The 249,602-nt window shown below is 40.8% G+C and overlaps 4 protein-coding genes and 1 long non-coding RNA gene across 7 annotated transcripts; 2 read left to right on the top strand and 3 right to left on the bottom strand.

The window, feature by feature from the left end:
* The first annotated feature begins 3,706 nt into the window (after nt 1-3,706).
* On the top strand, nt 3,707-6,016 carry foxb1a (forkhead box B1a). Its single transcript, XM_044357108.1, has one exon. The coding sequence runs from the start codon at nt 4,101-4,103 to the stop codon at nt 5,040-5,042; it is 942 nt and encodes a 313-aa protein (XP_044213043.1). The 5' UTR covers nt 3,707-4,100; the 3' UTR covers nt 5,043-6,016.
* Nucleotides 6,017-37,276: 31,260 nt separating this feature from the next.
* LOC122985085 (annexin A2-like) lies at nt 37,277-43,541 on the bottom strand. The gene is made up of 13 exons (XM_044355481.1): nt 43,439-43,541; nt 42,675-42,732; nt 42,482-42,575; nt 40,251-40,345; nt 40,029-40,142; nt 39,752-39,842; nt 39,438-39,517; nt 39,288-39,347; nt 38,515-38,608; nt 38,279-38,374; nt 38,008-38,066; nt 37,673-37,795; nt 37,277-37,568 (listed from the first exon to the last, which is right to left on the bottom strand). Exons 2-13 carry the CDS (start codon nt 42,720-42,722, stop codon nt 37,509-37,511), a joined length of 1,014 nt encoding a protein of 337 aa, XP_044211416.1. The 5' UTR covers nt 42,723-42,732; nt 43,439-43,541; the 3' UTR covers nt 37,277-37,508.
* Nucleotides 43,542-43,779: 238 nt separating this feature from the next.
* On the bottom strand, nt 43,780-53,366 carry ice2 (interactor of little elongator complex ELL subunit 2). 2 transcript variants are annotated; one of them, XM_044355478.1, is made up of 16 exons: nt 53,205-53,366; nt 51,142-51,243; nt 50,646-51,003; nt 50,441-50,560; nt 50,220-50,354; nt 49,908-50,024; nt 49,444-49,603; nt 48,621-48,802; nt 47,687-48,515; nt 47,428-47,600; nt 47,178-47,307; nt 45,904-45,988; nt 45,599-45,649; nt 44,811-45,054; nt 44,143-44,239; nt 43,780-44,033 (listed from the first exon to the last, which is right to left on the bottom strand). In XM_044355478.1, the coding sequence occupies exons 1-16, from the start codon at nt 53,216-53,218 to the stop codon at nt 43,999-44,001; spliced, it is 2,832 nt and encodes a 943-aa protein (XP_044211413.1). In that variant the 5' UTR covers nt 53,219-53,366; the 3' UTR covers nt 43,780-43,998. The 2 variants fall into 2 exon arrangements, with proteins under 2 accessions (XP_044211413.1, XP_044211412.1); XM_044355477.1 differs by having other exon boundaries at nt 43,780-44,239; nt 53,205-53,365.
* Nucleotides 52,887-65,179, top strand: LOC122985087. Its single transcript, XR_006404019.1, has 3 exons — nt 52,887-52,965; nt 61,664-61,744; nt 65,095-65,179. It is a non-coding gene; the product is annotated as an uncharacterized LOC122985087 (long non-coding RNA).
* On the bottom strand, nt 54,432-249,345 carry roraa (RAR-related orphan receptor A, paralog a). 2 transcript variants are annotated; one of them, XM_044355479.1, is made up of 11 exons: nt 247,773-249,345; nt 117,902-117,931; nt 69,377-69,462; nt 67,766-67,907; nt 65,091-65,486; nt 64,338-64,459; nt 64,100-64,232; nt 63,027-63,134; nt 61,949-62,059; nt 61,625-61,737; nt 54,432-61,215 (listed from the first exon to the last, which is right to left on the bottom strand). In XM_044355479.1, the coding sequence occupies exons 1-11, from the start codon at nt 247,924-247,926 to the stop codon at nt 61,051-61,053; spliced, it is 1,560 nt and encodes a 519-aa protein (XP_044211414.1). In that variant the 5' UTR covers nt 247,927-249,345; the 3' UTR covers nt 54,432-61,050. The 2 variants fall into 2 exon arrangements, with proteins under 2 accessions (XP_044211414.1, XP_044211415.1); XM_044355480.1 differs by lacking the exons at nt 117,902-117,931; nt 247,773-249,345 and adding an exon at nt 103,693-103,830.
* Between the last annotated feature and the right edge of the window lie 257 nt (nt 249,346-249,602).

Below are 249,602 nucleotides of genomic sequence, written 5' to 3'. Positions count from 1 at the left end.
CAGTGTTTAATTGGATGAAAATATTCACAGACAAATTGAATTAGATGTTCCCGCCTCTGTACAATTGAGATATCTGTTACAGATGATGTGCCGTATAATGAATGCCTAATTTATGTAATTAGACCATTAAGCATAATCCGAGCATATGCTCTGAATGCCCTGAGGTCTTCTTCCAGGTACTCCCTCTCTCTGATGTCACCCAGAAACAACTAATGGAGTGCTGCTGCGAGGAGGACCTTAATCCCGCTGTTTGACCAAATAAACATGAACAAAAAAAATGTATATATTCACCAAAATTATGATATCATGATGCTTTTATTGGCTACAGATTTCCTTTCCTGGTCAATAATTCATATTTAAAGGGGCCAGAGTGTGAAGATGGCCTTCAAGAAGTGTGAATATGCCCTCATATGGGCTAAATTTGCCATTGAGGAGGTTCTTATGAGAGAGAGCCCTCTGTCTGCTAATTAATTGTCATTCTGCTGAATATTCATACCATATCATCAGCGCGTCCTTAATTGCACCGTAAAACATCTCTGGGGGCTGAAATCACCACGGACTTAATTAGAAGCACAGGACTATTGGCTGGCTGGTTGGAGAGTCTGAGAAACTAACTGTGTTTTACTTGCGTTACTGTCACACTGAGGCGTGTGTTTGACACAGAGGCCAGTCGATAGCAAATCCATTTAAATCTACAGACCTGCTAATGATGAAGGGGGGGAAAAAAATGAAGCATCTAAAATGATAAAAGATTACATTTATGTTTCACTGGGGAGGGAAAGTTTCTGCCTTAAAAATGCGAATTTGTACACCTCTAGCAATAATTTGTTTATTCATTAGTTGGTTAGTGGCCTAAATCTACATTGCTTGAAGTCAAGGCTTCATATATACAGTCAGCACCACGAGTGCTCTGAGAGATCTGAAAATGTAGTAAAGACTGACTGACACATACATTTTAAATCACCCCAGAAATAAAGCCTAAATTGATTTACCCCCCCCACCCACCCCAAAAATGTACTCACATCTCCAAATGTTAGGTATTAAATAAAAGTTAAAATAGAAATCCAATTATTTATATTTATTATACATTATCAAATATTAGCTCACTCCATGAATGTGTGTTTCCCTGTGTGATAAGCATCGCTCTTAGCTTTAAATTTCTCTTAATCGTTCCCTGAATAGTAGTTTTTTTCCCCCTCTCTGGGTCTGGGTGGCAGCATATCTCAACTCGATTCAGTGTGACAATATTGTTTGGCTATCATTCGCTGCTTTAGGATGAATGGCATCGATCCTCTTTTAACAACATTTGTTTCCTATTGTGTTTGGGGGGTGCAGCAGAGGAGGGCAGACGTGTGAAAGTGGCTGTTTGATTCTCTTTTTCATCCCCATGACCTCAGCTTTTGTGTCCCGTCACCCTGGGAATGTCACGCCTCACTACTCTACTTTAAGATGTTTCAGAAAGTGCCCTTTGTTTTCGCTCCTCTTTTTTTTTTAAAGCTCACACAAAATTGTTCTTGGTCCCCTCCTGCTATAAAGGATACTTCAGACTGAGGCACGGTTCACAAGTGCAATGCAATTTGGCTTATCCCAACCTTTGTTCGGGTTTCTACAAATGACCAAACATAGTGCAGACTTGATCTACTGCTGCTTGAACTCAGGAGTTTGGGAGCAGCTAAAAACCCCATTCAGATTCAGAGTCATGGTGGTATTTTCAGTGTGTGCATTCGACAGGGACAAAAGGCCTACCAATATCCCATAACCCTGAAACTCAAAAAGCCACACTGTCTGTGTGTGAGAGGAGAGGGGGAGAAAAACTCTCAATGCTCCTCTGTGGCTTGGCTGGTTAATGTTAACTTGCAAGGCGCAAAACTGGCATGACAGCAATTTCCCAGTGCAAACAGGAACAAATATAAAGATTAGTTATTTCAAGGGGGGGCAATGTAAAAATAAGAATCGCTCCTAAAAAACTGAAAACCCTGTTTGACATTCAAATGATTTGCCGATATCAGTCCATGTGTATCACACTGCAAAATCATATTTTTTTCCCAATTACAAAGCACACCGATCTGACCATTTGTGCGTTTTAATCTGAGTCAGACCCAATATTATTATTTTTGATATTATATTAAAAAAAAGTTTTTTGCTTGTTTGTTGTTTTTTTAATGAAGGAGTGAGTGAGTGAGATGGATGTCAGAAGATGTTTGGCACTTGGCAGCGTGCTGTCATTATCCGCGGTGTCTGAGATGGGTCGATTGGGCCACTTCCTTTTGGACAAAACCTTTTCAGCTGAACATTAATAGGAAATGACAGGTGTTAAAAGCCACTCTGCAGGGAAAAAATAATGAACTGCACGCTGGAAGTTTTAGAGAAGACACAAAAAAAATGTGAATTTTTCCAGTCTATAAATATTTTTTTAGAATTATACATATAGCCTCCCTTCTCATGTATTAAAATATGGTCCATCACATGCTTGATATGCTGTAATTACGCAACTTCTCTGGAATATTTTTTTTTTCCTTTTTTGTTTTGTCTCGATTCAGGGTTTTATATTGCTAGACAGCCCTCATGCAGCAGGGAGGATGCTCTTCTTCGGGGCTGCTCCTGGTTTCTGGGTGAAAATAACTCGGTGTCCCCCGCAATGCGATTCTTTTCGTAATCCGTCAGACTGGTGATGGGGCGCATTGTGGATTTATGGGGGGAAATTAGCATAAATTATGAGCAAATCTGCGTGTGCGTGTGTGTGGTCCCGCGCATTGCAAACCCTCCAAGCGGAAAGGTGGCCCTGGCCAAAAGCTTGAATAGCAATAGCTCAAAATAGGCTTCCCATTTGGTTTTCACATTCATATAATTGACTTATGGATATTTTATACAGTTTTCGCCACACCATCCTCAAGGGTTTATTTGCATTTCTGAAGTACTTTTGAATCTTCTTTACATAAACACAATAGACCTGATTGCCTCATGAAGTTTCAGTTTGAACAGCATTGTTTGCATTGTGTTGATGTTTTCATATCGTCTACTTCCTTCGCTCTGCTCTGGGCGAAATTAGCTGAGAAAAACTAATAGTCGGCTCATCAACAAACTTGCTCATGGCAAATAATTTTGTGTGGCGCGTGCATTTCGTAAACAATACTGTAATTAGGAGGGTGGGGGGGAAAGAAAATATATATATTTCTCAGCATTTTATCTGTGAAATCAGCTGACATCCAAATCCACATCATAAAAAATGTCAGTCAGCATGCATAACACTTTTTTTTTTTTTTTGAAAACTACTCATTGCACACATCACTCTGCATAAACAGGTATATTTTCATAAATCCATGTTTAGATAGTCTAATACACCTTATACATCTACCTTAACAGCAGCACAGAGATAAATATCATTCAGTTGCAATATGCCGAATCATTTTGATGTCCGACATCCACATCCCTTGTATATCTGTGAATTGTAACTGTAAAGTCCGCTGAAGAAGTATTAGCGCATACCTTCACACACTGAGTGCCATCGCAGTTCAATTCCGGTTGCCGAGCCTTTTCACCCCTTTTTCTGTCTTCAAATGGAAATGATTTCCATTGGCCCAAGGTGTCCATGTAAATAGGTGTAAATGAAACCAGATTATGCCTTCCTCCCAGCCCCCTCCTCCCATGGCAATTGTCATGTGATAGCAAAGAGGTGGCACATTAATGGAGCGCCTCTACAGGGGTCTTTTCTGCTCATGTCACTACATAAAACTATCAGATGGTTAGAGGAAGGCCATGGAGGCATCCACTTAGCTCGTCTTATCAAGGACGCCAAATGAAGTCTATTCAGCTCTGCTAGCGGGACAAGCTGACTTACTTTGCAAGAAAGACTTACAGCAGCCGTCACTCCATAAATGTGCACCGTCCGCCCGCCTGCACACCGCAGAGGCGCTCAACCTGGCTGGTTTTACGCACGACGCAACTCCCAGCTTCGCCTGCATTTAAACTTCGCTCAGCGGCTGTTTTCATGAAGAGCGGCGAACTTTCACTGAGGAATTAAGGGTGACTATTCTTTTTTCTTCTTCTTCTTTTTTTTTTTTTTTGTTTTTTTTTTTTGGCTTTTCTGAAAAATATCGAGGATGCCTCGTCCGGGGAGAAACACTTACAGCGACCAGAAACCACCTTACTCCTACATCTCCCTCACTGCCATGGCGATCCAGAGCTGCCCGGAGAAGATGCTTCCCCTCAGTGAAATTTACAAGTTCATCATGGATAGATTCCCTTATTACAGAGAAAACACTCAGCGGTGGCAAAACTCTCTGCGACACAACTTGTCCTTCAACGACTGCTTTATCAAAATCCCCCGGCGCCCAGACCAGCCAGGTAAGGGCAGTTTCTGGGCACTGCATCCCAGCTGCGGCGACATGTTTGAGAATGGAAGTTTCTTGAGACGCCGCAAAAGGTTCAAAGTGTTGGGAGCATCTGATCATTTGGCCTCGAGTAAGCAGTCAGATGCTGCCCATTACCTCCAGCAACAAGCCAAACTGAGACTGAGCGCCCTGGCAGCCACTGGCACACACCTGCCCCAAATGTCAACTTACAACCTCGGAGTGTCTCAGACGTCAACTTTTAAGCATCCGTTCGCCATTGAGAACATCATCGCCAGAGAGTACAAGGTCCCGGGAAGTCTGGCGTTCTCCACCATGCAGTCCATGTCTGCCGGGTACCCGCTTCACAACCAGCTGACGACAGCCTGGCCCCACATGTATAACACCAGCGTGATTGACACGGCGGCCCCAATCTCCATGGCAAGCAGCGACTACAGTGCCTATGGCGTGCCCATCAAGTCCCTGTGTCACGGTGGACAGTCGTTACCGGCTATTCCTGTGCCAATCAAGCCAACCCCGACCTCCATGGCCGGTTTCTCGGCGTTACCTCCACACATCCCCGCGTTTCTATCAAACTCTCCACAGTCTCTGAGCCCGACGTCCCCACAGACAGCGACGAGCCAAAGCAGCCCTGCGACCCCGAGCGAGACTCTGACGAGCCCCTCCACACTGCAGTCTGTGGCTGTGCACTGACCAGCTGAACTTCTCCTGGTACGAACTGGCAGGCTGTGCTCCAAGGCCCCCCTTTACCAAAACCCAAAGTTTATATTTTGTGTGTGTCGTCGGGAACTATCAAGGCGAGTTGCAGTTGCATATCGATTTATTTGTGTATGTGTTGAATGTGTCGCTTTAAAATTGTATCATAGAAGTCCAGCACAGAATCGAAGTATTGCTCTTCAAAATATAAATTATTTGATAGTTCTATTTTTCAGTTTGTTGAGAAAATTTTGAGTGTTGGAAGTGGAGCCACAGAGGGGACCGTGGGGAAGTTTGTTTTGGCACCGTCAACAATGAGTTTTTAAAGTGCTTGCAATTCCCGTGGAGGTTTTTCCAGTTTTATCAAACAAGCAAAACTTTTGCACCGTTTCTGTGTGACCACTGTAATGTCAATGAAATTGCGAGGCAATGGCTCTGTGTTTTAGTTTTCTTTGAATACTGAAATGATGGGTAAGGTATACCAAATAGGATAGGATTTAGATTTGTTCTTACCATCCCTGTACAAAAAAATAAAATAAAATAAAAAAAACAAAAGCAAACTGAAATCTTTTCAAGACTGAAAAGTTGTGAGACGTCCTCAAAATGCAAGATGTGAATATTGCAAATAACTGATACTGAAATGTTGTAAAATGCACTTTTTAGTTTTATGTTTTAGATATCTATTTTGCAGAAAATGTTCTGTGAAGCATTTAATTTAAAAGGCTGTGGTGACCATGTGTATCAGATGCTGTAAATTTGTACTTTTTTTTTTTCCTTTTTAGGTAAAGCATGCATTCTAAAAAAAAAAATTGTGTTGTTACTGTTCTTGTTGTTGTTGTTTTGTTTCCGTTTGTTTGTTTGTTTTATTTTTTTTTTGCAAGCATGCGTGCTTTTGAAAAGTGTGCAAACAGTCTGCAATGAATTGGAAAAAAAAATACTGGTCATCGAAATATTTTCTCATTAAAAGTGAAGTAAACAATCAAAATGTTTCTGAAGATTTAATCTCAGATTATTATTATTATTATTATTATTATTATTATTATTATTATTATTATTATTATTATTATTATTATTATTATGTCTCATAGAAAAGCACCGTTACTATTAAATTGCAAGAAAATATTTAGTATTACTCTTCGATCTTTTTTTTTATATAGGCTATAATAGTAACTACAAAACAATGTAATAATAATAATAATGATAATAATAATATAACAACAATAATAATAATAATCTTTCCTCCATCCATCCGGACCTGTATGATTTCAGAGTGTGAGAGTTGCAGAGCAGCAGTGGGGAGAGAGATGAATCGTCAGTCTATTAGGATGCATGGAGCTGCGATGCCATGGTCACAGCGCAGACAACTGAGCTCATTCATCAAGCTGTAGGCTAAACACAATTAAGCCAAACAATAAACATTTAGAAAAGCTGCTCATAGTGTCGGCATTAATATTGTTGCACATTTTCGACTCCAAATGTCACTGAGGCCAATTAAATAACGTTGATTTCTTTTTTTTTTGTCCCCCACCAAGTAACGATGCAGCAGCAGACTGATCCGACCTGCATTAAGTCTTTTTTTTTTCTTCTTCTTCTTCTTTGTGGGAACTTTATTTAACAGGTTTATAAATACAGACATGTGGAGATAATTCTCTGCAATAAAGCCTGAAATACATCTCGATATTCTCTTATGTGATTCTTTTTTTTTTTTTAAAAAAAGCAAAGCTTAACTAAAAATAACGCGCTTTATCTGCCTCTCCTATAGAAAAGCAACAGCCTATTTCGGGGTATTAAACAAATACATTAGAATTCCGTCACTTTATGCAATCGAGTAGATCAAATAAAGGGGTCTCGGGCCACTTCATTCTCCCTCATTCACTTGAATTGAAAGTGCAAAGAATAGCAAACTTAGACTGGGCCACCAATGTAGATTTAGCCTTTTTTTTCAGCAAGACAAAAAGACTGATTTTTCACAAACACATTGCTGACTGGGGAACTAGGAAACGAGCTGCGAGACCCTTTTGGAATTTAAATCCACCCCTCCCCCCATGGACTGTTTGTACAACAGTGTTAGTTTTTTTTTTTTTTTTTTTTTTTTCCTCCCACTTTGTGCATTTGTGTGTGCAACATTAATTCTGACTCTGGGTGATTAAATGTATTGAAACTGCAACGCCACATTAACAAACTTTTTCATTGAGCACCTTAAATCTATTAAATCCTATTACACCCATGTCACACAAGTAAAAAAAAAAAGACTGTAACAACACAAACAGTTAGAATATCTACATATTTACTACATATTTATACTTCAATGTTGCAATTTTTTGTCTATTCATTTGCATTTCAGTGTACTTAACTTGGTCTTATTTGTATTGCACTGTTAAAAGTATGTAATACACAGATAAATGTCTTAAAATAACTTTTTTTTTTTTGTGAATAAAAAGTCACTCATTGTAAATTCACCCTACAATGTGAATGTGCAAATATTTAACCAAAACTTTTATTTGATGTATTATGTGCTACTTTGAATCAGAAATGCAATATTGCATTCAAAAAGCAACATCCTCACTCTATTTTAAGACAACAGTGAGGCTGATTTCATGTAAATCCCTACAAAAAAAAAAAAAAAAAAAAAAAAGCTGCACATCAATGGCATGTAGTCAGTCTTGAAGAAAATGAGGGGCGTTGTTTGGCTGCCATTTGTTCCTTTACAAATCAAAGAAACACCTTCAGCTTTTCCTGGATGAACTGAACCGATCAGAACCACTGAATAAATGTTACAGGTGTGAGAGAGGGGAAACCGCATATTAGACCACTGCCATAGAAAACATATCTCTGACACCTGTCAGCACATGATATTGAACTTAATTGTCTGGAAAATATCATTTTCTTTAAATAAAACCCTTAAAACAAGAACAGTTTCTGACATTACAAGCTTCTTTTTCTTACAAGTTTCTCATGTTCTTCTTCCTAATTATTTTTTAGTGTTTCTTTCCTTTAATAATACACATAAAAACTCTCATTTTATGCAGATAATCTTTTTTCCCCGTTTGATCTGAACTCCTTAAATGTTATCTTTCCTGTTCAGTAGCATCAATATGAACTCAGTTGCATAATCCCAGTCTGCATTGTCCTTGTTCTCTCAACTATGTTCCACTTAGACAAAGAAGAAGGTCATCTTAGGCAGGGGATGAAATATAGACCACATGCAAAACCTCAATGTTGTAGTTTAATTAAAATAATTCATTAAAGTGGAGGCCCAAGGTAATTAGCATGTATAATTTATGATTTGCTTAATGCATGCAGGCAGTGGCCTCCGCAATAAACTCAACTTAACCTCAAGTAGGGAACTGATACGGACAGGGTGTTGTTATTTACTGTGTGTTTATTGTTTGGATATTTGTCAAGAGGAAGCAAGTGTTTCATAAATCTGTGGCCGTTATCCGGCTCTCACTGCGCACAAACAACTTATTTGTTTATGAGTTTATCTTGTGGATTTATGCTCACTCATAAGAAAAAAAGCTGTCAGATTTGTTGTGAAGGAGAGATATTGGGGAGTTTTCCCTGCTGGTCACTAGTGTCGAAAAGATAGTTTACGCTGGTTCTTTGTGTTGACAGAATGAGGGCACGGACACATGGTAGCTTATCTTCTCTCCCACAACTGGCTGTCAGCTGCTGACTTTTAGAAGAAGCGGAATAATCAGTGATAGACAAAACTTGCATTAATTATGCTCTGCAAATGTGTCAATCCCTGACAAGGCTTTGACATTCTGAAACATGGCTACTGGCTATATTTTGTTATTTCTTGCAAGTACATGTAGTTTTTTATAAAAACAACAGAGTAAAACAAATATTTTCAGACGGAGCTGTGGACCATGGTAAACAGATTTATTTTTGTGGTAAATAGAGCAACTAGGTGCTCTCCCTGACGGATGGCGAGGAGCTCCTGGATGAAGATCCGTATTTTCAGACACTCATGACTGAGATATTATCTTTCTTTTAAACTTGTGAGTTTGTAACCAACACACGGTGTACACCGAGGAAGAAATCATATGTACTTTTGCTCTTATGAGATCATCTCTCTGCTTTATCTGACATCATAAAAATGGCACAGTGTGGGGATGATACTCTACAAGTGAAACAACGCTCGTGTCCTCGCAGTGCACACCCTCATTATAAGACTGTATGGTTTAATCATCAGTCATAATGTGTGACTCCCAGGCTAAATACATTACATGGCTGTGTCGGAGGGCAAAGGGCAGGTATAGTGGGCAGCTGGAGGGAGAGGAAGGCGAATGCAGCAGCATGGCTCAGCCAAACACCCATGTGTGCATGAAATTAGAGTGTCAACATCTGATTCATGCTGCCGGGTGGTGACTGTGAAACAAATTATGTCAGCGGGTGGCAGCGGCAAAAAACTCCACTGAGCAGCAGCAGACAGTGGCTGTACGTGGAAGTCATAGATTCTGTTTTATAAACTGTGGTGAAACTTTTTTTTTTTTTTATGTGATTCAATTTAAAGGTTCTCTTATCCAGGAAAGATGAGAAATATATTTTTAAGGGTTGTGCTTTTAATGTAATGGGAATTTTTTTGAGCTCCCTAATGGAGGAAGGGAGTCGTAAAGAAGATCTAATGGTTGTAGGAAATGGAGTGATAATTGTTATTCAAGATAAGGATGTTTATTGTCACAGACAGGGGGTGAGGTGCAAATGAAAGAGTTCCTACTCTGACTATGTGAGCCATAAAACCTGTTTTTTTTTATACCTAAGAATTTCATAGCCAGAAAACTTTTAACTTTTGTCAAAAGTCATTTTAAGTGGAAAAACATTAATCAAACAATAATATTTCCCTCTCTACAGTTTTTGTTCCAATCTGAAAACAGTGTCAAAGAACAGGAGGCATCATACATTGTACGGATCGTATATCGCTGTGAGGTAAATTTGTGATTTTCAGCAACATGAATACATTTGACTTGGCTTTACTTAACTAATAATACATTAACAGTAGATGTGTGTCACTGTAGAGTCACTGGCTTATTTTCCGTTCTCAGTTGACAATATGTGATGCAACACTACGCCACCGTTCTACATAGATGGATCTCTTGTTATTGTCTCCTGAGTGTGTGCAAGTGTTGGGCGGGTTGAGACAAGGTGAGACATACAACCAACAGAAAACCATCCATCAAACTTCAGGCTCCAAACCCTGTCAACCTCAACCTCCAGCGATTACATCTGACATCTGACTCACATGTACCCCTTCTTAATTTCACTCAGCAAATGCTTGTCTAACTTGAATTCACTTTCCATTTAGACATCTATTTGTTGCGTCCGATTGGGTGACAGTAAGGTGGTCTCATTCGATATGTATTAATTAGTGTTGGATTTATTTTTACCTCTTAGAGTTTAATTTAGCGTGCCTGTGAAGGGTGTGTTCTGAAAAGTGGTTGTTCTGTCCCAGCTTGTCTCATCTGGTCTAGTGTATCAGTTGCACTTCCAGGGTATTGGATAATTATAATTTTTTTTTAATTCTGTGCTCAAAGAAGTCCCACAGCTAGAGCTTTGACCAAATGCTTGTTCATGCAGAACCTCAGTGTAGGAAGCCAGCTAAATGCTCATACAAACAAGCTGCTTTAATGAAGGTACTTAACAGATTTGACACTACAATGTTTTTCGTTCTCAAGTGCTTTAGCTGTTAGGTGTTAGAACTGTAACAGATTCTGTGGATTTTAGCAGCCTGCTATTTCCCCTTTTAAATGTGGGACGAAAAGCTAATTTATCACCTTTCCTTGGGATCTTATCGTACCCTCTCCAACCATAAACTAACACTTACACAAGACTTCAAAGGTGCACTAGGTAGCAGAGGTGAGAAAGAGGCCTGCATCCACTTGGGGCCAGTTCCTTCCAAGAGATGAGATGGAGCTGATTAGCAGGAGTGTGCAGCGGGGCCCCGTGGGGCAGCAGCTGGAGGAGCACTCCCCACGGGAGCGCGGAGAGGTGTGAGTTTTGACAGCTCCCGTCTCTCCCCTCTGGATACTGCAGGGTCAGGGCACCCTCAGCGGGCCGGGCTCCGTGCTGGATAGGAAGTCAGCAGTAATTGCCATTCAGCCAGTGGGACAGAAAGAGAGGCAACAATAACCAGCGAAGAACACACAGCCCGTTTCCTCTTTGTCTTGATGTGTTTGAGGAAGGATGCTACCTCCTCTCCGACAGAACAAAGCCGCAATAAAGTTCTCACAATCAAATACAATCTTGCAGAAGTTGCTGAGGAAGGTGTATCGTTCTCCGCGGCGCACTTGAAGCCTTTTCCTATCCCGGAGAAGGCCCAGATGGCTGCTTGTTATTGCATAACAAGGCTGCATTGTTTTGTTAATGTAACTTCATCTGTCTTTGATCCAATCTCATGTTGTCATGGCCAGTGTGAAAATCCCTATTAAGTGCACGATCCAGCACTACGCTCATTGTGATTGTGATAATCTCCTGCATTGAAATTCCACTTTGTTCCTTTGTTTCTTTGTTAGTGAACACAATGTGAGGTTAATTAGCAGCCACTGGTAACCTCTGCGTTCCTGGATACTTCATCACAGCTGAAGTGTACTCTTCACTGGGAAACAGGGCCGCTGGCACTAACAAGACCAAACACAAGGCCTGAGCCAATTGAATGTAAGCAGAGTACAAATGCGGCAGCAACTTAATCCCTTTCAGACGACACAGGCCCCAAAAGTATCAGCTGTAATTGTTTCTCACACGTCATTAATTGCTCTCATCATTGTTTCCTTTCTCAGGCTGAAAACACACAGAGGAGGAATTGACTAAACCAGCACGTCATCGTGATATATTTGCAGATAAGGTTGCAGTGATCAAGTTTATCAAACACTAAAAGGCTTTAATGTGGTTATTATCTGATTCAGAGGTGTCACAGTGTAATTCTCTGTTTCTTCTGTGGTGCAGAAGCTCTCAGCACAGCGCATTTATCTGCAATATTGCCCTTCCGCCACTTCAGATCTCCCCATTCCCTGGTGGTCTAATTTATGTTAAGTCACAAACCTCCCCTATGGCTGTTTTGAAATGTTCAGAATGGAGACTGTGTGCTCCAGGTTTATGCCAGCACTACAATCCCCTGTGTAATTGTTCTCTATGGGAAAGCACATCTCAGTGAAACCATCTGCAAGTCCATGGGGCAGTTTCCTAAGAATGAGTGGACTTCTTAGGGGGTTCCACTGCAATCCAGTTTCTCTTGTGAAGCAAGTAATTAATTCAAATCTCAGGAAGTCAATAGCTGCCTGGATCAGAGAGGCACGTAGCACGCAGCTGCTGATACCTCCGAACACACCGCTTGTCTTCTCAGGAAGTCGCCAGACAAAAAGGTTACAATGGGTGCACACACCCATACAGGCTTCAGATAACACTGGTCTTAAACTGTGATTTTTGTGTACTCTTATCACAAGTTGCACACTTCATTAATCTAGAATTGTAATGATGATGAGAGTCGCCAATACACTTGGGAAATGGGGTTCTTTATGAATGATGTAATATGCTGTCATTAGACAAGCTTTCAAGGTTCTGCGGTTCCTCTAGCTATAATTATTTTATCTCTCGTTGATTAGCTTTTTCTTGAAGTAAAAGTTTAAAAAAAAAACAAAAAACAACAACCTGCCACAGAATATCGTCCCATTATGCAAAATAAAGATTTTACTTCAACATTAATCTCAAGGCAGACTCTTGGTTTTCCCAAATAGTTGATGTTAACAAGACATCATCTTCATGTAGAGCTGAGTTTTCCAAAATGGTGTGCAAAAGAAGGCACAGTATGTGTGGCGGTTTTTGTGATGATGTGTATAAAAAGAGGTTGTTCCTCTCTTTTCCTACTTTTTTTGGGTCATTAAATTCATTAGCAAAAGCACAGAATGATGAAACACGATGAAAGAGCCAGGGCAGCACTTTAAGAACCACAAATGAACATCACTTGCTTCTGCTGCATCCATCTTCTTTCTTTTTCTGTGAACTGCAAAGTAGAGCAGATGAGAAGAATTGGCTACTTTTAAGTTATTTATTTTGAAAGTTGACCAGCTAAGCTTTGTGTCACCATATCTCTGATTATTAAAGTTGTGCTGCACACTTTGGCCACGATTTCAGACCTGAAATCAAACTGCAGTCTCTTCCACTTGACAGTATGATCACCGAGCTGTCGGACAGAGATCAGCAGGAGAGGAAGGCTCGGCGTGAGGGGGAGAGAAAGTCTCTGATTCACAGGCAGTAAACTTTCCCTCTCCCCTTCTTCTCGAGACAGGGGCAGGGCTGGGCTAAATGCCTCGCTGGGCTGCTCCCTACAGCTCATTGTTATCCAACCCATGGAGGAAGCCACTGCTGTGCTTCCAGCCTGTCTCTGACAACAAGTGTAAATAAGGATCTAAATAACAAACAGAGGAATGCAAGCCAGTGTGTCACAGTGAGCTTCACAGGGCTCCACTTTAGCTCTGCACTGGCCACCTTAATGACTCTGTCAAAGGGAGCGTGCAATGGTCGGCTAATTTCTTTTCTTTGGCATCATTAGATGGCACTGTAGTGGACAAATGCAAAGCAGGGTCTGTGTGTATGCGTGTGTGTGTGTGTGTGTGTGTGATTACTGGCCTTGTTATAAAGCCCAAAGTACAAAGAGTGGGTCAGGAACATAAGCACAAGTAAAAATCTCATTTACATGTTATGTGGTATCTTAAATGTGGTGTATAGTGTGAACTGGGCTAGCACCCCAATATGGTTTTGATTTTGCAAATGTCTAAGTTGTTTAAACATCTCTCTTCCAACATTGTATCTTTGCTCTAAGAGTGTGTATTCATACCAGTTGGATCATGAACATGCAGAATGAGTGACATTGTGTCTCAGCCCTGCGGCGATGAATGAATTACAAGCCTTATTTACGATTCACATGAAGTATCTCAACAGTATTAAGGTCATGCCAGATTCGCAGTTTGACTTATGTTTCACACTTTAATAGAGGACTTGGAAAAGAGAGTTATGACTTGTGTAAGACTTCTTCTTGCCGCTGTCCGCAGTTCTTAACACCTGTTTTGAAATGTCATAAATAGTGATTATTGAAGTTTCTCATGAAAGTAGGATAAACATTTTTGTTTGTGTATGATTTTCCGATCGTGACTAAATCAAATCACTGCGGTCTCCTTCCACTTGACCTTTGACAAGCAGGAGCCCTGCTTCTTACTGCATGGAGTGTGTGTTGTGCAGCTTGATTGAGGGTCCTCGAACATATCGGCGAGTTATGAGTCTGCCTCCTTCTGACACCCTGCCTGGTTGGCGAGAGAGCGTTGCGCGGGGCTGGAAAGGGCTTGCCCCTCTGGCCACAAATCAGTGGGGAAAGCAAGCTTGTATCTTCAAAGGGTGGGCTTCCCCCCGTGATTTACAGCCCCCACAGAGACGAAGTTAGGCACGGCCACTGTCTCTGCACCTGGGCCTTTATCAAGCAGCCAGGATGAGCTCTTTGCAGAAGACATTCAAATGTACAAGGAGCAGATTAGGCTGACTCAATCTTCTTTTGCTCGAAGAGAGAAAAAAAAGAAAGAGAACCGGCTGACTTCAAAAAGACCTCTTTCCCTCTGCTTCTTGAATGAGTGAAAGGGGTTCGGGAATGAAAACAGCCTTGTGTATTCAAAGTGCTAATTCACAACTTATTCCTCTAATACACTCATGAAGCACTTTTAATTGTGTTAGTTCGCATTCCAAAGACATGTTTGTAGCTTTTAATTGGAGGTCTCTTTGAAATCATTGAAATGTATGACTTGTGGGGCCAACTTAAACAGTTCTCATGTGCTTGGCTCGGAGGCTGGCTGCTCTGCATTCCCAGGCCCGGGTGGCACTTACATATAGGCTATTAGAGTAAAAGTGTTCCTGAAACTTACTTTCACTCTTCAAATATAATGTACATGTACATGTACTTTCTAAGTTGGGCACATTTCTGAACTAAAAGTTTTGGTGAATATTGACAGTAACTAAATGTGATGATTTGTCTGTTTTGACCCCTTGATTGGTTACTCTTGTTGTCAAGGTATAGAAGTGATAAAAGATGTTTTATTGAAAAAATAAATTACTTTTATAAAATGAGTGAAGAAAGCATGCTAAAGTTACATGTTTTATTTGATTATTAAAAGAAGATCCCGTGACTTTTCAATAACAAATTAATACATTACAGCAGTTGTAAATGAGAAAATGAGAAAGTAGATTTAAAACCAGAACTAACTAAGTGCGTTATAATAAATAAATTGCATTTTCAAAATGCAAAAAATTTAGCATTGTTATGTCTGACCAGTTCCAGGGGAGCCTCACTTTATTTTATATTGAAGTATTTGAATGTCTACTGTACATGTGAATGTCTACACAATTAAAACAGGGAAGGATGGGTTTGTTTGTGTGTGTGTGTGTCCTGTAGTCGATGGGAGGGGTTGGGGGCCACAGCATATTTCTCTGTCAATCTTCACACATGTCCACAGCGTTCAAAACACTTTGGCAACCTCTGCAGGTCTCAGTTACTTTTTTCAGATAAACTATGGACTTCTTTCTCCCTGAATGAATTCTTTCTTAAGCCATTCTGCCTTCCTCTCCTGAATCATCCTTTAATCCAGAGAAAGGCCCCGAGAACTGGCTGTCATTTAATGCTGCCACTGCCAGGACTCTTAGCTTAAATAAAGTCAGTGTAGCATGAATCTAATTCTGTGGATGTATGGGCCTGGGACGGTGAATGTTGCGTCTGGAGAGCCAGTCCTCCTCAAAACCTCCGTGCGAATGCCTGGCGACTGCACAGTTACCCACAGTGAAAGGACCACCCACTTAGGGTTGAGAGGGGATTTGAAGCTTTCCCTGCCTGCTCATTCCTTTCCAGGCCTTTCGGATACTGTTTGCAGCTCATCCAATTGTGCTGCTCTTAACGTTACTCTATAGCTTTCTGAAAGCAAGCTTCAACTGTCAATCTTTCTTTTAGGACGATATCCGCGTGTATGTTGATACATCTCGAAGGATTTCCTGACAATATTGAGTTTACTTTACTAGATCTTGTTAATAGTTAAGTTCATAGCAAACAGAGACTAATCAAATATTGATTTTAGAGTCTGTGCTTTCATTCTTTCAGCACAGAATATGCACAAATGCAAATTCTCACTTAGTAAATCAGACATTTAAAGATATTATATACAGTATGTATTATTATTGTCACTGCCAAAAACACAAAAACAAAATATAAGACAAAAATAATTGTTATGCCTGATTACAAAAGACATCTAACCTATCATAAATATCAACATTTAATGTTAAATTATAGACACTTTTCTCAGTTACTTGTAATTTGAATTTCAGTGCTTCACACAGAACATCCCATGGCTCCTCTCTCTCTCTCTCTCTCTCTCTCTCTCTCTCTCTCTGCTTTTGCCAGTTTTTCTTTGAGGTCTTGTATATTTGGATTTCCCGCTTCACTGCTCCACCCCAACATGTTCATTTCCAACTGCCCATCTCCATTTACAACCTGTTTTTATCAACTTTTTCCACAAAGCACAACAAAACAGAGGGAGGGGAGCCCCACCGCTTGTGGGGGGCTAACACAGCCGGGAACATTGTCCATGAACTTCTCCTCATCTCCATCCCCCAGTGTTATAGACAAACAATCCTTTCCATATGCGGAGGAAAGGGTCATGGCGTTAACAGAAGGAGGAATGCTTTGGGGAGAAAATATTGTTCAGCAATGACACAGAAGTAATTTGGGTCTCACTGAGTGATTTCATCAGGGCCTTTTGTTGCCTCAAAGTGTTTGACCCAGAGGTCCCTGTCAGCCCTGTTGTTAATGGGAGCCACAGCAGAGTGACAGCCCCAGAAAGTAAAACATTTTACTACTAATAGTGGGCCTCTAGAGGCTTAGGCATAAATATTTAAGCTCTTCTCCCTTGTCCCAAATACTGGGGGGTCTCCATGGTGCGTTTATCTATAATGCAAGAAAAAGAGCAAATATATCCGCTAGATGCTACTATACCAGCTTGTTGAGTTGTTAAATGGAATAAGAGAGTATGTTAACTAAAACTTTTTTTTTCTTTTAGCAAGAAACTCCAAAAGCATGTTGTTATAAACACTCATCAAGCCTCTCAGGACTGCATAACTGAAAATATTAACTTTTTAAAACAGCTATCTGGTCTGAGAAGATTTCCCCCTCATATAGCAGAGAGTGAAGAAAAGGTACTAGCTTTGGCCTATTTCTCAAAGTAAACTTCATTAAAAAGGCTATGTGGCTTGTGAAGGTGGTCTGACGTGCCTTGAATGATGGTCTCCACAAACAAAGCTGCTACACAAGCCATCGAATTATCTCTGTCAAACTTTGGCGTAATCTGAGCTGATCCTCTTAAAAATATTTAAATGAAAACATTTGCACATCAATGGGCTCCATGGCAACACTGTGTGTATTCTTCTTCGGGGGTGCCTCTTTAACACTGAGCTTTAGAAAAGCACATCTCCCTCTGTTGTGTTGACAAACAACAAAACAAACAATATTAAATGGAGGAGCTGAAGTTTTTCACATCATTGATGGATAGAGGGACCTGAAAGGCTGAAGGAACAGGAGCTGAATGAACACTCAAGTTGGAGACGTCGGTAATTATATGATTGGTGCTCGGGATGTGTCCTTATACATGGGCTATAAACCAGAGTGAGAGCGTTTTGAATAAGATGACCAAGGTTGTGAGAGTCAATCTAATGCAGGACTCTTCATAAGCATTCACTGAGCCGCCTCATCAGTACTTTATAGCTGCATATTATTGCTCTCCATAGTGAGACCTGTGAAGAGCACCTCTCCCCCTGGTGGCAGAAAATAAATCCGCCTGCATGAACTTCAAATCATCCCCTGCTCAGGTTTGACTCCTTTAGGAAGAACCCAAACAGCTCAGATGACTTCTGAATACATTATAACATAAACTCGGGCATTTTCGGGGGTGCAACTGTTGCAACAAAATGTGATTATGTTTGTGAAAATAATAGTGCTTCCGTGGTACTTCCTCTGCATTCTGGGAAATGGGCGATGTATTAATATAGCTTGTGGCTTAATTAGGTTTTGGATGGTGGATTAATTAATTTGTGGCTAATAGGCACAAACATGAGAAAACAAACTTCTTTACTTTAAGCTCGGGCTGTACATGCGTCTAAGTAAGTAATGTAAATTATGCAGATTGTGTTGATTATTCTGACAAAGAGGTTTTTGTATGAGGTGCTTTGAAAGATTACTCCTTCCTGGCATTTTATCAATTGTACACTTCCATAAATAAGTTATGCTGCAGATTTGAATTATTAGTCTGCTTTGCTCTTACAAATATTATGTGGTGATGAATGACACGGATTGTTTAGAAGTAAACTAATATCATCAAATTTACATATACATGTAGACTCTGTAATATGTCTCAAATACACTGTGCTAGTTAGTACAATAGTGCACAACAATTCAAATATTAGTCTTCAACCAAAACTTGCATTCTTTTGTAAAATTAGTATTCAGACTTTCAAACGAGCACCTCGTGTTTTTCTGCTAATTATGCACTTTTGTCCTTTCAAACTTTAAATCTGCAGTTTTAGCTGCAGCTTTTCCAGGAGAAACTGGATCTCTGATGCAACACAAAAAAGATATGAGGTTCAGCTCGGCCTTGTAACTCTGCTGCAATCCATGCCTGCAAACTGATAGCTTACAGAAATAGAGCCCCCCTGGTCCTCGGCATAAAAATGTGCTTTAATCAGCAGAACATCAATTAACAGTTGGAAATAAAATGTCACCTTGCCGTTTCAGGGAGAAGGGTTCTCCCCTCAAGGTTTCATTTGGAAAACTTTTAAATTCTTTCTTATGGTAATTTTCTGATGTGTGCTGTGTGCTAATACCATTTTCATTTACTTGGGGGTGCTAATTATATTTACAAAGTTTTAAAACTCAACAAAGCAATTAGAGCCAAATACTTGTGGCAGAAAATGTCAGAATTCAAATATGTTTTTCCAGAGCTCTTGTTAATCTAAGTTTTGTATCAGGAAATGTTGACATTATAGGAGATGTTCTTTTGGCACAACCACTACAAATTCACTGGAAAAGACAGATTGAGTGGACAGTCTGAAGCACCCAAAATGATTTTAGGGGGATGTACATACATATTATAATTTAAACCTGCCACTATTACTTCAAAACATACATACAATATCTCTGCAAAGTCAAACTCTAGTTAATTGCCAACTGAAGAAATTCAATATGCTTTAATAACATCAGAAAATAGAGAAGCGATAACTAGTTTTATGCCTGTAATTTATTTTCAAATACAGACATATGCAAATGTTTCAGTGTGAGGTCAGGCCATTGTGTCCACTTAGTCTGAAGATTTAGTCCAAATAATGGCTTTGGATTCTTTTACCTGAAAAGCAGACTGAATATGAGACAATGCTGAGGTAAGACTGTGCAGCATATATCAGCCAGGTCCTGCCCATGTGATAATTCTCCAAAGTTAAACAGCCATAAAAGGCTTGAGAACTCTGACCTTCACAATCTAACTAAGCAAGAGAAGCCAATGATGTGGAACAGACCCATCGCAGGCACTCACATGATGATAAACTATGCTCCAGCTTTGCTAAAAAATAACTGTATGTCTTCGATGACATATATAGCGCCAGCATTTCAATACGATCCCAATTTATTTTGCACTAAAATGGTTTATTGTCGGCTATAAAGCATATGCAGCAAGAGGCGGAAGGACGAGGCTGCTTCAGTGCAGCGAGTGTCTCAAAGGCACATTGTTCTCTGTGCAGCTCAAGAGCACATCTCAGTGATGTGCGTCAGCTCCACGAGGAGGCCGTAAAAACTATCAAAACTTATAAACCTTATCATTAGTCTGCCTCTTGTCACTCATTCCTGCTACTTTGCTCACAGTTAGCTGTTTTCGTTCGACGACTTTCTACAAACTTATGAGAAACTTCTATCATGAGCGGGAATTTTGGCACAACAAAAAATAATTTGATCTCATAAGAAGTGTTTCATAACAACCCCCCTTCCTCCTCCTCCTCCTCCTCACCACCACCACCTCTACCATCACACACACACACACACACACAAATTCAATGAATTTACAGACATTTAAGCTCCCGAGCAGTATTTGTCACTTTGTGTCAAAAAGTTATCATAGAGAATAAAATGGAAGAAAAAGAGGTTTTGCTTGTTGTGAGACTCGTGTCATGATGCTAGGTCATTTACAATCCTATAACATATTCAGACACCGAGCAGATAAGCGAGCGATACATCTTTCACCATGCCTGCCCTTCACACTTGTCATAGCACCACCATAAACAGCATCCATAACAATTGAGCCCACAGAGGGAAAACCTCCAATATGCAGAGTAGCCTGGAGCTAGGGCACACTTTGCTAAGAAATGGATATGTTTTTCAAGTCGTTGTGAACATATGAAAAACATTTTGACAAGCAATACATTCTCAGCAGGAATTTTATTTTCTTGCAGCAAACAGCCCTATAATTAATGAATAACACAGTGTTTAGTGAGAATGTTCTATTATTTGTATACCTGGTAGAGGAAATCTTTACGGCTGTGTAATTAATCATAATTAAGAAGATTTTGACAAGAGCTTGGGGACAGAGCAGACAAAGCCCTCTTTCTATATTCCCAAGGAGGGCAATATGAAATGATGGGAGAGGTATGCAGGCAGCTAATGAGGTACGTTTCCAGTAGGTCTTGTTATGATCTTTGGTTTCCTCTGTGTTAAGGGAGATCATTGAGGGTTACAAACCGCTGGCTGGAGAAGGGAGGACGCGCACCTCCTTGTTTCTTGAAAACCTCCTCCTTAGATCTATTACACTGCACTTCACAAGGCTAAGTACCATTTAATTTAGTCGCCCTCCCATATTTATCTTCTGCTTGTGATTTATGAGGTTAGAATCGATGCTGTGGAAATGTAGGGTATCTCTTTACTGTGTTGGTCCACACAATTTCATTCTGTGTTTACCATAAACAGCTCCTCCTTTCTTTGATTAATCATTAGTTGAATTGGTAATGCAGATCTTAATAATTATTTACATTTTTATTTTTATTGTGTATGTTTGTGTTGTTTCTGGAGGAGGGTTACAAATTAAGCTTGGCAGCATGACATAAACACAATTGCAATGTCATAAAATATAAAAGCATCTTTGGCCATCATGATGATGAACTCTGTCTTTTGTGCTCTGTATATCCCCAACCCATTCTCATTCTCAGGGCGTCAAATAGCACCGCTTTGTCACACCCCTCTGCATCACTTTTTAACAGTTTAGGTTTAGATACAAAAACCACTTGGTTAGGTTTAGGGGAGGATCATGGTTTAGGTTAATGGTGTGACAAGGCTGTGGTTTAGGTCTGGTTAGGTTTGTGGCACAAAAACACTTGGAACAGTGGTCTCAGTCCACTGTTTGCTTCCTGCTTCCAACCACGTTTCAAGTGATCATTTTAACCCAAACCATGATCTTTCCCTTAACCTAATCAAGTGGTTTATCTTATCTCCATCTATTCATCTATTCAACCCAACCTGCCACCTGTGAATAAGGACATTTGTCAGCTTATATAGACGTCATCAGTCTTATGGCGTCTATTTCAGACGTTTTGGGAGTTATGTAGAAGTCTTTCGGACTACCCTGCATGTTAAAATGATGCAAAGGGGTACCCAGTGTGTTAAAAAGTGACACTGATTGGTGTGACAAAGGGGTGCAATTTGACACCCTGGGAATGAGAGCAGGCTGGTCTAGAAGATTGTCTTCAGTGAGTTGCACTGACTTGCACTGCCCTGCACAATGCATATTTGACCTTGTGACATTTAACTTTTTCACATATATTTTTTTATCTTGAATGTTTGTCCTTCTATATTTTTTTCTAATCCTAATTTTTCACATTAGTCTTTCAACACAAAATTAGGAGAACGTCACATTGCATTTCACTAGATGTATTACTTTCATATGCGACAGATTAACCATTGAATCCTTGAAAAAAATAAACAAAACAACTGAACATCTTGAATATTTTCCATTTTCTTCTTGAATTACAAAAGAAACAAATTATTAAATTGTACTGCTAAATGAACATTTTATAGCATTTTTAACATTTAAACCATTACAAATAATTCTTCTATGGTTGCATTAATTGAAAGAATCAAGATTGACCTCAGTGATATTCAACTAAAGGCCTTTTTACACACATGAAATACATGCAGGCTCTGTTAAACAACTAAAAGGGAGGTGTGAACACACTCTCAAATTATACAACTTGAGAGAGAAACACTGATAAGACAGGGGTCAGTGACCTCAACATCGAGGAAAGTTCCTGGGTGACAGCAGCTTGTCAGCATTTGCGTGTGTCTGTCTGACTGCAACGGAGGCTGACTGTTTGATTAAAGTCCTGAAACTCTTTAAAGTCCAGAGAGTGTGAGAAAAAGAGGCGCCTGCGTGACGAATGACCTTGTCCCTCAGCCCACCTCTCTAATTTTCCTTTTGGAAATGAAATGAGCTCGTCTCTGTCTGCGCTGTTAGTTAATTGCTCTTCATGAACGGTGTTGAGAAAGTGGATGACAAAGTGAGCATACCATCTGCAGCAGCTGCTTACTGGAGGCTAATGCCCTGAGAGCACGCATACTGTCCTGACACTGGCATTTCTCACTCCGCGCTGTTTCTCCAGTCAGGAGCAATAACACCTCAGGTTGAATAATTTAGACAACGCTCCAGCGTAAGTCACCAGCGATCATGCACAAAGACAGCCTGAGGAGGAATAGCCTCAAGGTAGCACAGTTTACACATGTTCCATTTGGTTTGTGTGCTGTAAATAAAGAAATATTTAAGTGGTGTATTGATTACAAGGTTTTCTGATGGTAAAGATAACAGAATTTTGATGCTTAGTGTAAAAAGTGATATTGCAATATATTATGAGCAGTAAAGAGTGTAGATTTGTTGAGTGATCTGGAGAGCTGTCCCACTTGGCGAAGAGCTGAATTGTGTTTGATTTCATAAATAATTGCAGTCATCAGGGACACACATTGTTTTAGGCTTAACTGTGTTGTTTACCCATGCCACATGTCTGAGGGAGAGACACTGTTGTGGATACACATCGCCCTCAAGGAATCTTACCCAGGGCCCATGGTTGGCAAGTGTATTAAAGCCTTTTCCAGTGTGTGTGTGTGTGTGTGTATGTTGTGTGTGTGAATAAGTGAAGGAGAGAACTTAAAAGGGGAGAGAAAAACAACATGCATCTAGTACTTGAGGTATTTAGGCGAAGCTGTAAGCAAACACATCCGTAGTTAATGAGGCCTGACATATGGAGTGATGATTGGAATTCATCATAGCTCACTGTTGCTGCAGTGCAGGAGTGCTATGCTCCATCACTGAGACAACCACTAAAGACAAGTAAAAAAAATAAAAAAATAAAAAAAAAAGCTTTTTTTTCCCAGTGTTAACAAATTAACAGACACATATGTGGGCCAAAAAGAAAGTTGAAAAGAAAGGTGATTGATTGTTCCCTTGTTGCCTTCCTGTCAGCTCGGTTTCTGTCAGCAGAGGATACATGAAAGATGGAAACCATCAACGCCTCTGGCCCAAATCCCACTTTGCACTCACAAACGTAGAAATTCTTCGAAAATAACAAAAAGCAAGAACTTTTCTCGTCCTTGTGACCCCAAGAGTTTTCAGAATAAGAAGGCAAAAGAAATTTTCTTTTGGAAGAGGTGTGGCTCTCACTTCTACATTTGTTCATCAGAGCCTTGTGAGCGAGTCTCTGTGGTGGACTGTGTGTGTGTGTATTTTTGCGTACGAATGTGTACACTTGCATTTGTGTGTGTGCTGAGGAGAGCTGAGAGGTGGAGGCAGCGGAGAGAGCGAGCTGATTAGGAATCAGTGTTTATGCTTCCTATGCCTGTGTTTGGTGCCAGAGATGAAAGGGAGTGGAGGTGGAGGTGTGGGTGCAGGTGCTTGAATCTTTATCTGAGTGTTTCCTTGCACAGAGGAGGGACCGTTATGTCCCTATTATGGGTGAGTGCGGTGAGCTCAGTAGTCCCAGTCACCTCTCAAAAACAGCAGCGCAGAAAAACCGGCGTGGTGCCAATTAGGATGGAGCAAGCAAACATATGCCTCTCTGAAAAATCCTGATGAAAGTGCATATTGATGTCATAAATTACAGGAGTACAATAGATTGTTGGGTGTTTGTGTGTAAATGTTTAATTAACCTGCTTGCCTACATCACTGCCGTGCTTTGCAGCTAAGGAATCAATCTACTTAGCAACCCATTTAACAATACAAGGCCTCCCTTGTATGACACATTCATTGGGGACAGCCGAGCAGTTGTTAATGTCTTCAAATTAACAAAGCCATTAACCCAAGTGATAATGGTCTATTTCATGTGTATGTGCAGGTTGTCCAAGGACGATAACTCTGTATAAAACCTTGGTCTAATTTTCTTTATGGCTTCAGGTGAATTATCTGTGTTTTAATGATCACAGACACGTTTAAATCAGGATGCTAATGATGGAGAATGTGTTCAAACTGGCCGTGTTTAATCAGGAATGGAAAAGGAAGCATCTAATAGAAATGTTAATAGTAATTAAAAAGAGTTGTGTTATTCCACAGCGTGAAATTGCCAATCATTGTTCACCCTCAGCTCTTACTCTTCACTAATTCAAATATTTATCCAACATTTCAATACTGCATGTGAATGTTGTGGATACGGAAATCTTTACACAAATGATGATTTTAGCACCCATTAAGTTTTTTGTGTTTTTTTTTTTTTCTTTTTTAGAGTGATACATAATAGTGAGCAGTCTGCAGCCCCCCCCCCCCTCCCTTTTTTTTTTTTTTTTTTGCAGAGATCACAGAACACAGAGGGGGCCATGATGACCCCATCCCAGAGGAGCCTGCTGTTTTGCCTGCAAGGTAAAGAGCTGGGATGCAGAGGAGTTTTTTGATTTAATCACCGCGCTCCACAGTGCACAATGTGTACTAGGAGGAGATGGCAATTATAACGCCCATGCCGGCCTGCTGTCTTGCCCGTGTGGTGATGTATTCCCTGGGGGCGTGACAGGGAGACGGTGGCGGGGGCACAGCTACCATGAAAGAGAGCAGAAATCCCCCTGCAGACACACCAGGCTTATCTCTCCGCACTAAGAGCCAATGACGAGCCAGATCACTGGGGTGTGCCACACTTAGTTAGTGCCTCCGTTTGAACAGAATAAACACTTCAAAACAAGGTGTATTGTATTTTTTGGTGTTTTCTTTTGTGTGTACTTTTCTGCCAATCCAGTAAATCCCAGCACCGCACTGACCCAGTTTACCTTCCTGCTTCAAATCGATTTGATTACACAGCTTTGTTTACAGTGGTTTCACATTTCCCTTAATCCTCATATTAATGCCATTCTCACAGTCCAGATTTAAAATACCCTTTTGATTGTATTGTTTATACTAAGAGGAGAGGATACGGTATTATGATACAATATTGATATTTCCATAAATAAGTACTAGTGCCAGCTCTCCCACATACTGCATTCGTCAGACTTCTTCATACTGAGAGCAACTAGCTCAACAACTTTTCATATTGGATCAATCCTACAAGGAATATTGTTGTTTATTGGCAAACATCCTGACACATCATCATACACAATGAAGCGGGTATGAATAATTAATATCCTCTCATACAAAATATTCACTCGCGCTCCAATGGTGTTTACTCCCCTGCAGACATCCATACTGAGGATAACCTCTGCTGTTTAGAGGAGCTCTGCGTCTCACTTCTCTGCTGCTGAATACTGGGAAGTTACAAGAGACACAGTAACAACATGAAAGCGGCAAGAAATAGATCAGTAAATACACAGCATCACTGTTTAAAGAGTGGCTCGAAAACACTGTGATTGTGTTTTTGGAACCAGAAAAATACTGCAGTGCGGCAGTGCAGCCAAGAACTGGAGGCTAAAACCTGAGCACAGGTGAGATGATAATGAGCGTAATCTGACTTTTAGCTTTTGAATAAAGAGGTTTTTTTTTTGTCATAGATGACTCAGCCAACACACTAAAGAAGGGTTTGTTTAACAGCCCATAAAAAATCTTGGTTTAATTTGTTATTTGATTACAGTAATTGTATCCTCTTCTGTTTCTTGAGGCTACGTTAGTTAACTTTGCCCTATCTTTGTTTGGTTTGTTTGTTTAGGTTTGACACCAGCTGTTAACACATTTGGATTAGATTTTATTTTATTGCCTTCACAGATTTATGGCCTTCTTCCTCCACAGTTCCAAATGTTGTCTAAATGTGTTTCCAGCCACATGAATTATGTTCTCAACAAATTACTGTTATTGGTAATACTTGTGTTACACTTGAGCACAGTCATATTAAAGTTAGTACCTCTGGTTTAGACAAAAAACCAACAGACTTACAAGTGAATTTTATATACCTTGGTGAATGTAACCCAGTTGGGTCCTGTAGACAGTGTACAGCTGAATATTAAGCTGGTGACTGACTGACTGGCTGATGGAAGATGGTGCAGCCCTGGGGAGACGTCTTTGTGGGAGAAATGACACTCCCCTTGTAACTGTCTCGGAAGTCAATGCTATCACACTGTCAAACTCAGAACTTGCTTCCCGCATTTCTTTTATTTCCCCCCGTCTCTGCATTCGAAATCATTCCTACAGCCTACAGCTATGAGCACAGACTTTTAGTGCACGTCCGCTCTAGACGGGAAGTGTGGGGGACGGGGCGCATCCTGGGCCACCCTCACCAGGGAAAGTGACAGCCTGGATAATTGGCACTAATCAAGTGACTGCTTGTAATGAGAGAATATCGCTATCTGCACAGACAGAGGAACAGGGTTGACCCACGGAGGTAGTGCCCAAGGCCCTTACACTCCTACAATAGATTCTGTCAATCCACAGAGTGTGACAGTCATCATCTACCAGCACAGTCCCTCTTTGGTCAATATGCAAAAAAAAAAAAAGAAAAAAAAAGAAGAAGAAAGTCAGAGAGATAGAGAAAGAAAGAGTGAGGGGGTGGTGGGAGTAGAGAGGGAGTTGGAGAGACGTTTCCTATTTCACATGAAAACTAGGATGTTATGGAGAGCATACTACATTATTCTTTTTTATAATTTCTCTTACAGCTATTGCTTTGAATTACAGAGGACTTTTTGTCAAGAGCAAGAAGGAGATGAATCAAAAATTCATCTGAAGAAGTTCTGCATAGGGCGAGGCGAATATACCTCTGGTGGAACCAACATTTGCAAAAGTTCTATCTCCTTAAGCAATTATTAGCGGTGATAGTTTGACATGTACAAGAGTTGTCAACAACTGACTTTAAACAAAGTACAAAGCAGAAGTAAACAGTGCCTTGGGCAAAATTAACTTGGGGGACTAGCCACCTCATGAATTATAAATGGCTATCTATTACTGCAGTGAGTGGTGCTACCAGGAGGCTTCATTCACTGGAATAGACTAACCTATTTTCAACACATCTAAAAGTCAAGTGACAGCGAGGCACTAAAGAATGCAGTTTAGGGAAAAATGAGCCTGTTATTTAGTAAACGAGTTGTGTAATTTCTAAATTGTACCAAACTAACCATGGAATACCCTCAGGGGTTCATGTCATCTGCTATACACGTTTGCCTACTAACTGCCATTCACTTGCAAATTAATTCCCTTCGCAGAGCACATTTTAATCCATCTAATTAGCAAAGTGGCCTATACATAAAAGCCTATGTTTTATCTTTTTAATCCTCACCTTCCCGATGCTGCCTGGAAATAATTGAAATTATGTCAACTCAGATTATATCGAGTCAGAATGATTTTGATGAAATGTACTTGGACTTTAATTTGTCCTCATTGAGGATCCTTGTAGATCAACACTCTAGTTTCTGTACAACTCAGAGAGGTTTGTATCTCAGGAGGAACCAAAATTTGAACTCATCCACAGAAAAAAAACCCCACAGGTTCACAATATTTCCTTTTTACATACCTTCAGAGTATTTCCTTTGTCACATTTCTCAAGGTGGAAATACAGTACATAAACTGACCTGAGATGACAAAGAAGAGGGATTAGAGAAGCTCCCAGATGTAGTTGTGTAGGAGCCACAAGGAGTCTGGCTGGTCAACATTGATAAAAGACAGTGGCTTGTCCTAACGAGGGACTTGTGTCTGCCTGTGCCTTCTGGGCTCTGTCTCGGAAAGGTGGTGAGATGTCTGGATTGGCACCTCTCTGGATACACTGCTCTAACCACTGGAGGACTCAAGACTCCCTGTAGAACGAGCCGCACACCAAAGGCTTCTTTAGATATGCAGAGAAAAGAGATGCTGAAAGTCAATTAAACAGACCACTTTAGGTAGGATTTTAGTGCTACAAGACTCTCCCAACTGGCAGATTCTGACTAATTTCCCTTTGTCTATATCAGAAAATGTTTTATCTTTTTTGTTTCAGGTGACATACACGATCAGAATCATTATTTGGACTCAGTTTGTCAAATCTGGAAGGAGCTGGTCTGCTGCTGCAGAAAGTCAGATAGTCACAAGATGATGAAGCTAAAGCAAGCACACAATCACCACATCGGTGCGAGTGAAAGGTGGAAATACATTGCCTGGTCTGACTTTCAGTGCAAACACACAACACTGAAACACACGGTTTACTTTTCCAACTCTGTATTCCCTCTTTCCTCTTTCCTTTCCCCTTTTTGCAATTTGTGAGTCTTTGCACAGCATCTGCAGCTCTGCCTCATCTTCAAAAGACCAGTAAATACAATCCTTTTGCACCAGTGGAAATAAATACATAGCTGAATACAGTAGGAAAACAACACTGTGATCTAGCTCTACAAACACCGTGATTGGCAGGTGTATGGCACAAAGTGGGATTCAAGCACAGCTTCACACATTAATTGTAGCTGCCGTTAAAGGATGTTAACCAATATATATTCAATGCTCTCTTTTTAGACTCAGTTCTGAGGAGTCACTCTTCAAGCATGGCAGTGTTATGTGAGCGGCACCGCTGTAGATTTCAGGAGACTTGAAATACCTTTTTTAGTCGGAGCGTCACTGCAGAACAACATTCCCCCCAGCTGTTTATTGGCAACAAAATAAACTAAAATAACTTCAGTTTGTTTTGAATTGAAAGTCTTCATAAATGAAAATAAACAGCGCTGCAGCTATGTGCTGCCGAATATTCTTCCCCTTACAAATGAATATATATTTACTTTGTATACTTTGGCACATCACTATTTCATTTTCCCTTATTTGGTTTGATTGTTTTGACAAGGTCCAGAATTATTTATCACCATGGACATGCTGGGGCCATTGTGCTTTGTTGTTGCTGAGGATTGATTAAGGGCTTCAGTTACAAGTCTATGCTAATCTGAAGAACACAAGAACTTTACAGATGAAAGTAGCTGTGCTCTGATAAAAGGACAGTGAACACAACACTGCATAACATTAGCAAGGTGGAGTTACCCATACTGACTCATAATTGTCCAACATGCCTGGGAGATACACAGATGAGTTCACGGGACTCCAAAAATCCTCGCCTCTCGTTTTGCATAATACTCAGCTTTGCATGGAAGCAGGGAGGGGCAGGTGCGAGTGATCTTCCCAGTGTCTTCAAGTCATTTTGTTTATCATTCAAATGAAAACCTTGTTCCATTATCCATGAGGGAGTGGGAGTAATGTGTTAATGTCCCTTACTCATGGCTCATCCTTGGGTCCGAGCTGACAGCACTCCGCCCATCCATGTCACAGATGATGAGAGACAAAAGACAGACATAGGGAAGCAAAACAGGTAATTACCTCATACCTACACTTTTTTTTATATATATATAAAGGCGACCCCCGTCAGCATTCATATTTCTGTGTATAATTAGGCCAGCAAGGCCACGATCTAGGAGATGCGTTTGAGGACACACAGACTTGGGGACTTTGATAAATTCTGAAGTGTCAAGCAGAGATGAAGGGACCACAGCACTTGTGCCCTTCACCCAAGCATCGTGTTTATGCTGCATGCAGTAAAAGAGCCTTCTCATAGGGCTCCTTTGCCTTTATGGTGCTCTATGTGATTGATTATTTAGTGGAAAACTGCACAGCTCAAATCAGTGTGAAGCCAGCAAATAAAGTCAAATAACAAGGGAGAGTGCAGGTCTGAGGGAGGGAAAGATCTCAAGATGTTTTTGAAGCGAGTCAGAGTAGCCAAAGGCGAGTAGATCTTCACGCTTTCATATCCCCCTTTTTAATATTTCTTCCCCGTTATAATGATGTGCTTCCTATCCTTGAGTAAAGTTCTTCATAGTCAGTCTTTTTGCCAGAGAGGATTTTTTCTCTTTGAAATAAAATGTAAGTATATATTTAGTCTCCTAGTTTAGAGGCTTACAGGCCAGGGCAGAAATTCAAATTTGTGCTTTTATGAATACGCATATTGACGGTTGCCTGGCTATTGCCAAAATGTTAACAATATATTAATAGACAGTGTGTAAATTCTGCTCTGAAGCTTTGCTGGAGGAATGTGGAGCCAGGAATTAACAAAAATAATCATATTAATAAAAAAAATAAAAAGACTGATAAACAGATAATTTTGAATATACAACTCAAGAGAATAAACAGACAGGACTACATGTGCACATGCATGAGGATGTCTATAGGTATTGTAGGGACTTTGCACAGAGAAAAATCAAATATTGATGATGATAGCGGAGAAACTGAAAAAACAATGAAATCCGAGGTAGCAGGCAGCTGTCATTACAACACCTATAAGTGTTTGAGGCTCAGATATCAAAGCCGTCCTTTTGATATAACCAGTCTCATAGAGGTCTGCTCTTCTTTAAACTTATTTATAATGAAGGCATCTCATCATACTCTGTCCGTCTCAATTACCAGCCAGAGCCTTGCACTTCCAACTGCAGCCCCTAAGGCCAACTGAATATACCTGCATCTCTTTTTCTCCTTGACTAAAAGGCACCGGCCGCACTTGAAAGGACATGCAGCAGCAGTTAAGTTGGAATATGAGACATTTCTTAGTCTGTATTAGGAAGCAGGGGTATGTTGAAATCGTAAGATCTGTAAGACTGCAACCTTGAAATACAGATACAGATATTTACGGCTACAAAAAAAACTACTCAGGAATCATGTTATTTACAAAAAAAATGTGCACACAATCCAAATCAATAAGATGATATTGTAGATGTAATCATGTAACATTTTTGCTAACATGTAGTTTATAAACCTTTCAGAAACTAGATAGTACAGATAACAACGGAGTGTATCGTTGAACCTATTGTTCTATACTGTAACAATATATTAACAGCTCTCCGGCGAAGGCGTTGAAAGGGAAATATGTATAGAACATCCCCCACTCCCCTGTCTTAAGGCAGAGATAGCCATTGAAAAAAGTGCTGGTTCAGTCTCCCTCTGTCTCTGGGCATAGCTTTGATCAGTCCCACCTCAAGACTTATCCTGGAGGGAGCACTGCACTCCTATTCTCCATGGCTAATCACACTTCCTGTCTTTGTCTTTATGTGTTTTAGACAAGCGTCAGATAGAAGCACAGGAACAGATTTGCCCCGAGAACCTGGAGAATAAAGCCTCTGGTTGTGCTGCGGCTCGTCTTCTCCAGCGGATTTCCTCATGAATATTTCCACTGTTTTGGAGTGGTGGATTTCAACCCATTGCCGCTTTAAGAAAAAAGGTGCTTTTGAGAGAGAGAGAGAGAGAGAGAGAGAGGTATAAAAAAAAAAGTACTTTTCAGAGTTGAAAATTGTCAGAGTAAATGTACTATATGTCACCTGACTGTGGTGGATAGTGTATTTTTAGCTGTAACTACAGGATATGACAGGAGATGTAAAGGCCAGAGGTTACATCCTGCTGTACAGTCTAGACATCATGCTCTTTACTCTCATCCACAGCACCTTGCTAACTCAGGAGAGATGAAACCCAAGTAATGAAATGGTTAACAAAATAATTTCTCATGCACAGCATTTTCTTTGGGCTCAGGCAATATTACTCTGCCTGCCACCAGTGGCACTTTTCACCAAGAAACGTGCTTTGTGTATTTCAAGCAAGTACAGAAAAGACCATTTCTGCCAGGAGCCAAAAAGAATGAAAGGAAATAGACAAAAATCCTTTTTCTTTTTTCAAGGGGGAGCTGAAGGCTATGAAAACCATCTTGAGTTCTATTTTTGACCTGATTTCCATATCCATGGCCACCTGAGGGAGGTCAGGCTGCTCTGGCCAACTTCCTCACAGGGAGAGGGACTAACGGTGACAGGGACACAAACCCCTGCACAAACCATATTCCATCCTTTCCAACACCCACACCACTTATTATCCTCACTGGCACCACCAAGACTCTCACATGGATAAGGAAATGAATCGCCATAAAGACACAGAAAACAACAAAATCATTTCTCCTTTTACTTCTCTCCTGCCTCTTTTTTTTTCACTTCTGCTTCAAAGCCTGCAACTCTCTGCTGTGCCCTAGGGTTAATTAACATGAACCAAACAGTGAATGATCAGAGAGAATAGGAAATCTCCAAAGGTTAAGTGTCACATGGGAAACGTGTTGTCAGAAGAAGAAGAAGAAGAAGGCTGTTTTTTTTCTTCACGTTCAAAATCAAATGAGACGAGTATAGCGGTGCACTGGGAGGAAATTTGTAGACACCTTTCCAAAACTTTGCATTTCTCCTGTCAGAGGAGGCAGAGCTTCACAGTCTGGGTTCAAACAATATCTGTAATTCCGTGACATTTTGATGAACAAAAGAACTCTGCAGTTTTCTCTAACTTGCAGATCGTTCAATGGATTTACTCCCCTTTTTGTATAATGTTGTTATAATTCTCTTCAGAGAAGTACACACAAGACAATTCCATAATGTGATAAGCAAAAGCTTGCAGAAATAAAAAAACACATCCATCATAAAGTTAATCACTGCTTTTAAAGACCTACTCAGTGAAATTGTGTCTCCTCTTGGTTTATCCCTGGAGGGAAAAATAGAAAATGACTTCATGATCCACAGATATCCTGGATAGCATGTCGTGCAGGTGAAATAGTATGATTTCTCTCTGTAATAATTAACATGGGCTCCTCTTCTCTCCCTGTGGCTTGTCGCTGACATTTGGTTCATGCTTGAGTGTCTGCCTAGCTGATTTCAATCTCTTGCATGAAGGTGAGGCTGTGTGTGTGTGTGTGTGTGCGCACAGGGTCCAGTGTCCAGTCCGACAAGGACATTGGTGACAGGGCCTGCCTTCAGTGGATGGGATTAAGCAACATGACAATATGGATTAGAGACCCACTCAGTCAATCCCGAACCTCCAACAGGTTAGAGGTTGAAAGCCAAACGCAGAAACACAAATGAGTCTTGTCAGTGTGTTTGTGTTCTTGCAAAATTGCATTATGTAAAGGGGTCGTATCTCACTTGCTTCTGAATACATATTTTGACAATTTCCAAATTTATCATGCCGATCTCTATACATTTCATCTGCTGTGACACACCGTATTGATTTACACCGTGCTCTGAGGATGAAAACGCCTCAGAATGGTCACCTCATCCATTGCTGCAACAAGCCTTATTTTACATTATTACATTATGTATGCAGGCTTGAGTATGGATAATGGATGAATCTAAAGCAAAGCAGTTTAATTACCCACCATCATTCTGTCTCACCTAGCTGCAGAGCACACATCTTATTAGCCATGGTGTAAATAAACATTAATATGCCACCCCAATAAAGACTGTCCTCCCCCTTGCAGTTCTTGGTATATTATCATCATCACTGCAAAATACACACACCCAAACTGATCCAGTGGCGTGTGCAAACAACGGAGGAGCTGCTGAAGCCGAGGCCAGACCATTACAACCACTTCACAGAAAATTATCATTAGTGCATCTGGCTGGAGGCCACACAGCTCCATCAAAAGATTAAATTGTACACATACAGTAAACATACATATATATGTATGTATATATATACATGTATATATTTTTTATACATAAAATATGATATGAAACAGACACCTCTTTTTTTCATAAAATATGGCAGATATTCGATCAAACCAAGTGGATCACAACAATCTTAGCAGCTGCGGCTCTTTGTCAGAAAATTCCCTTTTGCATGTTTGGCAGACCGGCGAGTGGCAGAACAGACACAGGGGATGAGGGCCGTCTCTGTGGGCCAAGTGAAGGAGAAGAGACAGTGGATACAGATAGAAAGCGTGTAGGTTAACCAGCCACAGGGTATTCTCATCCCTTCAGCACATGGCAATAGAGAGGAAGCTTCTAGCAAAGAGAAAACTCAGCATCCAGTCCAGCCCTGAGCATCAAATACTGCTGATCTGATAAACTATATAAAAGCCTAGTTATATCTCCAGGCAGGCTTTTTAACAAACTGGATTGTGATTAGTATCAGACATGATTGATTTAATGTACGATTAAGACAAAAGGATCATATTTTCTGTATGAAAACGGCATCTTATGTGTAAATACTGTGTTAAAACAGAGTGAACTGAAGCAGTAGGTTGGTAGCGCTTCAAGTATAAGCTTCTTGAGGATGTTTTTGGCTTCTAAAGATGACAGAAGCTGAACTCTTCAAAGACATAAATTGTGTTGCATGTACACAGAGCTCTTTTATAAACTTCTCGGTATGTCTTTTTGTCTGCGGATGGACTGACTGCAGCCAGAACCCAAGAGGAGACAGGCCTCATTCTGCTTTCTTATGTTGTTTCAATCACCAGTCTACTGTACAAAGGAGGCAGACTGATGGCATGACGAGTGCACAGCGCTCATCTGCCTGTGCTGTTGTCTCAGTTTGAGCCTCATAAAAGGAAGCGGGCCTGACGATGCCAGAGGCGGAGGATCCGGCTCTGCGGTCTGAGCAGAGAAACATCAGCAGAGCGCCATTCTTTAGAAGGAGATGTCCTTCAGTGTGGTGCCAACTCTCCCTGGGGCAGTAGCATAAGACACAGCCTCTTATTTACCATATACAGGATCTCTCCGTGCCCTTAATGAGCCAGGATATTCAGCATCACAGAGACAAAGGCCACGCTTTCACTGAAGAAGCTATGGTTTTGCTGAATTAAATAATGATAATTAAGAAAATATTAATCAAACTCTGGCTCTCTCGGCTCTGCAGTTGTGTTGAGGGAGCAGGTCTTCCAGCTTAGCCTGTAGGAGTTCTCATTTAGAGTATGCCTGCGACCTATAGAGCTGCAGGCAAACACACACAAACAGACACACACAGATGCACACAATTAAAAGTAGACCTTTGTGGCCTCCTACTATATAATTAAACACCCTTTGGTACCATGCACAAAATTACTGAGCCAGGGTTCAGATGTGTCATGGAGATAAGGATGAAAAGAAACGTTAAGAAACTGTCGGTTCTCTAAGTTGCAAGTTCTGTTCAATGCAATGAATTAATAAAAAGCACAAACTAATACCTTCCCAATGTGCAGTTGGTATGTCTGGCGGGCCGGCAGCAGCTATACAGCTGTACTGTGAAACTTTAATGCTGCTGGATGCCTGAAGCGCTGCCTGGGCTTTGTCTCTGAGGTGAAGGGGGGAGCTTTCCACATGTTCACTCTAACTGGGACAAGTATTAGAAGAGAGAACAGGCTGTCTGACCTTAAAGGCTAAAACGAACATGATGCAGCAGCCTGACAGCTGGGAATGGTCACTGGTTCCTTATCGGTATCTTAGATTTTTTTTTTTTTAAAAAACTCCTCCTGCAGCTTTTTCTCACCATCATCAAAAATCTATTCTCAAATTCAAATGTTATTAGGTGATTATATGGCATTATTCTTCACCTTTTAGGCTTTTGAGTGCTTGTCATTTGGCTCTAGTTGTTATGGTAATGCGGGGTATTCCATCTCCTTCCCAGCATGCTCTGTGTTTGACATTCATGGGGTTAAAGTCCTCTGAATGATGAAGTGCCAGCGTTTGGGACAGTAAATTGCATCGTTTCAATTGAGAAGTGAGTTCCCCTTGGGTTTGCTGGAGGTCCCTACGGGCTGGCCTTGAACAGAACAGCATGTTGTACATCCATATAAAAAAGGGAAAAATATGGTGGTACTCTCCTCTTTATGATGCAGAGATTAATCTGTCACCATATTCACGCATAAATCTAACTCGCTGCTTTGCAAAATACTGTTTTACCTTACTTTACTCTATATTTTATTTTTTTATTGCCTATAAACATAAACCATCACAAAGGGCTAATGTTCTCATCAATATTATTACAAAATGATCATAAATCCAATGCCTTGTTAAAATTTGAAGCCATTTCTCTCCTCAGCCACTCAACCAGTGAAAATATTAGACAGAAGCATTATTTTATCAGACAATTTCTCACACAATAATAGATGATCTTGTACCATATTTGAGCTTCAGCACACCACTTTATTTTCATTAGATTATTAGGTCCGCATACTTTCCTTCACATCCTCTTCTTCATCGCTGTGTTCAGCAGTACTGATTTTGCCTTTTGGGGCCATTTTTTCTTATACTTCAGTAGAAATGCCTTGACAACACTGTGGTGGTTATTTCATCCTGAGAGACCACAAACTAAACAGCAGAAACACACTGTATAGACGCTTGTTTAGTGGTATGCAAATCATCTTTGCCGGAGGTAAAATTAACATTTTTAATTAAAATATTAGCACCAAACAAACACAGAAAAACACACTAATGATTAAATCATCTTCATAGAACCTCATAGTGGAAAAAAGAGGAAGATTTCCCAAAATTCTTTGTATGAAAAGATGCTCTATGGATCAAACATTACTCTGTTTTAAACAAAAAATCTTTAGGTTTGCAAACTGCACAGTTGAAGTTTTGGATTTAAAGACAGAAGAAAAAATTAATTTAACTACTATTTTAACTAACTATTTTTTTAATTTCACAAGATGTAAAATATTCTTATATTCATCCCTTGACCAAACAAAATATTGTAATCGTTTATGTAGCTGTTTCCATTCATTTTATTACTGATCATAATTAGGACATAAGATGATCATGAATGTAAAAATGTCTTTTGTGATTAAATATTTCATTTTCTTTAAAAATGTAAGATGGAATCTCTGCCTTTCTTCAGCAGGTATCACAAAGTATGAGGCCCTAGAGAAGCTAAAGCTTTCTGCAGCTGCATTTAATGCTACTATAGCGCCCTCTAATGGATATTGATGTAAACTACAAGTAAAAACAAAAAGGGATGCAGGGAAAGTAAGAAACAACCATGCAACAAAATAACTTTATTGCTATTTTGGTATAACAAAAATTAGCTGTAGTAAAAAATCTTCATGTATCAAAAAGAAATATTTATCTCCTTGAATGTTTTGTACTGCGGAAACATAGGATGGGCTTTGCCTGCAGAGTTTGTTCCAAGTGTGATATACGATTCACTTGTCATCCTGCCATGCACATTTCCAGTGGTGGACACTGAAGATGATTCATTCCTACTGCTCTGGTCCACACAAGCTAAGCAGAGCCTTCTGATAGTCTCCTTTGGTGTGCTCCTACAGATGTAAAAGACACAGAGCAAGTTAAAGGGGCTGCATGACAGAACAAGCCGTACTGTAAATCAGTAATATGCCACAGGCAGGTTGTATAATTCACTCACCAGAATAGTCTTTTGAAGAGACTGTCCATATTGGGCCTTGTATTCAGAACAGATCTTCCTCAGGTCCACCTCGCAGCGTGACACAATGATTCTGGTCACTACCTTCTCTTTGGCTCCCTTACTCTGAGCAGACAAACACAAGTCAGCACTTAAAGTTGTACAAGCTCTGTTCTTAACTACAGCAGCTGATGCAATGCTGTTGTAAGACAACTTTTGCCAACTTCAGATTCTGTGCTCCTGCAGCAAATTTGCACTTTCACAAGGAGATGTACTTCTTACATCTGGCCCTCAAAATAGCCACATTTCAACAAGAAGAAGAACCACACTGTAACTACCTTCATGGCTTCATGCAGTCTGTTGGCGAAGTACAGCTGTTTGTTTTCAAAGCTCTGAACTGGAACAAAAGGGAAACAGAATATATATCCATAATAATGCATTTTGTATTTGACAGATCGTTTTATTTCATCATTTTGGAAGTGACTCATAGAATGAAGCCTGGCTTACAAGCCGCACATATACTTCTGATTATGAATCAATAAATTAATTGTAAATTTTAAGTAATTATCTGTATTAATGAAATGAATTAATAATGAAAGACAAGTATACCTAGTACCAGGAAGGACCTCTGCAAGTCTCCTTTAACTTCCTTCGTAATACTCTCCTGCATGTCGTAGGGGCTGTAGCTTTTGTACCTCTGAAACACTAACAAGGAGAGAAACCTGTTAGTCATTATCTGACTGGCAATGTTTATACTCAAGAATTCTTAGTTAACAAATTATTGAGGCGAGTCAGAAATCAGCATTTGTGTAACAAGGATGCTACAAGCAAATAGGGTGCTGTACCTTTTTGCAGGTGGGGTACGCTCCTCTCAGACATAATGGAGATCCATGTGGCCACATCAGTTCCTTTAATCTTGACTCCAGCATCATAGAGTTTCTGAGTTGAATCAACAAAATACCAATAAATGCCATAGTTAACACTTTGTGGCATAAAAATGAAGGTAGCAAAATTAAAAATGATTACATAAGTCTGCAATAAAACTTATTGACAACAGCAATGTCAACAGCACAAAGTGAGATGACGTTATCCTTTGCAAACTCATTTGGACTTAAAGGATTGATAAGTGATTTTCTTGTTTGGGGAAATGCAAGAACTCAAAATGAAAGAATGACTTTGGGTAAAGAATGACATCAGCTCAAGTTAGACATGGTATTAATTTTAGTAATGGTCTTGTCGAGTCAAGAAATTGTTCACCTTGAAACAAACGCTATATCAAACCCCAAGCAAATATCCATCATGCTAGCATGGAGAAGTTTAGAGAGGTGAGGCATACCAATAAATATCAGTGTTACAACTGTAATTTCTCAAACTCTTAGAAATATATTATTATTATATTTATATTATAAATCCACAAAGGCTCTTGTGAACCTGGAGTTTAATTTCAGTAACTATGTTAGGTGAGTCCTAACATTAAAAAAAGACACTTTCACAATTGGAAATCTTTACATTTCAGAGAAACTGAATGTTGAATTTGAGGTAATAATTATTCTTTTTGTATGACTTGTACTTTGTATGACTACTTTTATTCAGGGACAAAGTGAAAGGGGCAACTTACTCTGGCATCGTCATCGATCTTTTCATAGTCTACAACAGCGGTTGGTTCTGCTCTCTTAGTCTGCATAGAATTAAGGTGTAACTCAGGTCAGTTTCAACAGTATTACAGTATGTTATATAAATCACAAAGACAGGCGCTAACAGATCTCACCTGCACCAGAGCCAGCAGCAGCTTAGCAAAGTTCCCAGAGGTGTCGCCTGCAACATCTTTGTCCAAATCCTTCTTGAACACTGTGGGAAGCAATATTTTCATTTTAGGCATCTCTCTACATAATCAGAGGGATTATATAAATGTTGAATGTTATGATTTAAGAACATATGTGACCGGAAACAAGAACACTATGAACACTATATGGGAGCAGTATATGAGACTCAGAAAGCAGACATATAAGAATCTATGGATGGTACATTATGCTACATTTCCAGCCCCTTTTATGAATGCCTTAAGACATGTTTTGGACTTACACTCCTTATAGACCTGCTTGATCTCCACCAGCTCAGCATTGCTGCGTGAGCACAAAATCTCAATCAGTGTTTCTTCATCAGTTCCTAAACCCTGAAAGAGGACAGAAATCTTCATTACTTTTATATGCAACACCTTAAGATACAAGATATACACAATCTAACTTCAGATATGATTGAAGAAAATGAAAGCTTTGTCATTTTTCCAGGAGAGGGCAGTGTGAGCTTTCTATTGACTCGATTGGTGTTAAGTACAAGTGATGCAATCCATGCCCGTTACCTTGATAGATCCTCTGATCTCTGAGGCATCGTACTGGGCCGTGCTCTTCATCAGTCCGAGGACCACTGATTCCAGAGAGCCGGACAGAGCTCCCTTCAGGGCTGAGATCATGTCCTAAAAATACAACAGTATTAGCTGACTGAATTGAATTTGTCCCTTACTGTCAAAAAAACCACATAATCAGAGATGTAAAGCAGTTCAGTCTTCCCAGGCTTACTGTACCTTCTTTGCCCTCCTTTCATATGCGAAAGCGATGTCTCTTCTTTGGGAGTAGGTCCGCTTTGTTAGGACATCAATGATGGTCTGCTCATCCACTCCTACAGTAAATGTGAAACAGATTTACACATTACATGAGACAAACAGATGCAATGCAGCCACTAAATATAAATACAGTTATCTATCTAAATTATTAGAGCAATAACATGGACTGTTGACCCTATATAGGATGAAAAGAAGAGTTGGAAGAGAAATGGTGTGAGAAGTGGAATAGTTGCCAGAAATTATGTATGACATTGTGTCATGACTTTTCAAGAGTCCAGTTGATACAGGTTTATTTGAGCTGAGGATCTGAGGTTTGGATTTCCAAAGGAAATCTGGCAATTTTACCTGTTATTCCTTTTTATGTACATAAACACACTTTTTAAGCAAATATTCCTCTAGTTGGGTTGTAAAAATGTCTTGAAAAAGGTACAGATGAGTGACAAATTAAAGGAAAAACCAACATGAAGTGTCTTAGTAAGGTGTTGGGCCACCACGTGCTGCCAGAATAGCTTCAATGTGCCTTGGCATTGATTCTAAACTCTACTGGGGGCATGTACACCATTCTTCCAAAATATTCCCTCATTTGGTGGTGGTCTAACATGTCAGTCCAAACTCTTCCATAGGTGTTAAAATGGGTTGAGATCTGGTGACTGCGAAGGCCATAGCATGTGATTCACATCATTTTCATACTCATCAAACCATTCAGTGACCCCTTGTGCCCTATGGATGGGGGCATTGTCATCCTAGGAGAGACCACTCCCATCAGGATAGAAATGTTTCATCGTAGGATAAAAGTGATCACTCAGAACAACTTCGTATTGATTTGCAGTGACCCTTCTCTCTAAGGGGACAAGTGGACCCAAACCATAAATGCCTCCTACAGCATAACAGAGCCATCAGATCCCCTCACTGTAGGGATCAAGCACTCAGGCCTGTACAGTTCTCTTGGTGTATGCCAAACATGAACTCGCCCACTTGTTGAGAATATGTTGAAGGATGACTCATCTGGCCATATCACTTTTTTCCACATCTCCGTAGGGCAGTGCCTATGGTATTTATACCACTGAACTCTCAAATGTTCATTCATCTTTGTAATGAGGGGTTTACGCACTGCAACCCTACTATAATATCCCTCTCTATGTAATTGTTGACAGACTGCTCTTGCTGACACAGTCTGATCACGTCCTGCATTGACATTCTCAGTCACCTGAGGAAGAGTTGCTCTTCTGTTTTTCCTTACATATCGCACTAATGCACAAGCAGTCATCCAGTGTGTGCTGTTGACCACACCCTTCCCACTCCATTCACTGAAGTCTTTCCCACAGATGTTACTTCAGTTGCTGTTCCTATTGAAACACTAGCCAGCTGAGCAGTCTTTGTGACTGAAGCTCCTGCCATCCCCTTAAAATAATATAAGAAAGTCCTAAATTTAATTTTGGCTTCAATGTAAATTTTTGAATTTATTAAGCCAGCTGCTTGGGGGATAGACAAGTTGTATTTTCATTTACTTCCAATTTTTAAACTTTTTTCAACTCATACAGTGAGCCATTTTTATGCATAGTGGGCTTAATTTTGCATGAAAATATCTGGGTTGTTTATCTGAAAGGGCCCACACATTCTGTGCAGCAGGTTTTGAGTCATGTGAACATAAAATGCATGTGGATTTAACTTATATTAGTTTATTTAAATAATAAGAGTTACTTTAAATTAGCTACAGCAGGGAAGCAGGGATTTTTCAAATGCTGATGGGTATTTTGTTTATCTTTTTCATGATGCAGTGGTTCAATATTACATTGTAGCTGCAGCACCATCTAGGCTGTACTGTAGTGGATGAAGACTATGATATATAAGAGGGTGTGGCAGCAACGTAGGCATGCTTTAACATAACATGGTCACAAGATATTCTTCCCATCATAACCCCATCAGTAAATAAACATCATTTTACATACAACTTATTCTTCATCACAACAAAATGGTTGCTGTTGAGGAGCTGGTGGTCAAAGTGTTGCCAGTAGCTTTCCGTCAGTGGCTAGAACAGAGCTCTGCCAGCTCTGAAGCAGACTTGGAGGTGTTCCCAGTATGGTCAAACATTTTAAGCCAGGATGCTGACTCAGAAATACCAGCTACTCATCCCTGGAGAGAAAATTGCAGAAGCAAGGATTGATTTTTGAGTAACAAACAGAGTATCTTGCCTTTGGTTTTGATAGCAGTCTCTATTCTGGCAGCATCTCTGTCGGGGTCAAAGTCCTGAACAGGTACAACCGTGGGGTACAGGGGTTCACTGCTCTGTGGATTCAATGGAAATGAAAGAGATATAAAAATGAGGCCTTCATAATACACAGTATGCAGTGTATCAAGTGTGCTGTATTAAAATCATGACATTACCCCAATGTTGAGAGACAGCTGACCCAGAAATTCAGATACCATAGCCATTTTGACTGACCTGGGGAAGGTGGCAAAACAGAAGCTTTAAAACAGACACTATACAATCTTGTGATCAAATGTCACTGTAATCCTATCACTGACTTCTCCTGCAGTGGGTCATGTTTGTTATGTCTGAAGTGAAGATATAATCACCTTCACTTGGGCTGCACCAGCCCCTAAGACTAAGTCTTCTAAATAGAGGAACAGAGAAACTGCCTTTGTTGCTTGAGTGAGACACACAAAATCACTGAAGAGACTTTATCCATTTTTATCATGAGTGATTTGTTTTCCCTGCTTTGTCATAATCACAGTCAGTGTAGTTCCTGGTAACAAATGTTTTGATATTGTTGCCAGTCCAGTAACTTTCAGATCCTTTTTCAGTCTGACACTCATCCTCAACAGCAACCCCAAGGAGACACACCCTGGAAAATGTGCTACTGTACTGCAAGCTGGTATGACAACTGACTACATTCACATGCACACACACAATCGGGTTAGTGAGATTACACTGGAGAGTAGGAATTTCTTATGTAACCAAAACTCAAGAAGAGAATCAATAAAGTATGTTTACCGAATGGAAATGATGTGAAATTAGCACTTTATGTCAATAGCAATATTTGTCATCTAAGGTGGAACATTCGCTCAAACCTTTCTGCTGTGTAAAGTATATCTAAATTACAAATACACTTATTCCGCTGTAAAATGTATCATAACACTGAACTTACCTAAGTTGTAGAAGTTGAGATGATGCAGAGATTGATCCTGGTGATGTAGAGGTTTAGAGCTTTCTGACATAGAAAAAGGTTTCCCCTTTCACCTCCCCTGACTCAGATTCCCTCCCCTTTTCCATGTACTCATGACTCCACCCTGTTCAACTAGAGCCACGTGAAGACCAAATAATGAAGCTCTAAATCTTTGTTTTCCCACACATACTGTTCTAAGTAACAAGAGCTCTGCGCCTTCAGGAGATTTGCAAGGTGATGTCTCATCCTTCCTTTACACAGTCCAGACAATAAACAGTTATAAACAACTTATGCATTACAGACAGTAACCACACACCCATGGCAACACTTTAACAGTTTATTGTCGCTCTGATTTACAAAACATTACAAATTATACAAGAAATTTCACTGAACAAAATAGAAAAATATACATAGAAAGTATACATTCTGTACTGTAAACGTGCTTTAGCATTCACATTTATGTTTAAGGTCACAATGTACCTCTTGTATGAAATCTTTAACATTGTCAGTGGTCTCCTTTCCTTTCCTCTCCTCTCCTCTCCTCAGCAACAAAGATCTAGCTCCTCTTCTGACTTACCTAACCCATGATATGAAATGACATGATATTAAATGCTATAATACCGTATTTTAAATTGATTTCTGAACGAGCTTCTTAATATACTTGTTACGCTTGGCTGAACGTTTACTTTGTTTTTTCTTCTTCTTGTTTCTTCCTGCATTCAAGTTTTTGTTTGACTGCCCGGCTCCATGGTTGTTAGACTGTGATGTCCCATCTTTTGGTGTCTGATGGGATAAAAGAAAGTAAAAAGGTTAAATCTTTCCATAATTGGGACTGAATTCAAGTTACAACATACAATATATTATACCCTAAAAAAATGTACTAACATCACTAACATCAGTCACAAATGTTGACAATCCAAATGCCTGGTTGAAAACATATTTTTGAACACATTGTTTTCTTTGTTGTCTGACAAGTTAAAAGATGTGATTACATCTTTACTGTGTGGAATTTTAGACAGGCATCCATTGAATGTCTCAGAGTCTACACCAATAAGCCCTGCTTAGCTGTTGCTGATACTGCTATGCCTTCTTTTGTCACAGTTGTTGGTTTTGGAATTGTGCAGGCAAACTATGCAGTAGTTCAGCCAGTCTGATAATAAATGACCCAGGTCTTTGCACTCACCTTAGTGAGAGACTGCATTTAATTTACCTTGGCTTTTAGGTAATCCCTGTGTGTGTGTGTGTGCGGAAGAAAAGGTGTGGACTTCTTAAACATTAACCAATAAACACTTTCTAACAGTTCCTACAGCACTTTAATGGTGCCATTGATCAACACAATAAACCATGTACACACCTTTAGGAAGGGTCTTGGTGGGAAGGTGCAGGGGACACGGCTGTGTTTCTGGTGGAAGGGCAGCACCACAGCTGGATCAACAGGGATCCAGGGCACAAGCCCAGAGGCTGGGGGCTGGGGGACAGTGCTGTGGCCCTGCTGCAGATTGTATAACCCCCGACTTACTTTCCCATTAACTGCTTTTAATAAGGTCACAAATGGTTCCCTTGCTTTGTGTGCAATCAGGTACTGTCCTTCTTCTAACCTACAAAACCAAGTAAATGAGGGTGTGTTAAAGACAAAGCCCACACACTAAAACATGTAGTAGCATCCTGAGTGACTTGTCTCCTGTGACTGGTATGTATGTGAACATTGCCTAAAGAAAGCAGAAGGTGAAACATCTTTTGTATGTCATTGAGTAATCAATTGTGTAACTCCAACAAAAATATGAAGGCAGAGTAACGTCATATTTTCAGCCTGAGGCTATCAGACCTCACAAAAATTTCACCATCTTAAACAGAGGCTGCCAATAGATGTGCACAGACAGTTCATCTGCAGCTGTTGTCCAACTAATAATAAGATTTAAGAAAAAGACCCAACCCTTCTCAACTTTTGCCAGGTACAATTAATCCATTTGTTTATACATGCATGAGCTTTTACATTGAATCACCATTTAACTGTATACAGTCTTAACAACATAATACATATGTAACAAAAAAGGGAGGAAAATAAGGGAGGGGAAGCTAAGCACTAAAAACCCACGAAGAAAACTTTGTTGTCTTTAAAACGGCACGTCCTCAACAACTTACCCAGTTAGTTTTTTCAGTAGGTGGTGCAGTATATTCAGTGACTTAGACGGCCTGTGGAGAGATATCACCAAGTTACAATCTCACCACTTTGGTAAGGATCTAGATTTCAACACTGATTCTGAAGACAAAACCAAATGTGATGATAGCAACTAATGACAAAAATAGATGCCTCAGCTTTCTCCTGGTTTTACTGATAAACAGGCTGGATTTCGTAATTAAATCTTCTGAATCTTAAGTTACATAATCATACAGGGGTGATTAGGTTAATCATATCATCCACACACATCTGTTCTAACAGCACTCACTTGAACCCACAAGAGATGTTCTGTTTCCAGTCGTCAGGCAGCTTTCTTAGCTGAGCTACTTTTGAAGTGTGTGCATTGATGTGAGCTACAGAGACAGAAGGGGAGGGTGAGAGATACACTAAGAAAAAGAACAAGAACTAATGAGCACAGACATCAAGAGCTTCACTTCATCATCAGTGCCATTGCTAGTGCTTACAAAGGAATTAGTCTGTGATGATTTGCCGGCGTTGTTACAAGCTTGAGTGGGTGGTAAGAAATGCTTGTTGGTCCTGTCTCCTTTCTTGCCTCTCACTCCAGTTTGAAATGCCTACTTATTTCAACAATGAATTCCTTCAATCACAGGCTTTTTTAGAGCCTGCAGCCTCTGTCATAAATACACAATTGTGGAATGCCACATGATAAACCACATGACGAACCATGAACCACTAAGCAAAGAAGGAAGTCTGTTATCAGCTGTGTTTGTCGCATAATGCCATGAAGTGGGAGATATTGTTCATATAGGTTGAATGTTATCACTGTTATCTTCCAACAACGATTCGTTCTCTTCTCTTATACAACTGTTGGCAACCTAAGACACTTATCCTTCCATTATACTGAAGATCTGCCACTCTTATCTGAAACATTCTCTTTCAAAAACCTGAGCTTTTTGGCAGTGCCACTCAGCAATAAAGTTGAATACAGGGAACCAGTACACAAGCCTGCACTGACAGTAATGCTCTTAATCCTGCACAGTGCCTTTTTTGCTTTACATTTGACATGAAAATGATGATCAATATTATGCTGTGTAGATGATTGCTGGGAATGTACATTCATTAAAACACCTACACATATCAAAGAGTGGAGTCTTTCTCTGAATCTTAAGCTACAGGTAAGCAGCAAATTTAAGTCGATAATACGCATTAAGGGAATTTAATTAAAGCTAAAAAACAGTATTTAGCTGAACTCTGCACACTGCCCTCAGTGTGATTCCCCACAACTAAATGTGGCTGTAGTTATGGCAACAAAGTAAACATAATCAGTACACAGTCAGCGCAGGATGGTGAGTCATCTGCAGACTATTCCATTGGTTTGTGTGGGAGGATCCGCCTTGCCCACTCTACCGAATGCAGTGAAGGAAGGAGAAGAGAAAAAGCCACATAAATACTACTTTGAAAAAAATGAGAGGCTAAGGGGGTATTCCATACCCCATTTAAACAGAAAAGAAACATTTCGGCCTTGATTTTAACTGTAGTTAGAAGAAACAGGATTGCAGGTAACAGTCATAAAAGTTTTACCTATGTAGGAAACAGTACTGGAGTGGAGTGCTGTTTCTGTCCACAGCTGGCAAGCCTCACTACTGCTTAGACACTCAACACCATAACTCAACTGGTACTCCAGCTTCGGCAAGACATGCACTGGCACATACTGTTGAGGCAGAACAACAAACAACAGAAATAAGGCTATTGCATAGACTTGTTTTACCTTTTAGTACCCAAAATTTAAATAATGAAATTCTGTAGGATGTGAATTGCCTAACAGGTATACCTTGTTGCTCTGGCTGCTGACTACTTTTCTGCTATGGGTCAGAGAGACAGAGCTGCGCACCATGAGCAGCAAATCTTGCAGACTGTAGATCTTGTAGAGCAGGTTACCCTTCTCTGGAGCCTTGTAGTCTTGTTCATCCTCTGCACCGGCCTGCAGGTCTTTTGATAGTATTTCTGTGGTGAGGGGGTATGCACTGTATGTTAATTTAGTGCATAGATGCAACTTAAATCCACAGATTGAAAATTTGTTTGACACTGACTTTTCTGCTCTGTAGTATGGACCACTTGTGCAGATCCATGAAGAGGAGCAGCACAGGTCTCTTCATCCCGGTTCTGGTTTCTCTCTAAATACGAGGACACACAGGGCTTAACTAAGGACGCTGGATGGGAGTGAACTGAGGGTCCCATACTTTTGGTTGGTGAGTTGGTCTCCTGGGATATAGTTGAGCATTTGGATGTGTCATTGGCAGAGTTGAACATGGCTGTCTGCATGCGCAGGATCTCACCCAGTTGATCGTCAGCCACTTTTGCTCTTTTGGATTGTCGCTGCCTTGTAAATTTTTGAGGGGACAGTGATAATGAACTTACAGAGGCAGGGGTAGGAGGGGGGACTGCAGAGCATGGTGTGGGCTTAGGTTTATGTTGAGTTGTGGGTGTGGCAGCTGGAGACAAAGGATCATCAATGACTAACCTCTCATCATCTGAGTCTCCAGTAACTGTTTGGTTTTCATCACTTTCCTGAATAGAGTCTTGTCTCAGCTGTTCAGTCACTGCAGCATTTGCCTCACTCACATGCGGCTGAGTCATCTCCTCTGTTATGGGGCAATCATTATCTGCCAATGAGGCACTCATTTCTTGTGAACTACTGCTGCTGTTTACAAGATGCTCACTGGACCTTTTGGTCTTACTTAAAGGCGATGGACCTGTAACTTTTTCACTTTTAACACATGCATCCTGTTCTTTCTGCATCTTCTGCACCTTGGAAGTTTTAAGGGGTGTTTTTTCTCCAAATGTCTCTAAGTCAGTGAGGTCCACCTCAAAGTCAAGACCACTGTTTTCAAAAGACACAAGATTTCTCTGCGACTTCTCCTGTTTTAGAAACAGATAACAAAGAATTATTGATCAGATAAAATAAGACTACACACATGATAAAGTACCACGTGTATGACAAGGTCTACTTGTGTGTCAACATACCGGTGAGGGTTGCTGCTCATTCACAGGAAGCTCTGTCATTAAATGGAATACATTTTTTCTACCATTCTTCTTGATGGAGAGCTTCAAACTCTCTTCGTGGAAAACATGACTCCTCTCTCTCACTGTCATTTCAGTCTTCAGTAGGGGTGAGTCTATGTACACAGTCTTCTTCTGACTACTGCCTGTTAAATAAGATATACAGGATGAAATAAAGGACTATGCGAAACTGTGCCACCATGAGGCCATTCAGTGTTAATATACACTGTGATTTAAGCACATGATTAAAAGCACCATTTTCGAACTGAAACATGTCATTGCCAAGTAGAATTCCACAGTGAGCAAGCTAAAACCACATGGGAACATTTTTTGTTGTTGCTTTCTAAATAATCCCTTATTGAGAAGAACTATAAGCAGACAGTAACATTAAACTCATACTGTATGTTTCTGTGTTCATTAACATCACTGTGCACACAGTGCTATTTCTGTTATTCTGTGTGACTATATCTGGGATCACCATCTAACCTGGCACATCTTTGGTGCATTTAAACATGTTTTCTGTAAGGGAGGGATGTATTCTCTATATTCAGAAAATGAGGATTTCAGTTCATACACAGGTTACATAAGATAAGATAGGATGATTGTTTGGGGGAATTTTTGCCATGATGTAATAGTTCAAATGGTGAACACAGAAAGAAAAGAGAAAAAAGAGAGAGGGGAACAGAGATGTATTTCATTTTTACCCAGTGGAAGCAAATGCTAGATTACCCCTAATTACACTAACTTCCATCATGACAACCTGAAAGCTCCAATTATAATGCTATACCTTTTCCAGGATTTAATTTGACCTGAATAGGCAGTTCCCATTGCTCTCCAAAGTCAGGGCCATGGTTGTCTAGCAGTCTGACCAAGGCATCTCGAGTCAGACACACGTGAGGCTCATAACGGGCACACAGCTTCTCAGCATTACTGTCACTGCTGATTGTCTGTAGCGAAAAACAAGACAAGTTTATTTTGCTACAACATCAGTCAAACAAATATAAGTAACTACAAACTGTCTTCAATTAACTGGACTTTGACATTACTGTGTGTGACCTAGCATCCTTCAGAAATTCAATTAGTCCTGGTTTTGCTGAGCAAGACTTGAACACCCTCTGGTGTCTTTTGTGAAAACTGCAAGAGCTGAAATTAAGTTACAATAGACCTGCGGACATGAATCCCATTCTAGCAGTAAAACATCTTTGTGACTTACTTTATTGGAGTAATTAAAAAAGCGAGACAATTGCTTACAGCGTGCATGTCCTTAGCTTTTTTAGCTGGAGGATTCTCTGATGAAACACTCTGATAATCCGATGCAAGTTGTGCGTCAGCAGGCACTATCTTGTGGTCTGTAATATCCACATTGCCCTGGAGAAATAAAGGGTGCAAATATGGAAATAAAGAAAGTGAACCAACACAAAAAGACTGCAATTCAACACTTAAGGTTGAATATAAAAATGGACAATGGCATTTATGAACAACCAAAGCGTATGGAGTGGTAATCCTACATGACTGGGACTGGAACAACCCCTGTGTGATAGTAGCACTTCAAAGGCACATTACCATTATTAGTAGCTGTTTTTCAAAGGTCAGAGTGAGCCCTGAGTTGAATGTTCCCCCTGTCAAACTGGTCATCTCATGGATCTGGTAAAGCTGAGGAAATGCCTTAATGCACTCCAAACAGCACTTGAAGAGATCCTGAGAAAACAAATTGAGGGTCTATGTTTCAATACTTATAAACACACATCACAGAGAACTGATGACAGGTGCAATCCTGATAGTACCTCTGAATATTGCATAGCTCCTTGTGATATGAAGCTGTAGTCGTCAGCACATATTCTGGACACATCTTGCAAATACCTCATGAACTGCATCACTTCATTGTTTACTCGTTCCTTTAAGCTCTGAAAAATCTGTAGATTGTTTGAGTAAATCAATACAACAAGGACCAGCAGGATTAAAATACCATTAAGGAGAGAATGCTCGCACCTGTGGAGGTTCCCTTGTTGTCTTACTCTTCAAAATGCCAAGATACATCTTCTGCTCTTTGCTGGACAGGCAGGACATACATGGGTAGGGCAGTCTGGGTTCAGGATAAGCAGCATCTGCCTCATTCTTTACCTGCTTTAGCTCAACATTTGTTTTTTTGGTATCCTTACAGTCTTCTGCACCTTCTGCAACATTGTCTGCAAACAAACCATCACTATCATAGCTATCCCAACAGGACTCTTCCTTGCCGATGCAACTGTCATCTTCAAACTCTGCAGATTCTTCTGTGGTAGAAAAGCAGGAGGCTTTTGCAGCCCCAGCATCATGCTCCTGTATAATGTTGGCATTCTCTACAGGGCTTGGGTAAGAAGACAAAAATAACAAATGAAGGGAGAAGAACATGTCAGATGAACGCTCACTAGTTAGCCTTTCAATAACATGGTAAAAGTACATCTGAATTGAGGTATTCATTTTATATATGTATTTATTGGCATACCCTTGGAGAAAGGCCCACAACTCTCTAACACTAGGTGCAAGGGAGTATTTGTCATAGTGATCTCGGGTAAAGAATGGAGCTTCAGGGACTGGGGGATCCTCCCTTAAATTAAAAGAAAAAGGAAAAAGGATAAAGGATAAAAGGATAAAAAGATATATTAGAGATATTAGAGGTCCTATGTTGTACCCAAACATGTGTGAGTTATTTCTGCACTCTTTTGCTTCTGTACTGCGACAGACATTAAATTAATTTCAACATGCAAGATACAAGAAGTTAATAAGGGTCTCCAACCTGCTGTTGTAGGGTAGTGTACACATTAAATTACATTTGCTCTATGTAATACATGACTCAGAAATAATGGCACTCTTTTCTGTTTTCAAATATTACCAATACTGAGTTAAAGTCTTTGTAAAAGCAAAGAGTTTGACACAAAAGCCGAAACTTCATTTCAATTGTTCACTGCGAAAAAGTTCCAAAGTTCCATTTGTTATTTCTCTGTTTCATCTTGACTCATCCTAAAAAACTGTTTTGCTAATTAACTAATAATCTTTAACTGAGAGCTACTGGCCATGACATTGTCAGTAGAAAGAGCACCTCAAAATTGAAACATCTGAGCTATTACAGCATTAACATTTGCAATGACAATTATCCAATATTACATTTTCCAGGATACATTGGAATACCACGCAATAGTATTAATATCATCTATCAGTATGAATTATATTATATTGTATTACAACATATATGTGCACACATGGCATAACATTTATTTTTACACTGGATGAGTGTCCAACAAGCAACAGCCTTGGGTGGCAGGCACATACTATAAGTGGCAATATTTAGTGCTAAAATGAGTGAATAATGAGTTAATAATACATAATGTAAAATTACCAAACACTCTCTGCTTGTGGCTTGAAAATGCTATGATTGGATTTTTGTTGTTTTTTGTGTCATTTCATTTGAAATTACTTTTAAAAAAAAATCAAATCAGTTTGAATCAGCAACACACTAACACTTTACTTGTATAGATAGCATGACTTAAATATGTATGCATGCTATAGTTTTTTCCTAATTTTTTACTTTTTACTTAAATTACATGTTTGTGATTCGTTGTAATGCCTGTATGTACAATTATATTTTGTACAAAAGTATGCGAGTATAACTCTGTTTGAAGTAATGTTACTATTAAATTACAGCTAGGTAGAATGACTAATTTAAACGTTTTCATAGACAGTAGTTGTCCTAACACAACCTAGTCGACTTTTAATTACCCGAAAGTATCGGACCATGCGGTAATTATTACGTTTGTTAGTGTCACCATGGTAACGCTACACAGTACCAATCAAGTAGAATACACAACTTACAACTTCCTGTTTCAACCTACAAAATGCAAGCTAACATTAACGTTATTATAACGTCGGTGTGGCGGCACATGACGTAAAATAAACAGGATAATGGGATAACCTTAGCGTCCTGAGACAAATGTACATCTTTTAATGTTTAATGCTGGACAAATAGCAAATTACCACCCTGTAAAGGAGCAGAATAAAACCGCATTGTTCAACAGACTCGTTCACATTTATCGTTGTCAACATTAACAGTAATTTAACGTTATTGTTACGTTACTCCATGGGATATTTATATGGCTTAACACTTGCTTAAAAACGATATGAAACTGTTCAAAACACAACGCTAAACATTTATTTAATTGTTTGAACAGTCAACGTCGTGTTTATTTCCTGCCTCGTTGAAATAGCTTGACCGTCAGCACACGTTTGAGGTTGGCTACTCTAACGTTAATGCAGTACTTCTCTCGTTTATCCGGTACGTACTCAAGTTTCAAATATAATGAATAAGAGCTACATAATAGTAATACAATGGTAATAAGAGGCGTCCAGTAAACTAGTGCGGTTTACCGGACACAACTCTAACGTTAGGTTGGCATAGCTAGCGGTCAGTCTGTCATCATGACACAACACTCGGTATAGCCACGTTAGTTGAATTGTCACAAAATACATCACTATGATAGTCTGTAAAAGTTCACATTGAAAAATATTACTTACCATACCAGCTCCATTATTGTCACTGTCTTATGGGCCGCAGGAATGACAACAGTTAAAGCTAGCTAACTACTGTAAATATGTCAGTTGTTAGCCTGAGATTGCTAACAAACGTTTGACAGGCGACATTCTTCTTCTGGTGAAATAATGTTGGCATAAAGCGCTTTTGGCACATTGCTGCCCCCTTCTGGATATTAACTGTAGTCGATTTGTATTCTGTCTGCTTATGTATTGTATATTTGAATATGTATGAAGAAATAAACATTCAACAAGTCCATAACATCGATCCCTCAAATGTCTTTTTGAAATATTTCAGTATGCCCAAAGATATGGAGGTCCTCTATCCAGCAAAAGGCTGAATATAAAAATACTGTGTTCTCATAACTGCAATAAACTCTCTTATTGCATTAGCCTTCCTGTGGCTGAAGGCATTGACATCAATCCTTGCCCATATCTGTTGCAGTCATTCCCATTATTTCCCTTACATAGACTGGAACCCAGTTAAGACAATCTACTACATTCCTGTTTTTTAAATTATGGCTTCAAATTATTCCAATTCCTGTCCTTCATTCAACTCTGTGGGTCTATGAAGTCTGAGTAAATCTGCAGATGTGATTCCCAGCCCCATTCAGATGCTTCCCAACCAGACCTACCTTCTTGCATTTTCCAACCTTAATGACACTCATATCCACATCTGGCTTGGGTATTAACCACATGGTACATGCACTTTGCTTAGTTGAGTTCTATTAAAGAGATACTTGGGGAAAAGGGTTTAGAAAATACAGAACTATTACCAAGAATTTACCAAGTTTAGGTCAATTTATGAATTGACATATTTTAATTAGAGTTGTACCTTGTACCCAAGGTATTTTAGTCTGTATTTCTGAAATACTGACTGACAATAAAGTTGTCATATGGCTTAACGGTTTTGCAGATTATATTTTTGAGAGAGGTTAAAAAAATGGTCATAGGATTGAACCCAAGTTTAATTAAGTATTCAAGTATTCAAGTATTCAACAGATTTAATGACATTATTTGTTCATATAATTTGGAGATGTTTTCAGTGGAGTGAGGCAAACACTTGTAATAAAATAGAGAAGAAATTATATGTTTGAAATTATTGCAGATCAAAATATGCAGTTTGATTAATTTTATTAAAAAAGAAGTGAGAGAAAGAGAGAGAGAGAGCAGACAACTGAGACAGATAAACAGTCAGGAAATAAAAGCCCATTACAAGCGGTAAATTTTATTATGGGATAACAGCACATAAAGCACATCTAAAATCGATGTGTCCAATGCACTTTTAATAAAGGTAATATTAAAGGTACAGTTTCTAAGTACAATATAACAACATTCATATTAGAATGAAAAGTATTTAAAAGACAACATTAAATTTCTTATTTTTCTTTACAGCTGTATTTACAAAATGAATCAAAATACTTATTTTCATATTTAAGAATCAGACAAGAAGGAGCAAAACTACGTTTGTGAATAGACTACCTGCTAAAGAGAGTTCAAAAGAGCTGGATAAAAAGGTACATGATCATCTGTCCCCATTTTAACATCAGTAGCAAACATGTGACTTAGAAATTTGTGACAACCACACACTAGTTTCGGCTTTCCCATAATTTGTACTGCTTTTGCATGGAAAAAGAATCAACCCCTGCTCCACCCACCCTTCATATTACGTTACCCCAACCGACTGAGCGCACATTGAACACAGAACATTAAAGAAATCCAGATGTGTTGTATGCCTCTTACAAACACATACAAATACTTGATATACAATGCATTAGTAAATCTTCTGTTCTCAGTGAAATAAAAAAGCTGATATAAAACAGACAGAACATGAAGAAATGTGGATTGCCTGTTAGGTTTTGCCTAATTGAGAAAAAAAAAACCCAAATGTGCAGGAGAACTTTTCTGTAATATTATCTGCGAGCATTTATTTGACCATATGAGATCAACATGAAAGAAACTTCCCAGTTTCTCAAACAAGTGAGGGGTGACATGTACACTCTAAACGGACTGTCTATACATCGAAACCCTTTAACGTTGCATATCAACGAAAATGATCAACAACACATAAAGAAACAATCCGAAAAAACATTTGAAGCATGTGAGAATTCATCCTCATGTACAAAATACATTATCACTTCAGTACACATTTGGAAAACCACAAAAAAAGACAATCAAAACCATGTATGCATCCTGTTACACCGAGAGGCACTCAGTGTGATACGTTGTGTATTATTGCAAGCATATTCTTACTGATATTTGCTACAGAGTGGAGAGAAAAGGTCAACTTTGTCCTCAAATGGCAATCCTTTCATGTACATTTTGTAACACTTAACGTGGTGCAGGAGGTTTATGCCACTGGTCTGAAGAAACCACTGTTTCAGGATAGTCTAAAATGGGGAATAACAAAAGCATACTGAGGCTCTGTTTAATCCAAGCACCACTTCCCTGCATCAGGTGAGGAACTATGCAGACACAAAAGAGGTAAATATTTAGTATCTTAAAGCCTGACAAACTACATCCTCAGTGAGTGGTTTTTACAATCAGACAAAGAAAAAAAAACACAACACTGCTGTTTCAGTTTGAATATTATCATTTTTCCCACAAACCAGTAAAGCAACCTTAAATAGCTTGTTAATTAGCAGATACTAGCTTTGCTATAAGTCAGAAGGAAATAAGTGCCTTATCCCAAGACCAAGCACACTGATACAGGTACTGGCTGGGTAATTTTACCACTATCATTTTCATTATTATTATTATTTATTGAGTCCTAATATCAATAATACATTAATATGCAATGAAATGAATTGACTAATAGGGTGGCCAGGCTTAGTAATTAATACTTTGTTCACAAAATTAACTTACCTAGCACCACACATCAGGGCAACACAAAATAAATGTCAGCACACCCTATGTCTATCAAACTAATCCTAAAGGAGGGAAGCAAACTAGAAACAGAGTTATCGTACAATATGGTGTAATTGATAAACAGATAAATATTTTCATTGGGTAGGCCTTAGTAGCAGTATTTTCCTCTTACCTATACAGACAGAAGTTACAAAGCTACCTTTATACATGTGATCAATAATAACATTAAATATGGTGAATAAACAGCCGAGAATGAGGGAGAGAGAAAGAGTGAGAAAATAAGATATACAGCATACAGGCCATGTCAAGTTCTTAGTTCTCCACCTGGGAACAGAACTGGTCAAATATACAGATGAAACATAAAAACATCCACAAAAATCGACACAAAATAAACCAAAAAGTGATAAATAAGAGGTGTATTTACATGCAGATGTTCAAAGACTATATGCACAAAAAAAAAAAAAAAAAAAAATCAAAAATAATACAAAGACATATATTATTGCTTGACATTCGATTATGGCTAAAAGTTGCTTTTCATTTTTTTTAAACTATATTCTTAAACATATTTTTAATCATAAATCCTTATCAGCTGTGCTTTGGAAAATGAGTTCTGTTAAAATGTGACGACTGACTCATAATTCTGGGTAACACACCGGCGCTCCAGCACAACTTTAAGCGTGACATAACACTGATCTTCACAATTTATGGCCAGGAACACTCATTTACACAATTTACAGCCCGGAATTCACTTCAGTTCACGTCAGGTTCAGATGTGTCTGCGCTGTCCGAACTGATAGAGCGAAGCATGTTTTACACCGTGAAGCTGGTTCAATGTTGCCTCACAGCACTCTGCAGACCTATGAATTGTTGAAGGCATTATGTCATGCTTTTAAAACCTACACCTATTATGGATGGATCAAGCTCGGCGATTTCCAAAACACTTTTCTTTTTTTTTTTTTTTAAAGTCCAAAATAATATCAAGACCTCCTCATCCACATAACCCTGTTCCTTTGTAATTATTAAAGCCTTGTCTGGGGTTTTTATTTATTCACACACTGTGAGAACAAACACATACGCACACACATACACACTATTGCTTTTTACAAACAGACAACAGAGCAGAGACAGAAGGACCAGTACATTTTACTGAATACTATACACTGATTGAATAGCACACTTAGCATCAATCCCTTACTTAAATCGGGATATCTCAAGTGAGAATATACAGAAGGACATCACTTTACAGGCCTGTGTATAGGCGCAGTTTATAGTTAGACACAAGTATTCATGTGTTTGATGACCATTTTCTGCTATCCTGCCAATATCACAACCATACCAGTACATAAGGTGATGAACACAGAGTGATGGGGATTTATTACTTTTTGTTCTAGACTGAGAATAAAAGTTATAAGTTTGCTGTATGATCGAAGTCAATTCAAAAAGGGTGATGACTGCACTGTAGAGACCCGTAATTGTAACACAAGGCATATTGCTTGTTTTATATTGTAGAACACATTACAAGCCACTCAACCATTTAGACTTGGTTAAAAACAAAATGAAACAATTCATTTTATGAGAGAATAACTGTTTTGGTGGTAGACCTTATAGTTGAATTGTTTTATGTAATCATCAAGCAAAATTATAACAGCTTAAGAAAACTGATTTTTTTTTTTTTTTACAAGATACAAACCAAATGTTTTGCAAATAAATAACAGGAAATCAGCCAAGTCTCAGTCTCTTCATTATTTTTTTTGGAACAGTAAGTGCTGTAACTGCATGGTCAGTGTGCCATGTCACCTCCTCTTATCAATTTCAAGAGGTTTGAAAGACCTCATAAATTCAGAAAAAGAGCAAATCCACATGCTCTGCATTACTGTCCAAATGAAAGCGAGCTGCTTCTTCGGTCTACCTGTTACCTCCCTGAGCGTTCATACCTCATCCTCTTTGCTGCTCTTGCCGGGCCACTGGGCCTCTCAACCTGGATTGTCTAGCAGTGTTCCAGACTGGGTTTTCTTTTGCTGGGAGACTGAGGTTTACTCGTCGTAGAGGGCTTGTGCATATCCAAATAGTATTGGATCATAACAGAGATTATTACTTAGGTACAGCATAACTACTACAACCGAAACACAACAGATTTAGTATTGCATAAGAATATTTGGTTTCTCTAACAAAGAGGGTTATCATTTTAAAGACCCTGATGACACCGTTTTTGAACCAAAACAGATTTTTGTGTGACAGGAATATGCTGTGTGCTGATAAAACTTGTGGTTTTGTAAAAGTGATGGGGTTTATTGTTTGTTTGTTTTTTTTTACAAATGAGATTTTCTTGAACTTGACCATAGGGGCACAGTGGTCTTTGAGTGGCTGAAAGCCCCCTTTAGGACATCAATCATGTAAAGAATTGAACAACTCAGTGATGAATCTTATGTTAATGTTAATCTCAACCACTCCTCATGGAACATCCCTGAACAAAAACATAAACTAAACCTAATGAGTACAAACAAAATATCCTCTCAAACTGAAAGCGCAAAAAAAAAACTTCCCTGAGGGGTGACAGCACAAGGCATTAACGCCTTGTACAAATTGCACGGCAGAGGAATGATAGTATGCAAACAGAAAGAAAAAAAAAAACACAAACAACTGGATTCTATGTCATGGTTGGTGACAGATGTGTTAACATGCTCTGTTGGGTTTCTAAAGGGATATCATTTTTTTTTCTCTTTTCTTTTTTTTTTTTCCTCTTTTCTTTTTTAAAAGATATTTCTAGAAGCCGCTACTGAGATTGCTGGAATGTCTTAGGAATCCATTCTACATTATAGACGAGTAGACTGGAAAGCGGAAGCAACGACTACTGTTTGGCACATCCAGGGTTTTTTCTACCACTTTACTACCACACTGACAAGAAAGACACACTCAACAAAACAGAAGCACAACAACAAAGCATTCTGAAAATAGCACTTGTCCTACCATTTTTATGTTTCTCCCCTAATCATACAAACAACAGCTAGTCTAATTATTGCGGGAATATAGTTAAGTGCTACCTGACATCTTTTTCTCTCCCTCTTTCTCTTTCATGAGTTTATTAACCAAAACATGTTACAAAAATAGAAGCTTTACTACCAGACAAGGCTTTGAATATTCACTTTCCCTTTATTGTTTCTTCTGTGTCCTGTTGTGGCGTTGCTGGGCTGAGAGTGTGGTGAGAAGGCAGGTAAAGTCACTCAAAAACAACAACAAAAAACACTCCAAACCTTTTAAAGGAGGCTCGTGAATGTGTTTTAGGTTAGACCTTGTACTGTATCTTTGTCATTAGGCAGTTAACTTGCTTGCTGTTTCTTTATCTTCCACTAGATGGAACAATTGGATTACAGTCAATGTGTGATCTTGGCTTGGATCATGGCTTGGATAATGTTTTGTTTTCTTGTAGTCTTCTTTACATAATATACAAAGGTTTTCATAGTACAAATTTGTACCAAATATCTTGAAAATAATGGCAAAGAATACATTTTTTTTAATGTGGTACTCATCTAGTATTTTAAAAAATATCCCTAACATAACAAAAATCAAGAAAGCTATGAGACAGTAACATCACTACAAGCTTTGTCGGCTGTTATTGTATGTGTGCATACTCGCTTAAAAGGAGTATCAGAGCTACATTTTGTCAGGTGTCATTACTGGCGGTTGTTGAGGTAACAGGTGATATGAGTGTCTCTAACCTGCCTTCTAATCCATACCTCTTTGTTCACCAGCGAGCAGCAACGCCAGCCATCCTAACAGACAGCCCTTACACTTCCAGACCAGTATCATCTACAGCTCCCAGGACTAGCCTCTGTGACCATGGTTCAACTTGTATTTCTTGTGCACATGCAACACATCACTAGGTTAATATACAAGTCTTAAATTAAAGAAAGGTGTAAATAAAAGTGCCTTATCAATTCAACAATTAAGAATGGTCTAACTACTAATATCATACATGTTATTTAAAATAGATTCTATAAACATTACTTTTTTCTGTATAGTAAGTACTTATGACCATATACCCTGTAGTACATTATAAAACAGGTGGAATGGACCCTTTTCATTGTGTTGGTGCCCTGTGCTTCTCCAGGGCACCTGTCCAGAGAAGGATTAATAGCAGATGGCCTTACATGATTTCACTATGCAACAATGGTGGATGGAGTCTTTGACAGCTAAAATCATTGCGTTTTCATTAGAATTACCAGAATTCTATGTTTCTTTTTTTTTTTAAACGATTGTCCATAGAGAGGTGCCGATTGCATCACCATGCTGACGGACCCTCCCTCAAAGTCGCTGTGAGTTTTCATTCCAAGCACTGCGTCCAAAAGATACAACTGAACACAAGAGAAAAAAGCGGCTGAACTTGACCAACATTTGCGCATCTGCTTTTTATTTCAGTTTGGGAATATAGTGTTTAAATGTGAGAACGCTGTGACTGTTCTGAATAAGAAAATGCTTAAAACTGTTTTTCAGGAGTGTCATCTCAAAAATAATACTGATGTAGACTTATGTCGTCATGGAATAAGTCGTCAGATATTTTAACTTCAAAAGTGGCTTGTTAACTGTTTTCCAGTCAAATGCACAGATAAATCACAATAATGGTGATGCAAATACCGGTGAAAATGAATGAATGGATGAAATCGATCATGAGTTCCATGTTAGAAATGCGCATAAGAAGGTCAAGTTCAACCAGACAGAAATTATTTGTCCCTATCTCCTCTTCGTGTCCCATGGGGTGTTGGGTGCCACAAGTCTTCCAAAGAGAACTAAATTCAATAAAGTAAACCTTGAGAATCAACTCCCCAAGCCCTCCCCTCCAATGTAAAAGAAGAAGTTGAACAGCGTGCCATCTGTCCGCTCTGGTTTGTGCAGGGCACCAATAAAGTGTCTCAGATTCCTCCTCCACATTCCCCTACGGTGGGCACACTGGCACCTGGCAGGGCTGCTACCCGTCAACGGGCATGGACTGCTCAAAGTCTGATCCGAACAGCTCCTTGTATAAGGGGGGGAAGTGGGCACGCACAATGTCTGGGTATATTGCTTTGAAAGCTGTAAGCTTTTCTGTATGCCTACTGCACAGCGCTCGCAGTGTCGACACTTTGCATATCAACTGTGGAGAGAGAGGAGACAGGCTGTTTAGATTCACAGGGAGGCATGGACATGGAGCAATGGTAGTGAAAAACATTCCTCCCTACAGTGTATTTCCTCTCACACAGGGGTAAACAGACTTGTAAATATTGAGACAAGCGCTCAGGCACGAGAAAAACTTGACATTTTATATTATGGAGCTGGTAAAATTGATAAATTGCCACTTCTAATAAAAAAAGCCATTTCATGTACAATTATGGATGCTTCACTTGAAATATGTGTTACTTTAATCTAATGCACTGACAATGGCTGATATCCTGTGGATAAAGATCCTAAACAGTGGGAGATTACACTGCTACAAGGGTAAAGCATGCTTAGCAGACAGCCCCTTTCAGGGATAATGGATGAGTGTGTACTGCATCACACTGTACCTTTGTAAGTATACCATCCTCTCTGTGGTTCTTCTGCAGGACGTGCTGGAGAGCCAGTTGGATCTTCTGCTGGAGTTTCTCTACCTTCACCTTCTCCTGGAGCCAGGATCGGTCTGGAAAGTAAATTATCACAACCTTTTGTTATTGCACAAACACAGGAAGTCATCCTAACAGTGCAACTTAGGTCATGTGAAAAGTAATAACGCAGTAGATACTAATTTTAGTAAAGTATTAATGTGTAAAGAAAACAACAGGGCAAAAGTTCCTTGACATGGTGAATGTGTGTCTGCCTTTCTTTCCCATTGCACTGTGAGTGACACCTACCAGCAGACATCAACACAAAGGCGGAGAACAGGGCGATCTCATCCTCAGACAGGTGCATAGAACACAAGTTTTTCCCAAACTCGAAGACGGAGCTGATCAAGTCGTCACAGCCTGCCACAGCAAAGGACAGAGAGAGAGGGCTTAGGATGAGGAAGACCAAAGAACAACACTCACTCTTGATCTTTATTGGGAGAGAGGCACACAGGGAGGGGAGAGGAACGGGAAGGAATGAAAAAGAACGGCATGCTGACAGCACATGGGAACGTCTTAAGCAGAACAGGCAATGCTTTTACTGAGTTTTGCCTCCCAGACGAGTCACGTTTGGCAGATCGGTGGTGTTATGCAAGCCAAAATGAGGTCACTATTGAGGCTTTTAGTTAAATCAATTATCGGGCATAGAGAGAGACAGGCGGATGCCACCGCAGCTCGGGAAGCCCATCACTCTGCCTCCCCCGCTGCGGACCCCTCTGTACAGAATACACAGGACACTGGGACTCATAGACATGCTCACTCATATACTCACACAAACTGGGAGTTACAGAGAATGGTAAACTTACACCAAGAAACAGAATTCAGCATTTCTACTTCCACTATGGGACACATTTGCATTTTTTTTTTTTTTTTTACCTCAGAAGGCACATGGAAATGCAAGAAAATCCATGGCGGAAAGCTTAGTAATGTCATGGCAGTCAAACACGAATGCTATTTGAGCTATCTGAAATGTTTTATGTCAGACTATCAATGATAGTTTTGATAGCGCTCTCCCTAAAGACACTCCGCCTGGCTTTATTTATTCCACAGTTACAGGAGCCATATGCAGCAGAGCCTTACTAACATCTCTGTTCTACCATAAATAACCGTTGCAGAGACAGCAATGCCAGGTGAGGCAGGGATGAGTGCCCAGTGTTTGCTTCCAGGCCTTCAGCATTGTGTAGAACAGAACAGCCTACTCTAATTTTGGCTATTACACCAAGGAAAGGAGTAAGACACTGTAAGAAGAAACACACACAAGGTAACACAAATACACACATGCACACAGCCACTCACGCACATGCACACCTACACCCACTCCGCTTACCTAATGACTTGAACACATCAGGTCCGGCATACTTTCCATCAAAATAGACTGTGTTGTTTTGTGAGTCAAAGGCACGGCACATTCTGACAAACACAACTTCCAAAGAGCCTGTGGAGACAGACAGGAACAAGATGCTGAATCTGAGCTTTGTTCCTTCTTTTTCCCTAGCAGTTACACATCAGTCAGGGATGCAAAACACATGATTGTGCTTTGTGCTATTCTTCTACAATATGAGTAACACAACCACTTTGAAATAAAGAAAACTGCCATCAGTGGAAAAAAAAGACCTCTGCAGATGATAATATCATAGACAGAAGGCTATTCTTCCATAATGACATGCCAGATAAAATTTGTGCTTCATTCAGTCGTGACGGTGCTTATTCATTCAACCTTTATTTAGCAAGATAGGTAGGGAATTTATTCTATCCTGCAATTTGTAGCACTCTGTGGGAGTGGATAAGAGGATCAAGTAAATGTAACAGAAGCCATTACTGCCTCTAAGGGAGATGCTACTGTTTTAAAATGTCATGTCTGACAAGGGATCTCAGTCTTTATTTCATAATTCATATTGGCTGTGCTAATGTAAATAGTACCGTGGGAAAGACCCAGGAGAGGTGTTTGTTTGCTGCATGTATGATATGTGAGTATGTGTGAGCTTGAGCATCTGTATTTATACATAGGTGCACAGAGCAGAGCTATAGCTGCGTTTAATATTCTGTTACTATGTTTACGTGAGAGCAGTTGTCAGGGAAAGGAGAGGGAAATGGCAGCCGTCATGATAGGTATTATCTGAGCTCAGGAACACATTGCTTATCTAATGCTGTGTCCATCCCTGCTATGTACGTAATGAACAGAGGAAAATAGAGAGCGACAGAGACAGAGAGGAAACAGGCAGGGAGGGGTCTCATCTCTGTGACACTGTCTGTGCGTGTGAAGAAGAGGGCTTTGTGCAGTCAGGTCAGCTACGCCCTTGTGGCAATGCCAGAGGGGGGTGGTGGTGGTGGTGGTGGTGGTAGTGGTGGTGGTGGTGGGTGAGTTTGACGGCAGCAAGCCATGTTGACAGGCTGTCATACCTGCTTTCAGCAGCACTATCTGATCGTTCTGACACAGCTCCATGAAGCCATCGATGCGCTTGGCGAACTCCACCACATACTGAATGGCCTCTGTTATTTTGATAGCACACAGCTGCCACATGACTTCCCTGGGCTAAGAAGAGATAGGACAGAGAATGGGTTATCTGCTTTAAAACAATGGATTTGATTACTGTAACTGCTGTAGAGGCCAACAAAGGCCAAGTTGCGGTTGAGCTACCTTGCTCTGGTAGCTCTCCACCTCCTCCTGCAGAAAGGCCTGCCAGGTCATCTGCTGCAGCTCCTCCCTCAGGTACTGACATGTCTCCATGTGTGACTTGGAGATGTTCTGGGCCAGGTGCTCTGAAATACAACCATCATCACAAACTCAGAAGATCATAGTTGAGATCTGAATGTTACTCACAAGGCAATGTGAAAGTGAAGACCTCACTGATGAAATATGCCACAGGAAAAGAAGATTTATTTACTGAGCTTTCAAGAAGGAGGAGAGGCGGATACGCGTGGGCTTTTTTGACTGGGAAAAGGCTTGTTGACATTTTCTTTTACTGCCTCCAGGAAGCTCATAGCTTAAGGTTGAGGCAAAGCCAATCTAGTTATGACACAAATGCATGGAGAGGAGGAGGGGCGCCACGTTACTCACTGAAACAAAGGTCACATTTTCTCTGAGAGAAATATTGAGTATAAGAATTTAAATGGTTTTGAAAACACATCTGTTAAAAGGAGTTCCTAGGCACAGGGGAGCCTAAAAAAATGATTTCCCCAGACGCCTGCCCTGCTGGATCCTGATTGGCCCTAATTAATGGAAACTAATTACAAAAAAGAGGCTCTTTTAATGAGTGTTGGAGATGAGTCTCCAACCTCCTGCTATTTTAAGCAACCTTTGTGTCGTTTGCCCCACGGTTGAGTTGTTCTCCCCCTCCTCCATTTTTCTGTCTCTCCACTTGTCTCCCCCTGTCTCTCTCCTGCTCCTTACCTAGTTCAGCCATGGACACGGTGGGGGAGGTTTCTCCGTTGGTGAAGGAGCAGTAAGGGAAGAAGCCAGAGCCAGGGGCAAAGTCGCAGATGGGCTCCGGCTTGATGCCGTTGATGTCCAGGCCTGACTGGTCAGGAGATGGCTGGATGTCCAGGTAGAAGCTGCTGACTGCCGAGTCTGGTTTGCTGCCATCAGGGGTGTGACCATCCATGTAGCCACTGAGGTCATCATGGAGCTCTGTGAGGCCATTGGCTGAGAGGCCATAGCTAGGTGTGAGCGGCTCCGCCTCCCCGGGCTGTTGTTGGTGGTCACGCTGCTGCTGCTGCAGCCGGTGCTTCTGGACCTCAGCATAGAGGCTGTCTCGCTGCTTCTTCGACATGCGGCCAAACTTCACCGCTGCAATTAGCAGGACAAAACATGCATGAAACTCCAGTGAAACAACATAAACATTTCGCAGATTTGATAGATTTCCATACATGGCATCTGAAGCCTTTCTGCATAAAGGAAAATAGGTTGCTAACAACATAACTTGTATGTATTCAAAATAATATGAAAGCCTTAGGTAATAAGTGTACAAACTGTTTACGAAATTATACGTTCTTTCATGCAATCTCCATTTTACCAAGATATGTTCTGAAATAAATAGACTTACTAAAATACTGTCTAGAATAAACTGTATTTTTTTCATTCTAATATAGCAGTCTCTCTGCACCCTATGTTCCAAGATACTGACACTCATATCTAGAAAATGTCAAATATGAGGTCATTTGTCAATTTGTGCTCTCCTCTGACACAGTAACACATCACTAATCTATGTTGAAGTCGTACTATATATTTCAATTAGACCAATAGATTCCTGTTACTGGTGACATATCCATTATACTGATGTACAGTACTATAGAGTGAAATACTCTTTTAACAGATAACACTGATAACAAAAAAGCAAATCTCCATATTTCAAGTAGAATCATTAACAACATAGATGATTACAAAATGAACAGCTTCATAAATAAAGAGGCAGGGACCAACAGCTTAGTAGCCACTCCAACATGAAACAGGCTAAGTCACCGCCTCCTGTTTCAAGGTTTCCAGACTAAACAGTGGTGCTGAGAATGAGACTCCTTGGCCGGAGTTCTAGGGGCCTGGCAGTATGTCAGCCGGTCACAGTGTGTGTGCATGTGTGTGTGTTTGTCTACGCACAGTGGAAAGTGAGTGGAGCGACACAGAGGAGAGTGCGGGCAGATGGGCTCGGGTGTGTTGAGTGAAGGCAAGAGTCACCTTCGTCTGTCCTGATTGTGCTTGTATGTGGACATGTGAGAAAAGTGTGTGTCTATGCAAAGGCACACGTAAGAGCTAATGCACTTCTGTGTTTGTTACATTCATGAATATGTATGCATGTGTGTAAATGAATTTAAGCAAAGTATAGTGCATTAAGATCTGCCAGATGTTCAGGTTTCCACTTGTCTGTGTGCATTCCTGTGTGCTTGTGTTGGACGAAAACCTGATTACAAGTTCCATCATAGCTATGCTCCGTTCTGATAGAATCTCTTTAGCCCAGCCCAGTCTGGACCAGCCTGGCACAGCAGGAGCCCTCCAGCACACATTTCCACCTGTGTGCTCCCATTACTGCATCTCAGCTGCAGCAGAACTAATGACAACCTCTAACAATCTCCTATTTCATCAAATTTAGTTTCTATCACAGCAACAAATTAGGCCCACAGACAAAGCGCTCACCTGCTCCTGGCTGACAATGAACATAGAGTGACGTCTTAGCATGTGTTCATGTCAAGATTTCCATGCTAAGACGTCACTCTATGTTCATTGTCATCCAGGAGCAGGTGAGAGCTTTGTCTGTGGGCCTGATTTGTTGTGTCCCTTTGAGAATATTGGCATTCATGATGTCTTTGTGTGCTTTCTTTGTCTTTCTACCAAGATGCCAATGCACAGAACCACATCATTATAAAGCCACGAATAAAAAAAACCAAAGGATAGTAATGATAAAGAAAAAATAGCATCTGTGTTAATGGCACCTGAAAAGCTGTGAGTTAAGCTGTTGCAATACAGTAACTTTTTTTTTTTCTCTTTTGTGTAATATACCTCAGGCTCATCATTTTTTTCTGATTTTCTCAGATGTCCAGAAGTTGTGTTTCCTGTGGCTCGGACCACTTTAGTCTACAGTAAACAGTACTTCCTGTTGCAATAAGACCAGCTCAGAAAATGTGATCATAAAAAGTAAAGAGTAAAATGAGTACATAAAATGCATATTAGCAAGTAAAAAATGTTAAACTATAAAATGATAAGTGGTAGACTTTAAATCTGATTTATACTTAGATTTGTTTATAATTGATCAAAACAAAACTTTTCAAAATAAATAGATACATTCCTGGATTGTTTAAAAAAATATATATATAATGAGCATTAAATGTACACTATTAAGTATAAAATGGCAATTTGACATTTAGTTTCCTATGAGGACATTTTTTCCTCTCTTAACCACCATCACAGGGAGGCCAGAGTCCACCACAGCATCCCTGGAGCACTGGCTCAAAGGCACTTCAGCAGAGCAGATGCTTGCCCACACAGGGGCTTGAACCTGGGCTCTTCACCTCTCTTTATTCACTGTGCCACCCAGCTGTATCCGCCCACCAATATCTCCTCTTCCATCGAGTACCTACCATCTCGTGACATGCCCACTGCCAGGCACTTCTGCAGCCGGCAGTGCTGGCAGCGGTTGCGGCTGGTACGGTCGATCAGGCAGTTCTTCTGACGGGGGCAGGAGTAGGCTGCATTGCTCTGCTGACTCCTCCTGAAGAAGCCCTGCACAGGAAAAGGGCATGGAAACAACTCAGGTTACAGGATGAACCACTATGGGTGGAAAATGTTCTGTGACTGAAGGATCGATTCATGTCTTTATAGTGTTTCTGTGCTGATAAAATTCGTCACTGATTGATTGTGATTTACTCTATTCCTTCTGGAGATATTTTTAATTTTATTGTTGCCAAACAGATTAAATAACAACACTGCCGTGATGGTATTTTCCAGGCTGTTACACTGTAGTGTCTGGCATTCAAAGAGCGCTGTATTTCACCAGTGTGTACAGCATGAGGGTGGTGTGTTTGGGTAGGAATGATAACAGTGGATGGTATTTTTCTTCAGTGGGGTTATTAGTGTTGATTAACACAGCACTGGCATGTGCAGTGCTAAAGGATTGCGAATGCACACCGACTGGATTCCTCATCCTTTGACTTAATGAATTGATTCCAGCACATCATTAACATGCCCCACTCTACTGCTCCATACACATATGTCTTAATTAGCTGCTCATTGGCTGTTTAATTACAAGAAAACAGCTGACAGCTGCCAAGTTGCTTTATAATGGAAGCCATTATGGAAACAGGCTATAACTGCCAGTGACAAGCAGCACTCTTTAATAATGCTATGATTTATGGTCCAAACTTTTGTACTCGCACATATCATTAAAGGCCTCTCTGCCTGGACTAATTAGCAATCATTAAAGATAGATTTCAGCAGTTTATTCTTTAGTGTTTTGTTCCTTCCAGCTCCTGTGTGAGGGAGAGGAGCGCTGGGAAGAACAGCTGAAAGGAACCTCTCTCTCTCTCTCTCTCCTTCATACACACACACACACACACACACACACACACACACACACACACGAGCAAACAGCAAAGGTGCAGGCTGGCTGAGGAATGCTAATGATGTGCCTGGTGACAAGCACGGGGACAAGAATACACTCTAAGCACAAAATTCCCCTCACTGTGAATGGCTGGTGCATTTGAAACAGTACAAAAGGCGGCTTCAATGGAAGCAACACACTGTAGCAAACAGCCAACAATCTGCTATAATTCAAAGCACTCTCCTTTTGATCATTTTATTTCAAGAAGAGCAGGCTGCAGCAAAAGCAAAAAAAGCAAAAAAAAAAAAAAAAACAGTGAAAAGACATGTCCCTGGAAGGGAAAGGCAGAGCAAGGCAGAGGAATGACTCTGTCCTACTAATTGTGGTTTTCTGTGATGTCCTCTGTGGTGCTTGACCACTTTAATGATCATGTTTTGTGTGTTTACACTTCGCAGTCCCTCTCAAAATCTTCGTAAAACTTCAGCAACATTTTCAAACGTTTTTCCTAGCAAGCAACTTTCTTTACTTCCTCAATTTCTCAATTCTCAGCTCTGCCAGCCCCCCACATACACACACACACACACACACTCACACACACACATTCGCGCACCACTTCCCATGACACAAACAGATTCGGTCTCTTGATGCTTACCTTACAGCCTTCACATGTTATCACACCGTAATGGATGCCTGATGATTTGTCTCCACAGATCTTGCAGGGAATTATTTCGATTTGAGCTGCGGAGAAGAAAAGAAAATGAAAGAAAAAAAAAAAAATCAACATTTTGCTGTCACAAGTCACTGTACAACACCCTCACCATGGATCCATGTTGGTACATGAAAGAGCAATGTGCTTAAAAACATCTCATCCGTTGGCTTTTGAATCCTCACTTCCACAGAGCATTAGCTGAATATTTACAGAGTTATGAGTGTGTGTATTAGCGCGTATGTGTGTGTGAAAGGGAAGGAGGCCATTTTAAGTCCTCACAAGCAGCCAATGTAAACATGGTGTCAATTTGCATCCTAAACACAACTTACATAACGAAAAGCCCAGCTACCCACAAAGCTTAACACACCAGAGTAGCACTAATACTAGCCTTGTGCAATGACAAAGGCCCATTTAGCCACATGAGGAGATGTATTCCCTGTTGGAAAACTTTACTTCATGAAGCCTCTTAAACTTCAAAAACCATAAAAACCTCAGGAGTAAATCCACTGCGGCCACAAAGAATCATAACATGCCACTGTGCTGGATGCAGCCTTGGCAGTGACTGTGTGTGTGTGTGCGCGTCTGTATACGCTCTAGAGAAAGTGTTCAGTGGGGGCTCGGCTGTTGACAGGCCTGTGATTCAGTCGCCATAGAGGACAAAAGCGCAGAGAGGACAGGCCTCATCCATCGTTGGCCTTCTCTTCAGGAGCAGACCACAGGCCAACACAACACAACACAACAGACAGAACACACAGACATCAGAGGCACAGAACTCCCAGCCCGTCCCGCAGCTCTCAGCTTTATCACTGCAGCCACTGATGCTACATCCCTCTTCACCTCCACCTCCCCCTGTCTTCCTCTCTCTCTCTCTCTCTCTCCCTCCAGAGATCTCTATCTCACAGCCCTCCTCCACATCTCCAACATCTCAGTCCCGCCATCCCAACAGTGCAGTGCAGCGCCAGACGAACTCCGCTATCTGATCTAAATCGAGGAAAGATCACCGCGGGATATTTTCTCACGATGTAATGTTTTCTCCAACCAGCCATGCAGCCAACCAATCAGAGTACAAGCAGCTATTGCAACACAAGTCTATACCAATTAGGGGAGGAATATTATGATTTTGTGCTTAATAAGATGCAATAAAAATGATAGTGATTAAGAAGTGGTAGTTCACTATGTCATAGTGTTACATCAGCCTCTCCCCTCCAGCCAGGCCTAACTGTCTATACTATAAACCCTCATGTCTCCTCCCAAGACTAGAAGCCTCATATATCCCTCGTACACCTTAACAACCAACCTCTTTAAACTAGTTTGATCACATCAAAAGTACTTTTGCTGAGGTTCAATCCAGAGATCCCTGCCCATTTTAATCAGCTGCCTAGGAGCCTGTAATGTGTCATGTGGATAATGTCCTTGTCCCTGAGGCATGCCCGGGAGAGGCCCTTAACACAGAGCCTCTAATCCACTAACCCCGGAGCCACACTCTATTCATTCAGGAATCTGTGTCTGTTCTCCTCGCGCTGCTGGAGTCAACAAGACCGGCCATGTTTACATGGAATTAGCCTACATTTTAGTAAAATGAACAAAAGGGAGTGGTGGAACATGCACAATTAATTCTCCTCCAGACAACACCTCCTGTGATTTGTGATTTTCTCATACAATGGAGGGCACTGCACCTCGTTGGCCTGGATTAGAGTGAAATCCAGGCAGGAGGCGGGCTTTGACAACCTAACTGAGAGGGTTAATTTATAATTAATCTTTTCCTTACTGTGCACAGTTGCTTGTTATTTCGGATAGGACTATCTCTGTATGAGTGCACTCTATTGTTTGTTTTTGTGTTCTCCCTGCATGAGCATTAGCAGTGCAGTGTGTTTCGACTCCTTTAGCATTTTCAGCCTCATTACTTACATAATTTGTTCTGACATGCACTCGCAACAACTGAAGCGTGCTGTAATTATGACTAGCTGCGGTTATGGTGAACTAAGGGTTGTAGTGACAAGCCCCAGCCATTGGGTGGCAGTGCAGGGCTGTGGCTATGGTTGTCTTACCAAGTTGAGCCAAGCTTCCACCCACCCTATCCAGCCCACAGGCTTTTGGCTCTGAGCTCCAGCCTCTGATAGCTCCAGGCTTAGGCTGCTGCTAGCTTCCCCCACCCCCACAGCATAGCTGTGAGATGCCTTCATCTCTCCTGAAGAAGCCGAGCTGGCTGGGCGCTCGCTCAGGCCTGACAGAGGCTGTGCCACATCAGGTGAAAGCAGTGGGAGTAGAGACGCGGGGGTGCCAGGCTGGGCAGGGTATACACACACACACACACACACACACACACACACACACACACACACACACACACACACACACACACACACACACACACACACACACACACACACACACACACACACACACAAGCATGCTTCACAAAGCCCTATCTGCAGCAGGAAGGCCCTGAGTGCACACAGCCTCACCAGCTAACACCCTCTCACTCCACCACTGCACAAGCCCCTGGATGCTCAGTGCACTCAACAGTAAAAAGGGTTTGTCTCTGGACCGGCTGAGGCAGGCTCTGTAGTTTCTTGTATGAGAAAAGACCTCAGTGTGAACATATAGTTATTTCCACACTGGGATAAGCTGCTTTCAAAAAGAGTTGGACAGTGGGGTCAGGGAGAATAAATAACACAATGGAGATCAAATGCACCATGAAGTCACCTACACGATCAGCCTAAGTCAATATTTGTATATCTGCTATGACTGTGCAAGTTGTCCTCTTGAGTGGCCGGTCATGGGGCCCCTAAGCTACACTTCAGACACTGAGAATGATTTAAACTGAATTCACACAGGGAGTCAGTCAAACAAAAAGGCTTGCGCTTATAAGCACTCCCAATCTGGCAGTCAATATCTATTGACATGAGCTGCAGTGTTAACTGCCTCTTGGTGTGAAACAGGCAGCTGCTGGCTCGCTTGAGCTTGACCAGCACAGTGCCACTGATCCCATTCACCGCGCCTGCCTGCCTCCCTGCCTGCCTGCCTCCCTGCCAGCCAGCCCTGCCTGCTCTGTTTATGACATCAAAGCCAGGCACAGTTAGACGGGCAGCCATGCTAAAGCCCATCCCCGCAGCCTGCCGCTCCTCACAGCACTGTGAGATGGCCTCTGCACGCGGGCCACTTCAAAGACACCTGCTGAGACGCTAAGATTATGTGTGAATCACACTGCAGCACAATCCCACCACACGCATAACCGTAAGGGCCAGACCATGGCTCAAGACGGAGTTCCTGTATGCAGCATTGCAGCCTGGCGTGGGTGTTTTGGACAACGGGCATGGCAGAGAGACGAGACAGTCAAGCCGAATGCTAAAGCTTGTTCTTTGTCTGTGGCTGAGCAGTTCAAGGACACTGATTCACCACACTAGCAGGGCTTTTGAGGGGATGACGTGTCAGTCAGAGCACATGTTCAATAGGACAGCGTGCTTTCTGCATGTTCACCCAGTGCCCTTCACTGTCTTCTCCACAAGACACTGCTAAAACTACACTACATTATCAAAGACCTGGAAACCCACAGTCAAATGTTAACACCCACAACAATTTGCCAAACGCACACTAACAGCTTACAGGGGCCCTGTCAAGTTTATTTTATTATGAGCATCACATAGGGAGACACTGTCAAACAGAATACTTTCCTCCTATGCCCTGCAAATGCACTATTGCCTCATTTAAAGATGTAGAGAATCAGCAAGACATCATGAAAAATGTAAAGCAGAGAAATATATTGGAAAAACTGGTGAAATCGTTAAAAAATGAGGGTACTCTGGTGGTTTCAAAACAAAAAGTGTACACTGAGATGAACCTGCTATTATTAGTTTTTGATGATTTTCTTTTCATACTTTATACATATCATATTATCAAACAAAAAATTAATGGTAGCATGCCTTCAATGTAGGAAATAAAAATTCGACAGGCTTGTGCAAACATGGAAAATCACTAGTCAAAATCTCCTGACTGTTCCCACTGAACCCTTGGACTACTGACATAACGTTGAAGGATTAAGATTATCCCTTACATTACAGACCCATGCCCAGGCCACCGTCATAATGCTGAGAGCTTAACCCATTACTCGATTGGACCATTAAATCATTTTCTCATGGCCTGATGATTCATGATAGACGTGCACAATAAATGAGGTCTGAAACTGAGGCTTCTATATTGTTCTGTACTGTACATGTAGAGCGTTTTTCTGCCATTGGCTCATTTACAAAGCTTTTTGAAAGAAAGCATGTGAGGCATTTGGAGGGAAAACACATTTGCTTATCTGTGCGTCGTGGTGTGTGAGCACGTATGTGTGTGTGTCTGTTGTGTTGACAGCTGTCAATGACAGTGACGCAAGCCAGTGGGCTCATGTCAGAGATTATGTAAGGAACTGGACAGGGCACAGCATTATGAGCAGATTAACAATTCTTCTCTCATCAGACAAACCGTGTTAATACATTCGCCTTTTATAATATTTTGCAACAAAACCAAACAAAAGCTGATAAGGATCACATGCCTGCTCCTTGGACTGTTACACAAAAGCAAATTTTCTTAAAAACGGAGCGTTTTAAACACGGTCAATACACAAACACTACTGGCAGTGAACTGGCTGGCAAAGGCACAGTAGGCAATGTTCCTCCATCATTATGTGCAGCTATTTATTTTGCTACATGAACTTCCCATTTGGCGGTGGAGATCAGCTGTCGGTTGATAAACAGAGTCTTCTCTAAACAGATACCCATGACAGTCAGATCTAGCTGTAGAGAGACGACAGCCTAACAAGAGCTGGAATCAGAATTCTGCCTCTTTTCATCTGCCAGGGCTCTGCTGTCATGTGAAGTTGCACAACACAATACTTTTTTATTCCCATTTATGCAGCAGAAGAAAGGTTATTTGAATGTCAGCAGCAAAGGACAGTCGTGGCACGGAACACAGGCTGAATAGTATAAATGTGTTATTTGTTTAGGGATCGGAGGCAGTTGGCATATTACCACAGAGCTGTTCTAATGGCATTTGCTGGTTTGTAGCACAAAGAAAACACACTACAAGCACTGTATAAAAAAATCACCTGCAGACCAAAACTCTATATCATCACTTTAAACAGCTTCCATTCAATTTATACACACGCTGAAGTCATCAAAAAATATTCTGACCATAGGGATTAGAGGAAGGAAAGACATAATTGACACATTTTGATGTCTTTATGCTGCATCTTGCTAATTCCCCCCCAATCATTTAGCTGCCTAAGCTGTGATCCCCCTTCACTGGAGACCAGCTATATTTGAAGAGATATTTCCGTTTCAAAAGATGGGCTCTCTAAGCCTTTCCCTATTATTCCTTCATAGCAGCGCAGTGACTTTGCTAAAGCTCAGGTCTGGACAATTGCCCTGGGCTGCTTTTTGGATGAACTCATGCGTACATCTCTGTGTTTGTTTGTGTGTGAGGCCTATTAATATTTCAACACTGCCCAACTCCAGATGCCTGTACAACACAGCAGTGCTTCTCTCTTCATGTCTCTCCCTGTATTTACTTGACTGTTTTATTGAAGTGCATTCTGACACCCTCTATGAGGGGGGAGCGGGAGAGAGGAAGATGTATTCCCAAACCGCAGCACAAGACATCTCTCTCCATGTCTCTTTCTCCACCGGCGTAACAGTAATTTGGGCACTAATTTATGTGTTGTTGTGGCAAAGATTGACGAGCTTCCTGACTGGGAGTCTGCGCGCTTGCACTCTAGGGGAAACAACAAAAGCCTGGGTTTACCGAGCAGACGAGCACGATGAAGGGTAGCATGTGTGCGGCGCTCCTCTCCCCTCCCTTGCTTGCCCCACCTGAGCTGAAATCTCTCTCCCCATCACTCCTACCTACCTCTATCCATCTTCCCCCCACCTATCCCCTTCTTGTCTGTGACTGCAGTGACAAGTGAAGTTGTGCCCGTGTGCTGGGGACCGGAGGGCATGTCCCTTCTGTGTGTGCGTGCGTGTGGGCGTACATGTGTGCCAGGAGGGAGAAAGGCTCACACTGTTTACTCTGATGGCAAATTTACAATCTGTAGACAGCACTAACTTATGCATTCTACCAGCCCCTAGTTAGTCATAGAGAGCTATGAGAGCTGAATAAAAAAAGTCTGTGTTGCAAATATTTACATGCTTTGTCTAACTATTTAGATCATTTGGTTTGGGCCCTTCATAAAATAGAACGAGATACATCCTCCATTACGATGACATGCGTTTTTGAATGGAAATAGAAGTTCTTACATTGTAAGTCTGAGTTACAGTTGCTTGTGCATTGTTTGCTTCACTCACACATTGCGCAGCAAGGCATTGGGATGCACCAAAACTCAAAATCACCGAGGCTGAAATCACACAGGACCGACTGACTGACTGGTGCAGGAGCTGCTGTTTGAATTCTAAGATTTAGCTGAGGATCGTGTGACGCTCCTGAACCTTTAGTCTGACCACTTGAACTAAGCAGGCAACGGTTAAAGCCTTGATTTTGTGGTACAGTGCTTTAGTGAAGCACCTCTCAGCCCCCATCTCCCTGCAGGGACAGCAGCATAGTAGGCTCCTTTAGAAATACACAGGAATATATAAATAATGAATCCTTCAAAACATCCACTGCAATTACACGCAGAAACCTTTACATAACAACAAAGAGCCTTGTTCCATTGCACCAGGGAATTTGCTACTGCCACACTGTACAACTTCCTTCCTCCTATAATTGCTGTATTAGTATGCATTTCTGTAAGACAACTAGGATTCGGCTGTGGGTTTTTGAATAGGATCTTTCTACTGTTTCACACAAAGAAATCAAAACTTACATCCATACAATTTCCTGCATGGTCTTTTCTGCCAGAGGGGTGACAGAGTATATGTGCATTTTAGACATTTGCAAAGTGCATATTTGGGTGCATCAGTTATGGTGGATATCGGGGGGAGTAAGAGGGGTGTGGGGGGGGAGAAGAAGAGGGAGGCTGGAGGTCCCGTCTCATGCTGCTGCTCAGGGTCAGTGGGTCAGCGGCACGCGGCCAGAACACACATGGAGAGCAGGCTGAATAGTTCAGCTGACAGTAATTGTCCCTCTGTGGTCTCCTTAGGAAAACATGTTTCCAGACAACGCAGACTGGCTGCACGGGCCAGATAGTAATCATGATCTTGATTTGCTCCATCGAAGAGGGAAGCTCAGCATAAGCCTCCAGCTATGGCGCGAGTCAGTGTTTCCATAGGAGCTGACATCAGCTCTGCTGGGGGACACGGCACATGTGTTAATGGATCAAATGATGAGTTTTTTTTTCAAAACCTTTGAAATTAATTTTTGTGAAAAAAAAGAAAAAAAAAACATTTCTTGGCAGGAATATACTATACTTTGAAATTGTGATACTTTAGTTGTTCCTATATTATATTAGAGTACTCTACTGAAGTTAGTGTGTGAGGTAAAATCATTACAATACAGATAATTCATGCTACGTCTCTAGCTCGCAGCTTCACATTGATGATATTGATGATAGTGATATTGTTCGTCTGCACCCCCTTAATTTATTTAAAATACTGGGGCACCTCATCCTAAATTATTCTGAATATAATGGATATCAGTTTCTGGAAAAAAAAAGTATAATTTACAAAAGCTTAATTCTTTGAAATCACATTGATGTGCTGTTATTGAATGCATTTTACCCCACCATCTTGAATTTAATAATTTACAATGATTTTTTTATGCATAGTTGTTTTGTGAATGAGAGATAAAATAAAAATTAAAAAGCTAATCACATCCTTTTAATAACATGTTTCTCCTACAGTAGACTGTAAGGATTCGATATCTGTCTGCTACCGGTAAGTAGTGTACTAACTGAGATACAGGACAAAAACCTGCTCTTAAAAAAGTATGTTCTCACTGTCTGATGACAAATGGGCAAAAGAATTATAAAAGTGAATCTCAGAATCAAAAAGTATGTCACCAAATTATGCGCAAGTCTCTAAGGCTTTCATAAAATCTGGAAAGTTATTGTGCGGGAGCTTCAACAATGAATGCTCCATATAGCACCGCCGTTACTCAACAGTTTTTACAGCTGGGCTGATGAGCAGTTTTTACAGCACCTCTGCCATTCTGCTTGAAGGTCTTTCATCAGCTGAAAAAGAGCAGGCAAGGACAGGGAAGATGAATGACATCAATGGCCAGCCGATACTTCCAGGGACGCGTGATTGAGACAAATGAGCCTTGTTACATTAGCTGGGATACTGAATCCTGCTGCTCAAAGATCCAGAGCCTGATAGAGCTGAAACTAGAGGCACCCAACCTTTCCACAGATCACCAGTGTCATGGGGCCCCAGAAGAAGAGCTTTCTCAAAGAGCCTGCTTCACTGGGCTCACTCTTTCTGTTTTTACCTGGACCACTTTTGTTTTCTTCTCATGTGAGCCCTATTTTATGTGCAAGTACACACACATATATATAATTGTATATATATATATATATATATATATATATATATGTATACACACACACAAACACACACACACTCAGCACGGCTGTCTAACATTCAAATATTTTCTGGCCCCCTCTTCCAGGTGCACTGAGCAAATTAAAGCAAGACAGAGCCATTATCTAATCCATATACAGTGCTCTTGGCTATTAGTGTCTTAATAAATAACTGCGAACACTTCCATCATGCATCATTTATCCTCAATCTGCAAAATTATTAAACTGAAATCTGATAGTTGCGACCATGTAAAATATTTACTTGTGATGAAATTTGCAAGGCGTTTTAAAAATCAATCTGTTTATTTGATTTTGCTCTTGGCAGTATCAGGGCAATGATAAGTAGACTGAGGCGATGAATGTGAATAACTGAGTGCACATAAATATACACTACATTCCAATGTGTGCAAGTTAAGTTGTATTTGGATACTGTTGTTGTCAAGTGAAAAAAAAAAAAGGTTGGTGATTGCTTCATTTTTACATTTAAGAATTTTTCCTTCGTGCACGTATTACTGAGGGTCATTACACCATCATCTCAAAGATTCATTGGCACTACCCCTAAAACAAGGCTGACCATTCTCATTAAATGGCTTTCACAAGATATCTAAAATCTACACTGAAAAGAGTAATTGGGATCCGCATCACTGAGGAGGAGCTGCTGAGCAACTCCACTGTCGCCCTCCCTCTCCTCCAGTTGTAGCAGACCATATGAAAGGCATTCCTAGACGACAGGGGTGCACGAGGAGTGTCTACTGCCACACAGAGTTCACAGACTGCTTACAGCGTGTGGGGCACATTCCCCCTACACTGCTGTTTTCATAGTCCTACAAACAGTGGCCTGGTTTTGTTTAACATGGCAGGATTAAGCACCCATGCGCAAAGCATGCTTCCCCCCTTGCACGCTTTGCTTACAGTGGAAGGCCTGAGTGCTCGCTGCTACCTTTTGGTGAACCAGCTTCCCTGACTGCCGGTGAATGCGCCATGGTGCTCTAATCCCAGGCAAATAAACAAGTGCCAAGATTAATGATTGCATAAACATATCCCCAAAAGCCCTGGAATAACAATCAGCTCTTCAGCCTGTTCTGCTTCCATGTAACGGCTCTTAGAGTCAGCTGACAGCCAGTGGATCCCTCTCTACCTTTCTGCTGCCTCACAACAGCCAGGAATCATTTGTGCTTTGTTGCTTCATTAATGACAGGAAGCTGTCAATATTTTCCACATGCGAGTGGGTATATGTAGTGCTGCACTAGGAGCCACACTGCGACTAGGAACTTATAAGCTAGTGCTGGACATAGAGTCCTCCACGGTTCTTCTGCTTTTTTCCTCTTCCATATTTTTTTGCTAACCAAGGCCACTACCAGCATGTCTGGTCCTCAGCACCTGACATAAAGCACATGTCCATCTGAGACCATTATAAAGAGAGTGCTTAGTTGGAAGAAAGTGATCTCATTTTTGTTTAGTTTGTCAATCCGTTCTTCAAAATGAGCTCTAAAACAATAGCATCTTTCACATACGGTGAAAAAGACAGTCAAGTGGACATGTACGAGGACATGACAAACACACAAGTGTGTGTATAGCAATATATCACAACTACAACAGAGCAAACAAGGCCATTAAAATGACATTAGGAGCTTGGACCATCCTCTCAGCCCTGTCATCCCCGGTCTGCCACTATAAGAGGAGCTGCTTTGGGATAAGAGGGAAGGAGTGGGGACATAGAAACATAGGCGAGACAGAAGAGAGAGAAAGAGGGAGAGCAGTGCAGTCCACTGGTCCAGGGCAGGGGAGCGTGGGACGTTCAGATGAAGTGGGAGGCCCCTCTCCAGGAGGTTGCTCCACAGCATGAAGGAAGAGGCAGCACCCCGCCTAATGAGGGGTGAAGTGGAGCCCCCTACGGGACCCCCTCAGGCACATTCATTAGGAGATGAAAAAGCGTTTCCCGCGGCAGAGCAAGTGCCTGCCTGGGTTCGGACATGTTTAATTTAGGGCCATATGAAAACACAAGGCCACACTGGTATCCTCGGTCAGGGGAATCAACAACAACAACACACAGGCCCAGTGAGCTGGAGCTACACTAAATGACTGTGTGCAGAATTTAATTAATATTATTTTTTCTTGTAAAGGTTTAGGGTTTGATACCACCTTTTAAGCTTGCAACGTTCAGATTATTAAAGGTCAAGTGCACCGATTCTCTTCCAACTGTGGGTAAAAAGTCTGTTGTAGACAGGCTATTATAGAGAAAATGTGCGGCTTATCACAAGTTTCATTCCCTTCAATGCATTGCATTTTGTTGCATCTTTTCGGCTCCAGGCAAAAATAATAGATTCATTTAGCCAGTGGTGGTTTGTGGAAGGGAACCAAGGATTATGGTAATGCAGCACTGAACGCTGCAAGCAAAATACAGTAAAAGAGAAATTGCTGCAGTATGAGACACAGGAAGAATATCTGAGAGGTTAATTTATATGATTGCAAAAATCTGCATTTACAAATGCATCTTGAAAATCTCATATCGCACAAGGTATGACGTTTGTAAAGACAATAGATGAGACAGTGCCTCTTTCCTTTCTCTGTATAAAGAAGGGCATTACAGGGTATCAATCCATGGTTATTCAAATACATGTCCGCTTATCAGAGCCGCTTATCCTTGTTCCTGATGAATCCTCACATTTATTAAGGCTGTCTTCTTGCCTTGTTAGATATGTATAACCAATCTCCTGTAATTAGCAACTGCTAACCTTTGGGGTGCTAATCCCCCATGAATTGTGGATTTGTACATCAAAGCCCACACTCTCCCATATAGCTGGTGCTTGAAATTACACTCGATTTGAAACCTGCAATTATTTGTATAGCATGGATGCAAACAGTCCTCTTTTATGTCTCTGAGAATCCCGTGGGTTTGCAGTAAAGAATCCTTAATCCACTCCAGTGGAATCCAAATATAGAGTTAACACTAGCTCCCTAAAATTTAGATGCACAGCCAAGTGCCTGCCGTGCACGTAAAGTGGAGAAAGCTTCTCTCTCTCTCTCGCTTTTTTTTTTTTTGGTGCATACTTAAGATTCGATTCCTTCAATGGCTTATGATGCATCATATAAGAAGCAAGGGAGATTGCCAGGGGATAACACCAAGATGCTTCAATAATGTAGCATGGCTACGCTTGTACTTGTGATCCCGTCCTTTTCACAAGCAATATTTGAAAGTTAATTAAATAATCAATGGTCTTGCTCCTTTGTTTAATGTAATCACATGTCCGGGCCTCTGACAACAGGGTAAACGCTCTGCCGTTTAGAGTCGGCTACAATTTTCACTCTTTCCCATTCAAGGCCAGGCTAAATCCATTGTGCAAGGAGGAAGAGATTATAGAGAGGGAAAACAACTGAGATAGCTTCCCACACACACACACACACACACACAAACTTCATGCTTTTGCAGGGAGGATGCCTGAAGCATTTATTTTCTTTAATGAGAGACATGAGTCTCACATGTGTCAGTGATGCACAGCATGGGAACAATAGGGTGGGCTTTAATTCCATCAATCTACTGCATTTATCCTTGTATCACATCAATACCTCTCAGTTAAGCTGGATGAGATAAATCATGTCAAGCAGATTGAGTCAGGGCCACACTGAGCTCAGTAAATATGCAGACTTAAAAGTCATCTTAAAACTCGGGGGGGTGAATGCGGTTACATGCAGTCGGTGACAAATTTAGAGCATGGGTCTTAAGCAAGGAAATACAAGAGATTACCTTGTGATACAACATGACACAAAGATCATCCTTCCTGCACTTACTCTAGTAAGTGATTAAATACCTATGAATTAACAATGATGTTGTTAGGTATTTAGAGGAAACACCTCGGCTGTCACCTAAGCCTCCCATGGAAATCTCTTTACTTACCTTACTGTAACAAGGATCCCACAGTTACACTTCTTTTACCATCTCAAATGGAAACTGACACCCCACCTTTCAACACCTGACATAAAATGCACGCATGAGTGGGCAAGGTGCTATTGAATGACACGGAAAACTTGACTGTGACAAGCAGAACAGGAATTCATATAGCGCATCCGTGTGTGTTTGTTTGTACTTTGTGTATGTGCATGCCTAAACCTACCGTACAGTGTGTGTGCATCTGTGTGAGCACAAAAAAATAACAGGCGGCAGAATCTTCAAAAGTCCTCACCACATACGTACAATAACATCAGATTTATCGTCAGATAAAAAAGTAACATATAAAACACTTTGAGGATTGGCTTTGAGCGATAGCAATAACCCTGCAGGCGGCCAAATTATGATTTATGTACTTTGGCTTCAGAGTGCATGGGACAGTAATGTATATGTCTATGGTAGCTGGGCTTCTCACTGTAGCATAGGAGAGACTCAGAGAGAATACATTTGGTGTAAAATTGCTTCATCTGTTTACAATTCCATTTGGAGTTTATGAGAAAGACAGGCAAACACAGCCTGATATATTGCCCCTGTGTCACGGCATGGCAGGAGCATCCACACAAAGATTCATCTCTCACTTAGAAGCCAAATGATACGTCTAATTTGCTGCGAGCACAGTTATTTTTAACCTCTCCAGCTGTCAGATAATGGAGCTTGACTGTCAGTGCTGGTGTATATGAGTGTGTTAAAAGGTTGCAAACTCTTTTCAATTTACCATTCCCTTTGAGTGAATTACAAAATGCACATTCCCATTAGTTCACCTGATCGACATTGCCTTTTCTTTTATCAAACGCACAAAAGGGTTTAAAAAGAGTTGACTGAATTAAGATGGAGACTTCCAACGGCAATCTAAATTTGGTTTTCACACACGTTGTCAATAATCATGATGCCTTGAAGACATTTCAGAAATCACATGGAAGTGAAGGTTGTTTTCGTGGTGATTAATTGGACAATGTGATGTTTTTATATGAACTTCCCGAATGATCAAGTCCTTTTGTGCAGTATGCTCCAGTACCGTCATGTAGGAATTTACTACGTCACCTACCCTCTACAATTGTTCCTACATTATTCAATCCCCATTTAGGAAGGTGAGTCACTGGATTTAAAAAATTCAGTTTAATCTTGGTGGCTTTTATTTCATTTTTGGCATTAGGAGACAAATCTAACTGTATTTTACCATGGCCCTTCTTGCCACTAACAGGAGAACAGAAATATTGTTGAACTAATGCAAAGGACCAGTTAGGGCCACTGGAAACTGCTCTTAATCAATGAGCTGGCAGTGGACTGCTGGCTGGTGTCAGTGTTTTGGCTGATATAATTTAGATGGACACTAATGGATTCTCCAGCCACTCTTCATCAAACATAGGTGTAAATCACAGCACCTTCTCTGTTAAGGGACATTTCTAACAAGCACCACTGGTTAGACTGCACTTACATGATAAGGTAACAGAAAAACATCATGTCCTCGAGGCACGGAAAGATCCCAAAGAACATAACAAAGGACTGGATGTCGGCAGTGGTAGGTAGACATGGACAAAATAGAACGAGTCATGCTCTTGTTTAGTCTAGTCTTTACATTCAACACAACTTCTATCTTGAGCTTTTTCAGTATTGTATGTTATATGAACTACATAACAAATCAGTTATACAACCTCGGAAATGTTTGTTTTTTACATAATAACAAATAGCAGGAGGAAAACCATTCTTTGCCCAACACAGCAATCTCCTTTTTCTACTGTAAATAGTTCTCCAGTGAATGACTACATTTCTACTGTCCCAATAACCAGCTGACCTCTAATGTTTGCTAACTCCAGCTTAACAGTGTGTTATGTAAGAGAAGTGAGGGGGGACGTGTGGGGACTGAACTCTGTTCACTTCGACCAGGCTAGCAGAGGCAACCGCCTGCCTGCCTTTGTGTATTATTGTGCTCTCATAAAAAGCATAGCATGCTCTCAATGAGCAATGACACTTCACTTTGACCAGGTCTGACTTCAGCTCTAAGGTAACTCAATATACAAACAACACTCATGGCACAACCTCAGTTGCTCTCAGCTCTGTGCTTACATGACCAGACCGGAGCTCAGGTGAACTGTTATAGAATAGATCCTGACCTCAGTGTTAAACTATAATCTGTAGCTCTTATTACCTTTAAATCTCCCTGAAAGATGTTGTATCACAGCTAAAAACTGCTACACTATTCAAAATAAAAAAATCTGTTGTTCAGCAAAAAAATCTAAAGGCTTAAGAAATATACTACCTTGTAAAACATGAAAATATTCAATCTAAAAATATCATATCAGTATGTTATTTTCAATTTACCAATCACGTGATTTGATGATAACTCTATGCCAATCATATAGCACCTTGTTATTTTGAGACAGCAATCAGCTTGGAGGAAATCAATATGTTAATGTGCTCCAAAACAAAAGAGGGATCATCTCTTTTTCCTTCAAAACATGCATGCTTATCAAAACAGAATTTTTGCAAATGGGCTGATGCAGTACAATGCTGCTCTTGCTCAAACTAGAAATACCGCCTTACGGTTGTATGCCTCCGCCAACCAGTCAAGCTGCAGTTTACACCCATGTCTTTCCAGACTCATATAATATTTGTGAAGACTTTGAAGGAATTTAATAAAAAGGTATTAAATGTACTTTTTCGTTGAAATGGAAGTTACCACTATACTGACATGTATGATTCCAGTGAGAAACATGCTGTCTTCAAATAGAGACTATTTTTACAGAGGAGTACAGAGGACTGATAGAGAGCTTCGTCACATGGTGCAACGATAATCACCTGAAGCTCAATATCAGCAAAACCAATGAGCTCGCAGAAGAACAGGAGGCCCCCTGTCCTGGTTGTCATCCAGGGAGAGGAAGTGAAGAGGGTGGACTCAAACAAATATCTCGGGAAAGCAAAATGCAAAGAAGCGAACGAATTCAAAAATGTGGATGCTTCACACACACATCTTCAACCTGGCAGCACAGAAGATCTATACAATCACCACATTTTCAAGGTGGGCACCCACAATTAGTGTCACAGATTCAGTATCAGACCAAATGTGAAATATGGTCACAATCTCCCTGTCACGGGGTTAGACTGTGCCCTATAAAGTAAAGTGCACACTTGCACACACACACGCTGCATAGCCACTTCCACATAATATATAATAATTAAATCAAACCGTTTTGTACTAAGCATTTCTATTTATTTTTAAAAGTGTTTAGCAAGGAAAACCAATTGTTTGTCACCTGCTGTACTTGTGCTCCTCTGTTTAGACCAGGAACTGCTGAAACCGTAGGAGGGTGCCATTGGCTTATGAAAAGGGGTTCCCGTGGGAATGCGCCAAGTATGGTAGAGTTGGAGGGGTGTTGATTTGTTTGTCAATGAGCAATGCTATTTTAATTGCCTTTTGAATAAGTACTTGCCTAAAATGTGTTTTAGTGTGTTTTGTAATTCAATTGTAAATGTTTGGATATTTTGTGGACCAGGTGTTAATCTCCTGTAGGATAATTATCAGACACTCATCAATGTCATTTAGTAGGACCCAGCTGATATAAAGGAGGCGTTCAGTAGTGGTCATACCTCAAAACAGAGACAATCCAGTGTGGAGAGCTTGCGAGGGCCCAAGAGTTAAAGAGGCACTGCCTAGTGCAGAGCTGAGTCTTTTTTTGGTTTTCACAGTCTTTGCAGTTAGCTATTTCTTCTTTTTTTTTGCAAGTATTGTTTTTATTCAGTTTTTTTTTGCCTGGCCTGCACTGTGCATAATGCCAGTTTCAACTGGTAAATAAATAACACCTGGACTTCATAACTGGGTTTTGTCTCAGTTTTTGTGTCTCAGCCACTTGGCCAACCTTACACTCCCCTTCTGTTCCTGACTTCTGGCGTTGAATAATGGCCAATTTTTGCAGAACATTATGATGTCACAGTGAAAGTGACCTTGGACCTTTTGGATATAAAATGTCATCACTTCATCATTTTATCCTATTAGACATTTGTGTGAAACTTTTTCATAATTAGTGTATGAATTCTTGATTTATGTGTTTTGTGAGGTCACAGTGACCTTGAACTTTGACCACCAATTTTTAATCTGTTAATCCTCGAGTCCAAGTGGATGTTTGTGCCAGATGTAATGAAATTCCCTCCAGGCGTTCCTGAGATATTGTGTTCACGAGAGAATGGGACGGACATGAGGTCACAGTAACCTTGACCTTTGACCACCAAAATCTAATCAGTTCGTCCTTGAGTCCAAGTGGATGTTTGTGCCAAATTTGAAGAAATTACCTCAAGGTGTTCCTGAGATCTTGCTTTCACAAGAGAATGGGACGGATGTGAGGTCACAGTGACCTTGACCTTTGACCACCAAAATGTAATCAGTTCATCCTTGAGTCCAATTGGATGTTTGTGCAAAATTTGAAGAAATTCCCTCAAGGCATTCCTGAGATATTGCGTTCATGAGAATGGCACGGACGGATGTACATACTGCCTCCGGCCATGGCTGTCGCTGATGCGGAGGCATAAAAATTTGCTGAAGAAGCCTTTATGTATTCTAACCAAGTGCTCACACTTCATGCTAAAGCAAGTGAGCAGCCACTGTACTGTTAAAATGCTTCCACAGTGGCAGTGTCTCCTTCCTCCCTTCATGGGCAGCAGTACAGTACTCAGGTGCCAACAGCGGTGCTCTTTGGGGGTTACATAAGTAGCAGCTAATGGCGCTGGGTCAGTATTTGGGATCTAATCCTCAGAGGCAATTTGATCCACCACAACAACTTTCTACATGTTGTGCTGGCCCAGCAGGAAACACAACACTCTTTATGAATCAAAACAAACCACATAGAGTAGCGACTAGCAGGAAGAATGATTTCTCTCACTCTGCCTTCTTGACACACTGGATCAATTTCTCTGCCTGTTCAGTTGGCAAGAACATCGCCCCGTTACAAAAGAACACAAGGCTTGGGGACTTTTCTAGAAAACCCGTTGCGATTTTCCTCCATGCTAGTTAAATTACAGAAGAGGTCACAGCAGGAGACTTCGGAACACAGCTACCAATCAACTGCAGCGATTCTCCTGGTGTGTTTGTCAATATTGCTGCCTGGTGTAATTGGCATAATTGTCAGGTTAGAGCTCGGAACAAACTGGGCGGCCTCTTGGCGAGCACGGTCCATGTCATTAAAGGGACATGTTTCTGATAAAATGGCTGCCTCTTATCTCTACTATGCATATGAAAGGCTTATGCCTTCTCCATGACAGATTCTATGCCTCATCACCAAAGGATTTGCCCAGATACACCAGAACAGAAGCTAGGAGAAAAACAATGTATCACATGTATAGCCTCATCTTAACACTGTCAAGTGATGTTTGTGTGTGTGTCTGTGTATCCTTGTGTGTATGCACACACATATCTGTGTTGACTTGAGAAAAATACAGAGTGAACATGAACACACCAAACTGATTCAGTGCTACTTTACTGTGGATAAAATGTGTGTGCTTCTCTCTTGCACAATAATTCCCAGTTTATTGGCAGCACAGTGAATTTGGCAATCCTGGAGCAAGCTTCAATTATCTTGATAATCTGTAGTGAATACTTGATATAATAATGATATAGTATCTATAATTACCATGATGAGGTGGGGTAGAGTGTGCTGAAAAATAATCATTTGTATCATCACCGCTGGGTAGCATCATTATTAATCTGACAGCACTCATAAAGCGCTTTGTTTGTTTTCTCTGATTGCTCCTTTACTACCAAAATAAACAACTTGGCTCCTTTGAGTTACAGCGGTATAATTTGCTGGAACAGCAAAGGCATTTATCTATAAATTTATTTTCAATTTGAGGTAAGCTGCAGTCATGAAAGCTAAATCACTACCAGGGAGAAGATTATTCTAATTACTACCCAGCTGTCGCACATGCTGCATGAGCACAGGATGTGTCAGAACACAGAGCAACCAGTAATCAGTTTCACAGAATCATTTGAGCACACATTTACATCTTGCACTAAATGTTAAACATGAAATTGTCTTCATTTGTATGGTAATGTTGTAAAACTAAAAGAAGCATATGCTATAACATGGCGTGACTGAATTTAGAAACACAAATTTTATGGTCAATTTGTGATGCAATCTTAAAAGCTAAGTGTTTATTGCAGCTGGATTTAGCCTGATGGTATTTCAGTTTCCACTCTGAAGGATAATGGTGACCAACTGACAGCACAGGAATGCAACTTATATACTTGGACTAAGGTTTATGATTAAAAGGGACAGGCAGTGAAAAGTGATTCCAAAGGTATGCTGCAATTCAGCCACACTGTAAGCTAGTAGGGAAGAGTAGAATAATTTCCTCATATGAAAGTCGGTCTTTTCCGAGCTATATCTGAATTAGACCATAATGCTAGCATGGCTTGGTCCCTGGGGTTTTCTTTGCCATTTGCACTGCTAGCGCTGCAATCCCCCTGACAGCCCTGTTTATGACTGCTCTGCTATCAGAGGGCTGAGCAGAGCCAGGGACGAGCCTTCATTAGAGATTAAAGTGACCGTCACAAAGTCCAAAATCATCACTGCATCCCACATCCAGGCGAGGGGAGACACTGAATGGGCTTAAGCGCATGCATCAACAACAACTCCGTATCAGACGGATCCTCTGCTTAACACACAACTTCCTTTTAAATTTCAATACCCACTGGTGAATGACATTTAAAGACATTTTTTAAATTGGATACAATCAATCTCAAAAAACTGTCATGTTCATGCTTCATTGCAATAAAACAGACATGCATTGTGGCAAACACCATGCATGACATTACCTTCTAAAAACAGAAATATTTGAAGTAGGAATATGTGCACTTCAGTAGCCGACATTTATAACGGATAAATAAGGATGTACTGCATCATATCAAGATCAGATGTAGTTTCTTGCTTACTCAAGCTATCATCGTGATTTCTCCTGACTGCAGAGGTTAGGCTGAGTGGAGCTTCTCGCCTTTAGTGGTAAAGCTTATCCATCCTCTAATCCACAGCCGCTGGACATTATTACTGATAGGAATGAATAATATGAGACAGAATATGTGCAGCTGGATGGAATTCCTGCCCTTCTGACCATAACACTGACCATAACCACTCAAGATGCCTTCCCCTCCCAGGCATTATATGCCATGTACTCATCTATCTCTCTCCCAAAACCCTGCAAAAAGGAGGAAGATGCTATTCTATAATAGCGCTGATAGTTTTTCTATGGAGAAAACTCACTCATGAGTTTAAATTCAGAAAACCTGCGTTCTTTCACACCTACACTGGGTAAGAAAGAGCAATGTAAAGCATAACAATACTGCCCAGAAATAATGGCAGACGAAGGTTAAACAAAGCAACAAAGCCTTTATACACATTACGCACTCATTCGTCCTTCCATCAAAATTCCTGCTGTAACTCCAGAACAAAGCAGCTATTCTCAGAGGAACATGAAAGACAGACACCTGTCAATCACAGCTCCTGTGACTCCATATTTCCTGTGTCAGAGGCTGCAGGATGGAGAAATGTGCAATATTCTGATAATATTTCATGCAAACTAATGCAAGTCAGAACACTTCCCTGCTGGCCAGAAGGAGGGGAAATGAGAACAGGTAATTATCGGATTGCCTCAAGGCAAGAAATGATAGAGATTGCAGAGAACGGGGATATTTAGCCCTGCTAATGAAGGCCCATGTTTTGGGAGCACCAGGAAGGGGGAGCAGAGGGAAGCTAGGCTGTTGCTCAGCAGGCGGTAGAGCCTGATAAGACCATCTTACATAATGGCCACATCCAGGCCTGGCTCGCTGTTTGGACTGAGGCTCCCTGTCCCTCACGTTCTCTCCCATCCACTCAGTGTGGCCGGCTAAAGGAGCGTAACATTGCCTGGGTATTCCATTTCCCTAAACATTAGCATTTAATATGTTAATCCACACCAAGTGGTACCATTTGCAATGTTGAAGACTGAGGATTGAGCCTGTTTACAGATGCACTGATACAGTAGAATAATGGCTGCAATGCAAATGACTCCTGCACCTTGTTAAATCAAATACAGTTTCTTATGTTAAGGCTGCATTCACACCAAATTCGGCAATGCTTGAAAAACAGCAGTCCTCCCATTAATTTAAATGGGAGCAGTGCGTTTACGCTGCGGGAGTGGGGAGCGCATAGGGCTCAGCAAAAATACGCAGCAGTCGCCCGGCAAGAAGTTGAACCAGACTCAACTTTTGCCAAAATGCAATCTGACATCACGCTGCGGTAGCCAATCACATGCAAGCGCAGATTCCTGGTGGATCACTTTGTAATGTGAACACCGTATTTGGCTGTATACCTCATGATCATCGTGACGAAAGATAAAACAGTTGCCACCGTGAAAACCTCCCAGAGTTGTAAAATCCTGTCTGTGAGTTTTACAAACTGCTGTGTGGCGTTTTGGCTCCCGATAAGTCCTTAAATGCATTAATCTGTAAGTCTAACTCGACTTCCTGGATCGTATTTCATTGTCTCACCAGTACCTCATACAACACGCCCCCACCCCCTGCGTCGTAGTGCCAGATTGCTGGATTTGGTGTGAATGCAGCCTAAGTATATCACTACCAATTATATTCACTGAGGAGAGACAAAGACTTGAGTGATTTTACTGAAGGATCACCCCCCCTACAACCCCCCCCCCCCCCCCCCCCACCACCACTTGGCCTGGTCCATTTAACCCTATTGAAGGGTTTATGTTTGCCCACCTCAACAGCCTTACTCAAAGTGCTGAAAAATAAAAAAAAAAGATTGCTTATTTTGTATATGCAGCACTTCCCCCGGACGGATATGAAAGTTTAATCATGGCATTAGGATTCACAGGCATTCCCTTGCCAGACCTGCTTGCAGACATCAGAATTGCTAATTTGCTGGTTTGTCCAGGAAAGGCTGGCTGGTGGGTGAGGAGGGGATGAATGGAAACAGGATTCTGATTTGTCCAGATAACCTTGAACCCCAACGCTCAGCTTCCTGTGGATGTACGGAGCTCAATCAGTCCCTCTTTATCATGTTGATCTGAGTCGCTGTCCAGTGCAGCGGCCAGGCACAGCGGCGTCCTCGCTCTTACCTGACTACTTTGAGAGTGTGTCATTGATGGAAATCATTTCCTGCTCTCTTCCCTGCCTGCTCTGACACAGCCATTAACTTCCGCTGAAATGTCATGAATGAATAAATACAGCAAAATAATTGCTTTCAAAGACAATCTAGGCTCTGTAGTATGATCCCAATCAGATATCAACATTAAGCCAAAACAAAGCCTTTGACAAAAATCACAGTAATTGTGGCTCGGTTTCTAATCTGAATAATTAATTTCTATTGCTTGTGATGAGAGTCCACCGGAGGCACAGACATGATAAAGAAGAAAGGTCCTGACAGGGTTATGAGTCAGCAGAGATGTGAAATTCAAATTGGCCAGGCTAAGCAGTTTGGAGCTGATGGTGATTTGAGTAGACTCACTGGTCAGCCCTGCAGTACAGTACAAGAGCCCAGGGCTGAAAGATGGTGGAGTTACTCATGAGTACAGGTGCTTTATCAGCAGACCACATGAGGGGGGTGAGGCAGTAATAACTGTAAGCTTCATCGAATGATACGCTGGACCGTCTATGTTACAGTAAATTATGAAATATCTTTATACAAGTTAAGATATCCGTTCCTCAAATAAACCAAATACATCTTCATAACTGGTTTCATCTGAGTAAAAGTAAAGGCTGTTTTAATGGTACGAGTCCTTTGTGAGTGCTGGACTCGTGCTATTAACAAAATTAAAGTGGAGATCTATCACTGGCAGTGGAAGATGGAGCAGCAGGAGCAGAACTCTCACTGTTTTCTGTCACAGCCTCAGCTGTGTGCACACACTCTCCTTGCACACGGCCATCTTTCACTCTGCCAGGCACTTGCCTCCTCGCCCACTGCGCCCACCAGGCCCGGGCAGCGCATGCCACTGCCAAACATCCATTTACTCCCTGCAGGACTCCTGCGTATCTGAAGTGGGCCTGTCATTGAGACCTGTTTAGATTTTACAGCGCTGAATGCCGGGCACACAGGTGAATATGTGTTATTTGCTCAGCTACCCACAAACACACACAATACATGTAATTAAATGCTTCGTTTAAAATCAGCTTTGATAATTTCTCCGGTAACACCTTGTCAAGCGGACCAACCACACTTGATGGAGGGTGGTAATTGCATCCCTGTAGAGGCCAGTAGCCTGCGAGGGTATGTGGGGAATTACTGTACCACACATGCCCACTAAATTCAGCCCATTAAAGCTGGAAAACACACACACAATAGCTACAATAAACAGTATGTGTGCATCAGTTAGCCTTTGTGTACCTTTTTGTTCATAAGTTCAAGCCGTGGGAGCAAACATACAAACATTAATTGGCTAATATATGAGCAGCATGGCCTGATGACCAGAGATATGTTCTCTCAACAAAGAATCCCACCTCCAACATCTTAGCCTGGAGGCAGGTTTAATGCTAACCTGCAGATGCTGCCTTTGTCTTTGAAGTGGAGCGATGGATGCAGCAGAACAGATGGAGATGTTGGATGCTTTCAGGAATTATTAATGGCACGCTATGATCCCAAATGACCTTCAGCAAATAGTCTCCCAGCACTGGAGTACACAGGCATCCCTGCACATCCATATTGTATTTAGACAACACACCTGGGTCAATGGAGAAACACAGAGCCATCGTTACTGTACTTTGAGCTCTAATTCAGTCGGGAAGGTTTGCTTCCTTTTTCACTCAAAGGCAATGCAGAGGCATCCAATCACATTAAACACAATCATATGTTTCAGAAATAGATTTCTGATTTATGCAGCAAACACACTAATTCCGTAAAGCCCAATTTGTTTCTCCCACAATGGGAACCATACACTGGAATTAATCTGCAGAAAGCATTTCCTGTAGTTTTAAAAATAAACCCTTCATCATTGGAGGCTTTTGTGGTTGCTCAAGGGATATACTATTGTGACATCAAATCTATCTTACGAACATACATCAGTAATAGCCATAAAATATCTGTTGCCTATGGATAACATTCAGTTTACAATGCAAACTGAACAATCTCTGGATTGCCTCAGAGAGAAACGGAGATGCTAAAATACACCACCCCTGCTTTTCCCTTTCATGTGATAGAACTGACATGAAAAACTCACAGAAACTTGCTTATATTTACGCATGTATGTTGAGGAGACTAAAACGTATCAGGCATCTTTTGAAATTCTGGATGAAGTCAAACACATAGGTATACATTTAATTTCTGATAAACAGCTCATTGGACATCTAGTTTACAGGTGTAAGATCCAGTATATAATTTGAGCTTTCAGTTCTCTACTATTTCAAAGATTAGATGATATTTAAAAATATATTTTTTAGGATCTACAACAAACATGTGTTCATAGTATTGTTTATAGAGACCCTGGGCAAATGTTATAAAATGCAGCGCAAGGATGTTCATTTAATTTGCGCTCACAAATGTGTGCAGTTAACATGTGATTTACTTACGCAGCTGCTAATTACTCAATCAGCCACTGAGACTGCCCTCCAGGCATAACTATATAGTAACAAAATTCATTTACAATGGTCGCAATTAAAATCTGAAGCTGTCTACATATGATCACTGGTAGAGTTGTTATACTTGAACTACTGTTGTCCTTTAGATAAAGCAATTTGTTGAACACTACTGCAGTGCAAGTTTTTTTTCCTAATAATAATGTTACATTTATAAAAGGCTTGTAAAAATGATGCATAAGGTGTTATTGAACAAACGTCTTTCAAATAACGTAAAGATGGACAAAAGACAAGTTGCTTCTAACAACATAAATCCACTACAATATAAATGTTTTCAAAAGTGTGCAATCACGTCAGTGCATTAGCAGCTCAGTGATAGCCATGTTCAAGTTACAGCCACAATTCATACATTTCTGTGTTTTAAAACGATAGAAAATATAAGGGAGCATCTATTGATGTGTTTGTGCAATCATTTCATCTTGCTGTTGGTATGTAGTGAAAATTTAATTGATCGACTAGGTAATATAGTGTATCACTTCATGATGTGATAATGGCACAATTTTCTTTTCCCAGCAAAATCTTCCTTTAAAAAATCTGCAACAATTTCTCCATGCAAAAATGGTCCTTCCACAATCCTGTTATTTGCGGGATCCTCATTGAATTAATATACATATGGGACAGAAATGTCATGAGGGTGTGCCTTCAGAAAAAGAAGGCCAACAGAAACATATACAATCTAAAAAAATATATATAAAAATATATTTTTTAGGATCTACAATAAACATGTGTTCATAATATTATTTATAGAGATTCTGGGCAAATGTTATAAAATGCAGCGCAATGTTGAGCTGCACTTTTAAGGATGTTCATTTAATTTGCACTCACAAATGTGTGCAGTTAGCATGTGATTTACTTAGGCAGCTGCTAATTACTCAATCAGCCACTGAGACTGCCCTCCAGGCATAACTATAAAGTAACAAAATTCATTTACAATGGTCGCAATTAAAGTCTGCAGCTGTCTACGTATCTGCACATCTCTAAGCACAGAGTGGCACAAGGAAGGCACACAAATCTTAGTAACTGGTCCTCTGTATTTTTACTATAATTACCTTTTGTGAACACTAACAATAAACTGCAAACTCTGAACCTAACTGAAGCTGCAGTGCTGCAACAGAGGACAGCAATATGAATGTGTTACACTTGTATGGGTTTAATTGAGGTTATACAGTTCCTATATTTAGGGGTAATTGCAGGCTATTAGGATGAACCAGGCAACAATGTCCTACAATGTTTGTACAGCATATGCAAGGTCTACAGCCTGCAGTTTCTAGAGAATAAATACTGTGCTGGTGCTCTCATAAGACACAGGATGTCTTCAAAGAGCTACATCTAAGGGAGGAATTGATCAGACATTTTTCACACACTCCATAAGAGTAGAAAGGAATAAATTATTTTTACGGTGTCCATCTCCTTATATACCACAGCCTCTGATTAATTACCTTAAGGCTTGCTAATGAGAATGTGTAAATGAATACAATGTTAGTCAACTATGTATACCATGTTTACTCAAGTTTGCTGAGGCCTTAGAAAAAACAAAATCCCTTATGTATAAATTATAATAATCCCACATCAAGAGAAAGAAAAAAAAAAATCCATGCTGAGATCAAAGCAGAAAGGCCCGATGTAATCATATGTCAAAAGATCAAAACACAACTTCCTTACCCACTCAAGTGGGCAAGGTATGTCAGACATACAGTAGTTTTACTCTGATCATGCTCATTTGGAGAAAAATCTGCTTCACCTATCTCCCATCATGTCCTCACTCATTTCCCCTCTTACCTCTTACCTTTAGTTTATCCAGAGTGACAGCGAATATGTACCAGAACAATGAGGCGGATACATAATGAGAAAAAATATGAAGAGTTGTAATTTGTCTGTGCTGAAAATAAAATCTAAGCGTGAGTTTCCTGAGGTTTAGATTTGAGCTGTGGCAGCATTTTATTCCCCACAAAAATTAATGACACTTAAATTATTCTGTGGCATGCAATCATGAACATCTGAAAAGTGTAGAATACACAAATTTAAAATGATTTTGATATTTAAAAAAAAAAAAAAATCTAAATAGAATAATGACTTCCTGCTGGACAAAAACAAATGCCATACCCTCCGACACATGCACACACAGAGTCTGTGAGCAGCTCCCCTCCCATCTCTTCTCAGACGATGTTGTTACACCACTCACATGGAACATGTTTCATCACAGCAGTGTATCACCTCTAAACATTTAATTTGCAGAAGAAAAGCAAGCTCTCCTGTCTTCTGCAAATTTGCCATTTGTTTACTGGGACTGATGTCTGGACTGGTGTCACGTCTGGAACCCCATTAGCTTTACTGTTGACCACATGTCCAGACACAGCAACATAAACTGTGTTAAGAAATAAGAAAACTGACAGTATTATTCTTCAATTGATAAGACCATACTGGATGTATCTGTCTGTGAGCCTGTGTATGACTGTGTAAACACTGCTACCGGACAGTGTATTTGCAAACACTGGAGCATTAGCAATAAAACTGTGGGTGATGTGTTTGACAGTAGGATGTCAATAGCAACGGGCTGTACAGCTTTGATAGTAATTGAGAATACTCTGGGCAGACTACTCTCTTGCCCCCAGTCACACATTAAAGGCATTAAAACACCCATCAGCGCTGTTGGAATAGGACTGTCTTCCTCTTCCCCTCCAACTATTGACAAAAACAAAACTTCGAGACGACAGCTGCTGATTTGTAACTAAGCGACAGATCCCCGCAAGCAAATAAAGCAGCCATAGCAGTCTTTTTGCTAGAAAACTCTATTTGTTTCTCTTTGACAGAAATCCACTGAACAGCACATAAACCCTTAAAAGTTTACATGAGGATGCATTTTTTGAGTAACCGAGGAGCTATTTCTTTCAATTCATCTGATGCCTTTGTTCCCATGTATTGGATTCAGGGAGCTCTGTGAAAATGAGCAAAGTGAGAGTTTTTTTTACATCAGGGATGAAGATCCTTTTTTTCGCCATAAATTAGGCTCCTGTAAGAGGGTGATCATAAGCACATCCTGAGACTTTGAGCGAGGGTCTTTGCTGAGGCTGCTGTTGTTGGGGCTGGACTGGGCTGAGCTGAGCAGCTAGGTTGACAAGGACCTGTGCTCAGCACTAGGAAAGCTCTCATCCAGAAACAAGAAGCCCAGGGGAACAAAGACAACAATATGCCAAAAAAAAACCCACTTGAAAACAACAAAACAACCCAAAAAAGCCTCCAAAAGAGTCAGTGGTGGGTGATTGCCAGCTGCACTCCAGATTACCAGGCTCTCTAAGAGTCTTTTAGCAATCGCTAAGAGCTGTAGCATCATCTCCAGCTCCTTAATCAGTTCAGCTGGGGAGGGATGGATCCTGACATGCAAAAGGCTCAGCACGATGGGGAATAAACTCATAATCAGCAATCAGATATTCCACATTGCTAGAGGGGGCGGGGAGCTCATCTCAGATAGGTCAAGGATCTCTCCACAGCCAGTTAACCCCTTTGCTCCAGCTGGGAAACATCCACACACTCATTGTCTAGGACACACATAGTTTGGTTGGCTCTCATGCCTGACTCGCTGAATTGGGATGTTCAGACTGTCACTTGCAAAGGAGTGCATCTTTTTTTTTTCCCTCTTGTACATCAACTGAGTGAATACAGTTTAATTTTCAAATGCTCACATAGTCTAGAAGTTTATAAATGGGGTTGGATTTCATTAAAGCACCATGTCCCTGATTAAGCCATGTGCTGCGCCTTTAAACAAAGTTCATTGCCTTGCACATTCTACCTCCTTTCATCTTTGTAATTAGCACTGAAGCAGCATTTCTTTTATTTCAAATGAATGCATGTGCATAAAAAATCAATCTTAAGCAGACTGTTCTGGCAAGGCTGTTTTTCTTTGTTATTTATGATGATAGAATTCCTTTCATGCATTCTAGTTGGGGCGAGGAGCGCCTAATGCTGCTAACCTTGAGTTAGTTTTCACTCCGGCCCACTTGGGTTCCTGTGGGAGACTCAAACACGCTTTGTTAGATTCTGCTGCCTGGCAGCGACACTTAGCCAGTGTCGACACTCACGGCGAAGTTGAGAGACTGTCATAACTTCTAAACTCTTTGGCACAGATATTCTTATCATTTGTCTTTCTTGAAGAGCACCCCCTAGTGCTCCGGAGGATTCACACTTTGTTTGTTCATCAGCGCGTACGCCAGATCAGATGAGTGTAAATGATGCCGTCCTACAAGTAGAACCCCTAATGGTCTCTGCAGGGACATGTAATCAAACGCCTCACACGCCTCTCTCCCTTTTGTAATCAAGCGGCGGAGCGCATGTTGTGACGACCTTTGTTATAACGCTGCCTGTTCCCTCATCTCATCAAAATTCCGTGCACCTCTCATTTTTCATCCTCCGTTCCCCGCCAGGGTCCCTAGATGCCGCAGGCATTCTCCATGGAGCAGAGGGGAGTGTGACCCAGTATGCTGTGACCTCTGACCCTTGCTCATTCTCTGACTCTACAGCATACTTGTGCTGCAATTTTAGCAATGCCATCACTGTGTACAGTCTTTCTCTTACAACAAATTCCACTGATATTCATACGTGCAACGTAGGAAATCGGTTTCAAGTTCATGGCTTTACCACGCCATATCCATAGTGTAACTGCTGAGTAAGCTATGCTAGTTACGGCTCTTATCAACTGCTGTCACTGAGAGCTCGTTTTGAGCCACCCTAGGTCACATTAACACCAGAAAAGTACTCCGCTCTCATCTCACCTCTGCTGGGCTGACACAGGAGGAGGATAAAGGTGATAAACCACACAAACAATACTCCTCTTCTTGCCTGCTGCCGGCATGCTTGCCTAGCAGGGAGATCTGATTACAACTGAGAAGAGAGCAGCTTGGTGTTTCATGGAAAAGCAGGTCAACTGGAGAGTGCTGTCAGAGCTCAGGAGTCACCGGCCTGATGGAAGAGGAGGAAAAACTATCCGACATGGCAGGGAGAGACGGAGGTTTGTCTCTAGCCTTACAGTATCAGGCTTTATTTACTCTGCCATTAAGAACAGAAGGGAGAGCAGAAATGATAGAAGTGATAGGACCGAGCGTACGACTCTAGGGAGAGATGCATTAGTGTTGTCTGGTGTTCCTCCTCCTCACCTTCTACCTCTTACGGTTTCTCCCCCGTCTCCCTCTGGCTCACACACAGGAGACAGCGCTGCCCCACTGCCAACACCTAAACTCCTTATGTGTTTTTCTGTCCTCAGTGTTTGAGTCAGACAAAACGCAAAATCAATAATGCTTTTTCTCCCCCATTTCCTCTTTGATGCAACTTCAAAAAGCCAATGGACAGCCCTCCCGAGGCCCACAGAGGGAAAAAAAGCCAATGGTACGAAACACGCTCAGAATGAAAGGAAAAACACTTCACCCTTTACTCTCTTAAAACACTGTTAACTTCTAAGCCCCAAATGGCAAAGCACATGGGGCACAGCAGGGCATGTGAGGCTGTAGAAATGTTATTTACGCTTATTATTAATCTAAAATACGTATTGTACATTATTTTTAGTAAGTCCACACTGATAGGATGCATGTCAGTATTTAAATAACCACAAATATCAAACCATTACAATGTAAAGAGAAGAGTTTCTGTGAACAGTGACAGTGAAAATATCTCTGTACATATTCTACAGTGAGCTACATGAAGAAAGGGGAAAAAAAATGAAAGTAGAAATGTTCTTTAACTCCATGGACTGTGGTATATGATTATCTAAGGAGTGCTGACAGAGGAAGTATTCTATCAGCAGCTAAATGCTGCATGACAGGGAGACACTTCAAAGGATCTATAAGTGACTCCTGAAATACTGAGTGAAAGTAAAGTAGGAAATTACCCTTAAGTTAGAGGCATTTGACTAAGCCCAGCTAGATGTTTTACCTGACTGGAGAGTCAAATCGAGAACCCTGACTGAACTTGGTGTGAATGTTTCAGAAAGAGCAAAAATCATCATTGTGTGATGGTTATCTTGAGCTGCTGCTGCTGCTGTTTGTTGTAGCCTGCTGTTTGATTGGGCATAGGACAGGAGAGTCATTTAACCTCGGCTGTGATTGGGCTAATCTGTCAAAACCACAAGGTGTGAATGACAAGACAAGATGACTGACGGAGCTGTCTGGCACTCTGGCAATGGCTTGGATGGAGGTGTAGATTAATCTTTGTACAATATAAATGCTGTGCTCAGACATGGCTATGATGGCATGTTTATTTGGTTTGCCTGTATGTATGGGCAAATCAGTTCCACAGTAATCAATCATTTGATACTGAGAAGGTATTCATTTGGTATCAGTACAGACAGTAATTATGTATTTCTGTAAAATGGTGAAAAATGTTCTCTTATTTTTGTTTTGTAGGTATTTTGATTATTTTTAATTTGTGTTTTGGTAACTGGTGTAGCAAGCATGTACATTATTAATCATGATAATCTATAAAGTGATTTGTATAATTAAGTACAGGCTGGTCCATAGCAATTAATAACCATTTCAAAAGCATTACTAACATTAATAACAAAAAAAAAACAAAACATAGCCTTGTAAACAAAACTAACTGATGGTAATAAAAAACATAAAACACAATATCTGCTCTCCTCTCCCCTCCTCTCTTCTCTTCTCTTCTCCTCTCCTCTCCTCTCCTGAGTGCACCTCCCTATCCTCCCAACTTCTATGGAGCCAAAATCAAAAATCCATGCTCTCAATGGGCAGTCAATATCTCATTAACCAGTCTCTCCACACACAGTCAGGCAGCCAGGATGTTCGTCTCAGTGTGCACAGCACAGACTGGCACACCTCACACACTTTAATAACCTGTGGGGACGCCATTCCACTTCCTCAGCCAGCCAAGAGGCAAGAGAGAGGGCTAAAGCACACACCCTCAGTCGGCCAGAGTGACTCTTGTTTGTCTCGTCTTTCCTGTCTCGTCTTTCCAGATATGATCTTTTCAATTCGACCGTAACATGTAAATGTTCTCTTAGAGGAGGTGAAATTAAATCAAAACATTTTTTATAAATGCAGATTTTGTGGGATATATAATTTTAGGGTTCTACGAAATTTTATTTCATAGCATTAATATTCAAATTTGAATTATATGTTCACATTCAAACAGATTATTTTAATCACAGAGTAAAATGCATTTGGTTTTTTTTACATGATGGAAGAACACCTCTTCTTGAAATATTTCTTCTTTGTAATTGGGTCTTTTATTTTAAATCCTTGCAGGTGACTTGTGCTATATTTGCCTTCACCTTAATCTGTGGTGATTTTTCCTTTGGCTCTTCATGTCCTCAGCCCCTAACTGGATAATAGCCAATCTTGTTAACCTCTGCTTTAATGTGTGAGAGCCTGCAGCACTGGGTAGTGAGCACTTCAATCGGCCACTGATAGAAAGAGACAAAGAGTACTAAATCTACAGCAAATATTTACAGCCTTGTTAACATAGCCTTAAAGCGTCTATCACAAGATATTTAGCTTTACCTTCTCTACGGCCCCAGAACATTTTTACAGTCTAGTACACACTCGTGTTAAATCACATATTTATGTGCTGTCTGCATACACTGTAGTGCCTTCGTGGGCCCTGCTTTTGACAATTTCAAAAATTGCAGCTACGTATACTTCCCCACAATAACACTCTTTTGCAAGGGTTAATTATATGTACTTGGGATGAGACGCACTTTTTACCTTTTCTGTCAATCCACACATCAAACAACTTTCTTTAATTATGTAATTGGAATTTTCATCTTAATTGTGCTGAGTAGGCTGGCTAATTTGCATGGGGTAATGAGAGGGATGTTTCCATTACAGGTAATTAGGTACTTGAGAGGCAGTGGTGTGGTAGATAGGCTGAATAGAGAGGGAGAGGTGGGTAGGGAGGGTGCAGAGTATCGACAAAGCCATAGAGAGAAACACACAAGAGATGTTTGTTATAATATATCATCATTGTTTTGTAATGTACAGTATGAAAAACAATATAAAACAGTCAAAAAAAGGCACATGCAGTATAATCATGTAACCATGTTAACAAAACAATAAAGGAGTGTATGCCAAGACAGCAAGTCATTGTGCTCCACATCCATTTCACTGACCATTTTCAGGAAGAAATTACTACTGCGGTGTAAATTAGTTTCTAATTATACTGCTTGTTCACATTTTAATTTAATTTCTGACATTGTCACAATAACCTATCATGATAACAGCAGCTCCTGTCAAACTGGAAGCACTAATAAGGGGAAAGACAGAGCTCAAAGGAGAGATAAAAACAAGCAGAAACTGGCTAGTAAACAGGTTCACTTTTACAAGTGTTAATGACAAATACAGAAAATGTCAGTACATGGCTTGTCTCTATTAATTTGTCTAAATGAAATTAATCAATTTTAAAAAATGTATTTTAAAAAAAGTGTTCTTCTACATTGAGCCAAGAAAAGAAGAAATATACACATTGAAATTCTCACATGTATGCCACACATTTAAAGAAACGCACAAAAGCCTCACAACACAAGACACCCGATTCTGTCCAAAAATGTACGATTTCATTAAGCCCTTCAATAGCAATTACATATAAAGGACATTGGGTCAAAGGCCATTTTTCATATGTGTCTGACTAAGAATAAGATAGAGCACTGCACTCCCTCTCAATTTCACACAAAGTCAGACGCAAATGACTATGAGCCTCACCTCATAAATGAATTCTCACACACTATGATCAATAGAATAAAAGAAATGAACACAATGGTCAGTCTCTCACATGGAGCATGATACTTGGATGGAAAACTTAAATGTAAAAATACAAAACACAGTTAGGATCAGCTGCAAGGCTTGGTATCAATATTACTAATATAGCAAGTAATCTAAACATTTAATTATAGCATTATTTCTTTCACACATTAACTATATTTGTAGGTATTTTTTGTGTATTTTGAACATGCTCCACTGCCTTTTTTATGATTAAAAAAACTAAAAAACGTAAATTTGTTTTTTGACATGCGGGAAGACAAAATAGCAGCAAATGTTACACCAAATCATAATTTCTAGTATTTTTCATTTAACGCAAAATGACAGCTGCCTGTTCCTCATCATGATTATTGTATTTGATTGTATCATGTGTGCATGTGAGCACATATGTCTGGAAACGGTTGTTCACATTTGGTCTACATGGAAGAATTAAAGTGAATTCATATGCGTGAAACACATGATCATGTGCATGTGTGTCTACGCCGGTGTGCAAGCATGCATGAGAGAAGTGTATGCTGTACTGTATGTCTGACTGCACTTTCAGTATCTGTCTGCACGGATGTGTGTGTGCGCATGTATGCTTGTATGATGGAGGGGGAGGAAGAGTTGGGATTAGGCATACTAGATCAACATCACAGCGACTGGGAGGACCCAGTCCTGCTCTCATGGCCACACATGTAAACCCGACTACCCAAAAAATAGGTCAGTGGAACACAACACACTCGCGCACAGATATACACACACATGCACTAGTATCAACTCAAAGAATCACAGTCTGCCAGTCGTGCCAGTGCCTTGTCGCCCGTCTGCGACCCACGTTCAACACTGCCACGCACATCTTCCCGCGGAATAGACACGTCCTCTGGACTGGAACAACAGGATTAAGAACGGGGCAGAGAGGAATAGCGACCCCCCCCCCCCAACCCCCATGCCCCCTTCTCTCTCTTTCTCTGACCCCCTGTCCCCCCCTCTCTGTGCATGCTACCTCACATCTAAGCCAAAAAACTTCTGCTCTGAAGCTCAGGAGCTGTTCTCGTCAGAGATGTACCCGTGCAAAGATTACACCGGCTGTGGTTTCCAGAGCACCCCACACAACAGCAGCAGTGAGAAAACACACACTGAGAACAATAAAATCAAGGCAAGAATACCTTTACAGATTTTTTAAAGAAGTTAAAGAAGCTCAGTTTCTATTTCTCAACAAAAAAATAAATTCTGTTCATGCATGAAAAGACATATTAGAAAAGCTTAATTTACTTGCATGCATTCAGAAGCACTGTAATACTGTATTTCTCCCTCCCTCCCCCTCTCTCTCTCTCTCTCTCTCTCTCTCTCTCTCTCTCTGCCACACTCATGCCTTGCAAATGAAATGCAAAGAGTTGGCAGGCTATGAATAGCGGAGCCGTACTTCCCTACTTGTTACTCTGGGTGCAGGATCAGCATGCATTTTGCTCTTACCTTTCATAGCTGAAATCACAAAATACATCATTAAGCTTCGAGTCCATAAGAGAACAACTATCACAGCGCAAAGCCCTCCACTGCTGTCTCAGCAGCAGCTGGCCAGCACAGCTCTGTCTCTCAGCCTCCGAGCATGACCACACCAGAATCCATGTGACTGTGACATCAGTGTTCATGTCTGACTGCTCCCCACCCACTAGCCTTTGATTGGCACAGCATGCAGCCAGTAGGGGCGCTGAGAGCTCAGGCAGGGAAGCTGGCCCTCTTCCCACTGATTGCAGTCAGAGCCTTGTATGCCGGCTTGCTAGACACAGCACACTCTCACTATCTTCTGTGGCTTATCTTTTTAGTGCAAGGATAAAGTCAGAACCAGTTCTAGCAGACACCAGTTTTTCATGCTCTTGCTCTGCCCTTTCTACTCTCTTGGTTTTCTGTCTTTAAAAATGGTGCAATGTCAAGGATAAGAAAAAAGTCAAAGAGGGGATAAAAGGCTAGACGGGGGATGAAGGGGGGGAGCAAGGGGGAAAAAAAACAGAGGAAACAACAGACATTGCAAGCAAAAAAAAAAGAAAAAAAAGAGGAGCGCGGAGAACATGGATAAGAGGGGATGTGTAATTTTTCTGTAGCTCAAAGATCGAAGTGCTCTGCTCTTCTCCTCCTCCCTGTCTGTAGGTATGAGTGATCAGTGTGAGGCCAGATGTCTGCAAGCAGCAGTGGGCCCTACACGGAGAGAAGATGAGTGGAGCCTCAGCTTCTTCTCTTGACCTCTCAGAGGACCCGTATGCCCCGCTCTCTCTCTCTCTCTCTCTCTCTCTCTCTCTATCTCTCTCTCTCTCTCTCCAACTGCTCTCACACACTCCTTTGACAGGTGAAGAAGGAGAGATAGTGACGGAAGGGTTTGGATGATCCCCTCCACCCCACAGCGACCGGGCGATGAGTTTCTTGCTATCATTTCTTCCTCTCTCTCTCTCTCCCTCTTGTGCCCCTCGCTCTCGCCCCCTGCTTCCCACTCCAGTCTCTACCTCACTCTCTCTCTCTCTGTTTCTCTCTCTCTCTCTCTCTCCTCCCCCTCTCCTTGCTCATCCTCTCTCTCATATGATAATCTGTTCTGACTCCTAACCAGCTGCCTCTCTCTGATACAATATTCTGGTTTTAGTGCAATCCAGCCTTGGCCAATAACCACGTTGCATTTGGCATGTCCATGAATAAGCTGGTGTTCATATCATCTCGTCTCAAGACAAACATCATGCAGCTTCGGTTTCAGACACTGCAATATTTGAAATCTAAAAATTAAAGGGCAAAAAATATTTTTTTTACACCACCGGTATTTCAAATTTGGAGATGGCGGAAGATCATTTCACATTCTCTATAGTTGTTTGACGTTAATAACACTACTACAGCAGTGGGTATTTGCCACAGAATTATGATGCTTCCGCAGGGAAAGAATTTCACATTAACAATGCAATTGTTACAGACATTTTGATTATTTATTTATTCCTGTTTTACACTCTAAATATCTATATTCATTTGATGTCTTCTATTGTGTGCAATTCATTGAATAAAGGTACGTCTAACAATATATATTATGGAAATGAGGACTCAGCAGCATGCAACATAAATCTTCCCATGACAATGTTTCATTAGGACCTCTATGATCCATTAGAGACACTAAACACATTAACTCACGTTGTGTCAACACTGGTCTCTTATTGCACACCGTCTAATGAACAAAATATCATTCAGAGGCTGATAGCATCAAATGGAGCGTGTCTGGGATACAAACTAGACAGGCCTTGGTAAACTATTCAAACAATGTGATGTCAGAGACAACGCCGTCGTCTCATTTCAATGATGACATCTTGCCACAAGATCTTAAAAGTTCACTAGATGAGTCAAGGCCGATGCCCACGCAGGGACATGTTTAACTGCCACTATCTGTGGTTGTCTGGCAAACTGGCTGTTGTATCAATCTTTCTAGAACCAGCCAGGGCTCGACACGCTGAGCTATGAGCTACAAGAACAAAAACATGATATCAGGGGCTGAGTCTGTTGGCTGGTTATCCAAGAACATCTGAGAGGAGGATAACATCCATATTACAACCTGAGCGTCAGAAGAGGGTTAGAAGGCATACTTCTTTTGTCTGCTTACAGTCTGTGAGGTGAATAAGTGAGTTCCCTACAGGTTAGGAAGATTATGACAACATAGTTCTAACAATAAAAAAAAAGTAAAAGCTGTAAAATATGACATTGCAATGTAACACACAGAAACAAAAGCCTGTTGGACTCGGTGTTTTTCATCTGGAGAAAGTTGCCTTTCACAGAGCTTTTCAGTGAACTATAAAGTGAAATATTGTCTCTCAGGGACTTACTGTCCAGTGACTTCTCTCCCTTTCAACTTTCACATTTAAAGGGTTGGTTCACTCAAATTACAAAATAAAAAAACACAATTTGATTTCTACCACAGAAATAGTCCTATAAAAATAAGTTGTCTTTTAAAAAAATCTTGTGTATTTCTTACATTACTGTGACCACCACAAACAAAATCCAGTTCATCTAGAATGTTTTGGGTTGCCCGCAGAAATCTCAAAGAACCTGGGCAGATAAAACCAAACCTATCTGCATGGCCAGATACCACCATATATACCAAAATATGTTTGCCTTTTGTAATTTGGGTGGATGGATGCTTTAAGAGAGACAAAAAAATAATAAATCGGTCTTGATGTTGTTCTTTTCAGTTCTGCAACAAATATAGTGCCTCCAACTGTATATAATTGTGCTTAAAAGCCTGGTCCTCCCTAAGGAGAGATGTTTCCAGCAAAGCTGCTTCATTTGCTCTTGATCACATTCTTCCTAGACTGCTCCACATTACCAGTGACAGAATGCCAATATGCTGCTGATACGTGTTCATTAGAGCATTGATTAAACCACAAAGGCACTGATGGTCAAATGTCTGTGGGTATTAATGTGGTGTCGTGAAGCTATCAATGGAATCATTTTAGTCAATCGTTTCTTTATGCTCCTGAGTATAAAAGAGAAATTGTGAAAGTGATGTTGCTGTCAACTGATTCTGAGATGATCCAGGAACTAAATTTCTGCATTTAGACCAGTAAAGTCATGTGTCTCAGACTCCTCTTGGATTAATTCAAGCAAATGTATTTACTGTAAACAAGCTCTGTGGAATGGAATTCAATTGAGATGTGGTGCAGAGCATCCACTGGTGCCCCCGGAGGAGAGGAGAGGACCAGAGCTGATAATGGCCTCATTAGCAGTCTGTCAGTAGCCATTCTACGCACAGACTCCACCATGCAGCTGATCCACGTTAACTCAAGCTATTCTGGACTGGCCTCTAAGACCAAGGACCTGTAGTCTTCACGCTGTTGCACTCTGTGGCCTTTGACCCCACAGGATAAACAGTTATGGACTTCCTCATTTTGTGCCCCCACTCTTGTCAGGATATATTTTAGAAAGCTGAGGCTTATATTCCACCACAGAGCCACCCGGGTGTTTGGAACTGCACCACAAGCCTGAAGCAGCGGTAGAATTAACAAGCTCCAACAGGCACTCCATGAAAACAATACAGATCAATTTAATATAGATGCCAAGGAGTGGAGGGCATAATATTAGAACCATAACAGCACCGGCCCACACCACACAATCATAAACCAATTTAGGGCCATTCCAGGCAATTTCCTGGGGGCTTCCACTTGTGGGAAGACTTCAATAAATCACACAGACAACAAAGGGAATATCTATTTCAGTGAAAATAGAGGACACTATTGGGTTATGTCCAGAGGACTGCGGAGGGTTGCATTTAAAGACATGTTTAAATAAGAACAGCAAGAGTTTAGAAACATACTACGCACAGATGCTTTGCCTGAGTTTTATGGTATAATGTGTAGCTACAGGAAATGCTGTTAACTCATTACGGCTAATGGATTTTCCATGGAGCAGCACAGTGTGTCTAGTCAAGCGAGGTAGCAGCTGTAGGTATAAGCCTCATGCTTTTTACAATCTTAACAGTTACACTCTGATCAGATAACTCTATATTAGTGACTATACACTGCCCTTCATCCTTTATATGCACAGCAGCCCCCAGGCCAGCTCAGCACTATTCTCTCTCTCGTTCTATCTGTCACTCAATGCACATACACACAAACACAATATTTTTAGAACAGCAGGGTCAAAAGGAAGAGATATGAAAGCATATCATTCCTACATAGGTGAAGTGTTCACCTGTCAACTGTCTTATAATCAGAATCAACAACACAGTACTTATAGTGAATGGTTGACAAGGCTATAGCCTTTTGTTTTACTGCCATGGTTATTTATAGAGCTAAATTTAAATCTTTTTTTTTTTTTTTGAAAAGACAGAAAAATAAAAGTCTCTGGTATTTCCAAATCAATTGAATCAAATGTTTTAGATAAATAAAAAATGTTCAAGTTCTGTGTCACCATGGCAGCAAAGCCAGTTTGTCCTCTGTGGACTGACCAAACTTCACATCACTTACTTGCATGCCTGCTCCATGTTAAATGACCCCTTGCAGGTATGAGTCAGGTAGTGACAAGAGGCTGTGAACAAAGTGATAACTACTTCAATGGAAAACATCAAACACTCTCAGCTGCTTTTTTTTTTTTCTTTTTTGCGGTTTTGTTTAGTGGCTGTGTTGCTATAACTACACCAGGACATTTCTTCCTGTCTTTGGGCATTTGAGCAGCAACAAAAGTGTTTACAATCTGCCGACTGGAACTGGCTGTTCAATTGATTGATACAACCTTGAAAAAAAATATGCACCTCATACACAAAGTTATTCAACAAAGATTGTTGTTTAATTGACTGGAATAAATCAGTTTGTTTACTTGGTTTGTCGGATGCAAAGGCAGCGGTAAAGAGAGATCATCAGCTCTGCTGGAGTGCTATCATATATCTCACGGAACAATCTTTCAATAGATCAATAGAAATCAGATTTAACAATGAATTGTAGCGCATCTCTTTTGTGCAAGGCTGCCCTTGGGGACAGAGAGGAAAGGGATAGGATGATAGAGAGAGAAGGAGCGAAAGGGAACGAGGTGGGGAGATTATCGCAGGCATGGCAGCCTGTGTGAGAGGCTTAGCCTGGCTAGGCAGGGAGGTGGAACCCTGTGAATTCTAATGAACTGGCAAGACTCCCCCAAAACCAGCTCCATCTCCATGGCATGAGGACGACAGGAGGGAAGGAGGAGGTGATTAGGAAGGCGCAGCTCCTGCACAGCAAACCAAACAGAGCAGGTCATTTTCCCTGTGATAATTATGGCTATAACCAGGCATGAGGGATTGGTAATGGACCTGCTTATTCTTCATGCCCTGCAAAGGCAACCACTGAGCCTGTCAAGGGGAAAAGCATGATGATGTGTTTTTTTTCCCTGCTGGTAGGGTGACTGTGGTAAGAGTTGCAATGGCTGTTGAAAAGGGCAGCAGGGGAACTTGGCCTTTGAGGGAGAAGTTAACGAATGAACTTCATTATTGAAGAGCATACCAGGGAGACCCCCCGGAGTGTGTGATGTATTACCTAGCGTCAAACTTACACACTCCCCCAACATCACCAATATAGCCCGACGTCAGCTCTGGGGGGAGGTAGGCGTGTAAACTAAAATAGTTAACCTTCTGGCTTAAGGCTAGAAAGAAAGAAGAAAAGAGAGAAATAAACAGTGAAGTACAAGATTTGCATCAATAAAGTTGTTTTCAATAGAAAAAAGATCTATTTTAAAACCTCTAAATTTACTCAATATTTCCTCTGCAGTTTTTCAACAATTTCACCATTATTCTCTCTCCTGAAACACCAAAGTGAATAATGAGGCAGTGCCTTTTTCCTGTGACTGCTCGGTGCAGAAACTCTCAGAAGAAAACTGCTTTAGCTTAAACTAACACATTTAATGTTCACTATGACTTCAGGTAATGGTCCGATGAGGCAGTCCAGATCAACGCAATGTAGATTACTCCCATTTATTAAAGAGCAGCTCTGTTCAAACATGAAAGTAACTTTTCCTAAGTTCTATGAGCTTTATAAAAACAAGTGAGTCACCAGAGGGACTAATGTTTTCCTCAAGATTGAGGGAGATCTTCAGGCTATGTGCGACGTGCACCACTTAGCCTTCCCCTTTCCCCTCCTCCACCGGGCCTGGATGGAGTTTCTCTACGGCGGATGGGACGAAGGAGCTCTTTTACCGTGCGCACTCTCAATACTTTTACTCTTGACTTATGAGGATGCCATGGGTGCAGGGGAGTGATTCATCACTGGGTGTGCTCCTCTTGCACCCTCACACATTAGTAATGTGGTCCGCTGAGGAGGAGTCCTGTCATCAGTCTGTACCTGGACCCTCTGAACAAGGTAGGTCAACAGGAGGCAGCAGCGGCTGGCCCACTTTTAGTCTTTCACAGCACCTTTAAGTTTCCTCCAGCTCTGCCACAACTGAGCCTGACAGACACACTAAGACCAGCCTGGTCAAGGGGAGACAGTGCCTCAGTGCTGCAACTGGTATACTCACTATATCTGGTTACTCATTGAAGCTTGTCCTCCCAATGCCCAAAGTATAATGCCCAAACTTGGGTGAGAGGTTAAAGTGAAAAGGAAATAACTTCATTCAAAACATTACAGACTGTAAATAGGAAAAAGTAGAAAAACAAAGAAGAAATGACTCAGAGTTTGCATGAAAAGTTCCCAGACTTATCCATCTGAAACGGCCTGAGGGAATTTCATCACAAGACTCCCTAGTCTTCTGTAATACAGACGCAACAAAATAAGTGGCAAACACATGATCGTCTGTTCTTTCATGAAATATAGAGCCACTGTAAGTCAGCATAAGCCTTTGACCTTAACATTGCAGGTAATGCACATTTAAATACCTACCTCAGTATTCATGTTTGTCATTTTACTTGTGAAGATTAGGTGTAAAAAGGCTATTTGAAACCAAAACACAGGATTAAGGGATAATGCTGCTCTGTGTCTTGTGAGTCGACCTTGATTCTGTAATCCAGCACAATACTGGAGAACAGCATATTTCTCTCTCTTGTACATTCAATACTCACACTGTAGCACAGCTCACTCTGATGTAATGGCAAAAGCATAATGGCACCATGCCGAAGGAGAAAGTAATCTGAATTAAGACGAACTTCATTGTAATATCTGGGTAATAGAAGTGGAAATAGTATTACAAGATTTGTACAAAGCAACACATTGCTGACAGCGAGTCACATTTGACTAGATATAAAAGGAGGCTACACTGTGTGAAAGTGAAATGGAATAAAAAAAAAAAAAAAAGTGAATTGATTTGAATTACGCAGACCTGAGCTTTAATGACCATGGTGAGAAATGAACTTGATCTTTAAAGTGAACCAACCTGCAGTCAGCCACGGCGTTATTAAGGACTATACCACTTAATCAGAGAGGACGCCAATTTAGCAAGGAGCTAACTATGCAGGAGGGACCCTCTGTGGCAGAAACACATTATAGAGCATTGTGCCACCTGACTCACAAGCAGGTATGTATACATGCTCTCCTCTCTTCTCCCAATCTGCCTTATTTTCCTGACTCCATATCTCCTTTCCCGTTTCTTTTTTCTTTTTTTTTTCTTCTTTTTTTTCCCCTTCACAGTGCCGCAGACACAGTAGAATGAAAACCTGCCTTTGATGTCTGGGATCCTATAATGCTGAGCAGTAGAAATCCGCATGCCTGTTATCTGTAGAATCTTAATGATGACGGCTAACTTCACAATGGGTTAACCACATCTCTCTGTTCTCACACTGTACACCCACAGAAACACAAATTAATAGCAACGGGGAAAAAAAACAGCATTTCTCTAATAAAGCAGATTCAACAAAATGCGCACAATGCGATCAGCACAAATGTCAATGTATAATATCACCGAAAGCTTTTGTGAGCACTTCTGCTTTCTTCTCTGTAGATGTTACTTTTTTTTTTCTACTACTTCAGTTTCTGAACAGAATGACATTATTTGCCAGAAAGATATGATCCTCACTTCAAATTAATCTAATTCAATTTCAACAAAGATTTGATGCTCACCATGCAAACACTCTTGTTTGTTGTGTTTTGTCCCAACATATTTTTTCTTTGATGCTCTGTGACGATTATTATTGATCCTGAAATGGCGCTTACAAGATATTTCAAAGGAATGTTATTATAGGGGACATCTTGCTCGTTGCATGGTTTATTCAACAACATTCCGATGAATAATTCAGGAATTAAATTATATATGTTAATTTTACTCGCCTTTATTCATGCATAATATTGCATCAGAATTTTCACATTCTAAAAAATCCATAATGGAATATTTCTGACAATAGATTTTTTCCTCTGCTTCAGTTTGGTATAATTTGTCTCAAAGTGCACTTCAGTGAGGAGTGAAGACCATCAATTTCTGATACACATTCAGGGAGATAAGCTTAGATCACGAGAGGACTGTGTGTGTGTGTGTGTGTGTATGGCTGCTACAGAGGAACTTGATGATGGCACAAGGACATTTAATTATGGCCCCCCATCTTAAAGCTTCCCCATCAGCATCAGTCAGGATCATATCTGGAGGAGCTCCATGACCTCCGCCTATGTCGCCCTCCATGAATCAAACCTTTCATTACATGCTGACACTCTTGTCCTGCGCTGAATGTGTGTACACCATGGGAAAGTGATGAGGCATCGGAAACCTGATGAGTGACGGATAACCTGCGCTTGTGCAAAGGCTAGTCTACTGTGCTGTGCCTCAGCGAGTGCGAGGATGGCCGTGCCCTCCCAGCCATGCCAACTGCTTCGCCTGGCAGACGCCACCATCTCAGCACAGCCCTCGCTCCCTGCCCCTCTCACCTGAGGCGGCAGACAGCCGGCAGAAGAGAAATCGCCCGCAGCAGATGGGGCCACTTACTTTGGCTGGCCCATCCAAGCATTGTGTCCTTGTCACATGTCACTTACTCTTGTTTTCTTGTCTTGACAACACTTCAAGACAGGGCCTTTCAGTTTCGGGTGAGACACAAAAGGGAAAGGGTGAGGAATAGCTGACGAGGCCTCTCTTCGCTCCGGCTCAAATTCTCTGAAAGAGCCGGCACCAAGAGAAGAACCAGATTAAGAGCCAACAAAAGCAAAGCACCCCCAGCCCCACAATAAGCTGTCGTGCACCCTTATGGCTCCCCTCACCACTCTCCTCCTTATAAAACACCCTGGGCCCCCAGGAGGCGATAAAAAGAAGCGTCCTTACCCAGAGAAACTTATGCAAAGAAAGTGCATGTACAAAGGCCATTTGCAATTTTACAAAATGGCAGACATAATGCTTTTACTGAAAAATGAGGACCAGCCATATTGTGTTGGAGAGGAAAAAGTATGGCAGGAGAGGAAAAATGGAGAAAAATCATGCTGGCCTGGTTTACGACAAATAGATAGCTCTATTGATTTCCTTTTTACAGTGACTGTCCATCCCTCACTGTTGTGATTACACTGACCTATTTCAGAAAAAAAAAAAAAAAAAAAAAAAATAGCCGTCTATTATAGATTAAACCAAAATGTCCAAAAAGAAAATACTCTCTTTGTGGAACAAACAAATAGAGTAAGATGAAACATAACCTACAGTAGCCTACAGAGGTAGAAAAAGATTGTGTCAATTTAAGCGTTCAATGTTGCTCTGGGAGAAGAGGAAACAACGAGTTCTAGTATCACGCTGAGAATCAAATAACTTTCCACAGAAAGAGTGGCTGTGTTTAGTGGGGCCCTGTGTTGTCAATTTCAATCCTGACAAAAAGGCAACAACATTAAAATGATCGCATGATTGTTCAACTAATATTTAAACTATAATTTGGCAAGGTTCAGTAAGAACAACAGAGTTTAACATTTGATAATAGTTTACTGTACAGTATGCGCTACTGTATTGTGTTTTTTACTCTAATACACCACAGCACAGTTCAGTGTTGTATGCTTTGTGCTGATGATTCCTCTGCGTCTGTGTGTATTGCTGTGTGTGCTCGTCCTGCTCCACTATGTCTGTGCTGTGCGTCTCACTAGACTATCTCTCTCCGTGTAGCTCAGGGGACTCTGGCTGGCTGATCTTCATTATCAGCCCTAGCTTAACAATGTACTGGATGCACTTCCCACATGAGTGCAACTAACAAATCCCCACAGAGCTGAATCAAGGCAACAATGTGATGAAATACCTTCAAACAACCACTGAGCATGGAACACTGAGCTATGCAGAGACAACTCACACTGCCCCGGGCGATTCCACAGGAGTGCGCCTGTTGCCAAGCAAAATTAGGCAGCAACTGGGACATATTATTCTCCTAAATTGGCAATGTATAGCACTATTAAGGACCATAAATCTCATGTTTGATTAACTGAAAATACCTCAGCTCACACAGCCAATGCATTAGTGTTCTACAACTCAGAAACCCAAGCGGGATCTGCTGTCATTTAGAGGTAAAGCAGATGCTTTAAAGACACAACCTGTCATTGTGCCATGTGAACACAGGGAGCATTATTGGGATTAATAATGTTGTTTGCATATATTTGCAAAAATACACCAGACTACTTTTAAAAAATATACTGTAAAGAGAGAAATGTGAAACGTAGAGGCATAAAATCTACAAGTTCTGGCTTTTTAACTTTGAGTGAGTCTCAATGACTGATATTATTTTCCCTCCGACTGTGCACTCAGTTTTTCTAAGGCAGCGCCAAAAAAATCTAAATCATCTGGTTCCTTTAAAACAGATTGGCTGCACTATTACTATGTGAGTGCACATCTCTGACGAGAGAAACTCAATACAAGCTGCTAGCAAATAAATGAAGATGCTGGAGCAAGGCCATGTTTCTCAATCAGTGTAAGGACTCTGTCACCGCAATGGAGATAAATATAGGGTGAAAAAAGACTGGGGCTCTACATCGTATCTGTAAGACTGAAGAGAGGAAGGCTCGTCTGTCTCCTTTTCTTTTCCCAGAGTCACATTTGTATTACTGCCTCCCTCTGGCCACTCTATTCCCAATCTAAACCAAGACACACACCACATATACAGTAGTGCATGTTAATACAAAGGATGGGCAGGATACACATGTGAAATAAAATTGAATCAAACACAATAATAACGAATTAACAGTGCTTGACTATTAGTTAATAGTGTTTCTGTGATGATTATCTGTTTTAAACTTTTGGTGACATTGTCAGAAAGATGCAATTTCAGCTTGTGAAGTGTTTAAGGTGGTTATTTTGTTGACGTCAGTGATCTTGCATGTTTTGTCTAATCAAAAGCAAACTGTAGAAAAACCGGCAATTTATTGTGATTATCCAGAGTTTTGCGGTCTTGCTTTGTATCATTGTCTGAACAGTCAGCAGACAATCAGTATATTGTACATCTACTGCTGCAAGAGAGAGACAGGATTAGCTCAAGGTAATCAGGAGATCTGCTCTGTTCGAGGAAGAGCATCCTGGCTACACGACCCGTGTGTGTGCTAGCTGGCTCTCTGCTATTCGAGCTGTGAGACAGAGCCCCAGACTGCTGATGGTAGATTAGAGGTGAGACGTCTAATCTCGGTGTAATCAGCTGCTGCATCTGATCCTCCGCTCCACACCATCTCTCTCAACAGGTCCAAACAGAAACTCATCTCACAGCAACGCCGGCCTGCCGAGGTAGGAGAAGGTGATGGCGTATATCTGGTGTCCACCATCAAAGTAAGAAAAAAAAAAAAAAAAAACCTACAATACGAAATGTAAGCCCTTGATCTTTTGCTGTCACTTTTTTTTTTTACGCAGGTCGTTTTTAGGCTACTAAAAGTCAACTGCTACTAAAAGTCCATACAAGAAAGCATTTGTAAATCTGTCAGGGAAATGTACAGGAAAACCACAGCTGACTTCTTGCTGAGAATTATAGCCTTGCGGTAAGAGAAAGTGCTGCTGAGGGGCCACCCCTTATGGGGAATGAAGAGAGAAGGGAAGTCAGAGAGAGAGAAAGGTTCTGCTTCAGATGGTAAATCTATGTAAGTTTTTATAACAGCCTGAATGGGGACAGTCATTGGCACAATGATAACAGTAAGTATCTGTTTTCATCTAGAATACTTCGTCTTCTGATGGCTAAATGATTAGTTAAATTAGGTGGATGGAAAAGGGAAGTGCAGAATGGAGAGAAGAGGAGAGGAGAGAGGAGAAGAGAAGAGAAGAGAAGAGAAGAGAAGAGAAGAGAAGAGAAGAGAAGAGAAGAGAAGAGAAGAGAAGAGAAGAGAAGAGAAGAGAAGAGAAGAGAGGAGAGGAGCAGAGAAGAGAGGAGCAGAGAAGAGAGGAGTCTGCCAGTGAACAGCTGCCCCTGTAATTTATATTGATGAGGGGACTGGCATGGCGGGGAGCTTCCAGCAGTTTGATCACTCAGGCAGAGTAGGGAGTTAGTCAGAGACACGGACCATCCCTGTGGTCTGGGTTGGACTGGGAAGACCTTCTAAACACACACGCATATGCACACACACACACATACACAAACGGGACTGCCTAGCTCATATTACAAGAGCCAGTGTGGACTGGTGTAGTGGGGAAGCCAATGTTTTCACTCTGGGAACAGAAATAGATCTACAGCCTGACTATAACCATGTAGGGCAGTGCGATCTCCCTCATTATTACTCCACCAGCCAAATAATCACCAGGCTTCTCTGAAAAAAAAAGACCTTCCCTCCACATTCTCAATGACCATTAACTGGCCCTTGAACTTCTTCTTGTGCACACAGCTCTGACGAGGTTCCACAGTCGCTTCCTGTCTGTGAGGCACAGCAATCAACTACTTGTTAAGGGGCTTTACTTTGATTTCCTCACACGGACAAGATTTGAATATTTCTCACTGAAATGAGACAGCGTAGTCCAGTCTCTGCCCAGGGCTTTGAACCCAAGACTCCTAAATCATGCTCTTTGATTTGAGCCCCCTTCCGGTGTAGAGGTGCTTAGCGCCGCACTAATTAAGATAGTGGGGCGGTGGATGGTGGGTCAAAGCTCTTCTCTTTTACCTTGAAGATATCCTGACACAAACACGAACATGCACACGCACACATGTAAAAAAAAAAAAAAAAAAAAAAAGAAAAAAAAAAAAAAACACCATAGCCCCTCCAGACAAGCAAATAGCTTAACACACAATCATGCTGCTGTTTTGACGGGGCTGTTTGAGTAAGGTAGAGCTGTCTTGCGTAGAAGATCATATCCTTTGCCCTGCTGTCTGATGTAAGAAAGAGCTGAGGAGTTTTACAGAGTGAGATGCAACATCTCACAATCTGAAACACTCCGACCGCTCTTACAGAAAAGCCCTCTGGCCTTCCCTCTCCACAAGTTTCATCAGAGTGATCAGAGCGAAAGGATAGCCTTCAGGGCTAGTTTCTTCCATTCACACAGTGAACACACACATAGACGTAGACACACACACACATACACACACGCAGACACACACGCACACTGCAGTACACTACACAAAAGCAGTTTAACATGCCTTTTCGATTACACTTCACACGTGTCAAAATACAGTACAGATCTCTTGGAAATCATTGATTTCTACAGGTTTGACTGTTCATCAATTCTTCATGAGCAGACTGAAATTGAAAAGGCAGTGTTGGTTAGAGAAGGCAAAGTCTGTGTATGATCGTTGTAGTGCACAAAGAAACCTTGCATCTCACATGTGTCACATACTGTGTGAGTATCTTTCAATTTTCGTGATATGATCTGTACTTGAAGAATACAAACTCTTGGTAGTTAATGCAGCCTCAGAGGTTACAAACCACCACACAACACCACATCCGTGTTGTTCAGCTGCAGGACCTTGCAGAAAACAAAGAGGTGCTTCAGCACACTGGCTGCTTCAACTGTGCATGATTATCAAGCAGTCATAAGACTGCATAGCATTTTAATTTCCTCTCTGGGGTTATCATCATACTCTCTCTGGGATCAAGATGAAGAAATAGTGAAAGCGGATGGCACAGATCTAATTGAGGGTATTGATTTACCACAATCCTAGTCAGAAAAATAATATTTATATAAGAACATAAGATGAAAAAACATGGATACAAACAAGATATCTTATGTCTACTATATATAAGACATGAAGATTTTTTTTCACATGAAGTTTGTGTAGAATATTTCTGAATGAAGTTAAATGTCTATTTCTACAGCCTTAAAATTGTAGTGCAACAAAAATAAAATAATAAAAATTAACTGTACTTACAGGTATGTGTCTTCTTTGTTACTGAGATACCTGCAAAAAGAGAACAGAAAGAGAAAACCATGAATACCAATATATTAAAAACAGCAATAAATACCAAGCTGAAAGCATCATTTACATGATGCTCTGGTTAAATCTAATTGATAGTGATGATAACAATGAAGAAGAGGACCCTGTGGTCCAACAGACTGTCACTGTCTAAGGTCATTGAGGTGGCAGGCCCAAGGCAATTATGTGTGTAGACTGGTGTCTGACCTGTGGCCATGCTACATCAACATCCACAACAAGGTGGTTGAAACTCTATCCTCTGCAGGCAGAGAATGAAATTCATTGTAAAACAAACAACATTTGGAATGCTAATGTGCTCAGCAGCCCCACTGATTGGGCCTGAGTATATGACTAAGCCTGTGGCCCAGAGCGGGATGGAGGCACTTTGACCTCAATGTTAGTAAGTTAATCCTTTATTTAAGTACATAGTCTCATCGAGATTGTACTTGTGTACAAAAAAATGTATATGAAAGCACAACACAAAAGTATAATAGAATAATAACAAATTAACATACACAGCACTGATTAGTCACTGTCAGAATATGAAGAAAATGACTACATGAAACATTTAAAAGATATAATCATGTTTTGTTTTTTTTAAACGAGGAACACCCCACCTTTTTATATAAGATACAATGGTGAGTGAAAAATGTATCACCATAATGTGCAGTGCACTGTGATACACAAAATCATGAGGTTTTAGGGTAGATGGAGAGCACAGCTAATCAAGGACATACTGTAATTGTTGACTGTATGATGGTCATCAAAGTAACAGAAGAGAAAGAAGCATGCTTTATTTCTATACAAGAATCAAATTCTGACATTCAAAATAGCTGGTCAGGTGCTCCTCATGCTAGCTGTCTAGACAGACAAGGCTCTTGTCTAGACAGATTGTGTTTTGTAAAGTTTGTTTGTTCACTGTTCACAACTGTGATTGATAAAAGAAGAGAAACAAGAGGAACCATGATAGACCCTTGAAGGACACCTTCACTGACTTCAAGAACGTTTTATTTGGTACTATTACAAAGACAGGTTAACTATTTCCATACAGTTAGTCATGAAACCAGTTAACTAAAAAAATGCCAAAGTCCATGCTTTTTATAAGTCAATACAAACTGCAGCACAGTGGTGGTGATAGTTCAGGGAAATGATAGCTGTTGACATGAAACTGTGCTGTGAAATGGTCTAAATGGAGCCTGCTGGCTGTAAAAATATTTGTCTCCACAAAAGCCTGTGGTGGAGTCCACTTAAGATTTGAACAATAATCATTTAAATCAGAGGGACACTGCTCTCATTGAGCCGCCTTACATATATTTGGAATTATATCAAATATAAATGACGTTACCTAAGCTCAAAAATATTTGCAAGCAGTGCTGCAATTAAGCAAGCGTTGCGGTGTAGGGGTGGAAGGATCTATATCATCCTCACCCTCAGACTTCCTAGAACTTAAACTGACCAGTTTATTACAAATGTTACTCTGGCTTATAAGGGTCTTTGAGAAATTGCATGTCCAGAGTGGTACAAAAACATCTGATGAACTATCTGAGATACAAGCAGGGATGTCTGTAGTCTGCTTATCAAACAAGTGGCCAGTCTGACCAGCGTGAGTCAGACCTGGCTGAGGTGGAGCTGGTCTGCCACTGCTCATACTGCCCTTCCTCACTCCTTCGGGTGTCAACTCATCGAATGAGCCACTTCGGTCCTTGCTGTGACTCCGGCTGCTTCTCCTGTCTGCAGCATTGGTCTAATGCCCCAGGAGCCTGATGCGGACGAGCGCACAGCCAGCCGTGGTCCCCAGAGGCCCGCTGGATGCTCATGCTTTGCAGGGCGAGAGCACACTAATAGATCCCACTTGTCATGCGGAAGCAATGGCTAATTTTTCTACAGCTTGCATTTGAAACTCGGGGGACGGCGAGCTGACATGATTCAATAACTCTGTGAAAAAGGCGTCTGGCCGGAGATAACAATGTTTCAGACACGTTTGAGGGGAAACGAGTCAAAGAGCAACGAGGGGGAAAACAAATAAGCCCTTCAGCCTCCTATAGACATACACACAGAAACACATAACTGATATCAACTCCACTGAGCAGAAAGAGGGAAACAGTCACCTAGGGGCCAGCAGTCTGTGATGGAGCTCTAGCCTTGTTCCAGTGCTCGGGGCCAAAACCTTCTGTTCTGTCCAACTGTGACATTACGCAAGGAGAAAATAAACAGTAACCGAGTCTTAATTCTGCACTTCAATCAAATGACATTGGGCTCTACAAAACTGTGATGGGCATTTTTCACTACATTCTGATATTTTATAGACTAAACAATTATCCAATCAATTGAATAATACATTTTTTAAAATAATTGTTAGTTGACACATACTATTTCTGTTTTGTAAGTTCTATCTTGTTATTATTTTGCTTGTTTGATGCAATATTTAATACTTTTAATATGAAGTGTTTGTAACTTTTGTTTGGAAAAGTGCTACATAAATAAATCTTTACATACTTTCAAAGACATTCTCAAATTGGAGTCTAGTTAGAGTTATAGACAAAATGTGTACATATGATTTAATCTGAAGGCACTTCATGCCAAATGAAATACATGTTACACAAGGAGCAAAAAAGTGACTTCCCTGAGCTCTAGTCTCACAAGAGATCGTAAGGTTATAAACAACCATTTGCTTTGCAAAACTGTTTATGAGAAAGGAAGTGAAAGAAACCCAAGTCTCTGTGAAGGTGTGGGTAAACTTTATGTGTATGCTTTTTCCCCAAGGTTAGCCACACAGACCACATGATAATGTGCATTGTTTTGCTGTCACTGGTGCTTTCACTAATAACATCAAAAACAATTTATCAGACACAAAAAAGGCTAATTCTCTAAACCTCAGATTTTCATCTCAACATCAAATATGTAGTAATGACTGATCATAATTTTATAACCACTGAATTTCCTAATTAATATACTTAATAAATTATTTTTTATTATAGAGTAATTCTGATATTAAGTAAACTTGTATTGCCCTATTGTAGTGAACATATTAAATCTAAATGCTTCATAAAGTCAAGTCTATTTTAGAAGGGGTATTATTTACTGTAAGGGTACCCTGGGGAATTCAGTGTAAACAAATACAGTTTTGTTTACTGGACATTGAAAGTTTCTCACTACAAAGTATTGTGTGTATCCCTAAGGGCTGAAAAAACATGTAGATGCACCAAAACATGCATTTATAACCTCATGAAAATGTGCTAATTTTGGTTTTGAAACCTGCATTGTTTAAATTATCCAGCAGTCATCTTCTTCTCCACTTTTTGTCCACATCACTACCTGTTATGGCGTAGTGCCAGCACCAACTGTCAATATACTATACCCACCCTCTGAAGTCAGCAGAAGTTTGTATCATGTGTGTCCACATGCGTGTGCTAGTCATACAGGGAACAGCTCAAGAAATCATTGCTCTACAGTGCCACAAGTGGTCAAAAACTCCACAGTGTATCTTTAAGTCCATAAAACTAGATGTACAGAAAGAGATAATAAACAATAAAACCCTAACAATATATGAACATCAAAAACTCCAAGAAACACAGCCAAAACCTGCATTTGTTTATCTGTGTATGTGTGTGTGCTGTAATAAAAGGTCTTCCCAACTACTCTGCATCTCCCACTGACCAAATCCCAAACACCTAGTGATATGAAAATTATTCTCTTAACAAATACGTTCTAAGATACACATTCTGTCTTTTACAGAAAATGCTCATACGGCCTGTTGCTATGCAGGTTATAGAGGAAGCGGGGGGGTGGTTTGTAGGCCCACTTCCTCCTCTATGTGTCATTCAGAGCCCTGTGATTGGAGGTGGCAAGGAGAAGGGGCCACAAAGCCAATGAATGAGTCAGGCGGTGAGAAAGAAGGAGTTAGCTCTGGGCACTGACATTGGCAATGCCTGCCAGCTCATGTCTTCTCCACTGGATGGCAGGTTCAGAGGTCAGTCTGGAGGTGAATCTCTCCTTGGCTGACAAACAGGCTGGTATAAACATGCTTACAGCCTGAGGATCGCCCCTTTCTACACATCTATGTGGCCATTATTTATTTAAGTAATAATAAAAATTGAGGTTAAAATGCAAGCCTGCTGTCTGTGTGAAGTTGCAGCTGAATTCAAATTTCTACATTACCATTTGTCACAATGGAAGGAGGGACAGTTGTCACACTGTGGCCTTTGATCAGTCATATTTCCCCTCGCATTGGTAAACAATTCAGCACATGTTCTCATGAGACTTTGTCTATGCTATAGAGGAAGAGAGGCACTGTGCAGATGACTGGAGGTTAACCTCCACCACATCTATCTGCAGGGGGGCACACATCCTGTAAACATGCCACTTAGACAGGAGAAGAGTGAGTCTGGGGTTTGGCAGCCACAGTGCTGCAGCCGGCTGTGGAGCACCGTGCCATTGCAGGCGACTCAAAGTGACAGCGCTGTAATGAAGTCTGAGGCGCACGGCAGGCTGTACGTCATAATTTCAGGTTCCTTAAAGCCTGACAGGGAATGATTATCATGGATGGTTATTGTCACCCTGCCTCCCTGGGAGACGAGGCGTGCTCTGGGGTTGTTGCACCGTGACATTCAAAGTTACAGTCTCCTTCATATAATGGAGCTGTCCTCTCAGCGCGCTAATGGGAGCGATCCATTTAACCTGTGCCAGAAACACACAGACGAGGAAGTTCCTAATGCGAGGCCTCTCCCGTGGGGACGTCACACTCCCCCCCTGGCTGCTCCCTCCCTGCTGCTTGATTCATTGACTGGCGCTCCTCACTTATCCTCATTCACTGTTCAGTCTGGGGAGACAGGGAGGCTCGCTTCCTGCTGCCTGCTCCACATGCCACTGCTGCACGCCCGACGCACACAAGGACACAGCCGGCGAAACACACCCAGCTGTAAGAAAATCCAGTGAGGGACGGGCTAGACACCTACTGGAATTACGGGTCAATACCATAGGCCTTGGGAATGCACACTTGCAGTACACACTGTCTCCAGTTAATAAGGCCTCGCAGATAGAAAAAAAAAAAACATCAGACAATAATGTGAAGGTTTGGTTATTGCCCTGTCTTAATGATGGCAGTTGTATGGGACTGTTAATTTTAGGCTACTCCTGAGGTTGCTGGTTAATGACGGTGCCTTAGCCATGGTCATCTTAAGAATGATAGATGTAGCCACATTCAGTAGTCCATCTTTTGACTGCTGCCGCCTGCCCGACTGACAAAGTGCTGCTACATTCCTGAGAGAAAATAATTAGAAAAAATTAATGTGTGTCTCTTCTTAGCCATCACAAAGCACCAAAAGCAGCTCCAATTGTTTAGGAAACATGTTTTGTTGTGATTTATGGCGCTATACATTTCAGAAATTTAACACAGTATGAATTCAGGCTTAAGGAACACTAGAACACTAGAATATATACTTGTTTAGATAGTCGAGTATTGTGGTGGGTCAGACAGTATGAGGAACAGCCAAAGTACAAAGGTATGATGCAAGGTTGCTCTTGCATCAATGCTCATCTCATCAAAATTCCTATTATAAGATGGATGATTAAGGGCTAGGCACATAAGTATTGTAGCTGTGTATCCATATCTGAATGTGTGAAAACATTTTGTATAATACATTCAAATGTGTGAATTTGTAAAAATGTTTTGATCAAATGAATTCAAATGTTTGAATGTGCAAAAATATCTGAACAAATAGATTTAATTTTTGAATCCATAAGGAGATCTGTAGCTGTGCATGACATTTTGTGAACAAATGAAAAAGATTTGCACAAATAATTTCCAGTGTGAGTGCACAAAGAAGATTTGCACAGAGGTTTGCAGTTACACATCAAAGGTTTGCAGTTACAAAATAGGTTTGCAGATACACATCTATCTGTAGGTGAAAAAAGTTCACACAGAACACAAATGTATGTGTTAATCCCAAATTTACTGCTACGAGTCAAATCTACAATTACAAATCAAACTGTGAGTACAAACACTTTTGTCCCACATTTGATGCTTCCTCCTGAATAGCCAGTGGGGATGCTCGAAAATGCTGGGGGTGTGTCTGCTGAAGGCGCTGAAAGCACACCCCAACTGAACAGCCTCTGAACTTAACAACAGTCATGCCGAACTCCCTTATAAAAATACACAATTTAAGATAGGCCTTGACTGTAGGTGTAAAACGAGCAACTTGGATGATATTTTAAAAATAAAGTACCGTTAGGAGCCACTGTTTAAATCAGCACCTATTCTGTAAATAAATGTGGACTTATTTCAGTAAAAATGTAACTTAAATAACTAGTTAACAAGTGATCCATCACCAATCATCGTTATGTTAAATTATCATCTTTTTCAATGGAATTCGGTGTCATTCTTCTAAATGGAGTTCACCTACACAAACAAGGCCTATTTTAAAGTGTTTATTTTTATAAGGGAGTTCAGCATGAGTGTTGTTAAGCTCAGAAGCTTAGAGGCTGCTCAGTTGGGGTGTGCTTTCAGTGCCTTCAGCAGATGCACCCCTAGCATTTCAGAGCTACTCCATTTGTTATTCAAGAGGAAGCGTTGAATGTGGGACAAAAGTATTTGTACTCATAGGTTTGACTCATACTCATAGATTTGATACTCATAGTAGCTGTAAACTTTGGATTCATACATACAATTGAGTTCTGTGTGAACTTTTTTCACCCAGAAACAGATACTGTAGGTGGGTAACCGCAAACCTTTATTGAAACTGCAGACCTTTGAGGCATAACTGTAAACCTTTGTGCAAATCTTCTTTATGCACTCACACATTGGAAATTATTTGTGCAAACCTTTTTCATTTGTTCACAAAATGTCATGCACAGCTACAGATCTCCTTACGGATTCGAAAAATTACATCTATTCATTCAGATATTTTTTTACACATTCATTTGAATTCAATTGAACAAAACATTTTTACACATTCAATGCATTCATACAAAATGTTTTAATACATTCAGATATGGTAATACACAGCTACAATACGTTTTGAGCCCATAGGTGATCTGATTCAAGGACCTCTCTGCTGTTCTAACTTTGGCAGTCTTTGTGAAGGCCAAGTTCCATACACAAAGTCATTTAAACAATCCTCCCTTTTGCAGTGACACACTTAGCCTTATTAGCTCTTATACTGCTATAAACTATACATGCAAAAATTTAATGATTAAAAAAGCACAATGATTCTAATCAGCTGCCCCCTAATATACTAAAACACTTAATCCATGGAGAGGCCAACTCTCTGGGGAGGCTCAAGTGAAAAATGACTTCTCTGTCTCCAGGCGCTGTTATTTCTGGTCATTTCTAATTGGTTTTAACTAAAAGCAACCACTCTGAGACTCCACAGGTTACTCCAATGCATCGCTATGGAATTGTCTGCAAATAGAAGATATACATCCAAATTAGTTTTAGAGGACACCACAATCGTCTTTCAGAAGACGAAAGGAGAACGTACAGAAAAAAATGCATGCCTTACTGGGAAAGGCAAGAAGTTGGGAGATCCCAGAGGAGAAAGCAATGTTATCAGAGTGACCCTGAGATCATAGTAGCCCTTGTTGACTTAAGGTACCATGTCACATGCACCTCACCCCCTACAAATGTCACCCAGGCTCATGTACATCGTCTCCCCCAGAGCAGTTCTGCATTGCTGGGCCTGTGAGTCTCCAGGTGAGTCCTCGGTGCTGTTTGGTGGCTCGTGAATTATGCATTGCAGCAGAGGAATTGATGTGGCCCAGGAGGGCCGAGAAACAGCAGGCATGGCTGGGAGGCAGATTGAAGACTCTGACGGAATTTTAATTGTACCTCAGGGAACATTGCGATAAGTGCTATTGTTATTGGTAAGACACTGCTGCACAGGTTCACTTATATGTGAGCTTAAAAAAACGACAAGATCCAAAAACACCCATTGTACAAAGTCCAAGGCTCTTACACACCACCAACAGCCTTTTTGTTACAGGCTATTCTGAGGAGAATGGTTTTTATCATTACCGTTGCACAAATATTTATCACTATGTGCTCAGTGTTAATCTGAAACATGCTCAGAGAACCAGTGAAGGTTAGCTATGGTGAAAGAAAAAAAGATTCGGGAAACGTCTACAAACTAAACAGGGAACTGCCCAATCAGAAACCACTGAGCCATTCCATTCAGTTATATTTTTGTGATTCAGTACAGTACTGCAGGTGAAAAGCCAAAATATTCGGGTTTCTACTGCTCTGATGTTGTTCACTCTGATCCTGGCTCAAGCTGTACTATACCGTAATTCTCCTCTGAGTGCGAGCTGGTCCCGGGGGGCCTGACGGATGCAGGAAGGCCCTGGGCGCTGGTCAAAGTGAGGCCAGGGGCACAGGCAGGCCTCTGTGTACTCTCTGCACTGGCGGTTCCCAGCCCAGCGGTAATCTCCCAGTGATCCAGCCTCAACCGCACATGAAACCCAATAGCCTTTCAGCCCGCACCATAAATAAAGACAAACCACACTCTGCAGACCACCCTAGCTCACTTTACTGTTACTGAACAGCAGTCTGTATAGGCCACCAGTGGGTATGTTTACACACTTGTATAAAAAGGCTTTAACTATTATATAATTTGAAATGTATATGTTGTAAGAGGGGCATGGGGTTGTTCTGCCTCTCCAGTAGACAAGAGAATCATTCCCTAGAGACAACACTTGTGAATTTCTGTTCACATTACAATTTATTACCTTAGCCCTACACAAGTTGAAATCTAAAGGAGGAATACAATTACCTACAGCTCCCAAGGCGTACACTCCAGTTATGCACTTTTTTTACAATAACGGGTTGTAAGACTTATACAATTGGCCAATAGAGATGTGCCCCCTTGGGCTAACCTATTCAGGAGAACTTACATATTCACAATTGGCTGCATATTGCAGTTAAATAAAGAGAATCTCAGATCTACAGTATGCTTGAAATCACTTCTTCTCACTTGTTTTGTTTTTCTCTTCGTCTTCTGTTTCGATGCTTCTTTGCAAAGGATGATTCACAGGCGATCTACTTCAGGAAACCACAGTGGTAGACTGCTTCTGCCAAAGGTATAAGTCATTGTAACAGATGAAGTGTTGCACAAGATTTGTTTATTCAACTCCCCTGTCCGAGCTCGGTATGCATCATCTCAAGAATAGCAGAAGTAAAAGATGGGATTAGGATAGGTGAGTTGATGTGTGCTCTGACAGTTGGTGACAATCTGTTACCAGAGCTGTCCAAGTCTGCATAGACTTTACACACAAGACTGCTTGTATAATCATCTCAAGGGGGAGAAGTCTAGTGCTTTGATGACAAACTAATGTCAGCTAATATCAGCTCTATAAAGGCTGACTCAGAAATATATTGGAACCCTTTCATTACCATCACTCATTCAGTCTCAATTCTCATCCAGTAAAGTACAGTACAGCAGGCACTTGTCTAATGAACAAGAGTCTGTGGGGAAGGATCACTCTATGTGAGTGTGTTGGAAGTCAAGGTCCCACAACAGTGGACTCATGGCTCTGCTGATAAGGACTTGGCTGTAATTGCTCAAATGGGAGGGAACTGCAGCCCCATTAGGTCTGGTCTTAGCACTTGCCAATAAGCCAAACTGCCCCTCTGAAGCCTCCCATGTAATGAAAACTTCCTCTGAGATGAATTACATGTCTGTCAATCCACTAATTAATATCATGGACTTGTCTTTTTTGCTTCTTCGCATTAACGAACTGAGTCAGAGAGACGGGGATTGAGGTATTTTCTGAGCACTGGAAGACATAAAGGAAGGAAAAGCAGAGGCAAACTAGCGAGCGCACTGCTACTGTGATTCACTGCAGTCATGGTCGGCACTTAGTGCAGCATCTATTTTTCATGTATTTCATAATTAAAACCTGCGAGTTCTGTAAGCCCTCCATGCTCCATGCAGATCAAAGGTAGTCCTATTAGCAGGGAGTTCATCAGTGGAGCCACTCTTCCATTTCCAGGCAATAGAGCCATGCTTAAAGCACAAATACCCTGTAATTATACACATGTGTGATAACGGGACAGCCATGGAGCTGGACTATGATTAATAGAACACAGATCACAGTTTCCTCCTCCTTTTTCAAAGCTAACACAACAGAGGACTTTACACATGAGGATAACCCATGCGTAGCAGATAAAGAGGTTGATGAAAGACTGAATACATATTTCACACATCGCCTCTTGTGGTGCAGGTGGAGTGTGCTTCAGTTTGTTGCCTTCTCCCTCCCTGCTGCATTCTCTATGTAAATGTAATCGGAGGATAACACGGGATAAAGCTCTGCACAGCAGAGACATGATGCCTCCCTTCTGCGAGGATAGAGGGATACAAACCTACCTCACATGGTGTAATCAACAGAGTGAGCTGTGTTGCGTTATTTGTTTGTCCCATTGACTCCTGGGCAACTTGACCACGGCACGCACTGTCTGGATGCTTGGGCCAGGAGAAATACTTTCCACCAACATTGTAACCAGACAGCTGATAAACGGATGAATCCAATCTGTTTTTCATTTTAAAATGAACCATTTGATAATACCACTAAGCAATGCTATTTCTGAAGCACAGGCAATACACTGTAGAGCATTTACATGTTTTTTTTTTATTTTATTTTGTGTGTCTTGGGGAACTGTAGTACTGAGCAAATGACTTGCAGAGGTGGAAGAAGCATTCAGACTTTTATTATTTATTATTATCAGCTAAATGTATAAAAACTAAAAATACTTATTATGTAGACAGAATGGCTCCTGTCAGTGTTATATTACATTTTATATTATTATTCCTGAAGCATGAACATATAAGCAGCATATTAATGTTGCAGCTAGTCGCAGTTGATGCTAATTAGCTAAAAAAAAAGGATTTCATATACTATTGGGTGGTTTAACTTACTACTATAACAAGGCATCATTTTATATGCTCACTACAGGCTTATAGACGCTTAGCTTGCAAAGTAAGTATGACTGTAACTGTTAAATAAATCTAGTGGAGTTCAAAGTACAAGATTTGCCTCTGAGATGTAGTGGAATACAAGTATAAAGCAGCATAAAATTGAAATATTTAAGTAAAGTACAATTATCTTAAGCTTGCAATAACTGCTTTTTGGCCACTTGGGGGAGGCAGAGACAAGCTGTGAATGCAATATTGACATAGTATCACTTTTTAAGTTGATGTGGCAAATTTGTTAGCAAACAGACGCTTTTTTTACATATCCAACGGACACAGAGAAACATTATCATTCATTTTGAGTCATGTTTTCTGTGCACCTGGTGAATGTTAGTACAATATTCACTCTCTTAAAACTCAATTTTTGGTCTTTACCAACTCCTGAGGGAAATATTTGGCTTTTTAACTGCTAAATGCTCCACAGCTTGTTGCTAACTGTGTCTGTTTGCTGTTTGGTGCTGTACAGGTAGTGTACAGTGGGTTTTTAGAGCTTTTTTTCTCAGAAAACAGCTACCTGCTGGAGCCAAAAACGACACAATATTAGAGCTATGAGAATGAACCAAAGCAGTAAAGTTGCAGCCAGACAGCTCAACAATGAGCTGAAACCAAGGGGAGCTGCAGAGTCGCTGATAATTCTCTGTAGATTCATCACTACGAGCGACACAAAACTGTGGTTTGATATAAAAATATTAATTATAGTTGCTTTAAGTACAGCGCTCGAACAGAATTTGAACCAAATGATCATCATCATGCGATTTAAAATATATACACAATTTATATCTAAAAAATCTGCTGACTGTATCTTGCTGCTACAAAGCTTCCTGCTGTCTATGGGGTTATTCTTATGCCATTGCATAACAATGTCAGAGGAAGAACTTGTGGTGAAGTCATATGAAAGAGGAACTATAATTAGCCATACTAGTATTTGCACACTCATAGGCATGACAGTTGTTTATGCTTTCTTACTGAAAGCATAACAACTCTTCGCTCTAGAGCCAAGTTAACAGTAGGAAGCAAACCACTGAACTTCCTCCAGGCTCGTGAGGTCAGTTACAGTTCACTGTACAATTGCCCTACAATAACAACTGGACAAGGTAACAGGAAGGGCTGTTGGTTTATCAAGTAGAAGGATGACAATCCTAGTATACACTTCTAATACATGATAAAAAACAGGCTTTGTCCAGAAGGCAAAGCAATATAACACATCCTACAGCCAAGCCACGTTACAGAGAGGACAGACTAAGGGCAGGGATTTTGCACCTTACAGAAAGGAAACACCCAATCAGCATCATCACAATGTTGGCATATAACAAAGGCAGATCCACTTTCTAACCTACCCCATGGTGTTCAGCAAGGCTTGGTGGAATAGTGCCCATGTTTTAACTACATTACATTATTTTTTATGCAACTGTCAACACTGTGATGTAGACGGCCAGACACATAGTATGAAGAGCATACAGAATAGGCCACTCACCACTGGCCCAACACACATAATAGACAACCCACTGACACTCAATGCAATGTCAAAGTCAAGAGGGGTCTGAGGTGGAGGCTGGGACCACATCTATACTGCAGCCACAGCCATACATTCTCAGCAATATGAAAGCTTGCAGCCGTGGCCAGCAGTAATAATTAATAGCATAGTCTATAAGCATTCCATTAGGTGCAAGCAGCTGTCATAAACATCTTAATTAATTTACAAAGCAAGCAACTAGGGAATTATGGCGACGTAAAAATCTGCTTCCCTCTGCCGCTCCATAGCACTGGAACAGATCGGGCTTTTAAATTTTTAAACATGCCTTTCATGTTCTCTAGAGCACTAAAAAGCCTTTGAACAGTCAGCTTGTTAGGAGATGCACCTAGCAGCCCAATACCTACGGGTCGTCTTGCTATTCTTTTCATACGGTGACAAGAGGTTTTGGGCTTCTCTTTGCCGCTCCGGCTTGACTCAAGGAATCTCTCTCTTCCTGTTTGGCATCAGCCCTCCCTCCTATTTTCTTTGTCACAGTGACATAATGTGTTTTTTATGTCAAATATTCCAGAGCTCTCTCCATCCATCTCAGTTTCTTTCTTTAATTTTCTATGTGCAAAGATTTACAGCAAGTCTTCTGATCCGTTTAAAAGCTACTTTTAATGATTTTCCTTCTCCTTAAAGATGTTATTTGAAAAATGCCAAAAGTTCTCCAAATTAAACAACCACATAGGTCATTTGTACCATGCACTCTAGAATGACCCATAGGAGCTTTTTCCAAAATGTTGCTTCTATCGGCAGTAATCTGCATGACAATATAATTTGTCTGCGCTTTCCAAATCCATTACAAATAATGATGTTTTATGATGTGACAGCACTGTGGTTAAGGTCTGGTTAGGTTTAGGCACAAAAACCACTTGTTAGGGTTAGGGAAAGATCATGGTTTGGCAATAGTAAACACCACGACAATCGTAATTATGTTTTTTTTTAAAACTGTCCCAACCCGTGGTTGGAAACGTGACACTCGTAGTTGGAAACGGGGAACAAACAGCGGTCTCCTGCAGTTAAGTCCACTAAGTCCACTTTTTGCAAGTTAGGATCTATCAATCCACCCAACCCACCACCTCCGAATATAGAAATATAAGTCACCTTATATCTGAACTACGTCACTTCTCCAGGTCATAATTACTACAGCCGCTAGATGGTGTCTGTCACTCAAATGTAACTATAGGTTGTTTCTGGCGACTGAATTCACGACCCAGAATGTCGTTTTTCTTGGGAGGACAGGCTCGAAAAATGACAATTTAACAGCAGAAGGATTTCAAACCCCAAAACAAAAACTACCACTGTATGTCTTATGTAAGAGGGGCATCCTCCTGAGGATACTGGATGGTGCAGCTGAGGGACAGTAGCAAGAGAACAAGGATGTCACTCGTGCACTGCACTGTAATCTGGACAGTACAGTGCCAAAGCAAGGGTCAGAGTGTTGTGGTAAAAAACTCTCTTCCTTACCTGCTCTCGCTCAGAGAGGGCAAGATTAGACTGGCCACTCCATTATAGGAGAAAGGCTTAAGAGCATTTCCACTTTCAGAGCTAGGATATCAGCAGCTTCTGACACTAAGCAGGGCTGACCCATCATTTTGGAGGGGGCTGGGTGGAGGGTGTCTGCCCAGAAATACAGTTTGGGAGAGTCTGGGCTAAAATCCCTTTTTCCTGACCACTACAGATGAAACATTTTTCAAAGAAATATACAGCAGTTGGAACACAACAGTACATGTATGATTATCATATTAAGGAACAGGGCCAACACCTCCTCATGTCATTAATATATATATTCACTATCTGCAATTATGAGTCAATTTAACTATGCAGAACATCTACAGTATGCCATTTAGAAAGCGGACATTGAATTTTAATGTGCCCATTACTCTCTGATGATAGCCGGGCATCACACATCCCTTTTTTCTCACTCTCATTCTAACCTGTCTCTTACTCCCCATCTCTCTCCATTTCAGCCCATGCCATATTTGCTTAACCCAGCCAGTGTGACAGCACTCAATGCTAAGGCACTCCCAAGGCAGATGATCAAAGTCAGCAGTCAATTCACATTACAATGCATTGATTTGATGTTTCCTAACCTCCCAGGCCTTTCTCTAATGCTGCCAAGGACCTTCAGGATATTTCACAGCGTACCTCCTTTCCCAGCTTTTCTCGGTCTCCCTTTCTCTCTTTCTTTCTGTGTGTGTGTGTGTGTGTGTGAGTGTGTGTGTGTGCAGTTTTTGCAACTGAAAATATGGTTGACAGAGATGTTTCTCTGGACATGTTTGCATATGATTTGAATCTATATTCTGTCTAGTTAAAGAAGAAAAAAAAAGACACGGTTTAAAAATAACTGACACAACTGAAAGCCCAGCAGTAATTCATATGAGGCCAACCACTTCAAAACCACCCTCCTTTCACAATGTAATTATTGCACTTCATTCACCTGCTGTTTCAAATATTGTTTTAGAGTAAATCACCCTCTTGTTCTCATATACCACACTTCGTTTGCTTCTCATCTCTTATTCATTTGCAATTCTTTATTGAGTTGGCTTCTATGCTTTAGTGACTGCCATTTCTCTCTGAGGGGGGATGTTCGGAGCACTTCCATGTTTTATTCAATTATGAAAACCTAATATGGTGGAAAGGTGTGCATGGTGCTCGATCGTAACCATGCATTATTTCAAACGTACGTATATATTCTGCCTCTCTGTTGTTGGGTGGCAAGCAGCCTAAACAGATGCATGCACTTTTTGTTTCTAGCCTTGACCCCTGTCTGCAGGGTTAATAAGGGGCACAGACAGAAAGGGAGACACAGAGTTACCTGTCTGTGTATAACAACTGAACCTATTGCATCTGTCTTGCTTTTTGAGGGAAGAGAGTTACTTTGGGTTTTTTTTTCACTCAGAGGTTGTCAAAATGCGTAAGCATCATGGACAAGGCACAGTGACACACTGACCTACAAGCACAAAGGAGAACTTTGTCTGCTTTGATAAACACAAACACACACAGAAAGAGCAAGAGAGGGGAGAAAGAGAGAGAGAGACAGTGAGAGAGAGAGAGAGAGAGTGAGAAAAAGAAAGACGGAAAGGAGGAGAGAGAAATAAGAACTATTGATTTATGTAAGAGAGGCATTCCTTAAACAGCATTAGTCATCATGGTTGTGTGCTGCAAGCTAGCTCTTTAATTATTCCTCAGAAGCCAGACAAACTCAGCGTGGCGTGAAGAGCGCCTATTGATTTCTGCCTGGCAGATGGGACATACTTACTTATAGCAATTCACAGACTGTGGAAGATCAGAAAGACAGAGATGGTACTTACCTCCTATTCAGTCTAAAGAGCGACAACAGAGCAACTGTTACAACTGGCTATTGGGTCAGATTAAAGAGCTAAAAGAACCTGTTGTTTCAGGGCAACAGTATCCGACAGGTTAGTGGCACCTGTTGTGGCACAGCGAGAGAGAACAAGAGGAGCTACATGTCATTCAGCTAAAGGTAAAGAGTGGGTTGAATGAGAAAATGATGATGGGATAAGTGTGTTAATTAATGTGGCCCGTAATTTGTGTTCTGATGTAGGCATAGCAGGGCTGCAATTAATGATTGTTTTCATTAATCATTCCTGATCACACATTGGATTATTGAATTCATTGTTCAATTAGTAAAATGACAATGAAAAACGCCCAAGATGATGTCTTTAAATAGCTTGTTTTGTCCGACCAATAGTCCAAATCAAAAGATATTCAGTTTACAAAGATACTGTATATAAAAGATCAAAGTAGCAAATCTTCTCATGTGTATTCAATATGAGAAGCTGGTTTGGTATTTTTGCTTGATAAATTATTAACCAGTTACAAAAATTGTAATGTCTGTCATAATCAACTAATTGTTTTAGCACTATTGCGCAGTTGTGAGTATCTGTTTAGCTACATTTCTGTGTGCATGTGGATGAAAGAGAGAAAAAGTGAGAGAAAAAAAAGAGAGAGGGAAAACTGGTTGGCTGGGTTCATAAACTTAAGCAGAGTGAGTTCTTTGCCCAAAAGACCAGCTCTCAAGAACAAGACGGATATTTGAGGGACAAAATCAAAGAGAACTGTGAGGACAAATTTCAATATCTAACACTATGGGTGGTATAGGGTGCTTTATACACTAAATCTGCGATAAGATATTAAATAGTGCCACTTAAATATCAAATAGTCGACAAAAAATACAAAACCTGCATAGCATGCTTTAGAATAAAAGTCCATCCGTCTTGCTAGGATGTTATCCTCTGGAGCTGACTGCTCATCTTGTGTGAGGTCTATGTTTTAAAGTGCCACTCTATTGTTATTTTATGAGAAGGGCTGAACTCAGAGCTGGAGTTTCATCTGAGCTATGGAGAGAGAATTCCCCTGCATGGCTACACAATACACAGACAGCACATTTAGAGATGTCAGCCCTTAACTAGAGAACAGTCAGTGTGGTGAACTCACTAACCCCATGTCTTCACCATGTCTAGCCAGGCTTCTCTGGAAACCCCAGTTAAAAATGCATTTGGTGTAGCTGATGCGACGGGCAGACCGTGCAATACTAGGGATGCCAGGCGGGCTAGTGGGCTGACATGTGCTGCTCACAACCCTGGTTAGTGAAATGCCACTACTGTGTGCCTCATCACCGCTGCCTCCCCTGCACTTACATAATTTACACAAGCAAAGGGAGGGGAGGACAGCGGGGGGGAGGGAGGGGTGAATGGGCGTGTGTGTGTGTGGGGGGGGGAACTATGGGGAGCTGACGTCCAATTGCGTTTGGCCATGTGGAGAGACAAATACGGCAGTACGAGGGGAGCTCATGCCACAGCGGGCTTTGATGACTACGTGCTGAGACGCCCCTACGACATGCTGATAGACAGTAGAGAGACCCCACCCCTCCTTTGCATTTACGAAGCCAAGCGGAATATAGACGCAACAGGAACAAGGCAGAGAGTCTGAGCACATTAGAGGTGCACTGATCCAAGACCATGGCATGGTTATTTATTAATCAGCTGAGCTTAGCTAACTGCCTGCTTAGATGAACAGCACAAGCTTGTGGCACATTGCAGCATCAGCCCCAAGACAGCAAAACTGTTGACATAATGCAACTTAAAGTACATGATCCGTTAACTTCAGATAAAGCTATTTGATAGTGTGATTTTATTTTTCCTTATATTTTCAAATCGCATGTGTCACTTTTTCACTAATGCTCACAGAGGGTGTGAAAATAATATAATCCAACAGTGAACAAACAATCTAAAGCTTAGTACTGTAGATCCATTTGTGCTTATTTGGCGGCAAAACAAAACATTACTATGTGATCCAAAGTAAATACTGTCAGAGTGTACAGCACACAAAGAATGTTTGCCCATTTGCACATTATTCATCTCTTAGGGTGAAGTCAGTGATGAGTAACAGCATGGCGATGTTGTCAGTAAATACATTCTAACATACACAAAATCACCCCTTTCATGTTGTACTTTTGGAGTTCACTGGCACCACAACACTGTGCGCTGACAATGTTTTTTGCCAATTCCAACACCTCACAGTTGGGGTGTCAGCACATTGAAATGGTGTTGAGAAACATAGCCTTTTAACTGAGAAGAAACATCTCTTGGAAAAAAAAAAAGAGTAAAGAAAAACAGAATGGGATGCAATTCTCCAGAGTATATCACCCTCATGTCTCTTCCACTGTTTTTTTGGCAGGCCGAGTAATACACAGGAAAGCAGGCACATAACACTCTCTCTACCTGAACACAAAGGGAAACATCTCAGCTTGGAGTTTGGGCTTCAGAGACTAATAGGAGGCTTGCACATCACCACGGGGAAAACGAGTGCTGGGCTCTCCATTGGCTTATTCTGTTGATGCAAGCTTTATAGACTGAAGTGTTTTTGCTAAGTTCTTCATTACTTCATGAGCCATTTACGGAGGTGCCGTTGAGGAGTGATGGAGGCTTCTGAAAACATTTGGGGAGCAGGCAGTGAACAGGAGAGGTAGAAAGTTGATGTGGTTATTACTAGACACTTCCTTTCATCATTTCAGAGACTACCTCACACACTCTCTCATTCTCCCAGACTCTGCAGCACTGAGCTGAGAGAGTCTAAGCCTCTTGGACAGTTCATTTAGGATAATGCAATGATGAGAAACTGGGAGGGGGGAGGGGGTGTCTAGTGTGCACGCCAAATCATGTCTGATAAATGTATCTTTTCGAAATGTCTCCTCTGACTCAAACGCATTTCAAGCGAGATGCAAAACACGTCAGCAAAGACAAGAATGATTATTTTCATAACCTGCTGAAACATAAAAAGGCAATCTAAAGTGCAGACATATAATTATTTTATGAATTCAAATGAACAACACAAAAAGGATATTTCAAAGAAATTTTCACATAAAAAAGATGGAACAGAAATTATCTAGGGGCTTTTTTCCCTTTCTTCAGACTTCAGAAAAGAGAAATTTATTTCTGCCTTCATCTCTAAATTGGATGCAATTTATTGCCTCTCCAAAGCTCATTTTTCACTGGCTTGCAGGATCCATGGGCCATGGCAGGCAATGCGTATCTGCCCGCCTCCCCTGGCCTCGGGTGCTAATATGTGGAAACTGGCCTGGGGATATGGAGCCCAACCAATGGAAGAGGAGGCAGAGGGACAGAGGAGAGAATCAATCCCTAATCGCTGAGGAGTAGGCAGTAGGAGGGGTGAAGAGAAAGTGGAGAAAAAAAAAATCAGGAGAGAGAAAAGACAGAAAGCAGTGTGTTTACCAGCAGACATTTGGGTGCTGTCAGCTGACTGCAAGAGCTCTGGGATGTCAGAGAAAGAAAAGGGAGTTATATAACCAGGCTGTTAAAGCAGGGGGAGTGAGTGAGAGAGACAGACAGACAGAGACAGAGACAGAGAGCGAGAGAGGGACCAGAAAAAAAAAAAACACATTGCCATTTAAAGTGACAGGGACAACATGATCAAAGCAAAAACAAACATGGTACACAGGGCTGCTTGCACAGACACCAGACTGAGGCAGGTGAGTGTCCAATGACTGGAGATCTCTGGTGAATAGCTGAAGATGCAAGCGCCACACAGATGTTAACACAGGTCATGGGTTATTACATCCATCATGTATGCATTATCTTGGTCTCATGTACGCAATGCGTGCATGTAACTTGAGCTACAGAGTTGCCTGGTTACCTCTGTACTATGAAGCTTTTTAGGATTCATCCAGCTCTACAGAAAGAAATCTCAGATAGTCCAAGCTCCACCACAAGCCAATACCCACTAAGGCCACTAATAGCTTCTAAAAGTCTACTCAACCCTGCAGTGCCCACCCATCAACTACCATTAGCTTTGCACTTGAGCTGGACTCCACCAATTTGGTATATGGCTGGAACTTAATAAATAATTTAATAGTCTCATTTGCAGAGGATGCAAAACAAGAGCTTAATTTGAGAAATCTGCTCTGTTCAACAGAGCACAAGCTGCGCAGCCACACATAGACATTAAGTACAGTTAGCTCAAGGTGCATTCTGTCCTGTGACCTTGCTGTTACACTTCCGCAGAGCAATGAATAACTATCGCATTTCTTTGGCTGACAGCTGACACCAAGAGGCCCAGGTGATATACGAGACATGACAAGTGATTCTAATTAAATGTAGAGCTTGTGGATGTAAAGTGGCAGGAAGGGAACAAATCCTGTCCAGGCAGCAAGCAGCAAAGCGGCATGCCTTGCTCCAAACGAGATGAGCCGGGCTGTCAGGGCTGCCTCAGCTGTCCTGTAAACCTGGGCCCAGCTCCCCAGGGGGACTGACAGGTTTCAGCTGGAGGGGAGAAGGCACACCGCAAGCCTCCTGCCCTTCCACAACAACAAACACATGACACACAAACAGGCAGTTCTGATGCAAAGCAAAAAGCCATGAGGACCATGTGCATTTGTCACATAACTGGGTACTAACAAGGTACAAAGCATGGTCTTCTGTATCCAGATCCCAGATGAAGTCTGTCATGAATGCATCTGCTCTGGTGTGATTCGGTGACTAAATAGAAAAACAGGCAAGAATCACAAAGAATCAACAGATAAAGGAAGTAAGACACCTCTGTTGATGCTGCATCCCGCTTGTATTTTCACCATGACTGTATTCATCCAACTCAGGTTGAGAACAAAGGACTAGACATGGTGAGAGTTTTTCACAGACAGGAGTTTTTTTATTTTTTTTCTAGGGCATGGCAGAGGACCCAATGGTACTCAAGGCAAACATGAGTGTGCCAGTATGTGACACAGGACTGCACTTTACAGAGGACACTCACAGGGCCTTCAGCTTCCCAATCAGACCCCCGGAGACAAGCCTCATCAAATCAGTTAACCTTTGACACCTCTGGAACAACTTGGGTCCCAAGAGTCACAGTCAGCCAGCTGAAAGACAATGTACATCACGCTCTTTTTGACTGTCAGAAGCCGTCATATTGGTTGGCATCTGTCCACTCCGAAGAACAGTCTATCATAAGCCCATCTAATGCGGGCCAGGAAATATTTCTTTGATAATACAAAGTCACGGCTCAGTGCTTTCTGTTCTCTCCAGTAAAGCAGAGCCTGACTTGATACATCTGGCTTACAACCTGTCGATTTTTCCACTGTCACAGTATAATATAATGTCTTCAGCATGACACCGAAAATGATTTAAACACACTGTGCATTCAAATATGTGCACTTTGTAGTTGTTGGTTGCTGAAATGTGTTTTTCATTTCTATGTTCCAGAAATATATGGGAACTTTTTAAGCCTGGGAATCTCTCCTGCAGGCCATTCATTGTAATGACTGTCATGCACTGTATCTGGCCAAAAGACAGACGCTAATAAAAAAATATAACTGCACTGAAAGAGGCTGGAAAATATTTAATGATGTCTACCTAATCTTAGGTAGACATCATTTCATAAACAATATCAACATGCATAATTCTCTCTATTTCTACATGTAGGATTTTTTGTGATTATAGCATCTTTTAAATTAGGTGTTTTTTTTTTTTTATCCTGAACTTATATCATCCTGTGCTTAATGGAGATCTAAAAAAAATAAACGACTAGTGTAAAACAAGCACTCCTTAACTTTTCTGCAAGGTTATCTAATGCTATTATGCTCCATCATGATGCATCAATTTACCATCATTGAAATTTGAAGCATATGATGTAAATAGATCTTTATATCTGCAAACATTTTGACATGTTATAGCAGGAAAAGCACAGGTGCAATTAATAACATTAATGATGGTGGTATTCCACTAAGATGAGCCACTTCTGAGCATCTACTGTACTGTTCAAACTGGCTCTTACTGGTACATTTAATAGAAGACACTCGCCATTAATGTTACACCTGTGCTACACCTGTGCTTTTCCTGCTACAACTAATCAAAAGTCTGTGTGAAAAAAATATTCTATTTAGATTGATAACCCTACTACTGTGAGAGTGACGGCCAAAATATACCCGGCATGGACGTGGCGCGACATGTCTGCTGCATCTTACATTGCACTTTAAAATAAATCAATCAAATCAATGTGTATCCATGATCCTGTAGTTAAAACGATCTAGTTAAGTCATTCAGTATGAGTTAATATAGCCTACGCTTCCGAACCCTGCATAACCAACTGCATTATCACTTGGCAAAACTCAATATGCATGCAGTGACAGAGATGTGGTCTGTATAGCAGGTAAAAAACGCTGTTCCATCCCACCTATGTGACACGCTACATCCATGCCTGATGTATTTCAGCTGTAAATCTCATGATTACTGAGCATAACAAGAAGAAATCTAATGAAGCACAACATTTCAAGGTATTATCAGGTATTACGGAGGTACTATTAAAGAAAGAGGTCAACATTTGGGAAATATGCTTATACGCTTTCTTGCCAAGGGTTAGATGAGAAGATCGATACCACTCTCTTGGGAAGCGCACTTCCCAAGATGTTGAAACATTCCTTTAAGTATCACTAAAGTGTTATTAAGTATTATTATCAAAATGGTATCATTAAAGTGTATTATCGCAATCATAATAATAATGCAAATTCACCCAATCCCTGCATTCCTGTGTTTTTGAAACTGTGGCCAATTCCTCAAAAAATGGTCAAATTGGAAGAAAGCTTGTAAATGTTATTGCTTTCATAATCACAATGTAAAACTACTGCTTAAAAGATCAGGCAAAATCACACACATCTTAGGACATAAACCTCAAAACTCATTCACTTTTGGCTGCAATTATCACAAAAAACACTTAAGTGAAAACTCGATGTAAAGCATTCCCTGTAGGATTGCTCAAAATTTACTCAGACAGGAAGACCAAATTTATTCTTTTTTCCTGAAATCTGATTGACTGAAGACAAAACCCCTGAAATCAAAGGTAAACACATTCAGTTTATTCAAGTTTGTTGCCCCTTTCATTTGCGACATCTGTCTTTTTCTGACCCTTGCTGCTGGGCCCCAGTCCATTTACTTTCTTTGGCCCTCAACAACCAGACCCTTCAGTTTGCCCCGCCCCCTGTCCAGCCCACAATCCCTCTATTTTGGGTGTCTCACAAAGCCGCTGATGTGATTAGAGAGGATGATGATTACAGTTACATAACAGAATCAAATTAATTTGTGGCCTGAACACAGCAGTGGCAACAGGAAATCAATCAAGCTCTCAAATCTGCCTTTCTCTTGGTCGCTCCTGTGTTCTCTATCTTCACTCAACACCCCCCTCCTTCCCCCTTTCCTGCACCCCCCTCCAAGAACACACAGACACACCCCTCTCTCCTCCCTGCCCCTCCCTCTAGTCAATTAAAGTCACATCGAGGGATTAAGAGGAAGTAGGTCAGTGGAGCATTGCTGGGGGAAAAAAAATGCAACAAACCACGTCAGAAGTCACTGTGTCGACCTTGTGAAACACAGACCAAACTGGAGGCGGCTTGTGATCTCATCCTGCCTCGACCAATGCCGGGGCTCCTCACAGAAGCCAGGCTCAAATCCCACAGACCGAGCTTTGCCCTCACCTTGATTTCCTTGCAGCTTACAGGAAACCCCCCCTGGAGGGCAGCCTAGGGAGCTAGGCTTTGGTGGCGGACATTTGATACCCTCTACAGAATGCTTTGTCTCCAGTGCCCCTAACAGATCCTCTTCAAATGCAGGATTATAGCAGTGCTACAGGCAATGAGAGCCCCATAGCTCCACTGTGAGCAGACAATGCCAATAGCCACCATGCAAGGCAGAAACAGTACTGCCTTGTGTACAGTACGGTACACTTTTATATCCATTTTACACAGGAGATGCATATACAATACCGGTCTACTGAGCATACATTCAGACTGTCTTTCACCTGTGCACAATGTGCAACACTGCTGTCACAGGTTAATCCCTTGCCTTCACTGTTTACTTTAATCTGCAACTGTAGATCTGTGCAGCACTGCACTGCTACATTACGTTTAATTGAATTACATCACATTTTACAAGTAGCAAATTAATGTTAAAGAACCATAAAACCTAATTTTCTTGTTACAGCTTTTAAATTACCAAAGAGTTATACATACGTACATCTTTGCATTGTGTAATTATAGATTCTTTTATGTATTTTTACTACCATTCAACCAGTTGAACTACCAGTCAGCTCTTTGTTTACATTCATTTCCAAATGGAATGAAGATTAATTAGCAGACTTTTAAAACTTGATTTATTGTCTGCATACATTCTGCTTTTACATTACTGTTGCTCGGTAATGCCGTTTATGTGCTGTACTGTACTGATTTGAACAATCTGCACGACCTATGCACTGTGTGTTTCACCTCACAACAATAACTAAACAATTTGACAAAAACTGAATGTAGTAGGGCTGCAACTAACAATTACATTTATTATCAATTAAACTCCTGATAATTTCTTTGATTAATTGATTTTTTGGTCTATAAAACATCAAAAAACAGTGAAAAATGGCCATCACAATTTCCTAAAGTCCAAAGTGACATCTTCAAATGTGTTATTTTGTCCACCCAACAGTCCAAAACCCGAAGATATTCAATTTACTATAATGAAAGACAAGAAAAAGCAGCAAATTTGAGAATCTGAAACCATCAAATATGTAAATGATTAATCGACTAATCAATGCAGTTCTAGAATGCAGACTTGGTTTTCAATGTAATAGATCACACAACTCAAGCAAGGTTCAAGACTCTACTAATTTAATTTCATATTGTAAAGAAATGAATGGAAACCTATGACTGCCTGGAATTACTAAAACATGAAAAACATAAAGTTCCACATTTGTCCTGACCTTTTACGTTAGTCTACAAGGTAAGTGTGCTCTCTGTCCTTCTGCTTCTTCTTCTCACTCTTTTTAAAAATAGTCGGGCAATTTGTTAAACATTAGCAACATGAATTTATTAAACTACAATCCTGAAGCTGAGCAGTGTGTGAACCCTGTTGGGAAGAGGGTTGTGAAGCAAGGTCAAACGACGTTCATTGCCTCATTCAGATCCACCACCAAGCCATTTTTAAACTGCCCAACTGTTTCTGTCTGATTGGAGTAGAAGTGGTATCCACTGTGTGATGGAGACTCAGCAGGGAAGGCGAACAGGAAAAGGCCTCACTTGTGCTGTGCCATGACAGAGTGGTGCTGCTGTCAACATACTGTACTATATTAGTCCAACTTAGTCAGTCTTATACTCGCCCAACACTATAATGGAATGAATAATAATAGGAAACAAAGTAACAAGCTTGTCAGCATTGCACATTAACAAGTGAAAATTATCTTAGCTACTTCCGTGCTCACCAGCTGTGAACGTCTTGACAAATAATGTAAAAAAAGGTTTTTTTCTCTGACAGTCACGGAGACGAGACGACAAATCTAATCGTTTAGTAACACCATGTATTGAGATGACAAAGGGTTTGAAGTAAAGAGATGCTGCAAGTAATTTGTTTACTTTCTTGATAACAGCAAGACTACAGAGTGATGAAATTAATAGGCTGGACAACAGGACAGGACAAAACAACAGGAAAATAATAACGTTTATAATGCATTTCAAATGCAACACTGTAAATCAGGTTAATGAAATACAATTTGACGCACAGTAATGATAGTGGTAGTGATAGTGATAATGAAGTATGCTTGAGCAGCTGTGAATCAATCTTCAGAAGATATATTTTAGTAACTAGCTGTGCATATTTAGTGAGACAGTTTAATCAGTTTTAAGAACTTCTGAGCATTTTGTCAATGACTTGAATAACATTCCTTTTTCCTGGCTTCTTTATTTAGAGTTTACTTAAACGTAGTGAGGATTTAATGGTAATGATGCAATATATTGTTTGCGGTGTGAGACATCATTTAATCATACGATTCATGTGAATAAATTTAGCCCATGCTATCTTTACTTAACGTTACATGACTGTGTTCATTTATTTCATTGCATTATTTTTCATTAGGTCACATCATGTTGCATCAAGCGTATGAGTCGAGCATTTCCATCACAGTCGCTCACTGTCCGAGGGCTCGGATGCAGTGTGTTGTTCCATGAAAAACTGAGGGAGTCTTACTTTATTTACATGCATTATGTCATTTAAGCTTACTTTTTATATGAAGTGAGCACACCCATCATATCCTTACATTACAATTACAGTCCTAGGCACTATATATTTATAAGAAATAAAGATATAAGAAACACATCTGACAAATCTCTTGACCACTAAGCTACCTAATGGATCTTACTGATATAGATATACTATACAGAGCTACCTCAACATACATGTACAAACAGACAGAGAGGCGTAGAAACAGTTGTCATCGATCTGTAAAGCTGATTTACAAAGCCGCACTGAGATCGAGAGAGTTGATTTAAGGTGTGGGCAGACAAGCAAAGCTACAGCCACACTAAAGTCAGAGGGATTTGCAGCACCATGTCTAATGCTCCCCGATGACCACTAAAGGGCCTAGAAGGAGGAAATTAAATAATTCCTTTTGACATCATAGTGCAAAAGACTTTCACAAGCTGATGCAGGTCTCTTACTGCCCATTTAACTCTTTCAAACACACAGTATCCGCAGTGCTCCAGTATAAGAAAAAGCACTGGTAAAAGGCATAATTTCTATTAGTTATTGTTTAAATTATATTTGATTTCTTGTTTTGTCTTTTGTATCAATAAAGTGATATTTATCAATGATTTTTCTGTTTTATCTAAGAACCATTACAGTATCGTGTAATAGCTTTGATGATGAGGTGTGAACGGATCAATGCTCTCTGCTACAACCTGCTTTGAGCAAACAGCGGTGTTTTTCTTTGTGTTTGACCACATCCATTATTCTATAATGTGGAAACATGAGGCTTGTTAAAATCACTAAATTTACAGTACTCAGTATTTCATATTCTACTGCGAGGATAACAAAATATAGTAACACACTGAGCAGTAGAACATATATTTAAATGAACAACAAGAACAGTGTACTTTCAAATATTATTTTCCAGAAAATTACATAAACGTCATAACTTTGGGTAAACAGGCAATTAAGTGATTGCTCTAAGAAGTCTTTATGCAGGAATGCTATTCATGAAATATTTCTCTTCAAATTACAATGGCTTTCAAAATACAAGCAAATAATAAGGAAAAAGTAGATTGTTTGATAACCAAGTGCAAACTCATAGTTTTCAAGCCAAACAACTGTTAGCCAGGGGAAAAAACAATGTAAAGAATAAAATGAATCTCTGTGAAGTGAACATCAACTCTGTGTTCATGGGGGACAATGCTACAGGTAGTCAATGATAGTTGCTTGACAATGCAGTTTATTTACAGACTGATTTGGAAAATCTGCACCACATTACCTCTCAGCACTTTGACAAAAATGAAGACTTGATTTTCCCTTTGATGGATAACACAACTCAAGCAAGACACTACTAATTTATTTTTATATGGTAAGGAAATGAATGAAAACCTATGGTTGCCTGCAATGGTTGAAAAAGTGCATTCATTTTTTTTTAAACCACTAAACAGCAAGGTTTCTTTTTAAAATGAGTCTGGCCTTTGGTTCAATTTAAGTAGAGTCAATTTTATTTATTTAGTCCAAATCAAATTTTCCTCAAGTGGCTTTAAATTCTGTATGACAGCCTCCGTCCTTAAACCCTTGATATAGATAAGGAAAAACTCTTCCCCTTCAACAGGGAAAAAAAATGAAGAAATTTAAGGCAGAGCAACAGAAGAAAATATAGTTACATACATGCATAACTGAGATTGTGTTGGACATTTCATCACCTCTAAAAATACAAAGTTCAGTTCCAGTTTGATGAGTTTTTAATTATGAGGATCTTTATATTTTTTTCGCCCAAATAAAGTATTGACCTACTGACCTCACCTCGCAACTAATTAGTAATTAGAACTCATTATGATGAGATTTTTAAAATTATTTTACATGAATTAAATGTGTAACTGTAGCACCCTACTTTGACTCTAAAAAATATTCAAATCAAACAACTATGACCTTTTTATCATCAGGTCAGTGGTAATGTGATTCAGTCTGTTTACAAGTTTGACCTTTCAATTACTTCATAAGAGGAAATGCCATAATCTAGTTGATCCTGACTAGATGAATGACAACAGGATGCCTGTGGATGTGATCTATAACGATCTGCTTGTTAACAGTAGTTAACAGGGCTATGTTTCAGCACAAGGCATTCATTAAGGCATCAAAATAAAAAGCAAATCGCTCCACTCGCGAGCAGCGGTACACTGGGAACAATGTTGTTGCTATGATGATAGGCTAATCAGCCTCAGATGCAACTGGAGACACTCACACACACACACCGACTCAACTTCTCCTCTGCCTATGTGCTGTAAGATGAAATACTGCACTGTTGGAGACATTGATTTCTGATTAAAAAAAGTGGTCAAGCCTGCCACATCAACACTATATCAAGGCGAAGCCCAAGCAGGGATGTTGGCTTGAGTCCATCTCTTTAGACTGCCTTCATAATGAGCATGTTATCGCATCCTGATTTCAATTAGAGCAGGACACAGATCTAGACAGCTGCATGTTAAAGTGTCTGCACCTCAGGATTCCCCACCGTTATCAGATGAGGAGATGACTGAGACAAACCTGATTGGTTCTGTGACAAATTGCCGCGGGTCACGGTTTGAAACTGACTTGAGAATCCATTTGTTGCGCCTATCATACAGAGAAATCACAAGATGTGATGATATGAGCATTTTGATTAGATAAACGCTGTCGAAGATAACATAAAACTAATATCTAAAGTTCTCAAATTGTGTGCTATGTGAGGCTGAGAGGCCCCGCCAGTGTGAAGTTGATTTCATTCAACACCTTAGTTGAAAGAATGTTTGCTGATACAGACTCACAATAGGAATTATTATATATTTCTTTTGAGAAACATTCAAACAAATAAGACTTTATGTAATCCAACCTCGGATCTAAAGTCTAACAGATTCAGAGCCACCTATTATGTCTCAGTGGCTCTGCACATTTCTTTCATTCATTAAAGCATCTTCGAAAAAAAAAAGAAGAAAGTTAATATATATTTTTTGAGGTAAAAATGAATGATAATAACAATATTGCTAGCAAGATTAGCCATTCTGACCCTCTGAGAAAATGGCTGTGACAGTGTGAAATTCCACAGACTCGTCACTGTGAGGATGAAAGTCTAAGAAAAGCAAGGGATGAAATCTGCATCCCCGAAAGAGCCTGCTGCTCTAATCTTTGCATTGTGAAGGCAAAAGACGAGTGAGTCAGATTTACGTCACTATTTGTTTGCTCTTTTTTTCCACCCACAAATGCCTCTTCCTGCTTCCTTTTTCAGACTTGCCTTTAGGAGATGAATCGTTTTACAGTTTAGTTCCTCATTTAAATGACGTGGGCGGGATGTGGGGAGGGTATTTTAATCACTTATATAAATATTTGCATTCACACGGGCTGACCCTTGGAATAGCCTATTACTTCATCTCTTTCACCCGCTGGCCCCCACCTCTCATCCAGACACGCTTATTTACCTCTTCTGCTCACCCATTCAATAAGACTCCAACCAGCCTAGAGACATTAGCATAGCCACACAGCTCCACAGACCAGACAGCTATGCAGCTTTGTTCTCCGCTTTGTTCTGAGGGGACAAATAAAGCCTGCTATGTGAGACTGGGAGCAGAGAAGGAAAGGGGGGTTGGACCACTGGGGAGACTGGCAAGTCCTCTGTTTCTACCCTCTAATGCTTTGGCAGCGAGTAATAAATTGATCATAGCGTTGGGCATGATGCCGACCTTGAGATTTTCCTCTTAAAGTAGTAGCCGGACAGCGGAAAGAGAGAGGGGTGGTCATCATCCGACTACAATGTGTGTGTGTGATTTACTGTGAAGAGTCAACGATAGTGATCTGGGATGGATCTCAGAAGAGACAGGGCTCCTGCATCTTTAATTGTTCAGAGGAACAGAGCCTCATCACAATTATAGAGCATTCAGGAAGCCTCCAAACTCATTTAGCTCTCCTCATCTGGGAACAGGAATCCACTAAACACAAATTCCTCTTCTGCCGCCTGCGGCAAAAAGCCTTCTTTTTTTTTAAAGATTAATAAGATAAGAGATTTAAGAATATCCAAAAGACAGAGGAAAAAGACTCATTGTTGAAAATGAAACATCTCAACGTGTCAGCATGTACAAAAGACCACATGCACAAAAAAAAAAAAAAATTGACAACGTCCTTATTGTCCATTTCATTACTTTAATTAAACCTAAAATAAGCTCTAAATATATATTTTTTTTCTTTGTACAAAACACTCTCATTATGTCTGGTCTTTTAGTGGCTGCTCATTGTCTGCACTCATAAGGGACAGTGAGTGAAACATGAGCTCATGAGACAGAAACGTGCACATGGCAATACACCTAACATTCATTATAAACCTTCTCATCTCTCCATGCACTCATAATCTACTTCCCCTTCCAGTGCATGAGGTAAATTACAACTATAATTGAAGCATTGCACATGTTTAGCAAATGTGTGCTCTCTCAAGGAGATGGAGGCAGGAGATGCATTAAAACAAATAAACTAATCAAATGAAAGCTGTGCAACACACAAAGATAAACACATAAACAACATTTTGTACCAGTGCTGCATGACAGGATATAAAGAGATTGCTGGAATAGCAACGGGCTTTCACACAAAATGCCAAAGAGACTAAGTCTTTAGAGTCATATTCTTTTCTCATCTTAATGGATATATAGCAGTATACATCATAGCCATTGTGATGGATGTCCCCGGGCACCAGCAGTAAGTGCACTCTGAATCCCTGCATGGCCCTTGGTGAGAGGCAGCATCACAGAATGAAGCCCAGAGTGATAGAAAGGTGTGAGCAGGTATATCTCTCTCTCTCTCTCTCATGCACGCACACACACACACACACAAACACACACACACACGCACAGACTCTAGCTTAACTCCATATTTCACCCCTTTGAGCACTCCACGTTGAAGCTTTCAAGGGCCATGAGAGTGAATAAATATTTGAGGTTAAGTAAGCATGCTGTTCCTTTACCTTTGACAGTGTACATTTTTAATGCTGCCACAGACTGGCCAACCACTTTATTGCTCCTTTTCAAGGGGAACAATGTTTACAAGGAACTCTTTACCCAGGTGGCTTTTACTGATATTTAGCTGCGTGCGACTATAAGCTGCTCTCTTTCAGGAGTTATGATTTTGTCACTATAAATCATTGTAGTATTTTCTTATCAAGACCAGAGATATGCATGTTTATGCTCGCCAACAGTGAAAGCAAGGACTGTGGAGCAATCAGATCAGAACCAACATACACCTGTAGAGGGCATTGTGATGCATGGAAGGAACGGTTCCCCTGCTATGTGCCTTGTGAAGCCTGCTGAAGAAAAAACAGACATGGCACAACTGTCACCACAGTGCGAGTCTCCCTCTGCGTAATCACATCACCCTGATCACGGCTCTTTAGTCATCATGGTCACATGAGAGAGAGGAAAAAGAACTGACATAATTTCCTCCATTTCAGCACATCTGTTCCACATCTGACAGCCATCCAGACAGATTTAGTGAGGTTTTCTGCCCCTGCTGTGGAGATTGTAAACAGGCCATTCAGCTTGTGTTGTTAACTCAAACAAGATGTGAGGCCCTGAGCCAAGTCTGCGTTCAACCTGGGGCGTTCTGATTACGCTGGACTCGGGACAGATTCGGCCCCTCTTGCGAATGTTGTCCTAAGCCACAACACCTGGTCTGAGATCAGTGAGGAAACACGGAGAAGGCGCAGGCTTTGAGATGAGAAGAGGGGTTTGTCTGCTGTAAGCTTGGGCTGAGTGCTGAGCAGATAACTCAGGTTGCATAACACTGCCCACTTCAACACTAGCCTTAATGAGAAGAGAGCCTTTCAATTTGACTAACAATGACAAACTGTACAGGAGAGAGTGAGAAGTGAGAAGAAAATTGCGGGGCTGCAGGAATCCCATTTGTATTTTCAAGATGAGCTCTCTCAGACAAAGGTGTCGCTCGCAAGTATCACTGTGTAATGTGGCTAATCTCACTCCGAAGACATTGTAAATGACTGCTTAAGACCTCTCATTCATGTGCTGCACTGCTTGCGTTCATCCATTCGATCAGCATCATTTAGCACGTAAACATGCTGCTGGTGACAGGTATCAGAGCTGCCTCTCTAATCATACACATACCTCAGCACTGTGGCATGTCCTCATCTATCTCTCTCTCCTCAGAGGCAGCACAGCCTCCCAATCAGAATGGATAATACCCTGTGGACCAACTACCACAGTCTACATAAGACACAGAAACACTCTGCAGCTAAGAAGAAAAGACAGCTCAGGCCCATTTAGCATTGGCGTGTTGACACTAATGGACACACGGACTACACCCTCATGTTTGAGAATAAGGATATTATGCAGACATCCAGCTATCCCTTTGCTTTCCTCCCTAAAGCATAAGGTGGCGGGGGGGAACAATTGGTTTCATGGGTGCTATGGGGTATTGGTATTGGTAAGGTCTCCCTGTCTCTGCCTCTACTTTGTGAGCTAGAGCTGGTGGAGTTTAAGAGGAAGGGGTATTATCTCAGACTCTTGCCAGCCCAGTGCACTCTTTGGGATAATGTTCTTATTGGGCGTGATCCTCCGACTGCAGAAGTCATGCTGTCTTTACTCAGAAAAGCAGAGGGGGGACTGGAGGTGGGTGGCTGGCTTTGCCCCAGCAGATTTAAAAAAGAAGAAAAAAAAAATAAAGTTCCTGTTACACTTGTTTGAACCCACATGTTTGCAGAAAATTACAGAATTAATAATAACAAGAAAGGGTGTTCATGCTGCAATAATTGCTCCTATAATCACATAAGAAATGCAAAAAAGACACCATTTTATTCAATCCCACTGGTAAAACACAACCGGTATTTTCAAATTTAAGATGCATCTTACTGTTTTATCCTACAGTTACGAAAAGCTGAAATTTGATTTTGTTTTAAAAGCAGTTTCAGTTTACCTTTGCCGGTTATTCTGCGGTGAAAATATACTTTAAAAGACTGTCTCCGCCAGCAGTCTTTGTGCACCTGCTTGACTGTGCTCTTGCCAAACAAACAAACCAGTCATTGGTCATGTCGACCAAAGAGAGAACACTTCATCTAGTCTCTATACGGCAAACTTTGAAGAAACTTTTTTCAGTTGTAACTATAAGCTATGTCAATATTTGACTCAGACCCTAGCAGGATGTTCAGGGGAAGCCGGAGGGATATACAGTTCCATAAGTACATTATAACGCAGGAATGCAATAACAGTAAGAGTGTCTAATAACGCTGTATGGGCATACTGCAGAGACAGGTACAACCTAAGCAGACCAGAACAGGATCAGAGGTTGGTGCTACAATTGTCTCTCAGCTTACGGAATTAAACATACCATTATGTTAGCATCTCCCCTCCAGCATCACATCAGAGAGTCTTTTGAAGAATAAATAAACAATCTACGAGGCTTCAGGTGACAACACAGCGTACTGGCAGCTCCTCAGTATCTGATAAGGTCCATCTCCTTGCCTGTGGCTCACAATCGGAGAGATCAATTTCAATCTGGAGACGTGATAAAGAGAGTTGACAATGTGCCCCTGCAGCTGTAAATACACAATGTCATGTCTGAAAATAACTGATGAGAAATGATCTAAGCTCAAAATGTGCATTGATTTCATTGCCTCTCCCCCATCCCATTCCAATCATTTCAGCTATCACTTCTGTTGGCTGTGCAACCCCCCTCCCCCCCCAAAAAAAGGTAAAAGTCAACAGCAGAGCATCAGTCTCAAATAATTAAAAAGATCACCCTTCCTGCTAACATATGAATAAAATATATTGCATTACAGCATGGTTTCCCAGTTATTCCATCTAAATGATACAGTGTCATTTCATACAACAAATGTGTTCTTTATTAACTAACAGACATTCTAGTCAGACTGTGTTGCTTGCCAGACGGAGGTGATTGTGTTATCTGTGAGGCCGGCTGTGCAACTCTCCGTTGGGCTCCTGCAGCTCGAGGATTGTCCCTTACCTCTCCGCTACCCCAAGCACTGCTTCTCCCCTGCACTCTAATTGCCTCCATTACTGTATCTGCAGTCAGATAAAATGCTAATTTCACAGCACATTAATTTCTCCAGGCTGAACAATAAGCAACACAAAGCCCAGGCCGCCTGTCTTTGCCTGGGCAAGCACGTCTGCAGCGCTGGGCTCCTTCCCAATGGTAGAGGAGTGAGAGCACCATTATGCACAGGTCAATGAAATGAAGGAAAAATCCATTGATTCTACATTTGAAAAGAAAACACAGGAGAAGGGCTGGGGCAGGGTGATTTATCAGTCTCAGACGGAGTCTGGCAGTCAGGTCTGGAAAATGCTGAGGAGAAATGCTCCATCGTCATTGGCCGGCCTCGGCCAAACCCTAATACAGTAACATCTGTATGAAAAGATATTGCTTTTTAACTTCCATCTGTTACATGCAAGACTTTTTGAAATGGGATCAGAGTTGTCTAGATAATACTGTAAGTTAACAAAAAATAATTTGGTGTTGATATTCCGTGGATTTATCTCTGATCTACAGTACTTACGCTTTACATGGGGTGATCTAACTAATTTCATATCCATCATTTTTTCCTTCTGGAGTTCATCGATCATCCCTATTTCTCTTGCTCAGAAGCACCCGTCTGTGTACATCAACCTAATGTTCTCATATTATATGCATGGCTTGATTCCTCCCTCCAGCATCCCCAACTGTCTCTGGATTAGCAAGTCCACACCCCACTTCACAAATCAAAACGTTTAACATAATAGCTCCCATCCTCTAATGGCTACACAACACACTTCATTTATTCAGCCACACTTTTTAATAAGTCATTATCAAATTCTGCTTAATTCTATTCAGCCCTCCAGGATAGTGAGAACAGTGAAGGAAGTGCTGTTAACCCTATGCAAAAATTGCGTTTGTTTGCGTGTGCATGTGTTTGTGCCAGGAGCAGAGTGAATCCTGACCCAAGGACAGTCTCTCTTCCTGGGAGAGGCAGATTTCCGCCCTGGAGTGGGGCTGGCCTCAACTCTCACTGATAAGCCCTTCACATGAAGAGCACTGGAGGGTTCACTACAGTGTGCACCAATATAAACAAGTCACATCAAGGCACAATTCAAACTCTGTGATTATATATTAACAAAGGCTGTTGAAATTCTAATATGTCACAGGTTGTTTGGTGATGAACAGCCAGGCTGTGTCAGAGGAATCTCAGAGAATTCAAGGACCTTCTGCCATTTGTAATTTTCCCAACTGGTCCTAAATAAATACTGATGCTCCATAAAGGGTGTGGGAGTGTAAAAAATTACAAGAGAGATCAGATTACTGTGTAAAAAATTAAAGCGCTTACTGTCACGATCCTGTCACTGTCCTGTCATTCCTGTCTTTATTGTGTGATATTCTTGTAATCCCTAGCCTCCTGTACTCCTCTCCGGCCTGCTTTTCTCCCCCCACCTGCCCTGCATCCTCCTCGTCAGCCCTGCCCTACTCCCAGTGTTTCCCCCAGCCAATCGCCTCTTTGCCTGTTCTCCTGTCTAGTCACCTGTTCCCTATTCCCCCATTAGTCCAGTTTGTAATTAAGTCCTGTTGTTCAGTTCAGTCTTTGTTGGATAATCTGTTCTGTTCAGCTTTGCTTGCCTGTACTTCTGATTCCTTTTCCCCAGTAGAGAAATAAATATTAATTCTTCTGTTCCTGGTATCTGCTGTCTCCGGCATTTGGGTCCACCTGCTCTGCTCCATGTAACAGAATGATCCAACCAGCCATGGAGCCTGCAGAGACTGACCAGTTTCCAGTTTACCGGCCTTTAATCCATCCAAATGATTCTGATGGTGAGCTCATAACCAAGTTTTTTCAGTCCATCCATGAGGAGAACCCTCCTCTGGCTTGATGGTTGATGGCAGTTCGCTCAGAGTCCGTGGAGAGTGAGGCTCCCTTCTCAGTGTTTCCCAGTGGCCATCCAGCCCCCAAGCCTGTTAGCCCCCAGCAGCCAAGCCATCCTGTTTCTATCCTGTCCACTTCACCAGCCTCCCTGGCAATCAGCTCCCCTAGACCTGCCCACGTTGGTTTCATGTTCATCCAGACTGCACCACCAGTTAGCCTGTAGCCAGCTCCAGCCACGCTGACACCCCTCCAGCCTACTAGCATTCAGCCTGCACCCTGGACTACTTGCAACCAGCCTGCACTCCAGTCGATTAGGCTCAGGTTTGTGAGCCTGAACCCTGCCTGTCCTGAGCTGGCTAACCTGCTACCTGCCATTCCTGAGGCAGTTAGCCCACTATCCACCTGTCCCGATCCTGCATTCCCTCAACCCCAGGAGCCTAATATGGAACAGCTGAGGAGCCACCCTGACATCCAGTGGTCACCCTTTGAAGGGACTCGCCATCAAAGGAATCGTGGTCCCCATGGCTCCTGACGCCACTGGCTTACTCAGCAGCCCAGCACCAGAGTCTCCGTTGCCCAGTGCCACTACTGAGTACCCGAATCATCGGCCGCCCTTGCCAACTTGCAGTCTCCTGCGCCTCTGCTGCAGCAGTCTTCAGTAACCGTTCTGCAGCCGTTCCTGCTGAGCTGCAGCGGTCCCCTGTTCCTGAGTTGCTGCAGTCCCCTGTTCCTGAGCTGTAGCTGCCCCTGTCACTGAGCTGCAGTAGTCACCAATTCCCATGCTGCAGCAGTCCCCTGTTCCTGTGCTGCAGCAATCCGCTGAGCCTGAACTGCAGTAGTCACCGGTTCCTGCGCTGCAGTGGTCCTCAGTTCCTGTGCTGTAGCAGTCTCCTGTGGCTGTGCTTTAGCAGCCTCCTGTTTCCCTGGCTCCACTGGCTCACCTGCCTGTCTCCCAGTCACCAGACTGCACTTCAGCTGGCGGACTCCGGACCTGTACTCCAGCCACCAGACTCTGGCCCGGCATCAGCCTTTGGTCCTGCACTCCAGCCATCTGGTCGACCGCCAGAGTGACTCCGCCCTCTGTCCTGGCCACTGGTCGATCTCCAGAGTGGTTCAGGCATACGTTGCAGGTCTCCAGAGCAGTCCCACCTACTTCGCCTGCCTCCAAAGCGGTTCCACCTACATAGCCAGCCTCCAAGTCATACTCCAGAGCAGCTCAGCACATCTGGTCATCCTCCTGCCCATCCTCCAGAGTGGCTTCACACATCTGATCATCCTCCTGCCTGTCCTCCAGAGCTGCTATGCACGTCTGGTCATCCTCCTGTCTGTCCGCCAGAGCTGCTCCACACATCTGATCATCCTTCTGCCCATCCTCAAGAGCATCTCTGCATGTCTGGTTGTCCTCCTGTCCGTCCTCCAGACTTGCTCCACACAAGCTCCTGGTCACCCCCTAGAGCAACTCTGCCTTTCTGTCTTGCCTCCAGTCATTCTCAAGAGTGACACCGGCCATCTGTCCTGCCTTCCGGTCACCCTCCCAAGTGACTCCGCCTGTCTTTCCTGTCTTCCAGTCTTCCAGTCTTGGTTTCCAGTTCCTGCTTCCTGGATCCCGCCACTTCTGCTTCCTGAATCATCTGTTCTGTTTAGCTTTGCCTGCCTGTACTCCTGAGTCCTGTTCCCGGGTGTTGAAATAAATATTAATTCTTTAGTTCCTGTTGTCTGCTGTCTCCTGGATTTGGGTCCACCTGCTCCACTCCATGTAACATCTACATGCAGAAATTTAAATTTGTAGACTTTGATGACCCCTTGTGTCCTTTAAAGTATTTTATGACAGCTATCGCATTTCCGCTCCCCTACCCACCTCATCACTGCCTGCAGACAGAAGATATGTACACGATACAGAACAGATGAATGATGGAACTCACAAAACTTGTGTAAGAAGGAATTTTCTTCCCTTACAGCAGAATATGTGTTCAGCAGGAGCCAAACTCAGGTCAGTCAGTCAAACAGCTCAATGATCTTCACCACTCTGTGTCAGGTAGGCTCATGCTTTGAAACTGAACGGGCTAATAAACATAACACATAAATGTTTTGGAGGTGAATATTTTAGGTACAATAAAGATGGCAATCACAATTCAACATCTTGTCAAGTTTAGCATATAGCTTGTTAGTTAGCTCAACTGCCTGTTTCTAAATTAATCTGGAAAGCAGAAGGAGACCGCAGGGGAGAAAAAGACAAATCAGCCAAGGGTTTGTGTGAATATTATAGTTACAACTACACAGCAAAACATTACAGCCTTACAGATGTTGTTTTTCAGTAGCTAATGAAATACTGCATCTTGTAATGTGATACTTGGTGTTATTAACTATCTTCCAGTGAACCTACTGATCTGGTGTCTGTGTGTAAGTTACTTTTGACAAAGAACTCATGACATCAGACAACAAATATTAAAGTGGTGTTTTGCCTTAAAGTTTTACTCGAACATATTGCAAAGACAAGACAACAGTTATGTACATTCTGCAACTACATGAGAGAATATAATGTATTTGTAGAATAACATCATAGAAAGAAAAACTTAAAGTCCATGTAAAGGAAAAAGAGAGATTTCTTTTTAAATATATTATACATGTTAGAAAATAATTGCTGAAAACATGTGAAAAGACTGAACTATGTGGTACTGAATTGTGAAGTTAGAGTGTTAAACTGTTTTTCACCATTTCTGTGCTCAGGATTTTTTGAGCGGGCCTCGAATGGTGGCTCAATGATGTAGAGGGGTTACTAGCACCTCCCCTTCTATATAAACACTAGAGTGCATGTACTCAATAGATAACTAATAATAAACTATTTTTACACTGGGAGTTATTTTAAACTCAGCTGAAGTGTCTGTTGACAGGTGGAGCTGCCAGTGACTTTAGCTTCAGCACTGGGTGTCCGGCTGGGAGGACGGGTAGAATCAATGGACGCAGTGCCGATAGCAGCCAGCAACGGCCACCACCAACAGCTTCGGCTTCAGCACCAGGTGTTCGGCTAGGAGGACTGGTAGAATCAATGAACGCAACACCGGCAGCAGCTGACACTAGCCACAGCCCGCCGCTTAAGCACTGGCTGTGTGACTGGGAGGTCCCTAGCCAGAGAGCATTTACTAGGCAGTACTACACCAAAAAGCATGGTGTGAGAGGCAATTGCTCCAAGGTTGATGGTCACAATGAAGCCGCCAAGGACTTTTCAGCAGAGAAGTCAGTGATGTTAAGTGCACCGAACTCCATTGAAAAAAACTACAGTTTAACATACCAATGATTGGTGATGGTTCGCTTGTTAACTAGCCATTTAAGTTACATTTTTACTGAAACAAGTCCACATTTACCTACAACACATGTGCCAAATTAAACAGTGGCTCCTAACGTTGCTTTATTTTTAAAATATCATCCAGGCTGCTTGCCTTAAACCTACAAACAAGGCCTATTTTAAATTGTACATTTCTATATAAGAGTTTGGTACAAGTGTTGCTAACTCAGAGGCTGTTCAGTTGGGCTGTACTTTCGGCGCCTTCAGCAGACACACCCCCAGCGTTTCATAGCAGAGAAAACTGCTTATTTTTCCACGATTTTGAAACCTAATTTTATATACTTATATACTTATACTTATGAGAGAATCTCAATATATGCTCAGAAAAAATTAATTGTCTAAGGATAGAGGGGTGCCAGTTGCCAGATATTAAACTGAAATTTTAAATTGCTGGATACACTGCAAAAACAATCTGCAATGGTCTGTTGCAGACACTCGCTGATGGTTCAATAACACCTTAACATCAGCAAGGTTGCTTTGCCAGACAACAGCCAATTGATCAAATCTACAAAACAAAATTAGAATAATTTTTCAGGTTGAATCTGTTCACTTATTGGCTTTCGAAAATATACCGTGTCATTTCAATAGATACATTGGTTACATAGCTCTTACATACTATAATTTTTTAGAATTTGGACTGGCTAATTTATGGGCAGCTAGAACGCTTTGCCAGACAGCAGACAGAATTATATGGCTTTATTCAAAACACACTGACCAGATTTATACAAATACGCTGGTTAGACATGGATTTACCTTGGCACGATAATGAATATTTCATTCAACAGTGAATACTCTGCAATCAGTTGACTAATAGACCAACATACTGGCCAAGTTACAGCAGGACAAACAATTTGCCAAACAAAGTTTGACCTTTCTTCAATTTTCTGGTTACTGCCCGATGAAGAGCGCCAAGCTTAAAACACACTGCAACTGTCTAGGCACTGTTGTTCTTTCTGCCTAATTTTACTACACAATTTTCAAGCAAATTAAATTTTTCACACTTTTTCCATATTACAATTTCTTCTATGCCAACTTTCTTCACAACAAACTTAGCAAAATATGACACCGCCTTTATGTAATTTATTGACAATATGATTATAAAAAAGAATCACTGCAGAAGACAGTATCTCTTTTGTTAGCTAACATAAATGTGTGGTCTGATTTTTGAGCAGCAGAGTCGCAGCTCTCGTAAATCATATCCATGTTAAAAATCAGCAGAGAGCAAAGAAAAAAGAAACCGCTTTTTATTATCATGAGGCATTTTCCTGTACTTTTACAATTAATTTGAGAATATTCAATACACAGGGACTCTAAAAACATAGATTAAGTGAAACTATTTGAAAAATAAATAAAAACTACCGAATAATTCTTCTGTATACAGTGCGAGCAGCTTGGTGGTTTGGATGACTGAAATATAAATCAAGGTTTGTGTTTCCTCATATAACTGAAATCCCTCACTGTCCAATGTAAATCTGCACCGTGTTACAAGTATAAACACTCTTACTTAACAATTTCAAAATGTTTACCATCTGCACAAATGGAATGGAACTGAATATCTATTAAAACACAGTCAGCCAGTGAAAGGCTTAAGTGTGGCTGACTGAGTTACATCATACTCGAGCTGGTATTAACCCCCTGTTTCTGAGGCCTGTTCTGGCAAGTCTGTATGGTTCCTCCTGTTTCCATTCAAACACTCTGAGTGTTGTGGAAGTGTTGACAGACTGAGCACGCCCGCACTGGCTGGCTGGCTGGCTAGGGACTGGGTGGGGTGGAGAGGCAGCCTGCTGGAGGAAAAGGAAAGAGGATAGGAGGCTGGGGCCACAAGCTGCACATGGGACAATGAACAGACAAGCTCTGTTAACTCTGCATCTTGGTATGCATCAGCAGGCACAATGCTAACAGCTTAAAAAGATATCTATCAGATAGTGTTTATCAAAGAGTATGGAGGACGACTGATAGATTGAGAGGTGTCTCTGGTGTGGAAATCACTTGGTGGATGTTTGAGAAGAGATGGCAGGTGGGATGCCATGATGCCTGCTTCCCCTCCCCTAATTAAACCATTACTGCAGGGCGTGGGGACTTGGAGGGGATTACATAATGCACTCCAATGTGCTGGAATGGGCCAGTCCCAGTGGACAGCAGGCAGTGAGAAAGACAGACAGAGAAAGAGTAGAGGAGAGAGGCATTTGAGATTAAGTCCCTTTCATCTTCAACCAGACTCATATTTCCTAAAGTTAAGTACTAGATGAAGACTGTGCGATTACTCTCTCCCTCTCCATCTCTCTCTTTCATTCTCTCTTTCACACACTTTTGCACACACACACACTCTCTCTCTTGGTCTCTCTCTCGCCTTTAGTGGAGGACTCACAAAATGTGCATTCAAATGCCTGTGGAAGACTCAGGCTCCCAATCCCCAGTGCTAAATACAGGAATTTCTAAGAATCACAGTTCAAAAAGGAGACACTTACTTATCTGCTCTCACATTTCACAAGAGAACCAGAGTCAATGGGCTAGGATGCTTAGAGTAGATGCTTGAACATGGAGTGGGATGCCTCAAATGAGTGCTGCGGTGTTGCCTAACCAGACAATAACAGTTATTTGTTACAATCCTCATTCTTTCTTTCTGGGATTAAAACAAACACATGTAAAGAGATATAAATAAAGTGTATGAGCATGGCAAGTGATGGCTGGTATCCGCTGGGAAACTATTTTCACTAATGTAATCAAACAGGGGAAAAAAGACCTGATGGAAAAAATGTGTTGTGGCGAGAGGAAATACAGGCATGTGCTTGTATTTAAGGCAGCATTCTTCTGATTTACGCAGAGCAGATGCATCGTGCACTTACACAGTCTTTCAAGCATTTTGTATACTGATCACACACTTTTGTTTCTACCCACACAGGCTATATGTCACACAGCAGGTTACAGAGAGAGGCTTCTTACAAAAACATCCTTCCCTAAACAGTAGTGCACCCCATTTCTTATCTCAAATGCTACTCGAGAGAGAATGATGATCCGTCCACTGTTCACATTTCTAAACACTATGATACACTATGATAAGAACCGGTAAAACAAACAGCAAATCTCTGACGGGTCACATGCGCACAAGTAGATGGATATATTATTCTAAATCTCAGGTGTGATGGAACTGTTTCAGCCAGATAGGAGGCAGGAGAGTAAATCACTATGATTGCTCACAAACAGCCGGATTCAGTCGAGATACACTCAGGTTGGGGAGCTATCACTCAAGCCCCAAGAGACAGAACACTCAAATCCGCTCTCTCTGAGCCCTCTCCATGTCAAGTGGATGTGGGGATATCATGACATGAAAAATGTCTATTCTCTGGCTCCAATCACACAGGCTCTCATATGATTAAGGCATTGCAGCAATCAAGCAAATTCCTGGTTGTGTGTTTGTGTGAGAAAAGGGAAAGATCTCCACCAGGGCAGGGCTTCTCCACTCAACAGTGTTTGCTGAAATAAATCCTGCATCTCCAGTGGTGCCAGACAGCAGACGCTGTCTTTGCCAGCTGTCTGCCATGCCGCTCTGCTCCATTCTACTCGCCGTTTGCTGCCGTGACTGCTGTCCGACGCTCAGTACTCAGCCCCTTGTTTTCATAACAGTTCCGGCACGGACGGCTGGCACAGCTGTTCAGTGGGTCCCTACGGCCTTTTAAAAAAAGGCAATAAATCAATCTAGGCACTCAATACAGGCGGGAAATTGACCAATTAGAGTGGCCCAAGATGCTTATGTTCAGGCGGACGATTTTACAAATTGGCTATCTATTTATACCACTCACAGGCACTCCACAAGAAAAATTCACTGGCTGCAGTCAGTGCATTCATGTTTTTTTTTCTTAGGCAATAGACATCACGTCTTAGTATTCTGAGGCCCCGCTGCTTAATCCAACATCCCTCATTCAACACAGCCTCTGTATCGCTGCTAGGTTCTTCATAATTCTCACAGTTTTTATTAGTGTCACAAAGAAAAGATGTGATCAAACATCAAATGGTGTGATTTTGTATTAGTTTTTACATTTTGTGAAAAAAAATTAAAAAATGGTCTTGTGCAGACCTTTTAGTAATGAGGTCTTATTAGGATGTAGACTCACTTGCTTTGACAAAGCATAATGAACAGAGGCTGCCAAAAATATTACTATTAAGTGCTACCAAGTAGTTGCTTGCATGACATGTCAGACTTTAGCAGGTAATCATTCACCAGGCCTATAAAATACACAGGTGCACATACTGTAACGCTACAGTGCAAGATTAAAATGTGATATGACTTAGCATGAATATTATGTTTGGTTGCTTTATGTTTTAACTATACAGTATGTCCATTAATCTTTTTTTTTCTTTTTATGCAAGCCTAACACAGTATGATGTTACATTAAACAGACAATGTGCCTAGTATCTAGGCTACATCTTTTTATGATCATTTTGGGGGCTTTCATTTCTGTGGAACACCACTATTATTCTTCCCTATTATCATTACATTTTCAGAATTAGAGGCCTGTTGCCAGTCTAACACATTTGTTCTCCCAAAAACAGACACAGAACTCGATTAGGAGCTACAGGTGTGCTTGCATATGTCAGCAATCTGTCTGCGTGCTGACATTTTTCTGTTCTATCTAAAAAGCATTTATTTGAAGCCTTTTCATTAAGCAGACTGAACATCATCCTGATGCCTTTATTGTATTATTATCAATCTCTAGGTAACAATCAAATAACAGGCTGCTTGCACCTCCATATGCTGCTCTCATAACAGGTAACAGTATAAGTTAGCATTCATCCCCATAACTGGCTGACGCAATGTTCAGGCTAAATCAAGCTCAAGCTCCTGAAACAAGCCACAATGGTGGTTTTGTAGAGCCGCTGGCTAAACGTGGTAAAGCCTAATTAGTGCTACTCTGTAACAAAGTCCACTGACTACGTTCTGAAGAATGCCATGAGCACAAGCAGCAGTCCCTTATGTTATGCTAAGTAGAACTCCTGAGCATCATTATCATTCACAGTCTACTTGCCTGCAGTCTCGTTTATGCTTACATGTCACTTTCCCTCCATACAGTCTAATCAGCTGATTAACACACACACACACACACACACACACACACACACATACACACTCACACAGTGAATATTTTGAAGGTTACTGTCCTTATCCAGAGTACTTAATCTAGATAACCCTGTGTACTGGGTTCTCTAGATTAAAATAAACAGGAAATGAAAACAAATAGGCCTGAGCTGTTTTTCTCCCCCATTCTTTCTCCAAAAAAGGATGGCCCGTGGCTTCTTAGCTGCAGCAAGGGAGAAAAACCCCACTGCTTTCTCTATGACTCAATCCCTGCTCGGCACGACTCATCAGCCAGTCATATGTGTGTCTTTCATTCTTGCCTATGACTGTGTATGCCTTTCACAGCTAGGTTCAAAGGTTAGATTTGTACTCACCTTTTTTTTTTTTTTTTTTTTTAAAAAGGCGAATTGGTTTAGTTGCATTTCTAGCACATATTGTGGCAGCACTATTAGAAATATTTAAATAATAAAACAGGGTTCAAACACTTCCATTTTGATGCTATCAATTACCCTCTTTATTCCTCAATTCCAACTCCTTAAATATTAATATGATTCCATAATGAGGCTGAGTGGTCGGAATCACTCACTGTCCCTCAAGGCAGCTTTTCAGTGGACGAGTGCACAGACCTCGCTTGATGAATAAAACCATCCCATTAAGCTACACTTCACCACTCATACATGCCTCTCTGGAAATTTTTGTCTTCTTTTTTGTCACAGGGACAAAATAAACAGCTCCATGCTCAATATGCAGGTGCTTCCTCTAATAACATTCTTCACCTGGTGTCTTAATGCTGCACGCTGCCAACTTACAGTAGATCTAATAAATTGTAATGGGTTTGTGTGTGCATATGTGTGCTTGTATATTTTCAATCTTATGTTTTTATATGTTCTTTTGTGGTCTCTGGTAAGGGTACTCAAATGTGCAACATGAGGACTCAAGTAAGAAAACGTCAACAAAACTCTATATACAGTACTGTCACCATTAACAATAACCAACTAAATATCTCTTCTTTCTTTACACCTCCTGATGGGCTTGAAAAGCTGTTTTTCATGCTTCCAAATAAACTGCATGATAAACTCTATGGGGTCAATGGTTTACAGGCAAAGGAGGACCTTTCAATTACTGCCTGATGAGGCCTGAAAAGAGACAGTCCTCAGTGGAGTGCACAGAATGAGAAATGAGACGCTTAAGATCACTGAAATTGTTACATTTCAAAAAGCAATTTTCTTAAATTGCTGAACAAGTTACTAAAATCAGACACCCAATTAGGATCTGATTTTTGAGAGTGGAATTAAAGGAGTGGCTCTACTATCAGCACTGTCTGGGGTACAGGCAACCGTTGCTCATCTCCACAGCAAGGCTTTTATGTGTAGGACCCCATATCATGCAACTCACACAATCTAATTAGCTCCTCTCGAATGGAAGAACATTCATTTCGAAATGCGGCTAAAAAACGGCACAAGATAACTTGGGCTGCTGTTATTGTCGCATTTATCGACAGATCCTCCCTTTCATGTGTCATGTGAAAATGAGTAGCCATGCTACTGAATCATCACTATTTAGACAGTCAGCTAATACACTGTGAAATGAGCACCACTTCACCATCACAGAGCAAAAAAAATCATGCTCTGAATAGAGCTTTTGACAAGAGCGTATATTATTTCTATAATACTAGGAGCTTGATACTTCTTGTAATAGTGTATTAGGGAATGATCCTCTCTTGGAACTGCACTGACCTTTCACTGAACAACTTAACATAATATCCTTCAAAGAAATTAAGCGACGGCAGAATCTGCTACTCACTTAAAATTCAATGGTTATATAAAACACTTCCGTATGTGAATGCATGCACATACAGCACATATATACAGTACAGAGAGCTGTACTGTATATATGCTGAGACCACTTTCACATTATGGGAAAGTGGTCTCAGACTTTTTGACCCCACTGTACATGTACACTCAGAGGCACACAGACAAACTGAGACATGTGCGGATTCACCCAGACACATACACACACACACACACACACACACACACATACACAAGCGGAGACGAGGCAACCAGTGAACCGTGAAACATCTTCATCCATCTCTGTTCCCATGGCAACAAGTGAAATCATATTCCTTTTACAACTTTGTTCTCCACTCAAAAATGTTGCCATCTGCTAAAAACATATAGTCACACAGAAAAGTTATGTGATGAATATTTTAGGGGGCTTTGCTAGCGGCTGCAGGCATTATGGTCCATGGCCAACGTCTTCCTTCAAGGCAGAAAACAGCCACATCCTCCCCAACTGTGGATGATGCTAAGGGGGACATCCTCCTTCAGGAGAGTCCTGGCTGCTCGCACTCCTGTGAGGCTATAATTCTTCCACCAGACCGCCACAGAATTATAGCTGACCTGTCTTTTTTTCTTTTTCGAGCCAAACATAATTTGTATCACAGTCTATATATATCGTTTCGGGTGGGATGAGATTCTTTCCCCACAGAAAAGTAGAGTATGTGTTATGATGTTGGCTGTGGTCACTTCAATTTGATATTGAAATTAGAAAAAATATTTTTTGAAAAATAAATGTATTTACTTGTTGGGCGTTTTATTTATTTGGTTTATTTGTGTATGTGTGTGTGTGTGTGTGTGTGTGTATAAGAGAGGGTCTCTCAGTGGGTTTATGTTTTGTTTTTTGTGTGTGTGTTTTTTCCTCTAGTGTTTATCAAAATATGTCAACTTACTAACACATGGAAAAACACATTTGCCTTCAATTTCCAATAATTTCTCTTAAATATGCATTTTCCTCCTGCAATATATTTACATTTGTTATAATGCTGAACGATTTTGAAAAAATATCTAAGTGCAATTATTTTGACCGATATTGCAATTGCGATATGATTTGCAATATTAGAGGGAATGATAACTTTTACATCATTATTCTCATTTCCATTGAAAAACATATTAATATGATTATGGTGCAATTTTTGTGGGGATCTGTACCAAACAAAGTGTTTTCTGTAGAATATGATGAGTAGGCCAGGACACCTCTGCAGCACGACAATATTTCATTTAAAATGCTATTTTGACACACATTTATCCAAACATTGCACCTCCTGCGATTTGAAAATTGCAGCAGGCCATATTGTGATTCTGATAAAATTCTGATTAATTGTTCAGCCCTAATTTGTCACATCTTAACACATTTCTCTTTCAATTAACTGATTAACAATCAAGCCATCATGTTGTGAATGAGCCTAATGATAATAGCATTTTTACACCTGAATTGTCTCAATGATGCATATTTCACAGAAGCATAATCAAAGGAAAAAAAGATGCCACATAATTGGAATCATGAAGTTACTTTGAGTCTTCTTCTGAACCATGAAATTATCTATTCACCGGTAATAAAGACAATAATCTAATAGAATTTTTCTTCTGGGGGGGGGGGGGGGGGGGGGGGTCTTTATAGTGTATATCACACAAGCACTGCTAGATGGACCCCAAGTACCCACACAATAGACTGTCTAAACTGACTGGATGTTGAGAAACTGATGTTAAATGTTAACATATTAATGTTTTTCATGTTAGCAGGTTAGTTAGCAAGGTAACATGACGACTTAAGAACTGAAGAGAAAAGCACACCTAGGTCACTCTACCTATTTGACTTCTATGTAGGGACACTTTTTTTGGCCACTTTGGGGGCTGTAAAACCAACACTGAGAGGTCATGTTATACGCTTTTTATGGCAATTGTATACATAGCGCGTGGCCACCTAATCACTCTCCTTTCAGCTCTGTCTTGGTCTCTACTCTCTACTCTTCCACTCCCAACTTCTGAGGAGATATCTGGCTATTTAGCTGCTAGATGCTCCACTGTGTTGACCAGGTAGTCACTATTTTTGTCTTTTTACCATTTGGTGCTGGCCAGGTAGCAGTAGTTTTATCAGAGCTTTTTTGCTGCTGTAGCTAGACACGAGGTTAATGACAGCAGAATGTGTGGGACGGATAAGCACTACAATGACCTGAAATACGAGCTCCATGCTCCAACTGCTCCATAAAGCGGGGGGGAAATTGCAGAGTTGGTGCTAAATCTTTGTAGGTTTGTCACTACGAGTGAGGAGAGTTGTTTATAGTAGAAGTGATCGCATCATTATGAGTGTGCAGTTCTCTTCTCCTTCCCTTAACAACACTTAAGTTTAGCATCTCAGCTGAAAGTGACTGGACCTTCATGTTAGATACATCCTGTCATTAAACAAAGTTTTGCACAGATGAACATTTTTACCCTTGTTCAAAAAAAAATAGCAAACAGTTGTTTTATTTAATGAAATTTCTTTAAATTTAAGAGCATTTATCCATTAAAGTCCACTCAAATAAATTATCTCTAGTTGAGTGTTTGTCCAAAAAAAAGACACTTGACAAAATCTTTATGGTCCTGTGTAAAAGAGGCTTTAGTCATTTGGAATGGTTAAATGCGCTGCACATTTCTCTTTTGTTTCGTTTCCTTTTCAGCACTTTTAGATTAAACATGAAAATCTGGCTGTAAGAGGTTGAGTTTTCAAATGTATTTATCATTCAGTTTCTCACAAATATATTTCACAATGTTTTTAATAAGCTTGTTGTAAAAATTTTTTTTATACAAAAATGAATATAGTTGAAATATATTCCAAAGTGTTCCCTATACTATACAGCGGAGAACAGGCTTCAAACAATACGGCTCAGACCACTCTCACTCCCAGTCTGGACCAGTGCCAGAGAGCTTCACATGGGTTGAAACCCCATTGTGTACCAGTGAGTTCACTCCTTGTGCAATACATCACTGGTGGACAGGACACTGCCGAGGAATAAAAGGGACAACTGAACCGGTATATTAAGTACAACAGCATCCAATCCATAAAAGTCAGCATTAATAGCCAGGCTAGCCATTTAATATTTCATCTACAATGAGGCCAATTTAGAAGAGTTGGAATGAGCTGTTTGGAAAGATGCCCATTTTTTACCCCCGTGTCACGAGACACAGCCACATAATTTATTCCCCCTTCTGCCCCCTTCACCTGCCAGAATTAATGGCTCACAAAAAGCTAATTATCCGGTTTAATCTGGATTATAATGTATGTTCTCCTGACCAACAGCAACAGTTTGTGAAGCATATGTAGCATGTCCGTGGTGTTCTGCTGACCTCGTGTCGAACATTACTCTGGAGGACTGACACTCTACACACCAGATGGGGGAAGACCGTGCTCACAGTGTTCAGGAGAGTTAAGAGTCTGGCTAAGACGACTCACGTTAACACCACAGCCAACACATCTGTTTCATCCTGTGGTTATTCAACTCAATTTCCCTACAGGGATCAATAAAGTTTTTCTGATTCTGATTTTTATCCTGCCACTTTTTGGTTATCTGGGGGCAACTTTAGACACATCTGACCAGGCCCAAGAGTCGGTATGCAGTGCAGAGGAAATGTCTGCTTTGTTTACTTAGAGTGTAATGAGAAGTTCAAGTTCAACCACAGACATGTAATAAGCACTATTGTGAATTTCTGAGGTTCTTTTCTTTCTTTCTTTCTTTGTTTTCTGGAGAGTTTGGATTTGCATTCTGCCCTTGAGATTCTTTAAAAACACTGTAACCTAACACAAACACACACCCTTTATTAAAAACTCAATCCAGCTGAGTATAATAAAAAATTTAAAAAAAAAAACAGGGCACCGTTCGGTGATTTCATAACATCACAGCAGAGCTTTTACTGAATTGAAAAAGGAAAATCTGCCAGTGTTTTGGTAGAAAATATGGTAGTCATAAAACAAGTTTAATTCAACTGTTTAGAGTACAACATTAAAGCATGTAAATGCCACCTGTTGAGTGACTACTACATGTATTGAGCAGTTGTTCAAAACAATTAATAACATATGCATAAAGTGTAGTTTTAAGGCATCACACTGCTAAAGAGAGTTGTATTCCTTAGTGTTAGTAACTGTGACATCTTCTTGTGTCTGCAGTAGTAACACTGACACCTGCTGGGAGAGGAGTGACTCCCGGCTAAACTTTGGGACAGGTAGACAAACCACCTGTACCTGAAAGGAGCTAGTTCAGAGCCTTAGACCTTCTAACAACACGGTTATACTGTCTGAAGAGAGGTTTCTGCCTTGAGGGACATCTGTGATATAAATATTTCATCCACTTCATTCACTTTGTCTTAAAAGTGTCTAAACTAATGGCATCATAAATTTATGCAAACCCACCAGCGCATACTCTGTAGACAACACACTGTGGTAGGATGGGGGTTGTGGTAAGTGGTGGGCGCAGGATTTTAGCTTAAATACAAATGCTATATCTATCCTTCCCTTGTTGACTGCATCCCCAGGCTTAGAGACAACTTAAAGTAAATCTTACCCCTTTCCCTCCACCCCTTTACCACAGCTCTGGAGAGTGGAGGTGGCAGTGGGGGGAGGAATAAATCATTTGGCACTTGAGGCCCCATGAGGAGACCAACTTTGCCTGTAAAATAATCACAAATACAAGTGAAAATGTTCCATTTTGAACAGCATGCTTCCTAATGTAAAAGTGGCAGGTGGCATATTTCAAGTGGGCTTTGATTGATCCCCAGCTGTTTGTAAAATTGTCTGTCGTCACAGAATTCAGGTCAGAGTGATAAGCATTGTGGGCACTCCCTCTGGGAGAACTGTTCACATGTTCTCATTCAGACATCTCCGTGGCAGACTGGCACTTCAGTACTGAACAGAGCAGAAGATGGAGAAACACGAGTTTAAAAACATAAATCATATTTGAGAATGTAAATTAACCCTAAAATTTTTCAAATTATACATTATTGTTACTTCTTGGACAGATTTTATTCTTTTGGTTAAACAATTGGATTATGCCCAGAAATCTTGAAAAAAGCAGCAGATTATGTCTGTAACTTTAAAATCACAAGTTAACCCCAATATGAAAAATTAGAATTCATCCTCCCAACATTTTTCTATGGAGATAACCTAAGGAAAAAGAGCTACTGCCATGACAAGCAAGTGCATTTTAAAACAAAGTAACATTAGAAAAGATGGCAGCTGTAATTTTTTTCACTATTCTCTTTATTTTTTTTCTGCCAACCTGGCGAATAATCAAAGCCTCCAACAAAAGAAGAAGGTGGGGGTGGGGGTGGGGGTGTGGGGGTGGAGGGGGGGAAATGAAATAAAAACTACATGAGCAGTCACACATTTCTAATGGGACTCTTTTAATCTTGCAAGGGAGACTTTCAATAGTGAATTAGTCTTTTTTGTATTCCTTTAATGCTTCCAAGAGAAATATATGCAAATCTCTGGCTAATGCTAACAGCAGTGACAAAGGAGCCAGTTCTTCCCTGCTATACTGTGTTACCCAGCCGGCAGTGCAGCAGTGGCCGGCATAATGCCTTCAGAGTCCAACAAGGCCTGCTGGATCAAAACCAGTAATGAATACATGTGGATGTTCTCAGCTAGGAAGATTTCTATCTTCTACCAGCCAGTACCTTGGTCAAGGCTTAACGTGTTTTTTAAGCCTCACCAGGCTATGATTTTAATCACTAGTGCATTAAATGCTTTTGGACAGAACAGACATCTCCATCTTCTTTTTTCCCCTTTGAAAAAAAAAAAAATCCACATCTTCGGAGTGATGAGAAGTCACTATTTCTAAATTACAGGAATAAAAAAAATATTAAGAGAATAACTGGAAATTTAGCAAATACAGATTTTAGAGAGCAGAATGATATATACTGTATGTGAATTAATATGCAGAAAGAAAATAATAAATTACTTGTGATATAAAAAATTGCTAAAATATCACCATGCTAAAATATACTGTTCAAATAATTAATCTTAACCTGCAAAGTGCAAAGTTGACCAAACTGCTGTTCATTTATCCTGTAATTATTGCGACTATGATTATTGATAAATCGATAAATGCGTTGCCACATGATACTTGATGACACACAATCAAAACACATTGATGTAGGCATTTGAAATCCATCTATTTTCATTTTGAGGGCCTGCCTGGCAAAGTCTAAACGTGGTTAACTAGTTGAGGCAGAGTTAATCCTTTTATCTAGATCCCTGCTGCAGGGGATCCCAAACACACTCTGATTAAAAAAGGAAACGTGGGCAATGAACAGTTTAAGAATCATGGGCCCTAAACAGATAAAGGCGGAACATCTTGTTGCTATGGCAGTGCATATGGAATGACTGGCGACAGTTCTCTCCCTGTCTAATATATTCACATTATTTATGAAATATTTTATAAGTAGCATAGCAAATGCTAAATATAAATCCCAAGGAGATGCTCTGTGCCTTTCCAGCTGGAGTTGTGGAATGCCAGTGCCCGTGTTACACACAGCTTCTTCTTTGGAAATGCTGGATGTTTATTCACAAGACACACTGCTTTTGATTCCCCCATCCTCCTATTCTTCAATGAGAGACAAAGTAAAAAGAAAAAACGAAGCCTCGATCTTTTTACATTGGCAGATAGAAACCATGAACAAAAGAGACAATTTGATCTGCTCATGTTGGAAATCAGATTCCCGTCTGAGATTTATCCAATGCACTCCAGGATATAAGTAAAGAACGGCCAAAAAAAAAAAAAAAAGTAAAATTGTAAAAAATGTAGGAAATTATAATATCATATAGAATAGGTAGCTTGCAAGAGAAAAAAGAAACGTCTAAAATGTCCGTAAAATTATTATCCTTTAACACAAAATGAAGAAAATATTCAACAGAAGCAGAGAATAGAGTTAGAGAGTCAGACAGATGTGAATTAGACATCTGGAGTATAGAACATGCTACCCCCCCTCCTCCTCTATATGATGTGACAGAGCAGGACAACTGCGCTGCTATTTCTCCTGTCAATACTCTCCTAGCATCCATTTTCACCTGGCTGACACCTTTTACTGGTCAAGGGATGAATAAATCACACTTAGTGTACTCCCCTGGTAGTTTGACTAAAAAAAGGATATCAACATGAAGGAGGACTGCAGTGTTTTCCTGTCATTGCTGCCCCTGAGGTACGGTGAAAAATTACCGTTGATAAAATATCATTTTTCAAAGAGCCTTATTGCTCTTTTAATCTATCCGCCACAATGGATGGCTTCTGGGATGTGTTTCATTTCATCTGAACACAAACAATCTTTCAAAGGGCTTAATAACAGTTACACAAATGAGGGTCATTAATTACCTGCTAATGGAATAATAGATGTGCCATCTAGTGCAGCTCTACAACAGGAAAGGTGTGGGGCGTTAAAAAAAAAAAAAAAAAAAAAAAAAAAGATTATCTAGGACTCCACTTGTCTTTGAGCTTCATTAGTGCTCTAACATAAGCACCATAATGCAAATACAGGCACAAAAATATGCTGATCATATTCTCTCTGATTCTGGTTATCTGTTTACATAATGATAGAAAAATTCACGAGAGGGAATCATTTCTGCTGCATAGAAAGGGCAAGGTAAAGAAATAATGCAAAAAAATGTGCTGCGCTCTGAATATTACTGCAGCGATTCCTGAAAAAAAAAATGTTTTATAGTTATTTTTTGTTTTTCCTCAATATTAATGTGTTTTGTGGATTTCCTGCCATAAGATGTAATTGCAGCTAAAATGCATTCACCGCATTCATCTAAATAAATTACTTGAGGCTACGAAAATATTAAGTCCTTTTGCAAATGACAGCAACTGTGTACCACTCCGGCTTCTAGACGACAACAAACTCCACGACTTGTGGGAAGGATTTCACTTTGATTATCAAATCAGATCTGACTGATGTGACACACTTGCAGTCAAAAATCACATTAATCTTCCTGCAGAATCAAAAACTAACACAGGGGTATTTTTCAACCTAACCTTACTGATAACACTAACAAATAGAGATGGATTTAGGGGAGAAAGGAGTAGTTAATGAATGATGAATTAGAGACGAGGGGAAACATCATAAATTCTGACAGGGCGTTGTTGTCTGCTGGATGATAAACAGCACTGTTGGAAAGAATCTGCCTCTGTGTGTATCTCTCAGACGCTGGCTGCCACTTTATCTCTTCCATCCGGCTAGATTACACCTCCAGGGTTCAGGTGGGAATCAATCATTGCTATTATTACCTGAAGTCACAAGATGCATCTATCACCACTAAGGTTACCATAACCTCAATATTAACAGAGGAAAAGCCCCCCTAATAAACAGCAGAAAGGATGGGCTGGCTGGTGGGATTTCATCTTCCTTTCACTTTTAATAAGGCACTCAGAGGAATAAAGATTACAGGCCATATTTAGCATGCAGAACAAATCAGGCTCTTCCAGGCTCTTCCTCTCCTCCACTTCTCATTCTGGTTAGTCATTAAGACTGAGGAAAGGAGGAGGGGGGGGGGGGGTTCTAGTGTGGAGAGGCGTTCCCTGGTTCAGCAGTCATGCTGCCGCGCTCTGTGTTCTCCTACTGCCTGCAGCTGCTGTTAATAAGACCCTTCTAAGGCCCAATATGTGTAAACTTAGTAGTGAGTCTCCACATGCCTCCACAAGCCTGGTTAGACCACTGGCACTCTCAGGCCTTGATAGCGCACCACCAGACAGATCCAATGGAGAAAGAGTGGTTAAAGTCCTGGGGACACAACCCTGTTAATGTTCATCCTCTCTTATAAGCCACCATTACACAATGGTGTCTCTGTAAAACAAGATGCAGAAAGAGAGTGAGCATCAGGGCAAAAATGGCTAAGCTTCTTTGAGGATTAATGGAATTTAGTCAAGTAGGAGTCTGTGAGTGCATTAGAGGAGCTGACATGGGGTCACGGCACCGCCGAGTATTTTCACACGCCACCCCTGACATGAATCATTCATTGCCATTCAAATGAATATCATCAGCCGAATGAAATATCATTAACCGCCGCTAAAGTCATTCCATAATAATATACCTCCAATTAAACTATGATCAGAGCATCAAGCCTGATAATAGATTCATACCAATTAAGTTAGAAATATATTCAAAGGACTTTTCACTTTGAAACCAGTCTTGTTATTCCCCTCGACATCCAACAACAGCACTCATTACAGTGGTTCCAAAACTAGAAATGGAGAGACCATGTAAATATTTAAAACCCTCACAAATATATAAATATTCATTTCAGAATGATTTGATGCGCTAAATAAATAATCCCTTGTTAAATAAATGACACCCTAAATAAAACTTTAAAAACAGGATCTGGGGAAATGAAGATGAGATGAATCAGAAGGGAGGATTCTGGCGAGAGGGGAGTAAGGAGGAAATGTCAGCTATCACTCCACCCTATTTGAATTCCTAATGGCAGCCATGCAAACGAGCCAGGCTAATTAAAGCCCGGCAACCAATTAGATGAGCTTTAGCTGAACCTTTTGGGGAGGTACGGAGGCTGAGCCACAGAGGGGGATATCTGTTTGGGAGGTGAAGCTACAGAGTCAACTGAAAATCTCTCCTCTTTTTTTCTCTCTTACGTGCTAAAATACAGGTTTTTATTTCTTTTCCAGCCTCTGAGATCTATATACTGGAGGCCTTTTTTCTGCATGCCAAGCAGCATCATGCAGGATGTGCAGGAAGGCGGTAGTTAGGAGAGGGGACATAAATAAACCAAATGTGAGAAACTTCAGCTGTTTCATCTTGCATTTTCACTCTGATACTTATCAACAATTTTTTGATAAAGAGCCCATTGTGAATAATCTGTAATGTCTTATTAAATTAGAGGAATATTAACGTCACATACGCCCCGGCAAAATATGATATCACCCAACTGTTATCGGTTAACTTTTCTTGTTCTCATCATGTGTTCTGAAATTATTACTGTTCTATTGCTTCGGCCCTGAGCCTGACCTCCTCTGATGGATGTCTGGTCCTACAGGCCTGCGTTGTCCCCACACGGTGGAGGAGACATAATCTTGGGTGTCGCCTGGCCTATTCTGCTTCCCATTTGACTGCCTCCTCCAGCCTCCCGGCTCTCTGGAGGGCCAGGCCTTTATGCTGCCGGAGCCTGTCCTATCACACACTGGGCTGCAGGAACAGCGCTTTTGTGATGGCTGTGATTAGTCTTTTGTGTTCCCAGGTAGAATTAAGATGAAATTCTACAGGCAGTCATTGTGTTCCTATCTTCAGGACACTCAAAGAAATATGTTGGGTTTTGAAGGGGTGAAATGAAGCCCGCGGGGCCTTGGCAGACCTTGCTCTGTGGGGAAATACACAGTGGAAACACAATGGGAACAATCTTGTCCTTCAGTTTTCTTTTGTGCTCTGCTGAACCTTAGTCAGTGCTGCCCATTTACTGTAGCCTCTTTTTAACAGAGAAGTATTGTCTCACTCCAGTCTGCCTTTCCCTTTTTGCTAGCTTCTGAGAAAGACCCAAAGGCTGATGAGATGACAGCCGCGACTTTGCCAGAGTCTGGGAGACCCTCAGGGTTTATTACCCACATTCCTCCAAGTGTTGGGTTATGCAAATAAAGTTTGGGATGGTGGCTTTCAGATGTGATAATTATGGATTTATTTGTAAGCTGTCACTTCCCTTAATGCTCAGGGACATCAAAATAAGTTCAAATGCAACCATCAGAGAGGATCACATTTGCTAGTGTACCAGAGATTCAAAGAACATGTGATTCTCATGACGCCAAAGGTCTGTCAATAACCACTCATTTAGACAGCAGTGTGCTTTGGAGACCTTCACTGCATGCAGTCCCGCTCAAAATGTCTGGTAGAAAATATTTACATTTTCTCATTCGGTTAGATATTCAAACATCAAGGCACTTTTATCAGCGGGTAACGCACAAAGAAAGACAGAGAGCAAATTTTTATTGCCACCTCATCCCTTGAAACAGACTGGAGCTGTGTACAACTGTTTCAATCAAACCTCTGATTAAAAGCAGAGGTATCCTTTAAGATTCTTACACTGCAGTTCGAGTCAGTCGGCTTAAAGTTGGCACAGTCCTCGACAAATACCCTTACCCTTTAACATCTGTAGATTACATCAGTAAGTTTCTTTACAGGAAGACATAAAGGAACGAACATGCAGTGGAATGAAAACCTCAAAATAAGGGCTGTATCTATTTGAGTCCTCCCTGACAAAGACAACAAAGTGCCTCAGAATGAGTTGTGCTTCTTTGTCTTGTGTGAAGAGGTGCTTAATGGGGGGAGAGTCTGTGAGCGTTTCCAGCTGCTGTTTCAGCAGGAGTGGAAAGGCAGGGCAGAGCACTGAGCACCGTGCCTACCTGAGAAAGAGCCTTGCTGCCAGGGCTGCCTCACATCACAGATTCTCTGATGGAAGTAAATGGCTGGGCCTGGAGAGTGCTATCTCCCTCCAGCTCAATTCTCAAACATTGGTCTGTCGGCCTCTAGGAGAGTTCTCTGTCATTGTATAAGTGCACATTAAGGCCTGATAAAAACTATGGAATCCAGCCATCCATCTTGATTTACTGCTGTTAGTGAGCGGGGCGTATGGGCACTGAATACCTGCCACTCAGTGGAAGAATACTGCAACTGAAGGTGGTTTGCTTTCCATTTACTTACATGCATACTACTAGTTACACATCAGTTAATGGAAAAACAATAATTATTGTCTTTAAATGATAAATGCCCTCTATTTAAAAAAAAAAAAAAAAAAACATTATGTCAGGATGTTCAGGGATGAAGCTGAGTAAACATGAACTCATCTGACTAATTTTTTCATTTGTAGGATAGTTTCCCACTTTTCAGACTAATAAAATAAAATAAAAATAAAAATACATATATGTAATAATGTATGTATAAAAGAATGCATGTCAGATTAAGCATGAAACTAATATGGGGACATGACCTTCAGACTAAAAAGAAAAAAAAAATCCTTATGATGATCACTAACTTCGGGTGACAGGCATTTAATGTGCTTCTAAATCACAAAGATCGTGTTTTTGTTGTTGGACCATTGCCCACTTACCTTGTTTGTGTCTGGGTTTGGAGGACAGTGAATACATTTTAGATTGAAAATAAATGGCATTTAAACATGACAAATACATCGACCATCACAGTGCAAAACATAAGCAAAAATCTGTCCTTTTGTTGCGCCGTGTGTAATTGATGCATTTCAAACACCGGCAGTTTTCACTGATGTGTGTGTCTGACGTGCGGTTAGGTAACAGCACTTACCTTTAAAATGTGTTGATCAGATGAAGACAGAGCACAGGGAGGAACACGGCACCGAAAAGAAAAGAGAAAAAAAAAGAGACACAATTTATATATGTATTTTCTGGACACACTTAACAGCTGTGACAGCCTTTATTAACAAGATCATTTTCAAATTATCTGTTGAATAAATCAAAATGTTCAGTAAGGAAAAAAAAAAGATTGTGAATGGCATTGAAATCTGCACTTTAGCAGCACGGCTCGCATGTTGCAATAAATCATACGAAAGCGTGGGCTCGTGGAGGACAAGCGGTTGCATTGAAGACAAAGACCTTAAAACACGTCTGTATTAGCCCTCTGCTGGTTGCTATCAGGAATTCAGATGACAAATGATGCACAAAATTCATCCTCTTATTACAGCGCAGTCTGTTCATTGCAAAGTAAATGAAATGTAATGATAAGAATCAGCACAATGACAAACTGAGGTTAAATAGTGTACCCTACTGGCAAATATGTGTGTTATACTGATAAATAGAGTCAGTCTCTCTGTCGGTCTGCTGGTCTCTCCATTCCTCCAGCTCTCTCTGTCTCTTTTTCAAACACACAAGGATACACAAACACACACACTGACAAACACAGATAGATAGAACTCACACACATGCACACACGCTGAGACTGTGGCTCTCTAGGGGCTGTTTCACAGTGGCACTGGGCTGCCTCAGAGCACATTCTATCACCAGCGCAAGATAGCATCTGATGACTTGTGCGATGTAATTGAAGTGTAGATTACTATCTCTCATGTGCTTGCCAGATCAAAATAATAAAAATGCAGGGAGGGAGAGATAGAGAGTGGAACGTGAGCGGGCTACTCCACTGTGGCAGAGTTGTACATGCCTCTCCACTGCTGGAGACAGAAAGAAACCTCACTATGCTTCTCAGGAGGATGGTTTTGCCACTTAGAAAATTGAATCCCCCCTTACTCCCCACCTCCCTCCTAAACTGCACTCTGGATGAGTGTATGACACGCCAGGACATGTTCCCCTCATACAGAGTGAGAGATGAGACGAGATGGGACGATGGGAAGTGTTGGAGGACATGGGCGTCACTGAGAGTTGACTGACAGCTGTGACAGCGCTGAGATGTCAGAAGTGGGCTTTACGGGAGACAAAACTGGACTAACAGTTCAAGGACACCAAAAAGCTCGGCAACTTCCAGATATATGATGACTGATTCTGTGGATGGTCATCTCTTTATTTTGTGAACGTGTGCACAAAACAAACGACAGAAATGTTAAGAGCTAAACATAAATAACACGTAGAGTGATAACCTAGTGCACGACCGAGGAAGAATCTTAACTCTCAACTCAGCTGAAATAAAGAGGGGATCAATGATATGAAATCTGAGGGGAGACACAGTGAAGGTGGAAGGAGATGAGAGACCAAGAGAGTAAAAAAAAAAAAAAAAGAAATAGAAAGAAAAAGATCGCAAGAGGAAGCGAGAGAGGCAGAGCGGCAGAGAGTAGGAGACAGAAAGGAGCAAGCGCGCACAAAATGAGAAAATGATCAGGTTCACATGAAGCGAGGCCACCAAATTTGTCGTTTGTGTAGAGGAACCACTCATTACCGCACCTCATGGGCACTCGGCATGGCCTTTGAAGTGCTTTGAGGTACATCATCCCATGAAACAAGCATAGTTAATCCACTTGTTAATCAAGTGTGCTCATGAGCTTATGTCTGAAGTGGCTCTTTCTCCTTGGAAGACTCAAAGCGTTCAAAGGAAATTGTGGTAGAAATGAAAAGACGAGGCATCGAAAATTTCAGACAAAATCCAAGTGCAGATGTGCCAAAACATACACAATATACAGGTTTTGTTGTACAATTCTTCTCTGCAGCAATTACTGACTTCTAAATGACTTGTGTAGTTACATTTTTCTTTACACATTTCAATTTTAAGTTTCCCCAAACTATCCTAAATGTGAACTTGTGTGCATTTAATTACGTTCTTTGTCATGCCTAGTTAAAGAGGACCTATTATGCTCATTTCCAGCTCTAAGGTTTTATATTAAGACTTTACTAGCTTTGCCTGATTCAGTTAAAAAAAACTCCTTATTTATCTTATACTATCTCTTAACAGTCTATTTTAGCTCCTGTCTCCTAAGGCCCCCCTCCCAATGAGCCCACTCTGTTCTGATTGGTCACCTTTCCAGAAGCTGCCATGGGGCAGCATGTATCAGAGTAGTGTTAAGTTACTGCTGATGTAAATCAAACATTTTTTGCTTTACTGCTTCAAATTAAAAGCTTTTAAATAACTAAATAACAGGAGACTTTCATTGTGAAGAATTTACAGGAAGTGAAATGTGCTCCTCATTGAATTAGCAGAGCTTCATTCGCAGAGCTTCATTCACAGAGCTTCGTTAGCAGCACTAAAAACCAGTCAAAACAACAACATATCGAGATATTTGGAGCGTATCAGTTGGAAATAATAGTGCAAGCAGAAACAGCCACAGTGAGATGTTTGATGAAGAGCTGCAGACGACCAGCACACCTCTAACAGGTTATTTTACTTTGCAGTGCTGTGTAATGGAGCCATGGCTCGGTGTGACAACCCCCAAAACAACAGAAAAACACCATAATGTTAGACAAGCGGAGCAGTGAACACGCGTGCTGTTTGTGCAGCAGATGACCATATAAAGAAATCCATCACAAGCTGACATTAGCTTGGGCTGAAAGCAGAAAAAACTGTTGGAAACCGAGCATTCAGAGCAGTTTGAAGCAGGTGCTTTTTGCTCACAGGGATTATTTCTACATACGTTTACCTCATTATTTGACACGTCGGCCACTTTTAACATGAACAATGTAACATTATACATAGGACTGAAAATAAGGAAAAACATAATAGGTCCCCTTTAAGATAAGCATCTCCCGTCTCTAAGAACAAACAATGGTTTTCACTCCTTGGGTTCTTGTATGCAAACTGAAATATTAAAGAGGCGATTGGGAAGGGTGGAGGCTGACTTCTCATGCTTGTCTTCCTCTTTCACTCCCCATCCATTCCTGATGAATGGGTTGTCTCCCTTTCTCTCCACAGCAAACAGGAAACAGACAGAAGTGAGAGAAGGATGGCTGCCTCTCCCTCCCTCATTCGCTCCCTCTCTCTCTCTCCTCTCTGTCTGTCTCTCTCTCCCCCAAAGCCTGTGGGCCGCTCTGAGGCAGAGCCACGGAGGCCTGGCGCTGCCTCCCCCTGCTGCGCCAACAAGTCTCCTTTTCACTTCAATTAATGAGCCATAAATAACCCAATGAAGGTGTCAACAAAGAGCACCATTTATCATGGCTTTCACCAACTCCACTTCATGTGACGAGAAAGCTCATTCCCAGCCTACAGCTCGCCCAAACAAAGACAATGCAACAACAGTGAGATTTATTCCTGGACGAACACTCCAACCTAAAATTCATCTTGCGCGGGGACTCTCACAGGTGCAGTGATTTGACAGATATACCCGGAACAGTGGGCCCATGCCTTTGTTAGATTTCCACACTCAGACTAGCAATAAATTTGGCTAAGAGTGGGGGACAACACTCTCACTAAGCTCCCAAGAGGCTGCAAGGGAGCCCATGTTAAAGACACTTCTTTCTGTCTAAGTCTACTTCGGGCTGTGGATCACAAAAGGTAGCCAGGGTCTCCCTGAAAAAAAAGAGGTGAATACAAATGAATGAGAAAATCTGTTGAAAATACCGGGCTGGTCTCAGTAGCAGGAAGAATTGCTTTATCAGAGTGTCCCATAAATGTCACTTTGAGTCAACAATGAGGAAAAAAAATACACAGCACTGAATCATAGACCCTCTTCTGTACTGAATGGCTCCTAGAATCATGCAGCAAGCAGAGGTACAGTACTACACTGAAGTGCTTCGGAGAAAAGACGAAAACTCCCTGAATAATATATGACAGCTTGGGTCTTGAATCCAACATTAAAAGTGATGACGTGAGTACAAACTCGGCTCTGCTTCATCTTGGATCCACAAATCACAACCTAAGGCATAAAAGTAACAGTAAATAGTCCATCTTCACAGCATTCATAGACTTTGAATATAATAATAATAATAATAACAACAAGCTGGAGTTTTTTAATACGTCTGAACGCAAGCATTTTCCGCCTCGCGGCTAAGCCGGAACGAGTGTCTATTTGATCCTGCTAAACCAATTAATGGTTCCTGTTAACCCACTCATCTTCGGGGAGGATTGTCTTTCTAAATAATACAGCAAGATGTCCCCTATCCGCCACACGGTCGGCCCACACACATGCTCTCACAAAAAAGACTAGCAGGTTGCCACATGAATCTGTGGCTCCTCTCACGCCACAAACACACACTTCTACTTATAGATTTTGCACAACACAGAGGATGGCGGAAGTCTTTGTCTGGGTGTGGAGTGAATCCCCGATCTGAACGCCTCCACATGCCAGACACTTTGATGGTGTCTGATACCCGCTTCATAAAATAAACTAGCAAGTGCAGCATATGATGTTGAGACTATTCAGACAAGGGGGAGAAGAAAGAGGTAGGGGAACAAAATCAAATCCATTACAGCAAAAGGGATATTAAGTGCTGTTATCACAGAAAAACATAGCATTTGTACAATTTTCCAAGCCACCCCTAGTGATATAAATGTCCAGCAACCATAATCAGTCTGGGTTACAGACACGGCCAGAAAGCCGCGATAAATGACATTTCCCAAAATCACGCTGACATTTTCTCTTATCAAGCAGCAGGCACTGGCATGGTGAGAGCAGGCTTGTCAGTCAGAGGCAGACAGGCCTCACACCTTATCACAAGGGCACTCAGCCTCTCTGGAGCTAATGCTGAGGCTGGGGATGGAGTTTAGAGATGGGGCTAAGGGGCAAAGACCGAATACTGAAACCAAATTTGGAGCCACCCCCCACCCCCCCCCCAAAAGAAAATGGGAAAGTATAGTTATACCAGGTCTTAGATCTTTGGGGTGTTTGGAAATGGTAGCTCGTAACTGGACTTCAGATGGAGCCGATGTTGAAAACACTGCTGTGCTTCTGCCTCGGTTGGAGCTGACTTTAAAGCAGCGGATGCAGATAAGGCTGATGCTACGGCACGACTCGCTCCATCCTCCTCCAACTCACCCCCCCCCCCTCCCCTCGCCACCGCTGCTCTTCCAGTCAGCCTCCCTCGGAAGCAGACACAGAGCGGAAAATTAAATATTTAAGGTTGATAATGACGCTCTTCATTAACATGTGATTCCGAATAAAAAGTGGAATACATAAATAAAGAAATAATAGAATGCCTATAAGCGGACATGTTGAATGAATTTCGGTGGCGATAAAAGGGAGCCAGCAAGAGGGATTTCTTGGTTGGGAAAAAAATGATTGAGGCAAAGGGGAAGAGATCAGAAAGAAATGGCAGTCTGGGGAAAAAATGAACATATAGTGTGCATTACTGATTGTCAAAGTTATTTTTTTTCTGTAAACTCCACATAGATAATATGCCACTGTATTTATTTTGTGTATGCGTGTGCATGTGCATATGTGAGCGTATGTGTGTGTGTGTGTGTGTGGCCTGGCTTGTTGTGGCCTTGCTGTTTATTATTATTTTTTTCTCTCATTATCATACAGTAGTTCTATTTCTTTATTTTCAGTCCAGATGGTGCATTTCTCACTGTCAAAACTAAAACTGGACTCCCAACTACGTTAAAGCAGCTGGCTCAGCTACACAACGTTAACAACCGTCACAGAGACACCCTTCTCCTGACAACATGCAGTCACCTAATGTGATACAATGTAGCAGAAAATCCAAGATATCCTCCTGGCAATTTCACAGAGGTTCAGTCAGATTGCAGTCAACAGTCTGATTGGCCTGTGTTCATAAGGTAACGGACTCCAGGGACAAGTTATGTTTTCTGTGTGATGAGGGATTCGGTTGAAGATGGCTTTCTGAGGCAGCATTGTGGCAAGAGAGACAATGAAAGTGGGGGAGAAAGCCTCTATCCCTGGCAGCACATGTTTGAGTCAGAGCAGTAGATCCTGCTAAGCCTCAGTGACTCACAGCACAGCTCGCAGTGCGAATCATCAGCTGTGTTTCTCTGATGTGGAGGAGCTTTTCAAAGTCAAAAGCATTACTTCAGGAATGCAGGGTTAAAATCTGCATGAAATGAAAGACTAAGCAAATAAACACCAGTGTTTATGAGAAGAACGAATACAAAACATCTGATGTTATGAGGAGCATTTCTGGTATACAGTACAGATGAACGCCATTTGGATACATTTTTTTCCCCCCTGCCGCAGCCAAACAGCACTGAGATCTCAGCTTGTATTTAACTGTACACAGAGAGGTGATGGATGGGTTAACAGGGTATAAATTATATAACAGCAGGTAAACGCAATACACTCATTAGATTCCAATGCTTTTATTTTCCCCAGGAGTAGCTACAGTAATTGATGTCTCGCTCTTCTGTCTGTTTGTTTTACCCTGACAGAATCAGTGACATAATTCACACACGGCTGCCACACTGGCACCACATACAAAGCAACAGTGTTTTCCCTGACTGCATGGAATAAAAGGCAACTACAGAAAAAAAGTAATTTGGTATATGATGATGAGGCAGGCACTAATAGCAACAGAGAGCAAACTGGGGAATTTTTTTTGCAAAAACAAAAAAAATTTCACCGACATTGACCGCATGGAAACCATCTCTACATCAGTGCACATTGTACTACATAACGAAACAACTGTTAAATAACTTGCGCAGTGAACAAATAAAACATTTCGTGCATCCACTGTGACAAAAAAAAATGATGATGATTGAAGACAAAAACAAACAAAACTGGGAGAAGCTATCAGCTGACTTCCTGTCTGAATTCCTTAACCGAACACAGATCACATGAGTCATTCACAAATTCCAGAGGATTGAATTTCAGTAATGACCCACAGTACTGTAGCTAAAGACGTGGCACACACACAGGAACATAATTATTTGTTTACTCCTGCCTGTCTCTGGAGTCTGTGAGTTATCATAGTGTTTATGTTCCCTTTGTGCTACAGTGACTTCACTGCTGTTGTCATCTCTTACACAAAGACACACACGAAGAAACACACAGTGTGCGAGTGTGTCAATGGCCAGCCCTGCTGATTGTATTACTGATTTTGGTTACCGTTGTTGTTTCCAAAACATCTATGACAACTTCAAGACTAGTATGAAACAAAGGAAATGTCAAATTCGGTTTAGTTTTACCAATCAATGCAGATGATTTGATTAAAAAGTAGTTAAAGCTCTTGGTTGTAATGTATGTGAACACGTAATGCTTTATGTCAGTATTATCTTTGTTTTCCCATGTGTGGTCACTCCCTTCAATGAAGTCATCACTTCAGGCAGACTGAACATGAGCAGACAACACAACAAAAGAAGGGAGTTCTACATATCGTTCAGAGAATACTGACTGCCATTTCTTTTTACAATCTTCATGAAAGTTCACTCTAACAGTCTATTACTGAGACGGGGCTACTCCAAACTCCTCAGCCTGTGTGCAGGGAAGCTGCTTGGGACATTGGTCCTATTTATTTCCCTCTGACATTCTTTCTTCATTATGTAGTGTGCTGTGCCTCCAGCCACAGTCAGCCTGCTCCCTGTCCACTCTCTTAAGTCTCTAAATGAGACGGCACTATTGAAAAAGATTTGAAAAAAATGTTACCGCGATCAAACCGAAGAGTCGGAGAAGACATAAACAAAGCTAATCAGAACTGATCACATCAAAAAAGATTCAATTATACCTGGAGAATCAGTGACAGAAAAGTAGACGTTTTGTATGGAGGGAGCACAAAGCGCATGTCTATGGAGTGCCTAGAAAAAAAGTGAAAATAAAAAAAAAAGTAGTGATGCTTACCATTTGACATTCATTTTTCAGGGAAGATATCTGACGCCCAGCACACTAGCTGTGATCAATATCTAATCTGGAGAAATAAATTGCCGCTGTTTGTCTTTCATCTTTGAGGAAATGTATAAGCATTCTGACAACACCGTGGAAGCATTAATCAAATAATGAAATAATGATTTGGGGAGGAGGGAAAAAAAAAAGAAGCATACTGTAGCCTGCTCTGATATTCACGTGACCTAGTGCTGTTGACATCCTTGCATCTTGTATCACATCTTGTTACTTCAGTGCAGTCAGGGGGGGACTTCAGCAGAGATCATCTCCTCTCTTTGTCAGAAAGCAAAGCGATGAATTGGATATCTAAGAAAAGGTATCAGTCCCATGTGTACACTGTGAATAATATACTGTAACATGCATGGATGTCATACACTTGTGCATCTGACCTTCCTCTATGTGACAGTAAAGAACTCCTTTTTTTCTCCATTTATTCTCAGCCCTTGTCTTTGCAATTACCATGTTCCAATCTTGCCTTGTCCCCACAGTCACCCGCAATACCCAGAAGGATCGGCAGTCTTTCTTCTGGTGCAGCAATTACCGCCCCTATCTCTTTGAAACAAAAAGTTTGGTGTAGGATATTAGAAAATGTCAAATTCAGGTTATATTTCACTTAAGTCCAAAGGCGATGCAGTGTGCTCTCAGGAAACACTATTTTCACAGCCTTTGCATTATGCATGAACCTTGAGGTCCATCATTATTTTCTACTGGAGGCGAAGGAGTGCTGTTTGCTATCAGCAAACTGTAGAACACATGACGGGAAAAAAAAAACACACCAGGTATTGACATTTATAACTGAGAGAGAGAGAGAGAGAGGAGGGAAAAATAGAAGCATGTCTTAACCAATTACATTTAGTAGCTCAATTAGCAAATGAAAGGTGATCGACTTGAACATTTATTTGACTTTTTTTTTTTTCTTAGCAATTCTTTATTAAGTATCACTTTCTGAGAGTTGAGTCAAATAGTTCCTCCTTCCCTGATATGCATGAACTGTGGCCTCTTATCACAATCCTGCAGGACAGACTAATCACATTCCAGTCTTTCACCTGCATGCCTGACATGCTTTGCTAGAGCTCATGATGAACCTTCTCATGCAGGCATGACACCACTCTGTCGCTGATGGTGCCAGACTCTCATCTGTACATTATACTACTGCCACTGCTAGTTTTACTACCACCACCACTCTTACTACATGTAGTAATAATAACAATGACAATGACAATAATTGTAATAATAATTTTCCCACCTCAAAGTTTGTATAAACATCTTGTTTAGCTGTCACACCATGTTCTTGCAGTAAAATCTCAGGAAGTACATGTCACTGTGAAATACTCGACAAATAAATCACTATGTAACAAGGACAGTAGTTGGCCAATTGCTTTATTCAGAAATAGCATAGGGGATTTTTTAAACATATTGCTAAATCCAATTGCTGTCCCTGTGGCAATGCATTTTTGATCAGGAAGTTAACTAAATAATTTCTGAAGATCTGAAAGCAAGAGAAGTGGTTCAATGAGCCTAATAAGTTGTGTATGTGCGTGTGTGCTGATAAACAAAAATGTAGTGTATCTTGAACAGTTTATTGAGGGCTTTAATCAAATACTCACTTTCCTGCATTCTTCCGTAATCATCTAAATGTGATTTTTACATCAGACTAATAACTTGCCTTGAAAGGAAAAGCAGCTGTGCGTTGATCTAGTATTATTTTGGATCTTGATACTGTTAGGTCAGTTCCCATAGCTGTACAAATAACTGCACTGTTTCTGACCAAGTAGGAAGTCATGACACAGCTGTAAAGCTACATGCAAAGCTACAGTACTTCCTTTAAGAGGACATCAGGAAGCAAAAGAAAGCATTTCATCACCCAACAAATAATTCGGAATAAATTAATATATCGTTTTTCTTTTTTTTTTTTAATTCATGTACACATTTCTTAAATGAAATGCCTTTGACATATTGTGAGTGAATCCCCAGGTGTAATAGCTCAGCAATAATCAGGTTCAAGAAAGTTCTTCCAACACTCCTGTGAAGTTTTGAACCACTGTTACGGTCCCCATGTTATATTTTCAAATATTATAATCCAAGATGGTTTAAAAAAAACATTTTCACTGGAAAACTCTCAAAACACAGAGTTGACACTGGTTTTCATCTGCTGGCAATGTGTTAAATGTCAGATAGAATATAAGATAATCAACTTTTGCAACATGAAATCATGTTGCATGCTGCATAACTCAACAGCTATAGAGAGGGACATCATAGTGGCTCAGTGGTTAGCACTGTCACATCAGAGCAGCGGTTTGGGAGGGTTATCTCTGGAAAGCCCAGTTTTCTTCCAATATGTGAAGGCCAGAAGGATTTTATTCAAAAGCTGCACATAACTACATCTACTATACTGTATGTATGTATGTGTGTATGCATCTGTGTGGAATGTTGTATTTTCTTCAATATTTTTGAGGAATTCCAAATGCTTAAGCTTTTTTACTCACCTTATGAAAAAAAATGTTTATACCAAATGTCAACCAAAATTTTGAACCAAACTGCTTTTAATCATTCTGACCGAAATCCTAAGTCTGTTCAGTCACGCTAGTCAACTGAGTTTCACTGTGGTGAAGTATGTGTGGCCTGATGGAAAAGTGGGAAAGTCTGGTGATGTAACAGGCTGAGCGCTCCACACCCTGTTCCTGTCTCTACTACCACTGTGACCTTCCATGACACTTCTTTTCCTCCCTGTTTTATTGTCGTGTTTGCAAACACTGACAAAGCAGAAACAGAGCATCGCAGATTTTTAACTAAATATTGATTTCAAGGATTGCACTTTCAATGTCTGCTATTTAATTTAAAGGCCTCCCTGATGAGGTCACTTCACACAGTGAAATTTGAACCTGCTTGGAAAGAAATTGTTGATGAAGTGTTATGAAAAGAAATAAAGCGGTGTAGCAAAAATTACTTTGGAATGGATCTGGCATTGTCCACAGACATCTGTTTTCTACTAGTTTAGCAACTTTATACTTGTTGAGTCTTGGTAAGGCCAAGTTAAGAGTTGCAGTTGCTATAGAAACAAAACAGGATGGACAGTACTGTCAGCACTGTGGTCGAAGGTCTGGGATGAATAGGCTTTCATTGTGTTCTCCGGTTGGCGATTTGAAGAAGTTTTAACTGAAAGAAAAAACAGTAATATCCTGTTTTGGCGGTAGCACAGCTTGTTTAACCTTTAACCCATCACGTAATGTGTCAAGAGGAAAATGAGCAATATCCCACCAGCCGACTCCCAGTTTGGGACAGCGCACATGAACCTGACAAAAGAAAAGGTTCTAGCTCAGAAAAGTGTTCTCCGAAGTCAAGGTGGACAGATGGTGGTGCTCCAGTTTGAGGCTCATCATTTTAAGTGAAATCATGCAAAAGAAACAACTGCAATCTCTCAAAGGAATGCGGTTAAAGACATAACAGAGACAGGTTGTTCATTTTCTCCAGGTGAGCGCAACAATAAGAATGTCTACAAAGTCACTTTTAATCCTGTGCTAGCAACTCATCTGAGCGAAGAACAAAGCCTTCTTATTACCTGACCTCCGAGATGAGCCGTATTCTCTACCATTAGTGAACGCACATTCAATTACACATGCTGGAAACAGCTCCGGGGTGCCGAATGGGTGAGGAGAGCCAGACAAGACAGAAATTAAGCTTGTTACAGACTGATTTTCAACTTCACTTAATTCAGCTTCCCTTTACAGATCCCTCTCATACCCTTGCGTTTGTTTTTTTTTTTTTTTTTTTTTTTCCCTCCCCCCCGCTCCTCAACATGGAAGCAGGATTTACATACTGCAGGTAAACTGGGGAATAAAGAATGCAGATCCAATTAAACCTCTAGGGAGCTAATTAGTTACAATTAAGTTTCTGCTTCACTTGTTGTGTGGGATTATTTGGTAAACACCTACAGAATGTTGAAAGAATCTTGGCCTTTTCCCTGAACTTGAGAAGCGCTCTACTCATCTAGTGAAAACTTAGCTGTTGTAAAGATTTTTTTTTATCATATTAATTAATGTGCGAGGATCCTGTGGTGAGTTATTGACATCAAAGTTGATGGAAACATGGTGAATGTTTACTTTGTGGCTTTAAAAAGGAATCCAAGAGGTAAAAGAGGGGCATAATCTGACACTGAGAACACAAAGAGTGGCCAGTGTTATTACCAAAGAGGGAGAAGGAGTCATTGTGTAACCAAGGCCTGCTTTGAGTTAATTGCATGTTGACTTCATTAACCTTGATGTTCAGTATTAAGCACCACTTCCTCACTCCCTCATTATGTCTATGTTACAGAAAGAAACCAAAAGCTAACAAACAACACCGACAGAGATAACCGAAGCTTTTGTTTTTTGGCTTGCTGCTCAGTTGAACTGTTAGCAACAAGCAGAGAGCAGTGTCGCATAACATTTAACAGCAATGGCTAAGGCATTTCACCTGCCTCTGCAGACTAGCCTGCAGCCAGTCATAGGTGTGTTCAGTGGCTTTGTCCTGTCATCACATATCAACGTTCATTTGTGCAATACGAGCTTCCACATGACACGTCCCTTTCTGTTACGCTGCCCACTAAGTGACGGACAGAGTTTCAGCTGCCCTGTCAAAGAGTCCCATATGCAGCACAGAGAAACATCACAGGAGGCTGAACATGATTCCCTCTATCTTTCAACATTAAAGGGTCAGTTCACCCAAAATTAAAAAGGAAACATATTCTGTCACTTACTTCTTGAGGCATCTGACCATGCAGTTTTGGTTTTATTTGTCAGGATTTTTAATCTGCTCTCTTGAGATTTCTGCTGTCACCCCAGTACTATGGAGTTATAATTACTCACCATTTTATGTTTGTACCTTAGTTACTTGATATTGTCTTTCTGATTCTCCATATTATTATTTCATTAGTACTACTATTAATTGAGCTACTTTTGTGGTTCTTCCTTGTCCTAACCAAAATGCTGAATGTTCTACAGATACTGTAGTAATGCCCTCTGAAGCTAATTTGAGATTTTGGTCTGTATGCATAAAACTGACTTGAGGTAAACAGAATTACACATGAAGTACTAGAAACATTAAGCAAAAAAATTCAACAGTAAAATATCATTTCAAAATCAGTGTCCCCAATACTCCACCCTTGATAATCCACAGAACACACTGTGAACATTTTTTATTGGATCTACCAAAAAATAGTCCCAGTCAAAACGGTTCACAGTGAGGTCTGTGGATTATCCAGAGTAATGTTTTTCTGTTGTTACTGTTGAATTTTTTAGACGTCATTTTTCAAAGCTGGGAACACCACAAATAAACTTCAACTCACTGACATCGTATTGGGGTGGAGGGAGAAATCTCAAAGATGCATATCTCAAAACCTGGGCAAATAAGACTGTGTTTTTTGTTGTAATTTGAGTGAACTACCCTCTGTAAGATGTAAGCAGTAAGAGTTTAAAACATCACCTTAATACCAACCAAACTTAACAAGCAGCACATAGCTGCTCCTTTTTCCAGTTGGTGCAGGAGGTGTTTAAAGAAGAGTTCTGTGTGCTACATGCCTAAGTTGACATTGGCATTCAGTGTGCTAGCAAAGCAAAGTGTTTCATATTATGGCAGAGAGGGAAATGGCACCTGCTGGGCAAACACCCCATATATTGTAATGTAGCTTAGCAGCACTTGCCCAGCTCCTTGCACTACAAAGCAGTCCATCAAAGTGAGATCTGAGAGGGAGAGAGAAGAAGATCATGACTCTTTTCACACCTTGTCAGACTGACTCGCCTCTGCCAGTTCCAGACCGGCCAGTGCTTCTCCTCTGCACTTGAGCAGCATCGCCAAGCTGTGCTCCAGCCAAAAAAAAGTGTGAGTGGTGTAGCTGAGGGGAGTACATTTCCCACTTCTCAACAAAATGAACACTTATGCGTATGTTAGTTGTTTTTTTTTCGTTTTTTTTCTGTGGCAAAACATGTGTAATATAGAGTGGCGTGACTTGTTTACGGTAATTCATAACATGATTTCAAGCATGCAGTCCATGTTATTTTATGTTGCGTCAGTGTATGTGAGAGTGTGTGTATTTCATTTGAATGAATAAACAACTGATTATGCCAAAAAGGGAAGTTTGGAAGTCTGGCTGAAAACTAAAAGGACATTCAGGGGCAGGGGCAAAGTTATAATTATAATTGTACATTAGATACAGTGTATGAGCCCTAATGGTTTATAATTAATGTACACAATCACAAGTCTACTGAAGCCAATTTAAATGATAAAAATTTTGTGAAAATTTTTTTCCTCGTAATGAACAGTAAGGTTGGCTGTTCATATTGTTTGGGGAGTTTATCCTGTCACTTTACTGCATGTTTTATAGAAATGATAGTATGCAATCTAACACAACTTTGCATAACGTATAGTGTTATTTTCTACTGAGTGTGTGTCAGAGAGTTTGATTAATCTCCAAGATCATTCTTGATGCTGTAATTGCAGTGTAGTGTTGTTGTACCAGACTGCACTATAGTGGAGGTGTTTCTGCACATATATTCTTTTCTCAGCTGTTGTCATAATGATTTGGAAATTGTCTGACCATACAGAATAGAATAGTTCTTATGAGCTAAAACATCAACAACTGTGCCACTGGAGAAAACTCACATACATTAAATATCCTCCACAACAGGCAGATTACAAGCCATACTGAGCACCCCTGCTGTGCTGGGGCCTCCAAAATGTCACAGGAAAAGCTTTGCCACATACCAAAGGCACTCGTCTCCATTAACACTGCGCCAGGGGAGACTTACTTAGACTGACAGGCGGCAACAATACTGAAAACTCTCCCAACTGTGAGAAGAGAGACACGAAATGAAGAGAAGTGAGAAAAATGAGTTTGGAACTTTCATTGTCCTACGCCTTCCCTTCGCACAGATGCGCAGCTGAGCCAGTGCAGCTGGCCAACTGACAAATGGGAAAAAATAGTCCAATTTGAGCTGGTCGTTAGCAGTCGGAGCGCAGCATTCCAGATAAATGAGCGGCTGCCTCAGGTATGGCAGGAGATCTTCCTGAAGCATTCCTGGGAGATCGGTCCATACTACGGCAACCCCTTAGCCATGCCTTCGATCCGACAGGCCCGACACTACAGCAGAGGTGACCTTGCAGCGCTGCTCCTGCCGGGCTTCTTATTTTTACACTCCCCCCTCACAGCCCCCTCTTCTCCCTTGGCCTCCACTCCTCTTTTTTTCTAATCCCCACTTAAAGAGACAGTGTGGTGGTTTCATCATTAACTTCCCCTTCCCACTACGTTTTGTCTACAGACAGAGGCAACGATTGAAAGAGAGAGAGAGAGAGAGCAAGTGAGTGAGAGTGTGGTTGTGGTGGTCTGTCTGGGCTGGATCCAGGGTGAAGGGTGGAAGGAGAGCCAGCTCCATTAAAAGTGTCTATGAGGGGTTGAGCTGAGTCAAACATTTACTGGATGTTTTGACTCTGACTCTCCCCTTGTTGATGCTATGTGTGTCTGACTCTCTCGCTGCGTGTGTTTGCGTGTGTGTTTGCGTATGTGTTTGCGTATGTCACTGTGAGCCAGCGTATGCCACTGTGCCTAAGTATATATGTTTCAGTGCCAGCTGCCAGAGCTAGGCCACTTTCTTCTGCACACCCACTGTGGCCTGTGGGACCGTAATCTTTGTCAATGCCATGCTGGTTACATTTCGCAAGAGCCCTGAACGGAGTGGGCCAAACAAACACAGACATGGTTGATTCTGCCTGTTTTTCACTCTATTTTCAGGACATAGCTAGTGAAAGCCTGATCCAAAGGCAGTATTTAGACATTACCAGATTAGAAATGAATAAGGAGCCAATTTAGAAAGGGGTTGGATGCCCTCGGTGAACCGTCTGCGGAAGCAACCACATACAGAGCAACAATGGGACGCGTGCTACAACCAAGTCCCACAAATTTGTCTATTCACTTACTAGTACATGATCTTCAAAATATTTTATATCAGAAGACAATTTGTGTCTTAATACGGTAATTTGCCGCTTACATTCACAAATCCGCACATTACTCATTTCTTGGCTTTGGTTAAAACAAAACCCCTCAATCTCTGTGGACACTAATACAAACCAGTGTGTGCCTCTCATCAGCCTCTCCACACTTCCTGACAACTACTTCAGTGAATAAATCATGACTATTGATTAACATGCACACAACAGTCTGCACGGGCACATTCTGAGGTTTGTTTCTTGAGTGCCAAGCTCATTTAACATGGGCTCTTTCATGTGAGTAATTGTGCGTGCTTCCAGCCATCTACACCACCACCACCCCCACCCGCCCCCCCCTCCCATATAAAATAGAAAATCCCATAGCTATTTCTCCCACAAAAATTAGTGAATTGTGATGAGGCGAATTGAATCAATTATAGCCTTAAGGTGAGAACCTATTAAAAACATTTTCCCCCTGTTGCCATCAATTATCTGTCGTGATGTACGCAATCTCATTTTATGTGCTAAAACAGGTGTGACACACCTTGTGATAGTAATTATCTATTAGTATTCATTGTGCTTTTTCTTGAAACACGTAGCGTTCCTCACTGCATCAGTGTCAGACTTGACTATGATTGCATGCATAAATGCTATGCAAATAGGAATGCAATTATCTTTTTTATTAAAAATACATTTCTATCCAAAATTGTTAAATCTTTAATTTTGTGTGTAATATCAAGCTCAGCCTGCACATTAAGACCTTCTGCGACATTGATGTCTTCTCTACAAACTGCAAAGTAAATATAGAAATTGGCAAATAATTTCACATTTTCTATACACTGCTGTTAGTGCACAAGATAAATATGCTTGTAATATATTCTGCAACTCTGTAATGTCGATTTGCAAAGGGAAATGGTGAGGGGAGTGGAGGAGAGAGGAGAGGAGAGGAGAGGAGAGGAGAGGAGAGGAGAAGATGAGCTCCACTTGTCACAATTTGGAGAAAAGATCCCAGAAACAAGGTGCGCTCTGGGATTTGTTCAATCACTTCAGTGCTACAGTGAGTATGTAGATCCCGTCAGCCATCCATAGGTGTCCCTGGCCATTCCAGCCAGTCCCTCCCCTTACCAACAAATGAGCCACCACTCTGTTGGACAGGCATGCTCGTTAAAAATAAGGATGTACGTTTGTTGGGGGGGGGGGGGGGGGGGGGGGGGGGGGTGATATGGGAGAGCCTGGGCAGAAACACCAGGACTTTCCTCCCACTCTGTCCATCCCTCTCTCTCTTTTCCTCTTGTGGAAAGCTGAAGACCAGTAGAGGAGGGTGAAAGCATCTGGATCATGACCTTTCCTCAGGCGCACTGAGACAAATTAAAACCAGACATCTGATGAGAGGAGACTGAGGAGACCTTCCAAGCTGCTCCAAGAGCAGCCTCAACGCTTCCACGCTTTCAAGTCACTGCACATAGAACAGGTTACATTGTCCAGCTATTTTAATAACAAGCTGGAGGCCTGCATTGCGTCTTGCTATTGTTCACCAACAGATCACGTGCACTACAAGGGGAGATCACAGCTAAACTCTTATATTCTGTTATAATATTAAATAAAAGCACACTCTGAACACTTTTCGATATAAATTCACAATATCTAAAACACAAGAGGCAAACATTTAACTCTAAGGAACTACATCCTCTCTAGCTAGCTCCCAGTGACACAGCAAAAGCCTTAGACTCTAAGGCAGAATCCAACCACACAACAGACTACCTCAGCTATGGAACTAATTGTTTCCATTTCAAAGCCGATTAGCAGCCTCGGGGAAACTCTGACAGTTGAACACCACAGAACCAAACATCCAGGAAGAGGAGCTGCGGCTGAGGCTCAAGCTGATCACCCAGCACATCTGCTTCTATGCACTCTGGCACAGACAAAGACTCACTTACCATCATGGTCCATCTCAATCAAGACCAACAGAAGCTACGCATTAGAGACCAGCTAGACTAAATAAAGCATTCTCCCTGAGGTCTAAATGGAAAAAGACTCTTGGAAAGTACTTTTTTTCGCACTGTCTTAATTGCTGAGGAAAACCAAGAGACAGAGAGGCTATTGCTTAATACATCAGAAACAAGGGCTGAGATTGGCTTGACATAGACGTAATTAACCATGGATCCAGAGCCGGCGAGAGGACCAGCTATGCACAGTAACAGAGCATGCAGATTTCGATTTAATGTGCAATTTTCAGTGGAATATGACTAAAGTAATTGAGCCTAGTGCAAAATGAATTAGACTGACGAAATATCCGGGGAAAGTTTTGGGAATGTGTTAATGTTATTGTGATGGGGTTGAAATGAAGCTCATGCTCTTTGAAGCACTTTCTTTTATAATGGACTACTCATAATGAGACATTTTCCAGTGAACTTTATGTTTCAGTTAATTTGTTTGAAAGAAATATACCCTCAAAAGAAGAAAGTGGCGTATATGCATTTGTGCGTGGAAATGTCACCACAAAACTTTCTGCAGTAAGCCAGTGTCTCCTATATTGCTTCACAAAATTACAAAATTAAAAGGTTAAAAAAATATTTTAAAACCATTAACTGGAATTAACAATATTGGAAAAAGTGAATTCTGCCTGGTTTGGGTTATTATAGAATATAAACATAATGTGATTACATTTAGTTGATTTGTGGATTGAATAAAAACACTTTCTTACCTGAGATACAGAAAGAAGAGGCACCATCAATGGGACAGAAACATAAGGGGAAAGGAAAGAAAAGAGAATATTTCTGGTTAGGCAAGCTGTGAGTTTAACTATCTTTGATCAGACAGCACTGAGAAAATTTATGAGACAATAATATGTAACCAATCTTCCAAGAAATACACTCGCAGATTGTTTGGCATTGGAATATGTTTTGACCGAATCTGGACTTATGCTCTCATAAAATGAAAACTTCATGATCCCAAGGGGAAAGCCGGGAAATATTTGAATAGTTTATTTGCAAACACCATCATTCAAAAAAAATGAACTCACTGCTATGAGTTACTTAACACATTGCACATTCTGAACCCTAAATACGTTTTGTCACAAAAGCCGTTATTGTCCATTGCCAATGCATAGCAAGTTGACTTTTACAGCAGAGAACATTAAATGCCACTGCTGTTCTTGAACAGAGCCCAATTAATCCATTCAGTGGAGCAGCGCGCAATATTCAGGTCAGGTGATGCAGTACGGTTTCGACTCTGTTCAGCCGGAGATGTGCTGTCTGAAAGTGAATTTCAGTGTAACTTTGGTTAAAAGTCATCTTTAAATGTGGCTGGGGCTACTAGGGGTCTTAATGGGGCATAACCCCTTCAATTGTATTTTTTGCCCCCTCTGTTTAAGCTTTATGTGTCTGTAGAAAAATAGCAAAAACAACAAAATTATTGGCCGAAGTACATGCGACTATCGCTTAGCTGTTGTTTCAGAACAATGGATAGCGCCGTTCGGTGTGTGGGGGGGGTTCATGTGACATAATTGTTTACTCTTAGTTCAACTAACGTGAACGTATCGCCTGCCCGTTACCCAGCTTGTTTGCTTAGCCATAAAATGCAGTTGAGGATTAAGGATGGATATCAGAACGTGGTTTTGTAAGAAAAAACAAAGCATGGTAGCGACCCCAGCCAAGGCCAGCAGCCCCAGCAGCAGCAATGACATCGCTGAGATCAAGCTAGCCGAGACCAAGCTAGCTCCACCAGCCACAGACAACGTTATTCCAGCAGCTTATGTGAGTGCTCTGATTAATAAATGGATTCTTTGACTTTGAAACAGTAGCCTTATGTCGTCGTTATTTAGACTTTCTGAGGCGATTGCATGGTTAAATAAATTTATTTTATTTTATGAAAAAAAATGCCCTCTCGCAATTTTTAACAGCCCCTTCAGTCACTTCATCCTGGCGCCAGGCCCATCTTTAAAGATGGATAATTTAGATGAAACTGAAGAGCCTGTGATGTTATGTCCTTCAGGGCGTAAAAAGAAGAGGAAAGCTGAAAATTCACGTAACACAGTGAAAAAAGCACGTTATAGCGGTCAGGGAATAGGTCCCTCCTCTGTTTGTAAACACAACTTAGAAAACGTTTGTCAGGCGTCTGCACTGACTACTGAGGAGTTAACCAAGATAAACCGAGTACTTTATTCCACAATGGACAAAGTAAAACAGGATGCCACTCTGTTGTCTTACATGGATATGATGTCAGTTAAAAAGCGAAGACCTAAAGTGGATAATCCAGCAAAACACAGAACAAAAAGGATCTGACAGTCAAGTACTTCATTCTGAATGAGACTGGAAAAATACCGGAAAAATACCTGTCTGCAAAGTGTAATTTATGAGCATTCTGTATTGAATATTGCTAAATGTCTATGATCATGTTGTGGATAATTCTTTTTAAATTTCATTTCAGATTATTTGCTTTTTATTTCTATACATTGCTTTGGGATTTCAGTCTGTTAAGAACACACAACCTTGATTATAATCTTCCAGTTTTGCCTTCACACTTCTACTGACAATTTTCATTTTCAATGCATCATTGTTTTTTATTTCAAAGCTCTTATTTTGTGGGATGTTTATAGACCCAAAGATACATTTTTAATTGATATAAAACTGTGAAACATTCCAAAAGTTAATGTTTGAGAATCTGAAAAAAGCAAATGTTTGGCATTTTTTAAATCATTTTAAACAATTAATGTTATGATTCCTTCAATCCATTTATTCCTCACTGCTCAAACCAAGAGTTTCACAAGAGAGGGCAGTGTGTTAATAAAGAATTATAGTTTTTACCAGGCATCAAAAAATATCACCTCTGCAACATTGCCAAGTACTGGATGCAGAATGGGGTGACAATGCCTGAAAACCGCGGTGCTTGCAAGTCAAATGAAAAGGCAGCCAAGAGACAATTTGTGAGAAACCACATTAAAACATTAACCTGCAGAGCCAGCCATTATGCTCACCATGGTTCACCTGGCAGAAAGTATCTTCCAGCTGACTTGAATGTGAAAAAGATGCATGAACTCTACCGCCATCTAATATGATGAGCAGATCTCATACGCTTTATATTATAGCGTATTCATGTATGACTTTAACCTGGCATTCGGACACCCGTCAAAAGATGTGTGCAGCACCTGTGTTAAAGTTCGATTGAAGCTGAAGGACCCAGAACTCACAGGTGAAGAAAAACGCAGAGAATGGGCCCTGTACCTCTTACACAAGCAGAGAGGACGTAAATTCTATGATCTGCTAACTGCTGTGGAGCTCAAAACTGAAATATTGAGTCACACTGAATATTGATTTGATACTGAAAACTGAGTTACACTGAGTAACATGGGGGACTGAGTTAAACTGAATATTGTGAAACACTGAATACTGTGAAACATTGAGTAACAATAAGTAACATACTGTAATACTGTAAAATAGTTAATGTATTTCCAGGTTAGTTTAGTTCCCAAAAAACTGACTGTAAACAAAAAAACAGTTTCAGACTTTAGACTCAATGAGTCAGATATGCAATGAGCTTGTCTGGTCACCACTGTGGTCACTCTTTGGCAAACATTGGCACGTTCATGCTCAGGGGTTTTGTTGTCTTTTACTTCATCAAAACAACGCAACTGCAGTTTGATTGATTACCCGGCATGCACAATAAAAAAAAACATGATTTATGAAAATTAATAAAAATAGAGATACCTGTTTTTGCAAATGAACGATAGACACAGGCTCTTTACTTTGACATTCTCAAACCAAATTAAACAGTTAAGCTAGTGAGACATAAATACTTCCCCTGTAGCCTCCCTCTGACTCCATAAATCTATACAGACACTCACAGTGGCACATTAACACATTGGAGTAAAAGTCAATGTGGGGAAAAACACTACTGTTTGAAGTACAGATTATGTAGTGGGGGCAGTTGTTACACTAAAGTAAGGTTTGTAAAGCTGTAATGGAGGGGATGTCTCTGCAGGAGAGCCTTCAGCCAGAGCTGAATACTGATGCGTCTGACTGATTGCCGCGTCTGTGGGATCTAATTTGAAAGGTGGACAGTGATGAATGTCTTTCCTCCACTTACTGGCCGTCTGATGTATTATGCATCCCCATCTGATCAGAGAGGCTGATGAGGCGCAGGGAGACGAGGGGTGTCCATGTCCGACGCACCCTGACATTGGTTATATAAATGACTGCACCTCCACGCCTTTCATTTCCCAGCTCACAGGTCACGGGAGGAGCTAATAGGGCCATCGTTAATAGGGGATGACTGACTTCAGCTGGGGCCGCCCATGCATTTTGATGGGCTACACATTTGACAAAGTCTCTTAACACAGTGACTGAACCATGCTCCCCTGTCAGCCTGGAGTCTAATTGTCATAGACACAAACGTGGGCAGCAGCCGGAGGATAGTGCTATCGGCTGCCCAGCCGCCACTGTGATCATCTGTCTGTGTACATCTTGGCTCTGCATGAGAAAAGGTGTGCTTACTTCAGTTGTTTGGCAGACAGACGTGGAGGAAAAAAAGGACCCTTACTGTTACAGCCTGTCAGCGACAAAACCCATGATTTAAGACTATTGCTTTGATCCGTGGCTACCGTATAGGGTATTTTGCTGCTGACATCACGTTGCGAGCTGCATAACTGAAGGAGTGAAACCCTTCTATTAGCCTGTAGGACAAAGCCTGAGTGCTATACCATGTTTTGTTCTCTCCCCAGGAAAAACAGCATTGGTAATTGTGCCTCTGCTGAGGGAGTGGAGTAGGCTCATTCTTTGTTTAAGTGTCCGCCAGGAGAGCACTCTCTGACACAACCAGGGCTCCTGAGCGCCCATCAACTGCACATTTTAATGTGCTGAAGCAATATTAACCGCAGCGGCAAATAAAAAAGCCCCAGCCCTGGCGGGGCACGACGTGGGCCCTAACGAGTTTATGGCTGCCCTAATTGAGCCATTTCCACATCAGCTGCTGTTTTTTGTCAGATCAGGAACTACTCTCCCACTCCCAGCTGTGATTTTCTCTCCGACAGTCAGCTCACGGCCCCCATATCAACCCTGCACAATGGAAGGTCACTGTTAGTACAGATAAACCTATTCACAGAAGCCCACACACTGACACAAACCGAGAAGGGTTTGTAGTTGAGGAAACATCTTATGGAAATAGAAAACAGTAAGTATGATCATTTCTCAGGACCGATAAGACACAGCAGAAGTACAGAAGTTGACAGTGATAAAGAGCTGTGAGTGTATGACTGCATCTGATTCCTCATCCACTGTTTTAAAGCTCTCTCACTTCCAGCCACTATCTGAATTTTGAATTTAACCATGGCACTCATTTGTATAAGTCTGTATGCTGATTATGCGGCAAACAGCAGTGTTTACCAGCCAGAGAGCAAGGAAGCCATCTTTAATTCATTAGAAAAACACACTTTGTGGGAAGACTTTCAGTGGAGGCTTTACATTACTTGGGCTGCTTTAATACACGCTCAGTATGCAGAGGAGGCCTGTGTTAAAGTAGTGGATAATAGGTGAAAAAGGCTGGGGTGAAATTCAGTCCTCCTCCAATGAGCCATTAATTAGTGCTGAAGGAGGTGAACGACGTGTTCAAAAGCTGAGGATTCTTCATTAGTCATCCGGCGGCTGCACACTGGTCATACAGGCACACAATTAGCCCTCCCACCCCGCCAGCAGCAGCCTCTCCTCTACAGAGCGAGACATACTGTAGGGAGGCATTGTCACAGTTTCTGACGGACATGATGAAACTAATGTCCGCGCTGTCCGTACACCGTGTCAGTGTCAGCGCTCCTTCCCGATCACCCTTCTCTGTCACACTACCGCTTTGATTTAAAATACATGTGTCCCATTATGGCATATCTGGCCGTTATAATTAGACGATGGGAGCAGATTTCACGAGGAGACACTGCCATGTGATCTAATTAGCACTGTATTAAAGCACTAAATCAAAGTTGTAGCGCATGTGCTTTTGTTTGAGAGTTCTTTCATCTTTGGGGGATTGTTGTAAAGATTGTTCATTAATCTCTCTTCAAGAAGCTAAATGAGCTGGAATATTAAGTAGTTGATTGACGTGCTGTAGCCCAACCAGATTTGGTACACATGGTTTTTGAAGATTTATTGTAATCTTTCAGGGGAATTGTGAGTTTTTTAAATATCAAACAGGGACAGCATTTTGTTTTTAAGCAACGACAGCCACTGATAAATGAGACGGATCAGACATATATCCGTTACAAAGCTCAATAAAGCTCTTGTGAACAACTACTTACCGCAAAATGACTTAGCTCTCAGTGTGTACAGTAAAACATCTGTGGACCATTTTGTTGACATCAAAATCACTTATTTATAGCCATTCAGTTACACAATTTACAACGGCCACAAACAGACTTCTTTTTCAGCATGGGGTGTTTCCCTCTGATCACTCCGAACAAACGACATTCTACCTTTGCAGCTATAACGGTTTTGTCTACCTGCAACTAATATTTATTTTAACATCACCAATATTCAGCAAAAATAGTCTACTACTAAATAAACTCCAAACAAAATCAGGAGAGGCAGGCCTTGATGGTAAACTTCAGAAAGCTGCGCTCTGGACAAGTGTGGCAGCAGCAGAGACAAGAGCAGCAGGGTAGAGAAAAGGGGAGAAAAAAGACAGTTCTGCTGGGAAGGAGACAGGCTTCTCTGAGCTGAGCACATTCTTCCATGCAAAACACATGCATAAGCACACACATGCGCACAGCAAATTCGCTCACAAACAGGCTCACTGATAGCCCTAAAACTTAGGGTTTTTTTATTTTTTTTATTTCTCTGCTTCCTGTCGTGATGCGCTGATAAGTGGCAAAGAGACCAAACAGTGAAAAGTAAGAAAACAACAGCAATATAGTCATTTAAAGGGAGTCTATTTTGAGTCAGGGACAGCTTCTCTCTCCGTTACTGAATTAATCAAATCCAAAGGACATCATCTTCAAACTCGACATCCCCCTAAAGGCGAGCATCTCATTCTGTATGCAGCTGAGGAAGCTTCACAACATCCTAAAAATACAGCGCTCCTGGAAGAGAGGTGCTCTACCAGTCTGAAGGGAAGCATGAAGAACTAGCAGGCCCATGGGAATAGACATTGAGATTAGATGCAAAAACTCTGCTTTCATAAACAGCATTAGTTCTTGTTAGACATCCCACCCCTCCCACAGATGCAAGCCCTCTCTGTTTTGCAAAGCAGAGAGAAGGCATTATTGTTTTATTTGCATTTTCGTTTCCCGAGCTCTTTACCCCCACATGTTAAACACTAGTGGGTGAAAGCTGTTGCTGTCAGAGAGGTGTTTGGACTGAATTGCTCAGTCCGCGTCCCTGTCTCTAGTAACAAGAAGCCATCTGAACTGGGGGTTTTTTTCTCCCCTTTTACACACTGCCTCTTTGAACTAATCAATTTGCTCCAGGCTATTGCTCTCCTGTGATCACATAATATGAGTCCAATAAAAAGGCCTAATGCAGCACTTGGACAGGGCATCAGTTTATTTTGCTGTTTCATCATCACTGTTAGCTTGGTGTGCAAGGGAAAATTAAACACACTGATGAGGTGCTTCACAGCTTAATATTTAACAGTGCGAATAGCAGCTTTATTATGTACAGTCACATTATGTTTTACATGATGAAAGCACATGTGTTTATGAGTATTATGACCATCATTTGTTTATGTATCTTTGCTTACTGATAATCAATGCAACGTAGTGTAAAGGTTGCCATGAATACAAATGATACGACACACTATGTATTTCACGTCCAAAACGTAATGGGAGCAGACAATTTTGCTGCCCATCACTCAGTGTCAGCGCCAGTTATCAACAAATTTGTCTTTCTGCCAGGTTGTCACTCTCTGGACTCCCCTATTACTCTTCTGCCTAAATTCAAGAAAATATATAATTCCAAAGGGAAAGTGACACTCTCTGAAACTTTAACAACAAAAGGAAATATGACTGATTATAGTTTACCTGAAGAAAAAAAATGCAGCACTGTGCAGATAAACTGAACTAATTTGTCATTGCAATGCTGCATACTGTAGCTACTTCCCTCCAAAAATAGATTATTACACGTTTAATCAATGACTAAATGTTATTTTACATTGTAATGATTCAAAATTCAAAATTATCTGTTTTATTTTGGGTCATATAATGTTGCCTGTCTCTTTGTCCACCAGTGGAGCTGTGTAGTTTGGCTGTTTAGTTCATCGTACTGTTGTTGACGTCAAGGTTGCCGTGGATCTACCATATTCAGGGAAAGAGGAAACTGCTTATTAGCATTAGCAAGTTCTATATGGTATCATTTCCAACATTTTCAACAAAAACCATGTGTAAGAAAATTTTAATGCCATTTCTTTCAGATATTGTCCTAAAACTCTTTCTCGCTACTGGGCACGTATGAATGTTTAGGCTGCTGCTGTTCTATCCCTTTTAGGTGAATTTAACTTACAATGACATTTTGTAAATACATTAAATAAGTCTTTCAATTATACTCCAAGGCTAGACCTTTTGTGCTACGTCCATACTGTTTCAAGGCTGGACAAAGCAGGAAAACTCCTTCCACCACTGTGGTTTTTAAACAGCCAGGAGGAAGACACATTAAATCCTTTATATCCATGTTGATTACATTGTCTTTTCATCTAACTTTAACAGCTATCTAAACAAATACTGCTCTGTGCTTTCACATTGAGGCAGTAAATGTGGTCTAATGTGTTTTGAATGAGGGTTAAAAAAAAAAAAATCATTCTTGTAGCCTGGAGTCAGTGCATGTATTGTCTCTTACATTACAAACTGTCTTTTTGTTTGTTTGTTTTTTTTGGGGGGGGGGGGGTTATGTATCATAAAGGAATTTCCCTTGAATAACTGTTAATTAATCACAAATGATCATTGGTTAAAGGAATTATTTAAATTAAAGAAAATGTTTAAAAATAAGTATCACTATTTAGAAAAAAAAAAAAGTTTTTGTTCCAGATGTCAGAAGATGCAAAGAGGGAAAGTTTGTATCATGTATACTAGGGATGTGCACAGAACCCAGTATTTGTATTTGTATCTGTATTTGTTGAGGCAACTAAATTATTTATATTTGTATTTGTATTCGAATAAAAGTGGAGAGAGGCTTAAAAATCCTGTTTTGTTTTTATTACGCTTTTAATTTTAGAAAATTAAAGTTACAATAAGCGTTCATGAATAAACTACTTTACAAAGGAGGTCCCCACACTGGGTCTCAAACTAGAGTCTACCAGATCATAGATGACTGTGCTGACTACTGAGCTAAAACTTTACTCATCACCTCATTGCAGACAGACCTCTACCTATTTATACACCTATAACACTGTGACAGCACACCATGTGACGCGTAGCGAGGAACTTCAAAAGGTAACTCTTGCTTTGCACTTTTCATTTATTGCATATTTTTTACAACCTAACTTTGTGGAAAGTAGAAGGGGAACAACAGATTATGGAGAGTCCTTTGGGAGCACTCGGCGTATGTCAGTAGCTCAGCTTTATCTCTGGGGAACACCCCCAACTCTGGGAGTGACGTCCAAATTAGAAAATGTGCATCATGTAGCAGGTGGATGTCACTCCCCTTGTTGAGACCTGCAGATAGATGTAACAGCAGAGCAGAGGAGATAGTATTTGTGCTTCGCTGAATAACGCATTTGTATTCAGGCACACCCCTAATGTGTACACAGTACAATGGTCAAGAAAGCCACCACTTTAAAGTGTATGATTCATCATTACCGCAACTGCAAGACACATTTCAAAAAGACCTCTAAGGAAGATTGAAGTGTCAACTAGACATGAATATTTCAGCGTCGTAGGTTGTACAACTCTAAGAGCAAATGAACAGCCATCAGATTACCAAGACATGCCTCTCCTCAAAGTGACAGAATCCACAGTACATGAACCTGCCTGAACTTTTCTGATATTTTCTTTGATTTATTGACTTTACTATCAACATTACTGTTACGGATGTTCTTAAATATGAACATATGTGGTTGTGTGACACATCCCTGCTAGTGACAGTACAATCCTTTTGTCCATCAATATTCTGGGGATATGGATGAAGCCATTTTGTGTATATAAAGTGTATATAAAGTAATAACATGCAGGAGGGTCTCCTCTCTGCACCATGAATGAGTTGCTCCTGCCGTGGGGAGCCAGTGACATGATTGTGATTGGACGAGACACAGAGAATCCAGATCAAAGCAATCTCTAGTGTTTTGGCCCCCAGCGCAGTGTGGAGCAGGCCCACACACACACACACACACGCACACACATTATACTGTATACAGACGAGTATTTACACACACATGCACTCACACAGCACTGCACACTGAAACACAGGCATCCTCTCTACCTTTTCACTCTCACACATGTACACTCACACTTGGTGTCACACATTTATGCACTCTGCCTCACAAATTCAGTGTCAGTCTCTCCTGACACATTCACACATGTACACTCGACACTCTAATGCACTCAGCGGCTGCAGAGTGTTGATTTGGATGAGTAAGCTGCAAGAGCTGAAGGACACGACCATGTCTTTGCAGAGTGCAAAGTATTTAAACACTGAGAATTATAATTTTTTAGTATTAGTATTGACTCATAGGTAACACTTCGATCATTTTTCAGATCATGGTCTTAAAAGAAAACAACATTCAAGATGTTCATTCAACATTCAATAAAATCTTATAATGTATAAAATATTCAATATTCAATTGTTAAATTAAAGTGCAATATGAGGCATGATACCTTCTTCCTTTAAACATGGTAGTGAATGAAAAAGTAGCCTGTGTCCTTGTCATCAAAACTTGATTATAACTTACAAACATGAACATATGTCTTGTCTTGCAGCTTAGCTTGTTGAACAAGCCACCAAACAAACATTTGCTGGTGAAAAATGCACTTTTTTTTAGCTGCTCAGCTGCAGCACAATAAACAGCATGTAAACATACCTGCAGATGTCACTTCGGACCCGTTAGATGCTAGTTTGGTTGTTGCTGTTCAGAATCCCTGTTAGCGACACGCTGTCTGTCCATGACTTGTAGCTATAGCAGTTTGTTTACTTTGTCTCCAATGAGACATTTCATTTTGCAAGTAATCCGCGGTTCACATGCATGCCCCGTTGGGGGGGATCAGTATGAATTACAGAAAAATATAATTATGATGTTTTGCTGGAAATGGAATATTAATTTAAAAATTGGGGAAACTGTTTGCCTTGTTAAAGGTAAGTAAATGTAACTATTAGTTTTGAGATATGTTATATTATCTTGGTAAGTTTACATTAAATGCTGAGTTTTTCCTTTTTTGGCGTCCCCCAAATAGGTTTTAGCCAGTGCCAAAGGAAAATCACGAGCACCAAAATGATAAGAATTGAGAATAAAAATAGCAATTCAAATCCTCTCTGAATGTATTAATAGCAATTTATCAAACAACTGTTGAACAAGCAGAACATAAATTTAAATACGACGTCTTTGTTGTCCAGCAGTCAACTCCCCTCTCATCCACAGCCACTATATTCTACACATGTGGCTGGCGCTGGATAAACACAGTAGGCAAGCTAAGCTGCATTGTTTTAACTAGGCCTGAACGCTCCGCTGTGAAGCTAGCGCTAACAGGAGAAGACGACTTCCTGTGATTTCTCGTAAAATAAAAAGCTGTTTTATATCTGGTGAAAAGCTTAAAAATGCCGAATTACAACCATAGCTTACTTTTTGCATCATGTCCTGCCTCCTGCACCTGCACAGATTTCTGTCAAATAAGGTAACATAGACTCATTGCCTTTACTGTACGCAGACCAATCATGCTTACTGTTGTGTGTAGTCACCCCCCAAAGGCCCATTCCGAGCCAGGAAAAACCTTGAAATGTAATTGTATTTATTCATTTTAATAGGTTCAACTAACATAAAAATGGCAAATAAATTTAACTTGTTTTTTTTTCCAAATGTTAGCAACTTAAGCAAACTAAGTTTGTGTGACTTAACTGAGCAGTTCTGTTTACTCAATAGATTTTAGGAAGTTGGTTTATTTTTATTTAACCAAAATGTTATCCAGAGTAATTGTCACCTGGACTTTAGTTTCAGCATTTAGATTTGATTTCATCCAAAAGCTGTAATATGCAATGCAATTTTTGTCTTGAGACAGCATGTAATGTGCATCCTTAGTCCTGCCTTCCATCCCCTTACTTGGTCTTAACATTTGGAAGAAATTTTAATAGGCTGTTTACATTAGAAAGTGTCAGCTAGGTGTTGACTTTTTTGTATTTTGATAAATTAAATATTTTAATTTTGCCTCAAGCAATCCTCTTTGCACCTTTAATTGATTGAAAATATAATATTAAATCAATAATGGTATTAATTGTTAGTTGCAGCCCTAGAATATGCTTGTCATTTATTGTTCATGCAGTTCTAGGTCTACAGGTACCTCCCATGTTGTTGTTTTTCAGCTGTCTAGTCTGACAGAGAGCTGAGGTGAATCTGAGGTGATGATGAGGAAATGCGTTGCCTGTGTTGCGCAATAGCAACACACATTTACCATGCTGCAGTTTCAGCTCTCCCGCCTCCCTCTTTACTTAAACAGACCATTTTGAATATAAATATAATTATTTTGGAAATATATTTAGCATGGTGGGTAATGATCTCACAGTGGCGAGCCGCCATGGTACATAAACACAGCATCACAGTTTGAGTCTGAGGTTATGAGTAACATCATTTGATGTAAGCATGCTCTGGTGTGCATGTAAACAGTCTTTGTCTCGCCCGCACACACTCTGTCACTGTGTCACATTTGTTGTGTATACACTCATGTAAATTCAGGTTCCCTCTCTGTCTCTTTCTTTGAAACACACACATACACACACGCACATGCAGGCATGCAAGCAAACAGAAACACTCATCCACTCATTGGCTGTGGAGTGTGGGTCTGGCTGCTGAGGGGTTGGCTAAAACCTGGAGCTGAATGGGAGGATGTAGTGCCTTCTATGTGACCTTGCTGGTAACATCAGAGCAGAGTGTGTGCTGTGTGCGGGCAGGGACAGAAAGCTTCAAACCAACACACACACACACTGCACTGAAATAGGAGCAGAACGTGGTTACAAGACTCTCAGTCTTATTTCATACTTTCCAGTGGTAACAGTTAAATTGACATTTTCTGTTCCCGCCATCCCATAAATGGAAGCCTCCGTTTAATTGCTTTCATATGGTTAATCCAAATTAAGCATGCCCACAAAATAAGATATTCCATTTCATTTGGATTGCTGGTGATTCCAACAAATCTTTCTTTTCCTTCTCCATGTGCTCACAATACCAAGGCACTTCTGAATGAATAACTTCAAACCTTGGAAAAGACCCAATTTTGGGCAAAACTGTTTGTACAAGACAATCCTCTATATTTGCCATGGCATGAATGCTGAATACAGCAGTATTGAATTGTTTTAGTGGCTTAGAGAAAGTACATTTCAGTTGGAAAAAGTTGCTTAATTGAACCAGATACTCTATTGTGTAACATTCACGTTCTTTCTCTAAAACCAACAGAGTAGAAATGAATGTGTGAAACAGCCGAAAGAATGACAGAATTATCTTCATGTCGTAATTCATGCGGCTCTTTATGCCTACTGATTTATCTCAGCAGTGGTCGGATACATGTCCTCCTTCATAATCAGCGATGAAGAGGGAATTAGAGCTGCGTTCATTAAAATCAAACAATTTATTTATTCCAGTACTGCTGCAGTGCTGCTTGTTTGAGATTCCAAAAAATATATATAGATACTCCAGAAAAAAAATGCACGGATACTCTAAAGAAAGAGTGTAACTGTGTACTTTTACCACATTCAGTTCTTTTTAACTTGCATACTCCATAATAGTCAAGCTTGCTAGTCTGCATGAGGTGGGAAATTAAATTGTTTAAGTGTCTCTGCAGTGACGCACTTTGATCATTTTGCTGCATGCCTTATGTCACTTAAGTAAACTGAATGCTGGAAAAACTGTGAGCCAGGAATTGAAGTAACTTAAGACAAGACAGACTGGAGTTCACAGATATTTGGAGTGCCTGACTTCAGTTCCAAACTATAAACTATTAGTATTAGTTCTGCTGTCAGCTCTGTGTTCACTCTGCTAGGCAAAAAAGGGGGACCTTTTTTTCTCCTCACAGAGGACTTGCACTGTCACACAGGGAGTTCTACCACTACTCAAAAAAGGGACAGGGCCTTCAAGTCGGAAAGTACTACAGTACCTCCCTCCCTCCCTCGCTTTTTTTTCTTCCAGCTTCACACTTGATTCCCACAGGCTTCCATTGATTCATGTGCTACAGTGTTGATGGAGAGCAAACAGATATCCCCTTCTTCAGTGTACTAAAGTCTGCGTTGCCTTTTTAACCTGTCTGCTGATAAAAAATTCCTGGTTTTGAGTCCTCGGCATACTCACTGATAAAATAGAAAGGCATCTCTCATATTTTGCACAAAACTGCTTCAATTCAACCATAAAATAACCCCTGTAAGCACAGACATTCAGCCAGTATTTACACTATACTGGTAAAGTGTAAGGCTGAATGAGAACAGGGTAGCAGAGCTACAAAGGTTCTCTCCTTTGTGCTGTGAACAACATGAGACATATCATGTAGCTTTACTAAACAGCCTTGTATTGCTGAATTGTTGAGACACATAGAGACGTCATTCACTGTCCCGCTGTAAAAAGGATTTTGTGCAGACAAGTCGAAGAGAAAGCCAAGAAGCCAGTCTCGAGGTGACTCAGTTCGCGAGTTCATGTCAGGACACACTTCAACAGCTGGCTCTACGGGAGCTCTTGTGCAATTATCAACAGCAACAGCAGGGAAAGTGAATGAGGGGCCAAACTTTATGTCATCCAATGGGAGAGCAGCACAGCCAATTCCAGCAACTGAAATTTATGATGAAATGTACTTGAAGTGAACATTTCAGCTGACCAAGAATCAGGTGCTGCTGCCTCAGATGGAGATGAAATATCAGTGTGGGACTGTTAAAAATCTGCAAAATATATTGCACATTTACGGTGGCCCTGAGAGCTCAATGCACCGCAACTGAGGAAAACACATGTAAATAGACACAAGCAAATTAAGAAAACATCTTTATCAATTTGACAAAACATGTACAGCATTTAGAAATGATGCTGCAGAAACACACCTCAAATACACACAACACAACACATTACAGACAACACAACACATTACAGAAAAGCACTGCAAATACAGACAACACAACACATTGCAGATAACACAACACATTACAGAAACACGCTGCAAATACAGACAACACAACACATTACAGAAACGCGCTGCAAATACAGACAACACAACACATTACAGACAACACAACACATTACAGAAACGCGCTGCAAATACAGACAACACAACACATTACAGAAACACACTGCAAATACAGACAACACAACACATTACAGAAACGCGCTGCAAATACAGACAACACAACACATTACAGAAACACGCTGCAAATACAGACAACACAACACATTACAGAAACACACTGCAAATACAGACAACACAACACATTACAGAAACGCGCTGCAAATACAGACAACACAACACATTACAGAAACACACTGCAAATACAGACAACACAACACATTACAGAAACGCGCTGCAAATACAGACAACACAACACATTACAGACAACACAACACATTACAGAAACGCGCTGCAAATACAGACAACACAACACATTACAGACAACACAACAGAAGTGTTTCCAGAAAACGCTTCAAAGTGATAAACATGCCGAGACATGTGATCACAACAAAAAAAAAAACAACACTTGTAACTCATTTTCCAACATCACTGACAGATAGCCAACTTCAATCATGTCGTGAGTAATAACAACATGTTGTTGCCACGGTTTGTTACTTATGACATTATTGAAGTCATGTCCTGACATGTTCATCACTTTTAACTTTCCTCTGGAAATACTTCTGTTACGTTGTCTGTATTTGCAGCTCGTTTCTGTAACGTGTTGTGTTGTCTGAACTTGCAGCCCATTTTCTAAATGCTGCGCATCTGTCGACAAATTAATGAGGATGTTTTCTTAATTTGCTTGTGTCTTGTCTATTTGAATGTGTTTTTTTAAGCACAGTGTGTTGAGCTCTTAAGGCCACCGTACACATTTGACTTTGATCAGTAGTTTCTACAGTATCTTGATATAACCAAACAGCTACACCTTTAAAACCAACAAGTGTAATTGCTTCACAATGACTCACTGCAGGCCGAGACAATGCAGCACAAACTTTGGAGGGGGTCTTAGCTCTTATATAGTGGTGCTGCGTAGTAGAGTAACAGCAGCTGAAAGCCATCTGCTGTGGAGGGAGAACTGGCTGCCTTAACAAGTAGGCAAACTGTCAGAGAGGATTAATGCTCTACCTTAAACCTGAGTTAATAATAAATGGGCTGTTTACTTGTTCAAGGGGGAGGCCATAGATAACAGCACTCAAAACCCCTCCTCTTACTGCCAAAAAGATAAATTCTGGTTAAGTGGGGACCTGCCTGCATTGTGGCCTCCAGTTCCCAAATCATTATGAACAAAACAAGAGTTTTACTCTCACTTACTAATGGAAAAGGTCAGATTGCATGCATGTGTACGTCACATTTTCAAGAACCTTTGGAATATTCTGTTTAGTGTCAGTAATCCTGTGGGCTAAGCCAGACCTTCTCAAAGTGTAAAGTTCAAAAAAACAGCCTCTTTAAAAGGTTTCTGTTTTTCACTGTATTACACAACATAATAATATTTTAGATTTGATCATGATAGATACTTCACATCTGACCACCACCACAGCACCCAGCTGGGAAAGCCTGAAGGGAAGGGGCTTCAATAGAACGCTGAAGGCAGTTTCAAGACTGGCGACGTGCATCACCTTTGTAGCTGCTGATGCATGCAAGAAAATGTGGGAAAGAAACCCCTGAGAAGGAGTCAAAGAAATGTCTTCTTCTCTCCCCCTCTCCTTCGCTCCTAGAGGGCTGTATTAGCCCACGGTGGGGATTTAACTAATGAGCCTAGCTGCTCTCCACTGAGGGCATCCCAAGACAGCCTTTCTCCTACAATTGGTTCCAAAGGGTTTAAACACGCTGGTCGCTGCAAAGCTCCACTCTGTCCAGGAGATTATAAGGTAATAAAATAGATGGAAGAGATGCAGTAGAGGGGTAACTTTTTACATTATTTGCTGTTATGATGACTGCTGAGCATACAAAAGCATGCTGGTAAGTCAATATATTTGATCTGTGAACAAATACTTTATCTAATTCCTATCCCTTTCTTGGGTGCACCACAAAAACAGAACAGAACACAAGAAATTGTACAAATGCAGCAAATGTGAAATTTTACGCTCTCAAGCACTGCACATTTTACATTAAGCAAAGGAGAGGTCTTGCCAAAGTGCACAAAGAAAATGAGAGAAAGTGAGGTTAATATTCACTCTTGTTGAAAAGAGGTGCAATGCTCATTGTTGGACTGAAATTATACCCTTCAAGCCAAAAGTCCTTTACAACCTTGTGTGATCATTCTTGGAGCTACCGCTGCTGGACTGCAATGGTGCATATACGGTAGCCAGCGCTTCCATTTCCTGCTTCCTAGATTCTGGCCCTCATAAAAATCTGACTACACTGAAGTCAACTAAAAGAAATCTTTAAGCTTCCCCTAAAAACCATGAGTAAGTATTTCTTATAGCTTCTGTTACTGTGTATTTTGAGGTCAATTTTGAGGATTATTGCTGCACTACATAGATTTTTTTTTTTTTGGCCTCTTGGCCACAGCTGATTAAACTGTAATGTGCGAGTAAACAATTGCTTATTTACCTACACCAAAAAACATTAGCATTCATTTGGAGTTGTGCTTCTGTCTGCCTGATGAATTTAAGCCCAATATTCACTCTTCTTTTAGCTCTGATTCTGTATCCACTAACTTCTGTGGAAAATATCTGTCTCCTTAGCTGCTAAATGCTCCACTATGTTCATCAGCTAGTCACTAATTTAGCCTTTTGTTTGGTGCTGGGCAGGTAGTGTACAGATAGTTATTGAGAGTTTTCTCGCAGAAAACAGCTGCCTGCTGCAGCTGAAAACAAGTTTGATGAGAGCGGAGGGAGTAAACCAAAAAGATTGCTAGTCCCTTTCAAATAATAAGTAATAATTTGATCTATCATTAACATGAAAAATATGAATTAGTGCAGCTTTAAAGATTAAACAGAGGCATGTTTTGGGGTATGTGTCAGTCAGCTGTAATGTTTGCTGCTTGCTTAGCTCCAATCAACCATTTATCCAAATCTGGAATTTTTTGCTCAGATAAAAAACAAACATGGCAGAAAATCCATTCTTCAATTTCATTCAGAAACTTGAGAGAGACACTGCAGACATTACACCCACATTTTATTATATAATCTATGATGTCATCCCATTTCTGCAAAGGAGCCCAACGAGGTTGCTGGCCATTGACAGGCATTGGGTTTTGTTTTGATGTGGTCATCCCACATCTGTGGCATTATAGAGCACACTGGAAAATGACTAAGCATGTGTTGAATTACGTCTTTTTTTTTCTTTTTAAAGACAACATTGTTTGAACTGGACCTAATTACAGTAAGTGAAAGAGCACCAAACAACCCCTCTAGTAGATTATTACATAATACTATTTAGCCTGTTATGGGATGATCAAATAGTTGCAAAGGTTGAGACTGAACAGAGGCAATAATGGCAACTGGCACATAACAAATAAACAAGTGTCAGATTATTGACAGTATCACATTTATGCTAACAAACAGCTACAGCTAGTTGTGAATTCAGTCATTTTGTGAGATAAATGCCTGAAAGCTATTTAGTGTGATGCTATTTGTCTGCCATTGTAAACATCCACCTCATCTTTATCCTGAGTGGCACCAGTGCACTCTGCATGCTGGTGGTGACCAGCACAGATGGGTGATGCGCTGAATATCTGAACAGGAATTCTGTCAGAGCTCACCAAAAATATTTCACAAACATGAACATGATGTTTGGGTGTAAACACAAGTGAAATGACGTCAAACCAAGAGATTGTTGTATACCCATATGGTCCAGTAATTGTATAACAAGTATTTTACACATGATTCCTGAGATATAATGAAAGATATTTTCACTAAAGCTTCCATCTTGGCAAAGACCCATTCATTCAGAGGGATCTATTTCAATCTTGTGTCCAATGTGCAAACAAAACCTGCTATAATCCTGGCTATGGCGTGTGTGTGTGTGTGTGTGTGTGTGTGTGTGTGTAAGGAAAGAATTCTCTTGACTGTTCCTGTAACATGAACAGCTGACAAAGAGCTTATCACAGAGGATTAACTACTGCTTTTCAAGGTGTTTTTCCACATCAAAACTGTACTTTTTGGCACTCCACCAAAGAGCATGGGTGTGGCGTGCAGCAAATCTCTTTCTCTTTCAAAATCCCTGTTGTGATGGTCGAGCCTTCAGACAAGCCCAACATGACAACTTGTCATGCAGCAAGCAAGGTAAGCATTTACAACGAGAGGGGGGTAGACGAAAACTGACACCCACCCTGATTATTCTGTGTATGCAAAGCTGAACACTACCCACAGGAATCAGAAAGGAAATCCACGGATTGTAATGACAGATGTGAATTCATCATCGCTGAACAATCACAGCTGACTTTGTCCGAGCTGAACTGTAACGTGGGTGTGTCCCTGTGCAAAGATGTCTATTCAAAAGCTGCTGCTTTGTTTTCATGACAACCAGTAATAAATAAACCTTGAACATTGACTCACTCTTCGCAAGCTTGAAGCTTGAGTTACTCAACCTCATGGTTGACGATAGCTCAGAGAACCAAACCGAAGTGTTTAGGCTGTCTCCTCAGTAAACCAGAAACAAGGGAGTATAATCCCTTTTCACAAAACTGGCATCATTTTCCCTAAGAAGCCAGCAAAGGGGCATCTCCTCAGTTTTTCACAGCTCCTCTTCCTCCTATTAGGCATCCAAGGGACACTCATTTGCAACAGTGAAATGACGGCGTGAATATCACCCTCAACTGCTAATTCTCAGAGGTCTTTGCAGCGGTATAAATCATTAAGACAGATACTCCTCAGAGATGCTATGGTGGTCATGCACCTCTTGTGGCAAAACGCATTTGATTTCATTTGTTCTATGCTCAGTCATTAGCAAACCACATAACAACTCGAGTGATGTTAAATTTAACCCCTTGTTGAGATCGCTTGCATTATTTTCAGCTAATTTAGATGCCATAGCGAGATCTGTGAAACGGTTGTTGATCGAGTTCGGCCAGGGACAGTAAATCAGATTAAATGATACATATTGTTCACTCGAGTCATTTACAATCCAGAGATAGATGAACAAACAGAGTGAATGCAGTCTCATTTGAATGCTTATAGGTGAGCCTTCCATCTGAAGCAGATACAGTGATGTGCTATATGGAGGATGCTCATTGTGGCGGAACCATTGTTCTACTGCTAATCCTGGCTCAGCTTCTCAACCAACCAGCACTGGAGGCTTAAATGCAGCAGCCCTTTTAATTCTCCACTTTGTGCTGCTATTGTTGTGCTCCTCTCGTAAATAATACTAACAGGCTCAAGAAACAGGCCTGCAATTGAATATGAACCATGTCTGTAGAAAATGCATTGTGACTTGCAAATTGAAGGGTTTTTTTTTTTTCTTCTTCCTTTGGACTGGCTCTTGTCGTCTGCCAGGAGATGTGCAGTGGCAGAGATATGACTCTAGTGTCGAAGAGCACATCAAAGACGGGGCCTATGAGAGGTCTGCTTTACCTTTGAACATAGAATAGGATTGGAGGCTGCGCCAGCTCTCTGCAGGCAAGGCTCAGGCTGATCAGAGGCTGCCCAGCGCAGCAAATGCAGCAGCAGTGGGCACAAACACTCGTACTATAGTCAGTTTCAAAGGAGCCCTCTACCCACCACTGATAGCCTACACACAGAGTGAGCGCTAGCTTCACCACTGAGGGAAACTGAGACTGTATGCCAAAGCACAACACCCTGCAGAGCTGAGGCGGTGTCGTATAGAACAAAGTTACTATTTCAACAGTCTCTTGCATAGTTACCTCCTAAATACTGCATTTCCCACTATGCATGAGGAGAGAAGATAAGTGCATACTTGAATACCATCTCTCAGAGGGAGGTTCAGAGTGTCCACAACATTATTCAGAAAAACAAATGACACACACACCTTTATGTCTATGCTGGCTGACGGGAATCGGATAGCAGAGATAAATTCAGCTTGCTCCCCTGACCTGTTCTCAGGGATTGATTCAATTAAAATTAGCTTTATGGGTTTTTTTTTCAATCCTTCTTCCACTTCTTCTGCACAAATATTAATTACATGAATCATAGTTCACAGTCTCTCAGTTAATTGTTCAGCAGTAGAGCATTTCACAGGGCCGCAGCTGAAGCCTGGGAGATGAAAACAGGATGGAGATGGGGGATGTGAGGGGTTCGGGAAAGGGGGATGGGGCACTAATGCTTTTCCACTGTCAGTGGACTGTAAAACGCAGATGGGACCCCCATCATGTGTTTCTTGCTCAGCAGAGAGAAAACCACCTTCACAACTATTTGATCACTCACTAAAAACGTTTATTCTTAATCACAGTATTACTATCATGTCAACAACTTGTATTAAAAGCTGCCTTACATGCTCAGAGCGAGATGCCGTTGGCATTAAAATAATATTTAACTGCAGTTTAGTAGTACAGTAAATGTTACTGAACTCCTTCCTCCTCCTAAAACTCAGAATGTATTTTCTACAGGAAGATAAAGTCCCTAATCATAACAGATAGTCTTGTCCCTTCCGAGCAACATGATTGTTTTAAAGTCATTTGGCAAATTATCTCACAAAAATGTGTGTGGGCAGAAAAGTGTTCATGAGCAAAAACGATTATCAGGTTAAGCAGAAGAAAGCCATGAGTTGGCAGTTTGCTTGCTTTGTAATCTCTACCCTCATATCAATGTAACAAATTTAGTGTGGACTCCACAGCTTACAAAAAAAGGCCCGTATTCTGGCAGTAGCCCACCAATTAAACAGATAATTATGTAAATGTAGCCTTTACTTAGTCAGCGAGTGGGTAGCAGCAGCAGCCAGTGCTTTCTACGGGGCAAAGGCTACCACTGCGCTCACACAGGAGAGCCTATAGTTGAGCAACATACTCATGATCTAGTCTTTCTTTCATTTACACACACACACTTACACACACACACTTCACCTTTAATTATCGGAAACAGGAAGCTTACAAGCCGAAGTCAATGACCACAGGGAGAAAAAGAGACACCCCTGCTGACTATGCGTGAAAAACATTTGAATGCCACAATACTGTAACTGTGTACTGCATCAGTAATGGCTGTTTTCCAGAACTGATATGAATATAAAGGCAAATAAAATTCTTTCTCTAATGTGTATTATTACTAGTGTCAGTTTGTCAATGGCCAACCACTTGTCATGATTCAAATAAATGAGGTTGAGAAAACAAAGCAGAATTGTAATGTGACAAAAGTGCCAACGCAGTTTTAGTCAGAAAGCAGCCTCATTAGTATTGGATGTATCGCCTTTTTAAGACGCCTGCCAGATTGTGCGGTTCTAGAAGCGTACCGAGCCATTCAGGATGCACACCACAACAAAATGCTAATGGAAAACACAAAGCACTGTGCTGACAGGATTTCGATACAGGGATTGTTAACAGTCAGAGAGAGAGAAAGAAGGCTGGATGCCCGAGTGCTCTAATCCAACCTGCCTATCTGTACGCTGGGGAAGGAGACGAAAGCAGCCCCCAGGAAGTTCAATATCTGCATCTGCTTGACCACATCTCAGCCCCCTCGATGAGAAGCAGAGTCTCTACGGCAGGGTGAAGCAGCATGGCTCGAGGAGTGCAGGATTAGGCCAGGTTCTCCAGGCAGACCTCACAGCACTTTGCTGAAACATTCATGAGGTTGCCAGCATGGAGGCACAGAGGCAGAGGCCAGCCTCTGGTCCACGGACGGAGCCCCCTGCCTGAACTGGACCCCCAGCTGCTCCTTAACCAGAGTGAGTGTGACAAGCCCTCTGACATAGCCCATCAGCCACCAGCTGAGGGGCTCTGTTGGGACTCTGGTGGGCTCCGCAGGTACTGGCCACTAACCAGGTCTCTCCTGGGTAGGTCTGGTAACCATGCTGAGGTGCTCTTTAAGCTGGGAGGACTCACACTCTGGAGGCGGAGGTTGGGGATTTCCTTTGCTGCGCATGTGTTTGTTCCTTAGTGACTAACAGAGGGCTGTCTGTGCCTGCGGAAAAGACACGGTGAAGCTGACATGTTTGGATTGGAGAGCAGTCAGGCCTGTCTACATAGTCGCAGTGAAGCGACAAAGGGCTGCTATAGACCTAATACTGACAGAGGAAATAGTTCTGACTGCAAAGACCAGGATGTTTTCATACTGTAGCTAGGTGCTCATGGACACTGTTAGAATAACAGAAAGGTTAAACACTTACAGTAACTTGGCAGGAACGCTAATTGTTGCTGAACTTAAAACCAAACCCTTTTTCCCAGTTCTCAGAACCATCTCATTCTGTCGAACTTCTTTTCTTTTCCACAGGTCTCCATCAGTGTCATAACTGGTGATCGCTTGTTAAACAATTTGTGGGATCCAAAATCGTTTCTTCTAGTTTCCACAGTTTACCTGAACTTAGTGAACAGATGTGCCAGACATGTGTCAATTACAGTAAGATGAGTCATTTCTACCTCCACAACATCAGCCAGATCTGAACGTCTACCACTGAACAGCTCGGCTTTGTCTACTTTCCTTCATTATTCCAACCATTCTTTTAAAGGGGCAGCAAACACTGAAAGCATTGCAGTGTAGAAAACACATCCGAAGAAACAGAGGAGAGCGCACTGAAGCAAGATGACGGTAAGACCTGGTGAAGTGCAATGTTCATCATTTTGCAACTAAAAGTAGAGAGTAGGGTGGAATTAAAGTGATTTTTGACAAATACTGGTATTTGCTTAACACCAAGACCAAAGCAGCATTGCATTATATTATATTATATTATATTATATTATATTATATTATATTATATTATATTATATTATATTATATTATATTATATTATATTATATTATATTATATTATATTATATTATTTATGAATGCACAATTTTTTATCTTCCATCTACTTTAATCTTTTCTTTCACATAACAATACAACAAAAAGAAGGAAACAACTACAAAGACACCTTGATAAAATGTATATACGTTTTTATCATGCACAACTCTTTAGTAGTTCTGGAGTCATCAACTCCAAAATTTTGAAGTTGATTTTAACTGCAATATAATCACACACAAAAAAAATCACTTCATCAAAAATTAGAAATAGATTTAGAAATAGATTAGAGATAGATTTCTTTGTATGTTCACCTCAATTGTGTTTATTATCAAGATGCAACTGTGTGAGTGGAGTATGTAGAGGATGTGATTTAACAAGTGTATGTGTGCTCATGTGTGCCTGTATGCACTTACATTATTTGCTTGTGTAAAATATACACTATATACAGCAGAAGTACTCAGTGTTGACATTGGTACAGTTTAACTAGTCGGGGCAATATACAGGACTTCAGAGCAGAGGTGGCAGGCGGAGGAAAGCACACACTGAAATAAAAAAAAAAATCACAGCGTCTCTGTTACCTTGCCATCACTACACTGCATGACAATCACAGCACTACAGACATAAAGTTGGGCTGTGTTAATTTGAGCACTACATATCCACAGGCAATCTGCAGAAAGACACCAATTACACAGAGTTTTAAAGAGTCTAATTGAGGCCCTTCAGTCTGAATATGTTATTGCCAGTTCTGATTCAAGGATGAAGACAACATGCTCGGCTGCAGCCTGCTGCTTACTCTTCAAGGGATATGTGGTGTTAATAGGATGGATGCTCAGCCTTTGGTTCAGCGTCCTCCTACTGAACCAGCACGCCGCAGGGTGATAATCCTTATTTTGTTGCACTGGCTTATTACAATGCTAGCAGTAAATTTTTGCATTTAACCACAGGCCCTCACTGCTTGATGTGAGAGCAACCCTCTGGAGGGAGTGTCAAGTCTACAGCATATCACGAAATGGCCTATTATACTGTTAAGAAAACTTTTTAAGTTAAAAAATTATGCTTGAAAAAACTAAGCATTACTGTTGAGGAAAACTGCAGAATGTTTCTGACGTTATTTATCATCACCATCCCCTACTCTGATGTTACATGATAGTTAAACTAATACCTTATGAATGTAAAGGCAAAACTAGAAGGCAGACAGAACTTAAAAAGGCAGACACGGCTGTGATGAATGTGACTGATTTGTAGAACTTGAATAAAACAATCCTCTAAATCGGAGTGCTGATGAACTTGGTTGGCCTTTAAATTTACTTTTTGCTGCACCACAAATGCAAAGCTTTGTCCACAGATTCGAGTACGGGTCACACTGATTTCCATGACTCTAACTCCAAAAACAGCCACCAGACTCTCATTAGGAACCCCATGTTGGAGAACATGAATAATGCAGCGCACTTAGAACAGTGGCCAGCGTCTGTACATTCACCAGTGTGTTTGATCTTGTCAAGTTTAGCTCACATTTCTGCATTTATTCTGTGGCGTTTAACTAAGCAAGTTCCCCGAATGCACACAAGGGTGTCGCAGGCAGTCACTGGTATTTGAAGGGTATAAATATGGGAACGTTTGAAGATTAACCCAAAAGACTAATGCCGCTGCAACACTTGCAACGGGGTAGATCAGCTAATGAGAAGCCAGCCCTGGTCTTTGGCATCATAAACATTTTACCAAATGTATTCCAAAGCCCCCTGGTGAAGCATCTTGAGAGTTCTTCCCCTTATGTACTGTACTTCATCTCATTACTAGAAGGAGTCAAAAACATCAGCAGGAACTTTGAAGCTCTGAGCTCCTCAGCGAACCAGAAGGCACAGAGGTGAGAGTGGGCATATTAAAAAAATATAAAACTCAAAATAGTCCACTGGCAGTCCACCCACAGAGGTGTTACAAAATACAAAATAAACTGCAGGAAGTACAAACACCCAACAAGTGTTATAAAAGGCAACTTCTAAATGAGATTATGCTGTGTGGTTTAGAGTGTATAAAAGCCTCACACACATAGTTTAGTAATCCACACATCATCTTTGTCTAAGTTTCTTATTAATACAATATTTCTTATTTAATACAATATAGTCTCTGGCTTTTGTTGATATCTAGTGTTGGCAAAAAACACTAGATATCAACCACTAACAATGTAGCGTAGTTAGCACGCATTAGCTTGGAGGGCTAACTTGGCTTGTTTATATTAAGTGAATGTCGCTTTTTTCCCCCCCATTGACGTTGAAGACTGGGTAGAATTTCAGTCGATCAAGAGTTCCTTTGGTTTACTACAGCCCTAACATTATGGTATAAAAATAAGTGTAGTTATTCTCTCAGGAATCAGCATTTCTAATTTAACTGTTATGTTTGTAAATACATAATTGTTGAATCTTTTTACATCTTTTCATGTCATGTCTTTATTTTTTGCACCAAATTATGGAAAGTAGTATCAAGAAGAATATCGATAAGTGTCAATGTCAATAAGCAGTATCGGTATCAATATCGATAAAATCCTAATGATACCCATCCCTATTTACATCCCTACCTTAAAAAACACTGCCCGAACTAAACTCAACACCAGATGAAACAACAGAGGCCTCAATACTGAGTTTACACTGTACTGTTTATAAAAAACATTTATCCAAACACTGATCAACTGATAATTCATGTGGAATGATCACCACTCAGTTCTTCAATAGATCATTCAAAATTATTTGTGGTGAAATGCTTATAGAAAACACATCAAGTTAAAACATTTAAGAAAAAAAAGAAAAGAAAATTGAAGCTTATCATGTGAGGGAAACTCCTCTCAATTCCCCCAAAAATGGACCTTGGAGAAATGTTGGAAACTGGTGGCATTTAATACCAAGCCATCATGTTACAAGCCCCACTGATTTGAAAAGACTTGAGCAAAAAAGGGGGGAAATAGGCATGTCAAGCTTAGCTTTATTGAAGGTCAGAGTAGCCTACTTGCAGTGTGGGCAATCTTCCCCTTAAGTCATTTAGCTTTAATTTCCACATCTGATATCACAAAACGTGCTCCCTGTAAGAGGGATAAGCTTAGCATTGGCCAGAGCTAAAAATAATAAGTCTTAGATGTTAAGAGACCAAGGTTTGTTCTCCCAAGTCATTAGCTGAGATAGCCATTATACTGACTTTTATTCCCTGAGAGGAGCACAGGAGGAATGGTGCACTGCCCGCTCTTGCCTTCAAAGTCATTCCAAAGAGTTTGGTCTCCTCGCCACAAAACAAGATTTTCTAAGAAATATAATTGCAAAGAAAAAAAATGACAGAAAAATAGTACTGACCTAATCAAGGTCTCTTTTCTCATTTGCACATGATGCCGAAATAAAGCTGTTACAAGTTACTTATTCAGTCACTGAGTTAGAGCCTATCAAGTCAATTTAGTGATGATTATCCAAGCACACTCCCCATTGGATGACAAGCTGCATCAGCTGCATAAAGATAAGAGCATCTTCAATGCACACTGGGGAGATACTATCAATGCCCCTCTGAAAGCAGAGATGAGAAAGTTCAGCAGAATTACCAAGTACTCATCGAAGAACTAAATTACAGTAAACAAGAATAGTTAATTTGTTGCCAGCAGATAATCAAACCGGATTAAGCTGATAAAAACTGATTTTAAGGTTCTGTGGCACTGAAAGCAGCGTGCGAGCCAAAATGCTTCCAGTTTGATAAGTCAGCCTGCTCCTCCTTAAAGCAACACATTGGGATATTTGATACACAGTCACTCATCCTGCCCCTTTGACAGCAATGAAGGTAAAAAGTTAGGGGCTATAAAAATGATATACATGACAACGGCATTTCATCATGTGTTGTACCAGCTCCCAGATACTCGCTGTTAGCTCAGGACCCAGAGGAGCTTCTGTATCTCCATGATAAACTCATCTGGCATGATTTATTAACTAGTGAATCACACTCTGCTCTCGCTCCGTAACGCAGACACACACACATATACACACACATACGCACACACACTACTCTACAACTTCTCTGGAACAGTAAGCCTTTCCACAGGGACAGTCAAAGTCATTAGCACCTCCAAACTTTCTCCATGCTAATTTTTGCTTTGATATACTGGGTAGCTCATTTAAAACGTAGTTCAGAAACAGAGTGCTAATGCTTAAAACTTTCATAACCAATACAACTTCTTACCACTCTCGCAGAAGAGAACTCACTACAAATTGTGCAAACGTTAATAATGCTTCTTAGAAAAAAAAAAAAAAAAAAACGCACGTCTTTTAAGTTCCACAGTTAAAAAATCATGACTCGCTTCACTTTCAACTCATCCATCTTTCTGTGGATTCACGGTGCCTCCCCTCATCAATGCGATGCTCCACTCAGGCCAAAATGACCTTGTGGAGGTTAGACTAAGGCAGCTGTCTTATCACATCGGCCCTACCCCGGTCTCAAGCGGTCCGTCGAGTGCTCTGCTGGCACCAGACTGCACGAAGAATGCTGGCATCATTTCATTCTTTGAGCCTCCATCTGCCACGACTCTGACCAAGGGGCTACTTCTTATTTTAGACAATCTATTCACATCCCCATGTTCATGTCCGCTCATACAGACCCCCACCGGCCCATCACCCCCGTCCCATTTACCCCTCACATCCACACTTCAAACGCAAACTTGGACTCCCAAGGCGGAGCTAGGCTGAACTCTATGAAGTAGACTGGAAACATCCGTGTCCTTTCCCAAACTTTGTCAGGTGAAGGATAGTGGTTCTGCTCTAATGGACAGGGGAGCAGTTTTGCCCTCTCACTTACACAGCACTTTAAAAGGAAATCCCAGACAGCCAGCATAAAAGCGACATTCAGGAGCACTGATCACTTTGTAATGAGTGCAGTCTGTTAATGAAGTGGTCATTTAAATAGCTAAAAACATCTTGGCATTACATTTTTAACAAACTGCTTGTTAGAGTTAAAAGTTGAGCAGAGAGGAGCCGTTTAATAAACGTATGTTGTAATCCAAGCATCTCTGTTATTCTTCAGTTAATATTCCAATTTTTTTTTTTGCTCAATTATCAATAAGAACAGTTTAAAAGCCTGAAATCTTTATGTCTAAGAAACATTCATATCTTAATGTTGTATAGCTTGTAGAAATTTGGAAGGACTTCCACAGCATCCAGAAGTGCTGAGCATTATTCTGCATCAGCATTTCTTAAAAGGGCCCACAAGTTAATCTTTTAGTCACATCGTGTCAAATACAGTATTGTTTTTTATTACCACAAAAAATGTTTAACTTGAGACAAAAGTATCCTGTCGTGTACTGCAAAGAACCCCATTTCTCAGCATCACTTTCTTTGAATTCTCATTCATTGTTCTCGGTTACTGACACACATACATGCAGTACCTTCTGTCTCTACACATACACACATACAAAAACACACATCTGCCATGCGGCATTGGTTTTGTAAGGAAATGCGTCACATTTTCATGACTACTGTAACTGCCTGACAAACTATGGTAAGAGACCGCAACATCTGTAATGATGGATGTCCTTCATATTAAAGATATCAAAGTAACCCTAAAAGAAATACATACAAGTGACATCTATGTATTACCAGGGGGGAATGGCTGCACATAATTGACTTCATATGCAGCTAGAGTGAGATCTGGCATGCAGCTGACAGCTCTGCGGAGATAGTGAAATTTTACACTACACAGAATGTGCTGCAGAGGATGATGGACTGCGAGGACAAAATATTTGGTAAACGGCATCATTATTTATTAAATTCACATTGCAACTTTTGACTTATCAAGAAATGGTTTGAAAATATGACTGAAAACTTTATATCTCCATCACATTTACATATTTTATCCAAAGACTAACCTGAGACTATGTAATAGGACAAAAGTTGTAATCATAATCCGACACCTTCTGACATGTGTATGCTTCAACATTGTTGCTTATTTAACTACCTTGTTGGCTGGGCTGGTACACACAAGCTCACAGCCAAGTCAAGTAGTGAAAGATTGCCAAAGAAATGTCTGGCATAAAAAAAAATTTTCTCTCATGCTTGATGAATCTTTCTACGGTAGAAAAGTACACCTGAAGCCACTACTGTATAGAAGTGGCCTCAGGTGTACTTTTCTACCGTTGACTGACTGACTTTTTTTGTGTTTGTAGTCTCACAGGTGGGACCAAATTAACTGTAATCATACCAAACTTCTAAATTAATGCACCTCTTAAAGCAGAAATCAGTGAGTGAACAAGAAACCTTCATTTGGTATTCAACAGTAATGGCCGAAAAAACAACAACAGTGTATTTATATTTACTGTAAGTGGCTGAACTTTACTTAATTAAACCCTTTAAGACAAGTAGCTATTTGGTTGTATTGAGCAGCTGCCCACCTTGTTGCTTGGCTACTAAAATATAGTCCTGTAGCAAAGATAAACTTTGCATATTTTTGTCCATGGCCTCTACTTCTTGAACTTTTGGATTTGGAGCTTTTGTTCCTCGTGTCCCTTGGCTGCACTGTGCTAGTATATTGTCTATTCTCCAGCAGTTAAAGAAGACAGGACTTTGGTGAATCTGAATTGTTCTGTGTTTTAAGATTACTCCCCAGAGTGTGCATCACAGCCCTACACCGTTAGTTTGGAATTTAAAGGAGTGCAGATTAATAAATCATAATCCCAAACTCAGCACTCCTCAGTCACCTTTTTTGTTGTATCTAACACCCCAATTCCCGGCAGGCTGGGCTCAGAAAGGCATGTAAGATCTGTGCTGCTGTGGAGAAGGGAAACAAACAGGTGGTGTAAACCTCGGCGGGCCCAGCATCTCCGCACAAAGCCTCCCCAACTCTGTCCTATCAAAGCAGGTTGTGAGACCTTGCTGCAGTTGCCTGGTAGTCCCTTGCTATGCACACTTAGCGGCCTCTGGGAAAAGCACTCCAGGTGCTCATTGACTTGCATGAAGGCTGCCTTTAGTTCTCACGCTGGTGCATTCGAAAGACTGATGAGCTGCTATTGATCTCTTGCAGTAGATGCTTTTTCTCATGTACAAAGAAGATTATATAATAAGTAATATCAAGAAAAGGATTTTTACCAATTATCCTCACTGGTTATTATTCTAGTAAGCCTGAAAATATTACAGCAGGAGAAACATTTAGCATTCTTTTTACCACCAACCCTCGTTAACGCTACCAGAGGAGGAAGAATGTGAATCAGCCCGATACATGTACACGGAGTTGGGAAAGTAGACTGCTATTACCCATGAGTGCTGCAAGATGCCCAGCATAAGTGAGATGCCGTTTGCTTTCAAGGACACTTAGGATCCCAAGGTACTTGTTGAAGAGGAGGAATATTATTAACCCCAGTGGCATGGCCTTCCATTTCTTTATATTTCACACAGCAGAACCGTCAAACCATTATATTACAACATTTCTTTCAATGGTGAAAGCTAATTTGACTTGGGGAAAATTGTTCCGCGTAAGGTCAAAACAATGCCACAACAATGGCGGAAATGGGGCATTTTAAAAATAACTAGACAGGGGAGGAAACTTCAGCAACACAAGCTGTTCTTTTTTTCTAGGCCAGTGTGCACCAGCTTGCCATGACTAGACACTTGTCTAAGTAAAAAAAAGGGAAGTAACACACTTTTACTTTAGAGAAAAGCCAGATCAGAGTTGATAGATGCACAACTTGCTTTTAGATTTTACGGGCTTCACCTTTCACTTTGGGAAACTTTGCAAAAGACCTTGAAAATTCTCAGCTGACAAATTTGTCTCACTCGCAAACCAATTTATGCTACGATACTGGATCTGCTTGGGGAGCTGAAAATGTTGGTTTAGCAGGAAACATTACAGTAAATAGAAGCTGAAATGACCTTTTTGACTCCTCTAACAAGTTCTGATAAACTACACAAGAAGCCCCACTGTAGCCCTAAGGAGCTGCTATGTTCTTTACACTCCACAATATAAAAGTGTTAGTGACAAATATACAGATGTTCTTAGCCAGGGGGGCTGAAAATGTAAAGTTTGACCTCAGAATGGCACTACAAAATAGGTCATTGAGTCACAAGGTTCATATGGGTTTTTTCTGTGGAAAGTATGAATATGCACAGCAATAATCATGGGAATCAGCTAAATACATTATGAAATATCTTATGTTCAACTGCAAATTTTTCTGTTGAGCATGTAACAAAAAGAATGGCACAGAGTCACCCAAATCAATGAAGGTTAATCTTCTGGAGACCTTAAATATCCACGGCAGAATTCAGACTAATTTGGCCATGAGTTACTTTGTGTTGCTAATTTGGCATAAGAGTGGCACCAAAGAAAAGGTCATACAATGACCAAATGGATGGAGATCTTCTGGGAGTATGACAGTTTTCAGTAATGTGCATAGTAATCTGCCCTTTAGATTTTGAGAGATGTTATTGTATGTAAAAGTAGAAATTTTGGCCAGAGGGTGGTGGTAAAGTAAAGGTCAAGGGGTTAACACAGTGTAGTAGAATGTGCCACTAAAGGAAAGGTCTGGAATCATCCATTGGTTACGACAAATTTAAGCCTTTTTTGCCATTAGTTATTATGTTTGTGCTGATGTTGGTGGTCCAAAGGATCTTTCTCTAGTTCAGCCTGGTACTGGGAATCTGCCCATGCCTTTTCAAGATATCAAAGATCAAAGTGTTGGTCAAGGGATCACCAAAATCATTAGGAACCATTCTTCGGAGACTTAATTTAATTGCAATCCTACCAGCAGTTGTAAAGACATAACATATTTCTCTGGACCAAAGAGTTGGCAGAACTAACAGACATCAGCATCCAAAAGTACCTGCCAGGACTATTTTTCCTTGGAAAAAATGATAAAAATATAAATAGATACATTTTAAAAGTTTATAGAGGGCAAAGTTAGTGTAATTCCGTAGTTCTTTGGATTAAAATTGAGAAACAAGAAGCCAACCAGCAGTTTGTTTGACCCACAGCTTAATTTCACAACATAAAAGAAGGGTATGCAATGGCAGCTGGGAACAGTCTGTGAACAAGTCAATACTGTAAATACTGTACGTAATCCATCAAAATGTTATCATCTCAAAAAGTTACAATCATTGTATTGGGATATTATTACTGACTGACCCATCAAACACACATTTTACCAGCCATTTGGTACTTTGCAATTGTTCATCTCAGACTTGGAGTGAAATAACTGTGGAAGAGAGAAACACTGCTGGAACTCCGGCTGAGCAGGTGTGCTTTTACTCTTGTCTTTTCTGTATAGGACATGGCAGTATGACAATATTCTGTCTACCATCCTTAGTGACACAAGACTCTGGAGCTCCCCTATAATTAACCCTGGCTGAGATCCAGCACAGGTAGTGGAGGAGAGAAAGCCCACTGACTGCCAGCATGTCTGGCAGACACCATCCATTCCCCAAACCTGGAGATGATCCTGCACAGGAGACACTTTGACACTCTCTACCACATACACGGTGGACTCAGCAGAGCTTCAGCCAACAAACCCATCTGTGGAACTCATTATTAGATCACTGCTAAAGACTCAAGCAAGACCCTCCACACTGAAACTCGCTTCTGCAGATATTTTTCTAAGCTGCCTCTGCAATATCACTGTTCCATCAGCTCATTAAGTAGATCATATTTTTGTAATCCTCGTTCACTTTTTTGCACATGAACAGGTTGATGCTGCACATGTGTTTGTACTTGACAAATCTGATTTATCGTCCTGCTATAACTAATAAATTGTTCCTTGTGTTTACTGTAGTTGTAAGATGAAGAGACATTCACATCTTAATGTCGTATAGCTTGTAGAGTTGTAACTACATACAGTATATGAAACTGGGAAGGACTCCCACAGCATCCAGAAGTGCTGAACATTATCGTGCATCTGCGTTTCTTAAACGGGCCCATAAGAGCAACGTTCTAGGTATCATCTCAGTCGTTGTTGGATAAAGAGAATCTATAAGCCCCTCATTGTTTGCAGTTTGACCAGGTGCTTGGCACGTAAAACCCTACATTCATCTGCCAAAACCTGCTGGCTCGCACACAAGACTGCAAACATCTCCTCTTGCTCACTGCTCTGGAAATATTATTTTTTCAAGAAACCACGTTCTGTGTGGAAACACAAACTGTATATATTCAGATATTTCTCTGAAAAAATAAATTATACATTTGTTTTATCTTTACTGTGGACATAGCGTATTGTTTCATAACAATGAAACATTATCTTCATTCGTTTATCTGTCTTTTGTCATAATCTGTTACTACTCAGTTCCAGTTAATGAAATGCATATCACCACACATAAATCAAACTAATCATGCATGCCATATTTTTTCATGCTCCTGTACAGAAAAAAAAAAATTTGCAAGACAGCCCAGTGCCCAGTCCTTTTGTGCTACCTTGTGATGAATATGAACTTGAGGTTAACCTGTTCCTTACAAAGAACAGAAATCAATTAATGTTTAATTTGACCGCAAATTAAATATTGAGAAAACAGGAGGGCTTTTCATAATGTCTCTGTGAGTTTTTTATTAAATTAATTTGAGTGTTTTCATCAAAGATAACTTTACACCAAAGCTGCCACATCCCCTCGCCTTCCCAGTTTTGGCTGCACTTTTCTTTCAAAATGATTGATTCATAAATGGATTCCTGCACAGGCCTGATGTGCAGTTCACTATTTCTTTCATGCTGCTACCACAATCTGCTTTTAAACATCTAAAAATGATTGTCATATGACTTTTTTTAACATATCAAATTGAATCAGAATAGATAAGGTTTGTCATTCAGATACTTGGACTGCATTGAACATCCACTGTATGAGGAAAGGTGGTTTCATTGTTAGTGTAAAGTTACATGAGGTGTGATCACATAGTTGCAAGACTTGATTTCCTTAAACCCAAAAGCTTCTTGTCTAACAAACTCACAAACAAGTTATCATTTGTTCTCACTAATTAAACTTAAAAATACAAAACACATTTGCAGTAATCAGATAAATAAATTCTAAATATTGGACTTTGAGTAAATTCATAGATTTTTCTAATAAATAGCATCTTGAGCAGCAAAAGTTAAGTATGACACAAATTACTACAGTATGTAAACTGTTGAGTCAGACATCAGATAAACATAAGTGACATCTTGGCATGCATATCCATGCTATTTCACATTCACAGTCACAAAGCTCACAACGTCTGACAGTTTTGATATACTTCAGTCACCCTGATATTACACAAGTTTAGACAACCTGCTCTGGTTTCATCCTGTGAGTGTCTACAAAATCACGTAAAATAACCTGAAAAGTCACAGTCCCATCTTGGATCCCAGACTAAGCCATGAAGTGTCATTTGAATTCTAGCCTACATGACTCTGTGAAGATATTAAAGCATTTTAATTGCTAAAAAATACTATCAAAATACAAAATACTCATCTGATCCATGCTGCACGTTCCTTCACTACAATTAAAAGTTTGTGAAGCTGCAAGCTGGCAGACCATCATTACATATCCATATCCTCTCCAAAGAGTTAAAATGATTGTCATCTCCTGAAATGTAAATGCTCATATCTCAACAACTATCAAGCAATTTTGGAAATGTGAAATATAAAACATAATTAGGAGATAGTATATCAGTGATTTTATCTATTTTCCATCTCATAGTTTTAAAATTCAAATGTAATTTTGCTTTTTCCATTAAATACAGACGGGTATACTTCATTTTATGGAATAGATGGTTGAACCTGGGCTGCGGTTAAGGGTCAAACAATATCCAAATGTATGCCATAGGTTGAAACTACTCAGTGCACGCGCAGCTCAGCTGGGCACAAAATACCCTTCTGTTCCCACTGTCACCTCCTGGTACCTTCACGCTTTGTGGATATATCTGGGAGGGAGGGGGGAGGCAGGGGAGAGCCAGAAACCAGGGGCTGAGGCCGAGGAGCCTGGATAAATTAGCCAAACCACTTAGGTGATTTCAACTAAAATTAGCAGTGCTGCCTGTGGGCTCCATCAATTCTGAACTTGCTCAAACTCTGACAAGCATGGGGGAACTTTTTCCCCCTGGCCCTGCTATCTAGGAGCCCCCTCTGTCTGCTCTCTCTCTCTCTTTCCTCCTTACACCATATCCTCTGCTTCCCCTCTACATTCTACTATAGAGAGCTCCAAGTGGGGTTCTCGACCACTTTGCATGATCGGTATAGTAAGTGCAAAGGTATTATTTTTCTTTATTTCTAACCTTATTCATATCAGAAGCAGAGTAAGGTTTCAATTTAAGAAGATTGCCCAAGGTTTTCTCTACAATATATCAACTGAGAGCAAGAAGGTTCATCAGAAATGATGAACTTGAACATTATATCAATTTGAAAGCACGAAAACAATTGTTCGTTTCAAAACTGTGCTGTGAATCATTTTCCAGGTTCACACGGTCCATGGTCACAGGTACTCACGGTGTTTGTTGACACACAACAATGTGGTAGCTGAGAAACCACATGATCTGAATGCGGTGGAACACAATGAGCTGATATTTCAAAAGGCTCCTTTTGCAAAGTTGTAATACTGCACAAATATTAGCCACACAGCAAGACCGATGTCTCTTTTTTCTGTACATGCAGTACATAATGTGCATATCTCTGATACTGTAGAACAATGAACATAAAATGAGAGAAAAATGTTGCAATCCTTTGTTAGAATTATGTGTTTTGTCCACACACGTGCAGGATGAATAGACAATTTCCTTTATAATCTGATGACATATGTGCAACATTTATCTACACCTGGATCCTCCTGGCACCAGGTTTTCTCTCCTGGCCGAATTACCAGTCTACCTAAACTGACAGGTGGCCACCCTGAAATTAGAAATTTGCAACACATTTTGCATTTAGTGAGTGTCAATTGTCTCTCTGGACAGCTATTCCACAGCACTGAAATATCACCTGCCTTATCTTAAACAGCACGCAACACCTGTGCTGTGTGCTGTTTAAGCTGTTCCTGAATGCATTCATGAACAATGGTACTAAAAACTTTAAATTTAGCCCCACACAATAACAGCATCCATTCTGCCTGGAATATAAAAACATCTCGTTTGGTTTGGGAAACATTTCTGTATCCACATATGTTTATGAAATCAACCACACAAATTTTAAGGTGATTTTTATTAGCGTAATTAATTGCTCACAGCGGTTCAAGCTGCAGGGTGAACAGCACTCATTGCTAATCAGACAGCAACTCATCAGCACCCAGACAGCACACTGGCTGAAACAGAGCAGAGAAGCGTGAAAACCCAAACACATGTGTATGCACACATGTTCCAACGCAAATAAAAACAAAATGACAGTATTTAAAAGGATGCTGCCATGACTCACTAAGACGTTCAATCAGACATGTAAACATGCAGAAAATAGTGACTGATCATATTTGCTGCTCGAGTGGCTACCCAAGCCCACAGAGCCTGGGCAGATGAAGACAAAGACATTTCATAGGAGGAAATGCACAGCTCCAACCAGCCAAGCAGACTAAATTGACCTATTCCTTAATCGCTTTTAATGAAGACAATGTGAGCTCTGAGTGCCGCTGAGACCCCCAGCGCTGGCGCTGCCTGCGTGCACTGCCGCAAACTGCCTGCCACACAAACAAAGCAGAGCAGCTGATTTTTAATTCTAAATTGTGAATTCCAAATCATCTCTCCCAGAGATTACCTTTCCCCCAGCAGACTTTTCTCTAATTTGTCCAATTAATGGGAATAGTGTTCCAATTAAAATGTCATATCCAAATGAATTTAATTTGAGATGAAACTGCCTGTGACGAGTTGGTGAGAGATCTCTGACAATGGAAATGAATATAACAGTTATATTAATATCCATCCATCCATCTACTCATTTTCAACTCACACTTCATCCTAATCACTGTCTTTTTTTTTAAATTATTTTATAAGATACCTGAAGATCATGTTCAGAAATGTACTTATTGTTATGACCTCATTGGTTGGGCTGTTTCATTATCAACAAGAAAACACACTCAACTGCTTACATTTCTATGAGTGCAGCATGTTTGAACCTGACTGGTTGACCTGTTGGATGACCGCTTTGTAAGAGGGAGCTTAGATATACCACTAAGACAAAGAGATCAGATCAAATTAAAACTATCTGATCATATTGCTGTACAAAACCACAGCCGGCTGCTTTTTTCTTGTCGTTATGCAACTGCAAACATCTGTTACTTCTTCACAGACATTATGTGCAGCCTAACAGAGCAGCAACATTATATGATGGGTTAGAACAAGGGCTTCAATTTACAAGACAAAGCTGAATAAGATGGACCAGTGCAGACCATTTAATGACTAAATCAAGTATCACAGGGATAAGGGTTCCACTTCTAACATGCATATAGGATAACTTTTTCAATCTCCCAGGTGAAATAACTTACTTGCTCACATGTTAAATGAATTCATTTTGCTTCAACCTCCATTTCCTACAGGGCCAGGACCGGTAAAAATGTATGCAGACAAACGCTCTCATCTCTTTTGGGAATGTCTAGCGAGAGGACATTTCTCTGGGAATATGCGAACATTCTTTATTCGGCATAACAGCTCCTGCAAACCTATTGTTTTGAGTTGACAAGGTGCTCCGTGGAAGCACATCAGCTCTTATATCAAATTCACCATTCTGACCTCCGCCCTAGTTTCAAGTGGGGGAGAAAAAAAAAAAAGAGTGCACGTGAAAAGGAGTGGGAGAGGGAGAGGGAGAGGGATAGAGAGAGTGAAGACAGAAGAAGTTATAGAGAGGAGATTTCCAAGGACAACTCCAACTTCCTAATGGAGTCTCCAGAAGCTGGAGACTGGTATGAAGAGGATGGCAACAGGAACAACGGCTCCCTCTGGGGTGAAAAGACGTGGCAGTGGTCAAGGGTACCAGTAAGATAAGTAACCAGATAACTGGCAGCTTTACTGAACCATCAGCTAATGATTCAAAGACATAATTTAAGACATATTATCCAGCCATCATCTAAAGTGCAGATGTCTTTATAAAAATACCAGACTACTCTTCACTGTTAAGACTACCGTTAGTTCCCGCTCTTCTTATTATACATGTGCTTGTCATCTTTCTTGGTTTGTGTACATTTCTGAACTGTAGACGATTAACAGCCTGTAAAAAGTATGCAAACTGTCAAGAGGACCGATTTCAAACACAGCTGCTTATTTTGTTATTACAGACCTCCCGGTTCTAAGTTGTGTTAAGAATACATCTCCTCAAGACTGCTGCTGCTGCTGAAGTCCTTCTAGTGCAGCTGAACAGTAAAAATACCTCTACTTAAATAAAACAGGAACAAACGGGGATGCCAGTGTTTCTGCTTTCTTTCATGACATCACAGTGCATTTTGGCAAGCCATTACATGGAGTGATACGCAATCAGACGGCGAAGAGCTTGTCGACATTAATGCAATGCTGTGTCCTCAACCGTATTTAAATATCTATCACACTTTTTCACTTTACACATAACTATGACACACCGCTTTTTATCAGAGGAGATGCAATATAAAAAGCATAAAGACAAATCTCTTTTGTTATTTCCAGCCTGACAAAGTGCTGAAAATATTGGTATTGCAACACTTTCTCTGTATGTCTCCAGACATCATCAAAAGACTATTTTTACTTTTTATTGGTAAATCGTCAACTTTCATTTGAAAGTAAAACAAATGACAGACGTTTCAGCCCCTTGGCGCATAATCATGCGGGCAGGACAGCAAAGCCAGGCAGCCTGACAAATGCCCGGCCAAGGCAAGCTGGAGGGAAGTAAAAAGACACTCCTCCTCAAACGGGCCCGTCAGCTTTCAAAGACGCAGCCATTAGTGAGTGCTCATCAAGCGGGAGCAGGGGCCCATCCATTCCCCCGATAAAGCGGAGCAAACGTCAGGCCACAATGCCTCTACGGGAGGAGGGAGGCGGAGGACTACAGAGATGAGCCCTGGACCCAGTGGTGTTTCCGAGCGGAGTCAAGCCGCACGTCCCAGGCACGCTCAATTCCCAGCCCAACTGTCACTGCTGGCACTCAATTCAGCCCCTTCAAGCACATAATCTGTGCTCGTATGGCTGTTAAACACCACACACTCCGGTCCTTCACTCATCCCGTGCCATGGTATTGTTGTGTCTGCCTTCTTTCTTTCTATTATTGAGCCATTAAAGGATTTGGATCGAGAACCATTTCTCAGCATATGGTATCTTGATCAGCGACAAGGCAACTTAAGGACAATAGATTCCATGCACATTTAGAAACTGATCATTTTTTTTGTACCAGAGAGTAATTCAGGAAATAGCTGGAAATTTATAGTCTGCTTTGGAGCGTGGTATAACCACTGCAATCATTTGCTCATCGGTTCACACAGTGAGGAGCTGTGTGCAGCGCTATCGCCAGGTACGTATGAGAGAGCTGACTGAGATTCTTGCAAGTTGGAGAGAGAGTCATTGCATTAATCTCAGTGAACACACAGTGGGGTCTAAGGTGGCACGGTGCCATGCCGGAGATTCCCACTTATGGCCATCTCTCCCGATGACAGAGCGATAATGTCACATGGGTCCAGGTGAGCGAAAAAAATGGCAGCCTGCTTGATGCTCAGCCGGCTGCTTTAATTGGTTAAAACAAAGTAATTTGAGAGCAGTATGGGGGGCACGAGGGGGTAAATGATGGGACAGAAGGTCATTGCTTCTCTTTTACTCTGCTGTGTGCCATCCACCAACACTCCCAGCATGTGCTACAGTTAATATTGAGATCTATTATACACTAGCCTTTCACCATCTGCTTCGCACACTGAGAACCAGTGCTGCACACCTTGTTATTGAATAAAAAAAGAAAATTGGTTTTGCTTCACTGTATGTCTGTTTGAGGATGCAGCAGCATACTTTGATTCACGGGGATCATAAGACACTCAGATGTTACTGATAGATGGCAAATTATAACAAATGATGTAACAGCATCAAAAGATCTTTTTTAAGTGCAAAGAGCAGAGTATTTTTTTAAAAAGCCATCTGTATCCATGCAGAGCAGAGTACAGGAAGCACAATGCCGATTTATTCTATGTTTCAAATGATACTAAGACTGCAAGAAATGATTATTTCCATTTCTGAAACTCAATAGTCTTTTTATTAATTTAATTGATCGCTCAGTCTTTAAAATGTCAAAAAATAATGAAAAATAATTTCCCGAAGATGAATTCATAGGAGCTGGAACAACTATTTTTGCTAAATAAATCACTGAAACAATAGATTATCAAATTGATGTTGCAATTTTCTTTCCATTGGCTAATAGATTAACTATTTGGGAGAAAGAAATATTGGGAACATGTGTTTGAAATTTTAAGCTTATTCAAAACATGAATCACACAGGATGACATGCTAATTATGAAATACTGCTGATATCAAATACTGATGCAGTATATTAGTAATGAATCAACATATTTGGATGCAGCTGTGCATCCTCCCATGTTTGCTGCTTCCACACAGAGAAACCATCTTTAAATACTTCACAGTACTCCTTTGAACAGCGTTTCTTCAAGTCCCCGTACTTCTGTGTTACATATATTCTTTGGTGAAATTTATCGAGACTTAAGAAATTGAAAAAAATAACATGTGACAGAAACAACAGGTCATAACAAAAGGTGCTGTAGTGTAGACATTTTTCCAATACATAACCACGTACGCAGACAACATTTCATTAACACTTGTGTATCTGCAAGTGCATTGGGGCATGTGTGTGTCTCGGAGCGCACATTCAAGCATGTGGTTGTGTGTGTGTGTGTGCTTGTTTGAGTGCACTGAGATACATGATGCACCTGTGTTAAACAAATGACCCCCATGCCTGTGTGGGTTTCTCCCAGGTGTGGCTGATGCATGGATCATGTGGTGCAGAGTGCTCGGGGCCACATTGGCTCAATCGTCTTGGGATCATCTCTGAATGTGGCCCTGAATTTGCATTGAGTGAAGGAACGGTTCACCTCCTCAGCACAGCCTTCGACGCATCTGAGGTGCAAGGGAGGAGTGTGCTAGACCAAACCCCTGCAGGCAGAATCAGGTGTTATCTGTCTGACTGGGGACACCACCATCAATCTCTCCTGTCCACTTTCCTTTGCCCAGAATCAAATCAGCTCAGGGTAATACATCTGCGCTGACGACATGCAGACAAGATAAGCAATCTAGTATGCCAAAATTTTCCTGTGTTTTCCTGATGTGTGGATGGAGTAGCGATAATGTATTTATCACTGCAGCTGGTTCAGCCTCGAAACTTTCAAAAGGATGCTGTGATAAAATGAGATGCTGCTGTTCTTCCTCTTAATTCTTTAAAGAATCCCTCAAGTTTTGCTTTCATATCAGTGCTCCATTAGTCAGTACAGCCATAGCAGCAACAATCCAGGTGCAAAGGTGTTATACAGTAGGCCGAATAACACTTTTTTATGCAACAACACAGAATGCACAGTACAAATGTCATCCTCATTAAAGTAACCAATAAGCTTTGTTCAACAAAAAAATCATGTCCAAGTTGAATGTTCATCCTTTTAGATGTCATTTCAGGCTTTGATACTGAATACAACTCACAATTACCAACTCAAATACTGGCTCACAACAAAGATACAACACATATGCTGTTTTCAAACACTCTGGTCTGCTCTGGTCCATATCAGTGAACGAGTGTGTAAAGTTTTCCCCTCGGTGTGGTTTCTTTTCACACAGAAAAAAAAATTCAAGCAAACAAAAATGTATCACTGAAAGTGCCACGTATAAGTGCTCACTCTGCTCGTTGGTCAGATGTGTCTGAGGTGGAAGCAAGAAAGGTCCTCAAGAAGATCCTATCTGCCCAAATATCAAGAAGGTAAATGATAAATGGACTGCATTTATATAGCGTTTTTCTACCTTAAAAGACAAAGCACTTTACAATTTTTGCCTCTCAGTCACCCATTCACACACACTCACACATCGAAAGGCGCTGGCCTGACCATCAAGAGCAACTTAGGGTTCAGTGTCTTGCTCAAAGACACTTTGACGCATAAGAGCCGGGGACCGAACCACCGGCCCTGCGGTTAGTGGACAACCCACTCTACCTCCTGAGCAACAGCCGTCCGAGACCTTGACTGCTAGCTTCTAGCAGATATTGATTTCACTCATCCGTATCCCAATATGCAAAGCCATTTAAATTATTTAAAGCCATTCAGATCATCCCAAACAAATCATACCATGTGGGAAAACAAACCAAAGTCCAATTCAACCGTACTAAACAATGCAGGTTTGAAAATGTTCTTATTTTTCAGTTTGTACTGAACCGATTCTAAACACTTAAATCCCCTCTCAATCATTACCTTGGTTGCTTTTCAAGGTTCAGTTTATGTCAGACCTTATATTCCATTCACATGTTCCCACTTTCATAACAGAATATACACAAAGATCTACTGCACCCTTGAAGGCCAGTGACTCAAACTATGTAAACATTTACTGTACATGAAGTTTTACATTTCTATTTGCCCTGGAACATTATGACAAAAGCCTTACCTATACAAGTTTTCTTCACGGTAAGCTATCGAGAAAAGAATGCTGTTATCTAAAACATGAACTCATTTTTCAGCATTTGAGTTGAATCAATCTGTAATGATTTGTATGGAAAAGTCTTTTATCTTCCCTGGCTGATTCAAAATTCAGCAGTTATGCTTTTAAATGTTTCAAACATACAAAAATAACATCACTCAATTAGGGCTCTTACCTGTTAGGTGGAGAATTGATCTGAAGGTTTCTCTGATCACTTTTACAAGCACAGTGAGGTCTGGCCCAGAGCTATACTGCAAACCTTAAAGCCCCCTTGTGAGCTAGCCTGCAGCCTCAGATTGTCCTTCTGGATGTTGTAAATATTTCTGTACTTCAGACTGAAGATGACCAAGCTTTTTCAATTAAGAGCTTGAAACTTAGAAAGGATCTGCTTGAGGATTTTAAGCAGGGAAAATTATTTTAATTCCCTACTGTTTTAGAGTGTTGCTCTACAGTATACAATCAAAGTACCAAAGTCAAAATAACAAGTGCACTTTCCTGTAATTAATTTGTAAAACATGGCTTTATAGCCTTTTGTGCCTTGGGCCACTAGGCGGCAGGGAGTTTAAAAAAAAAAAAAAAAAAAAGGCGAGAGCACAGGGAAAATCTGAAAGTCGACCAAAAGATGTAGAAAAGAGCAGGAGGGGCAGAGGGAGGTGAAAAACCTCTGTTGACACCTGGTCTGTATGATAATCTGATCTGTGTATGATGGTTGAGAGTTTGAAAGGCACTTTGTCCAATTAGAAGTGTGCAGCAAATTTCCACCTGCCCCTGACAGAGATGAAGTGGCTCTTTCAGAAGACACTGTGGCACTGAGCCAGCAAAGGGAGCCCAAACACCGCAAGTGGAGCAAGCAGAAATTAATGAGCATCACAAGCCACACTAAACACAAGATGACATTGAATGAATATTCCCTCAGTTAAACTACTGTTTCAAACTATATAATTACAAACTTGACACTTTATGGAGAGAGAATAAAATGACTGAGTACAAAAAAAAAGGTTTTGTACTCGCAGTAAATACTAGATATTTTCGGAAGACTTCAAATTGTGTTGAATTTGAACTTTTATCCACCTGCCACTTTCTCAAAGCACTGTGCTTAACCTTTACTTTATTATAAGTACTGTTGGTTCATAATTCCATAATTAAAAACAATACCAAAAAATATGAACTTGAGATGAGTCCATTAATTTTTACAAGAAGAACAAAACAACCGTTCCTGATGGCTCAAAACATTCAACAAAAGAAAAAAAAACAGTTATGAAGAAAAAAAGAACTCCAATTTTGTACATTAATATAACTTGAAAGCAGCAAGATTCATTATGCATTTGTTATGCAGATTAGAAAATCTCAAGTTCTTGATAAGTTCATGGTAAAGTGTATGAGGAGCGTCTGCAAGATATGCCACTATCAACATCAACCAAACGCCTTCATCTTCCTATTTCTGTATGTCTATTTCTGTCTGTCACATAAAAATAGGCTTTTAACAACCCAGCATGGCGTTAATTATTGCGTCTTAAGTACTGCATTAGTAAAATAAAGCTGCAAATATTGATTGATCAGACAGATGATATTTGTCAGTGAGTGAGAGCAGGATTCGTGTATCATACATGGTGAAGAGTGACTCTGTCTTTCAATCACTGTCAGAGAGCAGCGCAGCAGCATTGCGGCATTGATTGAGCCCCATCGCGCCACACTCTGTCTTAGTACGCCTCCTAAAGCAATCAATCCACAGACACAAGCAAGAGCCAAATATTCATTAGTGACTTATTCATATTCAAAAGCTGCTTTTGAAAGTAACAAAAGGACTGAATTGTCTTTGACAGGAACATTACAATGAATCTGTGACATACTGTGTGAGGCATGAACAATTGTGATCATCTTCTATTATTTCACGAGTAAAGAGTTGTGTTCATTATTGTTGTCTGCCAGATGAGGAAATCTGTATGAACAGCTAGATTATTTGACAAAGATTATAGTGTTAGGATTCATCAGAAACAGACTAAATGTTAAGCTATGAAACAAATACAAATGGTGTCTTTGATTTCACAAATATTCAAAAAAGAATTCTACACTGAGATTTTTTTTTTTAATATAATGACACAAAGGTCAGTAAAAAAAAAAAAAATTGTGTTTGGACAACACAGTGAGATGTTTCAGTAGGAACAAGCTAATAGTTTCACACAGAGTGATTCAACATGATTAATACTTATGGGTATTGTTTAACTACTCCAGCCCATTGGCCCTCTGTAACTGGCAAAAAAAGAGAGATGGGCTGCGATGTTAATAATTAGTTGGTTCTGCGCTCAAAAAAATTCTGTCCAATCTCACCAGATTTTAATCAAAGGCTGAAAATAGTAGCTGATTGTAATCGGCACTCAGAAGTCACCAGGGGTGTTTGAAGAGCCCGTCAAGCCTGAGAGTGGAGCTAATTCGATTAAGTGGCGGCAGTACCTGGAGGGGACGGATCTGTATCTCTCCCTTTTTTATTTATGAGATTAAGTCGCGCTTGTTATTCCAATATAAATAATCAAGCCAACAGAAATGACACTGATTTTCAAGTTGTTTTATCTCCCATGTCTCCAAAAGTTTTTTGTTTATTTCAGGTGACAAATAAACTTTGTTAAGTAATACTCTAGCACTACCGATGGGTGTGAAAATGACGGCGGAGGATGCAGCGTGCGTGCTTTGCCATACTCAATATTATTTACCTTTATTTCTATGTGATAGAACTGAAGGAAAATCAAAGTATCTGCACAACAAAAATGTTCTGCTCCTGCAACTCTGTTTCTCATTGTAATATGGAGACATTTTAAAATGATTTGTGCAAATTGGAAACAATAACTCAGTGATTCAGGCACTCAAAAAAAGTAGAAGCACACAATCCTCAGACTGATCTGTTAGAAAGAGAAATAAAGTTTCTGCAATCCCTGAGACCACCTTTTCTAGTCTAATGTTGACTTACATTATTATTACTCTAACTAAAGACACGCATTCTTCTATCTTACTACTATACTTCAGCTGTACACAGCGGCCGGGTGACAATATGCAACAGATATTTCCATTTTCATCTCATGTCTGATGTCGTAGTCCACCGATCGGTATTAGTCCTTAAAAAAGGGCTGCCATGAGGGCCATTTAGCCAACAGAAAGCAAGATAAATAACGTTTAAGAGGCTCTTGAGGTGTGCTGTTTGAATAACATACTTGGGATTTTACAACGTTACCTCTTCCTGTTTTAAAGCACACACAGGCACATAACGTCTGGGAGAGCCTCAGCGAACGGGAGACCCTCCTGACTTTTCTCTCAAGTGTTCAACACATGTCAGTGCTCTGCAGCCTGCATGAGGAGGTAAAAGCCTCTATGGTAAAAATGTACGTATATTTTCCTCTGTGTGACACTCAACGGCTTAAAGTGCACATGACTTGACACGCATGACATCGAGCAAAATATATGTGTCCACTATGATTTTGTTCAAAGGCATGGGAGTGATGGTTTGAAAGATACTGCGGGTCAAAGTTCCTGACTGAGGGGCTTACCTACCTGCTCGAGAGCTTTACACCCTCCGCACTGTTGGAGATATGAAAGGCTTGGCCCTAGATGTGACATAAGAATTCCTGAGAGTGATCCTTTAGACCCCTCTAGGCCTCTTCTAAGGGGCCCATTTCGTATCAGAGCGGCACAGAGCAGCACGGAGCCAAGCGGCACCAGTACTCAGGTCACAGTGTACCACATTAAATTTAGACTCCTTTAACGCCCTCCAATAATGCATCTGGAGTATTTCCGGTCATTACTATTCTGACTTTTTTTTTTTTTAATTTTATCTAAGATACAAACTTCTGTAAATGGGCCATGGATCTGAGCTATCATTCACCACTGGAGATTTCACATCAAATCTGGTGTCTGTCACCAGTTAAAACTTCCTCGCCAGCCCCAGTTAAACCACTGGTGATTTAAACTCCAAAATAAACTGTCTCACCAGAAGAAAACTTTTATATTATAGGTTAAGTTTGATATCTAAACTTTTTTTTTAATTAATATAAACTAGTCTATTAGGGCTTGCATTGCATTGCGTACATCATGCACGCAACTGATTATATAAATCACAAAATAAACGTAGCTACATCAGAATATTCTTTGAAAGCATTCTTGTAGTGGTGTCTGAATTTAGGCAGTTAGTTTGATGCATCCTGTCTCTTTCTGTTCTACATGGAGAGTATCCTGCATTGTGTAACTGTCTTGTAATATGCCAACACCAATTAACAACTTGTATAAACCTCGCACTTCAAAAAAAAAAAAAAAAAAATCCCCGTACTGATTAAAAGCACATGGACATGGATAATTTGAGCCTTGAACATTGGTAAATCAAATTTTCTGTATCATATTAGAGGCCAAAGAATATAGATGATGGAGACACATTTGTACAAAGCTTATAAAAATGCATATGGATTTCAGTCCAGTGAATTCATTAAAGCCACTGGCCCAGATTAGATTAGAGAGAATCATGGGTCAACAGCGGAACTCGGCAATGGTATGTCTAGCAACGTCCTGTCAGTGTGTAAATTTTCACTGGCTGGTTGTCTACAAAGCAGTTTCCTGCAATAAAATCCACAGGAGCCCTTTCATGCAGCTTCCCTGGTAACAAATACAGAAAATGTTTTGCTCGACACCGTCACGGGTTATTGCATGATTTACAAGACCTTCATGTAAAAAGATACATTAGATTATACGCTCAAATGATAATTACAAAAATAAATCTAAAAGCCCTGTTAGCACCCCCTAGAGGGCACATTGCTACACCAAACTCAACAAAAGTATATGGACACACCTTTCAGCCTCAAGCTCTCGCTTAAAACATTAAAATGTCTATTTAAACATGTACAGTATCAAAATGATTTACTGGTCCCATAAAATGCCTTTTCATTGTATTTTCTCACATGGTTTGACGTGTTTTCATTAGAAGCAGGATGTTATTCTAGTTTAAAAGTTAATTTGAGACATTTTTATCACAACCACAACACTCTGGGAAAAGGAAACAATGTTTTCAATGAAGTAACACCCAAACCCAGCCCACTCAGCTGTGCTGCCACGTAATGGTACTTCAATTAATTTCAAAGTTAAACGGGAAAATTTTATATGATGCAGGACTTAAATAGGAAGACCCAGAATCTAATTTTTACATACAGAGAAAGCATCAGCAAAACTTCTGGACTCTTTATGTAAAAAGAGTGAAATTATGATTAAATAATTGACACAGTTTTGAAATAAAACTTTGAAGGGCAGAACAATCCACAGAAAACAAGGTAAGAAAAAGAGACAAGGGATTCTTCATTTTGTGGGACGTACAAAGTAATGAGCAGTTCACAGCATTAGGATCCTACATGATATTTTCTTACTTGTTTTTATTTTATTTTATTCTTATTTCATATAATTTTGTTATTATTTTGCACATGACATGACATGACAAAATGACATTCAGTGCTTGTTTAACTTATCTTATATTGACATTCACAAGTTTGGGGATGACTGTGGCTAAGGAGGTCGTCCACCAATCAGAAGGTCAGTGGTTCGATCCCCGGCTCCTCCAGTCCACATGTTGAAGTGTCCTTGGGCAAATACTAAACCCAAATTGCTGAATGAGCGAGCATTACAAACACTGTAAAGCGCTTTGGATAAAAAGCGCTATATTGCTCCTGATGAGCAGGTTGACACCTTGCATGGCAGCCTCTGCCATCAGTGTATGAACGCATGTGTGAACAGCTGAATGTCGGCATGTGTTGTAAAGCGCTTTGAGTGGTCAATAGACTAGAAAAGCACTATGTAAATGCAGTTCATTTACAGGTACATCCTTTTTAGATAAGCATACTGCCGCTCAAGCACAATTTGACCTTTGAAGCTCCCAAAAACAAAAGACCTTTTTTTCCAAAAGTAGTGGTGCCAAAGTCTAAACCACAAGCAGATGTCACCGTCTATGCAACACACAGAAATAATGTTTACCTTTTTCAGTTTAACTGACAGGTGTTTTTACTGTTGGGCAGAGGAGAACTGCAATAGATACTGTGCTTTGACTTCAAATCAACTGATGAAAATATAACAATATTAATTGTCTCACAGGTGCCAGTAAAAAAGTTCATGATATTATCAGTTAAGAATTGAAAACACAAGAGGAATGAAACTCAATATTATGTTATAGGCAACCAGCCAGAAAAAAGAGTCACCTAATAGAGTTCACCTCCCGGATCTGTCCGAGCAGAAGGCTCAGCTATAAGCCTATACCTGGATCTTCATGCTCTCCAGCGGGCAGGGAGCCCTAATTCATTGAATTTGAGAATGCCACAGCCTCAATAATGTTGCTGTCCAGTCGAGTGGTGAGCAAGCCCTGTGCCAACTCCGGGCTTTCTGAGATTTTGTGAAAAACCTTATTTTAAAAGCCTTTGCGGTCCTGTCCCTCATCCGTCTTGTGTCAACAACAACTAAATAAATGCTGCCACTCTCTAGCCGAAGGCTCTCGTTTCGATGCCCAAAAATAAAACTGCTGGATGAAAGTCTGGTTATGTGTTCATTAACTGAAGACTGAATATTTTTATACTGTTGCCTTTTTAGTTTGGATCAGCTACTAAAACTGCAGTGTCAGCCGATTTGTTTTCTACTATAAAACAAACACTTAAAACTGTAATATATGTTTCTGTCTTTAAAAAAATGATTGTAACAGGGCAATCTACAAAACCACTACATGTTATGATTGGTTTTCTTTAACTTTACTGGTATTCAGTAAAGTAAGGAGAAACATTAATCTAGACACTGAGGGAAACTAATAAGCAGGATGGACTGTAATATTTTCCACTGAAACCACATCACGCTTCACCTGGTGACAACTGTTTGTCTCTTTCAAATAGAAATCAGTTCTTTCTACGTCTTTATCAAAGGAAAATATCCAGATGACTCTTTGTAAATAACTGCAACCAGCATTTCAACAGCCAAAGCATAAGAGGACCAGCGTAGTGGTCACCGTCACTCAGTTTAGACTACAAAAGTACCACTAAAACACACTCACACACATGCAAACACAGTTCTGACACTCAAACAGGGAGGATCCAGGACACCGGGGCTCTTATCAGATCTGCAGCTTCAGAGCTTCCCTGTGCAATCGTGAGGTTTCAGGCATCTGCAGAGACCATCACCTTACATAACCACGCTATTAATATTGATTGTTTCCAAATTTGCGAACTGAGGAATCTTGCGATATGAAAATAACACCCTTTCTTCTTTCCAGTAATGATATCCACAGCCCTCCAAGGCCTTTTCTCTGACCCACTCAAGTCTTACAGAGCACAGCTTCTGCTGAAGTAAGCCCTTTCTACTTAAAAAGGTATTAGCACTCAGGGTTAAAACAGTAAACGCTCTGCATGCAGGATAAGAAATGTGCATCCTTAAGAAAGTCTAATACAGCAGGTGTAAAGAGGGAAACTGCACTTGAGCAAGTGTCTGCCACCTCTCAGATGTTGATTTCTGCGACTGACTCTGAACATATAGTGTAATCCTAAAAAATGTCTCACGTGTCTTGAACACAATCATGAGCCATAAACATTTTTCATTGTTTTATTTTTTGAGTGACTCTACACTGAACGATGCCAACACAATAAACCAATTGCACTTCTTAATAAAAACACTTGTACTTTTACATCGGCGTTTAATTAAATAAAGCAATTTAGCCATCATTCTTTTATGAAAGCAAACTTTTCTTCTGCTCTCCTAAATGTCAAACGTGCTGAATATTTCTACATTATTCAATTTATAAATGCTCTGCGTAATGATCCAAGTCAGACATTTTTAAAATAATAGTCCAACTTTTGCAATGTCATAATACCTTGTTATCATACATTTTACAGTCTACAGATTATATGGCCGACTGCTGCAATAAACTGCCGTGATTGTACATAACTTTACATCCAAGTTACAGGCGCCAACTTAAAGATTCTAAGAGATAAGATAAAAAAAATGACTTGTCTGTTGTTAACCACTATCTTTAGAAAATGTAATAGACACCAGGTGTTGCGGAACACCACAGGTAATCACACACATTAAGATTTGAACTGCATAGTTAAACTTGAGAGAATAAATTCATTTAGGGATTTACTTATACCGCATTTCTGACAAATGCTGTTTCACAATAAGTTTTTAAAAAGTTTTCTGAACTTTTCTTCAAACCTTCTACTGCTAATACTCTCTTATAATCTTTTTTATTCTTTGTAAAAATAAGGTAAAACATAGAGTTTCAGTCCAGGGGAACTCCTTTAAAGCTGCAGAGGTTGTCCCACTGAACATGTTTTTTTTTCACCCATTCAGCATTACATAACAAACCAAAGGCGTTCTTTTTCCTGTCTTTCTCTTTCCCAGACGCACTTTAATCCTGTGCATAAAAGGGTGGGGTGAATATGGGTCAGCAGGTTAGGAGTGTCTCAAAGTCAGACTTGTGAAAAAAGAAATCAATCCACGAAACCTCCCAACTACCTGTCTTTGCCCCGCTATTACATAAGAAGTGCTCAGGCTGTGCCAACCCACAAAGTCACACAGTTTCCCTTTAGTGGTGTATAAATACTCGATGAAGTGCAGTGATTTTTTTAATTTAAACAGCCGTGGCGATCATGGAGAGTGAGTGAACTCTAGTATAAAGTGAAAAGATCTGTAATGATGATTTCTGCTCTCAGATGCGCGCCTCTGTTTATGGCTAAACCTGTTACATAACCAGCTTACATTCCACATTCACCATATCACACTCTAAATATACCCTTGCGCACAGGAAGAGTGCGCGCACACAGACAAAAAAAAACCCCGCACCGTGCAATGAATTAATTGTCACGTCGCCACTGATCACCTCACTGTCATGCACACACACCAACTCTGCTTGTCAAGAATCAGCAGAGAAATCACTATTTCTTTGAACTTGGACGAGCCCGGTTAGCCTGTACTGGAGACAGCCGAGAGGGGGTGTGGTTAAATAGGCCTACTGTCTGTACTGTACAACATGGACGGGACGTGGTGGATAAATCATGTAAAATGAACTAGTCTTCAGCAGCAATGAAGGCAGACTTTTGACGGGCTAATTGGCAATACAGGCCCGTGTAGTTTTTACAGTCTAATCATGTGGAGGTTTGGTCGCAGAAGCCGTGCTTCACGCTTGCAACAGTTTTTTTTTTTTTTTTTTTTTTTTTTGGAGAGCTGGCGCTAAACAAATTCCAGCTGCTGGGGCGTCTTTTTGCACACAGGAATAACCGAAAGCTGTTAGCTGGAGATGTAAAAAAAAAAAAAAAAAAAAAAAAAAAAAAATCCCGACCAGACGGCGCTGTGTGCTGTAATAGGAATAGTCGAGGGTAGATCCCCTACAAAAGGAGAATGGGACTGATCGATCAAGTAGCCCACAGTTTCCAAAAGTTCACTTTTGACACTTTGACAATAATGCGTCTGAGAGGGCAGGTTGGCCTGTTTTGACATAAAGACGCGCTCCTGTTGGCCGATTTTAAGTTGCTGGGTAACTGATTTATTTTGCAGTCAGAGTAAATGTGACATCTGTGACCGTATCACCCCCCTATGATTTGAGCTGTCAGTGGAGCCTGAACACCAGCAACACACACCGAAGGCACTCATTACAACCGAACGGGCAAAAGCCGCGGTGCTACTAAATAAAAAGCCGCGTCCCTGTGGTTGGGTGAATTTACATAGTGTGCAGTTATTTATGGGGAAGCGATTTAATTCATTGTGAAGTTTCATTTAAAAAAAAATCCACGATCTGTTGTTATTTCTCGCGGCGTTTCTCATTGCGAAATACGGTCCGCTTACCTCTGTTGGTGCTGGAACAGGTCTGCCTTCGAACCGGGGCTGGATGGTCCGCTTTCCGGAGCGTCTCCAGGTTTACCGGGGTTTCCCTGACCGGGGTAGCCGGCTCCGAGGCGCTGTTGCCCGGGTCGCTCGCTGGATCTGGAGGGGACTCCATGTTGAATTTCAGCTTTACTGTTTAACTACCGCCTGTACTTAAAACTAATTCTATGCGGTCTGTGAGCTCCGACACAGCGTCTTGCTATCTAATTTAGACTAGAAGTAAGAAATGAGAAATGCGAGTGTGTCTGGAGGTGGGTGTGTAGGTTTGATTGTCCACTAGCAGCGCTAGTGAGAGCTCCAGTCATGCAAACTGGAAAGGGAGAGGTTGTCAATAGCCGAAGAATAGATGTAGGCCTGAAAATAATCCATGCTGATCGACCCTGCGCAGTTTTGCATGGGAATGGTGATATTTTATTACTGTCTAACACTGTTTAACAGTTTTCCACATCTATATATTATCTTACTTTCAAATCAAGCATAAGGTGATAATCCCACATGTAGGTTGCGGCTGAATTTAAAACTGAAAAGTGTCCAGAATGGTCAAAATACACCATCATGACATTCAATTGCATCAGTGAATGATCTAAACCTTTTTATGAGGCTATTGAAAATCATTAAACTTATTTATGTGATAACTGCGGCTCCTATGGTTGTTATTTTTGCTATAATCACAAACTCCTGCAGATAAATATGGCCAACATCATCCTCACCATCATATTGCATCAACAGTAACATCTGTTAGTAGGCTATGTTCACAGTCAAAAGCTGCGGAGGTTCAGGGATTATTTACTGCAAATTCCCTCACTGACACTGTGCATGTATCTCCTTATTGCAGCATGTAAGCAGTATGTAGGCTACTCCCTTTCATGTCTAAGAATTCAAGCGTGGATTGTCGGAGCGGTGGATTGTCATTATTCTCCTCATCATCACTTCCGTTATCATCATCATCATCCTCCTCCTCTCCTGTGAGAGGAGCTGGCTGCATTTCTGACTGCTCGGAGGTGATGAAAGAACTCTTAACTTTACTCATACAGTAACCTGTATGTTTCCGCTCTGCCTGATCAAAGTGAAGATTGGCAGCAGTTTGGACAGACTTCGCTTTAAGATAGAGTGTGGTGTGTGGCTGGCATCAGACGTCACTCTGGCAACCGGCATCCACGCACTGCTTGTTGCGCAGCAATTACAAACACCATGCTTCCTGCATGTGATCAGCGGGCAAGCTGAGAGGCGGAACCCCGCCTCTTCAAAGCGGTGCACGTGGACTTTGACATGGTCCTGCCCTCTCAGTGCAGAGCCAGACAGCTCACAGACATACTGAGCGATATGCCAAAAACCAGTGCACTTACAGAGTGATCAAATCATAGCAGAAAGGGTTTGTCTCTTTAAATATAATTATATTTCTGTAAATTTTCTATTTGTATTTTATTATTAATTATGGCAGTGGCTCTCAAAGTAGGGTCAGGGGTCTTGAGGTGGTTCCAGAGGGTCCCCAGGAAAAAGGGGAATCATTTTATTTTCACTGTGACACTGTACTTTCAGTAGAGTCTGACATTTCTGATCATTTTAATAAAACTGTCACGTTACTGCAACATTACAGAAAGCTGTAATGTCTGTTTGTTTGTTTGACTTCAGTGCCTCAGGTGTGTTTTTCTCTTCCTTAGTGGCAGATTTGATATTTTGTTGGTTGGCAAAGTGAAAATGATCACTGATGTTAAGTGCAGTTTTTGTAATTGGTGTTGACCTTTCATTTATTTTGTTTGTTTCCAAACTGGATAAACACTTCATCAGTCA

The sequence above is a fragment of the Thunnus albacares genome, chromosome 7 (assembly GCF_914725855.1).
Source record: "Thunnus albacares chromosome 7, fThuAlb1.1, whole genome shotgun sequence".
NCBI lineage: Eukaryota > Metazoa > Chordata > Actinopteri > Scombriformes > Scombridae > Thunnus > Thunnus albacares.
This window is presented reverse-complemented; position numbering and strand designations above follow the sequence as displayed.

Bases quoted from the DNA above. Each gene is read 5' to 3' on its own strand.
- foxb1a (XM_044357108.1), top strand. From the start codon at position 4,101: ATGCCTCGTCCGGGGAGAAACACTTACAGCGACCAGAAACCACCTTAC.
- LOC122985085 (XM_044355481.1), bottom strand. From the start codon at position 42,722: ATGGCTATGGTATCTGAATTTCTGGGTCAGCTGTCTCTCAACATTGGG. The intron at 38,609-39,287 runs GTAAGTTGCCCC...GATTCAACTCAG, and splicing joins AGATCGATGACGATGCCAGA to AAACTCTATGATGCTGGAGT. The intron at 38,067-38,278 runs GTATACTTGTCT...CTTTTGTTCCAG, and splicing joins GAGGTCCTTCCTGGTACTAG to TTCAGAGCTTTGAAAACAAA.
- ice2 (XM_044355477.1), bottom strand. The intron at 50,355-50,440 runs GTACTATCAGGA...TTGTTTTCTCAG, and splicing joins GAGCTATGCAATATTCAGAG to GATCTCTTCAAGTGCTGTTT. The intron at 50,025-50,219 runs GTAATGTGCCTT...TTATTTCTCCAG, and splicing joins AAAAACAGCTACTAATAATG to GGCAATGTGGATATTACAGA.
- roraa (XM_044355479.1), bottom strand. From the start codon at position 247,926: ATGGAGTCCCCTCCAGATCCAGCGAGCGACCCGGGCAACAGCGCCTCG. The intron at 63,135-64,099 runs GTATGACAGCCT...CTGTCTCCACAG, and splicing joins GATAGTGCTGCTGAAAGCAG to GCTCTTTGGAAGTTGTGTTT. The intron at 62,060-63,026 runs GTAAGCGGAGTG...TTGCTGTGGCAG, and splicing joins TGATGTGTTCAAGTCATTAG to GCTGTGACGACTTGATCAGC.